The 288,358-nt window shown below is 47.6% G+C and overlaps 4 protein-coding genes and 2 long non-coding RNA genes across 10 annotated transcripts; 3 read left to right on the top strand and 3 right to left on the bottom strand.

Moving 5' to 3' along the window:
• Positions 1 to 2,872: 2,872 nt before the first annotated feature.
• LOC144155740 (toll-like receptor Tollo) lies at positions 2,873 to 70,138 on the top strand. 4 transcript variants are annotated; one of them, XR_013319621.1, is made up of 8 exons: positions 2,873 to 3,359; positions 13,234 to 13,973; positions 20,548 to 21,415; positions 24,357 to 24,925; positions 25,024 to 25,165; positions 30,168 to 30,492; positions 45,671 to 46,309; positions 69,789 to 70,138. XR_013319621.1 is itself a non-coding variant. In XM_077687355.1 (8 exons), the coding sequence occupies exons 2-7, from the start codon at positions 13,269 to 13,271 to the stop codon at positions 30,466 to 30,468; spliced, it is 2,481 nt and encodes an 826-aa protein (XP_077543481.1). In that variant the 5' UTR covers positions 2,873 to 3,359; positions 13,234 to 13,268; the 3' UTR covers positions 30,469 to 30,492; positions 45,671 to 45,809. The 4 variants fall into 4 exon arrangements, 3 of the variants coding, with proteins under 3 accessions (XP_077543481.1, XP_077543480.1, XP_077543479.1); XM_077687355.1 differs by lacking the exon at positions 69,789 to 70,138 and having other exon boundaries at positions 30,168 to 30,223; positions 30,328 to 30,492; positions 45,671 to 45,809; XM_077687354.1 differs by lacking the exon at positions 45,671 to 46,309.
• Positions 70,139 to 123,766: 53,628 nt separating this feature from the next.
• Positions 123,767 to 138,595, top strand: LOC144155737 (protein toll-like). Of its 2 annotated transcripts, none has more exons than XM_077687348.1 (6): positions 123,767 to 125,051; positions 130,896 to 131,763; positions 134,082 to 134,650; positions 135,505 to 135,679; positions 136,404 to 136,722; positions 138,289 to 138,595. In XM_077687348.1, the coding sequence occupies exons 1-6, from the start codon at positions 124,326 to 124,328 to the stop codon at positions 138,575 to 138,577; spliced, it is 2,946 nt and encodes a 981-aa protein (XP_077543474.1). In that variant the 5' UTR covers positions 123,767 to 124,325; the 3' UTR covers positions 138,578 to 138,595. The 2 variants fall into 2 exon arrangements, with proteins under 2 accessions (XP_077543474.1, XP_077543475.1); XM_077687349.1 differs by having other exon boundaries at positions 123,769 to 125,051; positions 135,505 to 135,643.
• Positions 138,596 to 147,390: 8,795 nt separating this feature from the next.
• On the bottom strand, positions 147,391 to 180,264 carry LOC144155743 (toll-like receptor 2 type-1). Its single transcript, XM_077687358.1, has 7 exons — positions 180,102 to 180,264; positions 174,948 to 175,687; positions 168,121 to 168,988; positions 164,457 to 165,025; positions 164,227 to 164,368; positions 158,668 to 158,992; positions 147,391 to 150,666 (listed from the first exon to the last, which is right to left on the bottom strand). Exons 2-7 carry the CDS (start codon positions 175,650 to 175,652, stop codon positions 150,381 to 150,383), a joined length of 2,895 nt encoding a protein of 964 aa, XP_077543484.1. The 5' UTR covers positions 175,653 to 175,687; positions 180,102 to 180,264; the 3' UTR covers positions 147,391 to 150,380.
• Positions 180,265 to 195,681: 15,417 nt separating this feature from the next.
• Positions 195,682 to 235,727, bottom strand: LOC144155736 (vesicle-fusing ATPase 1-like). Its single transcript, XM_077687347.1, has 21 exons — positions 235,622 to 235,727; positions 235,172 to 235,367; positions 233,155 to 233,246; positions 229,813 to 229,909; positions 229,410 to 229,528; positions 223,907 to 223,994; positions 221,983 to 222,040; positions 220,531 to 220,589; positions 217,857 to 217,945; positions 217,604 to 217,746; positions 217,328 to 217,527; positions 217,170 to 217,244; positions 216,710 to 217,063; positions 208,317 to 208,412; positions 208,094 to 208,250; positions 205,154 to 205,287; positions 204,696 to 204,762; positions 204,476 to 204,555; positions 201,540 to 201,736; positions 201,403 to 201,454; positions 195,682 to 198,271 (listed from the first exon to the last, which is right to left on the bottom strand). Exons 2-21 carry the CDS (start codon positions 235,187 to 235,189, stop codon positions 198,200 to 198,202), a joined length of 2,247 nt encoding a protein of 748 aa, XP_077543473.1. The 5' UTR covers positions 235,190 to 235,367; positions 235,622 to 235,727; the 3' UTR covers positions 195,682 to 198,199.
• Positions 235,728 to 238,459: 2,732 nt separating this feature from the next.
• LOC144155734 (uncharacterized) lies at positions 238,460 to 239,045 on the top strand. Its single transcript, XR_013319619.1, has 2 exons — positions 238,460 to 238,858; positions 238,899 to 239,045. It is a non-coding gene; the product is annotated as an uncharacterized LOC144155734 (long non-coding RNA).
• Positions 238,893 to 244,321, bottom strand: LOC144155735 (uncharacterized). Its single transcript, XR_013319620.1, has 2 exons — positions 244,083 to 244,321; positions 238,893 to 242,260 (listed from the first exon to the last, which is right to left on the bottom strand). It is a non-coding gene; the product is annotated as an uncharacterized LOC144155735 (long non-coding RNA).
• Positions 244,322 to 288,358: the final 44,037 nt, after the last annotated feature.

Raw genomic sequence — 288,358 nt, 5'->3', positions numbered from 1 at the left:
CGGAGGGATGCATTTGTAGGTCACTATTCATTTTTTCGATAAAAGCTCGCAACAGTAATTTTTTAGGCATTTTCTATCAATTTTCACCGCCAGTCAGGGTTCTCTGCCGTATCATTCCACTGTAAACTGCGGGGTGGTAATATGACACTAAAAAAACGGCAGCAGCTGTTTTATTAAATCGGCGGGAAACACCTCGGAGATCGTCGCCTGGATTGAAAGCATGACACCATATACTGTCAATCTAACCAACTGACGTAGAGCGTCTTGCCACTTGTGTGTCTCGTGAAGTAGCAATGATTAGACTTGTAACGTTTCTCATCCCGCGGTTTTCACATCTCGCGCGGTGTTGTCGTCTCGTTTAAGCGGAATAAAATAACGCTTGTTTCTTCGCACGTACAGCTGATTTTGCAAGGCAGGACACCTTATGCGGCATCGCAACCTTCACCGTTGCGTGCGTCGCCGTGATAGGTGTTTGCAGGGCGTCATTACGTTCGAAACGGTCGCATATAACAATACGTGGCCCGTTGATATCGCAGCCGATTTCTGAGAGACACCGATGAATTTTCGCCGCTGGTTTCCTTTCCACCCTGGGCTTACACAGTCCGTGCACTGCATCCAGACATTGCGGCGATGAACCGCCTCTTTCTTCCACCCTGCGTTTACGACGATTGATTTAACGGTGATGATGGCTGTGGAAGTTATTGTACCGACTACATTTCTTGACAATGAGTGCACGCGCAAAGTGAAGAAATATTCGCACTGAGAGGAGCCCGACTAAATATAATGACGACGATTATGTTGATAATTTTTCAGTTTTCAATGAGGACGGTCTTTTCTTTTTCCCGTGAAAATCATTCATTCTTCAGAATGAAACATGTATAAACGACTTCATAATCAGATGGTTATACTGTCAGCCGCTCATATTAGTAATCATGGGTATAAACAGCTGCAGTATAACGAACTATTTTTTCTAACCGCGGAGAGTCAGGTAGCGGCCACACAACGTTTGTGGTCATCAACTATAGAATATATTCTAGGCACTATAGTGCCGTGTAGCAGCAGCAGTGCTTTGAGCGCGTTCGAAACCTCGATCGCGATTCACTTCAATTGCGATTGAAAGTGCCCGTGTCTGCGCGTTGCCGCCGAACGACGCCGACGCTCGCGCGACGCGTGATTTCATGCGGTTAGGTTAACCTTTTCGTACCTATACGTTCCGGAAAGCACTCTCATTAGACAAAATTTGTTTTGGTCTTTTGTGGTCGCGCTGCTTCGTGGCGGTCGATGGTTTCGCTCCGTACGTGCGCGACCATGACGTACATACGCGCTGGGAAGCTTCAAGCACGAAGTATACCTTTGCATACCTGTTCTCGCTTCTCACTCTCAGCACTCTCTGCGAGCCTGCAGACGCTCGTCTTCCATCCTGTTCCTAGTTAAGCTAGCGCTGGGCGCGTTGATCAAGTGCGCGCGCAGGCGGACGCTTTTTCACGTACATGTGGTCATTGTTTACGTTCCTGAAAGCGAACACTCTCGATCATTACAGTGAAGACGAAAATGTTTTTTTGATCTTGGGTGGTCTTTTGGATTCCGTACCGAAGCGCAGAACGTTTGCTCCCAATCGGTCGAAAGCACGTACGTCGGTCGCTCATCTGCTGTTAACATCAGCGAGCGTGTTGATCCGTTTTTATAATTGTGTCATTACCGTCAAATCTGAACAGAGTAAGATAGGATGATGAACGAAGACGCACTTAGCACAACCTTACTTGCTAGTTGATTTAACCTTGATGTTATGTACTGACTGCAGCTTCATAGGTATTCAAAGTGTGAGCAAATCAAATTTAGGGGCTGCCTTAATTGATACCGTCGAACGTCACTTGTAGGTTAAACGGCAAGGCACACTGGCCCCCTTTGTTTAGCTGGAAAAAGTAAAGCGCAGGAAACAAAAACACCTAAACATAAATGCCCCAGAAAGTGGAGGGGAAAATCGCCCCGCCGGTAGCGTAGTGGTTATCGCACAAGACCGGTATTCTGGAGGTCGTGGGTTCGGATCCCACCTGGCGGGCATTTTTTCTCCACTTTCTTTCTTTCCAAATTCTTTATCTGTTTCAATTACCTACCACATCCTCCCCTTTGCTTTCCGAGGTTTTCTTGACTGCCAACTCTTATTTCTGTGTTATTTTCAACGATCCCCTCATTTCCTATTCTGATTCGCTGCATACATACATACATACATACATACATACATACATACATACATACATACATACATACAGAAAATAAGGGTTGGCAGTCAAGAAAACCTCGGAAAGCAAAGGGGAGGTTGTGGTGGGTCATAGAAACAGATGAAGAATTTTTTGAGTCAGAAAGAAAGTGGTGAAAAAATGCCAACCCTTATGAAAAAATGCCAACCCTTGACTGCCATCCCTTATTTTCTGTCTTATTTCACCGAGCCCCTCATTTCCCATTTCTGATTCAAAACATACATACATACATACATACATACATACATACATACATGCATGCATACATACATACATACATACATACATACATACATACATACATACATACATACATGCATGCATGCATGCATGCATACATACATCATACATACATACATACATACATACATACATACATACATACATACATACATACATACATACATACATACATACATACATGCATACATGCATGCATGCATGCATGCATGCATACATACATACATACATACATACATACATACATACATACATACATACATACTGCAGCTCATAGTAATCTAAGTGGGGAGTGCTGCAACGCCAGTCTTCCGTCGGAAGCCAGGGCAATAGAGAGTTTCAGCATTCAGTATGCTCCCTGTCCTCCGTGCTCACCGTGTTGACTGGGACCCGACTGGGCACTCGCGCATTCGTTCCGGAAGGGTGGATTAGTTCCGCGGGCCGGCCCTCGCCATGCCCGCGGATTCGTTACGATGGGGTGTGTCCTCCTCACCGTTCCCGCGCGCAGGCGCAGTCGGGTCCGGGTCAACACGGTAAGCGTGAAAGACACGGAGCATACGGAATGCTAAAACTCTCTATTATGTATAGCTTCAGGGCTACGCACAGCTTTCTGGGTGCGTTTCGAACCATGGAACCAGGGCGTTGTCGACGTAGCCATCATGCCTGTTGCCGGCCGCGACGGGACTGCGCTCGGATGTCGTTATCGGTTCAGCCGTGACGACAGCGGCTGCATACCCGGCCGGACGCGCTCCACCCATATCAGTGGTGCGAAGTGAGGCGCGCTATACGCCGACGCGTGTACTTGGAGACGGCTGTAGCTGTGCCGAGGAGAGCGCCGGAGAGGGCTCCATCGCATCGTGAGTACGTACTCTCCTCCCGCCTATGTTTTTCTTCTCATGTTTGGTGTTGCCGCAATCGAACTTGCTGCCCCGCAGAGCGCGCGTAATAGGGCTGGTTTCGGTCCCCGATCAAGATTACAGGTTTCTTTCTGATAGCGAGGGATATTCGCGAGCTGGCATGCCTCCTGGCAACGGTGCCTTGACGTCTGTGTTATGGAGATAAGTTTAGCTCACGTGTTTTGCTTATGTACGACAAAACAGTGCTTTTGGTGGCAATAGTTCCTGCACTTTGTGAAAAATCAACATTTAAAATTACTTTCACATTTTTCTTTGTCGCTGTGTGTTTTTTTAACAAAAATTGTCTATGCATTAACTATAGCTGAAAGGCAAGAAGCTTGCACAGTACAAGTTCTGTCGCACTACAGCTCTACGATTGTATTTCTGGATAGGCATGTAGAGCTTTGGGCATTTGCCTTCAGATGAATGCGGCAGTGCTGTTGTCCGTCGCCAACGGTCACTAGAACATTCTGCTGCCGTGAGGGTGATGGGTGGTGGGCAATGTCCTGCTTGCAGCCCGGTAATTCGTCTCAAGTCCTGTAGTGGTTCGATTCTTGGGCTGGAATATTTCTTTCACGCCGAAGCTGTCTATGGCTAGGGTACGGGATTTAATGGCGTCCGCGGGGAAAAATGAGGTGTGGGAAAACTAGCTTACAAAGACCAAGCTAACACCGAAAAGCTCCTAAGGACTTCGTTTTTCTATTTAAGACGGCTAATATTAAAGCAAACGAAGCTTTTTTTTTGTCTCAGTGGTCACTGATGGCAGTGTCGTTACCAAAATGCACAGCAGGAAAGCCAATTGTGATGATGATGATGATTTGTTATGCTGATGAGGAGGATGATGATGATTATGATGATGATGATGATGATGATGATGATGATGATGATGATGATGATGATGATGCAAGAAAAACTTTTCCCGTGGACCTGGGTCCCTCGCGTTATGAAGCCGAATTCTATCCGATTGCGCCATCATCGTATCCGGGTCACTCAGCCTTTCCTTTGAGTTACACGAGCGTTGGATTTGGACCTTGGTTGAGATGAAGTGGACCTTGGTTTTTGAACTTTGGCAGTTTGGAATTTAGATGACGGCGATGGTCTGAGGACGACGATGGGTGCGGATGGGGATCACTCAACTTTCTCGTGGGGGATTCGTTTACTGTCGTCTGAGTTCATTCGAACGAGGTGATTGGCACTTTGATCATTGACGCTTTGAATTTTATTGCATCGGCTTTGACTTTGACACTTCGCCATTTAAATTTCTGATGCAAGAAAGCTTCGCGTCTCAACCATCGTCGCCATTAGAAGGAGGGGATTTTAACTTTTACTTCTTAAAATAATGTATTCCCAGCAATTCGTTGTCTTTAAAGTGAAGACGACTTTAAGGCGGCCGGTGAAAGCTCGGTCAGCTTACAAAGACCACGCTTACACCGATAAAGTCATCCAGCCTTCATATCTTGATATAAGAAGGTCTATATTGCCGTCTTCCTAGCAATGCATTTGTGTGAAGAAATGAAGCCGACTTTAAGGAGATAAGTACGAGCTTGATCTTTGTAAGTTGGCTTTCTTGCATTGTAGGTTGCACAGTGAAACCTACTAATAGAGAAAAACGCGATGCGCACAGGGCCCGATAATACAGACTCGAGTTTAATCGTCGACGGCGTGCCAACGCTAATGCGACGGCCGACGGACGTGCCTGCGAGGCGGCAGACAAGCACCTAGCGAGAACCAACGGTGCATTTCGTTAGTCAGAGAATCCCGCAAAGCGCCTTTGAAGTCAGGATGCAACCTGGAAGAGTTCGAAGGTGCGTCACCAGTTTTCAAAGAGAGTTTTTCGATCGCAATTTTGGGTCGAGCGGCAACGTGTACGACAGACTGTGGTTCGATAACAACCTGACCTCAAACACGCACACTTGCCCGAGAAGCACCGCGTTAGCACGCCCCAGTGCACGCAGCTCCGCTATATTAAGTTTAAAGCTCGTTATATTAAGTTTAAAAACATAATTGATTGTAGTTGCATAACTACCGTACAAATAGTCGGTAACGCAACATTGGGCCTCCATATGTTGGGGCAGTATGTATATAGGCTATATTTCAAGCGATGCGGAATAGTGGTTTGTACTTTTCGTGTTCTGTAATTATTTTCTACTTGCAGGCAAGATGTGTTGCTTTGTTTTTTTTTTTTTTTTTGAGAAACGTACCTTCCAGCTACGGTTTAGAAACGTGCAGAGGAATACACTGATCATCTCTTTTTGTAGTCCTGACAACTAATCCCAAGTGCGTTGTGTTTGAGTTACCCCCCCCCCCCTCCCAAAAAAAAAAAAAAAAACAATCGGGAAGCTTGCACTCATGCGCAAGGCTTGAATGGCGGAGCTGTTGCAGGTGAGAATTGCCGGACACATAGCTAAGTTTTAGTGTCATTGTTGATTTGCATAGTTGCGGGGCTAGTAATCGTCATAATATGCATCGACGAGGTCGTCGTCTTCTTCGTGGAGAGTAATGGATGCAAAGTCATCCTCAACCTTGTAAACTTCCACCAGCTCAACTGGCGAATCTTGCCCTAAGTCGCGCAAGGCTTGAACCACAGCGGAGCTGCAGGATTTCTTTATACGTCAGTACTGAAGGACACATCGCAACGCATTTGTGCAAGTTTTAAATTGTTTATTTACATGTTCATTCGTTGCTTTGCACTGCGCTACCTGTAGTAATCGTCATATTCATCGATATCGTCATGCTCCTCATGCCAAGTATTACATGCGCTTGATGATAGTGCTGAGTTTTTTTTTTTTTTTTTTTTTGCTAAAGCCACTGCGCGAACCCGTGACTCGGCGGCTACACGCGCTGACGAGCGCCCCGCAATTTCTTGGTATTTTTTTCCTTCAATGGCGAACTTAGGGCTTGTGCAACAGCTCCGGTGTTAATATAAAAAAAACATTAAAACTCCCTATATAGTGTACTTATTGCAATCATAGTATAAGCAATAAAACACCGAAAAATGCTAACAAGAAAGGTGCTTATTCTTAGCAGCGTCGATGAAGCGTAGGCAAATGACGTGGGGGTCCCGTGCTCCACTGCCGCCTCGAATGCGTCCGAACTGAATCTGGGCAGCAGGTTACTTGTATATCTGGGCAGTAGGTTATTTGTAACATGCCGAAGTTTGCAGTTTCGTAATGAGCTCCAATAACGTCCGAATGAAAAGATACTTCCGCACATTCGAAGGAGATGTTTCGAATTATTCGGAATCCGCGAATAAAGCCTTCACAGGCATGCGGTTGAAAATACATTCAGTACATAGGCGGTCCATTTGGATCTTGAAAGTCTTCGTGTTAACTGTGTTCAACTGAAACGCGTTCTGTGTGTACGAATTTTCGGTTACAACCTCTATTCCCAGGAAGCAGCCTTGACATTTCGCCCTGCTTCTCGTTTATGGAAGAGATAAAAAAATCCAAGGCGGTCTAAATTAACCTCGCAGCCATTCACTACAGTGCGCCTAGCTGCTGTGCTTCGTCGCGGTAAGGCACGGTTTCAATTCTGTTTAAAAAACGTGTTGTTAAAGTCTTTCAAGTGTTTCATCGTCTCATACTCTTGCTTTCGCGCACGCAATCTCATAGGCCTTTCCACACAGACAAATGGGTGAGCTGCAATGTGGGCAACTTTTTATCGGCGACGCTTGCTTATCTATTACACTAGCGTTTCTCTTCGCCGCCTCTCACAAAGACTGATAGTTCGCCATTCGCTTTTGCTAGAACTTGCTTTCCTTTGTGTCTGGTTCAGAGTTCGTGTTCTATCTTTATCCCGCGTGCGCGCGTTGCGAAAAAGCTACGATTTGCGGCTTGTTATTATCGAAACGTATGCATTTTAATCTTTTCCCTTTAGGGTCGCCCAGTCAAATTTGGAGAGTGTGTGCGCAGAAACAATTTCGGGGAAAGAAGGAAATTAAGGATCTGAATACACGAGTGTTTGAACACTTCGCAATGGCAGTCGCCGCGGGCGGGAATCGATCCCGCGACCTTGTGTTTACCATGAGTATACCGCCATGGCAACCATCCCGCCCAGGCAGATACCAGTCAGGGTGAAAGGTCTCCAACTCTGGACAAACGCCGCTGCTCAAACCCCACTGTATACACGCAGGGCTACAACTCGTCAAAGGGCTATCACCCAGCGTTCTGCGGGCTGCACTTGGATCAGCGATCTAAATGACGGTGTCATTTCGTAATACCAGGCGAACAATACAAAAAAAAAAAACGCAATATGTGCATACCTTCCTGCTTCCCGTTTTTCTGCGGGGCATGAATGACCCCCTTCAAGATCGTTAATCGGCAGTTAATATGTTTCTGAGCCTTGTAAGAGTATAAGGAGTTTACTGCCTATTTTGCTATATTGACATCCGCGCATTACAACTACGTGGTGGCTTACCTCCCGTTCCTTGAATGGACCTTTTCCAGGCCAAGTAGAGCGCACGTAGCGGGGAATACGAAAAGCACAATAGGTGGCTATTGCAGCCATGTTTGCCGGTGACGCTGCTGCCCAATACTTCCAATCACGAAGCACGCCCGCGGTGATAGCCAAGAGGCTTGCTTGGCGTGCACACCGAGCTCCGCTTTTTTAACTTCATGCGCGGAGGTCGCCCTTTTAGTGCGCTGTTCACAAAATTCAGTACCTTTTCTTAAGACTTTCCGATGACTTCTGTAGCGGCACCCAGAATGCCAACCAGTATATGTTTGGAGTTGAGCCCGGCGTCCCGTCGCATCGGTTAGAAGCGGTATCGGCGATAACTGAGAGCCCCCAAAAGGAATGGCGGCGCCCGCACGCGCACGCGCAGATAAGGGTCGTAGCAAAGGCCCATTGTGCGAAACAAAGCTGCGACGAGCGCTCGATATACCTTATCACTCCAGCCAGCAGCATGCGAAAATTAGCGTTGCTGCTGTCAGGGAGCAAAAAATGTTCGGCGAAGGAGGCCCACGTGCCTGAGAGAGAGATGAAACTTTATTCTGCAGCTCAAGTCCGAGCCGCAGAGTGCCTGGGATTCTAGATGAGAGGCGCAGGAAATTGGGGTTAGGGGAAAATCGAGTCAAATTGCAGAGAGAACTCGGTGGGTAAGCGGACAGCGCAAGGCGCGAACTTAGATACCGTTCAAACGCAGAGATTGTAATGTATGGTTGTGGTAAGGTCTGTGTTACGGAATGCTTCGCTTGCTGCGGGTGGTCATGGTTCTGGTTTGTCTGCGTGCGTGGGCAGGCTAGGCTGTATGTCGAATACAATGTGGCGCAGAAGTTAAATGCTAACACTGCGCAAGGACCATACTTTGTCGCGCGGCTTCCACTTCGAAAGGAGAAAGGCGAGAAGGCGACATGGAGAGGGAATGGGGCTGCGCCTCACAGGGATGATCTGGTACGGAATTTAGATGGGTAGATCCAATGGCCTAGCAATCTGAATGCGACTCAGGGGTGTCTTCTGCTACGTCTGAGCATCGGCACCGTCGGTGGTGGCAACCCAGAATTCACTGCGCGTAAAGACGAGTGGGCGTGGTCGCAGCTGGCTGAGAGAGGGGGAAGCATGAGCGGTGTTTCGATATCGTCGTAACGCACTGTGCCTCCCGTTTTGAATGTGCTTCAGGGAGAGCAGGGTATCTCGCAGAACCCCGTAGTGTAGATAAGTACTACGTACCTTCGTGGGCGAGCTCATCTAAATCGGCGTAGGCTAATTTTCTGCGTCGCTAGGACCTCTAAATAAGTGTATGCATTACACACAAGGTCTCCTTCAGCGTGGCGTTCCACATGCTAGCGCTATGTTCAGGCACTCTACCTCGTTTAATTTCAGTACTGTTATGAATAAGCGCGAGGTGTTTCGCCATTACCTGCGGCCAGCCGCGGCAAAGTTCTTAGCATTGCGGAGAAGTTCTATGTGTTGCGACGAAGCCAGCACACCTAAACAACCCTGCGTGTTAGTTGATGTCACCAACGCACACTCTTCTACGAGACCACGGCGTGGCTGAAAGACCATCCTGCGCATATGCACCCGTCGCTCGACTTGTCGAAAAACCCGTGTGCTTCTGACAGAGTGCGCGTTTTTTTTTTTGTGTGTGTGTGTATTTTTACTTTGACTTGTGGTTTGAAAATTCTTCGTGTCGGGCGGAACACGTTTGACGCATCTTTGACTGTTGTATTTGTGGATATATCGGCTCTTGATAAATTGCACGCACACAAACGGCGACAAGAAAGGAAACACGGACAGGCGCTTCTAACAACTGAAATTTTGATCGAAAAAAAGCTGTGCACAACGATGCAAGAAACAATTCGACGGCGCGCGAGGCATTCGGACAACAGATACGCCGCTGCGGGACGCTGGGTATGTGCAAAAAGTTTCGTAGGCATCGTGTGGCCGGCTATTGAGGAAGTTTCACCAAGAAGAAACACAACTATACAGCGGAGAAAAGCAGGCCCAGCGAAGAACGGTCGAAGGTTGCGGTAGTTCCATGTGTACATACATTGACTATTCCATAGTCTTAAGAAGGTAGCAGGAAATTGCAATGTAAGATTGGTCTTTGCATCAAAAACCAAAATAGAAAGTGTTTGTCGCAGGGTAAAACAAAAATATGAAGGCAAGAACGAAGTAAAGTATGAATGTACTGAACGTCATCACAAACAGTTTGTTGATTGTGTAAAAAATGTTGGGTATACAGGGTGCCGATGGCATGCGGTCACGCATACGGCGGGGAAACGCGCAGGTGTGTTACTACAAGATTAAGAGAACTCTTGTGCAGCCCAAAAGGAAGCCCGTGCACTCTTTTGGCGTCGCATTGCAAAGGCTGTGGTATCACACCTTTCATTGATAACACTGTCATCTTGTTCAAGCATCCTAATAAAACATGAAGAGGGATTATAGAGGCGTTGGACATTTTCTCTCACAATGCCACCCAACCTTGTCGTTGTCAGATAAGGAGATATCACTGCTGTCCTCGTGAGTATGAAATTCCTGTGAGTGAACAAGTTCTGATGTGTGCACCGTCGAAATGTTTTTGCATGGTTGTGCGGAGCGCTGTGAGGCATAAAAAGTCTGTCTTTCTCGATTAACATTTCAGTTATTAGAAGCGCCTGTCCATGTTTACTTCCTTGTCGCCGTTTCTGTGAGCTACTTGTCAAGATGCATCAATTCCAACTGGGCTGGCTCGAAGTTATGCTTCTATATACTATCTGCTCGTTTCTCGGCGAGCAGTGCCAGTGAGTTTTGGTCAGAGCTTGCCGACGTTACTCTGCCTGTTTTAGTTCTCATGCTGCCGCACCCACATGTTCTTTAGCGTGGTTTTGCTCTTCTCGCCATAGATTACATAGTTGTCAGTTTGGCCTCTGGCTCTTCGTAGTCCGATGAACCGGCGGCCGTTTCTTCGTCGTCCGATGTTGACGACGGTTTTCCTAGTGCGGGGTAGTGGAGAAAGCTGAGGAGGTATTTCTCGTGAGATGGAGTCCGCATATTTTTTCGTGGCTGTTTTGAGTAGAAGGAGGTTTATGATAGGTAGATCTTAAAGAATAGGCTTTGTGAGGGCAGCCAGTGAGATGAATCGTAAGTACACTGCGGAACAGCTGTGAAAGCGGTCTGGTTGCCCACGCAGACGGTCTGGTGTCCAGGTACCCAGACTATTCGGGCAGTTACTTCGCGTTGCGTTGAAGAAATCTGATATGTATGAGTATTTGACGAACGATAAGGTTAAGTGAAAGTGGATGTCGTAATTAACGTACGTATTGGTGCGATGTCTCATAGTTACTCATTAAATTTAATATATCCCTTCCTAAGGAAAGTTGAGAAAGCTAAAAGTGCGTCCAACTTTCGCTGAAAGTGCGTCCAATCTATCGTCAAGCCTTCGAAGATCGAAGGCGCAGACGAAGAACGAACCGATGCGATGGTTTTTCGCGCACTAAGTAAACGCGTCTACCAATGACCTCAATGTATACCGATACGTGGTTAATGAGATAAAGGTATACACTATTGTATTCCCTCTTCATGATCGATGCGTGTATTGTCTTATAAAGAACCGTTCCTATTTCGAGATTTTCATGCGATTGTTTTAACACAGTGGAAGCCCGGTTTCACGCACGCGTCGTGTGTCCAGAGATCTTATAAGATCTTTTCGGTCGATCAACCACTCTATGGGGAAATGCGTTAGTTTTTTGACAGAACGTCATCGGTACCACTTATAAAGCTTTCGCTTCAAAAAGCTTTCGCTTTAATACACCAGTTGCGAAACTCCCCATAGGACCCGTCTATCAAAAACCGGACCGCGGCTAGCCCCCCTGCTCTGGGGCATACAGGGACAAGAGCGGGGTACGTTAACTAGTCTGTCATCTATCGGCAAAAACTTGAAGTATTACTCAAGTACTTGAAAAATTCAAATTATAGTGTGTAACGCGCCGAATCGCTGAGGTATTATTATGAGCGCTCGGTGAGGGGCTCCAGATTAATTTTTACCACCTGGGGATCTTTGGCCACCTGGAGAAAGATAAACGAACATTGCTTGATTTAAATTCCCTAATTCGAAGAGTAAGCTTTTTTATGTTGTGTTATTAAGGAAATGTTTAGCAAAGTTCAGTTTTTGTCCCCTAGGTGTCCCGCCAAAACACTTGTCCCTAAGGCCTCTTACTTGTCCCGTCACCCCCGTCAGCTTCAACGAAGCAGGGGTGCTCGCGCCGCATGAATTCTGAAACGGAGTTTCGCCACTGGTGTACATGATGGCTGAGTATTTGATGAACGAGAGGGTTAAGGGAAAGTGAATGCCGTAATTACCCTACTTATTGATGTGAGTCAGTTAGAAGACATATAAGAGGCTGTGGGGTCACGGTGAACGCCGCCTTCCTTTAGTCTATGACCTGGAGTTTGGCTTGAAGCTGAGTTCCACGCCATCAACCATGTACGCAACCGATGCCAGCGTATATTGGCTCAATACCACAATGGTCCATTGAGGAATCGTTAAACTGTCTGCCGTCAAAATGGGAATATCCGAATTCATTGAGCCTCCGACTTAATAAAGCATTGTTTGAGCCAATTTATGCTGGCGTTTTACAGGAAACAAAACGCCATTTCCAAACAGTGTCCAAAGACATTTCTACCTTAGTAAGGTGAAGGAATAAATATCAACGTTGTGTATGGCAACAATTTAAGAAATCCTTCATTTAGGACCACCCAAAATAAACAATCTGAAGCCATACCTGACAGAATGCTATACTCAAACGTTTTATTAGCAATAGTACAGATGTAGGAGACATTTTAGCGTGCCGACCTTCACTGGGCTACGGATCAACGAGCTAACGCGTCCGGCGGAATAGCGAATAGTTGGGTTAGAACTAGTTGTAGTACGAAGTACGATCAAAAGCATTTTTTCTGCCCCCTCGGTCATACTGCTTTTTCGGAGATGGAGATTTAAGTTGCGAATTCAAAGCAGGAGTACTATATTAGCATTGGAAACAGTTTCGGAACATTGCACGACACGTATGTTGTCCCGATTGCCTTTTTCATGAGACTGTGGAAACAGCCACAATTTATTAACAATTGGGCTGTAGAACCATGCTTTCTCCGGTATCTCAACGCATACTAGCACAGATAAGCTCATAGTTTAAAAACACATTTTTATCTTACCCAGAGCGAGAAAAAATGCTAACCCGTTTACTCGCACGCTCTGTAACAAGCTATGTTTGTACTGCCTGTATTCCTGTCGCGCTCTTCCCCCAATGCATGTTTTACCGTAATCGAAAATCACGGGCGTGCGCCAAGTTGCGTGGAGTTTTTTCATGATCTTTCCGTTTTTCTCAATGGTGCATTTGTTTAACCCTGAGCACCTGTTTCCACAGCCAGCTCCAGCTGCTGCGGCGTCCGCAGCGCGGGGATGAGGCCTGCCACACAACTCCTTCTGACGAGCCTCGTACTGACCGCCTTCCTTGGACAACACCCGTGCGCCGCCGAATCGACCAGAGGCTGCCCGAGCCTAGACTTGTGCCTGTGCAAGACCACCCGCCATGGCCCCCGGGTTCTATGCACAGCCATCAGCGACGCTGGCAAACTTTCCGCAAAGTTCTCCCAGCTTGCCGGCCTCGTGGTGGACTCGTTAATGTTGGACGGCGTAAACATCACGGCGTTGCCCCCGCGATACTTCGAGAATCTCACAGTAAAGGCGCTGTACGTGAAGAACACTCCCCTGCAGTCCACAGAACGGGACAGTTTCAAGGGCGCGAAAATTCTGACGACGTTGTACATGGGGCACAATCAGTTGCGCACCATTCCAGACGGTCTAGAGGCTCTTTCTGGACTGAAGGAGCTCCGGCTTCCGAACAACTACATTAGAAGCACTGATAACCTGCCCCCACTTCGGAGTGTAACCGATCTGGACTTGTCCGGTAATCTCATCGAGAAGCTCAACAACACAGTTTTGAGAACATTTACTAGTCTCCGAAAGGTGTGGCTGGGAAACAACCTCATTAGTTACTTGAGCCCTTACTTCTTTAAAAACGTGAGCCGCTTAGAACTCGTTGATCTGCACAACAATTTCATCACGAACATCTATTATTCATTCCAAGGCCTCCATCTTCTGACGGTGAGTAGAAGCAGTTGGCTTTTCTTTTGCGATAGCACATTTTGAGTGCCTCATTTTGTGCGGAGACGTTTATGCGATTTACCAGCGAACTGGGGCTAACATTACACAACGTTACGCATTGGACAAAAAAAAACGGCAATACCGAGGCTTCAGCTGTGAAAAGGAGATACGCGAACGGAAAGGCCGAGAGGTTATCTAGGCTTATGGAACCGGGATTGCTACTCGGAGGTGGGGGAGGGCTGTTCAGGGGATGAAAGAGAGGGCAGGCGAAAATGAGGGGATAGGAGCGGGGACGCGCACCCACTTTAGTCCCTTTGTGGGCACTGTTGTCTTTCATCTATGTATGTGTCTTTCGTGAAACGCAGAAGGGACTTTGTTGCCTTCTGCGAGGTCGATTGTAGGCAGGGATTTATACACACACCCCCTGACACCCCCCAGAAGGACTTAGACACCCCCCCCCCCCCCCCCCAAAAAAAAAAAAGGTTTCGCAAGCGCGAGCACCCCACCCACAGATTTATACACCACCAACAGCCCCCTCCCCCCCTCCCCCTGGGATATCGACAACCCCACCCCCTCAAAATAAATCGAAATTCCGAATAAAACCCTGGATTGTAGGGGTCGATGTCCTAGAATAGTCTACTGTGAACGGTTGATTGTCCAATCGGCGGAGCTCGGCGGCCAACACGGTGTTAGCTGCAATACCTATGTGAGAAAAATATGCGAAGGTAAAACTGCAAATACGCCCACTTTTCAGCTTTTATTAGCCACCTTCAGTCCAGATAACTTACGCTGCTATTCCGCGAGAAAAATCAACTTTTTGAGGCCGCTTACTGATCAAGAAAAATTATCAAGAATCATCCCTACCGCTTTTTCAGGATTCATGAGGGCTCCACCATTTATGCCATACAACCATTGCGGGAAGTGACACGTAAGCATTAGCTTACACTATTTCCATTCTGGGATGGGTGTAACATTGTCTCTTCCTTCTCGTTCCGCAGAGAACCGATGGAAGCATACGGCGAGTTCTTTATTGCCTCTAACAAATGTAGTGGTGGCATTGCCTGTCATTGGCTGGCCAATCACCAGAATGAAAGAATCATTCTGCGTACTTCGAACCATGCTGCGCTCCTAACCAGCAGAGCCATCCATGTGTTCATCACCATCAACCGTTAGTTTCTGATCATTCTTCCCGCGGCGTCAACGGGCTTCAATAAGTTTATGAAAAATTCAAACGCGACGACAGCCAAATGACCCTCGGATTTGGGGTATCAAATAATTTGTCACCAGGTTACGAATTGAACCGTGTGGCGGCCTACACGAAACTAGCCTCGGTCCTCCCGGAAAAGGGTAGGGTAGAGTTTCCTTAATATTTTGAATACGTAGTATAGGTGGTATTCATTGAAAAGTTTAACTGTCAATTTCGTCGCTTGGCAACACTGAAATGACCACAGACATGGCCGAAGCGCCACGGACATGGCGCGGCTTGTGCCACTGCGGTCGCACGCCGAAGAAAAAAGTAACACCGGCGTGCATCGTCTGCTCCGTTTCAACCCGATTCTCAACGGTGGTGTCGACAGAGTTGTTATCAATCGCACTCATATTGGAGTCGAGGCATTACTTTGCGTTCGGCGAGCTAGAGCTTGGAATGCCCAACCCGTATCATGCGCTTAACACGGACAAGTACCGCCATCCCGCGTCGCCCGACGTAACCAGTGTCGGCGCATTCACATGGTTGCCTGCATGCGTGCCTCGCTATTGAATACAGGCTATACCCACGCAATAGGTACCGGCTCTGGTACCGGTAAGGACACGCTGGCGCGACTGACTGGCCGACTCACTCACTCACTCACTCACTCACTCACTCACTCACTCACTCACTCACTCACTCACTCACTCACTCACTCACTCACTCACTCACTCACTCATTCACTCACTCACTCACTCACCCGCTCACTCACTCACCCGCTCACTCACTCACTCAGCGCTCATACAAATGTATAAAAGCCAACCTCATGATTATTAGAAGTTACACCCCAACCGAGGCTAAAACACTCAAACACGTTTTAACATATTCCTCCATATCTGTAATGCTGATGAGGCGGAAAACAAAAACGTCCGACATTTTGAAGTTTCCGATCACTTGCAAATCCCCACATTTCAGGGAAATCCCTTGGTTCAACTTCACCACTATGCACTGGAGTTTTCAATCAATGAATTCCGTCTACCAAGCCAATTCGGGGAATCACAGCAACATTTTTGCGTGGGTGTGTGTGCGTGTGTGTGCGTGTGTGTGTGTGTGTGTGTGTGTGTGTGTGTGTGTGTGTGTGTGTGTGTGTGTGTGTGAGAGAGAGAGAGAGAGAGAGAGAGAGAGAGAGAGAGAGAGAGGGGGGGGAGGAAAGGAGATGTCGCCCCGCGGCGTAGAATGGTGGTACTCGAATCCCGAACGCAGGCACTGTGGTCTGCAGGGCAACGTGGAGGGTTACTTCACTGTATTAACCGTTCACTCTGCATGTCTGGTAGACGACACCGCTCGGAGACACATGCTCGATGGATGTTAAGAATGATGCGGATCAATTATTTCGACAGTGATCACTTTCACTGATCGCTAATATCTCTCCTTTCAGATAAAGCTGGTCCGCATGACATGACTATTATTATATTACCGCGCTGCGATGGCATCATTACCCTCCGCGATATTGTACGCAAGAGAGACAACCACCGGCAAGCGTCATTTTTGAAGCCGCCAGTAAACCAACTTGCAACCGTTTGCCTAATCAATTTGCTTGTGTATTCTTCCATGCTTATGGTTGGTATAATCTAAATGGCGGCGGCATTTACCTGAGAACCTTCGTTTGCACGAGTGAATGCAAAGGGATTAGGACGCGGAGAGGGCCACTTAGCAGTGCAACGAATGCCAACAGAGCAGACTCGCTTGTGGTGAAACTCCAAGCATTGGTTCGCACGTCCTAAGCCAGCTGATGTCTGCGGGGACGCTTGTACCTTTTCATGAAACCGCTTGGTATCCGGTGGCCCAGTATTCCAACTCCTCCCGTTTACGAGACGATTGTTTTACCACTAAACCATTACTGATCAGCTGCATCGCTGTCACTGCCTCAGTTGCTTGACGCGTTTAAGAGGAAACCGGTGCGGCGGCGGGAACTTCAGATTTGCCGTTAAAGGAGCCATGAAGAGAAAATACAAGTTGGTTTAATTTGAAAGAACTAAGATTCAGTATCTCACTCAGCTCCATTAGAGCCATAAAAGATGTTTTTAACGAAAAAAAAGCAAGAAGTATTCAAAAACTGTCAAATTTTGCGCCACAGTGACGTGTTATGAGCAAGAATGACGTCATACGGGCCAACAATAAAATATAATTTTCAGTGCGTTAACTGCACGTTAGTATTCAAGTGATGCGGTCAAATGGAACTAGAGGCCCCATTACAGACGTCCAGTCATGCGTCGTCGTGACAGATCAGTTAGGCGGCCGCCAATCGCACAAACAAGGTTGCGTGACGTCATAGAAAAGTTGCAGGAAATTGGCTAGGGGGTCGCCACGGCTTCACACGTTTTCTTTAAATCTCCGTTATTTGTTCGAAGTTTGCGATGATATTGGTATCATTGTTATCGGGACTAAGCAGTCTTTCTAATAAACCCAACTTGTATTTTATCTTCATGGCTCCTTTAACGACCACGTTCGTGGTGTAGTGGGAGCTAAGCGTTCGCACGGAAACCTTTTAAGCCGCTTGTCAATATTTCGAGATATCCAGGGTCCCCGAAAAAAACGTTTCGATATAAACGCGGGCAAATACATATTACGTATATGAGGTAAATGCACAGCGAAAAAAATTGAGACTTAACCGCTATTTCGAGATTTCAGAGTTTGAGTTAACGAGGGTTTACTGCACAGTAAGTCGGAGGCCTTATATACCTCATAAAACGCAAAAAGTGACCGTCATCGCCGGCGTCAACACGAGCGGTACCAAAAAGGCTACCGCTGTAAAGAATGGTGGTGGCAAAACGTTTATTGAGCCAAAGGGAAGAGAAAAAAAATACATTCGGGTTGGGGTAAGATTCGAACCCAGGTCTCCAGAGCAGGAGTCGAGGGCGCTACCACAGCGCTAATTCGGCATTCTTTTTGGTTCTTTACTTCATGGAAAACTGCACTTATTACAGCCTACAAAAGTTATGAGTCATCCAAGAAGATGCACATCACTGCAGCTAAAATAATCCGTCCATCAAAACTTCGGCAAGCAGACGCACGCGTCCAACAGATGCAGCCATTCTGGCGGGTCACTTTGCGCCGCATAAATGCTCCGCACCAACGCAGCTTGCTCCCGAAAAATGAACTTCGTTGGGCGAGGGGGTTCCGTGTGCCTGTCCGTCATGCGGCACTTCCACAAGCTATACAATCCCATCACAACAAGTATATCATAGGGCACTCCAGTAACATCTCGAAAAGGCAAGAAGCCAATTGCATAAGGGGTAATGTACATGTCCTTTTTAAGAGTTGGTTGCAACACATCCCAGAAAAACACCGCATCCCGGCACAAAACAAAACAGTTATCAATGGTTTCAGGTTGATTGCATAAACAGAAATCGTCAGACCAAGGAATAGACATTCCTTTCTCGCGCAACCATGTTTTCACTGGTAGTGTTGATGTATGCAGCTTAAAAAAAAACGTTTTTGCATTTGGAGGAAGACACATACGTGTGACACGCTTCAAAACACTGTCCTTATGGTGGCCAGTGTAAGGCTGGCGATAAACCGGCACTGGGAACAGACTCTCTAATAAAGTGTTCGTCAAAGCCTTCCTGGAGAGGGAAAACAGATATTCCAGGGAAAACCTCGCAGTAAGGAAATGAAAGGTGTCGACCACCTCCTTTAAAAAGCCCCATGGCGGTTTCGTACTAACTTCACCCGTGGAGACAAGCAAAAATGGTAAATGAAAAATTATTCGCTGTTGAATAACGTTTAGCAGAAGTGGATCATGCGTCACTTAATACAAGAAAAACCAAGATACAAACTGGTGTACGAACAAATGTGTCAGCCCAGCACCCCCAGACACTAATGGAAGAAACAAATTGTCCCTACGCATAGGTTCCCATTGAGACCCCCATACAAATGTCGCAAAAACTCTATGTAGAGCTTGTACTTTAGAACGCGCACAATGAACTACTTGCAGTACATAAACGAGCTTTTCGCCAAGGAAGACATTACAAACCTGCGCACGCGCAAACACAGAAAGTTCTCGCCCCATCCATGCCTGTGAGGCTCGCTTGACCTTTTTGGAGTGCCAATGACCAATGCGGCCCGGTGTTTCTTATTTGGTGCAAAGGTACACCTAGGTATTGAAGTGCGTCTTTATCCCAAGTAATTCCAGCAAATAATGAGGGTTTCGCACCCATTCACCAAACCAAAATCCCTTTGTTTTTTCCATATACACAGCCGCTCCAGACGCTTCACAAAAGTGCCTGGTCAGATTAAGGGCTTCTTGAACGTTTTTTTTTTTATCAACCCAAAAATAGGCAAAGTCATCCGCGTAGGCAAGGACCTTAACCTCACAGGATAGTGAGGAAAAACCCCGTACTCTTTGACTCTGCTGAATAATAACGCACAGAGGTTCGAGGTATAAGGCAAACAACAAGGGTGAAAGAGGGCAGCCCTGTCTAACAGACGACTTAATCGAAACTGGTTTAGACAGAACGCGGTTGACGACCAGTTGTGTGGTGCACTGTTTGTAACAATGCTGACAATATATCCTCTAAATTTGCCGCTGCCAATAGTGCGAATAGAAAATCATGAGAAACTCGCTTTGGAAAGGTCGATTTGGATAAGGGCCACCTGCTCTGCCGAATAAGACACACAACCAATATGGAACGAGCAACATGTACGTTTGTTTGAATGCTCCTACCTCGAATACCGCAAGTTTGGTGAGGTCCTACTAAACTAGTGATTACAAGTTGAAGGCGCCTAGATAAAATTTTTGCGAAAATTTCGCTAGATAGAGGGGGGAGAGCAAGAGTTGGTCTGGTGCATGCCAATTAATTAATGTGTCAGGAAACAATTAATGACATTTGTGACACGTCATCGGGATTGATGAAATGTTGATTACCGATCGATTAGTGATGGATAGTAATTATTAGTAAGATAGAATTAAGGTGATTATAACCAACTAAAGGGGGATAAATTGGATTAAGATATACTAATGTCGATTAACATGAATTAGGTGGGATTAAGGGGAATAAGGTGGATATGAGATAGATTAATGGCGGTGAAATATAGTGGCTGCTGTGTATACGGCTGGACGGGTATATAAAATATACCCGTCGCAGCAGTACGCTACAGGCATTCGCCTTGAAATCGCGAAAGCATACTTAGGCGTCCCGAGAAATTTACTTTAACATGGGGTCTGACTGGCCAAACTCTCCGAGAAATTTTCTTTGACATGGAGTCTGACTGGCCAAACTTCATTTGCTATTGGAAACATGGGTAGAATCTCATACGTTTAATTATTTTTATTATGATTATGAAACTGACTTTGTTTTCTTTTTGTGTTTGTTCTTTTTTTTTCAGGAGCTGAATTTATCTCACAATACAATAGGAGGCATCGTCAAATTAGCTACGGGGACTACACCTAGGCTTAAGGTACTGCTGGCTAACAACAACAGAATAAGCTGGATACCCAGATTCGGCTTTCATAACACCGAGATAGAAACACTCGACCTCCAGAAGTGTAACATCAGCGAACTGCGAAGCCACTGTTTCACCTCGCTTCATGAGCTAAGGAGCCTTGATCTTTCATACAACGTCATCCCATACATTCCCGGTAATTCTTTTAGTAGACAATCTGGCCTCAAGTATTTTAACGCAGCAGGAAATCGACTGCGTTCTATAGACGGCACTTTTATTTTTACCAGTCGTATGGAAAAACTTAACCTGTCTATGAATCTCATCGAAGAAATCGGGGAAGCACTCATTAACATGACATCCTTGAAAATGTTGACATTGAGGAACAACCGCATTCAGTTCATTCAAGACGGCACCTTTAGGAGCAACTTTTTGGTCCAACACCTGGACTTGAGTGGGAACAGGCTGGAGTGGCTGGGGAAGTACTGCTTCAAGCGCCTATTCAGCCTTAAAGTTCTTCTCATAACTGAAAATTCAATAACGTCGCTCAACGGATCCATCGGCCACCTCCCCAGCTTGAGGTATCTTTTTATACACAACAACAAGCTGACAGCACTGCGTGCGACAGATTTTGAAGACAGCCCGCAGTTGACATCCATTTACGCCTACGGGAACAACATTACGAACGTTAGGGGCGCATTTAAGAGCCTCGACCGCTTGGAAGTCCTCATGCTCCAGAAAAACCGTTTGAGATCAGTGCATAGACAAAGCCTCCCGAGAAGACTCGACAAGCTGAGGAAGCTAGTCCTAAACGGTGAGTCTACTTTCTTCATGCCGCATTTAGTCACTGGCCAATCTCTGATGCGCAGAACAATTGGTTCATTCCGCGTAGTACTTTTTTTTTTCTTTTGCGCCACCAGCTTCCTCCCGCATGTGCTCCGCCAAAGACGTATTTATTTCATGCCTCCAAAGTTCTGGAAAATTGAGTACCACAAAGCCCTTAGCATGCGGAGTAGAAGAAAGTATAGCTCCCGTTCTTGTGCCACCAAACGCCGCAGCCTTTTGATTATTCTGTGTTGACACGACGTACTGTCTTCTCGCATCCTATGTTTACTCACAACTGCAGCTGGCTTGTTTACCACCGAGGCAGGGCCTCTTCTTTGTATTTTTATCAGAAAGCAAGGAATTGATAATAACAACTGCTGAAAAAGCAACCACACTGTGTACTCATGATTTTCGGCATTTTTGTATCACCGTATACGTCTAAATAGCTCCCCCCCCCCCTCCCAAAAAAAGAAAAAACGGAAACGAATAGGGAGGTAGTAACTACAAGCGAACTGAAAGTTGGCGCTTGTGTAATCTGCCTTCCTGTCTGTTCTCGTGCGCTGCGCAGTCCCTATGTGTCAACAACGAATTCCCTACGCAAGCCGCCCAGTTGGCGATAGAGAATTTGTTTTTAAAGCGAAAGATTTCCTAGTGGAACCGATGGCGCGCTGTCAACAAACTAATGCTTTCCCCCATAGACGGTTTGGTCGATCTAAAAGCTCTGATTAGATCTCTGGACACACGGCGCGTCCGTGAAACCGGGCTGCACTGTGTCAAAACGGTTACTCAAAAATCGCGAAACACGAACGGTTCTAGATAAGATATATCATGAAGAAGGAGAACAATAGTATTCTTTATCTCACAAATCTCTTATCCGTATACATTTAGATCGGTCGTACGAGCGTTTCCTTAGTGCGCGAAAAATCACCGCATCGGTTCGTTCTTCGTATGCGATTTGGGTTTTCGAAGGTTGGACGATCGATTGGACGCACTTTCGGCAAAGGTTGGACGCGATTCTCTCAGCTTTCTTTAGAAAGGGATGGTATTTTTTTATTTGCGATTAAGTACCACACGCAATCAAAGTACAACAGCGGCATAAAATCAAAGCAGACTCCAGAAAGTCACCGAGAGCGAGCAGACATGATGGCGAGTAAACAAAAAAAAAAATGTATAACAATACTAACACAAAATAAAATAAATTTTAAAATTTACTCTTTAATGTCCACACACGTAACAAATTAGAAGGAAAAATAAAAAAAAACCCTGCAGCACTTTTTCCAGCTTTCTTTCAACCCCTGAAATGCCTAAGAGGGTTTTTGGCTAAACGCATGGTCCACCAAAACGAGCGTACTCAAAAACGTCTCCCGTCCTTAATAATTAGATGGCCTGGAAATGCCCGACTGAAATATTTCTCCTCTACACAGATTACATAACTTATAAACTGGATCAAAAGATAATCTCAGTGTTTTCAAAGTCTGAGAATGGTCTGCGAGTGATGTCACACCAGGAATGTCGCCGCGTTTGGCCGGCTTCGTTCTAAATGGAACAATAAACGCATGATTAGCTATGCCCTTTAAAGAAAATCACAACAAAGGCAAAGAATAGACCAGGAGAGGTAGCAGATGCTGCGACTATCAAATCGCCCAGTGCCGCTCTGTGCTGGCCGTAACTATGGCTTTCGAGGTGTTCCCAGGCATAAAAAAAAGGGAAAGCGGTGATCGGCAGCGCTGCAGGGTCACTTTAAGTTGCACCGCATCAATTCCATGGCGGCAAAATGCATGGCGCATCTGCTGCATGAAGCCAAATGCGGACTCTACGTGCCTGCGATGACGTAGCGTTGGACAAAAGAATATGAAAGCGCTAACACGCCGCAAATTGCGTCAAACGCGAAACCTCTGCGAGAATATCATGTTGGATACATGGAGGAAATGTACTTAAGAGAGACCCTTAGCATCTACGATGCATTGCAGAAAGTGTGGAGGAAGTAACGTCACTTCAAAAACACCTGCAAAGCGTTGCTTAGTCTTCTGGTGCTGTGACGGTTAAATATGGCTAAATGCCACCGACCATTTTGATGATGCTGTGACGGAGATTTGCGTGTGAACGAAATTAGCGGCGTAAAAGGTGAGCGCGGCTGGTTTGCAAGAGGTTTCGTGTCACTGTCAGGCAAGTATTTTCGGCGTTCACGTGCCCCGGAGGCCCCTAAGGTTAGTAGTTCTTTGAAAGAAAGTAGCGGCAGAGAAGGCGAGGCACAGCAGAGCAGAACGGTAAAGAATAGTAGAATCTGTGGACGGCGTGATGGCAGGTGCGGATTCCCAGAAACTGATATGAAGTCCTCCTCTGAGTATACTTTACTCCATGGTAGGATCTCCGTACATTTTAAAGCACCAATCTGGGCCAATCAGGTCTCGGACGTTTTGTTTTCGAGTCATTGTTGCCTAAGCATCTGGGGCCGCTGAAACGAACGCTTCAAAAGCAACATAATGAAGCCCTATGATGGCGATGCATAGATGTGCATATACTGCGTAGGGTATATCTACGACACCATGGAAGCCACAGAGCACCCGACCACGGAAGATTGTTGACGTCACCACCCCACACAGGCGTCATATTAACACTTAATACTAAAAATAACCTCAGCCGCACAGGGTCAGCGAATTACGCTCGTTCAAATGACGCGTGGCAACAAACCTCCGGGGACATGAATGTTCTTGAAAAAAATAACTGAGTACAAGGTTCCGAGCGATCAAAATGAAACTTAAATGCCGCTTATAAACCACGTGCTCACATATTTTCCTATGTTTCACAGTCTCCTAAATCACACGGTGATCACGTTCTCTTTCTATTCTCTCCATTAGGCATAAAATGTTACATTCTTGCATTCTTCTTATGTTACTTGAGCCTAATAGGTTGCATTTCTTGTTCCACAGGAAATCCTCTCTTCTGCGACTGTCAGCTTTCCTGGCTGGTGAATGGCAGCGTTTCGCTCATTGCAAAAGGCGATCCCATTTGCCGGGGACCCTCCTGGCACCGTGGAAAACCGCTGTTTAACATGACCCAAGATGACCTGGTCCCGTGGATCGCGAATTGCAGTAAAAGCTGCACCTGTGCATGTCACCCGCGCATCGAATTTACTGCGGCTATCTTCGTCAACTGTTCTCGCAGAGGGCTGCGGGAGCTCCCGGAAAAGTTCCCGTGGCTCAGTTACTCTCTAGACCTGAGTGGGAACCTGCTGAGGAAACTGGACGACAGGTTGGTTCAGAAGACCCACCGCCTCGTTTCCCTCTATGCAGCTGACAATTTGCTGTCGGATATTGACACTGCAACCATTCCCGATTCGACGAGTGTTCTCGATGTCCGCAAGAACAGGCTACGCGCCTTCCCTCTTAAGTTGGTTTCTGATCGGAACATATCGTCCATCTGGCTATCCGGCAATCCTTGGGCATGTAGCTGCGAGGACTACGCCTTCAGGCAGTGGGCTCAAGCAAACGATGATGTGGTAAGGGATTAGCAAATGAGCACTACCTTTAGTGTCAATCCTTACTGTATATACCTCCAACTTTGTGTTCTTTCCACTGTTTGCTTGCATATCCACAGATCCGGGATTACAATGAAACTGCATGCGAAGAAGGGCCCAATGTGCTCACTTCAAAAAAGAAGTTCATGGACCTTGGACAGAAAGAACTTTGCCCATCACGGACAGTATTCATGCTGTTGTTGTTCGGAATTCCCTTTCTGCGTAAGCTATTTTTTCTGAATTTCCAAACATTTCTTTATTTATTGTCCTTAATGTTCTGTATTGTGTTGCCCACGTTTGCAGATAGCAGTTCGTCTTCTGTGTTACGCAGTTATACTCAGCGACCAACCAAACCATGCTACGATTACGATGGACGCGTTTCCCAATCCTCCTGTCTAAATACAAAAGTGCTCAGCGGCATTCCCACACCGAATTTCATTTTACCGCGAATGGATTCTGAAAAACAAGGAGATAAAGAACATTTCTAGAGAAATGCAAAAAATAACAAAAAGCAATACGACGAATCCTGCGCCATTAGAAATAACAAACTTAGGGAGCACTGGGTGTATTATCCATAATCTTCCAAGTGCTTTACTCATTCCAGTTTTATTTCTGGGACATTGCAAAATGGGAGCAAAGTGTGAGAGCAGACGCCGAAGCCATGTAAGCCCGATGCATAGGTGCCAATACCAAAGTAATTATCGGTGCTCGTTACTTGATAGGAGGCAGATCCGTAGCATTCTTTCTCCTGCCTACATGCACATGAAGATCTTCCCGGGAGCCACGGTCCCGTCGGAGCTCCTTGCGTACGTCACTGCCCAGAGCTGCCATTATAAACGTGGATAGGCTTACTCTGGAGTGATCCGGTCCGCCCCGCGTTTTTATTACCCAAGTGAACGGTCCTCAAGTTACACGCACTTTGGGTAACAATAACGATACTTTCAAATCAAACTGATATTTTACCCGATTTCCAATTTGGTGAGTGACATGAGCTCTAGAGGCGCATTTGTCAAAAGGGGAGGAGGGGACTCTGTAATGGGGCTCCCTGGATATTTCATTCCATAGCGATCCTTGGCCAGCAACGTAAGATTTCTGGGTGTTCGGTCAACTGCGCTTTTCGTACTGTGGCGGTTTTCCCTGATCCGCAACCATCGTGTGCACCGATAATGGCAAAATGTCAAAAACCAGACCCTGCCTCTCTGTCACGAGTAACGCCAAGTGCAACAAAAAATAAAGGAAATAATGCTGTCTGCGTTATACAGTGGCCCGAAAGAGGGGAGCTACCCGAGAGCAACGTTTGCTTGTACAGGCAAAGCGCTGGAGCTTTTGCCCGTGGAAACGGATATATTCTACGGGAACCTAGTCGTATGCAGCTCCCCTGTAAAAGACGCTGACTGAATCTTTCGGCTCTACCGGAGCGTGACCGCTGCCGCTGCTGCCATGCTCATGAGCGCTGGCACCGACATGGCCAGGCTACATGACCCAGTGACTGCTGCTATACTCGGAGACAACTTAAGAACGGCAAAATGATGATGATGATGATGATTGCTACTGATATCCCCTTTGTAACGGGGTGGTGACGTGTCATCCTGCAAAAAGAAACTAATATACCTATGTTTTTACTCTTCGTTTAATCTAGCGCCGCTCTTAGGGCAGGCACAAAATACTTATTAGGCACAAAATACTTACTTTTTTCTGTTGCAGGTGGTAGCTGTCCTAGGCAATATTCCCCTCGCTGCTTTTCGTCCACCGGCATTCTAATCTTCTTTTTCGTCGCCTCGACAGTCCTGAAGTTAACTCCCTCTGTGCTACCCTTGAATCCTAGGGCTTCTAGAAGCCGAATATTTCCCTCATTTAGATCTGGATGGATACACTCGCGTTCTAACACTATGTGCCGCATAGTTTCTTTTTTTTCCGCAGGCAACGCATACTCCATAATTTTGTATATACTTCCCCACAAAGCTCAGTTTAATTCGCAAGCAACCTGCTCTAGCTTCAAAAAGCAAAGCACTGCTCTTGGAATTATCGTAAAAATTTTACTTTCTGATGTCCAATTTCTCAGCACTGTACATCTCTAACAGCGCTTTAGCTTCCCTTTTTTTTCTCCATTTATTCGTTTCTATCTGCCTTGCTCTTTCTTGGTTACCGTGGCTGTCTTGGATTCTCCACTGTTCTTTCCGCATTTCATCGTTAGCCTTCCAGTATCTCTTGAGTCTTGGCCACTGCATGTCCACGTTTTTCATGTATAGGTACCTAAAAAATTTAGCTGTCCACCTACGTTGATCCATTTCTCTCAACCCCTCTCAAAACATATTTACTCTGCGCTTCTAGAACTTCAGAAGGTGCCCCTGCACCTCATCACCTCATCCGGCTGTTACTCCGCTCTGCGCAAAAGTGCCTTACTGCGTTTATTTTGAACGAGACACGGAGCGTTTTCGTCATTTCTCGCGCTTAATCTTCTTTTAAATTCCTGCACGACTGCAAAAATCGAAATCTGAAAAAGAAGACGTTGTTATGCATCCAGCGCAGTCTCATTTCAAAACGCGCGCGCGCGCTGACATCCGGGTTTGTCGCTTCAGCGGAGTGATACACTACATGACCTATTGCCGTTCTTTACATGTACCCGAGTATAGTGATTGCGCACGTGTTGTGCACAGAAAATACGTATTTTCTTCTCGCGCATCCAGCTGTAGCGCTACACCACAGTAGGAAGGACAAGACTAAAAAGAGAGCGCAGCGTAGACGATTCAACTGGGAATACATTACAACGCACTAAAGACAATTCCCCAACAGCGAGTGACGGCCCTCGCTTTTAGCCGTGTTTTGATGTGACTCGCGTGCTCATTTCTGGTCATCTTCTTGTATTCGAATTATAGTTTTCCCAGACAAATATCTCCCCGTTGTTTTCTTTCTTGAAATTTCGTACTCAAACTCGTGCTAATTGATGCACAAGCCTTCATTTAATCCACAAGTAAACAAGAATGGGTTAAAATAGGATAGCGCGAACACATATTTTCATTTTGTTTCTAGACATCGAGAAAAACTTCGGCATGAGTACTAAGAGCAGCCGCAATCACCATTTCGGCTGCTGCTGGGATCCCCAGGTGACACATATTGGAGCATCAGCCGAAATCTTAACTTAAGTGTATACATACATATATATATATATATATATATATATATATATATATATATATATATATATATATATATATATATATATATATATATATATATATATCCGATATATATATAGCCCAAATCTTAACTTAAGTGTATACATATTTAAGTGTATACATCTTGAAAGGCGGTTTAATGGCTAACAAGCAGTAAAAGCGAGAGGCGGGAAGCAGCGCAGTCTGTTCCAGGTGAACCGGATAGGGGATCGCTGATCTGACCACAAGGACGCACCGAGATGATGCCAGCTTGATGCTTCCGGCACATACCCGAACAGGGATTGGACGATCGAGGTCCGTTAGTCCTTTCACTTCTCTTCATTACAATATATATATATATATATATATATATATATATATATATATATATATATAATCACCCCCCCCCCTTCAATAATTTTGGGGCCTTTACGAGAAGTTATTGTAGCGTGAGCTACACTGGCTGAGGTTGAGCAGTTTCGCGTGGCTCCTGGAGAGCCGTGATGCGCATGCGCGAGGAGCAGTGACGTCACATGGCCCACAGAACACACCCCACGCGCCCAGCGTCTTCACCGACCTCCGTTCCGCACGTGGCGGCCCGGTCCACTGGATGATCATGCGAGGGGGGGGGGGGGGTGGAACCGATGGCTCGTGCGTCACAGAAACATGTGCCTGTGGAACCAGCTTAGCTCTGAGGCGATTGGTGACGCTGCGCCGAAGCCGTTTAATAAATATACATGTCACATAATGCGTTTACCGCGTGTGTGTCAATGAAGCAGCAGTACGTATGATAATCAAGCTAATCCTAGGCAACCAGGAAAGCTAAGAATAATCAGCTGAATCTTAGCTCCCGCTACGTTTATCCTGGCTACGTATATCCTGGCTAAGCAACTGCTAATATTTTTTTGTTATCAGCCTCAGCTATAAGGCGATCAGAAGGGAGGGCTCCTGATGAATTTTTATGTCCTGGGGATTTATACCCTGCGCCGAAATCATTACAGAATGAGGTGAAAAAACTACGATTAAATTGATTAAAAAGGTAACTTCATAACGCACATATTATCTGCTCCGTTTTATTGCTTACTTTTAAACTTGGTCAACTTCTGTGATATTGATAAACAGCAGGTTATGCATGCGCCCGCATCTCAAAGAAAAAAAATGCCGGCCCGGCGTCTGTCGTCTGCACCGGTACCACCCGATTCTCGGCCGTGGCGCCATCAGATATGAATAATCGCAGTGACATTGCGTGGTGATGCTTCACTCGCCTTGAGAACTCCGCATCACCACCGAAGAATCGAGCCAGAGTCGTGAAAGGAAGCGCCCACGATGCATGAAAGGCCTACGCTGCAGCGCAGTTGCCCGCGAACACAGATATACACACAGGTGCGCCCGCACCTTGCCCATGGCAGATACGTTCCGCACAAAAACCAAATAATGCTTCCAAAAAAATCGCGAGGTTCACGCGCACGGCGATTGAGATACGGCGGTAGCGTAGCAGTGAGGTCTTTGTTACCTGGGAGACTAGCGAAATCTATCGGCAAAAGGCCGAAGGGAAAGCGCTCGCCGAGAGGGTGAGCAATCTGTGGCCGATACCTCTGACGATACCAAAACGCGGCAGCTGGCAATCAGCTGATCTCTGCCGACGACTTCACTCGTGTTTTGCGACAGGTAGGCTGTAGGACGCTGCGCGAAACAGTAGTTACCGGACTAAGGAACCACTCCTGCTATATGGCTCATTAATGTTTCGTACTTGTGTTACTAACGTCGAGGTAAGGCTTTTGATTTCGATGGGACGGCCTCATGCGTGCGCCGCCATGACCGAGCCCGCGCGCCCGTTGCTAAGGCGACACACATAGTTGCCGGCGTGCGCGCCACGCCAGTGAATACAAGCTATAGAACCTAGCATAATTTCGTTTTTATCAGTATATCTGAGCTCCTCCGGGTGCCATACTTTCTATTAGAACCCCTTAAGTTTAACAGTCGCGGACATAAAAAAGCTTATTTCTGAAGCCGCTTGCCTTCATATCATCCAAGATCGTGCTAATCACTGGATCCGCCTTTTCCCGCAGTATTACTGATCGCTGCCTTGGCCGCCGCTACAGCGTACCTCAAGTACAAGCACGAGGTCAGGGTGTGGCTGTACGCTCGGGGCATCTGCCGCTCCCTGCAGTGCATCAAGGAGGACGACGTGGACGAGGAGAAGGACTTCGACGTGTTCGTCTCTTTCAGCAACAAGGACCGCGACTTGGTCTACGCCGAGCTGCTTCCGAAGGTCGAACAGCACGGCTTCTCCGTGTGCACCTTCGACCGAAACTTCAAGGGCGGCTTCCTCATCCAGGACATCATCCAGGACGCTGTCGCGTGCTCTAGGCGCACACTTCTAGTCCTGACGCAGTGAGTCTACCTGCAGCGGTAGGGTAAAAGCTGATGAATTCTGCTGGTATGGATTTTGCTATTAGGGTCCTCCGTCAAAGTGTCGTCAGCTTTTTTTTTATAGAGGGGAAAAACATTACTGTCATTGTATACCACGCCAGGTTCCCGGAAGGAAGCATGAACCATTTCAATTATTAATACGGAAACAGTCTGCTTAAAAATTATTCTAGACCACTCAGAACTACAGTTTTGCTTCGTGTATAAATGCTGGTGAAATAATTGCGATTGTACATACATGCAGTACAATATGCATGGTGTTCTTCACAGCCCTGAATCTTGCATGCTATGTGCTGCTTGAACAAAGAAATGACATAACGCTGTCAATTTCATTAGGGGTGAATGGCAGCCTACCCACTAAGCACGCCAGCACGAAAAGAAACGAGCAAGTAAGCAAAAATCCTCCAAGTTATTGAGACAGAAAGTAGCTTACTGAGGACTCGTCCATCATTGCAATGACGCCAATGTTAGTGTGTTCTTGGTCAACTTGCAAGAAAAAAATTGTCTTTGGCTACAATCAGCTGGCGTGAAAACTAACACGCCAGTGCATATATTCAACCACTAATTTACCGAAGGGAGAGGCCAACCATCGCATGGTAGATCCGGAGGGACCCCTGAAAAGAAAAGAAAACCGCGTGGATGACTGGCCAAATATGAATAAGGTTTTAAAACTCGCCAAATTTCCGGCTTTGATTACTTTCCATTTGTCACATCGAAATAAGATGCAGTATTCTGACGGTCTACGAAACAGTTCATAAAATTTGCTCGAAAACACCGCCGCTCTAGTGAAGAACGAAGCTTGGAGTTTATAAGTGTATTCTTGGCACCTTGGCGTTTTTGAAAACGGAGATGAAACCGTTGGGGGGTACAGGTACGCAGCTTCGCTGTAAAAGTCTTTTGTCTTTGAAGAACGAAGCCTTCTAGCGCGAGGCGTAAACGAGTGTCCCGGTGTTTTTTTAGTACGCGTTACGTTCTAGCGCGTGGCGAAAACGACTTTCCCGGTGTTTTAGTACCGTGACTACATGAGGAGAACGACGATTACAACGACGATGACAACGACGACGACAGGAGACGCCAGCAGCACCAGCCCCTAAGGGGCATCACCCTAAAACAGACAGTCGTTGCCTAGTGCCGATTATTCCCCTAACGGAAGCACAGGTTTGCCATTAGTACTGACCAAAGCGTTATGTTTCAAGTATGAATAAAAGTTTTTCACATCCGCACGGTAAAAATTTGAGGTTGTGTTCCCTACTAGAAAAGACATTTCATGCATGTGAGTTAACATTTACGTGCGGAGGCTAAAAGACGCTTTGACGCGCAAGTTAATGCAGACGTGCGGAATATTTTGACCACTGCATGCTTAATTGTTCACGGGCGTTGAAATCCCGAGTACGCAAGCGTAAATGTTTCCCATCTAGCCACATAAAACGGCCACCGTGGACCAACGTTGATGCAGTGACCTCGTTTTTGCTAAGGTCCTTAAAACTTGAGCCACTCAACCATTGCGGCGAAGGCTGACTGCACGCGTGAGCACTAGGGGCAAGAAAATGACTGTTCCTATATGCGGGCTAAGAAACTTACGCCATCCGGCTCTGTGGACAATCCGTCAGATTTTAGCTTTCACACTATCACAATTTGCGGATCAGCACAATAAAAAATTTTGTAATATAATGAAGTGTTCTCCACGTGCCGGTAGTGAAGGAAGCCCGGACCTGTTTACGGGGCATTTATCCCGCATGCTCGCTCCTATTTATTTCAAACATGCTTTTTGTCTAAGCTAACATCACTTTGCATGAAACAGGACAGAACCATTAGAAAGCGTACAAGATGCACAGCCAGGAAAATGAGGCGTCTTTTTTTAAAGCGAAGGTTTGTTCCCCTACCAGCCAAGGATGCGGTCACGGCTGTCTGTGTTAACGAGAAACTCATGCGAACAAGTAAAAGAAATTACTGGCACCACCAGGAATCGAACCTGGAACGAATAGAGAAACGGAGGGAGAGCCCGTTGTCTTACCAAATGAGCTAACAGCGCACGGGGAGAGGGGGAAGGGGGAGACCAAGCACAGCTGCGGGTTGACCCCCTGCGTTCTCGCTGAATGCCACCTGATAGCGTCACGTGACCTCTCACATCGCTGTGCGCTCTGCCCACGACAGGTGTAGCGTAGTGCGCATGCGCTAGGACTTCGTAAAAATTTAGGAAAGCTCACACCAACGCATGACATCCCACTTCTCCCCCGTCTCTGCCGCCGATCTCGTCGCCTACGTCGGCTGCGGAAGGGACGGAGATTTGAGATAGTCCAACACCGGTTTGAGCTTCCTTTAATTTTATAAAAGAAGAGTTTCCACTCATGTGCTTCACCAATACAACTCAACCAACCACCATTCATAGATCATCCATTGATTTATTCTTAGCAAAGAATATCTCTTTGAAGTAAACAAAGGGTGTGTTAGGTACATTTTACTTGTCCCTAGTTTCACTCTTTGTAGAGCCACGCGTGTGAATTCAAGTGACGTCACATGGGTGTATTTTACAGCTTCGCATTCCAAGCACCTTCACAGGGTGGATTGGCGCACCTTTTTTTAATGAGCCAGATCCAAAAACCGAAACCAAGTCAGACAAAACTGCAGGGAGAAAGAAAAACTCGGCGACTTTCCTCTAAAAAATAGGTGACAAGAAAATAGTTGAGATAACCCCTTGCTAACGTGTACGCGGATAGTAGTTCGTATTGAAAATTAGCCAGATCCTGCTGTTTCACAGATCAAAATTTGCCAAACCCATTTGCCCAACAGGAGTTTGCTTTTGGCTTGAACAGCCAGACTGTTTTGTGGGTGTTTTCAGGAGTTTTTTTTTTTTTTTCTTCTCGGAGCTGGCTTATCATGAATTCAGACGGCAAATGGGAGATCGGCGAAAGAATTGTCACCAGATTTCGACGACGCGTGAACGGAAGAAGTGAACGAAACGTAACTGAGAGATGTGAAGCAATAATTTAATTTCGTGACTCTCCTGTCCCTACGGAGTAACTCTGGTTGTATTTATTTCGTACTCCTATGTTTAGCATTTTAGTACTTAAATAAATACCGCCGCTTAAAACAACTGGCAAATCCCTCCCCCCCCCCCTTCCCTCTGAGGGTGCGAGCCACTTCATTAGGGCGAAGAGAAAGATATAAACAGCCTTCTTGTGAAGCGTTTTGGAAACTCATACTAAGGCAATGAAAAGCTTGCATACTTCCTGAGCGCCTTCAGGCGTGCCCAAGGAAATTATGCTACGGAAGAATTCGAAAACAGCTGCTAATTGTGCCAAGAGGACTCACCCGCTCTCTATGTAAAGTTATACTGTTCTTGAAGCCCTGTTGCATATGTTTGATGCCTTTTCAGCGGAAACTGAAGCGCACCATTCTTGAAAGTCAGTTGAGAAAATGTTTTCGTACGAATGCCGCATCAGCTTGAGTGTTCCAATTTAAGATGAGCCAAATTCAAACTTATTAGGGGCGAAGCCCCTCAGGGGCTCGGGCTGTCGGCGTCTCCTGTCGTCGTCGTCGTCTTGTATAGTCATGGTAGTAAAACACCGGGACACTCGTTTTCCAACGCCTCGCGCTACTTCTTAGCATGCTTCTTTGCTTGCTGCGGCGTGTGGCACGAAGGCAGCTTACGGCCAGTCTGTCGATCATTGGGCGCCCACGGCGCCAAATCAGCGCACGCCGTGTGGCAAGAGAGACTTACAATCATTGAATACACTTATGCACTACATTCTTCGCTCCTTCCCAGATTTCACGTTAGTGGGGATGGCCCAGGATTCTTTTGGTTTGTTTATTTGTTTGTTTTCAGACATTAAATGGGCCATGCACGCAAAACCAATATAAAATCCCGAACCATCTCCACTAACGTGAAACCCGGGGAGGGGCGGAGCATGCCGTGTGTAACTGTATTCTCGGCACCTTGTCTTTTTTGCAAACGGAAATGAAACCATTGGGGGCTGGAGGTAGACAGCTTTGCTGTAAAAGTCTCTTGTCTTTGAAACAAGCTCTTTAGCGCGAGATGTAAATGAGTGTACCGGTGCTTTTTAGTACGCGTTACGTTCTAGCGCGAGGCTTAAACGAGTTTCACGGTGTTTTAGCGCCGTGACTACATGAGACGCCGCTTACGACGACGACATGAGACGCCGACAGCCCTAGACAATAAGGGGCTACGCCACAAACACAAGTTTGGTTCATTCCAAAGATTGCCTCGTTATAACGAGGAAATCTTTCCAAACTTGTGTCAGTATACAAATCAACCAAACTTGGTTCATTCGAAAGATTGCCTCGTTATAACGAGGAAATCTTTCCAAACTTGTGTCAGTATGAATGAACCAAACTTGTGTCAGTATGACTCTATAGAATCATACTGAAATCACTTTTAATGTGCACTTTGCTAAAATAAGCTATATAGTTAGGAAAAAGGGAATGGGCATGCGACCCACAAGCGCATTTCCCGCAACAGAACCTATGATGTCATATGTGGCTGCTCTGCGATTGGCTGAGGCGGGCAAAAGCAAACCCAAATAAGACAGGGCTTATATATAAGCTTGCCGAAGGAGGTATTTACGCTTACAATTAGGGCATATTCTTTTTATAGCAGTAAGAATTGTGGGGTAAAGAGCGGAAGTTACGAAAGTACACGTAAACATAGAAATACCCTTGCGTACTGATGTCGGTACTGCGCACACTATGCTTGTTTTAGTCGCACAGCACTGCGGTGCTTTGGGGTTATCAGAGACGACACTCCCCCATTGTCTTAAGCGACGGTGTCGAACGCGATCATATTTTACGAGCGAACACTATGTTTCACGAAACAATTATTTGTTTACCTTAACAACAACAGGGCAAGTACAAATACGGTCAAGAACAAAGCAAAGGCAGAAAACGGTTCTTCGCGGTATGGTGGCGCCATCTAGTGTGACTAATGGCATACAATCGTCCGCAATCGTCTGCAGAGCGGTTCTTGTGTAGTCATTGCCGACGTCCCGAAAACACTTTATGTGGCGGGAGAATCAAAACTTTAACTTAAATTGAATACTTTCTCAGTGACTAAAGCAACGTTTGCTTCCAGACACCCGCTGGGGGCACTCTAAAACATGAAATCTTTCGTATAAAACAAACTTTTGTTTTGTCTGTATGACTCCCTAAAAAAAATCCCTGGTCATCTCCACATGCGCTAAACCTGGGGAGGGGCGAAGCATAAAGTGTATTCTTGGCGCCTTGTCGTTTTTGCCAAAGGAGATAAAACCGTTGGGAGGTAGAGGTATGCAACGTTGCTGTCAGAGTCTCTTGTCTTTGAAGCACGAAGCGGCCCAGCGCGAGGTATAAACGAGTGTCCCGGTATTTTTTTAGTACGCGCTACGTTCAAGCACAAGACGCAAACGAGTTTGTCGGTGTTTTAGCAGCATGAGCCGACGCTTACGACGACGACATGAGACGCCGACAACCCCAGCCCCTAAGTGGCTTCGCCCCTAATACGTGCATCCATAGCCTCATAAGCTCCGTTTTAAAAATGTGCAGCCTGGTTTTGCGGGCACGCGCCGGGCCCTAAGAAAGGAGCGCCCGTCCTCGGCACGCTGATGTGCGCGTGCTGAAGCGAAAGACACCGGCAAAAGTGCCCCTCCAGCATCCTTTAAGTGAAAGGCACCACCGGGCGTTCAGTCAGCTGGGATCAGGCGTTCGGGGCCCACCGCTCCAATGAACGCCGGGGAGGCAGCCGGGAGGGGTTCCGCTTGGCCCTCATACTGCACCAGCGGTTGAGCCTCTCCTGGCACTGCCAGCTGTGCCTCCCCAACACCAATTGCACAAAATAAGAAATACATTCAAGAGCCCTCGCACTCTGTAACGATGGATGACCATCGAAGCTGGGCTAAGTACAGGGAGTGAATGAAATTTACGCCCATCTTCCCGCGAGGGAACCCTGGTGTGATGCGACACATCGGGGGGTTCACTTGGTGTTTCCGTTGGGTTGATTATCTAAATCGCGTGAAACGTGTTGTGAACGCGTATGATGCATTTCCATCACATGCGGGTGTTCCTATACGCGGGACGATGGGCGCAATTGTTGTGTCACACCACTCACTAAAGGGACCGTCGCTTCCATCCCGTCTTCATCGGAAGAATCAAGTCAAGCACGAAGTAGTCAAGCACGAAGTAGTCAAAGCAAGGTCACGTCAGTGCGAGAGCGAGCGCTTGACTGAACCGCCGCGGCGCGATACCCGCTTTATATTCACAGCGATTGATGGAGAGGAGACAACGGAGCAGAGTCGCGCATGCGCGCACTTGCGCGCACCGGAGCAGTTGTTAACGCAGCGAAGCGCGCGCCAAACAAGCGCGCCAGCTGTGGTATGCTAATGAGCCGGAGTGAGAGTGTTGCACACATCTGTGGGAGAGAAGAACGGAGGAGGGATGCGGACGGACGCCGCGACGACGACGAAGGAGGGACAAGCCCGAGAGCAATAGATGCGTCGCATCTAAAAAAATAGCAGTGGCTTAGCTCGGCTATGCCAGGATGTACGTAGCGTGAACTAAGGGTCAGTTTGTTATTCTTAGGTTTCCTGGTTGTCTAGAAAAAGCTCATTATTATGCTTACAGTTGCTAAAACGATTTCCAAACTAATCCAATCCAATCCAATTCAATCCAATCTAGTCCAGTCCAGTACGGTCCAGTCCGGTCCAGTCCAGTCCAGTCACTGCTCCTCGCGCATGGCTCCTCCCGCAACACGGCTCTCCAGAAGCCAAGCGAAACGGCTATCAAGCGGCTCCGGCGCAGCGTCAGACTTGCTACTGCGCAACGGAGGCGCACAGCTAGGCACGCGCCGCCGCCATCGCGTCTGCCGCGGCTATGACGTCACTCCTGTGGAATGCGAAGACCGGCAAATGTGCACACTCAATTCTCTACACACCCGCACTCCAATTCGATTGGATTTCAATCCAACACAATCCAACTTAATCCCATCCAATCAAAATCCGAATCCAATCTAAAGCAAACCAAGCCAAGCCAATCCAATCCAAGCCAATCTAATCATATCCAAACCAAACCAATCCAATGCTCTTCACGCTTGCGCAGAATGGCCCTTCACGGCCCACGCGAAACGGCTCAACCTCGGCCAGTGTAGCTTACGGTACAAAAAAAATAACATGTTTGTTTATTTATTTGTTTTATTTATTTCATGTACCCTCATTGCCCAAGGGCACTGGAGAGGGGAGTGGTACAGCGTACATTTTGAGCAGAGAACAATGTTCAACAAGTTTCTTTACAGACATAAATTAAACGCAAAAAAGATAGCGGTATTATCCAATACCATACAAGGAAAGAAAAAATACAGAAGACAGAATTTTTGATTGAGCACACTTCCTAGTTAATTAGCGGAATGAAATTTGGAAGCACTTCGAAAAACTGGAGTTTTATTCTAGCGGTCAAATGCGCGGATGTCTGCTTTTCCACCGCGTGGTTAAGCATCTTACAGAGAAGCTTAATAACGCGACGGAGAAGCGTACACACATGCAAGATGCTTAACGACGCGGCGGAGAAGAAGACAACCCCGCATTTGTCCGCTAGAATAAAAAAAACTCCAGTGCTTCAAGTGCTTTCAAGTTTCATTCCGCTAATTAACTTGGAAGCGTGCTCAATCGAAAATTACAAACGTGTTATTTTTTCGTGCACTCCCTGTACTGAGCCCAGCTTCGCTGGTCATCCATCTTTACAGAGCGCGAGGGCCCTTGAATGTATTTCTTATTTTGTGCAATTGTTGTTGGGGAGCCACAGCTGGCAGTGCCAGGAGAGGCTCAACCGCTGGCGCAGTATAAGGGCCAAGCGGAACCCCTCCCGGCTGCCTCCCCGGCGTTCATTGGAGCGGTGGGCCCCGAACGCCTGATCCCAGCTGACCGAACGCCCGGTGGTACCTTTCATTTGAAGGATGCTGGAGGGGACACTTTTGCCGGTGTCTTTCGCTTCAGCACGCGCACATCAGCGTGCCGAGGACGGGCGCTCCTTTCTTAGGGCCCGGCGCGTGCCCGCGATATCAGGCTGCACATTTTTAAAACGGAGCTTATGAGGCTATGGATGCATGTATTAGGAACGACGCCCCTTAGAGGCTCGGGCGGCCGGCGTCTCACGTCGTCGTCGTAAGCGTCGTCTCATATAGTCATGGTGCTAAAGCACCGAGACATTCGTTTGCGTCTCGCGCTTGAACGCAGCGCGTACTAAAAAAATACCGAGACCCTCATTTACTCATATTTGAAGCACGAAGCGCTGTGGCTCTTTGTGCTTCAAAGACAAGAGACTCTTACAGCAAAGCTGAATACCTCTACACCCCAACGGTTTCATCTCCGTTGGCAAAAACGACAAGGCGCCAAGAATACACTTTATGCTTCGCCCCTCCCCAGGTTTAACGCATGTGGAGATGGCGAGTGATTTTTTAAGGGAATCATACAGACAAAGCATAAGTTATTTTTATCCAAAAGATTTCATGTTTTAGAGCGCCCCCAGCGCTTGTCCGGACGCAAACGTTGCTTTAATCACCGAGAAATTAATCAAGTTAAAGTTTTGTTTCTCTCGCCAAATCAAGTGTTTTGGGGATGTCGGCAATGACTACACAAGAACCGCTCTGCAGACGATTGCGGACGATTGTTTACCATTAGTCAACATAGATGGCTCCCCCATACCGCGAAGAACCGTTTTCTGCCTTTGCTTTCTTTTTGACCGTATTTGCACCTGCCTGGTTTTTGCTAAGGTAAAAAAATAATTGCTTCGTGAAACATGGTGTTCGCTCGAAAAATATGGTCACGTAAGACACCGTCGCTTACTACAATCGGGGAGTGTCGTCTGAGACAACCCCAAAGCACAGCAGTGCTGTGCAGCTAAAACAAGCATAGTGCGCGCAGTGCCGAAAACAGGACGCATCGGTACTTCTATGTTTACGTGTACTTTCGTAAGTTCCGCTCTTTACCCCACAATTCTTACTGCTATAAAAAGAATATGCCCTAATTGTAAGCGTACATAGCTCCTTCGCCAAGATTATATATAAACCCTGTATTATTTGGGTTTGCTTTTGCCGGCCTCAGCCAATCGCAGAGCAGCCACATATGACATCATAGGTTCTGTTGTGGGAAATGTGCTTGTGGGTCGCATGCCCATTCCCTTTTTTCCTAATTATATGGCTTATTAGATGAAGTGTACATTAAAAGTGATGTCAGTATGGTTCTATAGAGTCATACTGACACAATTTTGTTCATTCATATTGACACAAGTTTGGAAAGATTTCCTCGTTATAAAGAGGCATTCTTTCCAATAAACCAAACTTCGGTTAGGGGCGACGCCCCTCAGGGGTTGGGGCTGTCGGCGTCTCATGTCGTCGTCGTAAGGGGCGTCTCACGTAGTCACGTTACTAAAACACCGGCAAACTCGTTTACGCGTCGCACTAGAACGTAACGTGCACTAAAAAAACACCGGGACACTCGCTTACGCCTTCCGCTGGGGCTCTACGTAACGATTACTAAAAAAACACCAGTACACTCGTTGACATTTCGCGCTAAAGAGCTTCGTGTTTTAAAGACAAGAGGCTTTTCCAGCAAAGCTGTCTATCTCTACCCCCCCCCCCGCCCCCCTCCGCCTCCATGGTTTCATTTGTGTTGGAAAAAAAGCCAAGGCGCCAAGAATACACATATACAGCACATGCTTCCCCCCTCCCAGAGTTTCACGTTAGTGGAGATTGCAAGGAATTTTATATTTGTTTTGTATGCATGGCCCATTTACTGGCGGAAAACTAACAAATGAGCAAACCAAAAAAGTCCCGGGCCATCTCCACTAACGTGAAATCTGGGAAGGAGCGAAGAATGCAGTGCACAAGTGCATTTAGCGATTGTAAGTCTGTCTGGCCGTAAGTTGTCTTCGTGTCAAACGCCGCCGCAAGCAAAGAAGCATGCTAAGAAGTAGCGCGAGGCGTTGGAAAATGAGTGTCCTGGTGTGTTGTGTTAGTGCGCGTTTTTGCCCATGGAGATGAAACGTTCTTGCGCGAGGCGTTGGAAAACGAGTGTCCCCGTGTTTTAGTACCATGACTACTCGAGACGATTACGACAACAGGAGACGCCGACAACCTGAGCCCGTAAGGGGCTTCGCCATTAATAAGTTTGACTTTGGCTCATCTTGAATTGAAACACTCAAGCTGATGCGCATTCTTATGAAAACGTTTTCTCAACTGACTTTCAAGAAAGGTCCGCTTCAGTTCCGGCGGAAAAGACATTTAAAATATGCAACACGGCTTCAAGAACAGTATAACTTTACATAGAGAGCTGGTGAGTCTTCTTGGCACCATTAGAAGCTGTTTTATAATTCTTCCGTAGGATAACTTTCTTGGAAACGCCTTAAAGGGGCCATGAAGACAAAACACAAGTTTGATTCATAAGAAACATTGCCTCGTTGGAATCATATTGACACCACTTTTACCGTAAACTTCGCTCAAATAAGCTATATAATTAGGACATACGGGAGTGGCCATGCGACCCACTAGCTCATTTCCCGCAACAGAACCTATGATGTCATACCAGCCAGCTCTGCGATTGGCGGAGGCCTGCAAAAGCAAACGCAAATCGGGCAGAGCTTATAAGCTTGCCGAACGAGCTATTTGCGCTTCAATTTAGGGATCATTCTTTTTAATGCATTAAGAATGGTTGGACAAACAGTGGATGTTACGAAAGCACACGTAAACATAGAAGTACCAATCCGTACTGCTTTTGGTACTGCGCGCACTATGCTATAGGTTTAGCTGCACACGACTGCGCGGCTTTGGATTTGCCTCAGACGACACTGGCCGATTGACGCAAGCAACGGTGTCATACGTGAGCATATTTGTCCAGCGGGCACCATGTTTCATGAAACGCTTATTTTCTTCCTGACAAAAACAAGCCGGGTTTAAATACGGTCAAAAACAAACCAAAGGCAGAAAACGGCTTGCCGTAGTATGGTGGCGCTATCTAGGTTCACTAATGGTAAACAAGGCTTGCAATCGGCTGCAGAGCGGTAAGTTCTTGTGATGTCATTGCAGACCACGAAAACACACGATTTAGCGGTAAAATCAAAATTTTAACTTCATTGATTAATTTATCGGTGAATAAAACATCGTTTGCATCCGAACAAGCGCTGGGGACACCATAAAACTCGAAATCTTTCGAATAAAGCAAACTTGTATTTTGTCTTCATGGCCCCTTAAGCAGTAAGCAAGCTTTTTGTTGCCGTGCCATGAGTTTCCAAAACGCTTCACAAGAAGGCTGCTCATATCTTCCTCTTCACCATAATGAATAGGCTCGTACCCTCAAAGGGGGGGGGGGGGGGGGGGGGTTAGATTAGCCAGGGCTTTTAAGCGGCGGCTATTTAGTTACGTGCTATAAAATGCTAAATATAGGAGTACAAAAAAATTCGAATAGAGTTTCTCCGTAGGGACAGGAGAGACGAGATGAAATTATTGCTTCACATCTCTCAGTTCCATTCCCTTCACTTCGTCATCAATATTTGGTGACAGGTATTTCGCCGATCTCCTTATTTATTGCCGTCAGAATTCATAATAAGCCAGCTCCGAAAAGGAAAACAAAAACACTTCTGAAAACACCTACAAAACAGTCTCACTGTTCAAGGCAAAAGCAAACTACCATTGGGCAAATGGATTTGGCACATTTTGATCCGTGAAAGTACAGGATCTGGCTCATTTTCGATACGAAGTACTATCCGCGTACACGTTAGCAAGGGGTTATCTCCACTAATGTCTTTCCACCTCTTTTTTTAGGGGAAAGTTGCCGAGTTTTTCTTGTCCCTGCAGTTCTGTCTGACTTAGTTTCGTTTTCCTGGATCTGGCTTATTAAAAAAATGCGTGCGAATCCACCCTGTGAAGGTGCTGGGAAAGCGAAGCCGTAAACTACACCCACAATATTTACCCATGTGACGTCACTTGAATTCCCACACGTGTCTCTACAAAGAGTGAAACCATAGAAAAGTAAAATGTACTTAACCACACCGTTTGTTTACTTCAAAGAGATATTCCTTGCTAAGGTTAAATCAATGAATGATCCATGAATGGTGGTTGGTTGAGTTGTATAGGGGAAGCACATGACTGGAAACTGTTTTAAGTGCGAATGCACTTCTTAAGCGAGCCTGAAGCGTCCGCCGCCGTCCGCATAGCAACAGCTGCGGGTGCGCGCCCTCCTCGCCTTCCTTGGCAACGGGGGGAGATGGGCGCGCGCTGCCTGGCCGCTGACATGGCACATACCCACGTGGGGGATTGGCCAAGAATCGGGCGTGAGAAGGGCTAATGCACCCGCTTAAAGGAGTACTGACACGAAATTTCAAAGCTGAGATCCGCTCTAGCAATCAAGCACAACGACAACACAAATAGGTGACTGTGAATAAATGCATCTTTCTTTCTTTGTAGTTGTGTGTGTGTGTGTGATCTCTCTTTCGCGAACATTACCGAACCGCGCAAATTCAAGTCGTGCATTCGCACTTTCACATTCTTCCCCTCGGGGAAATGCGGGGAATTTTTTTTTTATAAAATAAAGAAAGCTAAAGCCGGTGTTGGACTATCTCACATCTCCGTATCTGCCGCAGCCGACGTAGTCGACGAGATCGGCGGCTGCGGAGAAGTGAGATGGCATGCGTTGCTGTGAGCTTTCTTAAATTTTTACCTAAATCCTAGAGCATGCGCACCGCGCCACGCCTGCCTTGGGCGTAGCGCACAGCGGCGCGAGCGGTCGCGTGACGCTATCACGTGGCATTCAGCGAGAACGCAGGGGTCAACTCGTAGCTGTGCTCAATCTCCCGCCCCCGCCCCCCCCCCCCCCTCCCATCTCCGCATGCGCTCTTAGCTCAATCCGCCTCTTTCACAACCCCACTGCGCATGCGCAATCCCCTAGCGGCCAAGTCCCTAAGCAGTCCAGTAGGGGCAGCAGACGACATTCCCCACAGCTCCCGCACAAGCGGGAAGGGGTCGTGGTTGTATTTACATCGTTTGATTTTTTGTGTGTGCTCGTTGTGCGCGGAACAATGCCCACAACTTGTGCTGCGTTCCGCTGTAACTCGGAGTGCCGAAAAGGGAACGGTGTCGGCTTGTATCGCTTCCCGTCGGCCGCACGCGATCGGCTACGGCGGCTTGCGTCGCTCGCGTCGGCTCGGGTGTTGGGAACATTAGGCTTAGCATCCTCGCGGATATTTGATCGCTGCTATCTGTGCAACTGCGAATAACAATCCGCAACACAACTTTTCACTACACTATCATCCCCTTTCTCGCATGTGGAACTCTATTTAAGTTATAACTGCCGTTTGAGCGATCGGTGACCAAGACATCTGCGTAGCCTGTTTCGATGCTCCCGCGCAGGTATCGCCATCTCTCGGCCGCTCGGCGCAACGCGCGCCGCGGCGACCGGTCAGCGTATACGCTTGCATCGCGGCAGATATCTGATCGCCGCTTTTAAAATAAGCCCTGACAACAATCCCTAGCACAATTTTTCACCACACTAACACCTACTTTCTCGCATGTGGAACTTTTTAGCGATCAGATTGATTCAGAAGAGCAGCGACAAGCGCGGTTGCTACCGTGGTCTGCGCCGGTTCGAGCCGCTGAGTGCGCCGAGCTGGCAGGCGCGGCCGGCGTGTGCGCGGACTGTTTCCGAAGGCAGAAAACGCTTCACGATTGCTTGCTTTATCCATTTCTTGCGAACAAAAGCGCAGAATCTACAAATTCAGCTCAGCGATCATCGTAGTTGACCGTGGAGCAAAAACAGTGGGCGGAGCGACGCCGACGACGCATCTCATGCGCGCATCGGGCCGTCTCAAATTCACGCGTACGACTAGTCGTGGCGGCAGTCGTAACGATCAGTCGCATGCGAATCGCGTGTACCAATCGTACATGTGTCCAGCGCTTAAAGGCATTTTGCGAACTGCCGGCCTTTGTTGAGCTGGCGATCGCACTTCATGCCAGGCGACTCCAAGTACTGCTCGCTCTGCTACTCGGAAGGCACACCGGGCACACGGATCTGTCCGAGATTTCTTAGCCAGCCCTCATTCAGTGATAAGAAGCCGCCTGGTATTATGTGATGACCAGGGGCTGTCATCTTAAGGCGTTATAACACCAACACAGAAGAAAAACTTCGGCTGCTCCTCGCCGTAATGTGGGATTGCCGTGCATACAACGAGAACGCAGCCGGAGGAAACGCCGGCAAACCCTACGGCTTCAACTTCCGCTAGGCACGCTAGGTGGCAGCACACCGCAATGAAAGAGGCGGATTGGTAAGATAACGGGCTCTCCCTCCGTTTCTCTATTCGTTCCAAGTTCGACTACTGGCGGTGCCAGTAATTTCTTTTATTTGTTCGCATGAGTTTTCTGTTGATACAGACGGCCGTGACAGCCTCCTTGGCGGGTAGGCGCACAAAGCTTCGCTTTTAAAAAAACTCTCCTTCGTGCCTCTCCTTCGTTAGACGACTTGCAGATCCCACCACCGCTGCCTCGAGTCGATGTCGAAGAGCTGGTGGAAGTCTACAATGCTGAGGATGACTTGGCATCCACCATTCGCAGCGAACAAGACGACGACCTCTTCGATGCACATGACGACGATTACTAGCACCACAACTCTTCGAATCAACACTTATACTAAAATTTAACGATGTGTCCGACAATGCTCAGCTACAGGAGTTGCACCAGTCAAGTCTTGCGCGTGAGCGCAAGCTTCCCTGAATTTTCATCCGAATATGGCTCAAATTCTCTTCCTAATTTTTAATTACTTGTGGCCATGAAGTTCCCCTCGCTGACATGTAAACCATATCATATAATAGCTTTGTCAGCGTTGCATTTTGGTCGGGTAACAAATTTCCGCTTCTTTCTCAGATACGCCTAAGACAGATCTGAATCATTTCGAAAAAAAAAAACGCCTCAAAGGCTCCAAGTGACCTGTTCATGACAGCGTGCTCACTAATCACTACTGCGGCTTCCCGTTTTATGGAGAAAAAATCACCCGTGGCTGCCACTCATTCTACATGCTAGATAATTGGTATGTATTGAGCGTATAATGTTTCTGTAGAAAACAGGGGAGCTAATGCCGTGGGTTTGGACTTCTGCACTTTTCCTTTCCGCACTACGCAGGAACTACTTGGAGAGCACGTGGTGCCTGTGGGAGTTCCGCGTGGCGCAGCACCGCGCCCTGGAGGACAACATTAACCGCCTAATCCTCGTGGTTGTCGGCGAGGTCTGTGTGGAAGGCCTTGACCAAGAGCAGCAGCAGTACATGCAGTCTACGAACTACCTGCGCTGGGGGGAGACACATTTCTGGGACAAGCTACTCTACTCGATGCCAAAGAGAGACGTCCGGACAAGGGTCATCCCCAATGGGTTCACCCTAACACCTGTGGCTACACGCAGTGGCGAAAATTGACCAATTTATCAACGTCTTTATGACAGAGATGTTTGTGAAAGGCTTAAAAGAAGATCTGTACCGAACGACCAGTTTAAAATGTCCAGCACTGAGATGAGAACCAGTTTTGGACAGTGTTTTCTTCACTGCCAAGAAGACACGACCTACGAGTGGAGCTTCTGACGTGTGAACCTTGAGACCTGTGGCTGCGTTATGTGGGGATCGTCAATCGCTTGATCAACGGACCGATGGCTTTGCGAAGGACGTCGACGGAGAGCTGAAGCAGCTCACGCAGTTGGTAACTACCAGAACTGTGGCGACACCCACCTTTTGGACGCGCTGCCGCTCTCAAAGAGGGACACCAGACATGGGTAATCTCCCCCCTGCACATATCCGTGCCTGTTCTGCATGCTATGTTAGACACTAACCTTTTGAACATCATCGTTCTGGCCACTGTCTGCGTAGAAGGCTTTGATATGGGGGTGCACGACTGCTGCACGCGGACTGAAAAGGCGCTCCGAAATCTCCTTCTGAGACAAGCTGCTTTCATGGATAAATTTAAGAGAGCTGTCTGGGCAAGGATATGCCCAGCGTGTACACTTTCATAACCACGGCGTCCACCATCGCACGCTAAAGCGACATAAGCTATCACTTAAAGCAATTTTGTGAGAACTTTTCGCCTATGCATAAATGTTCCAGAGGCAAGGTACTCTGTGAGAGAACAGGCGCGCACCGTCTGGATAACTGCGCTTGTTGGTGGTGAATACGGTCGCCTAACATCAGTTTCTTGCATTATCTGGCGCGCAACTTGAATTCGGTTAAGACGCTTTAAAGAATAGAAGCCACTCATAGAAATATTTATATTTCACATAAAATAATTCACATCCAACATTTCCCCCTTTAGAAGGTTCAGTTTCATTCATTGTGTACTGTTCATTTTGTATCATTTTATATTTTTGCACAGCTGAAATTTATGCTCTCCACAAAACCTGATGCCGCCATTGTAATCCGGTTTGGTATGAAAGAACCGTTTCTTTGCCCAAAAAACAAAGCTCTTCGGCCGAGCGAATCGCCCGTGGCCTACCCATAGACCTGCGAACGGAAATTCAGATCATCATCATCAACATCATCATCATCATCATCATCACGGCTCCTTATGGTAGGCGTTATTGTATGGCGCTTAGGTCACACAGCGCACATTCAAGTCAGTTATTTCAAGCTTTTGGTCCCAGAGTAACAAATAAATGGCTAAGTCATGAATGGCAGTGACGTTGGTCTCGCTCCTGCAAAATGTTGCTGCTCCTCTGCTGTTGAAGACACGAATGGCATCCCCAATGCAAGAGGGACAATGACGGGTGGCCTGTTCCTCACTGACAAGGGAAGCAGTAAACAACTGAAGGGGAGTTGACTTGCAAACCATAAAGCACAGCGATGGCGGTCTCGGTACTCGCTGGCTGCATTTTTCCTGCCGCCTGAGAAGGGTTATCACAGCCACTCCTGGGCCGTGTCGAGGGTTTCTCATTACCGGGAGAGTAGTAACCCGACATGTTTTCGGGCGTCTTCGTTTTCTCCCAATCGACATATCCTTTTCGACGAGGACAAAACACTTCGCCGCTACAAAAGCTTCGCAGTTAGAGGAGATGGTGCGGGTTCATGCGCATTTGACCGTGCGAAAAGGCAAGGCAATGGGAAAAAAGCACACCGAAGTAAAGTGACAGTAAGGGTTTTTTAAAGACGATAGCCTTTGTTGGGCTACTTAAACGCGAAAATTTTAGTCTGTCTGTCTGTCTGTCTGTCTGTCTGTCTGTCTGTCTGTCTGCCTGCCTGTCTGTCTGTCTGTCTGTCTGTCTGTCTGTCTGTCTGTCTGTCTGTCTGTCTGTCTGTCTGTCTGTCTGTCTGTCTGTCTGTCTGTCTGTTTGCCTGCCTGCCTGCCTGCCTGCCTGCCTGCCTGCCTGCCTGTCCATATTATTCGGAATATTTGAGGCAAAATATAAATACATAACTGATTCTAGGAGTGTTCCTTTAATTAAAAATAGATGGCGTAATTTTCGCAATAGCGAACAAAAGAAAAGCTGTAAAAACAATAATAAACCCAGATCCGTCCAGTGTGAAATATGCTGAAAAGCGGAGCTGCGGTCCTCTTGTATCGGCTGGAACGTGAATGGGCGCTCGCCCGAGAATGGCAGCGCCGTCGCCGCGCGAATACTGCAGCAGTTCGTACAAAGAAATCTGGAGCTAAACGTCAGCGCCGGGAGGCTCCTTCCCCTCTCCCTCCCTTAGCACAAGGGAGAGGAACCCGACTTTCAAGATCACTGCGCGCATTATCGATGGGTGTGGGGACCGCTGGCAAGGCGGTTCCCAGACCTACTAATAGAGGCCACCTGAGGGTCACGGAACCTGCTCCTACTCCTGCGTGACGGACGACCTTTAGCAGACGAATGAAAAGGCTCAACCTTCAGTAGCTCCACTGTTCATATGTTAACCACAAACTACAAAAAAAAATTGGGGTCGCTCCGCAATAGTGGCGCGAGGAGTGGGCAAATAGCGACGCTTGCAGCCCAACCTTGCGTATTGTTGGTTCGGCTAAGTTAATGCGTGTTTATGATTCAAGACTCGGTCATGGTTTCTCCGTGGTTATGCTTCGAGGTTCGGTCAAGTTTTATGCCTGGTGTCGTCGTTAGGTCCCCAAAGTTAAATGAACACTCGGTCATTAAGGTCTGTACAATCTACGCGTCCCCCCCCCCCCCCCCCCGGCTTTGCGATTAAGCTCCAAGAGTAGCGGAGGGCGCAGCAAGACAAGCGTTTGCTCAAATTGTTTTTAACTCGTTCGGTGGCTACCGTTCGGCTGGTGTGGTCTGGCGTGTGTGATGCTAATTAAAAAGGTAATTAACGTTATCGTTCTCGGCCTTACGGCTTCTTTCATTCTGGCATTAATTCTTTTCTTTACACTATCAAAACTGCACCCCTCGTCGCAGCAAGCGAGAGAGCGAGCCACACCGCGACGCGTTTCGAAAGCCGTGCTCATGGCCTCCGAAATCGGCTGCCGGCGCCGCCGGTAGCCGATCGCGGAGTCCACGCCGTGCTTATATCAGTTGTATCGCACCAACGAGAGGCGGCGACACGAGCCCCGCCCGAGCGCTGCGAGTCAAAGCTACGGTGAAGCGGTGCCGGCGCGCGCTGGCGTCATAGGTCGGTGAGGTTTTTGTGCGCACGTTCGCCGGCTCAACCATCCGCTTAAACTGCATCACTGTTAAAAGGGCTCGCGCTAAAGCCTCCAGCTCGTGTCTCAAGCGCCAATTCGAACTCAGGAACAAAAAGCCCAAACATGCAGGTGACGCTCCAACAGTGTGAACGCAAGAAAATTGATTTGCATTCAGCAAACCTCGATAGCGTTTATTATGGGAAGACCGAGACAGTCCAGCAGCGTGGGAGAGAGAAAAAACAGTATCGCACGCCATTCACGTCCGAATCGGGAACGTGGGCTGGGGAGAGAGGAAAGGCAGTTAGATGGCAGAAGCAGCAGGAGGCTGTCGACTATCGACGACATTCGCAGCGAAGCGAGCAGATACGCGGCATTCTTTGTTGTTGTTGTCCTGCCTTTTGACACTGTGAAGTGAGCTCTGATATGTTTCATGCACTTGTTACCCCTAGCACTACTTTACCCCTACACTACTTTAAATTAACCTGCATTTAATGCCTATTTGCATGCATGTGCCTTTCGTGTTGACATGCAGCGTCTAGAGAAGGGCGTTTTCGTGAGATATCGTCTTTACACTCACCAAATGAGGCCAGGTCAGGAGGTGCAAGTTGTGTGAACGGACCGACGGGTCGATGTCTGGATGGATCGATGGATAGATGGAAGTGTGTGTATGGATGTGAGTATACGCCTCGAGCGCGGCCTGTAGGGGCGCCACTGAAATCCCCCTAGCGGCCCGCTTCGAAAGCAGGCGCGGGAGTCCCCGGCCCGCTCCCCACTGTCGCCGTTGCTTTTGGGGCTCGTTCAAGACAGCGATTTACCGTTTGTCCGCGTTCGAAATACCGAATAACGTGGAGCAGGCACTCTGTTTGCAAGCGTGGTATGTTCACGAGAGTATAAACGTTTATGACGCGAACTTAGTGATATCTATATGAGCGCCGGGCGTGTGTCACAGGCGGGCGTCCCGAAGCCAGAATTTGCATGCAGCTGATTGCAATTCCGCTGCCTTGAAATTTAGTGACTGTGTCTCCGTAAGCAGTGTTTCCTCCGATGGTCATGTAGCGGCCATACACACTATGATGTAAATCGACTTTGTGCACTTAGAAAATCTAGCGGAGCACTCATACCTGACAGCACGCAAGTTACGCCTGCCAATATCACATATCAGATATTGATCAGTACCATGAACAAGCCAATGCGGCATAAATTTCACAAACATTGTACCAAAGAAGTACGATAAATAATGCAAAATTATACTCCGGAGTCAGCACACGACGACAAGTTTAATGCTGGGTCGACTTGTCCCGAGGTGAGCGCTCGCAAAGATTCATCTGTTACATTTATCCTCGACGAGAAGCGTGAAAGTGGGCTTACAGAGTAATCCGCGTCCGTGACCAAACTCTTCTTCGAAACACCGTCATACGAGTCGTGACACAGGGAGACTGCAGAATCTAGCATAAACCGAAATCAGAGACCCTTATCAGATACGACACTCTTCCAACGAGCCCGTGTGTACGAGATTTCGGCGCGCGTTAAGGCTCCAGGTGGTCAAAATTAATCCGGAGCCCTCCACTACGGCGTGCCTCATCGTCCCCGTTGCGTCGGCGCGTTAAACCCTGCAATCAATCAATCAACTCTTCCAAGGACACCTCGTATCGCTTGTGAACTGCCTACCCTGCATTCTTCAAAAAATGAGTCCGCCGAGTGATCAGCCGTTTTTCAAGGCGAAAAACAAATGAAAAGTGAACACGCAGCTTGTGTGTGTGATTACTAAAACGTTCATTCGCTGATTTCGCTCCGCATTTGTAAACAACGATAGTTGAGCGTCCTCCTCCTCACCCCCCCCCCCCCCCCATGTCTAGCGAAATATCAGTACATTTCGCATCTAGTTGGTCTGGTGAATACTACCTTGCTCAAACAAACGTCTTTAGCATTTCAGAAGCTGCACTCGTTTTTTCTTTCATTCCCGTACGACTATTCTATTTATTCCTTACTTGCAGACCATTCATTTTCCCATGGTTTTATTAACATATACCTTGGTTCTTACTATAAGGCATGAGTGGGCACATATCTGACTTAACATTTTCTTTTCTGTACTTAACATTTTCGCGTGGCTTATATTCCCATAAAAGGCACAAGTTTTTGTCAGCTATTGGGTTATCACGTCCCCGAAACATATTTTTCTACGACGTACATATTCGAAGCAAAGCCGCATTTGTTGTCTGCGCTGCAAAACGAACCAACCTCTTACAGTGCCAATATCAGGTCTAAACGAGGCGACAATAAATAGAATTCACTTGTGCTGACGTGTTCGAAGGTGACAGCGGTGATATGCTGCTGCCATCGCCGACGCCCGCAAGAGCGGCCAAGAAGCGCGCAGAACCGCCTCCCCGTGTAGCTCTTGTTGGCGTTAGAGCGCTCTACCAAGACGCAGCTGTTTTTTTAAGTGCCCTAAACGTGCAGTTAACTTACAGACGTCACCATAACAAGTTGTTTAGAGCGCGGAAAGGCAAAGAGAAGCGAAAGAAAACCAAAACACTGCATGACCACATATCAGCCACGCAGCGCTAATCCCGCAAACGCCGCGGAGAAGCGGCGGCAGGCGGCGCAGCGATCGCTAATCTCGAGGCGTATAGAAGTATGTACGTATTTATGGGTCCAAGTGTGTGTGTTTGTGCACTCATATGTTCGCGCGTGTGTTATTGACGCATTGGCAACTCAGGACAAAGAGCGCCTTGGCTATGTTGTGCGGTGACTCAGTGCCATTTAATGCCATGTAATGCCAGAGGATAAAATATGTGTGACATGATTACGTCGTCCGTTATATTCTTAATATATTATGAATGTATAGGAGCTTTAGTGCAAGGTGGGAAGATGATGATGGCAACACATGGTAATGAAGCACCACGGATTACGCATGATATGCGGCAAACCTAACTTCATAAAACAGTCAAAAACGGGATTACGTTAAAATGCTGGGTCATGTGTCTAGAGTCCTAAAAAAATTTCGTGCCTTCGTGTGCTCTATTTGTACATTAAACTGTGACACCAACGACGGAAAGCTCTCCGGCTCTCCTTTACGTCTTATGCAAATTAGTCTCTGCGAATCAGCATATTCAACTTACATGAGCCTGTTTTGTTTTGTGTGTGTCTTCGTGTCGACCCACTTTGGATTTTATTCCGTAAAGCTTGTTTTATACCCGCGTATTCCGTTGTGGCTACCAATATTCCCGAATAATTTTTCTCAGGGTGCCTTGAGGTGACGACAGGAAACAACGAGTTACGCCCACAGTGTTTTGGAAGGCAGGAGCAGCTCAATTCCTGTCCGAAACTGCCCTGCTGCAATGACCTGGTGCCAGAAAGATGGCAATTTCAAGTACCAGATCCTATGGCCACATAATTTATTCCAATGTATGTATGTATGTATTTATTGATCATTGGAAAGGGAAGATCCACCAGCAGGCGTAAATTGTCTCGCCTAGGGGCAGGACACCGGAACGCCTGCTAGTGTAGAGGGGGGGGGATAGGCAAGAAAGAATACATAGGAATAGGAGGATAGGGGACCCTAGAGGCAGTGAAAAACAAATTTCTCTAACGTTTCTTTAAGTGAGCGGCTACGAAAATTGGAGATTTGTGCATAAGACTGATTTTCGTGTTATGGTTCGGTTGTTACTGCGTGCTTGACCTGGGAAGTTGGTCGTGTTCCAAGGCAGTGTTCTTGAAGTTCAAACTTTCCGTCCGTGAACAGCGCATAATATGGCACAGTGTGTTTCAGAGGTGTCGGGATAAAATTCTGTGCAGTTACATTTGTGTCCGAAGGACGCGAGTTTGATTTCCCGCCGCGGCGGCCGCTTTTCTGATGGAGGCGAAAAGCAAAAACGCCCGCGTATACGAGATTTCGGCGCCCGTTAAAGATCCCCAGGTGGTCAAAATTAATCCGGAGCCCTCCACTACGGCGTGCCTCATCGCCTGAATTGCGTCGGTGCGTTAAACCCTACAACCAATCAACTCAATAAGAGATCTGCCAACTGCAGGTACGCTGACTTACGTCATAGGCTTCCGCAAAAGACTGGGCGTGAAAATTTTAAACGATACTCGCAGGATGGCGCAAGAACGTTGGGAAACACTGACTCAAAAGAAAAACTGTCACTGTATGTTCCACGGCACAAAGGATGTCAGCCCACAAGGCCGCCGCAAGAACAGACAACTTCGTCGCAAGCGAAAATGCCTTCATTATTTGATATTAGACTCCTAATACTGCCCCCCCTAAAGCATGTCTTCCCAGCAATTCATTCGCGTATAGGTGTGAAGCCAACTTTAAGGAAGCTCAGTATATAGCGTCTAATAGGGATTAATTGGGTCCAATGGAGTTGTCTAATAAAAGGCCTTCATGCCATCGTACTTTGACATCACATTGCTTACATTACCCTAGAAGACAAAAGTCTTTCTAGCAATACAGACCTGCGCAGTTGTGAAGCCGATTCTAAAAGTGATCGGTAACGTACAGGTCCGCGCAGAAGTAAACGGAGCACGGGAGCGGTGGCCGAACTGCATCGCTGCGCCGCGTATGGGCGCCGACGGGAACCATGGAGCGCTGGTCAAAGAGTGTGTTCGCAGTGCCCCCGCTGCCCTATCTGATATGTTTAATCGCAGCTCTGCTGACGTGTCATGCTCGGCGAGACTGTATTCAAAAGCAGCGCGGGGCTATAGAGCGGCGCTGCTTGCATTGCCGCTCGCAGGCATCAGCGGCGAACGCATCCGCTGCTTATGAGCTGGACGAAGCTGCGCGCGCCCAAAAACGTTCCTTGTTGCGCGCTCTAAAGGGCGGCATAAAATTGTAGGCCGCTGTGGTTTGGCATAGCATGTCATTGCGATATATTTAATTTTAAGCCGGCAACAAAATTGCCCAGGACGATATATAAAGCACATTCACGGATATTTTCGCTGTTGGGGAAAAACATCGCGCTTCCGACATTTTTTTTTAAATATTGAGCTTGGCCCACGTTATTGCTTCCCGTCAGTCCAGGTCTGTCCTGACGGCAGGGAAATAAAAAAATTTCATGTGGTAGAAATTCTGTGTTACAAAACACCGTAAAGAATAGGTACAATCGTTGCCTGCTTTTACAGCCGGCCTCACAGGGTGCATATGTTATTGTGGCATTAACCCTTTCTTCCCCGTTGACGAGGATAGCCGTCATAAGATTTTGAACCAAATTAACCGATGACGAGTATGGTAGTAATCGGTCATGACGACTATACTAATCACCGGTCTTTTTAGGGCCTTCACGGCGCTTTTCTGCAAGACACTAGGGTAATGCAGTGAAGCCATCTTATCATTCAATGTGGAGTTTAAATCTGCAACACATTCTTAACTAATACAAGGTGCTCGTTAAAAATAATAACGCCGCTTTAAATGCAAAAACAAAATATGTGCCCTATGAGGCCCGCTGTAATAGCAGGCAATGATTGTACCTATTCTTTACGGTGTTCTCTAACACAGAATTTCTACCACATGGATTTTTTTTATTTCCCTGTCTTAAGAACAGACCTGGAGAGTGACCGGCAGCGATAACTTGGGACAAACCCAAAAGTAAAAAATAAATCCCGCAAGCGAGATTTTTTTTCCTGAACAACGAAAATGCTTGTGAATGTGCTTTTTATATTGACCAGGGCAATTTTGTTGCCGGCTAACAACTGATTATATCGCAATGACATGCTATGCCAAACCAGAGCGGCCTACAATTTTGTGCCGCCCTTTACAGCGCGCAACAAGGCACGTTTCAGGGCGCACGCAGCTTCGTCCAGCTCATGACCAGCAGATTCGGTCGCCGCTGGTGCCTGCGAGCTGCAATGCAACCAGCGCCCCTCTATAGCCTAGCGCTGCCTTTGAAGACCGTCTCGCCGAGCATGACACGCCAGCAGAGCGGCGATTAAACATATATCAGATAAGGCGGCGGTGGCAGGGCGAACACACTCTTTGACCGGCGCTCCATGGTTCCCGTCGGCGCCCATACGCGGCGCAACGATGCAGTTCGGCCACCGCTCCCGTGCTCCGTTTACTTCTGCGCGGACCTGTACATGAGTTCTAATAGAAATAATATTAAAAGGCGACGCTTTTTAAAGACGGTAGTCTTTCTTGGGCTACTAAAACGCAGAAAGTTTGGTCTGCCTGTATGACTGTCTGTCTGTCTATCTGCCCACCTGTCTGTCAGCCTGTGACTCGATTCAGCCACTCGGCGAAAGTGAAAACGAAACTGCGCTGTAGTCTTATATACCCAAAGCCATATCGACACGTCTAACTCCGGTGTTAATGTTCATACTTCTCAACATTGTTGAACAAGAACAAGACATTACGCGAATATAAGGCAGAAAATCAATACATGAGTGATATTTGTAGTGTTTCCTTATATAAAAATTCACGTATGCTTGGTTTTTGCTATACGAAAAAAAATACTACATCAACTGCAGAAACCTGTCGCCTGCTGTTGCCGGCGCCACTTGGCGGCATATAGAAAATCAAACGGCAACACAAACGATAGGTTTCACTAGATAGGCTCCACGTTCCGCTTGAAACACTCGTGAGGTAAGGACGTGGTTCTATAAACGTTATAGTAGGGTGTCTCGATTAACGAGCTTCTCTGACGTACGGCAGCGCTGCCGCCGAGGCACCCGACTTGGAGCAGTGAAACGCGGTAAATTTGAACTGACTTTGCAAGCCTCTAGCGTGTTTTATCTTGGCAAGAACGTGACGGGAGAGGAACAGCATGAGAGGTGAGCGAGAAAGAGAATTGAAACACTTACTTGCCAGGGGTGCCAGTTGACTATCGTCTTTCACCGACATTTGCAACGAAAGGAGCAGCCACACGGCCATTTTTTTACATTGGTATAACATTGCTTGCACGGCACCTAGATATGTTTCTTAGCAATGCATGTGTGTGCAGGAGGGAAGTCGATTTCAAAGGAGCTCGGCGTGTAACAACGCGGCTTGAGCAGTTTTTCGACAGTTCCCACTTGGCAGTTTCTTATAATTCCTTTCGGCGCTCAACGAATTCCGGTGGTTTGGATAATTGGAAATGAGGATGAACTCGTGTGTAGCAAAAAAAACCATAACGAGGAAAACGCAAGGGCCCCTTCATCGCTCTCAGTCTCATAACAGCCAGGCGAGCGTCAGTGAACATGTCTACGCTCTCATCCCAGGAAGTGGCAATAACCTAGCTTTACAGTGTCCTCCGTATGGTTGCGTTCTCCTATTCGAAAAGGGCCCCTTCGTGAAAAGCTATCATGGTGCCTACACTCAGGAAATTTTCGAGGCTATCAAAGGCGCGCCCTTCATGGGAGTGCCTGTCTGTGGCGCCTCACGTACGCCTAACGTACGTGCTGCGTACGCCTCACGTACGCAGCAACCACACGTACGCATAAACTAGCCGGCAACAAAGCCGGCAACAACCGGCAACAGCCATCACTGTATCCCGCTGCAGCACCGCAGCCAACCACCTGGCGAGAGTGAACTACCGGGTGGCGACAACCGCTTGAGGCCAACACGTCCATCATGCCATTGCATACACCGACCCAAAACGACCATTTTCGAGCCATTACATCCATTGCGCTAGCAAATAGATTCTGACAGCATGCCTATTGAGCGTGCCACAATATCCACCACACCAACACGTCAATCGAGCAACTTCGTCCAAGAACGTTTTAATACATCCATCCTGCTAGCATATCCAGTGTGCCATGACACCCACCACGACATCACATCGTAGAGCAGCCTCGCCCGCAATGAAATCCCCTGTTGCCTAGCTAATTACATTACAATTCTAGGTTTAACTCAGCTCTGCCTAACTCGACACAGCTAACAGCAAAAGGAACTACAATCCCAATAACTACAAACCACAGAGCAAACCACAGTGGTTTGCAGTGTGGTTTTATGCTATGTCAGCTTCAGTATCTTCATTCCCACTCTTTAAATGAACCTTTTTTTGTTTATTATCGCATACATTATACACCTCAAACTTACTTGGTTGAGGAATTACCATTCTGGTGTTAGAATGGCTACAGAACGGTTTCACTCTTTCGCAACACAGAAACAGAAACAAATTTGGGGCCATTTGCCGCGAATGAACTGGTAATAAAATGGACTAGATTTTTTACGCCGGCTGTAACAATTTTCAGCTGGGGTCTACGCAAGCATCACATTGCCAGACTAGTTCATGAAACAGCATCATTGCAATCAAAGCTTTCTTTGCTGTTTCACCTGAGTATGCCCTTTTGTGGATTCACGTGGATTCAGCCCCTGTGAAGCAACCATTAAAAATTCAGGAACCAACTCGCCGCTCGCTTACTCAGTTGATGGCGTGCTAGCGTGATCGACCGTGACGATGGAGCTGGCCTGAACATCTAACGAGCCAACACCTCTAATGATGCATGTAATGGCTCGTTGAATGTGCAGGCTCTTTGGATATGTCAACATATACAGCAAGAGCCCATCATATACCCGTCATTGTGGCTGTCGGCGTTTTCATTTTGGGGACATACATACACGTGCTCTTAACTATCAATGAACGTAATCATGGGCCGGCTCCCAAAGGTGTGAAAAGTGTTGGCTTTCAGGAGCTGAGCCGCTGCCGCAGCCGCCGCCGCCTATGAAAATCTATGAAAACGCATATCGGTCGTCTGTATTCTCGTTAGATGTTCCGAGAAGGCGTGGCTTCCCCCGTCGCCGTTTATGCGAAAAGGCGGGTGTGGTTTGGTGGTTTGCTTTTGAGAAGGGGTGCGGCACCGAGAATGTCATGTGGGCTGAAAGCAGCATGTGTATGAGGAACAGGACATAAGTCACTCGGAAGCACTGGATTTTTATTCTAGAGGAGAAATGCGGAGATGCCTGCTTTTCCACCGCGTCGTTAAGCATATTACAGTGTGTACACACGGTAAGAAGCTTAATGACGCGACGGAGAAGCGTACACACATGCAAGATGCTTAACGACACGGTGGAGAACAAGACGACCCCGCATTTGTCCGCTAGAATAAAACTCCAGTTTTAAGTGCGAATGCACTTCTTAAGCGACCCTGAACCTGCGTCCACCGGCGATGTCCGCATAACATACCCACGTGGGGGATTGGCCAGGAATCTCCTCGTCTTCCTTGGCAACGGGGGGAGATGGGCGCGCGCTGCCTGGCCGCTGACATGGCACATACCCACGTGGGGGATTGGCCAGAAATCGGGCGTGAGAAGGGCTAATGCACCCGCTTAAAGGAGTACTGACACGAAATTTCAAAGCTGAGATCCGCTCTAGCAATCAAGTACAACGACAACACAAATAGGTGTCTGTGAATAAATGCATCTTTCTTTCTTTGTAGTTGTGTGTGTGTGTGTGATCTCTCTTTCGCGAACATTACCGAACCGCGCAAATTCAACTCGTGCATTCGCACTTTCACATTCTTCCCCTCGGGGAAATGCGGGGAATTTTTCAAGTTTCATTCCACTAATTAACTAGAAAGTGTGCTCAACCGAAAATTACAAACGTGTTATTTTAAATGCAGAGCATTTCAGTAACTCACGATGTCACCCGCGTTGACGTCCGTAGTCGTAGTCCGCACCCCTCCCCCTGCACTATATATAAAAAAAATACTATCCGGCGCCTGGTTTCGATCCCTCGACCCTGCGGGCAGAACGCAATGTACATGGTGCTCTACCCACTGCGCCACAAAGCCGACACAGAATGGGAGGCTACGAACGCGCCTTATTTCCTTGACTCATTCAAACTACGTCAAGAAGCTGCTGATACAACGCATTCACTACCACCAACTCCCCAAACACTAAAAGTTAACGCAATACACCCACACCCTATGCGACGCATTTACTCGAGTCCCCCTCCCGGGGAGATGGGCCCAATTTTTTTAGTGCATTCCCTGTACTGAGCCCAGCTTCGCTGGTCATCCATCTTTACAGAGCGTGAGGGCCCTTGAAAGCATCTCTTATTTTGTGCAATTGGTGCTCGGACGGTACAGGTGGCAGTTCCAGGAGAGGCTCAACCGCTGGCGCAGTATGAGGGCCAAGCGGAACCCCTCCCGGCTGCCTCCCCGGCGTTCATTGGAGCGGTGGGCCCCGAACGCCTGATCCCAGCTGACTGAACGCCCGGTGGTGCCTTTCACTTAAAGGATGCTGGAGGGGCACTTTTGCCGGTGTCTTTCACTTCAGCACGCGCACATCAGCGTGCCGAGGACGGGCGCTCCTTTTTTTAGGGCCCGGCGCGTGCCCGCGATATCAGGCTGCACATTTTATGTGCAATGCACTTCTTAAGCGACCCTGAACCTGCGTCCACCGGCGATGTCCGCGCACGTGGAGATGGGCGCGCGCAGCCTGGCCGCTGACATAGCACATACCCACGTGGGGGATTGGCCAGGAATCTCCTCGTCTTCCTTGGCAACGGGGGGAGATGGGCGCGCGCTGCCTGGCCGCTGACATGGCACATACCCACGTGGGGGATTGGCCAAGAATCGGGCGTGAGAAGGGCTAATGCACCTGCTTAAAGGAGTACTGACACGAAATTTCAAAGCTGAGATCCGCTCTAGCAATCAAGCACAACGACAACACCAATAGGTGTCTGTGAATAAATGCATCTTTCTTTCTTTGTAGTTGTGTGTGTGTGTGTGTGATCTCTCTTTCGCGAACATTACCGAACCGCGCAAATTCAACTCGTGCATTCGCACTTTCACATTCTTCCCCTCGGGGAAATGCGGGGAAATTTTTAAATGCAGAGCATTTCAGTAACTCACGATGTCACCCGTGTTGGCGTCCGTAGTCCGCACCGCACCCCTCCCTACTATTTAAAAAAAAAGAAATACTATCCGGCACCAGTTTCGATCCCTCGACCCTGCGGGCGGAACGTAATGTACAATGCGCTCTAACCACTACGCCACAAAGGTAACACAGAATTGGAGGCTACGGACGCGCCTTATATCCTTGACTCATTCAAATTACTGCTGACGAGCGCTCTCTCGTCAGCAGTTGCCACAAGTGCAACAGCATTAACGTAACGCAAACTACTTAACGTCGTGCGCCCCCGGAAATGCTCTGCATTTGATCGTGCCCCTCGCGAGGGGGATGTTGCAATGCGTCTTCCTACTGGCCAGTACACTCGTCGCCATCTGTTGGATGTTGTGCGAACCCTTTGCAGCTGATGGCGCGCGATTTGAAACGACATTTGCATATGATCAAACTGAAAGGCTCTCCAAGAAAAACAAATACCAGGGCCAGAGTTTCTGCAGTGGATGTAGTTTTTCTGTTTTAAACTCATCGCCCCCACCCCCCTTTTTACGAACAGCCGACGGGTGCACCACCTCACGACCTCACTTCTGAATTCGCAACTACAAAGCCGGCAATTCAAATTGAAACCGCTGCAACGGCCCACCGTTTCTATGTGCGCGGAGCACTGGTTTCGTGACTGTTATTGCTGTTATGTTCTTTTTAAAACGGAGCTTCACCGGCTATGGATGCATGTATTAGCAACGACGCCCCTTAGAGGCTCGGGCTGTTGGCGTCTCACGTCGTCGTCGTAAGCTTCGTCTCATGTAGTCATGGTGCTAAAGCACCGAGAAACTCATTTGCGTCATGCGCTTGAACGCAGCGCGAACTAAAAAATACCGAGACCCTCACTTACTCATCTTTGAAGCACGAATCACTGTGGTTGTTTGTGCTTCAAAGACAGGAGACTCTTAGAGCAAAGCAGTATACCTCTCCACGCCAACGGTTTCATCTCCATTGGCAAAAACGCCAAGGCGCCAAGAATGCACTTTATGCTTCGCCCCTCCCCAGGTTTGACGCATGTGGAGATGGCCAGTGATTTTTTTTAAGGGAATCATACAGACAAAGCATAAGTTTGTTTTATACGAACGATTTCATGTCTTATTGTGCCCCCAGCGCTTGTCCGGACGGGAACGTTGCTTTAGTCACTGAGAAATTAATCAATTTAAGTTAAAGTTTTGACTCTCCCGCCAGATCAAGTCTTTTCTGGACGTCGGCAATGACTACACAAGAACCGCTCTGCAGACAATTGCGGCACGGCCTCCGCGATCGGCTGCCGGCGGCGCGACGTTGCGCCGCTGGCAGCCGATCGCGGAGGCCGTGATTGCGGACGATTGTTTACCGTTAGTCAACCTAGATGGCGCCACCATACCGCAAAGAACAGTTTTCTGCCTTAGCTTTGTTTTTGACCGTATTTGTACCTGCCTTGTTTTTGTTAAGGTAAAAAAATAATTGTTTCGTGAAACATGGTGTTCGCTCGAAAAATATGATCACGTATGACACCGTCGCTTAAGACAGTCGGGGAGTGCCGTCTGAGATAACCCCAAAGCACCGCAGTGGTGGAAAGATAAAACAAGCATATTGCGCGCAGTACCGACAGCAGTACGCATCGGTACTTCTATGTTTACGTGTATTTCATTAACTTCCGCTCTATATCCCCAAAATTCTTACTGCTATAAAAGAATATGCCCTAATTGTAAGCGTACTTAGCTCCTTCGGCAAGCTTATATATAAGCCCTGTCTTATTAAATGCAGAGCATTTCAGTAACTCACGATGTCACCCGCGTTGACGTCCGTAGTCGTAGTCCGCACCCCTCCCCCTACACTATATAAAAAAATACTATCCGGCGCCTGGTTCCGACCCCTCGACCCTGCGGGCGGAACGCAATGTACATGGTGCTCTACCCACTGCGCCACAAAGCCGAAACAGAACGGGAGGCTACGAACGCGCCTTATATCCTTGACTCATTCAAACTACGTCAAGAAGCTGCTGATACAACGCATTCACTGCCACCAACTCCGCAAACACTAAACGTTAGCGCAATACACCCGCCCCCTATGCGACGCATTTACTCGAGTCCCCCTCGCGGGGAGATGGGCCCAATTTTTTTCGGGCATTCCCTGTACTGAGCCCAGCTTCTCTGGTCATTCATCTTTACAGAGCGTGAGGGCCCTTGAAAGTATTTCTTATTTTGTGCAATTGGTGCTGGGAAGGTACAGGTGGCAGTTCCAGGAGAGGCTCAACCGCTGGCGCAGTATGAGGGCCAAGCGGAACTGGCGCAGTATGAGGGCCAAGCGGAACCCCTCCCGGCTGCCTCCCCGGCGTTCATTGGAGCGGTGGGCCCCGAACGCCTGATCCCAGCTGACTGAACGCCCGGTGGTGCCTTTAACATGAAGGATGCTGGAGGGACACTTTTGCCGGTGTCTTTCGCTTCAGCACGCGCACATCAGCGTGCCGAGGACAGGCGCTCCTTTTTTGGATTGCTTTTGCCGACCTCAGCCAATCGCAGAGCAGCCACATATGACATCATAGGTTCTGTTGCGGGAAAAGCGCTTGTGGGTCGCATGCCCATTCTCTTTTAGATGCGACTGCATCTCATTCACTCGCCTTGTCCCTCCATACGGAGTCGTTGTCCGTCCACACCCCTCCCCCATTCTCCTCGCCGCGCGAGCTGCGCTCTCCGCCGCTCACCCCCTCTCCTCTCTGAAAGCGAACACTCTCTCGCGAGGGGCATTGGATTGGATTCGATTGGCTTGGCTTGGCTTGGCTTGGCTTGGCTTGGATTGGATTGGATTGGATTGGATTGGATTTGGATTGGATTGAAGTGAAAATTGTTGGATTGTGTTGCGTCATAGCCGCGCCACGTTGCGTCATAGCCGCGGCAGGGGGTTCACGGGACGTTTCACGCGATGGGAGAATCAACCTAACGGAAACAGCAACGGAACCCCCTATGCGTCGCATCTACACAGGGGTTCCCACGAGGGTAGGTGGGAGTAATTTTTTCCCTAGTTATATAGCTTATTTGAGCAAAGTGTACATTAAAAGTGATGTCAGAATGATTCTATAGAGTCATACTGACACAAGTTTGGTTCATTCATACTGACACAAGTTTGGAAAGATTTCCTCGCTATAACGAGGCAATCTTTCGAATGAACCAAACTCCGGTTAGGGGCGACGCCCCTCCGGGGCTGGGGCTGTCGGCGTCTCATGTCGTCGTCGTAAGGGGCGTCTCATGTAGTAATGGTACTAAAGCACCGGGAAACTCGTTTACGCGCCGCACTAGAACGTAACGTGTACTAAAAAACACCGGGACACTCGCTTACGCCTTGCACTGGGGCTCTTCGTAAGGAGTACTAAAAAAACACCGGGGCACTCGTTGACATCTCGCGCTAAAGAGCTTCGTGTTTTCAAGACAAGAGGCTTTTACAGCAAAGCTATCTACCTCTACCCCCCCCCCCCCCCGCATGGTTTCATTTGAGTTGGAAAAAAGCCAAGGCGCCAAGAGTACACATATACACTACATGCTTCCCCCCTCCCCAAGTTTCACGTCAGTGGAGATTGCAAGGAATTTTATATTTGTTTTGTATGCATGGCCCATTTAATGTCTGAAAAAAAACAAATAAGCAAACCAAGGAAATCCCGGGCCACCTCCACAAACGTGAAATCTGGAAAGGAGCGAAGAATGAGTGCACAAATGCATTTAACGATTCTCTTTCTGGCCGTAAGTTGTCTTCGTGTTAAACGCCGCCGCAAGCAAAGAAGCATGCTAAGAAGTAGCGCGAGGCGTTGGAAAACGAGTGTCTCGGTGTGTTGTGTTAGTACGCGTTTTTGCCCATGGAGATGAAACTTTCTTGCGCGAGGCGTTAGAAAACGAGTGTCCCGGTGTTTTAGTACCATGACTATACGAGACGATTACGACAACAGGAGACGCCGACAGCCCGAACCCCTAAGGGGTTTTGCCCGTAATAAGTTTGACTTTGGCTCATCTTGAATTGAAACACGCAAGCTGATGCGAATTCTTACGAAGACGTTTTCTGAACTGACTTTCAAGAATGGTGCGCTTCAGTTTAGGCGGAAAAGGCATTTAAAATATGGAACAGGGCTTCAAGAACAGTATAACTTTACATAGTCAGCGGGTGAGTCCTCTTGGCACCACTAGAAGATGTTTTATAATTCTACCATAACATAACTTTCTTGGAAACGCCTTAAAGGGGCCAGGAAGACAAAACAAAAGTTTGGTTCATTTGAAAGATTGCCTCATTGGAATCATACTTACACCACTTTTACCGTAAACTTCGCTCAAATGAACGGCCTTCGCTAAAATAGAGCAGCCATGGACAACGTGATTACACTAGTTTCATGTCTGGAAGAGGAATTACATAAGAGATACGTTTCTATTGCCGTATTTTTAGACACTAAATCGGCATTTGACTCAGTTTTTCATGATGTCATTGTGACATCCCTTGCTGCTCTTGGATTTGGTGGAAAACTACGTTTGGATCTCAAGTTACATACAAGGGCGACAACTTTTCATGTCTACGCCGGAAGGCCCAACTTCCTACTATACTACACAAAAAGGAGTATCTCAAGGAGCCGTCTTGAGCCCTCTGCTATTCATCCTTACTCTTATGCATCTAAAGCGAGTACTCCCACCTGGCATCCACGTCACACTTTATGCGGACGATATCTGCATCTGGTGTGCGTCGCGATCACGTCGTACCACGCAGTAAAGGCTACAGAAAGCTCTCGCAAAAATATCTGCGTATCTTTCACCCAGAGGACTCCACCTATCTTCCGAGAAAAGTGTCGCCACTGCTTTTACTCGCAAGCACATGGCACGATATCCACTGGTTCTCGGAGGCCGCACCCTACAATATGTGCGAACCCAAAGATTCCTCGGAATCTGAATAGACCGAAATCTTTCCTGGGCTCCGGAAGTGAAGAAACTACGTACAAAAATAACCGCAATGTCAAACACCCTCGAGTATCTCGCTGGCAGTCGCTGGGGCAGTGACTGTTGCTCTATAGTACTGCTCTGCAAATCCTATGTAGACGGCTTACTGCGTTACAGCCTCCCTGTCCTTCAGAAGCTTCCGTCCACAAGCAGACAGCAGCTAGATGCGGCCAGAAACAACTGCCTCCGCGTCTGCCTCGGCCCCCCGATAGGGTCATCGTGCTTGGGTACGATCGCTGAAGCTGGCTGTCTACCTTTGGACGTGATTCGACTCCAGGAAACTGTGCGAATTCATCTACGCCATCGTCTGCACGCCAAAAGCCATACACTAACCCGCACGGCTGAAAGTGGTAATTCCAGTTTCGGGTAAGCACTCAGGACACTAAATATTTCCGTTCCTACCCAGACCCCAAAAGCAATGCCATCTAATTTTCTATCCTCGACCCTTTCGCCCCTACATATCAGATACAACATCCCGGGAATTGACTCCAAAAAGAGCATGCCTCAAAGTGGACTACTACAATTAACACTTCACCATATCAACCGGCTGTATACTGAAGAAAACCACATCTTCACAGATGGCTCCTGCACACCTGAGCGCAGTTCCTCCGGAATATTTATGCCCTCTACTGGCCAGACGTTCTCCTATCGCCTCGAGCGTGTGACATCATCTATGAGCGCCGAGCTTCACGCCATCAAGGAAGCTATGCGCTACATTTTACGCCAGCGGCCAAAGCAGTGGGCTGTTTTCACGGAATCGAAGGCGGCTCTCCAAAGCCTGCAACGCAGCGACTGCTTCACCATTCATGAACATGCCTCTCGTGACATCACATACCTGCACCACCTTGCCAAAGACGCTGGACACCGCATAGCGTTTCAGTGTATTCCCGGTCACTGTGGTGTTCTAGGAAATGAGAAGGCGGATGAACTGCTCGCAGGGGCCTGGATATGCGCAATGTGAGGAACATTTTCTGCACTAAGCGTGATGCCACAACTATGGCGAAGGTGCTCGTTTTAATGGAACGGAACCGTCTCTGGTCCCTTCCAGATCACCACCATGCCTTCCTGCGCCACTTAGACCCTGAGCTCCAGATGAGGCTGCCAGATGTACTTCCGCGCCGATTAGAGACGCTATACCACCGACTTCGTCTCAACGCAGCGCTTACGAAGTCATACCTTTTTCGGCTTGGTATTACGAAAAACCCTTACTGCGACCACTGCGGATCATTGGAAACCGTGGAGCATCTGCTACTGGAATGGCCTGCATATATCAACGCAAGGTGCAGCCTTGAGCAGGATCTAGAGCGCCTCATGCCAGCACCAATTACCTTGAAAGCACTCCTTGGTCTATGGTCATCCCCACCAGCTCAACGCGAAGTACTGTCGGCGTTGTTCACCTATCTGGACAGGATTGGCGTCATTGCAGTGATTTAGAGGTAAAAATGAAAAACAGACTTTTCAATCACACTACTGACACGAACTGAACGTCAACTTTTTGTTATTTTTCTCTTCTATTTCAATCACCTTCTTCCTCTTTCTTCTGCTCTGTAATCTATCTGCATTTTCTTTCCCCCTTACCCCTCCTCCGCCGAGTAGCATGTCTGGGTCGAAATTCCGGCAAACATCTCGGCTTTCTCTTCTAATAAAGAGCCTTCTCTCTCTCAAACGGGAATGGCCAAGCGACCTACTAGCTCATTTCCCACAACAAACCTATGATGTCATACCAGCCAGCTCTGCGGTTGCCGGAGGCCTGCAAAAGCAAACGAAAATTAGGCAGAGCTTATAAGCTTGCCTTTACGTCTTACGCAAATTATTCTCTGCGAATCAGCATATTCCACTTCCATGAGAATGTTTTGTTTTGTGTGTGTCTTCGTGTAAACCCACTTTGGATTTTATTCCGTAAAGCTTGTTCTATACCCGTGTATTTCGTTGTTGCTACCAATATTCGCGAAGGATTTTTTCCTGGGTGACTTGAGGTGACGACAGGAAACAACGAGTTACGCCCACAGTGTTTTGGAAGGCAGGAGCAGCTCAATTCCTGTCCGAAACTGCCCTGCTGCAATGACCTGGGCCCTTTTGCCCGTACGCATAAGTCCCCGATTAAGTTCCCGCTTTCAAAAAAGACGCCAATAAGACGAAGTCAGCCACGGCAAACAAGCCGGTTGACAGAAAACCCGACGGAAACACTACCTTAACCGAGCGTTTGTATCAGTTTCGGGCAAACGACTTATGACCTAGACAGAGCTGAAGTCGTAGTTGAGAACTTATTCCCACACTTATCGCGTTCGGGCAAACCGGCGCTGGTGCCAGAAAGATGACAATTTCAAGTACCAGCTCCTACGGCCACAAAATTTATTCCTATGTATATATGTATGTATTTATTCTTCATTGGAAAGGGAAGATCCACCACCAGGCGTAAATTGTCTCGCCTAGGGGGCGGACACCGGAACGCCTGATGGTGTGTGTGTGTGTAGGGGGGGGGGGAGGAAAGAATACATAGGAATAGGAGGATAGGGGACCCTAAAGGTAGTGAAAAACATATTTCTGTAAGGTTTCTTTAAATATAGAGCGGCTACGAAAATTAGAGATTTGTGTATAAGACTGATTTTCGTGTTATGGTTCAGTTCTTACGGCGTGCTTGACCTGGGAAGTTGGTCGTGTTGGAAGGCAGTGTTCTTGAAGTTCAATCTTTCTGTCCGTGAGCAGCGCATAATATGGCACAGCGTGTTTCAGAGGCGTCGGGATAAAATTCTGTGCAGTTACATTTGTGTCCGAAGGACGCGAGTTTGATTTCTGGCTGCGGCGGCCGCTTTCTGATGGAGGCGAAAAGCAAAAACGCCCGTGTGTACGAGATTTCGGTGCACGTTAAAGATCCCCTGTGGTCAAAATTAATCTGGAGCCCTCCACTACGGCGCGCCTCATCGCCTGCGTTGCGTCGGCGCGTCAAACGCTACAATCAATCAACTCAATGAGAGATCTGCCAACTGCAAGTAAGCAGACTTACGTCATCGGGTTCTGCATAAGACTGGGCGTGAAAATTTTAAGCGATACTCGCAGGCGGGCACAAGAAGGTTGGGAAACACCGACTCACAAGAAAAACTGTCACTGTATGTTCCACGGCATAAAGGATGTCAGCGCACAAGGCCGACGCAAGAACAGACAACTTCGTCGCAAGCAAAAATGCCTTCATACTTTGATATTAGACCCGTAATACTGCTCCCCCCTAAAGCATGTCTTCCCAGATATTCATTTGCGTATAGGCGTGAAGCCAACTTTAAGGAGGCTCAGTATATAGCGTCTAATGGGGATAAACTGGGTCCAATAGAGTTGTCTAATAAGAGGCCCTCATGCCATCGTACATTGTCATCACACTGCTTACATTACCCATAGAAGACAAAAGTCTTTCTAGCAATACAGACCTGCGCAGTTGTGAAGCCGATTCTAAAAGTGATCGGTAACGTACATGAGTTCTAATGGAAATAATATTAAAAGGCGACGCTTTTTAAAGACGATAGTCTTTCTTGGGCTACTAAAACGCAGAACGTTTGGTCTGTCTCTATGCCTGTCTGTCTGTCTGTCTGTCTGTCTGTCTGTCTGTCTGTCTGTCTGTCTGTCTGTCTGTCTGTCTGTCTGTCTGTCTGTCTGTCTGTCTGTCTGTCTGTCTGTCTGTCTGTCTGTCTGTCTGTCTGTCTGTCTGTCTGTGACTCGATTCAGCCACCCGGCGAAAGTGAAAACGAAACTACGCTGTAGTCTTATATACCCACAGCCAAATCGACACGTCTAAGTCCGGTGTTAATATTCATAATTGTCAACATTGTTGAACAAGAACAAGACATTACGCGAATACAAGGCAGAAAATCAATACATGAGTGATAGTTGTAGTGTTTCCTCATTTAAAATATGCTTGGTTTTTGCAATAGGAAATAAAATACTACATCAACTGCAGAAACCTGTCGCCTGCTGTTGCCGTCGCCACTTGGCGGCATATAGAAAATTAAACGGCAACACCGACGAAAGGTTCCACTAGATAGGCTCCACGTTCCGCTTGAAACGCTCGTGGAGTAAGGACGTGGTTCTATAAACGTTGTAGTAGGGTGCCTCGATTGACGCGCTTCTACGACGTACGGCAGCACTGCCGTCGAGGCACCCGACTTGGAGCAGTGGAACGCGGTAAATTTGAATTGAGTTTGCAAGCGTCTAGCGTGTTTTATCTGGTCAAGAACGAGATGGGAGAGGAACAGCATGAGAGGTGAGCGAGAAACAGAAGGGAGGCATTTACTTGCCAGGGGCGCAAGTCGACTATCGTCTTTCACCGACATTTGCAACAAAAGGAGAAGCCACACGGCCATTTTTTTTTACTTTGGTATAACATTTCTTGCACGGCACGTAGATATGTTTCTTAGCAATGCATGTGTGTGTAGGAGGGAAGTCGATTTCAAAGGAGCTCGCCGTGTAACAACGCGGCTTGGGCAGTTCTTCTACAGTTCCCACTTGGCAGTTTCTGATAATTTCTTTCTGCTCTCAACGAATTCCGGTGGTTTGGATGATTGGAAATGAGGAGGAACTCGTGTGTAGCAAAAAAAAAACATAACGCGGAACACGCGAGGGCCCCATCATCGCTCTCAGTCTCATAACAGCCAGGCGAGCGTCAGTGTAAGCATGTCTACGCTCTCATCCCAGGAAGTGGCAATAACCTAGCTTTACAGTGTCCTACGTATAGTTGCGTTCTCCTATTCGAAAAGGGCCCCATCGTGAAAAGCTATCATTGTGCCTGTACTCAGGAAATGTTCGACGCTATCAAAGGCGCGCCCTTCGTGGGAGTGCCTGTCTGTGGCGCCTTTGGGGAAGGGTAAGGTTTGACTCTTCGCCGCTTCTTTATTTTACTTCTTGTCCAGTTTTCTTGTTCGCTGAAGATCTGCACGAAGGGAGAGTAGGCCGCACGGAGCGGGCGGATATGTGACGTCGCAACACGTCGCCGGATGAACCGTCTTCACGGAGCACCCACACGTACGCAGAAACTAGCCGGCAACAAAGCCAGCAACAACCGCAACAGCCATCACTGTATCCCGCCGCAGCACCGCAGCCAACCACCTGGCTAGAGTGAACCGTCTTCACGGCAACCGTCTTCACGGCAACACAAGAAAAACTGTCCCATTACAATTCTTACATTACAATTCTTGTTTCTGTTGACCATGAAGGATGTAGGGCTCCGTCAAGTTGCTGAGTGCAGCTTTTTACCCTATTTTCCGCCATAACGGTGTACGTTTATGGAAATAAACTACAACTTCAACTTCAACTTCAACTACCGGGCGGCGACAACCGCTTGAGGCCAACACGTCAATCATGCCATTGCATCCACGGTGCCAAAACGACCATTTTCGAGCCATTACGTCCATTTTGGTAGCAAATACATCTGACACCATACCTATTGAGAAAATACACCAAATGTAAGCCAGTACATCCAGCGTGCCGCAATATCCTCCACGCCAACACGTCCATCGAGCAACTTCGTCCAAGAACGTTTTAATACATCCATCCTGCTAGCATATCCAGTGTGCCATCACACCCACCACGACATCACATCGTAGAGCAGCCTCGCCCGCAGACGAAATCCCCTGTTGCCTAGCTAATTACATTACAATTCTAGGTTTAACTCAGTTCAGCGTAACTCGACACAGCTAACAGCAAAATGAACTACAATCCCAATAACTACAAACCACATTGCAAACCACAGTGGTTTGCAGTGTGGTTTTATGCTATCTCAACCTTCAGTATCTTCATTTCCACCCTTTAAATGAACCTTTTTTTTGTTTGTTATCGCATACATTATAGACGTCAAACTTACTGGGTTGAGGAATTACCATTCTGGTGTTAGAATGGCCAGAGAACGGTTTTACTCTTTCGCAACCTAGAAACAGAAACAAATTTGGGGCCATTTGCGGCGAATGAACTGGTAAAAATTATGGACTAGATTTTTACGCCGGCCGTAAAATTTTCCGCAGGGGTCTATGCCAGCGTGTCGCATTGGCAGACTAGTTCATGAAACAGCATCATCGCAATCAAAGCTTTCTTTTCTGTTTTACCTGAGTATGCCCGTTCGTGGATTCATGCGATGAATAAGCCCCTGTGAAGCAACCACTAAGAATTCAGGAACCAACACGCCGCTCGCTTACTCAGTCGATGGCGTGCTAGCGTGATCGACAGTGACGATGGAGCTGGCCTGAACATCTAACGAGCCATCACCTCTAATGATGCATGTAATGGCTCGTTGAGTGAGCAGGCTCTTGGGATATGTCAACATAATACAGCAAGAGCCCATCGTATACCCGTCATTGCGGCTGTCGGCGTTTTCATTTTGGGGACATACATACACGTGCTCCTAACTATCAATCAACGTAATCATCGGCCAGCTACCAGAGGTACGAACAGTGTTGGCTTTCAGGAGCTGAGCCGCTGCCGCCGCCGCCGCCGCCGCCTATGAATATTTATGAAAACGCACATCGGTCGTCTGTATTCTCATTAGATGTTCCGAGAAGGCGTGGCTTCCCCCATCGCCGTTTATGCGAAAAGGCGGGTGTGGTTTGCATTTGAGAAGGGGTGCGGCACCGAGAATGTCATGTGGGCTGAAAGCAGCATGTGTATGAGGAACAGGACATAAGTCACTTGGAAGCACTGGATTTTTATTCTAGCGGACAAGTGCGGTGATGCCTGCTTTTCCACCGCGTCCTTAAGTATCTTACAGTGTGTACACATGGTAAGATGCTTAATGACGCGACAGAGAAGCGTACACACATGCAAGATGCTTAACAACGCGGTGGAGAAGAAGACAACCCCGCATTTGTCCGCTAGAATAAAAAAAACTCCAGTGCTTCAAGTGCTTCCAAGTTTCATTCCGCTAATTAACTTGGAAGTGTGCTCAATCGAAAATTACAAACGTGTTATTTTTTTGTGCACTCCCTGTACTGAGCCCAGCTTCGCTGGTCATCCATCTTTACAGAGCGCGAGGGCCCTTGAATGTATTTCTTATTTTGAGCAATTGTTGTTGGGGAGGCACAGCTGGCAGTGCCAGGAGAGGATCAACCGCTGGCGCAGTATGAGGGCCAAGCGGAACCCCTCCCGGCTGCCTCCCCGGCGTTCATTGGAGCGGTGGGCCCCGAACGCCTGATCCTAGCTGACTGAACGCCCGGTGGTGCCTTTAACTTGAAGGAGGCTGGAGGGGCACTTTTGCCGGTGTCTTTCGGTTCAGCACGCGCACATCAGCGTGCCGAGGACGGGCGCTCCTTTCTTAGGGCCCGGCGCGTCCCGCAAAAGCAGGCTGCACATCTTTAAAACGGAGCTTATGCGGCTATGGATGCATGTATTAGGAACGACGCCCCTTAGAGGCTCGGGCTTTCGGCGTCTCAGGTCGTCCTCGTAAGCGTCGTCTCATATAGTCATGGTGCTAAAGCACCGAGAAACTCGTTTGCGTCTCGCGCTTGTACGCAGCGCGTACTAAAAAAATACCGAGACCCTCATTTACTCAGCTTTGAAGCACGAAGCGCTGTGGCTCTTTGTGCTTAAAAAAGAAGAGACTCCTACAGCAAAGCTGTATACCTCTACACCCCAATGGTTTCATCTCCGTTGGCAAAAACGCCAAGGCGCCAAGAAGACACATTATGTTTCGCCCCTCCCCAGGTTTAACGCATGTGAAGATGACCAGGAATTTTTTTTAGGGAGTCATACCGACAAAACATAAGTTTGTTTTATACGAAAGATTTCATGTTTTATTGTGCCCCCAGAGCTTGTTCGGAAGCAAACGTTGCTTTAGTCACTAAGAAATCAATCAATTTATGTTAAAGTTTTGATTCTCCCGCCAAATCAAGTGTTTTCGGGACGTCGGCAATGACTACACAAGAACCGCTCTGCAGACGATTGCGGACGATTGTTTGCCGTTAGTCAACGTAGATGGCGCCCCCATACCGCAAAGGACTGTTTTCTGTCTTAGCTTTGTTCTTGACCGTATTTGTACCTGCCCTGTTTTTGTTAAGGTAAAAAAATAATTGTTTCGTGAAACATAGTGTTCGCTCGAAAAATATGATCACGTACGACACCGTCGCTTAAGACAATCGGGGAGTGTCGTCTGAGATAACCCCAAAGCACCGCAGTGCTGTGTAGCTAAAACAAGCAGAGTGTGCGCAGTACCGACAGCAGTACGCATCGGTACTTCTAGGTTTACGTGTACTTTCGTAACTTCCGTTTTTTACCCCACAATTCTTATTGCTATCAAAAGAATATGCCCTAATTGTAAGCGTACATAGCTGCTTCGGCAAGCTTATATATAAGCCCTGTCTTATTTGGGTTTGCTTTTGCCGACCTCAGCCAATCGCAGAGCAGCCACATATGACATCATAGGTTCTGTTGCGGGAAATGCGCTTGTGGGTCGCATGCCCATTCCCTTTTTTCCTAATTATATAGCTTATTTGAGCAAAGTGTACATTAAAAGTGATGTCAGTATGATTCTATGGCGTCATACTGACACAAGTTTGGTTCATTCCTACTGACACAAGTTTAGAAAGATTTCCTTGTTATAACGAGGCAATCTTTCGAATGAACCAAACTCCGGTTAGGGGCGACGCCCCTGAGGGGCTGGTGTTGTCGGCGTCTCATGTCGTCGTCGTAAGGGGCGACTCATGTAGTAATGGTACTAAAACACCGGGAAACTCGTTTCCGCGTCGCACTAGAACGTAACGTGTACTAAAACAACACCGGGACACTCGCTTACGCCTTGCGCTGGAGCTCTTCGTAACGAGTACTATAAAAACACTGGGACACTCGTTGACATCTCGCGCTAATTTGCTTCGTGTTTTAAAGACAAGAGGCTTTTACAGCAAAGCTGTCTACCTCTACCCCCCCCCCCCCCCCCCATTGGTTTCATTTGCGTTGAAAAAAAAGGCAAGGCGCCAAGAATACACATATACACCACATGCTTACCCCCTCCCCAAGTTTCACGTTAGTCTAGATTGCAAGGAATTTTATATTTGTTTTGTATGCATGGCCCATTTAAAACAAACAAATAAACAAACAAAACAAGCAAAAAAAAACCATCCCCCTCGCGAGGGGCACGGTGAAATGCAAAGTATTTTCGGGGGGCGCACGACGTTAAGTAGGTTGGGTTACGTTAATGTTGTTGCAGTTGTTGCTGTGTGTTGTTTTTAAAGCGTAGCGCTTCCAGGCTGGACACTTTGTGCGTGCAAGTGGTCTTCTATTTTTCCTTTTCTCTGGCACGGAGTGCGCGCGCTTGTAAAGGCGTTCTTCACGCCGCTTTTGCGGCATTTTATCTGGTTCGAAAGAAATTGACAGCGAGAGCGAACGCCGAGAACCCCCCATCACGGCACGACGGCGCCACGACCACGTAACGACCACGTCACGATCACGCCACAACTGTTGTTGCTCCCGCGCAAAACTACGACGCATGTGCGCCCCACCTGTTGCTGAACGCGATCCGAGCACGCAGAGAACACGCGAGGAGCAGCGGAGACAAGGCGAGGAGGAGTGGGGGAGAGGACGCACCTGGAATGGCTGTTGCGGACGCCGAGGCACGCCGACAATGCCGGGTGACATCGTGACTTAAAGAAATGCTCTGCATTTAAAAATCGCGGACCACCTCGACTAACGTGAAATCGGGAAAGGAGCGAATAATGAGTGCACAAGTGCATTTAACGATTGTAAGTCTCTCTTGCCGTAAGTTGTCTTCGTGTTAAACGCCGCCGCAAGCAAAGAAGCATGCTTAGAAGTAGCACGAGGCGTTGCAAAACTAGTGTCTCGGTGTGTTGTGTTAGTACGCGTTTTTGCCCATGGAGATGAAACGTTCTTGCGCGAAGCGTTGGAAAATGAGTGTCCCGGTGTTTTAGTACCATGACTATACGAGACGATTACGACAACAGGAGACGCCGACAGCCCTAGCCCCTAAGGGGCTTCGGCAGTAATAAATTTGGCTTTGGCTCATTTTGAATTGAAACACTCAAGCTGATGCGCATTCTTAGGATAACATTTTCTCAACTGACTTTCAAGAATGGTGCGCTTCAGTTTACACGGAAAAGGCATTTAAATTATGCAACACGGCTTCAAGAACAGTATAACTTTACATAGAGAGCGGGTGAGTCCTCTTGGAACCATTAGAAGCGGTTTTAAATTTCTTCCGTAAGATAACTTTCTTGGAAACGCCTCAAAGGGGCCATGAAGACAAAACACAAGTTTGGTTCATTTGAAAGATTGCCCCGTTGGAATCATGCTTACACCACTTTTACCGTAAACTTCGCTCAAATGAACGGCATTCGCGAAAATAGAGCAGCCATTGACAACGTGATTACACTAGTTTCATGTCTGGAAGAAGAGTTACATAAGAGATACGTTCCTATAGCCGTATTTTTAAACATTAAATCGGCATTTGACTCAGTTTTTCATGATGTCATTCTGACATCCCTTGCTGCTCTTGGATTTGGTGGAAAACTGCGTTTGGATCTCAAGTTACATACAAGGGCGACAACTTTTCATGTCCACTCCGGAAGGCCCAACTTCCTACTATACTACACAAAAAAGAGTACCTCAAGGAGCCGTCTTGAGCCCTCTGCTATTCAACCTTACTCTTATCCATCTAAACCGAGTACTCCAACCTGGCGTCCACGTCACACTTTATGCGGACGATATCTGCATCTGGTGTGCGTCGCGATCGCGTCGTACCACGCAGCAAAGGCTACAGAAAGCTCTCGCAAAAATATCTGCGTATCTTTCACCCAGAGGACTCCACCTATCTTCCGAGAAAAGTGTCGCCAGTGCGTTTACTCGCAAGCACATGAAGCGATATCCACTGGTTCTCGGAGGCCGCACCCTACAATATGTGCGAACCCAAAGATTCCTCGGTATCTCACTGCAGTCGCTGGGGCAGTGACTGTCGCTCTATAGTACTGCTCTGCAAAGCCTATGTCGATGGCTTACTGCGTTACAGCCTCCCTGTCCTTCAGAAGCTTCCGTCCACAAGCAGACAGCCTCTAGATGCGGCCAGAAACAACTGCCTCCGCTTCTGCCTCGGCCTACCGAAATGGTCATCGTGCTTGGGTACGATCGCTGAAGCTGGATGTCTACCTTTGGACGTGATTCGACTCCAGGAAACTGCGCGAATTCATCTACGCCATCGTCTGCACGCCAAAAGCCATACACTAACACGCACGGCTGAAAATGGTAATTCCAGTTTCGGGCAAGCACTCAGGACACTAAATCTTTCCGTTCCTACCCAGGCCCCAAAAGCAATGCCATATAATTTTCCACCCTGGACCCTTTCACCCCTACATATCAGATACAACATTCCCGGAATTGACTCCAAAAAGAGCATGCCTCAAAGTGGACTCCTACAATTAACACTTCAGCATATCAGCCGGCTGTATTCTGAAGCAAACCACATCTTCACGGATGGCTCCTGCACACCTGAGCGCAGTTCCTCCGGAATATTTATTCCCTCTACTGGCCAGACGTTCTCCTATCGCCTCGAGCGTGCGACATCATCTATGAGCGCCGAGCTTGACGCCATCAAGGAAGCTATGCGCTATATTTTAGGCCAGCGGCCAAAGCAATGGGCTGTTTTCACGGACTCGAAGGCGGCTCTCCAAAGCCTGCAACGAACCGACTGTTTCACCATTCATGAACATGCCTGTCGTGACATCACATACTTGCACCACCTTGCCAATGACGCTGGACACCGCATAGCGTTTCAGTGGATTCCCGGTCACTGTGGTGTTCTAGGAAATGAGAAGGCGAATGAACTGCTCGCAGGGGCCTGGATATGTGCAATGTGAGGAAGATTTTCTTCACTAAGCGTGATGGTGAAGGAACTATGGCGAAGGCGCTCGTTTTAATGGAACGGAACCGTCTCTGGTCCCTTCCAGGTCACCACCATGCCTTCCTGCGCCACATAGACCCTGAGCTCAAGATAAGGCTACCAGAGGTACTTCCGCGCGGATTAGAGACGCTATACCACCGACTTCGTCTCAACGCAGCGCTTACGAAGTCATACCTTTTTCGGCTTGGTATTACGAAAAACCCCTACTGCGACAACTGCGGATCGTTGGAAACCATGGAGCATCTGCTATTGGAATGTCCTGCATATATCAACGAAAGGTGCAGCCTTGAGCAGGAACTAGAACACCTCATCCCTAGACCAATTACCTGAAAGCACTCCTTGGTCCATGGTCATCCTCACCAGCTAAACGCAAAGTATTGTCGGCGTTGTTCGCCTATCTGGACAGGATTGGCGTCATTGCAGGGATTTAGAGTTAAAAATCTAAAACAGACTTTTGAATCACACTACTGACACGAACTGAATGTCAACTTTTTGTTATTTTTCTCTTCTATTTCAATCTTTCTTCCTCTTTCTTCTGCCCTGTAATCTATCGGGCCTTTTCTTTCCCCCTTTCCCCCTTCCCCCGCCGAGTAGCATGTCGGTGTCGAAATTCCTGCAAACATCTCGGCTTTCTCCTCTAATAGAGAGCCTTCTCTCTCAAATGGGAATGGCCATGCGACCCACCAGCTCATTTCCCGCAACAGAACCTATGATGTCATACCAGCCAGCTCTGCGATTGCCGGAGGCCTGCAAAAGCAAATGCAAATTAGGCAGAGCTTATAAGCTTGCCTTTACGTCTTATGCAAATTAGTCTCTGCGAATCAGCATATTCAACTTCCATGAGCCTGTTTTGTTTTGTGTGTGTTTTCGTGTCGACCCACTTTAGATTTTATTCCGTAAAGCTTCTTCTATACCCGTGTATTCCGTTGTTGCTACCAATATTCCCAGAGAATGTCTCCCCGGGTGACTTCAAGTGATGACAGGAAACAACGAGTTACGCCCACAGTCTTTTGGAAGGCAGGAGCAGCTCAATTCCTGTCTGAAACTGCCCTGCTGCAATGACCTGGTGCCAGATAGATGGCAATTTCAAGTACCAGCTCCTATGGCCACATAACTTATTCCTATGTATATATGTATGTATTTATTGTTCATTGCAAAGGGAAGATCCACCAGCAGGCGTAAATTGTCTCGCCTAGGGGGCGGACACCGGAACGCCTGATGGTGTATAAGGGGGGGGTGGGGATACGGAGGAAAGAATACATAGGAATAGGAGGATAGGGGACCCTAAAGGTAGTGAAAAACATAATTCTGTAAGGTTTCTTTAAATCTAGAGCGGCTACGAAAATTAGATGATTTGTGCATAAGACTGATTTTCGTGTTATGGTTCGGTTCTTACTGCGTGCTTGACCTGGGAAGTTGGTCGTGTTCGAAGGCAGTGTTCTTGAAGTTCACACTTTCCGTCCGTGAGCAGCGCATAATATGGCACAGCGTGTTTCAGGGGCGTCGGGATAAAAGTCTGTGCAGTTACATTTGTGTCCGAAGGACGCGAGTTTGATTTCCGGCCGCGGCGGCCGCTTTTCTGATGGAGGCGAAAAGCAAAAACGCCCGTGTGTAACGATTTCGGTGCCCGTTAAAGATCCCCAGGTGGTCAAAATTAATCCGGAGCCCTCCACTACGGCGCGCCTTATCTCCTGCGTTGCGTCGGCACGTTAAACCCTACAATCAATCAACTCAATAAGAGATCTGCCAACTGCAGGTAAGCAGACTTACGTCATCGGGTTCCACATAAGACTGGGCGTGAAAATTTTAAGCGATACTCGCAGGCGGGCACAAGAACGTTGGGAAACACTAACTCAAAGGAAAAGCTGTCACTGTATGTTCCACGGTATAAAGGATGTCAGCGCACAGGCCGACGCAAGAACAGACAATTTCGTCGCATGCGAAAATGCCTTCATACTTTGATATTAGACTCCTGATACTGCCTCCCTCCCACCCCCTAAAGGATGTCTTTCAAGCAATTCGATAGCGTATAGGTGTGAAGCCAACTTTAAGAAAGCTCAGTATTTAACGTCTAATAGGGATAAATTGGGTCCAGTGGAGTTGTCTAATAAAAGACCCTCATGCCATCGTACTTCGACATCACACTGCTTACATTACCCTAGAAGACAAAATTCTTTCTAGCAATACAGACCTGTGCAGTTGTGAAGACGATTCTAAAAGTGATCGGTAACGTATATGGGTTCTAAGGGAAATATTATTAAAAGACGCCGCATTTTAAAGACGATAGTCTTTCTTGGGCTACTAAAACGCAGAAAGTTTGGTCTGCCTGTATGACTGTCTGTCTGTCTATCTGCCCACCTGTCTGTCAGCCTGTGACTCGATTCAGCCACTCGGCGAAAGGGATAACGAAACTGCGCTGTTGTCTTATATACCCACAGCGGAATCGACACGCTTAACTCCGGTGTTAATGTTCATACTTCTCAATATTGTTGAACAAGAAAAAGAGATTACCCGAATATAAGGCTGAAAATCAATACATGAGTGATATTTGTAGTGTTTCCTTATCTAAAAATACACGTATGCTTGGTTTTTGCAATAAGAAATAAAATACTACATCAACTGCCGAAACCTGTCGTCTGCTCTTGCGGGCGCCACTTGGCGGCATATAGAAAATCAAATGGCAACACCGACGAAAGGTTCCACTAGATAGGCTCCACGTTCCGCTTGAAACGCTCGTGGAGTAAGGACGTTGTTCTATAAACGTTGTAGTAGGGTGCCTCGATTCACGCGCGTCTCCGATTTACGGCAGCGCTGCCGTCGAGGCACCCGACTCGGAGGAGGGGAACGCGGTAAATTTGAATTGACTATGCAAGCCTCTAGCGTGTTTTATCTTGGCAAGACGAGACGGGAGAGGAACAGCATGAGAGGTGAGCGAGAAAGACAATGGAGGCATTTACTTGCCAGGGGCGCCAGTCGACTATCGTCTTTCACCGACATTTGCAACGAAAGGAGCAGCCACACGGCCATTTTTTTTACTTTGGTATAACATTGCTTGCACGGCACATAGATAGATATGTCTTCTTAGCAATGCACGTGTGTAGGAGGGAAGTCGATTTCAAAGAAGCTCGGCGTGTACCACCGCGGCTTGAGCAGTTCTTCGACGGTTCGCACTTGGGAGTTTCTGATAATTCCTTTCTGCGCTCAACGAATTCCGGTGGTTTGGATGATTGGAAATGACGATGAACTCATGTGTAGCAAAAAAACATAACGCCGAACACGCGAGGGCCCCATCATCGCTCTCAGTCTCATAACAGCCAGGTGAGCGTCAGTGTAAACATGTCTACGCTCTCATCCCAGGAAGTGGCAATAACCTATCTTTACAGTGTCCTACATATGGTTGCGTGCTCCTATTCGAACAGGGCCACGTCGTGAAAGGCTATCATGGTGCCTGTACTCAGGAAATTTTCGAGACTATCAAAGGCGCGCCCTTCGTGGGAGTGCCTGCCTGTGGCGCCTTTGGGGAAGGATAAGGTTTGACTCTTCGCCGCTTCTTTATTTTACTTCTTGTCCAGTTTTCTTGTTCGCTGAAGATCCGCACGAAGTGAGAGTAGGTCGCACGGAGCGGGCGGATATGTGACGTCGCAGCACGTCACCGGATGAACCGTCTTCGCGGAGCAACCACACGTACACGGAAACTAGCCGGCAACAAAGCCGGCAATTAACAACCGGCAACAGCCATCACTGTATCCCGCCGCAGCACCGCAGCCAACCACCTGCCTAGAGTGAACTACCGGGCGGCGACAACGGCTTGAGGCCAACACGTCCATCATGCCATTGCATCCACCGAGCCAAAACGACCATTTTCGAGCCATTACGTCCATTGTGCTAGAAAATACATTCTGACAGCATATGTATTGATAAAATACACCAAATGTAAACCAGTACATCCAACGTGCCACAATATCCACTGCGCCAACACGTCCATCGAGCAACTTCGTCCAAGAACGTTTTAATACATCCATCCTGCTAGCATATCCACTGTGCCATCACACCCACCACGACATCACATCGTAGAGCAGCCTCGCCCGCAGACGAAATCTGTTGTTGCCTAGCTAATTACATTACAATTCTAGGTTTAACTCACCTCAGCCAAAGTCGACACAGCTAACAGCAAAAGGAACAAGAATCCCAATAACTACGAACCACATTGCAAACCACAGTGGTTTGCAGTGTGGTTTTATGCTATCTCAGCATTCAGTATCTTCATTTCCACCCTTTAAATGAACCTTTTTTGTTGTTATCGCATACATTATACAGTCAAACTTACTGGGTTGAGGAATTACCATTCTGGTGTTAGAATGGCTACAGAACGGTTTCACTCTTTCGCAACCCAGAAACAGAAACAAATTTGGGGCCATTTGCCGCGAATGAACTGGTAATAAAATGGACTAGATTTTCACGCCGGCTGTAACAATTTTCAGCTGGGGTCTACGCAAGCATGTCGCATTGCCAGACTAGTTCATGAAACAGCATCATTGCAATCAGAACTTTATTTGCTGTTTTACCTGAGCATGCCCTTTCGTGGATTCACGTGGATTCAGCCCCCTTGAAGCAACCAAAAAAATTCAGGAACCAACACGCCGCTCGCTTACTCAGTTGATGGCGTGCTAGCGTGATCGACCGTGACGATGGAGCTGGCCTGAACATCTAACGAGCCAACACCTCTAATGATGCATGTAATGGCTCGTTGAATGTGCAGGCTCTTTGGATATGTCAACATAACACAGCAAGAGCCCATCGTATACCCGTCATTGTGGCTGTCGGCGTTTTCATTTTGGGGACATACATACACGTGCTCTTAACTATCAATGAACGTAAGCATCGGCTGGCTCCCAGAGGTACGAAAAGTGTTGGCTTTCAGGAGCTGAGCCGCTGCCGCAGCCGCCGCCGCCGCCGCCGCCGCCGCCGCCGCCTATGAAAATCTATGAAAACGCATATCGGTCGTCTGTATTCTCGTTAGATGTTCCGAGAAGGCGTGGCTTCCCCCGTCGCCGTTTATGCGAAAAGGCGGGTGTGGTTTGCTTTTGAGAAGGGGTGCGGCACCGAGAATGTCATGTGGGCTGAAAGCAGCATGTGTATGAGGAACAGGACATAAGTCACTTGGAAGCACTGGATTTTTATTCCAGCGGACAAGCGCGGGGATGCCTGCTTTTCCACCGCGTCCTTAAGCATCTTAAAGAGTGTACACACGGTAAGAAAAGCCTAATGACGCGACGGAGAAGCGTACACACATGCAAGATGCTTAACGACACGCTGGAGAAGAAGACGACCCCGCATTTGTCCGCTAGAATAAAACTCCAGTTTTCAAGTTTCATTCCGCTAATTAACTAGGAAGAATGCTCAATCGAAAATTACAAACCTGTTATTTTTTCGTGCACTCCCTGTACTGAGCCCAGCTTCGCTGGTCATCCATCTTTACAGAGCGCGAGGGCCCTTGAAAGTATTTCTTATTTTGTGCAATTGGTGCTGGGACGGTACAGGTGGCAGTGCCAGGAGAGACTCAACCACTGGCGCAGTACGAGGGCCAAGCGGAATCCCTCCCGGCTGCCTCCCCGGCGTTCATTGGAGCGGTGGGCCCCGAACGCCTGTTCCCAGCTGACTGAACGCCCGGTGGTGCCTTTCACTTGAAAGATGCTGGAGAGGCACTTTTGCCGGTGTCTTTTGCTTCAGCACGCGCACATCAGCGTGCCGAGGACGGGCGATCCTCTCTTAGGGCCTGGCGCGTGCCCGCAAAAGCAGGCTGCACATTTTTAAAACGGAGCTTATGCGGCTATGGATGCATGTATTAGGAATGACGCCCCTTAGAGGCTCGGGCTTTCGGCGTCTCAGGTGGTCCTCGTAAGCGTCGTTCTCATATAGTCATGGTGCTAAAGCACCGAGAAACTCCGGGTACTAAAAAATTCCAAGACCCTCATTTACTCAGCTTTGAAGCACGAAGCGCTGTGGCTGTTTGTGCTTAAAAGAGAAGAGACTTACAGCAAAGCTGTATACCTCTACACCCCAATGGTTTCATCTCCGTTGGCAAAAACGCCAAGGCGCCAAGAATACACATTATGCTTCGCCCCTCCCCAGGTTTAACGCATGCGGAGATGACCAGGGATTTTTTTTAGGGAGTCATACCGACAAAACATGTTTGTTTTATACGAAAGATTTCACGTTTTATAGTGCCCCCAGAGCTTGTCCGGAAGCAAACGTTGCTTTAGTCACTGAGAAATCAATCAATTTAAGTTAAAGTGTTGATTCTCCCGCCAAATCAAGTGTGTTCGGGACGTCGGCAATGACTACACAAGAACCGCTCTGCAAACGATTGCGCACGATTGTTTACTGTTAGTCAACATAGATAGCGCCACCATACCGCAAAGAACTGTTTTATGCCTTAGCTTTGTTCTTGACCGTATTTGTACCTGCCTTGTTTTTGTTAAGGTAAAAAATCATTGTTTCGTGAAACATGGTGTTCGCTCGAAAAATATGATCACGTACGACATCGTCGCTTAAGACAATCGGGGAGTGTCGTCTGAGATAACCCCAAAGCACCGCAGTGCTGTGCAGCTAAAACAAGCATAGTGTGCGCAGAACCGACAGCAGTACGCATCGGTACTTCTAGGTTTACGTGTATTTTCGTAACTTCCGCTCTTTACCCCACAATTCCTACTGCTATAAAAAGAATATGCCCGAATATTAAGCGTACATAGCTCCTTCGCCATGATTATATATAAGCCCTGTCTTATTTGGGTTTGCTTTTGCCGACCTCAGCCAATCGCAGAACAGCCACATATGACATCATAGCTTCTGTTGCGGGAAATGCGCTTGTGGGTCGCATGCCCATTCCATTTTTTCCTAATTATATAGCTTATTTGAGCAAAGTGTACATTAAAAGTGATCTCAGTATGATTCTAAGGCGTCATACTTACACAAGTTTGGAAAGATTTCCTTGTTATAACGAGGCAATCTTTCGAATGAACCAAACTCCGGTTAGGGGCCACGCCCCTCAAGGGCTGGGGCTGTCGGCGTCTCATGTCGTCGTCGCAAGGGGCGTCTCATGTAGTAATGGTACTAAAACACCGGGAAACTCATTTACGCGTTGCACTAGAACGTAACGTGTACTAAAAAACACCGGGACACTCGCTTACGCTTTGCGCTGGGGCTCTTCGTAACGAGTACTAAAAAAACACCGGTAAACTCTTCAAGAAAATTTATTGATCGCCGATACAAAGACCCGCTGTGCTGAATACTACATGGGTCGCCTAAACCATACACATTACGTGTATCACTTCACTCACTACCCCACTCACTACACACACAGTTCACTCCACAGTTCTCCATAGTTCACTAGTACACACACTATTAGAAGCACAATTACTCTGAAAGATCACTGTAGATCACATCATCGAAAGTTCACGACAATACGTCGAGATCAATACAACAGTCAATAGGGTAGAATAGACACGCCATCCAGCTTTCAAGCAGTCCCAGTCGGCTTCCCCTTGATGCGTGTTCCTTTCCTCCACTAGAGAAACCCTAATTCCTGCCACGCTAACGGCATCAGTAAGCAAGCATTGATCCATTCGCCACAAATTGGGGCTAGGATCACGTGTATGGCATTTTAGTTTCACCGAAACTGGCACGTCATCTGAAATTCTGGGCGCCACCTCTAGGAAGGACAACACTTCGCAACTCTCTACCAAGCCACTTAACTCGGGCGGAAAAAGAAATTTGTCTAAACGACTGGCCGATTGACCCCCAGACCATGTTGCAACAAACACGTCTCCGTGTAGATGAACCCACGCATCGCAGAGGCGAAACTGATCCATCAGGTCTCGCAACGCGCTCGCACCTCTATACGGCCTTCCTCGGCCTGGCCCTCTAATGTCTCGCTCGGGGTCAACAACACAGTTAAAATCCCCCACTAGAAAAGTTGGGTAGGCATCCAACAAAAACATGTCTAGCGAACGAAAGAAACTTGCGGAAAGATGGCGCGGTGCAGGCGCATACAAATTAACTGCCCTCACCCGGCGTGAGAACAGGTAAAAATCAATGGCAATTACCCGGCCGTCAAAGCCAAAAGTTACATGTGCTTTGTCGCGAAGGTGAGCACTCAAAAAGACAACACCAACGCCTGAGGCCATAGAGTCGTTTAGCGAAAAAATGTGTGAACTGAAAAACGCTGTTTAAATAATTTAACATCATGCGGGGGGCGAAAATTGCACTCTTGCAAAAAAAGAATATCAACTTTCATTGCTCGCGCAAAATGCATGATCTCTCTCTGCTTGTCAAGGTTGAGGAAGCCTTGAGCATTTAAAGAAAGTAAATGCACTTGCATTAAAGGATATAGTAAAATTAGGGCCTTTTTTCCGTTGTCAATCCCTTACTCCTCCATAGCAATCAGCGACGCAGATCACGAGCCCAGCTGGCCTCGTTACACCTTTAAAGGAAGGCGAAGCATACGGCCTCGTGAGGCGCAGCCTCCCTGCGTCTCGCGTGCCCAACGCTAAACTAGCTTCTAGCGTGGGGCGAGCCCACGACATGCCCGTGATGCCGGAACGAAGCAACCGAGGGATCTGGCAGAGGCCGTGTGCAAAGAAGAACGCTGTCACATGATGTGCGTACTGAGGAGGAAAGGCGACCATAATGGCCGTCGAACCGAAAACAAAATCGAACATCAAATGGCAATGAAAGGAGCATCAATGGGATTCCGTGCTGGCAATCGTTTCAACCACTGCTTCCCATTTCGCCAGGATAAAACCCCGTGGGCAAGCAAGAATAACACGGCCATCTGACAATGAAGGATGGCTAGACTGGGAACGAAATGCATTGATGCTACTTTCATTTACAAATCAGGACTAGCGTTGGAGGCGGGCAGACACAGTTTCTTACTGGGGTCTGCCGTGTCATCTGAGGACGTTGACGTCGATAACAGCCGCTTGCTGTCCACTCTTGAGGCACCTAGCAAGTCCCACACCTGATTAATTGGGTTGACCAGACGCGGGTCCTTGCCTTGCGTTGAACAGTCCGGTTCGCTCAAGGGTTCTGGGTCGGTCGGGAGGGAGGCATCCTCGGAGAGGCTAGGGGGGGCGCCATGATGGTCAGCTGCTGTCACAACGCGATGGTAGGGTTTTGCCGCCTCATGACGAATGGACTTCACGTCGTCCTCGTTGGATGGGGCACGGAGACCACGGCTGCGAGGTCCTCGGGGAAGCTTGGTCGCACGAGCAGAATCCACTGACTTCAGTGGTGCGGGGGCTGTATGAAAGTCAGTAGAGCCACTTTCCTATGTTTCGATATCCTAAGAGCTTGGAAGCGAAAGGGAAGCATCAGAGGGTGAGCTGCTCTCCGTCACTGCACTGGGCTGGCTAGCCTGCTCCTCATATGATGACGTGTCCTTGTCCGGATACAGCAAGGAGGGAGATTCATCCATCGGCGTCTCATGAACTGTAGCTTTGTACTGCGACGTGTCATCGTTGCAAGATAGCGCAGGGCTACAGGGGATATCGGCAGGTAGGGCCTGTAGGGGTGTCAAAGTCGCCTGAGGGGTCTCGCTGGTATTTCGGGGCAGTTCGGGAAAGTCGCTTGCCGCCTGCGCGTAAGAACGTGGACGAAAACAGTCGGCCGTGGCATGATCTCCCCGACAACGGCGACATCGGGCCGAGCACGAGTTGAACTCGTGGCCGAATGTCTCGCACCGACGGCACCACGGTGTTTTACAGTTCATGCCGTTGTGACCTTCAAGATCACAACGATAGCAAACTCTCTTCACGCCCCTGTACTCACACTGCACCTTGTACCCACGCACCGACAGGAAGTTTGGGATGGGCGACTTCATCTCTATGCGGACGAGGCGCATGCCGTTCTCAATGCGTGGCCGACTATTGAAGTTCGGGTACTGAATGCTGAGCACCCGACCGTAAGGCGCTAGGGCTGCCCCCAAGTCTTGGTCGTTCATGTACCACTGAAAACGGTACATGGTTACGTACACAATCTGGGGTCCGATGCATGTAACTGGGCACGGAATGCCATTCATGACGATGGCACAACGCTCATTCAGGGACTTCGCTGCAGCAGCGGACGTGACCGCGGCACAAACATTCACACCGGTAAACTCGTTGACATCTCGCGCTAAAGAGCTTCGTGTTTCTTTTACAGCAAAGCTGCCTACCTCTACCCCCCCCCCATGGTTTCATTTGCGCTGAAAAAAAAAGCCAAGGCGCCAAGAATACACATATACACCACATGCTTCCCCCCTCCCCAAGTTTCGCGTTAGTCGAGATTGCAAATAATTTTATATTTGTTTTGTATGCATGGCCCATTTAATGTCTGAAAACAAACAAATAAACAAACCAAAAAAATCCCGGGCCACCTCATCTAACGTGAAATCGGGAAAGGAGCGAATAATGAGTTCACAGGTGCATTTAACGATTGTAAGTCTCTCTGGCCGTAAGTTGTCTTCGTGTTAAACGCGGCCGCAAGCAAAAAAGCATGCTTAGAATTAGTGCGAGGCGTTGGAAAACGAGTGTCTCGGTGTGTTGTGTTAGTACGCGTTTTTGCCCATGGAGATGAAACGTTCTTGCGCGAGGCGTTGGAAAACGAGTGTCTCGGTGTGTTGTGTTAGTACGCGTTTTTGCCCATGGAGATGAAACGTTCTTGCGCGAGGCGTTGGAAAACGAGTGTCTCGGTGTGTTGTGTTAGTACGCGTTTTTGCCCATGGAGATGAAACGTTCTTGCGCGAGGCGTTGGAAAACGAGTGTCTCGGTGTGTGGTGTTAGTACGCGTTTTTGCCCATGGAAATGAAACGTTCTTGCGCGAGGCGTTGGAAAACGAGTGTCTCGGTGTTTTAGTACCATGACTATACGAGACGATTACGACAACAGGAGACGCCGACAGCCCTAGCCCCTAAGGGGCTTCGCCAGTAATAAATTTGACTTTGGCTCATCTTGAATTGAAACACTCAAGACATCGGGCCGAGCACGAGTTGAACTCGTGGCCGAATGTCTCGCACCGACGGCACCACGGTGTTTTACAGTTCGTGCCGTTGTGACCTTCAAGATCACAACGATAGCAAACTCTCTTCACGCCCCTGTACTCACACTGCACCTTGTACCCACGCACCGACAGGAAGTTTGGGATGGGCGACCTAAGAATTACATAAGGGATACAATCTTATTGCCGTATTTTTAGACATTAAATTGGCATTTGACTCAGTTTTTCATGATGTCATTCTGAAACATCTATCTTCAGTGGCTGCCTGGTCACTCGGGCATACAAGGCAATATTAGATCTCATGCAGCCGCCAGCGCAGGCGACTTTATGAGCAGTACGACCCAGCTTCCTTTCTCCCGAGAGGACAGCAACGCCCTTATCCTCGAAAATGGATGGACTGCACAAATGTCGGAGTGGCAGGACCCTCACCGCAGATATCTACCACTGCAGGCTATTGCCCCGCACTGCAAGTTCCGCTTTCCACGCGGCATCAACAAGCGGTGTGAAGGAGTGTTGCACCGACTACGCCTGAATGTAGCATTTACTCGGAGTTTTAAGTTCAAGATAGGTTGGGACGACTCCCCTCTGTGCCGGACTTGCGCTGTGCGTGAGACTGTCGATCACTTGCTGTGTGTCTGCCCTCGATTCGCCGCCGCGCGGAAAACTGCAGCGACCTCCCTCTCTCGTGTACGCCATGGAGGCAGTCTGGAACTTTGTCATTTTCTTGGGCCCTGGGCCAATACTGCTGACAGTACCTTAGGTACAAACGTTCTACTCCAGTTCCTACGAGACACTGAACTAGACAAATTTCTCTAGATAGCAGACAGAGCAAGTGTGTCGTGATATGTACTCTTTCGCACTGTGGCGTTCATCTTTTTACTTTGCTTGTGTTGGTGTCACTGGCGTTCATCTATTTATTTTTCTTGGGTTCGTGTTACTCTTTTTTTTTTCTTCGCGTCCTTTACTTTTCGTTTTGTTTCAGTGTTTACGTTAACGATTCTCTTTTCAATTGTATTTTTATGTCCGGACTCTGCTGGCAGATTTCTCTTGTTTTTACTTTCCTTTTTTTTTCAACGCTTCTTGTTTGTCGTCTTCCTGCTGTAACCCTAATGTCTAATATTCATCACTCATCAACGTAGTCACCCACCATCTGGTGTAGCAAGCCTTGTCCCTAGCAGGGCTGACCTCACCAGTTTACATTAAAGAGCCTTCTCTCTCTCTCTCTCTCTCAAGCTGATGCGCATTCTTACGAAAATATTTTCTCAACTGACTTTCAAGAATGGTGCGCTTCAGTTTAGACGGAAAAGACATTTAAATTATGCAACACGGCTTCAAGAACAGTATAACTTTACATAGAGAGCGGGTGAGTCTTCTTGGCACCATTACAAGCGGTTTTAAATTTCTTCCGTAAGATAACTTTCTTAGAAACTCCTTAAAGGGGCCATGAAGACAAAACACAAGTTTGGTTCATTTGAAAGATTGCCTCGTTGGAATCATGCTTACACCACTTTTACCGTAAACTTCGCTCAAATTAACGGCTTTCGCGAAAATAGAGCAGCGATTAACAACGTGATTACACTAGTTTCATGTCTGGAAGAAGAGTTACATAAGAGATACGTTCCTATAGCCGTATTTTTAAACATTAAATTGGCATTTGACTCAGTTTTTCATGATGTCATTCTGACATCCCTTGCTGCTCTTGGATTTGGTGGAAAACTACATTTGGATCTCAAGTTACATACAAGGGCGAAAACTTTTCATGTCCACGCCGGAAGGCCCAACTTCCAACTATACTACACAAAAAGGAGTACATCAAGGAGCCGTCTTAAGCCCTCTGCTATTCAACCTTACACTTATCCATCTAAAGCAAGTACTCCCACCTGGCGTCCACGTCACACTTTATGCGGACGATATCTGCATCTGGTGTGCGTCGCGATCGCGTCATACCACGCAGCAAACGCTACAGAAAGCTCTGGCAAAAATATCTGCGTATCTTTCACCCAGAGGACTCCACCTATCTTCCGAGAAAAGTGTCGCCATTGCGTTTACTCGCAAGCACATGAAGCGATATCCACTGGTTCTAGGAGGCCGCACCCTACAATATGTGCGAACCCAAAGATTCCTCGGAATCTTAATAGACCGAAATCTTTCCTGGGCTCCGCAAGTGAAGAAACTACGTACAAAAATAACCGCATGTCAAAAATCCTCGGGTATCTCGCTGGCAGTCGCTGGGCACTGTCGCTCTATAGTACTGCTCTGCAAAGCCTATGTCGACGGCTTACTGCGTTACAGCCTCCCTGTCCTTCAGAAGCTTCCGTCCACAAGCAGACAGCAGCTAGATGCGGCCAGAAACAACTGCCTCCACATCTGCCTCGGCCTACCGAAAGGGTAATCGTGCTTGGGTACGATCGCTGAAGCTGGATGTCTACCTTTGGACGTGATTCGACTCCAGGAAACTGTGTGAATTCATATACGCCATCGTCTGCACGCCAAAAGCCATACACTAACACGCACGGCTGAAAATGGTAATTCCAGTTTCGGGCAAGCACTCAGGACACTAAATCTTTCCGTTCCTACCCAGGCCCCAAAAGCAATGCCATCTAATTTTCCACCCTGGACCCTTTCGCCCCTACATATCAGATACAACATCCCCGGAATTGACTCCAAAAAGAGCAAGCCTCAAAGTGGACTCCTACAATTAACACTTCAGCATATCAGCCGGCTGTATTCTGAAGCAAACCACATCTTCACGGATGGCTCCTGCACACCTGAGCGCAGTTCCTCCGGAATATGTATTCCCTCTACTGGCCAGACGTTCTCCTATCGCCTCGAGCGTGCGACATCATCTATGAGCGCCGAGCTTCACGCCATCAACGAAGCTACGCGCTACATTTTACGCCAGCAGCCAAAGCATTGGGCTGTTTTCACGGACTCGAAGGCGGCTCTCCAAAGCCTGCTACGCAGCGACAGCTTCACCATTCATGAACATGCCTGTCGTGACATCACATACCTGCACCACCTTGCCAACGACGCTGGACACCGCATAGCGTTTCAGTGGATTCCCGGTCACTGTGGTGTTCTAGGAAATGAGAAGGCGAATGAACTGCTCGCAGGGGCCTGGATATGTGCAATGTGAGGAAGATTTTCTTCACTAAGCGTGATGGTGAAGGAACTATGGCGAAGGCGCTCGTTTTAATGGAACGGAACCGTCTCTGGTCCCTTCCAGATCACCACCATGCCTTCCTGCGCCACATAGACCCTGAGCTCAAGATGAGGCTGCCAGAGGTACTTCCGCGCCTTTAGAGACGCTATACCACCGACTTCGTCGCAACGCAGCGCTTACGAAGTCATACCTTTTTCGGCTTGGTATTACGAAAACCCTTACTGCGACAACTGCGGATCATTGGAAACTGCGGAGCGTCTGCTATTGGAATGTCCTGCATATATCAACGCAAGGTGCAGCCTTGAGCAGGAACTAGTGCGCTTAATCCCAGGACCAATTACCTGAAAGCACTCCTTGGTCCATGGTCATTTCCACCAGCTAAACGCGAAGTATTGTCGGCGTTGTTCGCCTATCTGGACAGGATTGGCGTCATTGCAGGGATTTAGAGTTAAAAATCTAAAACAGACTTTTGAATCACACTACTGACACGAACTGAATGTCAACTTTTTGTTATTTTTCTCTTCTATTTCAATCTCTTTCTTCCTCTTTCTTCTGCCCTGTAATCTATCGGGCCTTTTCTTTCCCCCTTTCCCCCTTCCCCAGCCGAGTAGCATGTCGGTGTCGAAATTCCGGCAAACATATCGGCTTTCTCCTCTAATAAAGAGCCTTCTCTCTCTCAAAAGGGAATGGCCATGCGACCCACTAGCTCATTTCCCGCAACAGAACCTATGACGCCATACCAGCCAGCTCTGCGATTTCCGGAGGCCTGCAAAAGCAAACGCAAATCAGGCAGAGCTTATAAGCTTCTTTACGTCTTATGCAAATTAGTCTCTGCGAATCAGCATATTCAACTTCCATGAGCCTGTTTTGTTTTGTGTGTGTGTTCGTGTCGACCCACTTTGGAAGGCAGCCAAAGGCAGCCAGAGGAATAAAGCAATTATTAAAAAACTGGCGCTCCAGAAACCGCTAATATCGAACATGTATTTTCTGTTCTAGCTTCAACACGTCTTCCAAAACCCATGTTTCTTATCCCGCCCACTTAACTACACGCGTGGGAGCCACTGTGAGCAATAAAACACTTTCTGTATACTTCAAAGTACTCACAAGGATGGAAGAAAAGGTATGTTTAGACTAGGCGAAACCCTGGAAAACACTGTTCAGAATTTGGTGCAAGAACAAGCTTCTAAAATGCAACCTTAGACTACTTAAAGGAGCCATGAAGAGAAAACACAAGTTTGGTTCATTCAGAAGATTGCCTCGTTAGAATCATTCTGACACCTCTTTTAACGTAAACTTCGCTCAAATACCGTATTTACCCGATTCTAACGCTCACTTTTTTTCCGAAAAAATAGGCCGAAAAATCGCATGCGCGTTAGAATCGGATACAAAACCGAAACGGCCGAAACAGCGGAAATTTCTTCCCACCCATCGCCATCGCCATCTCGAGATGGCGCCAAAGCTTTTAGCAAGGATTTTTCGGACGCAGCAAGCCTAGGCGCCTAGGCTTTTCTATCATCGTTCACACAAATCGTCAAATCGTTTCACTTGCGCGCTTGATAACAGCAATGGCAGCAGCAGCTCCCACGCGTTCAAAACGAGCGGTCGGGTGAAGCGTGCATCTCTGGAGAAGCTCTCGGGATGGGCGGGCGAGGCGTGGGCCACGATGCCATCGACCATGGCTGAACGTTCGTTCAGAAGTGTGGCGTCGCGAACGCGCTTGAAGGCACCGAGGCCGAGATGTTGTGGTCAGCGGAGAGCGACGAGGAGTGAGAGAGTGAGATTACTTCGGGAAATAAATCGCCCGTTTCTCTCGCATTTGTTTGTTTGGGTCACAAAGTCTCGTGCACGTTACAATCGGAGGTGCAAGTTATTTCGTTTTTTTTTGCCAGGAAAATCGGGTGCGCGTTAGAATCGGGGGCGCGTTAGAATCGGGTAAATACGGTAAGCTAAATAATTAGGAAAAAAGGGAATGACCATGCAACCCACTAGCTCATTTCCCGCAAAAGCAAACGCAAATTAGGCACAGATTATAAGCTGACGAACGAGCTATTTGCGCTTAAATTTAGGGCACACTCTTTTGAAAGCCCTAAGAATGGTGGGACAAACACTGGAAGTTAGGAAAGCACACGTAAACATAGAAGTACTGATGCGTGTGATGCTGTTTGTACGGCGCGCACTATGCTTGGTTTAGCTGCACAGGACTGCGGGGCTTTGGGGTTGTTTCAGACGGCACTGGCCGATTGACGCAAGCGACGATTGCCTATGTGACCGTATTTGTCGAGCGAGCACCATGTTTAACAAAACGATTGTCTCCGTGAACAAAACAAACCAGGTACAAATACGTTCACAAACAAATCAAAGGCAGAAAATGGCTTGCCGCGGTGTGGTGGCGCCATCTAGGTTCACTAACGGTAAACACGTCCCTGTGATGCCATTGCAGACCACGAAAACGCACGATTAAGCGCGAAAATCATTAACTTAAATTAGCTAATTTCTCAGTGAATAAAGCATCGTTTGAATTCGGACAAGCGCTGAGGGCACTATAAAACACGAAATCTTTCGAATAACACAAACTTGCGTTTTGTCTTCATGGCTCCTTTAAGTAGACGGAAGGCGCCAGCGATGGCAACGCCGTCATCTGAAAATCATCATTCCATTCCCATTCCATTCCGGGCAAGAAGTGCCTAAATCTATTCCCATTCCATTCCTCCAAGCGTTGTCCTCATTGTATTCCCATTCCATTCCAGCATCTCCGCAAAGTGGAATGAATCCAGAGTGATTCCAATTCCGGAGTGGTAACTCCGCAACACTCGTGTAGATGGGGGGATAGGGAGGAAAGAATACATAGGAATAGGAGGATGGGGGACCCTAAAGGTAGTGAAAAACAAATTTCTCTAAGGTTTCTTTAAATATGGAGCGGCTACGAAAATTAGAGAATTTGTGCATAAGACTGATTTTCGTGTTATGGTTCGGTTCTTACTGCGTGCTTGACCTGGGAAGTTGGTCGTGTCCGAAGGCAGTGTTCTTGAAGTTCAAACTTTCCGTCCGTGAGCAGCGCATAATATGGCACAGCGTGTTTCAGAGGCGTCGGGATAAAATTCTGTGCAGTTACATTTGTGTCCGAAGGACGCGAGTTTGATTTCCGGCCTCGGCGGCCGCTTTTCTGATGGAGACTAAAAGCAAAAACGCCCGTGTGTACGAGATTTCGGCACCCGTTAAAGATCCCCAGGTGGTCAAAATTAATCCGGAGCCCTCCACTACGGCGCGCCTCATCGCCTGCGTTGCGTCGGAGCGTTAAACGCTACAATCAATCAACTTAATGGGAGATCTACCAACTGCAGGTAAGCAGACTTACGTCATCGGGTTCCGCATTAGACTGGGCGTGAAAATTTTAAGTGATACTCGCAGGCGGGAACAAGAACGCTGGGAAACACTGACTCAAAAGAAAAACTGTCACTGTATGTTCCACGGCATAAAGGATGTCAGCGCACTAGGCCGAAGCAAGAACAGACAACTTCGTAGCAAGCGAAAATGCCTTCATACTTTGATATTAGACTCCTAATACTGCCCCCCGCTAAAGCATGTCTTCCCAGCAATTCATTTGCGTATAGGTGTGAAGCCAACTTTAAGGCAGCTCAGTATATAGCGTCTAATAGGGATAAATTGGGTCCACTGGAGTTGTCTAATAAAAGCCCTCATGCCATCGTACTTTGACATCACACTGCTTACATTACCCTAGAAGACAAAAGTCTCTCTAGCAATACAGATATGCGCAGTTGTGAAGCCGATTCTAAAAGTGATCGGTAACGTACATGAGTTCTAATGCAAATATTATTAAAAGGCGCCGCTTTTTAAAGATCGTAGTATTTCTTGGGCTACTGAAACGCAGAAAGTTTGGTCTGTCTGTATGCCTGTCTGTCTGTCTGTCCATCTGTCTGTCAGTCTGTGACTCGATTCAGCCACCCGGCGAAAGTGAAAACGAAACTGCGCTGTAGTCGTATATACCCACAGCCAAATCGACACGTCTAAGTCCGGTGTTAATGTTCATACTCGTCAACATTGTTGAACAAGAACAAGACATTACGCAGATATCAGGCAGAAAATCAATACATGAGCGATATTTGTAGTATGTATGTATGTATGTATTTATTGTTCTTAGGAAAGGAAGATCCACCAATAGGCGTAAATTGTCTCGCCTAGGGGGCGGAAACCGGAACACCTGCTGGTGTAGGGGGGGGGGGGGGCGGGGGGGGGAGGATAGGGAGAAAAGAATACATAGGAATAGGAGGATAGGGGAGAAGGTTGGCATTACAATGCATATAACACACACAAGGGTATATTTAAAAATTCACGTATGCTTGGTTTTTGCAATGGGAAATAATATACTACATCAAATGCAGAAACTGTCGCCTGGTGTTGTCGGAACCACTTCGCGGCATATCAAAAGTCAAACGGCAACACCAACGGAAGGTTCCACAAGATAGGCTCCACGTTCCGCTTGAAACGCTCGTGGAATAAGGACGTGGTTCTATAAACGTTGGAGTAGGGTGCCTCGATTCACGCGCTTCACCGAGGTACGGCAGCGCTGCCGTCGAGGCACCCGACTTGGAGCAGTGGAACGCGGTAAATTTGAATTGACTTTGCAAGCCTCTAGCGTGTTTTATCTTGTCAAAAACGAGACGGGAGAGGAACAGCATGAGAGGTGAGCGGAAAGAGAAGGGTGGCATTTACTTGCCAGGGGCGCCAGTCGACTATCGTCTTTCACCGACATTTGCAACAAAAGGAGCAGCCACACGGCCATTTTTTTTACTTTGGTATAACATTGCTTGCACGGCACCTAGAAATGTCTTCTTAGCAATGCATGTGTGTGTAGGAGGGAAGTCGATTTCAAAGGAGTTCGGCGTGTAACAGCGCGGCTTGAGCAGTTCTTCGACGGTTCCCACTTCGCAGTTTCTGATAATTCCTTTCTGCGCTCAACGAATTCCGGTGGTTTGGGTGATTGGAAATGAGGATGAACTCATGTGTAGCAAAAAAATACCGCCGAACACGCGAGGGCCCCTTCATCGCTCTCAGTCTCATAACAGCCAGGCGAGCGTCAGTGTACACATGACTACGCTCTCATCCGAGCAAGTGAAAATAACCTAGCTTTACAGTGTCCTACGTATGGTTGCCTGCTCCTATTCGAAAAGGGCCCCGTCGTGAAAAGCTATCATAGTGCCTGTACTAAGGAAATTTTCGAGGCTATCAAAGGCGCGCCCTTCGTGGGAGTGCCTGTCTGTGGCGCCTTTGGGGAAGGATAAGGTTTGACTCTTCGCCGCTTCTTTATTTTACTTCTTGTCCAGTTTTCTTGTTCGCTGAAGATCCGCACGAAGGGAGAGTAGGCCGCGCGGAGCGGGCGGATATGTGACGTCGCAACACGTCGCCGGATGAACCGTCTTCACGGAGCAACCACACGTACGCAGAAACTAGCCGGCAACAAAGCCGGCAACAGCTGGCAACAGCCATCACTGTATCCCGCCGCAGCACCGCAGCCAACCACCTGGCTAGAGGGAACTGCCGGGCGGCGACAACGGCTTGAGGCCAACACGTCCATCATGCCATTGCATCCACCGAGCCAAAACGACCATTTTAGAGCCATTACGTCCATTGTGCTAGCAAATACATTCTGACAGCATATCTATTGAGAAAATACACCAAATATAAGCCAGTACATCCAACATGCCACAATGTCCACCGCGCCAACACATCCATCGAGCAACTTCATCCAAGAACGTTTTATTAAATCCAAAATGCTAGCATATCCAGTGTGCCATCACACCCACCACGACATCACATCGTAGAGCAGCCTCGTCCGCAGACGAAATCCCCTGTTGCCTAGCTAATTACATTACAATTCTAGGTTTAACTCAGTTCAGCGTAACTCGACACAGCTAACAGCAAAATGAACTACAATCCCAATAACTACAAACCACATTGCAAACCACAGTGGTTTGCAGTGTGGTTTTATTCTATCTCAACCTTCAGTATCTTCATTTCCACCCTTTAAATGAACCTTTTGTTTTGTTTGTTATCGCATACAATATAGACGTCAAACTTACTGGGTTGAGGAATTACCATTCTGGTGTTAGAATGGCTAGAGAACGGTTTTACTCTTTCGCAACCTAGAAACAGAAACAAATTTGGGGCCATTTGGGGCGAATGAACTGGTAAAAATTATGGACTAGATTTTTACGCCGGCCGTAACAATTTTCAGCAGGGGTCTATGCCAGCGTGTCGCATTGCCAGACTAGTTCATGAAACAGCATCATCGCAATCAAAGCTTTCTTTTCTGTTTTACCTGAGTATGCCCGTTCGTGGATTCATGCGATGAATAAGCCCCTGTGAAGCAACCACTAAGAATTCAGGAACCAACACGCCGCTCGCTTACTCAGTCGATGGCGTGCTAGCGTGATCGACCGTGACGATGGAGCTGGCCTGAACATCTAACGAGCCATCACCTCTAATGATGCATGTAATGGCTCGTTGAGTGAGCAGGCTCTTGGGATATGTCAACATAATACAGCAAGAGCCCATCGTATACCCGTCATTGCGGCTGTCGGCGTTTTCATTTTGGGGACATACATACACGTGCTCCTAACTATCAATGAACGTAATCATCTGTCGGCTCCCAGAGGTACGAACAGTGTTGGCTTTCAGGAGCTGAGCCGCTGCCGATGCCGCCGCCGCCGCCGCCGCCGCCTATGAAAATCTATGAAAACGCACATCGGTCGTCTGAATTCTCATTAGATGTTCCGAGAAGGCGTGGCTTCCTCCGTCGCCGTTTATGCGAAAAGGCGGGTGTGGTTCCTTTTGAGAAGGGGTGCGGCAACGAGAATGTCATGTGCGCTGAAAGCAGCATGTGTATGAGGAACAGGACATAAGTCACTTGGAAGCACTGGATTTTTATTCTAGCGGACAAATGCGGAGATGTCTGCTTCTCCACCGCGTCCTTAAAGGAGCCATGAAGAGAAAATAGAAGTTGGGTTTTTTTAGAAAGACTGCTTAGTCCCGATAACAATGAAACCAATATCATCGCAATCTTCGAACAAATAACGAAGATATGAAAGAAAACGCGTGAAGCAGTCGCGACACCCAAGCCAATTTCCCGCAACTTTTCTATGACGTCACGGAACCATGTTTGTGCGATTGGCGGATGCCTAACTGACCTATCGTGACGACACATGACTGGACGTCTGTAATGGGGCCTCTAGTTTCATTTGACCGCATCACTTGAATGCTGACGTGCAGTTAACCCACTGAAAATCGTTTTATTGTTGGCCCGTATGACTTCATTCTTGCTCATAAGACGTCACTGTGGCGCAAAATTTGAAAGTTTTTAAATACTTCTTGCTTTTTTTTTCGTTAAAAAACATCTTTTGTGGCTGTAAAGGAGCTGAGTGAGATACTGAATCCTAGTTCTTTCAAATTAAACTCAGTTGTATTTTCTCTTCATGGCTCCTTTAAGCATCTTACAGTGTGTACACACGGTAAGAAAAGCCTAATGACGCGACGGAGAAGCGTACACACATGCAAGATGCTTAACGACACGCTGGAGAAGAAGACGACCCCGCATTTGTCCGCTAGAGTAAAACTCCAGTTTTCAAGTTTCATTCCGCTAATTAACTAGGAAGTGTGCTCAATCGAAAATTACAAACGTGTTATTTTTTCGTGCATTCCCTGTACTGAGCCCAGCTTAGCTGGTCATCCATCTTTACAGAGCGCGAGGGCCCTTGAAAGTATTTCTTATTTTGTGCAAGTGGTTCTGGGACGGTACAGGTGGCAGTGCCAGGAGAGGATCAACCGCTGGCGCAGTATGAGGGCCAAGCGGAACCCCTCCCGGCTGCCTCCCCGGCGTTCATTGGAGCGGTGGGCCCCGAACGCCTGTTCCCAGCTGACTGAACGCCCGGTGGTGCCTTTCATTTGAAGGATGCTGGAGGGGACACTTTTGCCGGTGTCTTTCGCTTCAGCACGCGCACATCAGCGTGCCGAGGACGAACGCTCCTTTCTTAGGGCCCGGCGCGTGCCCGCAAAAGCAGGAGGAGGAGGAGGAAAACGTTTATTCAGAAAAAGGGAGAGGGGAGGGGGAGAGAAAGAGTTAGGAGCGGTGGGTGGCCATCCTATTCCGGTAGGCCGCGCAGGGTCGCCGCCGCCTTCGCCCGAGAGATCAGGGCTTCCTGGTCCTCGAGCTGGCAACTGCGCAACGCGCTCTCCCATCGCTCTACAGAAGGGGGATCGGGTGGTTGGGGGTTCAGTGGGCACATCCAGACAAGGTGCAGGGTCGTGTTGGGAGTGTCGCAGCGTGAGCAGTTTGGTGCATAGCAGGTGGGGGAGATGCGGTGGAGGACGACGGGATTGTGGTATGTGTTAGTTTGAAGTCTTCGCCAGATGCGGGCGTCGGGAACGGAGAGCGAAGGGTGAGGAGGGGGATAAGTGCGCCGGGAGGCCCTGTAGTGGTACAGGATGTCGGTGTAGGTTTGTTGGAGAGGGGTCAGAGCAGGGGGACCATGGTCTAGGTTGGGGCGGCAGGCCTCGTCTGGGAGGGCCCGGGTAAGAAGATCGCGGGCCGTGGCGTGAGCCACTATGTTCCCAGGGAGGGACGTGTGGCTCGGTGTCCACACGATGCGGGTTAACAGTAGAGTGCGGCGTTGGGACAGGATGTGGAGTGCCAGGGTGGAAACTCTGCCTTGAGCGTAGCGGCGGCAGGCAGCTTGAGAGTCCGTGAGCACCGTGACAGTTGGAGTCGTAGCGTGAGCGATGGCGAGGGCTATAGCGGCTTCTTCTGCCGTGCTCGTTGATGCTGTCTGCAGGCTGGAAGCAACGAGGGTGGTGGCGTCGGAGCGCACTACGGCAGCTACGTGTGCTCGTTGTCGGGGGTAGGGAGTGGCGTCGGTGTAAAGGGCAGTTGAATCACTGCCTTACTTTCGAAGAAAGAGGCGGGTCCGATGCTGTCGTCGTCCAATGTTGTACGTGGGGTGCATATGGCGTGGGATGGGAAGCACCCGTATGTTCGCGCGTTGAGCAGTGGGTATTCGTTGGGGGGAATCGGGAGTCTCCTCTACATGTCGACCGAGCTTATGCAGCAGGTGTCGGCCCGTTGGGGTGAGCTGCAGTCGTTGCAACTGGTTGTTTATGTGGGCCTCCATCAATTCGGTGAGAGTATTATGGAGACCGAGTTGCAGTAGCCGGTCGGTCGATGTGTACACGGGCAAGCCAAGCGCCGTCTTGTAGGATTTCCGAATTAGAATGTCAATTTTGGCCTGTTCTCGCGGTTTGAGGAGAAGGTATGGAGCTCCGTATGTGATCCGACTGGTCAGCATTGCTTGGAGAATGTGGCAGGTGTCGGCTTCTCTGAGACCGTGTCTTCTCGAACAGGTTCGTCGAATCAGGTGCGTTAGTTGTGACACAGTAGTTTGTAGTCTGGAGAGATATGCAGCTCCGGAGCCGTCGTGGTGGTAGTGAACCCCCAGAATGCGCAGGGTCTTGACAGTGGGGATCAGTTGGCTGCCGATGTATATTGTGGGGTCGGGTGTCGGGTTCGGTGGTCGTCCTCTGGTCCTGTTCCGGAGAACGAGGAGGGCAGATTTAGATGGGGCACATGAGAGACCGCGCGTACGGAGGTAATGCGAGATGACGTCGACTGCTTGCTGTAGATTGTCTTGCTGGTAACCTGCGGAGCATGTGTTGGTCCAGAGCGTGAGATCATCAGCATATAGAGCGTGATGTAGGTCAGGTATCTGTACAAGTTGTTCCGGAAGGCCTAATAGGGAGATGTTGAATAGCAAAGGGGAGATTACTGATCCTTGGGGCGTTCCCCGGGCGGGGATGTGGAATTTCTCTGTCTTGTATGGTCCGAGGTGTAAGGTAGCCGTCCGGTTTGTGAGGAAGGCGCGGACAAAGTTGTAAGTTGCCTTTCCACATCCCGTGGTTTGGAGTTGTTGTAGGATGGCGGTGTGGGTTACGTTGTCGAAAGCCCCTTGTATGTCGAGGGCTACAATGCAGCTTGGGTTCGTTTTGCTGAGGTGGTCAATGATTGTTTCTTTTAATTGTAGGTGTACGTCTTGAGCAGACAGATGTGCCCGGAAGCCGAACATGGTGTGGGGAAAGCGGCCAGTATCTTCTAGGAGTTCTGTAAGGCGTCGAGCGACCAAATGTTCGTATAGTTTACCCACACATGAGGTTAAGGAAATGGGTCGTAGGTTGTCGAACCCCAAGGACTTGTTTGGTTTTGGCAGTAACGTAATATCAGCGTGTCGCCACTGCGAGGGTAGTGTTCCTTCTTTCCAGTGCCGGTTGTAGCAGTCAAGGAGGGAATCCAAGTGCTCGTCGTTCAGGTTCCGAAGCAGCTTGTATGTAATTTGGTCGTGCCCCGGTGCCGAATTGCGTGTTAACCTTGCGAGTGCTTGTAAGAGTTCCTCGCGTGTGTATGGCTCGTCAAGGTTGGGGTTGGGAGCCCCTTGGTAATTAGGGTGGGAAGCAGACGATGGAGTTAGCAAGGAGCCAAAAAGCTTCTTTTGAAGAGAGGAAAGCAGCTGGTCCGGGGGTTGAGAGTGATTGTGAATGAGGCGGGTGATGTTTGGAGTAGTGGCGGTTTTGGATGGCGTATTGCCCAACAGGTGCCGAAATATATTCCATGCTTTCTTTGTTGTGAGGGATCCGCTCAGTTGGTCGCAAAACGTCCGCCAGTTTTGGTTTTGGAGATGTTGGGCGTACGTGAGCGCCTCTTGTGTAAGTTTTGCGATGCGCCGTTTGAGTGAGCGGTTGTGCTTGTTGCGACGCCATCGATTCAGTAAGCCACGGCGGGCTTCCCACAGGTGGTCAAGGTGGGTATCGGCTGCTGGTAGATCCTGTGTGAGTATGATGTTCTTGGTGTAAGTCTGTTGTAGGTCGGCCAGTTGTTGACTCCATTCTTCAATGTCTTCCGTAGGTTGTATGGAGGGAAGAGGGGCTTTCCGGAGGGCCTCCCAATCGGTTAGTCGTGCCACTCCGGTGCGGTGGCGGGACGCATGATTGTAGACACATAGTGCAATTATGAAGTGGTCGCTTCCCAAGGTGTCCGGCTTCCGTTCCCAGTCTATTTGTGGGACATGTCGTATAAACGTGAGATCGGGGATGGAATCTCGCGTTACGCTGTTTCCGAGCCGGGTAGCCTCGGTGAGGTCATTTTGCAGGATAAAATGGTAATTTTGCGTAGCATGAAGGAGGGCCGTTCCTTTCTTGGATGCGTGAGGATATCCCCACGTAACATGCGGCGCGTTAAAGTCCCCGAGGAGTATGCACTGATTGTTTCCGGTGAGTCGGGCCACTGTATGAAGTAGCTGTTCTATGGCCGTGAGAGGCTGGGTGGGGGGGGGGGGGGGGGGGGCTGTACAGGTTCAGGATAAAGAGACTTTTTTTCCCGCTTGTCGTGAGGGATGAGCTCGACCAAAACGTGATCGATAGGGGATGCCGTTGGTATCACTTGGGCCGGAAGGGTACGCTTGACAAATATTGCCGTGCGTTGGTGCGGTGGGTTGGTGTAGGTGTTGTAGTCGCGCAGCGTGAGTGATGGGGTGTCCGTTTCTTGAAGCGCCAGTACGTCCACGGGGCTGGTGGCTGTGTAGAGTTCATGGGAGGCTTTCTTGCTTTTAAATGATCGACAGTTCCACTGGTATATAGTTAGAGGGTGTTGCACTGTGTGCCTACGGGTCATTTTGTCCTTTTTGTTTTTTGGCTTGGGATGGGTGTTCGAGGAGGAGAGTTTGCTCCAGGGCGGAGAATCGTTCCGTGAGAAGACGGAGGGTGGCGTCGGCCGCCTCCGTGATCATTTTAGTGAGGGACGCCGTGGATTTTTCTATATACTGCTCGACATATGGAACGATGTGAGCTGTGATTTGCGTGTTCACTATTTCTTCTACTTGGGCTCTCGTGAAGGGAGTGGGAGCCTCGGTAGCCGGCGGGGGTGGATGAGGTAGTGCAGCGCGTTCTGCTTCCAGTGCTTCCACTCGGCTGATAAGCTTAGCGTTTTGTTCCTGCAATTGTTTGATGAGATCGCGGAGTGGTTGTGGGACGGGGAGTGAGAGTGGGAGTGAGTGAGACGAGGTAGGGAGTGGGGGGAAATTGGGCGTGTCGCGTTGGAGGGAGGAATGAGCGGTGGGAGAGCGCGCAGCTACAGCTGACCAGCTTACCTGGTTGTCGGCGAGAGGACGTGTCTTGTTGGTCGGTACGGTTGGCCGGAAGCGGCGCGGGCAGTCCTTGCCTGCTGTGGTGTGCGGTTATGAGCAGAGTTTGCACGTTAGTTGGCACGCATGGTCCTTGGCTGGCGAGGATTGGCCACAGTCTGGACACTTGGAGTCCTCAGGTTGGGGACACACGTCCACGCGATGCCCAAGTTCACCACACACGCGGCAAACTTGCACACACCGGCGAAATGGTCGGCAACGGTGGAGGACGCTGCCCACCTTCACATAGAAGGGCACGTGGTTACCTTGGAAAGTCAGAAGCACCGATCGAGTCTGACCCATGAATCGTGCGTGGATGAGGGCCGGCTCGTTTCCTAGAAGATAGTCGTGGAGGTTTGAGTCGGTAATGGTGGCTTCCATACCGTGGATGACACCCCGGCCGGTGCCGGGTGGAGGCTTCATATAGGCGGCAAATTCACAAAGTCCTGTTGAGATCTGAAGCGTTTGTATGTTGCTGAGTGTGATGGCAAGGTCAGGGTCGGGCGTACTTGCGACGATCACATTCTGAGTCGGTTGCACAAGGAGGGTAACTTTCTTATAGAAGGACGGCAGGTCGAGCTCAGATTTGGCTGCAAAAGCTTCGGTGAGTGGTGTGGTGGTCAGCCTAGCGAGGTTGAGCCCCGCGCGCGGTCGGTAGATGATCGTGTAGTTGCTTGTTGGGAGTCTTAGTAGCGGATCACGGGCCGCCGTCTTGGAGGGCGGCGTGGCAGGTGGTCGGCGCACATGGGCGATCGGGCTTGTTTGCGCGGCCGGGACGTTGGTTGGCTTGCGTTTTTTGATGTGCTGGATCCACGGGTTGTCAGGGTGAATGGTGCGTCCACTGAGCTGATCGAATTCCATGTCGGCGATCTGGGGTGCGGGCTGTGATAGCGCGTCGCACATGGTCACCCGGCGGCGGCTCGGTTGTTGTTCCAAAGAGCTAGGCCTACAAAGTAGGCATAGCGGGCGCTGCGCGCTGGCTGTTTCCCGTGGCCGACAATCTGCGCTTTCGAGGTCCGATTTGTCTCACCTTGGTGTCAGATGAGACGTCTCAAAGTCCGGCGCTCGATGTTAGTGGTCGTTTAGTCAGCGCTAGTGCAGATTCGCTGTTTGGGAGGCGTAAAGCGGGAGCCGAAGCGAAGCTCGTCTGGCTGCGTCAGCCCCCTGACGGAGCTTATGCGGTTATGGATGCATGTATTAGGAAAGACGCCCCTCACAGGCTGGGGCTGTCGGCGTCTCACGTCGTCGTCATAAGCGTCGTCTCATGTAGTCATGGTGCTAAAGCACCGAGAAACTCTTTCGCGTCTCGCGCTTGAACACAGCGCGTACTAAAAAAATCCCGAGACACTCACTTACTCATCTTTGAAGCACGAAGCGCTGTGGCTCTTTGTGCTTCAATCAGAAGAGGCACTTACAGCCAAGCTGTATACCTCTACACCTTAATGGTTTCATCTCCGTTGGCCAAAACGCCAAGGCGCCAAGAATACACATTATGCTTCGCCCTTCCCCAGGTTTAACGGATGCGGAGATAGCCAGTGATTTTTTCAAAGGAATCATACAGACAAAGCATAAGTTTGTTTTATACGAAAGATTTAATGTTTTATAGTGCCCCCAGCGCTTGTACGGAGGCAATCGTTGCTTTAGTCACTGAGAAATTATTCGATTTAAGTTAAAGTTTAGATTCTCCCGCCAAATCAAGTGTATTCGGAACGTCGGCAATGACTACACAAGAACCACTCTGCAGACGATTGCGGCACGGCCTCCGCGATCAGCTGCCGGCGGCGCACCGTCGGCTGCCGACGGCGCGCCGCCGGCAGCCGATCGCGGAGGCCGTGATTGCGGACGATTGTTTACCGTTAGTCAACCTAGATGGCGCCACCATACCGCGAAGAATTGTTTTCTGCCTTAGCTTTATATTTGACCGTATTTTTACCTGCCCTGTTTTTGTTCAGGTAAAAAAACTTGTTTCGTGAAACATGATGTTCGCTCAAAAAATATGATCACGTACGACACCGTCGCTTAAGACAATCGGAGAGTGTCGTCTGAGATAACCCCAAAGCACCGCAGTGCTGTGCAGCTAAAACAAGCATAGTGCGCGCAGTACCGACAGCAGTACGCATTGGTACTTCTATGTTTACATGTATTTTCGTAACTTCCGCTCTTTACCCCACAATTCTTACTGCTATAAAAAGAATATGCCCTAATTGTAAGCGTACATAGCTCATTCGCCAAGATTATATATAAGCCCTGTCTTATTTGGGTTTGCTTTCGCCGGCCTCAGCCAATCGCAGAGCAGCCACAAATGACATCATACATTCCGTTGCGGGAAATTGTGGTTCGCATGCCCATTCCCTTTTTTCCTAATTATATAGCTTATTTGAGCAAAGTGTACATTAAAAGTGATATCAGTATGATTCTATAGAGTCATACTGACACAAGTTTGGTTCATGCATACTGACGCAAGTTTGGAAAGATTTCCTCGTTATAACGAGGCAATCTTTCGAATGAACCAAACTCCGGTTAGGGGCGACGCCCCTCTGGGGTTGGGGCTGTCGGCGTCTCATGTCGTCGTCGTAAGGGGCGTCTAATGTAGTTACGGTACTAAAACACCGGGAAACTCGTTTACGCGTCGCACTAGAACGTAACGTGAACTAAAAAAATACCGGGACACTCGCTTACGCCTTGCGCTGGGGCTCTTCGTAACGAGTACTAAAATAACACCGGGACACTCGTTGACATCTCACGCTAAAGAGCTTCGTGTTTTAAAGACAAGAGGCTATTACAGCAAAGCTGTCTACCTCTACCTCCCCCCCCCCCCCCATGGTTTCATTTGCGCTGAAAAAAAAAGCCAAGGCGCCAAGAATACACATATACACCACATTCTTCCCCCCTCCCCAAGTTTCACGTTAGTCGAGATTGCAAGGAATTTTATATTTGTTTTGTATGCATGGCCCATTTAATGTCTGAAAACAAACAAATAAACAAACCAAAAAAATCCCGGGCCACCTCCACTAACGTGAAATCGGGAAAGGAGCGAATAATGAGTGCACAAGTGCATTTAACGATTGTAAGTCTCTCTGGCCGTAAGTTGTCTTCGTGTTAAACGCGGCCGCAAGCAAAACAGCATGCTTAGAAGTAGCGCGAGGCGTTGGAAAACGAGTGTCTCGGTGTGTTGTGTTAGTACGCGTTTTTGCCCATGGAGATGAAACTTTCTTGCGCGAGGCGTTGGAAAACGAGTGTCTCGGTGTGTTGTGTTAGTACGCGTTTTTGCCCATGGAGATGAAACTTTCTTGCGCGAGGCGTTGGAAAACGAGTGTCTCGGTGTGTTGTGTTAGTACGCGTTTTTGCCCATGGAGATGAAACGTTCTTGCGCGAGACGTTGGAAAACGAGTGTCTCGGTGTGTTGTGTTAGTACGCGTTTTTGGCCATGGAGATGAAACTTTCTTGCGCGAGGCGTTGGAAAACGAGTGTCTCGGTGTGTTGTGTTAGTACGCGTTTTTGCCCATGGAGATGAAACTTTCTTGCGCGAGGCGTTGGAAAACGAGTGTCTCGGTGTGTTGTGTTAGTACGCGTTTTTGCCCATGGAGATGAAACGTTCTTGCGCGAGGCGTTGGAAAACGAGTGTCTCGGTGTGTTGTGTTAGTACGCGTTTTTGCCCATGGAGATGAAACTTTCTTGCGCGAGGCGTTGGAAAACGAGTGTCTCGGTGTGTTGTGTTAGTACGCGTTTTTGCCCATGGAGATGAAACTTTCTTGCGCGAGGCGTTGGAAAACGAGTGTCTCGGTGTGTTGTGTTAGTACGCGTTTTTGCCCATGGAGATGAAACGTTCTTGCGCGAGGCGTTGGAAAACGAGTGTCTCGGTGTGTTGTGTTAGTACGCGTTTTTGCCCATGGAGATGAAACGTTCTTGCGCGAGGCGTTGGAAAACGAGTGTCTCGGTGTGTGGTGTTAGTACGCGTTTTTGCCCATGGAAATGAAACGTTCTTGCGCGAGGCGTTGGAAAACGAGTGTCTCGGTGTTTTAGTACCATGACTATACGAGACGATTACGACAACAGGAGACGCCGACAGCCCTAGCCCCTAAGGGGCTTCGCCAGTAATAAATTTGACTTTGGCTCATATTGAATTGAAACACTCAAGCTGATGCGCAATCTTACGAAAACATTTTCTCAACTGACTTTCAAGAATGGTGCGCTTCAGTTTACACGGAAAAGGCATTTAAATTATGCAACACGGCTTCAAGAACAGTATAACTTTACATAGAGAGCGGGTGAGTCCTCTTGGAACCATTAGAAGCGGTTTTAAATTTCTTCCGTAAGATAACTTTCTTGGAAACGCCTTAAAGGGGCCATGAAGACAAAACACAAGTTTGGTTCATTTGAAAGATTGCCTCGTTGGAATCATACTTACACCACTTTTACCGTAAACTTCGCTCAAATAAGCTATATAATTAGGACAAACGGGAATGGCCATGCGACCCACTAGCTCATTTCCCGCAACAGAACCTATGATGTCATACCAGCCAGCTCTGCGATTGCCGGAGGCCTGCAAAAGGAAACGCAAATTAGGCAGAGCTTATAGCCTTGCCTTTACGTCTTATGCAAATTAGTCTTTGCGAATCAGCATATTAAACTTACATGAGAATGTTTTGTTTTGTGTGTGTCTTCGTGCCGACCCACTTTGGATTTCATTCCGTAAAGTTTGTTCTATACCCGTGTATTCCATTGTTGCTACCAGTATTCCCGAAAAAAATTTCCCCTGGTGACTTGAGGTGACGACAGGAAACAACGAGTTACGCCCAAAGTCTTTTGGAAGGCAGGAGCAGCTCAATTCCTGTCCAAAATTGCCCAGCTGCAATGACCTGGTGCCAGAAAGATGGCAATTTCAAGTACCAGCTCCTATGGCCGCATAATTTATTCCTAGGTATATATGTATGTATTTATTGTTCATTGGAAAGGGAAGATCCACCACCAGGCATAAATTGTCTCGCCTAGGGGGCGGACACCGGAACGCCTGATGGTGTATGGGGGGGGGGGGGGAGGTAGGGAGGAAAGAAAATTTACACCATCTTCCCGCGAGGGGAGCCATGGGGTAGATGTAACGCATCGGGGGTTGCCGTTGCGTTTCCGTTATGTTAGCGATGTCAGCGTGTGGATTGCTGTTGTTGTGTATCCTATTTACGAAGCATGTTCACCCCCGATGCGTCGCATCTACCCCATGGTTCCCCTCACGGGAAGATGGTGTAAATTTTTAACCGAGCGCAAGCTGCGCACTAACGCACAGCTGGCACGGCGACGGGAGCGAGCGCAGCCGAGCGCAATCTGCGCGCTGACCGCGCTGACGCACAGATGGCGCTGCGGTGAGAGCGGCGGAGCGCGCAGCTGCCGCGGCGAGGAGAATGGGGGAGGTATGCGGACTACGCCGCGACATCGACGCGGGACAAGGCGAGTTAAAGAGATGCGTTGCATCTAATACACAGGAATAGGAGGATATGGGACCTAGAGGTAGTGAAAAACAAATTTCTGTAATGTTTCTTTAAATATAGGGTGGCTACGAAAATTATGGAATTTGTGCATAAGACTGATTTTCGTGTTATGGTTCGGTTCTTACTGCGTGCTTGACCTGGGAAGTTGGTCGTGTTCGAAGGCAGTGTTCTTGAAGTTCAAACTTTCCGTCCGTGAGCAGCGCATAATATGGCACAGCGTGCTTCAGAGGCGTCGGGATAAAATTCTGTGCAGTTACATTTGTGTCCGAAGGACGCGAGTTTGATTTCCGGCCTCGGCGGCCGCTTTTCTGATGGAGGCGAAAAGCGAAAACGCCCGTGTGTACGAGATTTCGGGCACGTTAAAGATCTCCAGGTGGTCAAAATTAATCCGGAGCCCTCCCCTACGGCGCGCCTCATCGCCTGCGTTGCGTCGGCGCGTTAAACCCTACAATCAATCAACTCAATAAGAGATCTGCCAACTGCAGGTAAGCAGACTTGCGTCATCGGGTTCCCCATGAGACTGGGCGTGAAAATTTTAAGCGATACTCGCAGGTGGGCACAACAACGCTGGGAAACACTGACTCAAACGAAAAACTGTCACTGTATGTTCCACGGCATAAAGGATGTCAGCGCACTAGGCCGAAGCAAGAACAGACAACTTCGTCGCAAGCGAAAATGCCTTCATACTTTGATATTAGACTCCTAATACTGCCCCCCCCCTCCTAAAGCATGTCTACCCAGCAATTCATTCGCGTATAGGTGTGAAGCCTACTTTAAGAAAGTTCAGCATATAGCGTGTAATAGGGATAAATTGGGTCCAATGGAGTTGTCTAATGAAAGGCGCTCATTCCATCGTACTTTGACATCACATTGCTTACATTACCCTAGACGACAAAAGTCTTTCTAGCAATACAGACCTGCGCAGTTGTGAAGCCGATTCTAAAAGTGATCGGTAACGTACATGGGTTCTTATGGAAATATTATTAAAACGCACCGCTTTTTAAAGACGATAGTCTTTCTTGGTCTACTAAAACGCAGAAAGTTTGGTCTGTCTGTATACCTTTCTGTCTGTCTGTGTGTGTGTCTGTGACTCGAATCAGCCACCCGGTGAAAGTGAAAACGAAACTGCGCTGTAGTCTTATATACCCACAGCCAAATCGATACGTCTAAGTCCGGTGTTAATGTTCATACTTCTCAACATTGTTGAACAAGATCAAGACATACGCAAATATAAGGCAGAAAATCAATACGTGAGTGATATTTGTAGTGTTCCCTTATTTAAAAATTCACGTATTCTTGGTTTTTGCAATGGGAAATAAAATACTACATCAAGTGCAGAAAACTGTTGCCTGCTGTTGCCGGCGCCACATGGCGGCATATAAAAAATCAAAAGGCAACACCAACGAAAGGTTCCACTAGATAGGCTCTATGTTCCGCTTGAAAAGCTCATGGAGTATAGGCGGGGTTTTATAAACGGCAGCGCTGCCGTCGAGGCACCCGACTTCAAGCCGCGAAACGCGGTAAATTTGAATTGACTTTGCAAACCTCTAGCGTGTTTTATCTTGGCAAGACGAGACGGGAGAGGAACAGCATGAGAGGTGAGCGAGAAAGAGAATGGAGGCATTTATTTGCCAGGGGCGCCAGTCGACTATTGTCTTTCACCAACATTTGCAACGAAAGGAGCAGCCACACGGCCATTTTTTTTACATTGGTATAACATTGCTTGCACGGCACATAGATATGTCTTCTTAGCAATGCATGTGTGTGTAGGAGTGAAGTCGATTTCAAAGTAGCTCGACATGTAACAGCCCGGCTTGAGCAGTTCTTCGACGGTTCGCACTTGGGAGTTTCTGATAATTCCTTTCTGCACTCAACGAATTCCGGTAGTTTGGATGATTGGAAATGAGGATGAACTCATGTGTAGCAAAAAAACATAACGCGGAACACGCGAGGGCCCCTTCATCGCTCTCCGTCTCATAACAGCCAGGCGGACGTCAGTGTAAACATGTCTACGCTCCCATCCCAGGAAGTGGCAATAACCTAGGTTTACAGTGTCCTACGTATGGTTGCCTGCTCCTATTCGAAAAGGGCCCCGTCGTGAAAAGCTATCATAGTGCCTGTACTCAGGAAATTTTCGAGGCTATCAGCTATCAAAGGCGCGCCCTTCGTGGGAGTGCCTGTCTGTGGCGCCTTTGGGGAAGGATAAGGTTTGACTCTTCGCCGCTTCTTTATTTTACTTCTTGTCCAGTTTTCTTGTTCGCTGAAGATCCGCACGAAGGGAGAGTAGGCCGCGCGGAGCGGGCGGATATGTGACGTCGCAACACGTCGCCGGATGAACCGTCTTCACGGAGCAACCACACGTACGCAGAAACTAGCCGGCAACAAAGCCGGCAACAAAGCCGGCAACAGCTGGCAACAGCCATCACTGTATCCCGCCGCAGCTCCGCAGCCAACCACCTGGCTAGAGGGAACTGCCGGGCGGCGACAGCGGCTTGAGGCCAACACGCCCATCATGCCATTGCATCCACCGAGCCAAAACGACCATTTTCGAGCCATTACGTCCATTGTGCTAGCAAATACATTCTGGCAGCATATCTATTGAGAAAATACACCAATTGTAAGCCAGTACGTCCAACGTGCCACAATATCTACTGCGCCTACACGTACATCGAGCTACTTCGTTCAAAAACGTTTTAATACATCCATCCTGCTAGCATATCCAGTGTGCCATCACACCCACCACGACATCCCATCGCAGCGCAGCCTCGCCCGCAGACGAAATCCCCTGTTGCCTAGATAATTACATTACAATTCTAGGTTTAACTCAGCTCAGCCTAAATCGACACTGCTAACAGCAATAGGAACTACAATCCCAATAACTACAAACCACATAGCAAACCACAGTGGTTTGCATTGTGGTTTTATGCTATCTCAGCCTTCAGTATCTTCATTTCCACCCTTTAATGTATTCGCATACATTATACACGTCAAACTTACTGGGTTGAGGTATTACCATTCTGGTGTTAGAATGGCTACAGAACGGTTTCACTCTTTTTCGCAACCTAGAAACAGAAACAAATTTGGGGCCATTTGCCGCGAATGAACTGGTAAAAATTATGGACTAGATTTTTATGCGGGCTGTAACAATTTTCAGCTGGGGTCTACGCAAGCGTGTCGCATTCCCAGACTAGTTCATGAAACAGCATCATTGCAATCAAAGCTTTCTTTGCTGTTTTTCCTGAGTATGCCCTTTCGTGGATTCATGTGATGAATAAGCCCCTGTGAAGCAACCAAAAAAATTCAGGAACCAACACGCCGCTCGCTTACTCAGTCGATGGCGTGCTAGCGTGATCGACCGTGACGATGGAGCTGGCCTGAACATCTAACGAGCCATCACCTCTAATGATGCATGTAATGGCTCGTTGAGTGAGCAGGCTCTTTGGATATGTCAACATAATACAGCAAGAAGTGGCTGTCGGCGACGTCCTTGGCATGTCATTCTGCTGCTCTCACGCGTCCACCATTCTCAGTTCTCCGCGTTACGATTCGGGCTTCTTAATTTGAGCTAGGATATCTGCCGCCCCAGTTTGCTACTTAATCCAAGACGTTCGCTTGCTGTCCCTAAGTATTTCTGTTATCATTTTCATTCCATGGCTGGTTGGGCTGAAACAAGTTTTCTTTCGAAGTGTCTAGTAAGCCGCTAAATATGCACCCCATTACCCGTTTGCCCTCACAGGGAGTGCGCAATGATTGTATAACTTTCTCTTTAGCGACAGTAGTAGCCCACTGTTTACTACTTCAGAGGGCATGTTAATGCCGCCCAGCGCCCAGCTGATACTTATTATAGACCTGATTTCTATCTACTAGTTTGGAACAGAACTGCCTACTTCTTTCTCCTGGATGGTTTTGAGGCAAGAGCCTTATGAGCTTCATGGGGTGAACAACAAGCAGTGCATGGCCCCAAAATGCCACATGCGTGCGTGAAACACAGCTTTTGGGAGAATAGGGTAAATTAAGCCCCTAAAACGTACCTCGCCATTCTGGCCCTGCGCAAGTGGATGAACACCGAAGCTTTTTAGCACACAACATAGAAGTGAAACATAATTTAGGTGAAAGTAAGAGAAAATTTTATTTCTCTCAGCCTTGATGGCGGCCATCCCTAAGAAAGATGCATGCATACTCGCAAGCACTTCTATTTTGACCTTACTCATCTTGACAATAGTGCCTATTAAGGATAACTAATCCACTCCAAATCCAAGTTATCCCACGAATAGGTAATGGGTACATTTTCGTCCTGTGTTTTTCTTACTCGTGTGGTCCGGTCCGTCTTTTGCGCTAGTAAAATGTACCCATTATCGTTTAACCAACTAGCTCAACTTTCCGTCCTTAATTCGTTACCAGGAATAGGCTGGAGGTCAAAATTATGTTTTGAATGGAGTGTGACTTCGTCCTGGCGCTGGCTGAAATCCAGTCGTTTATCAAATCATCAGCGCACACCGGATGCGGCTTTGAATAACAAGGCATTGTGTTCGCAGCAGCCTTCGCCCCGTACAAGTTTTCTGTTGAGCATAACTTTTTTTTTTTTTTTTGCTGTTCGAAATCTTCCCATCATAGTACCCTGAAAACATGCGCAACAGCATCAGCGTGACATTATCTCGTGACGATAGCCTTCCGCTCGGACCGCATGCTCGAGACAGGGGCACACCTATCCCACGCTATCTAAACCTGCATTCAAACAATGAAAGTACAAGCGAACTGCGCACATTTCGCTGGGTGAACGGTCGTAAGCAAGAAGCAAAGTAACGCTTTCCATTTTTCACGGATACACCACGTCAACGATCCGAGCTTGACACAGCACATAACGTTCTCTACGAAATCAGAAATTGATCCACTTACAGCAGAACTTAAAGCCATTCTACTGGCCACCGCCCTGCTTAAGAGGGATCTCCCGTCCATCAAGACAAAACACAATCCCTTTAAAGGGACACTGAAGTGAATTAATCAAGCTCCCGTTTTTGCTTGCACTGTGTAGACCGGCTCAAATTAGCACACTTTTCATCGTTTATCCGGTTGAAAAATCGGTAATTATTTTACAAAGCGCGAAAGAAGAAAAACTACCCTGCGCGGTTTGCGGCGGCCGCACAAACTAAGCTGTGACGTTGGGAGGAGGGGGCACCGTGATTGGACGATGCCCAAGGTTAGCAATCAAACAAGTTTCGGTTTCGGTTTCGGTTCTGTAAAACTACATGTTTGACATTCGATGGCGTCGTTGGATAGGCATTCTCAATATCCCAGTTATCGTAATACCGCGCTTTTGCCATGTTGTCGGCTGTAAAATGCATAAGATAAGCCTCCCAGGACGGCTTGGAATCGTAGCATTCCAAGCCGTCCATTCACTATCTGAGGCATAAGCAGTGCATGAACTCCCTCCGCGTCCCCGCAGACGCTCAAATGCATGCGCTTTTCCCCCATATTTGGAGCTTGCCTCGCTCATGCCTGTATCGTAAAAAGCGTACTCGCACCAGGCAAAGGGTCTGTTGATTCTGGCCTGTGCCCATTGCCCGCAAGCAGTCGGGGCTTATGGCAACAGCACGCCAACGAGAACTCGCTAGCGCGCCAGTGCCAGCCTGCGCGAGTTCTGTGGACTAGTTCGTGGAGCAATGAACGTTGCGGCCCAAAAAAAGGTGAACTCAGTATAGAAAACATCGGCGAAAAACGAAAAAGTTAACTCATAAAAAAAAAAGCATGTACCCGCGGGGATTCGAACTTGTGACTGGCAAAACACTTGCGATGACATACCGAGCGCCCCAGACCACTAGGAAATATAATGTTTACACTTATAATATAATATAATGTGGAAATATAATATAATATAATATATATAATATATAACAAATATAATATAATATAATGTGGAAATATAAGGTTTATAATGTATAACCAGTTTACACTTTTATTTAGTTTTAATATTTCAAGCAGCTTAGGTGACTATTTGTTGTATTGCGCTCGTGCAGTAAGCGTCCCCCGAGTTTCCACAATAGCTCACGTCTAGCAATTGCATTTCGTAGACGGAAAAGCGTTCGCAGATGCGTAGCCGTGCTGCTGACCGCTGTGCTTGTTCGCCCAGCGCAAAAAAGTGCTTCCCGCACCCTAGTTTTACGCTGTACGGTAAAAATATCAGTTGATTTTATTTCCTTAGTACCTATATTGACTTCGCTCACTCTTCTCCCCCTTCAAGAGGCCTTATATTTTCCTACTGGCGTACCAGTCAGCGAAGCGTCGCATGTGCGCTTGTGCAGCGCTTGTGTGAAGCGACCTTGACTTGGAGCTAGATACAGTGTACAAACTAACGAAGTAAAGAAAGGCGCATTCTTCCATTCCCAAACGTGTTGTGGCTTAGTTTCAACTGATCGAGCGAATTGCGACGACCCGTCGGCGGCCGGCGGAGTAAACGGTGGGCCGACTGACTCGGTCGCGGAAGGTCGGCGAGCCGTGCAGTAGCGCAGCCAATTGCCAGCTCCTCTCCTGCTGACGTCACACGAAAACGCCACAGAAAATGGGCGAGAGTGCAGAGAGGAGGACAGCATTTTCGAATTGATTTTTCTACTAAATAAATTCGCGTTAACGCGCACAGAGTGGTCGAAACAGGGCCCAGGGACTCCGGACTACAATTTGCGCTCGTAATCCCGCATTGTTTACAAATCACTTCAGTGTCCCTTTAAAGTCGTCATATATACTGACAATGCAGAGGCAATGAGCACAATGCACTCTCCAGATCCTCATGACTACATCTCCAGTGCAATTAGACGAACCATCGACAACATCACCGAAATAAATGACACCACAATTCTTATAGAATGGACCCCCGGCCACCAGTCCAACCCAGGGAACGAGACGACCCATCGCATTGCATCTGTGTCACTTCGTACCTCCCAGAACTCTCATGCGACGCCCGCCCCGCTTCCCGAACCTGCCCTCAACAACCCCGTCGTTGAACGCCGGATCCGAAAAATGCGGCGATGCCGTCACCTCAAGGAAACGACTCCAAGGCCAGACCCACTGCCCGAGGACATCCCGCGAGGTCTCCAGGTCCTTCTACACAAGGCACGCTCCGGCACAGCGGTCACTCCTGACGTCCGCGACCGATGGACCTGGTACCGGTCTTTCGGCAGAAAGAGACCAGATGGCTCCACACCTGGTCCCCCTCCTACCCTTCCCTGACCCCTGTGCAGTGCCGACCGACCCACAATACACCACCTTCTCTGGGACTGTGCCGGACTCTCCGAGGAACGGCGTAGGTGTCTACCTCCTCACGTCACGTCCCTTCAAGAATGGATAACGCCGTCGAGCGACGTGAAAGAAACTTCACTGAACCTGTGGACATTTTCTGCACGGACAGGTCTAGTGAAAATGACCTAAATCAAGTGGTCCGTGTGCGGGGCGGACACGCGTTGTGATTGAACCCCATCCCCCCGCTGGTTTATTTCCCCTCTTCCTCCCTTTCCCCCACACGAGGCGTTCGACCTCTTCCTTCTAAATAAATTCATTAATTCATTCACGGATCACGCGGGTTGTTTCTCGTTGTAAGGCCGCTGCCGCCACACAACAATTCTGCGAATATATTGGTTGACTGTATCAATAATTAGGCATATCCACGATCTGGTTAACAGCGATTCTCACATATTGCTGAATTGGAATAACGCTTGGGTTCATGTTTAAAAGATCATTGATACAAAGTGGAGCGGTGGTCTTTGCATGCCGGAGAGGCGGAGGAATAAACGTCTCCATGGAGCAGGGGGAGAGTCGTCATTCCAGGGCCCCTTGAGTCCGCCCGGCTTCTTGGGCTCTCTGTACCAGCCAAAGCTGGTGGTCAGGGTCCGAGCTGGGCAGTGCATTCTCCCAGTGCTCAGGGGAGGGGAAGGGCAGGGGAAGCAGGTTGGGGTTCTTATCACAGCCCCACATGATGTGGTAGAGGGTTCCCCGAGCGTCGCAGAAGTGGCATTGCGAGGAGTACAGGGTGGGGGCCAGAATGTGGAAAGGATGACAGTTCATGAGTAGCGAAACCTGAATGGACACCGTTTCACTCCATGGTTTACGGGGATGTTACGAGTTAGCTGTTAGCCGTTGGGTAAGCGTACGAGACAGCGATGCCGTCGCTCGGGCTTGTATGCATGGAAGGACTGTAGTCTCAGAACGGCTGAAGCCTTTAACTTGTGTTTTGTAATAGGGCGTAGCAGGCGGGTCTTCTTTATCAAACAACAACACGTTTGCCGGCATGGATAGCACAACAAGCCTACAATGTTTCACTTCCCTTGGATGTCGCACTCATTTCGATGTCGCACCCTCTACATACAGCCAATGGTATAGCAGCACCAAAATCCTCCGCTTACAACCTTTCTTCCATAAGTGGGAGACCTCAGAAAGCCGACCTCAAGCTCGAATGGATATTATCCCAGACATAAATGTTAAAGTTGTGGTGGAGACAGAAACTGGGTCTTGCATAGTGTGTTAAGTCATTGGTTTTGACCTCAACATCAGCCGGAAACTCTGAGGCTGAGTGAGGCTGAAGTCGGAGCTGAGCTTTAAGTGAGGTCCAAGATCAGATTGATCCCTTATCACCGCAGTCAATTTTTCTGCCATTTGCGGTTCAATTGTGCCGGGTGAAATCAATGTATTTTTCTCCTTTCTACTTCCTTTACAATGTTTGCAACACTAGCTGTAATTACAGTGAAGTCGCTAGTTGGGAAAGTTGGTACGGGTTCTGGGTGTAATCTTATCTTTTGCGCTCTGCTACACCATATAGCTTTAATTAACACTAATTTTATTATTTACCTCATTTGTCCACCCAAATTAATTAAATGCGCTAAATTCATTAATGAAATAACTTCTGAATTGTTGCTATAAATATTTTAAAATAATAATTCAGTTTAAGCTGATACCTGTTGTTTTCCCCAATGACACTTTTCGAGGTCATCTTTCTGGTGGGAGAAGCGCTACTGAAGCGAAGACTTAGGGAAGAACACCGGGCGAAGCCCTTTTACCTTAACACTGTGCAATAAGGAGGCATGAGGGAATAAATAATACAGGACAACGACGTCGTTACTTAATGCATCAGATGCTCCTACATGACAGATTAAAGGTGATCTGCGACTGCCAGGGTATTGGGAATCAAAAATGAATCGAAAAGGTGAAGCGAATCCAGCTGCCCTTGCGGAATGTCAGATACCAAGTGAGGTCACGAATTGTTTTCCGGCTTAATGGGGCACAGCGGCAACTCTTGCTTGCGGGGTTTTTTTTAACGTTTATTGAAATGTAGAAAAAATTACACCATCTTCCCGTAGGGGAACCCTGAGTAGTATGCAAAGCAGCCATGGGGTCGATTCAAGTGCCCATTAGTTTTCAGTTCGTCGTTTCCGTTAGGTTGAGGTACGTAGCCACCGTTATATTTAGTTTGGTTTCCATGGTAACTACCACACTTTTCACTTGCCGGAACTACGAAATGGGAAATTGCGTTGAGCCCATGGCTGTTTCGCATACTACTCAGGGTTCCCTTACGGGAAGATGGTGTAATTTTATTAGATGCGACGGGGCTATGTCCCTCCCTTGTCGTTGTTGCGCCGTGCACACCCCCACTGCGCATGCTCGGCTTGCTGAACGCCCGGTGGTGTCTTACCCTTTAATGGCTCCTGGAGAGACAGTGTTACCGGTGTCTCCCTGGGCCGGCCCGAGATGAGCCGAGCATGCGCAGTGGGGGTGTGGACGGCGCCAAAACAAGGGAGGGACATAGCCCCGACCATGAGATGCTGGAGCGACAGTGTTGCCGGTGTCTTCCTGGGCCGGCACGAGACAAGCACGCTTCCCCTTAAAGGGGCCCTGCAACACTTACCATCGACTACTCGGAATGTATTTTGGGGTAAAGTCTATTGTCCCAGCAATCTCCTCCCGCAAGAATTATGAAAATCCGTTCACTGTCACCGAAACTACACGCGATGAAAAATCGCGCATAAATGTTCCCTCTCAACTCAACCACGGACAACGCGACGAGGTGGTGTTGGACGAAAGCTGCGTGCTCTCTCCCGGGAAGGGGGGCGGCACGCGGCGTTCTGTTCGGCGGCCTTCGATATGTCACAGGCCGGGGAGTTTCGTCCTTTTCCCCGCAACGTGGACGGGTCTATTTCCAGTCTGGTGCCACAAAAGAGCCGGCATGGCTGTCTGGTCGCAAGCAAGCGCTCAGCCTGGCAGGGCGTAAAAATGGAGCAATAAACGTTTGTTGTCGAGTGGGCTCGTTGAAAGTGGAATATTTAGTTCGTCACTCAAACTCCGCGCGCACTCAAAACAAAAGAAACACCAAAAGCATGCGGACAGGTTGAGACATAGAAGAGGTTCATACACAGCGCCGACGACGGCTGATCTTCACAGGAACTACAGGAATTTAGCCGCGAAGTTAACCAGCGACAGCCAATAGGACAGCCAGGACAGCCATGGCCCGATTGACGTCGCAGAGGACATGCCAGGGGTGCATAATGAGGAGAATTGAAGAAAGAGCGGTTGGTTTTTCCGCGTCTTTCACGGCGATTTCCGCGCTTACCGCTTCACGTGCATGTGTAATATTTGGCTTGGGTGTTTCTGGAAGTCTAATGTAAACGTCGCGCAGGTTTACTTGCACTGCACGAAGAGTGTTGCAGGCTCCCTTTAAAGTGCTCCTGGAGCGGCAGTGTTGCCGGTGTCTTCCTGGGCCGGCGGATGTATGGACGACGGACGACGGACGACGGACGATGGAGCCGAGAGCAAGAGATGCTTTGCATCTAAAAAACACCCGGTGATCTCTTGCTAGTGCATCAGACCCCCTTAGGGGTAGCGTTAAATTTCACGACGGGTATGGGTGGGAAGTAGCAAGGGAAAAATAGTGGGTTGGGATATGAAATGCAGGAGAGTGTCCCACACTGCCTTCGCTAAATTAGGTGGGTAGGAGGGACGCAGGAGATTATTCAAGGAATTCGGTCATAAGTTAGCGGGAAGGGTGTCTAGGAGTATCTGTCTTTCAGTTTGAAATCGAGGGCGCGTCCGAATAATGTGTTCAGTGGTGTCCGGAATTTCACAGGGAATACACATGCCTTGATTAGGTGACGAATGAAAAAACTTCTGTCGTTTTGCAGGGGAAAGGTTCGTAAGTGTCATTAGCTGTCTTAGGCGGACTTGTTGAGAGCGAGAATAGGACTTGGGAATGAGAGTGTGGTTGACCAGGGAAGCCAGATTGTCTTTCCGTTGCTGTTTGATGGCGGTCCGGTGCTCGTCAGGGTCATAATCGCTGTCAGAAGGCGTCCAGCTGGCTTGGGGCACGGTTGTGAACGATGCACGTGCCGACAAATGGGCTGCCTCATTTCCGGGGATTCCGGCATGGCCGGGCACCCACGTGATGGTGACATCGATGATGAAGGATGCTCTTGATTTCTTGGATCATCTTAACTCGTAGACTGTATGATAGTTGATGACGACATTCCAGGAAAGCTTCCCGACTATCTGTGTGCATGTTTATGAGTTTGTACATGGAAAAAGAAGATATATATCATATTTTTTTTCCATGTACAAACTGTTCACATTGTTCATAACATATGTTATGAACAATGTGACGAAGTGAGAGGATGATACTTTCTAGTTCTGCCCCTTTAATGGTGGTATCTGGTGGCAATGAATGAACGCCATTGACGTTAAATACCGGTATATGCCACGCCGCAGTTGTGCTGGATTCTGTTTTAGATGCGTCAGGGTAGATGCTGAGTGTATTAGGGTGGCAAGACCGTTTCTGGTGTTGTTTTGCAGATTTCCACCTGTTTTGTGGTTGAGGATCTGGTTTAGGATCCGTTAATGATTGGCTTGTCCGTGGTTCTGATGTGTTGGCTATGTCAGGTAGCTTCGAGGTATTGTGTCCAATGGCTTCAAGGATGTGTCGTCCGTGCCGTGAGGTGGACAGCCGCTTGTACATGTGAGTTACGGAGTGCGTATGCTCTGTCGGCGTATGTAGGCATGTTACTGCAGTCGTAAAGGTCATGAATTCTAGTGTAAGTGGGTAGGCCGGTAATGAGTCGTAGACTTTCTCTATTAAGTATTTCAACGGTTTGTTGTTGCTTTTTAGTAATATTGAAGTAAGAATAGGCATACATGACTCGTGAAATGAGGAAGGTGTGAGTGAGGTGTCTAAAGTCATGTTCTTTAAGGCCAGACCGGTGTGTCGTGAAGCGCTGTATAATGCGGAGGATCTGTTTAATTGTTTTCATTGTGTTAGTGACCCATGTAGTTTTTACTGTGAAAAATGTCTTTTAGGGCTTTCTGTTCTTCACAACGTCAGTCAATCAACACAAATTTAAGTCGTGACAGCACACCCTTTAATGATCGTAGAAATTTCTTCAACATGCCTAAAATTCTTCATTACGTCAGCGTTGACCTTCTCTATGAACATCCCTTTAGGCACAACCACAAAAAAAACCTTCTCATAAAAAACCGCAATACGAGACCTGTCGCAATATGAGACAATAATGAGACAATGAGACAATAATGAAAAATCGCAATACGAAACAATACGAAACCGCAATACGAGACCCACGAACTTACTCACTTACAGGTTTCTTAGCCAGATGGGGTTTAACATAGCTAAAAGAAACCACGCGAATACATTCCGTAACACACCACGGTTTATACACGTCCTTCACTTGGGGGTTCACAAACCTGGGCAGTTCTACCTTTTCAGCAGCGGAAAGATCCGGTTCAACACGTAACTTGGGGCCATGTTGCAAAAACTTCTCATGTTGGTCCATCATCTTAGACGAATATACTTTCCCCGTTAAAAAAATTCTGTCGCATAGCCGCATACATAACAAGGCTTAAACTCAATTTTAGCGCTAATTGATTTTGCGCGCTTCTGTGAGTTGTCTGTGGTAAATGTTAGCAGTGCTAGCATGTTATCAGTGCTAACAGTGCTAACACTATGCATGCTAACTTTGCGCCCAATACCAAGTGGCTGTGATGCCCTTCCTTCATGCACGATGCGCATTTCACCGTTGAAGGAACTTTCAGTCACCTCTAAAACACTTCATTACCGGACCCGAGGCTGAGGTAACGTTGATTTTAAGGTGACGTTGAAAATGTTGCGCCTGACAAAGAAGAAGAAGGAAAACGCAACGTTCCCTTTCTAGTCTAATGTGTGCCGATATATTTTTGAAAAGTGAGGGACCAACAAGCCACGGAGTTCACACCCTTAATTCAAGTTAGGTCTTTGGTGTTAATCGTTGTTGAGGTTAGCTTACCAATGCAGATGTCAAATCAGATCGTGTGGTTGCGGTTTAGTTAATGACCGCCGCGATGACTCAGTGGCTAAGGCGCTGTCCTGTTGGGGCCAAGGCCTCGGAGGCCGTTTTTCTTACGCAGGCGCAAAAATAAAACTACTGAGTTTCGTGATATTGAGACACGTTAAGAGTATTGAGGTGGTTTAAATAAATCAGTAGCCCTCCACTACGGCGCACATCCTAGCCCATGCAGTTGCAGGTTCGACGCGAAAACAGCCCGAGTACGTTTTAGAGCGAAGCTGTTAGCCTTCCGTTGGTTGGAAAATTTCGTGTCGTAAACAAAAAACTAAGGCAGGACCCAGCAGTTCTCGCCCAAGAAGCCGAGCGCATGCGTCAGGCTAATGAGGCGCTGCAGCACTGAGCTCAGTATTAGTATAAAGAAAACACCACAAAACAAGCATCGACGCCGCATGTCGGATGATAAGGCGCCGGTGAACGATATGTTCTGGTAAAGCTTGGGTGTGGGTTGGCGCCATTCGAGGGCTAGCGCATGCGTTACGCTAGGCAGGACCCAGCAGTCCTCACCCAAGACGCCAAACGCCTGCGTCAGGACCCAGCATTTGCCGCCAGAAAAGCCGAGTGCGAGCGGCAAGCTCGCCGAGACAACCAGGAACATTCCATACCCTCCCCCATCAGCATGTGTAGTGGTTTACAACATCTTCGCTGGATTTCCACTTTGGCAGGGCGGGATGGCGTCTATTTTTTGTGGTTTTTAACCTGAAACAAAGCATTTTTTTTTCGGACAGGTCAATGCTAGTAAAGTAATTTTCTTTACTGTGGTCCCCGCCGCTTCGCAGCACCAATATTCTATCGACCCTCACTCGAAGACAGGGTTACGTATAGCAGTTACGTATATCTTCTCTACAAGAACATCGTTCGTTGCGAATTAATTCGCGTAAATTTGCAACCGCTAGCACAGGTGAAAACCAGGAACTTGACTGATTGCAGGGTTTTACGCGCCGACGCAACGAAGGCGATGAGGCGCGCCGTAGTGGAGGGCTCCGGAATAATTTTGACCGCCTGGGGATCTTTAACCTGCACCGAAATCTCGTACACACCGGCGTCGTTGTTCTTCGCCTCCATCAGAAAAGCGGCCGCTGCCGCCGAGAATAGAACCCGCGTCCGAAAACCAGGCACTTGACAGTTAACTAGGTTTCGAAACATATAGGCTTAACCTCCCGTCTTTCGTTGAATATTTGCATATTTATTTATCTCTACTAGCTAGGAAATGTCTTTTTTTTCTTTCTCAAACTTACTTGTTACTCGTGCTTTACTAAGCCACTTTCATGTTGCTTTTGTTCAGTTCTCTAAAATATTTTTACGTTCGCCCTTCATGGTTTCAGTAAGTAGGCGCATTATTCCTAAATCCCGAATTCTTAGCCAATCCTGCTGATGTGTACGTGCTATAGAATACGGATACGGAAAATAAAGATGTGATGATGAAAAAAAAACAAAAAAAAACAAGCCAATCCAGACGTCCTCACAAATCCTGGCCAGCTATTTAAACACGTTTAAGACGAGTGAGGGTAATATGCATTTGTCAAGTGTAACCTTCGGTAATCATTTGGCCAGCATTCAGAGGATTTTGTTCTAAGAATTACAAGGCTTGCGCAGAAACGTTGACCTGGCAGACTCTTTTCCCGGTAATCGTGCGATACGCACCCCGCCTGTCGGCTTTCCTGGCAGCCCGCCAGCACGCATATCTGCTTTGACGTCTTCGTCGCGGCCGTCTGGCCTCAAGAAGTGGCGCGCCTTCATACAGACGATAACTTCCGGCGCTGTTAAACGAAATGCGGCCTACACAAGCAGGTTTCACTGAAAAAAGCTGGTCAGCCGACGCCACCTCATAGTCTTTAGAGGTTTGAGCATCGCGTCAACGAACATTGATCGAGCGAGTTCTGGAGGCCCGTGTGCTGAAGTGTGCGGGTAGCCCAGCGGTGGTCGTGTCGTGTAGCGTTCCCAATAGCGAGCGTTACATGAAGCGGATGCCTGAAGTCGCTGGACAGCAGTGACGTCATAGGGTGCTAACTCGGATACGTGGACCATGTTCCGGCCTGAGTGCGAATTCTTCGGAAAGAAGTGTGGCGACTCCGATGTGGCAGTCGAGAACACGTGGGTGTGGAGTCATCACATTGTTCAGCGAAAATTGTTAGCCGCTCCGATAAGACGTATTATCGGACAACATCCGTGTCTCCTATCTCGTTTGTGTTGATCCCCCTGACCGCTGCCATTTTCACGGCGGATTTTTAACGTCTCCACTCCCCATGCGACGACGCTACAGCAGGCAGAAAAACCGTCGAAAGCATGTCCGGCAGGGTGATCATCGAAAGTCGTAGAGTGTGTGTTTCGGTGCTAGTGCTTGCGTGCGGATTCTGCTTGTCTGATGCCAGAGAGTGGCGCCACGTGAACACCACCTGCCCGCAGCTGGCGCGCTGCAACTGCCGACTCACCAAGCAGGGGGCCACCACATTGTGCAACAATGTGTCTCAGTTCAAGGAGCTTGGCCCGGATATGGCCAGGCTTCAGAACGTCATCGTAAAGAAGCTCACTTTCGACCACGTTCAAATCAGCGAGATACCGGCCGAGTGGTTTTCGAACCATACCATCCTCATGCTCGTCGTGGCCAACTCGCCTCTGCGAGACATTGGGGAGGCAGCCTTCACTGGCATGGGCCGATTATTACGGCTGCTACTCGAGAAGGACCAGCTGGAGAGCCTTCCCAGTGGCCTGAGCGCCGCGACCCGCTTGCGTGCGCTGCAGATACGCAAGAACCATATAAAATTCCTGACAGGCGTGCTGCGGTTACCCGCGCTGATAGAATTTGATCTACGGTTCAACGGAATCGAGACAATTGAGGAAAAATTCCTGTCGGCATCACCGGAACTTGAGCACCTGTTGTTGTCAGGCAACCGCATCCAGCACATACCAGATCGTCTCTTCGAAAACACGAGAAAGCTGAAAAGCGTCGAAATTCGTGACAACCGCATCACGGCCATAGGCAGCTTCTTCGACGGCCTCCGTTACTTGGAGGTAAGATATTTATTGTCTGAAATGTCAAGGGTGCCGTGGGTGAATGGTGAAACCCTTGCGAAGTGGCTGTCGCTATAGCCCAGACAAACAAAAATAAAAATAGGGGGGTGGGGGGGAAGGGTTCGCATTGAGAAGAATCTTTTCTTACTATGCTAATGAAGACTAGAGGTTCGTAAAGGACGGTTTAGCAAGCTCTATAGGGAAATACACAAATAAAAAGGCTAAATTTAAGGGCACGGTTTGCTTCTTGCACTTCCAAAAGACACTACAAATCGCGTATCTTGGACAACGGAGATCAATCCGCTCAGTTCCTCTCATGAAAAGGGTTGTAAGTCTTTAGTGCCTGCTTACAATGGCACCATAAACGGCAATGTGCAAAACAAAAATAAAAGAGAGCAGCTTTAGACCTTGACTGAAAAAGGCCACTACGCATATCGCCCTGCTTTTCATGTGATTTATTGCCTAACTTTATTCGTATAGAGTGAAAAACTTCAAGTACAAACCCTGAAATCCGCGGGAAAATATTTAGGTCAAAGGCATATTAGACAGAAATGAGAAACCAAAAGTTTCATGTCATGCAAATGAAGCATGTTTCAAAATTTCCCGCAGTTGCCAAGCATGCGTTTGAAAACGTTTTCAGCAAGTGACAAGATAGGAGCTTGTTATCTTAGAAATAAAAAGATTTAAATCCACGGGCTCTCACCGCAGAACTCCGTCAGGAGAATTGTATTTGGAAATTGGTTTATTTAAATATTTCTTTGCCGATACGTTATCCTCTTGGCTCTAAGGACCCTATGGCGGTAGCTTAGTTTTGCCTTCAAATTTGGTTTTAAAAAAGCGTCTTGGAGCCGTCTGATCTTTGCAACGACGTAAGTACAACAAATACAAATTCCAAACAAGCTACATTGTTGAAATAGGGCAGCCACAGAAAGGATGTATAAAAACAAAAGGCAGGCAGGAAAAGGAAAGGTGTGCGCAAATGTGTTTTCGAAACGAGAAAATATCTGCTCTCGAACACGTGTGTCCGTTTTGTTATTCTTGCTTCTGTCCCCTTTATCTTATCAACGTAGCGACAAATGGGAGTGCCGTGTGATGGTGCCACAACCGGTGCCGCTTACGTTGTGCGACGTGTGCTTATCAATCGCACAGGTGTTTCGTTTCTCAGACTATAACTGACGTTGAGAGAACATCAGCCTGCTGTATATTTGGAACATTTGTTGTAACTTTCACTTTTTGCGCCCTGTGCGTGGAGATTGTTTTGTTTTTTCCTCTTACGTGCGTTTCAAAAAAGCTAACACTCCTTCAATATTTTGTCCGACACGTGGCGCTGCTATTGGTTTAATACCTAAATTTTGAAAACGACCAGAAAATTTTGCCGGTATAAGGTGCAGCAAGTATGGTTACGGATTGTTCCCAGATGTTTCATTTTTTTCCGCAGGCTGTAAGATGGAGCGAACAAAAGGTAGACCCGAATTGCTTCTGCATCATCGTTTCCTGTGCGTTTTCTGTTGTGTTATGACGAAACGACTACACGTGTTTCACGATGAGGGCTACTCAACGCGGCACCCTGTGGTGATTTGGGTAAAAGTGTAATTATTCCTGCGCTTCATTTTAGGTGGCATGTGAAGGTTAGAGTAGGCTCTTATTGGCCCTACTGGGAACTGCTGTTGGGCGAGTGTCCTTCAGCAGGCCTCCGTTTATCCCTGCACTGAGAGGAAACATAAATGATATATTCGGTGGGAAAAGATAGAAAATGAATTTGAAAAACAGTGCACTGCGCACGCGTATTACATTATTCTTCTGACTGCGAACCATTGCTGTTTAATCACGCAGGCAGACATGCTTACTGTATACTTATATCTCCGAAGTAAATTACTTCTGATTCGAAAAGCGAGCAACAGTCTAGTGCGTGGTAAGCAGAAATAAAAAAATGGTAAAAATGACGAGAAAATTTTTTGTGCGTGTAGGTTCAATGCAGTATATATACAATTTCCACCAACTTCTAAGTTCTCCATCACGACGAATCAAACACTAGTTGTCAGTTATTGGTAGTCAAGTAATGTCGCGCTTGGCACGGAGGGAGTAGTGTTTCATGCCGCTGCTGCTTAACACGAGGAGAGGGACCAGGGCTACGCAGCCTTCCTCATGACGGACACTGGCATGGAGGGCTCGCTGCATCTCTGCCGTTCTCAGAAGAGGCGAGTAGGAATCTGAGGCGCGGAAGGCGCTCTCCCCTTGTTCGCTCTCCCTAGCGCCTCGTTGTAGGGGTCCTCAATTGTCGCGCGTTCCCTTTCACTGCGACATCTGTCGTTACACATGTCAAATTATGCACGCAATCACGAGACACGTGCATACGCGCGCGGTATTTAAATCCCGGTGCGCGGCCGCAATGAGCGGCGGGGGTAATCGCACACCGCCACACATGTGACGATCGAACCAAGTAGGTCTAAAATGCAATCGTATGACGGTGATTTCGGCAACAACAAACAAAACATGAGCAAGAGTAATAACGCACATCTCAACATGCAATCTATCCTTATTCTGCTTGTGGTAAATCTATGGAGCTCAAAAATCGCCATTTCTTGCTCGCCCGCTTTCCTGTCGCGTACTTAATGATTTATGCTTCTTCTGCACACACAAACAACGTTTACGAGGGTCGTCCGCAGTCTCCATAGACGTGCGCAATGATGCATATTTCTGTATCAACGCCTGAAAGGACGGCTCCCGCGTTATATAACGACTACCGCTGTGTCACTCTACAGGGCCTTGCAAGGCACGGCTAGCGTGATTAGGGAACCCAGGAATATCAAACCTAATCTTTATTTTAACCCACGTCTTGCGGCCCGTTGTGTACTGTCACTGTACGGTCATGTTATCTTGTCGATGCCGCCAGCGGATAACGCCAGGTGCATTACTGAGCAACGTGTTCTGATGGCCTAGTTTGTAAAAATAAAGATGTACTAAAATAAAAAGCCAAGACGGATAATGACGTATATTTCGTCATAAGAAGTGCTTGCGTATATTTTCTCCTGCCCATAACTATTTTAAGACGTACTTATACCGACGTGTGTGCACGTGGTAGCACACACACGAACGCATGTTTAACTCGGTGCCGCCAGGGGGTCTGTGATCGGGGCCGTCACCTTGTCATGTTTGGGCAATACACTAGACTACGTGCCACTTACTAAGCCTTTTCCAGATATAACTGCCTCTACATCTGGTTAGTTGTCTTCTATGGTGGATCAAATTGGCCATTTTATAAATAGAAAACAACAAAAATGTCAAGATTACCAGATGTTATCACGGGATGCTATCTAAGCAGCTTTGCTAGCCATTTCGTCAGCCAAAATGCGAGGACATTATTGTGCCTTCGCTCTATGAACCGTCATCAAGCAACAACCCTTTTTATTGCCTTTAGGTAATATTGGTTAATCGTTAACAGTCTGCCAATAAATGAAAAAACATTAAATCTGTAGCACGTGCTACAATCCATACCTGTCGCTACACTCTTAGGCAAAAAGGACTAAAAGTTCGTCTTCTCGGGGACTAACGGCCTTTGCCACAATCAGTGCTCCCTCTGGAGACTAAATGTTAGCGGACGAACGGTTAGTCCGCCACCCGGTTGGTCCGTTCAGCTACTCCCCAAGGACGAACTGCTAGAAAGGAGTCGCAAAAAAAAAAAATGACCGCGTATTTGCTCGTTTCGTTGCACATGTCAACAAAAGACGATAGTCGACTGGCGCCTCTGCAAAGTAAAGGCCTCCCTTCTCTTTTCCGCTCACCTCTCATGTTGTTCCTCTCCCGTCTCGTTCCTCTCAAGATAACACGCTAGAGGTTTGCTCAATTTAATTTAAATTTACCTCGTTATACTGCTCCAAGCCGGGTGCCTCGATGCCAGTGCTGCCGCACGGCGGATACGCACGTGAATCGAGGCGCCCTACTACAACGTTTATAGAACCACGTTGCCCTACTCCACGAGCGTTGCAAGCGGAACGTGAAACCTATCTAGTGGAACCTTTCGTTGCTATTGCAATTTGATTTCTTAAATGCCGCCAGGAGCTATAGTAGCGCGAGAAGCAGCAGGTGACGGTTTTCTGCAGTTGATGTAGTATTTCATTTGCTATCACAAAAACCAAGCATCCATTAATTTTTAATAAAGGAACACTGCAATGTCACTTATGTATTGATTTTCTGCCTTATATTTGCGTAATGTCTTGTTATTTATCAACAATTTCTTACAGTATGAACATTAAAGCTGGACTTGGACGTTTAGATTTGCCTGTGGGTATATAAGACTGTTGGGCAGCTTCTTTTTCCCTTTGACCGGGTGGCTGCATCGAATCACAGACAGACAGACGTGTGTGATGTTCACTTCGTTTCCTCTGCAGGTCATTGCGGATATCATGTGCCCTGTCGTCCCGCTAACTACAGCGGGTCCTAGCTGTAACTAGTTTTAATAAATTCTCTTTTCGAGAGAAAGACGTCATACAGACAGGCCAACATTTCTGCGTTTAAGTAGCCCAAGAAAAGACAATCGTCTTTAAAAAACAGCACAAGCATGGGTCGAGCCACCGACTCCCGCAATAGTACCCAACGAATCCAATATGGTACCACCAGGTCACGCCGCTTTTTATTTGTTTTTATTTTTTTGTAACGGTACTTTATTTACAAATATGGATACAGAGCCGTATGGAGTGATTACAGTGGTTCCCGAGTAGAGCAGAACATGGTGTTATACATAACAATAAAAAAAAAGGCTTTCGGTTATCACGCGAGGAAATGGTCAGCGTTCTTTGCCAAGTAAGTGTAAGCCAGTGGAGGAGTATTGCCAACAAAGCCGCAGAAAGTTTGTGAAATTATGCTAGAGAGATTGACGACAGGGCTACTGTGTCACTGCACAAAGTTTGAAGTGAACGGGATAGAAGGAAATGAAGAAAATGGAGCTCTTGAGTAAAGCCATTTCTTGGTGAAAGTGCGCTCCGGTGTTTCACAGAACTAGCCCTCAAAAGGAGCCACGCCGCCAGACGGAAGTTTCAGTATATTGAAGTGTACAGCCGTGGCCTCCGCGATCGTCACGGTACAGCGCGCAGTATAGTGCACAACGCGACAGACTACTGATGCCAGAATTTCCATCCGTGCAAGCCAACGTGACCGCGATTTGCAATTTCCACTTTGCGCTTTACTTACGCTAGGGACTATTGCTCAGTTCGATTCTAAGTATAGCCTCACAACCATAGCTTTTTCTTCTAAAGAACAATCAACTCGTCGCCTAGTTGAGACGGGTGGCTGGGCGATCGGACGACTTATTTGTCTCCGCACAAATTAGCGCAAACTAAGTAATATTCTAAGTGTTGACTACATATGTTCAGTATTCTAGGTATTGTATGTGAAAGCGGTCGTCTGTGTTAGTGTCACAATAGGGAAACATCATATTTTCCTGCATAGGCGAAACCAAATTCGGCGTTGCTTAGCCTGAATGTTCACGTTAGCGTTGCGAGAAGTGTCCATAGTATTTCATCCCCCAAATGAAGCACACAAAGTTACGACAAACTGAAAAATCAACTATAAAAGTAAAGTCGGTGCAAGGTTACGGTAACGGCTTAGAAAAATTCCTACTTTTTGGTGGCGACCCCAATAAAATGATTCAGTGGGGAAATTCAGGCCTCTCTTTACGCGAGGATGAAGCTAACAAAAACTTGCTTTTTCTTTGCCACTGTAGTGTGATATCAGCAGAGGAATGTATTTAAAAATTGTCAATTCGAGTTAAGGAAAATAATCTATACGGCGCTGCACTTTTTGTTACTAGTGTCTGTCGACTCATTTATTTGTTTCCATTTATTTCAGACTCTCGACATGAGCCACAACATGATAAAAGACGTCGAAATGCTACTGAAATCAAAAATACCTTACCTGCATATCATGAACCTTGAAGGTAGTCACCTAGGTGTGATTACAGAGCTTGAGCCATCGTATGAAGAAATTGAAGTGCTCCTTCTTGGTGATTGTGGAATAACTGAAGTGAAGCCCGGAGCGTTTAAGGCGCTTGAAAAAATGATGCGTCTGAATCTCAGCAACAACAGCCTATCACGTTTAGACGGATCGGTATTTAGTATAGACTCAAAACTAGAATTCCTTGCATTGTCGGACAACAGCTTGACTAGCGTGACCGGAACGTTCAACAGAACGCGTCGCATGAAGGAACTGAAATTGTCGTCCAACCAGATTCACGATATCACCGACGCCTTCAAGGGTCTCACGCTTCTGCGGAAGATTTCGATGAGAAGCAACCTCGTGACTCACATCCCGGACGACGCCTTCATCGACAACAGTGAGCTCGCCGAGATCAACTTGAGCGAAAACAAGATTCGGTGGGTGGGGAGGAACGCACTCAAGGGTCTCGTCACGTTGAACAAGCTGTTGCTCCAAGGCAACCAACTTGTCTCCCTTAACGGCTCCATAAGGAATCTTCCCAAGATACGATACCTGGACGCTTCTTTTAACGCGATCCAGTCATTGGAGCGGGCCGAGTTTGCAAATAACGGCCGGTTGACTTTTATCAAGCTAACGGCGAACAACATCAGCTCCCTTCGAGGAGCATTCATAGGAGCTGGCGAAATGGTGTCACTCATCCTCAGAAAAAACCAGGTGCAAGTGCTGCGCCGAAGTGACTTCCCACGGAGAATGCCTGCGAAGCCGACGCTCACCCTTGACGGTACGCAATGCCTTCCGCTGCTGTTCGTGTGTTTCTCTGATTCCGTGTTCTCTGAAGACGACATTCGGAGTGCCTCTGCATGCTTATAAACTATATTAACGCGAAATCATTATTTAACTTCTTAGGTCAAGAGTCCGGCGTCCCCAGGGCCGACAGATGTCCGAAAAAATAGCTGACTGCTCAAAGAACAAACGATAGGGCAAAGAATGCTCAGACGGACGCCAAAATTTAATGGAAAGATCCTGTACACAATGAAAGTAATGGAACAGAAAAGAACGGTACACTCGGGTCTGGGTGGAAAAGAGAGAAGTCACTAATTTTTCGTACGGCGGTTGTGTCTTTGGCTAATATATGTGAGTACATTAAAATTACCGGGGGCACTTAAGCCTGCTTACATGGTTTGAATGCGAGGGCTATATGAAAATGAAAAAGGTTGAATAAGATGTCAGCCTCTGACGCGGCAGCTGTCATCTTCATGACAAATCATTGAGAGGGTATACGGGAATTTGGGGGGAAGTACGCTGACATCGCTACCGAATTTCAAGTGGTGAATCCATGTGCACCGTGAGCTTCTGGCTGTAGCCGTCGTCGCAACTGGCCAACATTACCTTGAGTGGGTATGTGACCATTCCGAAGAGCAATCCGAACTCCGTAATGAGGAGCTACAAATCTGCATTCTGGTAGCTTCATGGAGCCAGCACGACACACGCGTGAAGTTGCAATAAAGTATCGGCAGAAAAGCCTTAATACCTTCGTATTAAGGCACGTAAGCAGACTTATGTGCCTCCCGAAAGCCGTAAGGGTGTGGCGTAGGTGCAAAATAGGGGTTAAGGCGCTTCCCTTTCACCGCACGTCCCTGGGGGAAAATCCTATTCTGCCACGGTTTGTCTTCACTTGAAGGCACGGGGAATTTCAGGGCCACCCGCTGCTCACAACGCCGGGTGGTTCGCCTCATCGGGCAGGTAATGCTTCTGAATTAATAAATCAATCCGTATCGCATTGTATGCCGCAGTAAATCTCTCTTTTGTGGGGTTTAAAAATGGTGTAAGGACATGGAAGAAGAATACAAGTCATTTGCGTAGATATTATGTGTATATAATATGCATTGCAGGGAATTCTTTTCGTACTCACCTTAAACAGGCCTGGACCACAACATGCGACTTCCCTCCTTTTTGTTCGAAGAAAAACGTTCTGGCCATCTCTAAGATATTGGAGACTATCGGCTATTAAGCCGAATGATTTAAGATCTTCCTTCTTTCACCGTGTGTTGTGACATGTTCGGGAGACCAGCCGAAAACGGTCGTCACTTAGGTAAATGCATGGTAAAACGCGCGCACAAGCAAGGGCTATCCACAATTAAACCAAGAAATACCTACTCGGCCGCAGCGCTTGGTGCAGCCATATACGCTCCACCCTTGCTTCGTGTGCCTTGTAACTCGCAGGAGATCATTCGAGCAGAGTTCCACCTCAGCCAAACCAAACGTAAAATTCTCCTTGCATGAAGCAAGTCACCTCCATTTTTTTGTGTGTTTTTTTTTTTTTTATCTCGGTGTATTGATTTCAGTTTACTTTAAACTTGGCATAATTTTTCGAACGCGGCCATCCCTGAAATGGAGCAAAGTTATATATTGTATTCATGGTCGAATTAAGGGAGGAACGTGTGCCCTGCCATCTTCATTATCTACATTCCCGCTTTGATTCATACCAGGGAGATGCGCACAGACTTTCCGAAAACCCAAATCCCGATGCTATGTCCTATAGTTTCGTAATCTGAAATTGCAGTTCGTTGGAAGATGAAGTAAGCGTCTCCTGAAGGATTGCTGCGCTGGTGGTGTCCTGATGCGAAATAAAAGGGAAATTGAATTGAAGTTTAACCCGATTAAATTTTATTTATAACAGGTACCGCTTATGAAATCTACAGGCAACTTTAGCAGAACAAAATAGTGTTTTACCCATCCGAAGCTACAACTTAGCTATGAGATGCGTAGCAGTGTAGGGCTACGGATTATTTTAGATCACCTTGTGTACTTCAACAACATTTGCCGAAATCTAGCGCGCACGCAGACGTTCTTATATTCCGCTTCCGTAAAAATCCACCCGTACGTCAGTAAAGCGATCCACCAAAACCCCATGACGCTGAGCCATCGCGATAACTATATATAGCTGAATCATTTGGCTTCTCACGTAAGGTCTTGGATTCCATTCCCCTATGCGTAGGCCGTATTTCTGTTGGCAGCCACGCCGATGTCACGTGCTCTGAGAAAAGAACAGTTATGGTTATGTTACATGCCCCGTCCTATATGCTTCGACCCTTCTAGAGAACCCTCTAATGTGCGACTGCAGACTGGCTTGGCTCGTCCGCCGGGACCGGGAAGTGCAGATTAGCAATTACCCGACGTGCGAGGGTCCTCCCTGGCTGCGAGGGAAAAGGCTGCACGACTTGACCGCGATCGACTTGGTCCGGTGGGAAATCGACTGCCAACCAGGCTGCAAGTGCAGGTGCAACGAAGACTCCTTCGGCGAACGTGCCATCAGCGTCAACTGTTCCTCGGCAGCACTCAACCGCACCCCTGAGGTCTTCCCGAAAGGCACCACTCGCTTGGACCTGAACGGAAACGGGCTGCTACAGCTGGACGATGGTATCGCCAATGGCGCGCCACATCTCGCAGTACTCTCGCTCAGAAATAATCTCCTGTCGACCCTCAACTCGAGTTACATACCGGAGACAGTGCACTCCCTCGACCTCAGAAACAACAGGCTGGAGAGGTTTCCCCATTCCCTGGTGTTGGTGCGCAACCTGACATCTCTGTGGCTGTCCGGCAACCCTTTCATTTGTGAGTGCGCTGACTACCCCTTCCGGCAGTGGATCGAGGCCCATGGCGAAACAGTAAGTGCACTGAGTACCTACACGTAGATATAAGCGCAATTTACATTTGCATGCAGCATACTGGTGTCTGTCATTCTAAAGGAGTATTTCAAGTGCAATGAATGTATTGGCGCACCCCGCCTCGATTTTTTCGAATCAGTGCTCTAGTGTCAGTTATTGTGGCACCGCTTTTTCTGTGTGATATTTCAAGAAGCCAAATTACGTAAAGTTGCTCGAACACACAACCCCAAACGGGCTCTAATGAATATAACCACTCTGTCAAATCCTGCTTCCCACTATCGTGAGTGAGTAGTCTATATTCACGCCTTTTTTAGCTCAAAACGATCGTTTAGTGAATTACCGGTGTTCTTAAGTCTGCTTAGGGCCGTGTGATTCGGTGTGAATGCGAAAGCAGTACGGAATAAGGGGTGCTAGATCGGACGGGAGCCTCTGACGGCAGCTGTTATCTTCACTGGTCAGTCCACCTGAGTGGGAACGCATGAATTGTATACATATATGTTGGTAGCTTGACGTCGCAGCCAAAACGGGAATTGGTGAGTCGACCGTGAGCTTCTGACGGCAGCTGACATCGTCATTGGTCAACATCCCTTTGAGTGGGTATGTGACCAATCCGCAGACCGTTCGGAATTCCGTAATGAAAAGCTACCTGTCTGCATTCTGGTACGGTAGCTTCATATATAACCAGCACCGCACATGCGCAATGTTGTAGTAAAGTATCTCCAAGGAAAGCCTTAATGCTTTCCCATTCAAAGCACGTTTGTCGTGTTTGTGGTACCGTGTTTTGACGTGTTTTGAAACTGTCAGTAACATTTAGATCAAAACACTGTCGCCTATGGATGGTTACTTCTTAACAGGTCCGGGACGTTCACGACGTTATATGCGCCAAGAGCTCCAATTCGCTGGTGTCCCTCAAGGCGTTCGTTAATTTAGGGCAAAAAGAGCTTTGCCCAGCAGCAGTACCAAAGACCATCGCCTATCTCCTGCCTGTCCTAGGTGCGTATGCCATCGCCTATCTCCTGCCTGTCCTAGGTGCGTATGAACGACGAAGTTTATCTGCACGGAGTTACAGTTGCATATCATGGCTATATACTTCAGTAGATAATTCTCTGAATTTCTGCAGATTTTTTTTAACTGCATGCGCGAAGGTCGCGCTTTGAGTGCGCTGTGTACAAAACTTAGCTCCTTTTCTTATGCCGGCGATTGACAGTCCGATGACTTATCGCTTCTGTAGCGGCCCCTGAATGCCAACTAATGTGTGTTTGGAGCTGATCACGCGTCACCCGTGCCGCATACATTAGAAGTACTATCTGCGATAGTTGTAAGCCACCAAAAGTAATGGCGGCGCCCGCAAGCGCGTGCACAGATAGAGGTCGTGAAAAAGTCCATTATGGGCTCACGTCGGCGTTCAAAGCGGGCACGTTGCTCTGGTAACGCCTGATAAGGGCGCTACCACTTTTATCAGCCTATTGCGCAGCTTTTGAAAGAGGCATCGGTGATGGCGAGGGGGATGACAGTTGTGAAAGTGGTGTCGGTGGTGGCGAGGAGGAGCGCCGCAGCGCCGCCGAGTAAATCTGCTTCACCGGAATGAAAACTTGGGGGTTAAATATATTGCTTCGCAGTAAAAAATGGCACGACATTGCGGAAATGCAGGGGGTATATTTCGGTAGTACAGCCGTCTCAGCGCGCTCCAGTAGTGACTGCTTGACGACTGACCGAGCTCTTCTTGCCTTCTGCCGGTGACCGTGTACAACAGTGGCTGTTGCGATGTGCCTGGCGGTGTCGGCGGCCTACCTGCGCTACCGTCGCGAGCTGAAGGTGTGGCTGTACGCGCGAGGCTGCTCGCTGCAGTGCATCAAGGAGGACGAGCTGGACGAGGAGAAGTTGTTCGACGTGTTCCTGTCCTTCAGCAGCAAGGACGCCGGCTGGGTGCACGCGCAGCTGCTGCCCGGAGTCGAGGCGCTCGGCTTCTCCGTGTGCACCTACGAGCGGAACTTCAAGGGCGGCTTCCTGCTGCAGGACATCATCCGGGACGCCGTGGCCTGCTCCAGGCGCACGCTGCTCGTTCTGACGCAGTGAGGATCAACCCGTCCTCTTTCATTTGGCTTCGTCAGCTGGCCTGGTTGAGCCTGTGCACCACTCGTCAATAACGCTCGCCGCATCACCTACACTTGCCTCTTCCAGTTGCGGGTGGTGGTACCAACGAGTGTTCAGCGAAGTTCGCGTTGATCCGTGCACTGGCGAGAGAAGAGTTGAAATTTAAGGCACGAGAAAAAAAGAAATGCCTAACGCGTCCTGTTTCAGAAAACTGTTACGAGGCGGCCAGGTCTCCGACTGCAAGCATGTGTGATATCTGACCCCACTGCGCAATTATCTATATGTAAAGCGACCCGGACATGATCTTAGCGGCTGCCCAGCACTCGCAAATTTTAAGAGGTTACACAAGAGTTCGTGAAATTATTTTCATCATTTTCTAATGGTAATGACGATAGCTTTGTGGTTACTGTTGTAACACTGATTGGTGCGGCCACTACCTCAGACAGATTCTTGGCCAAAGCTAAATCTGTACACGACCGCTGTTGAGTTGTTCGGTGACATATTTGTGCGGAACTTCCAACCAAACTCTGCTACCACAAGCTGAGCGAACCATTTCTTGTACACGACATGTCCACATTGGAGCCTTTTGCCATGATTACAGAGGTATTGCCATCACGGGTAGCCCATGCAGAGTGCCTGGCTAGGAAGTTACTAGATATGCATGAACTGTTAGATGTACAGCCTCGCTAAATAATCCCCCACTAGTGTCGTAATTATGATAATTTATTGACACAAATGAACGAAAGCAGCTCCTTGGGTCTCGGCACTCTTGGGATTTGTAGAGTTGAAATTGGCTGTAAGGCATGTAGTAATGGAGGGCTAAATATTCATCATCATCATCATCATCACCAGCCTGTCTACGCCCACTGCAGGGCAAAAGCCTCTCCCATTATTCTCCAATTACCTCGGTCCTGTGCCAACTGTGACCAATTTATCCCCGCAAGCTTCTTGATCTCATCTGCCCATAAGCGTTGCCAGGTTCAGATTCCATTGGCGGCCTGTCCGGATCCAGTGATTCTTAGCACCCTCTGCTGCGTCACAGGTCTGACCGCCGCCATGGTCAGTTGCTTCGCAGCCGCTGGGGACTGAGGGCCGAGGGTTAGTTGGCGTATTCATGGGAGGTTGTGGCCGGTACTACACCAGGGTGGCCAATCCTGCTCTGGTGAGGGGGCTAAAGATTAATTTACACCAACTCATATGTTTGACGTACACTTTAATCCTGAACACCAGGTCGTTTCTTTGTTTTCTGCACAGATAAAAACAAAGCACCCCTTGCACAAAAGTGATTGTCAGACCCATTCATGTTACAAGTACGTTTTCAATCATTCTATGGCCGTCGAATTTCCCAATTAGACGTTTATGCTATTATTGTGGTGTTCAATTGCACGATTTCTCCGTTAAAAGGTACCAATGACCCGCGAAGCAGCCAAAATTTGTGTTTATTGTCGCAATAGTTGGTGTAACTGCGTGACCAACAATTCAGTCACAAATTCTTCCACCAGGATCCTGTGGCCGCCGGTAACCATATTTTCCCCTGGGTGCAGGAACTTTGTGGAGAGTGAATGGTGCCGCTTGGAATTCCGGCTGGCGTACCAACGTGCTCTAGAAGACCACATCAACCGGCTGGTGATCGTGCTCGTAGACGAGGTGGCCCCGCAGGCGATGGACGAAGACCTGCGCATGTACGTGCGTGCCGCCAACTACCTGCGGTGGGGGGAACCGAGCTTCTGGGACAAGCTGCTCTACTCGCTTCCCAAGAAGGACGCCAGTAAGAAGCTCATCACGCACAAGGAACCGGGGTTCCCCATGAACCCGATCGCTCCAACCAAATAAACGGGTGCTACAAGCCAAGTTTCTCATGTCGTTGAAAACTGGCAGAACCGGGCAGCCTTTATTGCATTCTGCGGCATCTCTATGGCAGAATTTTAAACTGAAATCATTACGGCCCTAAAGCTGACGCTATACGCGTGTGCAAAAAAAAATTCTGCAGAAATTCAGAGAATTATGTACTAATGTGTAGCATTCTTATGCTGCTTGTCTAGAGTGACTTTTTTGCAGCCAAATTTTTTTGGTCTTCTAAATTATGTCCGACAAATGATCTCCATTTACGTTATTGTAACCATTAGAAGTGGAACATTCGCGAAATCTGCATTATTGGGGAAATTCAGGGCGTTATACGGTTTGCCATTTTCCGTAATTCGAACTCCAAGGGACCCCATGGGGTCCCTTGGAGTTCGAATTCAAACAAAAGCGTGCACGCTTTTGTTTGAATTGTCAGAAGTTTGAATTATCAGAAGTTCTCATAAGTATGACTCAGGGCAACATACAAACTTTGTTGTAATAAAACATTCACACATTATTCACACATTGTTCACACATTCACACATAAAACATTCACACACAATAAAACATTCAACACAGGGGTGTCAATCGTCGACGGGACGTGACGGGCCAAGTGGGTCTCGGGTCCAGGAGATGGAGGCAGTGCGGGGCCGGTGACTCGAAAGGTCTGCGCGGTGAACCCGAGGGCAGGAACGGGAGCCAGTACCGGACCGGTAGTTCGGCGAGCTCGAGCTGTAGGCCGCGGTCAGGAAGGGGAGGCTGGGTAGGACCGGTAGCTCGGCGGGCTCGAGGTGTAGACCGGGGCAGGAAACGCTGGCAGCGAGCGGGCTCCTGGGAGGGACGCGCTTTCGGATTGCTCCTACGGCTGCAAGACGGTCGCCCCAAGTCTAACCTCAATCCTCTCCGTTCGCTCCTCTTTATCTCCTCCTTCTCCTGGGGGCGCCACCTGCGCTGAAGAAGGTAGACGTGTGTTCCATAGGCTCCGTCTTCGACCTCTGGTAGTGCCGGACTTCTTGGAGTTATTGCCTTGAGTGTGCACTCTACAGCTTCGCGAAGTGGCCAGCTTCCCGTTCGTGCTCGTCTCCACCAGATCTGACCGCGCGGCGCGCATTACTGGCTAAACGCCGGTCGAGGGACTTTAACTTGAACTATGCCCGCCAGCTAAGCCTCTTGCCCGGCAGTGAAGCGGCCGGCTGCGGTGGCACTCCCTCGCACGTGCTCGGACACCTCGTGCTCCCTCCTCCTGCCTGCATGCTCGCGCACAATGTCGGCGGCAGCACCGTCTTCTTCAACGCTCCCACAACTTCGAAGGTCAGCGCTTCATTCTCCCAGTGGTTCCCTGCTGGCCACCGCTCAACTGGTCCTGGCTTCTCCGCCGATGACGCTCTCACAAGCTACAGCCTCCACCCCTGCAACCCAGTCCCCTGATGACCCGGATGGTCAAGTTATGGATCAAGACGGCCGCAACCGGGACAACGACGGCCCCTGGAAAATCTGGACTCGAGTCAAGCCCAATCGGAAGACTGCAATCACTCGCCTAGATCGGGTAAGTAGGCCCCGAGCACTCTTCTTGATGAGACCACTCACAAAACTCAGTGTGTGCGCTATACCCAAAAACGCCCTCGCACATCTCTTAGGCACTCTTGCGCCTACTCCCGAAATGGCCGAACTCGCAACGCACCGCTACGACGTCGCGGGAAACTGCATACAGGTTACCTTATACGAACAGGAGCACGCTAACCCCCTCCTTGCAACTACAAGTCTCTGCTTTCAGCACGACAACCGTGTGGTCACTCTTCCTATCGAGGTCAAACACTCCCCCAACCGTGCGAATACTTCACGTGGAGTCATCACAGTGGAACCTGGAGATTCAAATGAAACAATTTTGAATTGGATTCGCTGTGAGCAAGCTGAGGTCTTGGCGGCGCAACGGATAGGCAAAACGAATCGAGCTGTTCTAACCTTTGCCTCTCCAACGATTCCGCACGTCGTCAAATACTATATGGCTATAGTTAAAGTATCTCCTTATGAGCCCAAGCGAATAGTTTGCTTCGCATGCCACAACATCGGGCACATGGTGAAGTACTGCCCGCATCAGTCTGTGTGTCGTAAATGTGGGCGCGTACATGCCGAAGCTGAACCCTGCGAGCGCACACTTTATTGCGTGGCATGTAAAAAGGATGGGCATCTGGCAGTGGACCCCACGTGTCCGGCCCGCACTGCCTCCTCCTTTCACACCAATTCAAAAGTGCAAGACGGCGTGTCCTGTGCTGATCGTGCTCGTACTCATGGCAACCCAAGTACCAATGCCGTCGGCGCAGTGTCGTCACCTGCTGCAGCTACAGTTGACCCTCCGCCTCCACGTCCCGAGACAAGCGACCCCATTCTGCAGACAGTATTGTCCGAACTTGCCAGCCTCCGAACTGAACTCCACCAGCTTCGTGAGGAAAACGCGCAGCTCAGGGCTGAACTTGCAGCATCCAAGCTGGGGTCTCATACCACGCCCACCCATGCAGCTTCCTCGACCTCAATCACGCCCCCCAAAAAGGCTGATTCCCCCTCTACTTCCATTATTGCACCTGCAAAGTCGGCCCTCCGCAATCCCCTTCACTCCACGCCCAAGCAACGACAAAGTCCCCCCACCTCGCAAAAAGCGACCAACACGAACGATATTATGGAGATTCTAAAATTTATTCTCGCTCACATCCAGCAAGAACGGCGCGCTCGAATGGCTGACATGGACAAGCTTCGCACCTTCACAGAAAAATATGCTGAACAAACTACGGCCATGATGTATTACCTCCAAACCCTACCCGGTCGACCAAATGAAGGCGATGAACCGCCTAGAAAGATAACCCTCTGTGCTACCCTTGGACAATGAAGCGGTCTCTTTGCGTTTTACAGTGGAACTGCCGTAGTTTCAAACAATCGGCTTCTATTCTGTCCAGTCGAGTATCACAAATTCTTCCTGTTCTTATTCTCCTTCAAGAAACCAGATGCATGCCCAAACTCAGAGGATACACCAGTTATTCAGAACCATCAATAACTCACCGTGGCAAGACCACACCACTCGCCCAGCCTCTAGTGGTCGAACAAGCAGCTGTTTTGGTACGATCGGACATAGGTTGCTGAAAGCTGACCGTCCCAGGCCAATGCTCTAAGGATCACGAGGTGGTTATCGTGCAGGTTCGCCTACCTGACGGGAAACCAATAATTGCAGCATCCGTGTACTACCGTCCAGTCACCGGCTCGCAAAAATCCATCAACTATAATTGGCTACACCACCTCATTTCGCAGGACCCCGCACTCCCATTATCATCGGCGGTGACTTTAATGCGAAAAGTACCACATGGGGATATGCCTCTACCGATAGCCGAGGCTCCTGCTAGAGGCGGCCATTGACGACTGTGGCCTCTCCCTTCTCAATGACCCTACGTTACCCACGAGGGTGGGTCTTCATCCCAAGCAAAATAACAGTTCACCTGACCTCACCATTTCTACTACTGGGGTGATTCGTGAGTGGAGCACCTATACCACCACTTGGGGAAGCGATCATTACCCGATCCTCATTACTCTTCGAGGAAAGCGCTTTCGCGCTCGTCAGTGCCTTTCGCACATCAACTGGACAGCCTTTCGAAGCAACGTTGATATCCCTGAAAATACTGTATACCATGTCGCAATTCATTGCGGCTATACAGTGTGCGAAATTGCAGGCTACAGAGAAAATCATTTGCGACTCTTCGACATCTGCCCTGGACGCACATCTCACTAACCTCTGGAAGCGCGTGCAATCTCTCACCACTCGTTACCTCACCAACGGAAAACGTCAGCAAGACCTGATCCGGATTCGTTGCCAATATCAAATCATCCGGGAATACCAACGATCCCTTTCCAACGAGCATTGGCATAGCCTTTGTGAGACGCTTGGTAAAGAACGAGGGCTTTCCAAACTATGGAGCACATTTCGGAGCTTGTCGGGCAAGCGCAAGCAAAAATCCACGTTGTTTGCTTCGCTCACTCTCCGAGACACGCCAGAGGACGTTGAGCGCCGCCTTATTACGGCGTTTTTCCCTCACGCCTCTCTCAGTCCCCACCCCCCGCTGCTGGCCATAATGGTTCCAGACGTGGATAGAGATCTCGACGCCCCATTCACCATGGGGGAGTTTAAAGCGGCTCTTCACCAGGGCAAACCACATTCTACACCTGGTCATGATGGTGTGGCATGGCAGCACCTGCGTAACTTGTATGAGTCGGCACACTTAATACTGCTGCATATAATTAATACTTACTGGGCCTCTGGCGACGTTCCCAGTGACCTCAAACTGACACTAGTTCATCCAATACCCAAGCCAAACAAAGACTCCTCTGTCCTGACCAACCTTCGGCCAATTTCACTCACGCCCACCATTTGCAAACTTATTGAGCGCCTAATCAATAACCGCCTTCAGTATTATTTGGAATACGTGCGTCCGTGGTTTCACCCGTCCCAAACTGGATTCCGTCCTCACCTAAGAAGGCACGACTGCCTTTGGCTGCTCCGACGTGTTCTCAATCGCACATCACGGGCTGGCAATCCGGATTACGTCCTCACTTTTGACGTGCGAAAAGCATTCGACAACGTTAGCCAATCGGCGATCCTCGAAGAGCTCTGTTGCGACCGAGTGGGGGCACCCGATCCGAGCTCCGTGGCTTCCGACATACGAGTGGTAGCGTGTATGATGCGAGCGGTCAGCCGCTGTTGCAGCCGTGAAGAAGTCCAGAAGCCGTAGGCTAACGTAACTGTTTACTTCATAGCGAGAGGTGAGCCGAAGCCAACGAACAATGCCCCGACGGGCGAGGTTACAATACAGGACTCGAGCAGAGCGACAGCATCGATTCGCTGCTCTAACAGGAATGGTTTACAACGCTTGCAGGGGTCTATTTATACCCAAAAGCGGTAACGGTCAAAACGCAACAAGCTGCAACACGCCACGAACGTCACAGGCACACACAACGCTCCTTCCAGAGTTCGTAAGCCGTTCATAGCCTCGGCGCACGTTGAGTCCGGGAGAGGGGAGAGAGGAGGACTCCGCTGAGTTCGCGGGGCCTCTGTGTCCTTGAAGAGCGTTGAGACGAGCCTCGCCGGCAGCCGCCGAAGTTTTGAAATGCGCCGAAAGCGAAGCGTCTGACTCGGCTTGTCGAAACTTGTCACCGACATGGTGGCGCCTGACGGCAGAAAGGCGCACTCAGTGGCTTCACTGCACAGCCGAGGAGTGATGCGGGAAAGTACGGTGGCGCTGGCCGATTCGTAACAGCTCGCTATGGCCTTCCCCAGCCAAAGGGCCCAAAACTGGATACGGAATTTTCTTGAAAATGGTCCAATTCGGCTCAACAGCACGCATCCAGGATGGAACCCAAGAACATTTTATCTAGACAGGGGTGTTCCCCAGGGTTCTGTCCTTGGACCCGTTCTTTTTAATTTGGCCATGGCACGCGTAGCCCGCAACCTGGAACGGGACACTGCGGCTCGTTTTGCTATCTACGCTGACGATCTAACAGTGTGGCTTGAAGCCGCCGACTACAAATGAACTGAAGACATGGCTGCAGAATTTCAGGCGGCGGTAAACAGCCTCTCAACCACTCTCGCAACCCTCGGCCTTGAGCTGGCACCAGAGAAGACAGAATTTCTCCTAGTCCACGGTCAGCACCGACCGACCGCCAACATGCATCATACTATCTACATCGGCGACACACCCATTGCCTCACACTGGGGCCATATCCGTCTTCTAGGTGTTTCCCTCGCTCGCCACAACAGTGCTCGGCAATTGATAACGCAGCTGCGCAAAAATTGGAAACCGATGCTGCGCCTAATCTCTCGCCTTTCCAACAAATTTGGTGGCGCCAACCAATCGGCGTGTCTCACACTCTCAAGGGCAGTAGCCGTCGGTCGTATGACTTATGGCGCCCCGGCTTATGACCTCTCTTCGGCTCACAAGAAGCACTAAGCGGTGCTTTACCGGGCCATGCTTCGTACGATCACCGGACTTCCGAGGCATACTCGCATTGACGCTCTTGAACGAGCTGCCCCTGTCCCTCCGATGGAAGAGCTCCTTGCGGAAGCCGTGCAACATCGGTTTCGGCGGACACTAACACAACAGGGGACTACACTCTGTGCGTGGGACGAACGTGTACCTCCAGTACTTCCATCGGCCTCACCACCCCCTCCCTCTTGGGTAAGCCCGCCTGTTACAGTTGCCCACCAACGAACCGTAATTCCGCGCTCCCGTCGTACTGCTCGTGAAAGGGCCCTTCAGCGCGTCCTCGCAGCGAAATTGCCGGACGAGGTCGATATTTTCACGGATGCTAGCCTCTCCCCTTCCCATATGGGTCTGGCCTGGCGCTGCCCAGCTCGACCGGACCTGGACGGCTCCCTCACACGTCACGCTTGTAACTCGTCCCCCTGGAAGCGGAACTCCAGAGCATCCTTAGCGCACTGGATCATTTGGCCTTCAACATTGCAAACCCGCCACCTCCACGCATCCGCATTCTCACAGACTCCCACCAAGCCCTCCAAGGGATGCGCAAACCCTTCACCGATCATCCAACAGTGCACCGAATCCAACATATGACCGCCATTCTGGCGCGTAATGGGATCACTACCCGTTTGGTATGGGTTCCGGGTCACACAGATCCGGATGGGGGCAACCAGGCTGCACACGATGCAGCACGGGAGCGCCTTGATAGTACACCTCCCCTGGTTGACAACGCGTCGCCCTCCTCCCCCTGCCCTCGCCTTCAACTTGATCACGCACGCCAGGCACGGAAGTGCCGTCTTTCTTCCGTTACCCCTCCTGGCTACCTTGCTCTGGCTCCCCCGATGCCTCGCTCTGCGGAAGTATTCGTCAACAAAGCTAGGGCCAACGCAGCTCTCACACCCCACATCACAAGAAAATGGATTTACCCAACGGGGTCTCCACCTCCTTACTGTTCCCACTGCCGAATGACCGTATTCGCCACCCTTGACCACCTAATCTGGTGCTGCTCCGCGTTTTTGCTGTACCGGCCTATCCTCACCAACGCTATGCCTCCCGATGCATCAGAAGATGATCCTCCATTTGAAGATCCGAATTTTATCAGAGCCCTTGGGCTGTTCGGCGTAGAGAGTGGTCTTTCAAGATTAGTGTAGAATCGGGCCTACTCCGGTCGTGAAAATCCCCTAATGGTAGATCTACACCTTAGCCTGACCTCCGCGGTCTGAAGGGAACCCTGTGCCATCTTCATGGACGCATCGTCTTTTTAACTGGGCTACTCCTCCCTTCCCCTCCTTCCCCTACCGCTATTTTGGCCGCATGGCCTTCCCTCGCCTAATAAAGGACTACAACAACAAACAACAACAACTCCTCCTCCTCCTACGTCCGAGCAGCGGCGGGGAAAAGGGGGAGAAGGGCCGGCTTCAAGAGGCGGTGGACGACGCGGCTGTCGGCTCACCCGCCAGGGACGCGTCGAGCGGAGGGAAGCCTGGCTCGCGCCGTGGCAAAAAGGAACCATGTGTCCTTAGCGAAGCGGCCGCGCGTTCCCACGGGAAAACTTCCTGCGGCCAAAGTTCTTACATCTGGTTCGGAGTAGTCCGGGCACACACACGACCATCACACTTGCTTCGGAAGCCGCACGATATTGTAACCTCATCTGCCATTGCAGACAGTGATTCGCAAATACGAAAAACATTTGATACTGTAGCAGCATCCACAACAGCACCATCGTCATCGCTATGATCTTGTGTGGGGCAGAGAAAGAAGAGAACGAAGTTGGCGCCCGAGGCTCGAACGCCAGCACTGCGTCTTCGTTACCTTACTCCGCGGCCCTGGCCCGTCGACCACAGTCGCCGTGCAGAATTTGTGGGCGCGGGCGGCCCGCCTCTTTACGCAACGGCCAGCCCAGCCCACAATGCGTTCGCAGCAGAAGGTAAAACAACTGTGCCGAGCTGTGTCATTAGCCAATTATATATGTTTGAGAAGTAGCACTGTAAAAGCCTATAGCAAATTCATAGAGAATTCTGTTGCGCGTACGTGAAACGTTCACTCTTAGCCATCGGTATGATCAACCTGGCGTATTTTTTTTATCTTACTTTTTTTTTCTACTTGACATTTGTAAACTTCCTCATCTCCCAGTGTTAACCTCCTGTGTCAGCCAATCAGCGGCGAGTACTCCACCGCATCTGCAACTAACCTGCTGTCCAGGCTCCCCATTTTAGGGTTTCACATTTCCTAATCCCAAAATCTTGGAGAGCTAGCAAGAACAATACACGATAAAAATATCTTACCTGTATACATCAACGTAGTCCTACAGTCGACCCCAGTTTTAGCTGGAGCAGCGCTTTGCCCACGTATCGTATCCTCGTGGCTTGGCGTGAGGTAATTTAGTCACAACTGGTGTATTTCTCCGAAGTTTAAGGGGGCCGCTTAAGTCCACCACGTTCGTTTGAGCAGTATTCTGCTAAAGTCGAATCTGATGTTCCAGCTAAGCGTGTGGACGACCGTACTTTTGGTGCACCCTGCTTGAAAGACAACCAATATTATGTGTACACACCAAAAAAAAATTTTCCCCCTTACCGACTAATAAGAGTTCAAAAGCGGATTGTCCCGTGAAGAGTGCCCTTTCAAGGCGTTTAGAATGGTGCTGCAGGGTGTTTTGGGAAACATTTCAGCATTTTCCTCACACACCCTTAATTATGTGTGCCCGATAGCACACGTTCGTACACCGGTGTACACATACATTCAACACGCACCAGAGTCACTACTCCTCCACATATAAGAAAAGTCATCAAATTGAACAAGATAAAAGCAGATTTGGTGTATACTTATGTTGTCGAGCATACACGCGTCTGCTCTCTTTTTATTTATGTCCAGCGAAAGAAAATCATCTGCCAAGGTCGGTGAGCTCGTTGCAAAATTCAAACATTTCAGGAATTATTTCACTGCTAGGTAATCGCAATGCATGTAAGTCAGTATGCAGACTTACAAGACATGTTTGATAGAAAATCGCCATTTGATAACTTCTGATAACTTTGATTTTAATGCTTAATAAGTCATGCCCTTAATAGTAACTACTAAACATCGATTCCACACTCTTCAACGCACTGCAAAAAAACGGAAGGTGCTAAATGCGTTACCACCTCTTTCTCCGCCCTGCAGGGTGGTAGGGTGTTGGCACTACAAGAAAATGGGTGCAATCAACTTGCAACGCTTGATTCAATGACACCAGTTTCATATCCTTTTTGTGTGGATTGGAGTGTAAGAACGTTTAGTATAGATTGAATTCTGGGAGAACTACGGAAGCACGAAAACCACTGTCACGCACTATAACAATTGTTCTTCCATCAGGACCAAAGGGGAGATGTACTCCCACAAATCGTTGTTTAAAAAAATGTGACATACACCCAACTAGGCACCCTTGCAGCTTTACAGGAACTCTGCAGAGAAGAAATCGAGAGGGAATTGTGTGCGTATGTCGTGCATGTCCATCTGCACCCTGCACCCCTCCAATGTCGTTTTAAATCTCAAGAGCAGGAACGGAGTAGGAGTCTGAACTTGAGATCAGCCTTTTTTAAAATTAGCCGTCCGTAGTAATCCCACATCAAGATCCAGCTACAAACTTTGCCTTCGTCTCCCCGTCCCCCTTCTTTTATGGCCCTTCTCTGCAGACTTATAGGCTCTGCAGACTATACTCCGCAGACTTATAGATCATGCGAATGATCGACAGGTCCACAATCAGCGCGAAATTGCTACCAACTCCGTGTCCCTATCTGTTATTTTATCTACCTTTAAGCTTGCAATCATATTGAGCAAAATTATGCGCAGCAAGAATTTTTTTTTCCAGAGACCTGAATTGATATTTTACGTCATCCTTATATTTTTAGACATCCATACCTTCGTAGTTTATTCTGTGCATGATTTAGCTCCACACTTCTAGCCGTGCCCCATCCTTGCTTGTGTTGCTTCTTTAACGAAACTTTTCGGCGAACTTGCAATAAAATTTCGCCATAGAATTCCGAAGGATGACACCGAAGCCAGCTCAGTTTTGCCGGTTGCTCTCCCGTTATGTCCATAAGTAAGAGACCATCCACGGGTGATGACACGTTCCTCTGTTTATTTTTTTAAACATAATTTCCTCCCGCTTTCTATCCCACAGCTTCTCTCACAAGAAGCTTCAGCGAAACTCTCTCGCATTGGCAGCTGCCGCTTCTGTAGACTGTGACCAGGGACGAGGACGTTGCAAATGAACGGATTCCAGTAGCAAATTCCAGCTTGAAGCGGAATCTACATGGTGTTAATAAGTTCGTGAAAACAATGATGCTCAATCACTACGAACAAAGAAAAAATTACACTATCTTCCCGTAGGGGAACCCTGACTAGTATGCAAAGTAGCCATGGGGTCGATTGAAGTGCCCATTAGTTTTCAGTTCGTCGTTGAGCCCATGACTGTTTTCGTATACTACTCAGGGTTCCCCTACGGGAAGATGGTGTAATTTTAGTAGATGCGACGGGGCTATGTCCCTCCCTTGTCGTTGTTGCGCTGTCCACACCCCCACTGCGCATGCTCGGCTTGCTGAACGCCCGGTGGTGTCTTACCCGGCCGGCCCGAGATGAGCCGAGCATGCGCAGTGGGGGTGTGGACGGCGCCACAACAAGGGAGGAACATCATAGCCCCGACCATGAGATGCTGGAGCGACAGTGTTGCCGGTGTCTTCCTGGGCCGGCACGAGACGAGCACGCTTCCCCTTAAAGGGCTCCTGGAGCGGCAGTGTTGCCGGTGTCTTCCTGGGCCGGCGGATGGATGGACGACGGACGACGGAGCCGAGAGCAAGAGATGCTTTGCATCTAAAATGGTGACATGAAAACCGATGAACAATTGATGAATGCGCAAAATAAATAGCAGAAATTCAACTTGAGGGATACCTTCTGCGTTTTATGAAGTTATGATGAATTAAAATATTAACTAATTGCGGAAGCTGCACAAATTTCCCAAAATAAGCTTCAGGCAAGGTCTATTTCTGCCCTGGTCTAGGGACAAAAGTTGCGTTGGCTACTAACACGTGCTGAAAACCAGCAAAATTATACTTCCGACACACGTGCTTTCTCGCGGTAACAGTGCATCTGACTACTCAGCGGGCGACTGTAAATTAACAACGTTTTACACGACAATGCACTCAGAGGCAATGGTTTTCCCCTTAGCGTGCAACGGAAGTCATGGCCTTGATGGTGAACACGTTGGGAATGGATAGCCGTGATACCTGCGTCATTGGCGTTGAGTTAGCGTGTTGTCCCTGAAGTGATTGTCACTCCAAAACATGGATTCTGTACCCTGCACCTTTTTGTCGACGCCATCTGCACAAAACTCACTTCACCCACGAAAGTCATGTAATGTATGTTGTTCATTGTATTGAACACCGGTCGTGACTCGTGAGTGTCTAAACGTTCAGGTGACCGTGGTACAAGTGTCTCTTTTTTGCAGTAAGCAGACCAGCTTGTCCCAGAAGTGGGTCACCCCAGCACGGGTGTTGAAGTCTACGTCTGCAGCTCCTTGCAGCACAGTCGTCGCCTACAAGGATAGTGATCAGGTGGCTGATGTCCAGTGCACAGAACCGAGGTGGTGAGGGTGCACACGCTTAGTACGGCACCGGTCAGGGCGCCTCTTCTCTTGCAGTGAGTAGAGCACCTTGTCCCAGAAGTGGCCCTCAATCCCGCGCGGGTAGTTTGTACTGTCGTCGTCGACGCCTGTCAGGCGTAACTTCCCTACAACCTCAATGGTCAAGAGGTTAGTGTTCAGTGCATGGAGTCACAGCCGTCATATTATACACGTTGGGGATGACCCTCGTACGGGCGTATCTCTTCGGCAATGAGTAGAGTAGCTTGTCCCAGAAGTGGGTCTCGCTCCACGAAAGATAGTTTGTAGTTTGCATGTACTGCTGCAGCTCTTCGTCTACGCCTTCCACACTAAGCTCACCCACAACCACGACGATCAGGCGGTTAATGTTGTCCTCCAAGGCATGGTGCTGCGCCACGCGGAACTCCCAACGGCACCATTCACTCTCCAAGAAGTTCCTGAAGAGGATAAAAATAACATTCAAAAGACGCTATTCCTGGCCCGACAACCTTTAAAAGCAATTTTTGATTGATTTGATTGATTGTAGGGTTTAACGCGCCGACGCAACGCAGGCGATGAGGCGCGCCGTAGTGGAGGGCTCCGGATTAATTTTGACCACCTGGGGATCTTTAACGTGCGACGAAATCTCGTACACACGAGCGTTTTTGCTTTTCGCCTCCATCAGAAAAGCGGCCGCCGCGGCCGGGAATCGAACCCGCGACCTCGTGCTCCGCAGCGCAACGCCTTAGCCACTGAGCCACCGCGGCGGGTTTAAAAGCAATTTTAGCAATTACATAGCGTATTGTATGGCCCCTATGCGACGAGACATAAAAGATGTTGTCCACACAGGGCGTTAATGCACTGCAACAGCGAGAGAATTCACAAACAAATCGCGCACAGAAAATTTTTCTTCCGATTTTGTTTTGCTACGATCCAGTTATCTATCATCTTGATGAAAGCAATGACAGCGCAGATAACACATATGCGTTCGAAGGGAAAGGATGATACATACAAAGAAAACCTGGCGTTACTAAGAAAATTTTAATGTAACGTTAAGGCGAAGCAGTTTAACTTTTTAATCATCCAAAACGCTTTAGAACATGGTGAATAATCGCGTGCATTTCTGAAATTACTGCGGCACGAATACCATAGCCAAATACCATAGCCATAGCTCTACACAACGGGTACATTACACTTACTCAAATATTATGAGCATGACAGCGCTAGATGAGCCATGAGGGAAAAGTCGAGGCCGATACAGCTCAGGCACGGAGGTGCATAAGCACACTTTTGCGTCTTTGCTCGAAGCGCCGAAACGAAGACTAACGTTCGTAACGCCACGCGACGTGTGCGACACGCACGCGCGCACGCACGCACGCACATACCTCGACCTAAGCGATCAGCGCCGTCGCCACCCCGTTACTGATCACGGAGGCAGCGCACGTGCACAGAAACGGAAACAAACACCCGCGCTCCAAGCAACTGGCCGGAGTTCCGCCGCAGTATCAATTGATTGATTGTGGGCTTTAACGCGCCGACGCAACGCAGGCGATGAAGCGCGCCGTGGTGGAGGGCTCCATATTAATTTTGACCCTCTGAACCCGCGACCTCGTGCTAATCAGCGCAACGCCTTGGCCACTGAGCCCCACCGCGGTATCTACTCAGCAGGCGCGGCGCGTGCTGACACCGCACGCTCTCTCTCTTTGCTGTACTACCATTGGTTCTCCAATCGGCGCTCGCGCTGTGCAATCTTTCTTTCTCCCCCGTAGGGACTCGCCTGAATGGGGCTTCAAGCAACGTGGAAGAGAGAGAGGAAGAGAGAAAGAGCACTGTTGTTAAAAGGAAAAGAAAGTTGCAAGGCGGATACTTTTAGCGTTCAATATGTGGGTAAGGGGAAAGAACATAGTCGAGAGAAAAGAGTGAAATGATGATGATGAATTAACTTTATTGGTCGGAGTCGAGGTGGTCCCGGTGGGAGGCGTCCTGAGTCCGGGATGCCTTGGATCATCTTGTCCTCCGTGTCGATCCCCCAGTCGGAGCTGGTCTGAGAGGTCAGCCGCTCCACCCACTGCTCACAGGTATACGGTTGGCGTTAGGGTGAGAGTTGGGGGTGGTATAGGGTGCCTGGTTGGGGGCAGCATTGGCACGTGGCGGGATATAGGGCGAGATACAAGGCATGTAGAAAGGAAACGTAAAGAAAACGCGTTCCACATGATTTTGACGATTTCAGCCTCCTATGCGAGCCGTGAGTCTATATACATTATAGCAAAACTTTAAAAAAGTGTCATTCCATTCTGTGCAGGAGACCAGGCTTCTCTATGACCAGCGTAACTGTTAGTGGGTTATCGTGGTAACAGGACTGAGGTCCCCGGGTATCCAAAAACGATTATACGCTGCACAAGCGACGCCGCATTGATTGGTCACAAACTCGCGCTCAAACCGCGCCGCCGCGCCGTGGAAGCGTTCGGTGGAATCGTAGCCACGCCGGCGTTTTGCGTTTTCCGCATTGTGGTATTCGGGGTCCCTACGGGCATCGCGCTTAAATCGCAAAGGTCGCGCGGCGTTTGCGACGTCGAAAAGCGACGAGCCGGTCGTCGCTTGTGGTCGCTTTGCGACGGCGCAGCCGATCGCTCACGGACCCAACGTTATTAGAAGTTCTACAAAAGACCCGTCGCGGTGGCTCGGTGGCTAAGGCGTTGTGCTGCTGAGCCCAAGGACGCGGGCTCGATTCCCGGCTCGATTCTGAAGGAGTCGGGATTTCGGCGCACGTTAAAGATCCCCAGGTGGCCCAAATTAATCTGGAGCCCTCCACTACGGCACGCCTCATCGCCTGCGTAGCGTGGGCGCGTTAAACCTCATAATCAATCAATCAAAGTTCTATAAACGTTGCTCGGACCGAATTTCCTCGTCGCGCAACGGCATCGCATAACCGAATCGCCAATCAGGGCCGCAGGGTCCGCTGATGTAGCCGGAAACCAAACGTTTGTTTAATTCCGGCATTGCAAATGGCGACGAGCCACCGCCGGCAAGCCACATGCGCTCACCGTGCACTTCGGTTCTTCGGTCAGCGGGTTAAGCGTGCGCATGCACGAATCAACAAACAGCGTGGGACTCCTAAGTGCGCAGGAATTTGTTTGAATAGTAAAAGCAAGTAATCTTCGTAGATAACGAGATGGATAGCAGGACGTTATGCTGATTTGCACCCTTTTCGTACCTATATCGGCGCGTAGTAAACACCGTGAAGTTCAAATGCGCCAGAACAGTTGCGTTTATGAAGAGAAGCAACGTTTGCGGCACGCGACGCGAGTGTTGTGGCGTGAAAGCAATCGTGTGTTTATGCCTGCAATAATATGTTGAAAAGAGTTTGCTTGGTGTCGTTATTTTCGGCTCCTCCCGCAAGCGCAATGCCTACGGCACTTCGCAGGTTCGTAGCATGCGTTTCAGAGTGATTTCTGTCTGTTATTTGAGTTCCAATATTGGAAGCACGAAGGAAGTCGTACAAGACGGAGAACAACTCCGCTAAACGCAGTCGCATTATCGCCCGTCGCAAGTGTGAACACCTCCTCATCGCGCGACATGCGTTGCAGGACATCGCGCGACGTTCCCGAGTCGCGTCGAGGTCGTCGTCGATGGCTTCCTTCCGCCACGTTCGTGCCAATTGCAGCCTATTTTTAAAGCGCAGCTTTAACGGCTAGGCGAGCGGAAATACAGCGGTACCGGCCGACTACGCAGAAAACTCCTCCGGCGCAACCCCATGTGCATGCGCAAAAAAACCAGGTTGGAGAGGAGTGAGAAGTAAAGGGAGAGAGATTGACTGGGTTTTTATGTGACGTAGCTACACTCCCATATCTACCGAAGGCGAATCGGAGGGAACGAAAGGGAGTCTCTCTCGCAGCTCGCGCGCAGCGAGCTACCGCGCAAAGCGCAGCTCAAGCGACAGCGGCGGAAAGGGACGGTGGTGGTGAGGGCTGAGCAGCGTCAACGTGGCAATGGCAAGCACCGGCCGCACGTTACTACGAAATGGATAGGCCACGCGTCATAAGTACTCTCGAGAAGCAGGCATATGACCAGCGACGCCACGAGCACGAACGGGAACGAGCTGGCCTACGCCGTGCCGTCGCTACAGCCCGTTACAGCTACGCAGGTTAACCATCTGTGCGGAGTGCATGCACGAACATTTTCGCTATGGCTTCACTGTGCAACACACAATGTGGGAAAGCCAGCGTACAAGGACGAGGCTCACACCAATCTTCTTAAACTCGGCTTCACTTCTACACACAAGTGCATTGCTGGGAAGAAGTTTTTCAGGTGCAACATATGCCATTTTATATTATAATATGAAGCGCGTTTAATGGACCTCTCCCGGGGTACGTCACGCGGCGGCCGGGACGTCACGGAAAGCGCACGTGCTGGGTGTGGCCGCGAGGGTGGTTGGCAAAACATTCGGACCGGCGCGCGGGGCGTATGCAGTGAGGCTGCATTAGACGCGCGCTAAAGTGGAGTTTTAGATGCAGAGCATCTGATTCACTTGCCTTGTCCCTAAGGCGTCGTCGTCGTTGTCGTCGGCGTTGTCCACCCCTCCCCCATTCTCCTCGCCCCGCCAGCTGCACTCTCCGCCACTCACCCCCTCTCCTCTCCGATAGCGAACACTCTCTCGCGAGGGGCATTGGCTTGGATTGGATTGGATTCGATTGGATTGGATTGGCTTGGCTTGGCTTGGCTAGGCTTGGCTTGGCTTGGCTTGGCTTGGATTGGATCTGGATTGGATTGGATTGGATTGGATTAAAGTGGATTGTGTTGGATTGTGTTGCGTCATAGCCGCGGCACGTTGCGTCATAGCCGCGGCAGACGCGCTGTGGCCTACGCATGTGCAGTACTCTCCCGCGGTTTCCTCTCCTTCGGGCGCGCTGCGCATATAACCGGTGTGCCGTTCTCCGGCGAAGCAACATCCACGCTTGGCTCAAACACCTAGAGTCCACGCCGCTTTACAAGTACGCCAACGTCGTCATCGACTGGGACCGGCTTACGCAGTCCCCTCAACGTTATTCGCGCTATAAAACGCGGTCCCTTCGCCGCTCCGCCTATGCGTCGCATCTACACAGGGGTTCTCGCGAGGGGAGGTGGGAGTTTTTTTGTTTATGTGTTGGCTTTTTTGATGCCGGTGGGCTGCTGTACTCTCGGCTACGCAAATCTTGCGAGCATAATCAGTGGCATCAGACTTTTCGGAGTCCCCAAAGAGGTAAATTCGGCGTGTATTGTGATTGCGCGCAATGTGCCGAAGAGGCTGGCAGCCAAAGCAGTGACATGGTCTGCTCTTACTCATAGCAACATTTCCCATTCTCGAACTTCTGCTGTTCTCCAAAGCACAGCCATACCATCAACATTGGCAGTCCGCGCTGATTCCGGCCATGAAATGATGCTGTTTATCAACCACCTGCTATCATGCAGCACCAGCAGAAATTTGGTCAAGTAAAATAGCGCCAGGGGTGGGGGGCAGAGGGAAATTTTCTTGCTGCGAAATATTGTCATGTTTTGAGGAGGTAGAGTAGTGTATTAAAAACACAATGAATGCCTAACCTTCTTAGGCGACGCGAAATAAATGTTTCGACGAGGGATCCGCGATAGCCGCCTGCCGCCAGATCGACAACGACAAGTTTGGTCTTATGGGGGGATCTGTTCAAGACGAACGGAATTCATTGCTTGTAAGTGCAATAAATTTTTACCTTGATTGAGGATGCAGCAAAACAGAGATGCTTGCCGTGCTCACATGTAGCATCGTGCCTTCGGTGCTAGATGGGCCGCTCACGCGACTCGAAAAAACTCGAAAAATGTGTTTGCCCTAAGCGAACGGACTCAGTGAATGTATTCTTTTGTTGCGGCATCCCGACGCTGGCGTATGCAGCGGGCGTACAAGGACACTAACTTTAACTATCATGAAATAATGACTACCGAAAATTATTTCAGTGCATTGTCGCAAGCTATACGCACTAACCATATGTGGCTGCTATGTTACTCTCACAATGACGATGAACCGTTTCGCGATTTCACTGGGGAAAAAGGTGACAAAACAATCGGTTAATCACGTAGAGAATGACATCATGCGATATTTTTATTGGAATAATTTTGGCTTTTGCTCTTCATATTTTTTGTTTCGTTGCTGCTTAATATACTTTTTAATTCTGTCATTATTTGCCTTTCCTTTTCCTCCTCGACATAAAATCGTGTGTACGCCACTGTCTCCGGGCGACGCAAAGGGACCAGGAACAGGGAGCGTATACGCTGCCTGAGGCACCGCGCTTAGCTTAAGCGGACCTCGAAAGCAACAATGTATGAGCTTTCCTTGCGTGTCCGAACACAAAGAATCTTAAAAAAACATTCTTGGAATGCGTCGCAACAGCACCAACCTTCAGAATGCCTCGTTTAGGCTGTTCTTTTGCGCACTGATTACCCGAAAGCGTCGCCCTTCAGTTGACCGAGGGTAAACGAAAGTGTTGCGGAGGTTGTAGATGCGGAAAGCTACATGGAGGTGCGACGGCCACAGCTAGGATAGCTAGACCCCCACCTACAATGTAGGCGGCCAGTGACGGCCCGAACCAACGGCACATCGTTCCTTTCGGGCGCCGCGCGGCCAGGCCGGGCCGTCGGTGCAGGCGCGTTCTGCCAACCGCCACCGCACTTCGCGGCCGCCAGCAGGCGCCACCCGTCGCGCACGTGCGCTTCGTGACGTCACGGTGTTTACATACAGGGAGAGGTCCATTAGCACGGCTCAAAACCACGGAAGTTGCGGACGGCTAGGACCCACGGAAAATCGCTCAATCAGATTAGTGACACTCTCACATTGAAAGAATTCGATAGCCGCTTTGAAAAAAATCACAACAAGAGCAAAGCAGAGACTAAAAAAAATAGTTCCCTTCCCCATGTATGAAAAAAGATGACCTGCGAAGCTGGACGCAGTCCGCGGAGTGCACAAAAGAAAACACGTTTGTTCGTAATTTGCGATTGAGCATACTTCCCAGCCCATTATCTGACTGTAACTTGGCAGGACCCGAGCTTCAGTATCGCATACAAACATGGAGCTGTGTGTTTTACTCCCGCGTCGTAGGCATCTTATTGTTTGTGTAACACCCCAACCCAATCCGCTCGACCACTGAGAAGTCGCATTCCATGGGCCGTTTGACGTCCATGTTCAAACCTCCCGCCAGCCCAACAGACAGGTCATCAGTAAGGGCATGAAATCTATACCTTCTCGTGCACGCCCCCCCCCCCCTCCCCCCATCCCAACCCGTGCAAGCCGGCAACCAGTTACGGGCCCTGGCTAAGAAGTGAAAGAAACCGTTGAAAATGTCGCTCTAAAAGCAACGTCGGCGTTCCAAGCGGACAAGTTGCCGTTCATACGGGAGGGATTCGCAGCTACTCTACAAGCTCGAACTAGAGTACGTAACGGCAGCGGCAGCGGCCTTCTTTTTTTTTTTTTTTGCGCCTATTCGCGCTTCTGTTCGGGCCTACGCTTCTTCGATTCCCGCTATTCCTCCAAGCGAACAACATGCGTCCGTCCGATAGCGAGTTAAAGCAGGAAGGCCGTGAGCTTTATTGTAACGGACAAACATGTGAACTGTATGTTTCCCTCCCCCTTCGTAGGCATCTTACTGTCCGTGTAACACACCAACCCAGAACGAAGCAGCTTGATTAAGGGGGACAGCTGACAGGACGCATTGAGCCATGAGACTTTTCACGTTTCAATCTCGAAGCAGCACAACGGGCATTATCGGTGGCGGCATGAAGCCCAACTGTGCGTGCACGCCCCACTTCTCTCCCCTCCACCCCCCGCAACTCGTGCACGCAAAAACAGGCAACCGGTGATGAGCGCATACTCAGGCGCGCGAAACACACCGGCGAAAATATCGCTCGCACAGCCTTTAAGTTGAAGAATTATGGGCTCACGCCGGCGTTCCAGCCGGGCAAGTGGTTCTTCAATTCACACCTACTCGGCGAAGTGGAATTTGAGGCGGCCACGACGGCGGTGGCCTTCGGTCATTTTTACGCCCATTCGCGTTTCTGTGTGTTCTCCGCAATCATCTGATAATGAAGCTAGCTTTATCAGATGATAACGGTAGCGCCGATAGCGCAACTTGTGAAAGAGGCATCGGCGGTGGCGAGGGGTAGCCCCGGAGCGGCGCCGAGTAAATTGGCTTCACCGGAATGAAAACAGGGAGGGAGACGGTTTGACACATACTGCTTCGCAGAAAAAATATATGCTACGGCGAGCAAATCGCGAAGTGTTTTTCGTGCTGCAAATATTTCTAATTTTTGCTGTGATCGCAGCTGTCAATGCTCTTTACAGGCACTTAACATCGTGTAACTGAGAAATAATGTTTTTCTCATCCATCCAACTAGCTTCTTCGCGCGTGTACAACACCAGAATTCATCATCCATTGCCCTGCCGCAACAGGTAGACTCACTGTGTCAGGACCAGAAGAGTCCGCCTAGAGCACGAGACAGCCTCCTGGATGATGTCCTGGATGAGGAAGCCACCCTTGAAGTTTCGGTCGAAGGTGCACACGGAGAAGCCGTGCTGTTCGACCTTGGGAAGCAACTCAGCGTAGACCCAGTCGCTGTCCTTGTTGCTGAAAGATAGGAACACGTCGAAGTCCTTCTCCTCGTCCACGTCGTCCTCCTTGATGCACTGCAGGGAGCGGCAGATGCCCCGAGCGTACAGCCACACTCTGACCTCGTGCTTGTACTTCAGGTACGCTGTCGCGATGGCCAAGGCAGTAATCAGTAATACTGCGGGAAAAGGCGGATATCGTGATTAGTGAGGTTCTGGTCGATGTGAAGGCCAATCGCTTCGTAAATCCTGTTTTTTTTATTAGTTAAAGTTGGAGAATGCGCGCGCACCCTTGAATAAGCGCAGACATATTTAAATAGTAAAGAAACCTGCAATGGGGGGGGGGGGGGGGACAGTCGGGGACAAATGAAGCGCGCCAACACGAAAGTGCGAATCATAACGCCCACACTGCGCGATTTATGAACCTAACGCCAATCATTTCCTTTCGAGCACGCGAGAAAACTCATCATCCTTCTATTTAACCAGAACTTTAGTTTTAACAGCGGAGCTGTTATAGGTCGAGCTTTTTCGTCCGTCTGCTGTAGGTCATGCGTCACGCAGGGGCAGGAGCCGGTTCCTAGACCCACAATTGAGGCCACAGTGGTATCGCAAGGCCGGGTTTCTGGACGGAAGGACCCTCGCGACGCTGACGTCCAGCTGCCGATTTCTTCGCGCCAACCCTATATTTTGCGCAGCGACGACACTGCCGTTCTCGGGTGAGCGCCCGTTCACGTTCGAGCCGACACCCGCCGAGGTGGCTCAGTGGCTAAGGCGTTGCGCTGCTGAGCATGAGGTCGCGGGTTCGATTCCCGGCCGCGGCGGCCGCTTTTCTGATGGAGGCGAAAAGCAAAAACGCCCGTGTGTACAAGATTTCGGCGCACGTTGAAGGTCCCCAGGTGCTCAAAATTAATCCGGAGCCCTCCGCTACGGCGCGCCTCATCGCCTGCGTTGCGTATCGCGTTAAACCCTACAATTAATCAAATCAATCACGTTCGAGCCGACACATGAGGATCACCACATCGCTGTCTCAACAGATTTCATTTCACACTGGGTGGAACTGGGTTTAATTTTTTTTTAGTTAGCGTAAAACTTAGGAAACCAACCTTGAGGGGTTCTAAGTGCGCCCTCTAACTGCGGTTTTGAAATATAATAGCAGTACGTATGTAAGTATTAACACAACGACACCTTAATCATCAAAATCTGTCCATAAGTAATAACTTTAGTCTTTTTTCTCAAAACTTTCCCTTTTGCAGCGAACATCAACACATCTAACCTAGGCCTAAACGTTCTCAATGCCCTAACTTCTAACCAAACTAATGAACACATCATCAGAGCCCTCAGAGGCTGCCTGGACCAAGGTGGCTGATTCATCTCCACCATACAGTGACTAATAAAGCCTCTGTCAATCTATCTAGCCCACACAAAAACAAATATCAGCCCTATAATCCTCATAACGACCTGGATGCACCTCACCCCGCCAACCACGCTCATAAACGCGATTTAAAACTTTAGCTAACGCACGAAGTCCGTGCTGATCTAACTCCACTCTAAACCAGTAGCCCAACGAAAAATCTTCTTGCGGTACGTGCGAGTGGGAAGCGGAAGAGCATCAGGGCTGAGAGCCATGTGGCAGGGGCGTCACAAACCTATCGTCTTTCGACGTCATTTGCAGCAAAGAAAGGAGGCCAGTTTTTTAAGCAATGCTCTAGGCATAGAGTTTCTTAGTAAATATACTAGAGAGGAAACTGCGTCTGGTAAGCCATGTCGTCGTGGGGGTTCATGGGAAGACCCCCTTTTTGGCTTAGGCTTGGCATGACAATTGGATTCTTAAGCGGTTTTGGGGATTTGCTTTCTTCACTATGCATTAACATGTTTACGAGCTACAAGGAAGCCGAAATCCTGCCTGTTCTGCGGCAGCCGTGTTCGGTGAAACAGCAGGCAGTACGTGATCGCACCTGACGTTGCTCGTGCATGCCGCAGTCGAAGGACGTATGACTGAGCGGGTAATACGCCGCCGCGAAATTTGTAGCCGACGAAAAGAAGAAACAAAACGTACTTCGACGAACGCAAGACACGGCAGATACGGGCGCTTGTATGCGTGCTATCTTGTCATCGTCCACGACTCTTTAACGCCACGTTTTCTTTTTTCTTGTTAAACCACGAAGGCGAAGTTTTAATGATTTTGATTTGATTGTAGGGTTTAACGCGCCGACGCAACGCAGGCGATGAGGCGCGCCGTAGTGGAGGGCTCCGGATTAATTTTGACCACCTGGGGATCTTTAACGTGCGCCGAAATCTCGTACACACGGGCGTTTTTGCTTTTCGCCTCCATCAGAAAAGCGGCCGCCGCGGCCGGGAATCGAACCCGCGACCTCGTGCTCAGCAGCGCAACGAAGTTTTAATAAGCACGCTCAAAAAAACATTCCAAACTCCTCAAACAACTTATTATTTGAAATAATGGTAAAACTAATAAAATCAGTCTCTAATGAGGTTTCAAAACGATGCCCTTTTTTTAGAGGAAGACGAAGCGACGCCGCGAGACGTTGCGGCCGGTAAAACGCCACGTTTCAGCGAAGAGTATGAAATAATCATCCGCGACTGTAATCCAGAAGTTACCAGCAGCCGTCAATAGAAGTGGTCGTATGAGGCAATGTCAACACGATCTCGAAATGTTGAGCTGGGCATTTCAGGGGCTGCAAGTCGGCAACCCCCCTGCTTGAGGTCGCAATTTTTTGTCGCTGGCAATCGGAACACGACAGGGCGAACTTGTACGCAGATGTATGCATTCCGAACAAGTAGTGCCGCAGATGTCGGTGCCTTTTTTTTTTTTTTTGCGCGGGATATACGATCGGAGATAGTACAACCGGACAATACAAACAATCGCAGATAGTACAGCGCAAGTGGCCAGGAAGGACAAACAGCCACATCCGGCCTCCGGACAGATATAGTGACGGAGGTAAAGCAGCAGCTCACGATAAGGTTTACTGGCAGTGCGAGTGTGCAACACGAATATCGTAGAGAGGTTTTCCTGAGGTCCAAAGGAGCTCACAACGAGCGCTCAGCTCAAGGGCCACCAGTGCTGACTAATAATAACGATAACCTTGGTCCTGTATACGTGGAACCGACGAGGGAGGTTGAGTTTAAATAAATATATAGGTCTCGTCGGGCGGAGTCAGTGTGCCGTGAGGAGCTGAATATGCCCTCTTCCGTAAACCCCTCTGGTCCCACCTACTCGAGCCATTGTTCTGCTGACTCACAGGGGCTGACGGCCAGGAGGCTGAGTAATTATCGTGAGAGTACCGGAAATACGGCCACAGCGGGCGGCAAGAGAAACGTGCGATCACCGCTGCGATCACCTCTATCCCCGATTCTACCGATGAAGTTCGAAGGGTCGGAGTAAGCTGAACACCAACTCTTCCCACTAACATCGTATACAAAATTTGTCGTTAAGACATTTGGTAGCAGCATATGGCTTAAGATCGCTGTCTATCAATTTCAGCTTGGCTTCGTATTCTTGGAGTCGATGGAGAAGGCGCCTTAGTACCACGTGGTTAGGCCATATTTTGTATTAATGCACAGAATGCTCGTTGTTTTAGTCTCTGGCCTGGACAATTCCGAGTCGTCGAAGGGGTTTCGTTCCCGAGTTCCTTGGACCAATGTTGCGGCAAACCAAGGACGATGCGGAACCATGCCTGATTCGATTTGCACAATGGCGATCATTTTTATATGCGCGGTATGCGGTGAGCTACATCATCTTTCCACCGTCCTCTCTAACAGGGCTTTTAACAGTTTCTAGCCATGGCCGGAACGTCACTGAGGCGAATACACTATGTGCGGAAGAAGGGTTTCATGAAGTCGTCATTGACAGTTTTTTTTTTTTTTTGCTGGAGCCAGGCATATACGAATCCGGATGTTGTGATTCTTTGGCCGCAGTCCCATGGCTCTCCTTTACCTGTTTTGCGGTTCTGCTACTTACTCTGCAGGCGTATGGGGTCCTCGCGATTACGTACTTGACTCAATATTGGCGATAACCAACTTTTATCGCTTGGTCCCCTCCCTGCTCTGCTTGTTCCCAGAATCAATTTATAGAGTGCCTTCGGAACACAATACGGGTGTAATTTCGTTATCGAATGCAAAAGAAAACCCATCAGCAAAAAAAAGGAAACGAGCAGCGTTCTCCCATCTGACAGTTTGCTTCAGGGTCACTTTCGCCTACGTTGCATTTGAGGCCTTTTCTTTCTCTTTTTTTCTTTGGGGAAGGGGGTGGGCCGTCGGGGGAGCGCGTTTAACCTGGATCGGCAGTTTAACAGGAGCCATTTCTCCAATGTTTTTTTTTTTTCTTCCCGGAACTTCTTCCTGCCATAGCTCAATCCCGCTCTTAGTTTTGTCACCTAAAACAAGGAGTCGGGTTGGGGTGAAATGGAGAGTGAGCGCTTACCATTTCCAGGTTCCTTGTTTGTTTGTTTGTTTGTTTGTTTGTTTGTTTGTTTGTTTGTTTGTTTGTTTGTTTGTTTGTTTGTTTGTTTGTTTGTTTGCCGTAGTGGAGGGCTAGCGATTATTCGAAAATAACTGAAACTTTCCCGCACTTCTAAATCTCGCCAGACGGACGTTCGCGTTTTTCGCCTCCATCAGAAAAACGGCCCCCAGGGCCGTGATCAAAAACGCGTACTCGTGCTCAGCAGCCCGTCTCTTGAGCCACTGTGACGTGCTCCGTCTCCTTCTCCTGAAACCCGGTAGACCCCTGTCGTTTACGGGGTACCGTACCGGTACCGGTTCTCCACACTGAACTGTGTTTGTTGTATTACTGTGACGTTAGGCTGGGATTTATTTCGGGACTCACGCGTGATTGTGCTTACGGATAGACATTACAACAGAGCTGGGATAAATTAATCGCTACCCAGTAAGTGACGCAGCGTAAAGGATACCAGTGCACTCTCGTAGTGGAGTCGCAAAGGCAGTGGAGGCCAAAGAGCGCCAAAATCAGTTATAATTACGTGCGCAATAGATGGCCCATTTTGGGTGGAAAAACACGCGGTTGATCCGTGGACCCCGAGCCACAGAATAACAGATGGCGATATGGCGAGAGCGGATCCGTGACGTCAAGCCGAGATGGTTTTTGTGATATTTCTTGGCTCACGTTGCATGACTAAAATAGTCATGGTATGAGTTTATGTGCGTAAACGGGGTGTATGAGGTCCTTAATCCAAAACATGAAGATGGTCATGTTGGCAGATGATAATGAAGATGGTATAGCGTGAAATTTAAGGCGCCAGGGACTTCAAAAATAAGCCTCTTGCACTATCACGGGCCGTGAGGTGAAAACAGCGGAATCTCGCTAATGAAGTTAAGATTATTAAAATAAGCCCCCTCCTGAGACACCGGTTGCCACCCCGGCAAGCAGACAATGACTTACTCAAAAACGGAATTCCGTACATCAGTAGCATGAGTACCGTCCGCGAAGGGCACAGATCTTTTTCTCCAAGGTCAATGAACTTCTTCCCAGAAGTGAGCGGGTTCGGTCCTTTTTCGCAGACGGTTTCATTGAAATCCGGTATCTGTGGGTAGGCAACCAAAAGGAACCCAAAATTGAATGCGTGAGAGAAGGATAAAATGCCAAAAGTGATGCTTGACACGTAGCCTCACCGCGTCATCATTCGCTTGAGCCCACTGCCTGAAGGGGTAGTCTTCGCACCCGCACGCCCAAGGATTGCCGGACAGCCAGACGGCCGACATGTTCCTTTGGGAAACAAGGCGAAAAGGGAAGGCACGTAGCTTGTTCTTGCGTACGTCGAGCACACTCGTCGACTCGGGAGTGGTTGCCGTCCCAATGTCAAACAGCAAATTGTTCGCTGCGTAGAGTGAAACGAGGCGGGGGGTCATCTGCACCAATCTGTCGTCCAGTTTCCTCAGTCGGTTCCCACTCAGGTCCAGGGAGTAACTGAGCCAAGGGAGCATTTCCGGGAGCTCTGTCAGCCCTCTGCGAGAGCAGTCGACGAAGATGGCCGCAGTAAAGGCGCTGCACTGGTGACATGCGCAGGTGCAGCTTTTGCTGCAGTTCGCGATCCATGGGACCAGGTCGTCGGCGGACATGTTGAACAGCGGTTTTCCACGGTGCCATGAGGGTCCCCGGCAAAGGGGGTCGCCTGTTACCATGAGCGAAACGCTCCCATTCACGAGCCAGGAAAGCTGGCAGTCGCAGAAGAGAGGATTCTCTGTAAACAAAAAAGAATGTATCATGAACTGGGTGCAAATGGTATATAATTCAAGGGCCGCACGCGTCCACATCTTTTCTAGGAGTTAGGTTCGTCCATAGATATGCACCTTTATGGAGGGGCTGTGCGGAGATATTTAATTTGGCGACATTCGCAAACACGTGGCAGGCATTTCACTGCCGATTTTTTTTCTGTTGCCAATCTCTCACCGCCGAACGGGGGTTGCATGGTGGACGTGAACCTTATCACAAAAACAACACTGGAAAACGCGTTTTTTTTTTTTTTTTTGCGGATTGAGTGTTAGAAATTGTTAAATTATATCAGAAATACCCCTCGACCACCATGCCCATTATGTTTACAGGATGACATGAATGCCGCCCCTTTGTCAGCGTTCGCTGTCAGATGGCGTTGCCAATGGACTCTCCGTTGCCGCTGTCTGAATATCACCCAGCACTAGGCATGTGAAAATGACTTGTGAAAGTCAGAAAATCGCTTGAGAAATCATTCTGCTAAAGGATCCGATTCGCTGCACCCCTGTGTGATGGTCCCAGTATTTTTTTTTGTTCTTGCTGCATTTTTTGCGATTCCTTTTAGTATAAATAGCTAAACATGGGGTGCCTATTCACGCAAAGCTATCTCAGTGAAGACAGGGAGGGACAAATTAACCATAGTGCATCAATAGAGGACAACATACCATGCATCAATAGAGAGCAACCGAGGGTATGGTGCGCGCAGGCGGCAAAGTTGGGCGCATTAATTTTTCTATTCCGCCGCATAATCAACCCCTTCACACTGCAGGTGTACGAAGAAATTGTATAGATAACGTTAACCCGAGCTCAACAGCTTTGATACAGGGCAAAGTTAGGCTTGGTGGTCGTTACAGGAACGCGGGGATGTAGATACAAAAGTGCAGGGCTAATCCTTGTTTCAAAGAAATTGCGGTAAAGACAGGAAATTATCACACTTGATAAGTGTATTCGGACAGGCGCGCGCGTATACGCACGCGCGCACGCACGCACGCTCATAAACACACCTCCTAAGCACGCTGTTCCTATGCGGCTGACATGCCGTTGTTCCTCATGTGGAGATGTTGTCATGAGCGCGCTCCTCACACCACTATTCTACCCTATCGATACTATAATTTGCCTCTACCACGAGGAGAGTTTTTGCGATCTTCGTCAGCGAAGAACAACGTCAGTGGTGGGGTTATGCTATGGCAACGGAGATGACACCACGATGACACCACGTAAGGAACGAATTTTGTGGCGTGAGCTACACTGGCCGAGGTTGAGCCGTTTCGCGTGGCTCCTGGAGAGCCGTGCTGCGCATGCGCGAGGAGCAGTGACGTCTCACGGCGCACAGCTGGCGCACCGGAGCCGCCGCCGCCGCGACTGCATTGGATTGGATTGGATTAGATTAGAAATCGTTTTAGCAGCAGTAAGCGTGATAATCAGCTAATCCTAGACAACCAAAAAACCCAAGAATAACCATGCTGAACCTTAGCTCACGCTACGTATATCCTGGCATAGCCGAGCTAAGCCACAGCTAATATTCTTTCGCTTGGACCTGCATGGCAGGGCATCATATCCCATGATGAAACAGCGTGATTCTGCAGGCTGTACAACTGTGGCGGTGGAAGTTTCCGCGAGCCTCTCATCCGCTGTGCACTGCTTTGTGTGTGTATGTGGCCGGTACATCGGCGTCCAGCACTTAGAAAATGTCCTACGGGAAATTATTGTCGTTTTTACTGGGCTTCAAAAAGGACGTTCTAACTCAAAAACCTGGAGGAAACAAATTACTTCTCCTGGCAAGGCACGATAAATTACAAGAATGAAAATTACGACTCTTTCGTGTTTACGTGCGTGCGTGAACACTTTTAGTACAAGTGTCAAGTGCTTGTCTTGAGATTTGTACTAGGCCTGGCCCAGCGCTTATGAAACCGTAATCATAACCGCCGGGCTACGGTGTTTTCTGTCGTGGAGGACTTTTTTTTTTCTATTTGGGGGGGTATCGCCCTACGCCATAATAAAGGAAGCGATATCGCCCGTTTTCTTGTAAAAAGGCAATTAAAAGGTCTCCGTTGTGGTCTCTCCATTCATCTTGTTCTGCATATATTGCTCCTCACGCGGAAACAATGTTTTCCCATTATCACGACGGCAAAATAATGTGCTGAAATACCGAGAATTGCACACTAATGCGTAAACATTTTTACGCAACTTCTCTTCATTCGAAGTTTTTTTACAGCTAGATTAGGTTATAAGTAGCCAAATTAGTCTTCTTTTCGTTGGTTTTTGTTCGGGTTGAGCCATGTTGGGCCATACTGGGATCAATTTTCGTTTTGTTTGGTTTTTTGTTTGACATGTTTTCAACCAATGATCCACATTTACACTATCATAACGATAAAATTTCTTATCTTCGCCAATTAGAAGTTTTTGTGTGCAGATACAGGGCGTTACACAGTTAGTGCCGAGGTATAGCGCTCGGCAAAGAACGCGTTCACATAAGAACAGGCTACAACTGCGAGGCAGCAATGAATGGCCTTCATGCGTATAGAAATCGAAAAAAGAAAACTGGCACAGGTACTACTTTCTAGGCCGGCCAGAATATGTTTCGCTTTTAAAAATTGGCCGGCCTTTCTATTCATATTTCAGAACACGGCTACAAAAAGCCATCGAAGGGACCTTTTTTTAAAAGAAATTACGCGTTTTAAAGGGAGAGACAGAGTATCGGGATGATTACCAGGCCTTCGATGTAGTAAAGGGAGCAATATTGAAGTGTTGCGTGAGGAACAAGATTTTGCTCGTCGTGAGGTGGAGTGGAAACATGCGCCTCTCTGTTGAGCCGGGCTGGAGAGTACATTCCTGGTCCCGCACTCTGACAGGCATTCACACTACGGAGATCATGCTATTGTTCCGTACGAGGTAGAGTCATTTTATCCCTGTCCCTACAGGGATACAGCCCGCAAATATCTCAAGTAGCCCAGTAATGCTCCCAACACTAGAGAAAAAAAGAAGTGGAAGCTACATGTCAGCTGTGCCAATGATTCGTTCGCGGTGTGTGACCGAGGACTACGGAAAAGAGAGAAGTGGACTCACCACTGAGCACCAGTTTCTTCAGCTCCTGCAGCGTATCTGGGAAGCTATGTCTATGCACGGATCTCAGACGGTTCTTCTGCAGCATGACGACTTGCAAGTTTTTGAGTCCTCTAAAGGCCCCCCGGACACTCGATATGTTGTTCCCGTAGGCGTAAATAGATGTCAATTGCGGGCTGCCTTCGAAATCGGTAGAGCGCAGCGCTGTCAGCTGGTTGTTGTGTATGAAGAGATACCTCAGGTTGTTAAGGCCGTGCATGGAACCATTGAGCGACACCAGTGAATTTTGGGTAACGAGAAGTACTTTGAGGCTGAAAAGGCGCTCGAAGCAGTCCTTACCGAGCCATTCCAATCGGTTTTCGCTCAAATCCAAATGATGGACCAAAGAGTTGCTCCTGAACGTGCCGTCTCGGATGAATCGAATTCGATTCCCTCTTAAGGAGAGTATTTTTAAATCCTTCATGTTGGTGAGCGCATCCCCAATCTCTTTGATGAGATTCATAGCGAGGTTCAATTTTTCGACACGTCGGGTCAGATTGAAAGTGTTTTCTATACTACGAAGCTGATTTCCTGCAGCATTAAAATACTTCATATTACAGTCTCTGCGAAAGGAATTACCGGGAATGTATGAGATGACGTTGTATGAAAGATCGAGGCTTGTAAGTTCAGGAAGCGCGGAAAAAGTATCGGTGCGCAGTTCGCTTATATTACACTTCTTGAGGTCGAGCGTTTCGATCGCGATGTTAAAAACGCCAAACGTGGGCACCCAGCTCAATCTGTTGTTGCCAACACGAAGTACCTTAAGCCTGGGTGTAGTCCCCGAAGCTAATTTGTCGATGCCAATAATTCTGTTGTAAGACAAGTCCAGTTCCTGAAAAAAAGTAACACAGATAATATAGCCACGAGTTTAACGTATATACGCATTTCTAATATCAGACCAAAGTATATAGTAGCGCCACTATATTCCCAGCGCAATGTTAAAATCAGTTGGGTACCTTTCTAAGCAGGGCATATGTTGCTAGAGCTCTAAAGAAAAAAAAATCCCTACATTAGGCTTTCGTTGAACTCGAAAGAAACCGTGAAAATTTATTCAGCGTATACGTAGGTCGCATTAAAATTAGTTCCCTTACTTTATCGGGGGCTAGCGTAAAACACCCCAGAAATTAACGTAAGATTCATTGGTGGATCTTCAGGAGAGCATGAGAAAAGAAAGTGTAAAAAAAATGCCCGCCGGGTCCCATTTTTCTCCACTTTTTTTCTGTCTTTCAAAAATCTCGATCTGTTTCAACGATAAATAACCTACCGCAATCTTCCCTTTGCTTTCCTTGGCATTCTTGACTGCAAAACCTGATCTTAGTCTTAATTCAACGAGCCCCTCATTTCCCATTCTGATTCGTTACATGCTTAGCGAGGGTCTCTGTTCCTGCAGTCTTGGTGCTATAGGTAGCTTAAGAGGGTTCAACGCTGGTCGACCACTCTCGACATGTCGTAGATGCTCGAGTCACGGCCCGGGGGTTAAAAAGAAGGTCCCCTTCGCCCCGAGTAATCCGAGTGGCACTGGCTAGCACCTTCAAGCGGAGAAAGGGGAGGGGAGAACAGCCCTGCCAGTAGCGTAGTGGTCATCGCACCAGACGCGTATTCTGGAGGTCGTGGGTTCGGATCCCACCCGGCGGGCATTTTTTTCTCCACTTTCTTTCTGTTTTTCAAAAATCTGGATCTGTTTCAACGATAGTAAATGACCTACCGCATTCTCCCCTTTGCTTTCCTTGGAATTCTTGACTGCTAACCCTGATTTTCTGTCTTAATTCACCGAGCCCCTCATTGCCCATTCTGGTGCGCTATATATATATATATATATATATATATATATATATATATATATATATATATATATATATATATATATATATATATATATATATATATATATATATATATATATATATATATATATATAAATCTAGAGAAAGATAAACTCACAAAGCGCGCAGAAATAGTATAAGTAAAGAGTCGGATACACAGCAAGAACAATAACAAACAATGTTTACTTACGTAGCGGCAATGGGACTTGCCTTCATCAGAGTAAAGTTACATGATTATGGTGTCGCAAACATTGAACACATTTCTTATATAGGTTTGCATAAAACTGTAAGAAGGAATGGAAAATGTTTCGCAAATGGAGAGTGTGCATACAGTCAGGCTACGCCTACGTTACAACATCAACCAACAAACAAAAAAAAAAAAAGGTATATATATATATATATATATATATATATATATATATATATATATATATATATATATATATATATATATATATGCATGTATGTATCAGAGTGTCCAACCGGAATCGAACTGTACCTTTCCCGGGGCTGAACCCGAACCAGAAACCGTTATTTTTTAAGCCCGCTGAACCCGAACTATTTCTTAACCAAAAAAAAAAAAGAAATGTCGGTCACTGATTCACGACGAAACCGTCCGACCATGGGCTGTTGATAATGCGCGGTCAACGCCTTTCGGAGCATTTCTCTTTCACGCATCATGAACTCCCTAAGGTGGTGGTGCTTCTATTGTCAGGTATACAAAAAGCAGCGGAGGAGAAGTGGGAACAGTTTATGCCATTGCCACCTTCTCCGCCCAGTCCAAGATTTTGTGCTGGGTTGTAGGCGTTGAGCTGCGCATGGCGGCCTCCCACTGCTCGAACGTAGTTATTTGAAGAGATATAGGACGGGGCCGTCTGGGGCATTCCCACATTATGTGGCTCAGGTCAGCTCCTTAAGGACAGAGGAGATAGGAGGGAGAGTGGATGAGGTGCATAAATACTGAAGTGGGAAGTGTAACTCCTCGCACACTTTCCTTTTCATATCAGTCAGAACACTATCAACACTCTCATATTCGTTTCAACATCAGGAAAGATATGTGTACCAATGTTGCAGTGGTATGCTACTGCTGGTAGTGCGAGCAGAGTGCAAGACTGAGAAAACGAAATGTCACACTCTCGGTAGCCTTCAGGCGATAAAATCGACTTTCTCCTTCCCTCGCTGTGACTGTTTAGGGACAATCGGGCCTCAGGATTGCTGCACTGCGCAAGAGCGAAGGCCAGCACCAGAAATGTGCACGCTTGTTGCATTTCTGATTTTTTTTATAAGAGGTCGCACACCTGGGAAGTGCAAATACTTCGCAAGTGCGACCCTCAAGAGCTGCTCGGTAGTTGAGCTGTTGTCTGCTGACCGCAAGGATGCGGGTTCGATCACCGTACCCGACTGGCGTTTTTCTGACGTAGACGAAAAACAAAAACTTCCACGTGTCGATATTTCAACGTGCATTAAAGATATCCAGATGCTCTAAATTTCTCTGCCGGCCTGCAATTGTACAAGGGGTGCCTTTTAGCCCAGGAGCAGCTTCGGGGCATCAAACGCGCCAGTATTTCTTTAGTAACGTGTTTCCACGGGAAAACAAAAAAGAAAAGGCCCACTACGCGATTTTAAATTCCCCCGCGTCGAGTTCTCACACGAATAATTTCTTGTCTTTTTCGCTGCGTTCAGCCATCGAATAAGCGAAACGCCAAAAGGTACATTTTGCTCTAGACATCCCTTATTTTGTCCAACCTTTAACATACTCAAACCTGTCATCACGTCATCACAGCGAAGGCAGTGAGCCCCATGGTTCCTGGTGTAATAGTAAGTTTTATAGACGATAGACTTTCTTTGGCTACCTAAACGTGAAAAAGTTGCGCGGCACGAGCATCAGAAGACTACGTCTTTGGACGAAGTTTGAAGCGAAGGGAGCAGATACGCGGTCAATTTTTCAGGACGCGTAGAGCGGACAACTTCGCAGTTTTTAACATATTCGAACAATGCTAATAGATATAGCACAGAAAACTGCGACTATATGGCACGCACTTTCTCCTTTTGCAAGAAACTGTATCCACCAACCTTGGAGGCGCTAGGAATTTCGTATTGGATAAAAACGGCACTAAAGAAATAGATGACACATGCATAAAGGCAGGCCGGTCCCACCCCATCGCATTTGCCCAGGTTTCATACTTTGCGCTTGTTCTGCTGATTTATCTCTTTCGGGGCTTATTTGCATCCGGAGATACCCTTTACTGACTAGTCTAACTCGATACTCTGCTGTTACTGCTACTGGTTCCGTAGGGGGTGTAGTGCTGTTGACATATTAAAGAGCGCCTTCCCAAAAGAATCCCGTCTTGTGCTTCCCGAGTCCCATTGCCCTTTCAGGTAGTAATTGCGTAAGCTGTTATAAGATTCCGCCAATTAGCAGACGGAACGAGGTTGCTGGTCAGCCGTAACGGAAACGAATTCATGGCGACGCAGCGCAGACGATGAGGCGCGCCGTAGTGGAGGGCTCTGGATTAATTTTGACCACCTGGGGATCTTTAACGTGCGCCGAAATCTCGTACACACTGGCGTTTTTGCGTTTCGCCTCCATCAGAAAAGCGGCCGCCGCGGCCGGGAATCGAACCCGCGACCTCGTGCTCAGCAGCGCAACGCCTTAGCCACTGAGCCACCGCAGCTGGTGTGACGCACATATTCATAACAGCTATCTGAAAATGCATTCAAGTGATCAGAGCAATAATGAGTGTCTGAGCGTTAACTAAAGCTCACTTTTAACAAACTTCTGGCTGAAATTGTCAAGAAGGTGGCTGCGAACAAGCTGTCCTATAGGTCACTAAACAATCGAATTCATAGGTTGCATTTACGTGGCTACTGTTGGATTTCGTTTATTCTGCAACAACTGGTGAAAAAAGGTACACCGTTGGTATTTAAACATGTCCTCTGCTAATGTACGAAGGTTAGGCGCCGGCAAGCAGGCCTCACTTAGGGGTTTTATGTTCAGGGTGACGGACAGTGAGAGGAGTGCGGTTTCAACAACAAAAACAAAGTAAGTGGGAGAAAGTATACATATCGCACAGGCAGTCATGACCGTTGGTGATTGCTATCAGTAGTCCCAAGGACAAGATAAGGGCAGGGCGGGAAGGTAGCTCGCAAATTGTCACTACTTCATCTCTTTTCCTTGATATATGACCTATTTGGTTACTGCTGTATTTAAAATTGTGCAAATTTGCAGGGAAAAAGAAGTATTTTGAATTAACTAGAATTGCATTTAGTGTTTCTGGTCGCTTTAAACTACGAAACATTTTTTCGCAGATCGCTAATATTTGAACTCTCCGAACCGGTTCGGGTTGTCTAAGTCGAACCGTAACTGAACCGGAACGAAATAAATTCATCCGAACCCAAACGGTAACCAAACCGGTAGTTTTTTCGGTATATATATATATATATATATATATATATATACAGGGTGTCCCAGCTATCATGCACCAAGATTTAAAAAAAAGAGAAATTGCGTAACTCGAAGAACACCTAGTGCATAATGTTTGCAGTACTGTGAAGAAGCGGAGAGTAATTTTTTCGTTAATGAGACTTCATTAATTGATTGGAATTAATTATCTAACTCGAGAAATACTGTCCTAATCACTAAAGTGTCAATGAGGCACTTGTAGGTAACCACGAGGGGCATCTAACTGCGCTATTTTCAGCGACGAACTAATTGCGTACTCATTTATTCTGACTGATAAAGGAAACCCGCGAAATATGAAAAATACCACGTGACGACGCTTACGCGCGCATTGTAAAGCAGCGTCCCCAACTTGACAAAGCTGATTGAAAGCAACTGCTTCGCGTGTTACCCGCCCCAAGAGACAGCGCATCACCTTGATAGTTGCACGCATGGAAGGAGCAGCAGCAGCAAGATTCGCGGGACGCGTGTGCAGATAAGGAACAAACTCGGTCGCGATTTCTTCTTTCTTTCTTTTGTCTATTTCATTCTGGCTAACTCAGAGGCAGCCGGTTTGAGGGCGTTGCTTTACGGTGCGCGCGGAGGCGCCGTCACGTGGTATTTTTCCTATTTCGCGGGTTTCCTTTATCAGTCAGAATAAATGTGTACGCAATTAGTTCATCGCTGAAAATACCGCAGTTAGATGCCCCTCGTGGTTACCTACAAGTGCCTCATTGACACTTTAGTGATTAGGACAGTATTTCTCGAGTTAGATAATTAATTACAATCAATTAATTAGGTCTCATTAAGGAAAAAAATAGTGTCCGCTTCTTCACAGTACTGCAAACATTATGCACCTGGTTTCTTTCGAGTTACGCCTCTACTCTTTTTTTAAATCTTGGTGCATGATAGCTGGGACACCCTGTATTTATATATATATATATATATATATATATATATATATATATATATATATATATATATATATATTAAGGTCGTTGCAGTCATTGCCAGTGCTATTCGGCTGTGTCCGAAATATTTAACAGTGCCGAATGACGTGTGTTCGTCATGTTTCTTTGATACAGTGCTAAATAAGCGAAAATGTAAGTCGAGAAAAAATCCGCCGTTTTTTTCCGGGAGCGGGAGTCGAACCCACATCTCCGCATTACGCGTGCGGTGCACTGACAGCGGCTCCTCTCTCGACTTTCCCGCGGGGGTTTATATTTACAAGTGCTCTGAGGCCGGTCAACTAGCGCCGCCCCCCGACCACCGCGGGAGCGTCTTTTTTCTCAGTGGCTGCCACGTAAGACGTGGTCGGAGGTCGGGTTTAGCAATTGGCATATCCGAACTGCTGGAGCCAGAGCCGTCGTAATGCATGTAGCAGAACAGAAAGATACGGGACGAGGGACTCGGTAAGGACACATATCAAGGTTGCAGTCGTCATTGCCAGATATTTCATTCACAGGGTCCTTATAAATCACTAGATATTGTACCATTCGCACACAAGGAACCAATTTTGCTGCACTCACTGTGAGATACTGCAGACCTTGGAATGAATAGTGGATGTTCGTGACGAAGTTGTTGTGCAGATCGATGTAGGCCAGACGCGTCGCGTTCTTAAAGAAACGGGGACCCAAGAAGAAAATTCGGTTGTTCCCAAACCACACCTTCTCCAGACTGGTAAGAGTTCTTAAAAGAGTGTTGTTGAGCGTCTCGATAAGATTTCCCGACAGGTCCAACTCGGTGAGATTCTGAAGTGGAGGCAGGTTATCGGTGCTTGTGATGTAGTTGTTCGGAAGCCGCAGTTCTTTCAGTCCAGGAACAGCCATCAGCCCATCGGGAATTTCGCGCAACCAGTTACGTCCCATGTACAGCGTCGACAGAATACTTGCACCCTTAAAGCTGTCCGGCTCCGTGAACTGCAGGGGAGTGTTCCTCACGTACAGTGCCTTGACTGTGAGATTTTGGAAGTAGCGCGGGGGCAGTGCCGTGATGTTCACGCCGTCCAAGATTAACGAGTCCATCCCGAGGCCGGCAAGCTTGGAGAACTCCGCGGTCAGCTTGTCACCGTCTCCGATAGCTCTGCACAGAACCCGGGGGCCGTGTCGGACGGTCTTGCACAGACACCAGTCCAGGCGCGGACACCCTACGCCCGATTCTGCTGCCCGCATAAGTTTCCCTAGAGAGGCGTAGAGCACCAGAGTCGCCAGGGTGAGTTGGGCGGCCGCTCTCATCCCCACGCTGCACGTGCCGCAGCTGGGAACGTGCGCTGCAATATAAAAAAAACGTATAACTGAGAAAAACTGAAAGCTTGCAGTAAATCTTTCACATACAGTAAGACCACCATTAGCGATAGGGCTTGCAAGGATAACAGAAGAGACACGCTCCCTGCACATTTCGTGGCCCCCCACATGACCACAATCTGCCATCAAGAATTTCTTGCAGAACGCGCGTTTCCATTTGCTTTGCCAAATACATGTCAACGGTACTATATAGCGTCACAGGAGCACTTATTCGTGTGCCAGCAGAAAGGACCTCCGGCGGTTAATGATTGATTGATTGATTGATTGATTGATTGATTGATTGATTGATTGATTGATTGATTGATTGATTGATTGATTGATTGATTGATTGATTGATTGATTGATTGTTAATGGCAGTGTTATTATTATCATTAATATTATCAGCCTATTTATGTCCACAGCTGGAGGAAGGCATCTCCCATAGACTTTTGGCTCAAAGGGAGGGTCCATAGGTTCATAGCATTTGTTGTTAGCACTATGTTAATTAAGCAGTGGCTACATAAATTATTTACACATGTCAGTTTAGACAGGCGCTATTTAAGTTATGGCGTTTCAACTGTATTTAGTGTTTTGGCTTCACTTGAATCCACGGCATATACAGGAAGCAATTTGTAGCAATAAATACACAAACTAAGCAATTACCGTATATGTTTATACTAACAATCATAATTATAATACCTACAATGCTTATCATTTATAATTTACGATTCATTTTTATGCTTTGAGTTCCAGCTTTAAGGACACCTGTGCGCCTAAAAACGGAAATAAAGCCAGTATCTATTCGAACCCAAATACTGCACACGTGCACCTTGATGGTCCAGATCTCGCGTTTGGCTGTAGTATGCGAGAAGGCAGGACCTGGCTCATTTACCCCCTTGTCAGATCTAGAGCAGCTACCGGCTGAGTTCTGCGCATTTCAGCAGCAGAGACTACGCGGACCCTGGGCAGACAAGGCACTGGACAGATGTGCACTGGCTTGATTATAACCTAATTATCAGCATGCGGGCATATGCCATACACTTTTGTATGCGACCAAAAACCCAAAATGTTCAAGTTGTGCTTTTACTGTACAAATGGCACATTTCGGCAATAAAACGTAAAAAAAAAATGGTCTTCATTTTTGTCTTGTCTGTGTGTACTAGTAAACCAAAACATTGTCGTGCTTACAATAAGTGGTGCAAAAATAACTGGATGCGCAAGACTCCATCAATCAGAACGCAACAATTGCCGTTTTGATGATGTGGCGGGTTGCGCAACAGGAAGAAGGTCGCGCACTCGCCATCTGAATATCTTCCACTCGCTCAATTTACCTTGCCTGTGTATCCCAATTGAATTTGGCGCTAAATCGTCCCCCCCCCCCCCCCACCAACTTTTGGCTTCCCAGTCCTCATCAAGATGGCGTCTCCTAGTGCATGTCTGCAAAGCACCGCCATGTTTTTATAAAAAGTACCACCTCCAAACACCAGGGGTTTGTCCGGCGCTGCCAGCGAATATCGCGTCCCATGCATGGAAGTTTCACTCCCCTGGCTTAACTAAAAGCATTTCTACTGCTGACGCTCCGGTTGCGCTGAGCGGCCGCCGGTACCGGAGCGGACCGCCGAAAAAGGTCAGCTAAAAGTGCATTATAGTAATACGATCATTCGAAACTAGAAGCCCCACTACAATCGCCCAGTCATGTCTTTTGGCGCTGGCTTAAGTTGGCGGCCGCCCATCACACAAACAGGATGCTGTGACGTCATAGAGAAATTGCCGAGAAGTGGCTGTGGAGTCGCCACTGCTGCATCTGTTTTAACGAATACTTCCGTTATTTCTTTGAAGCTTGCGATAAAATTGGAGTCACTTATCAGAACAAAGCAGTCCTTTCAATCAACCAAACTTGTATATTGTCGTCATGGACCCTGTAAAAGTCGGAAACATAAGCTGAGTAGTTGCCTGATTAAGCTCAACGTTGCCTTTGTTCCGTGAACACTGAGGGTTGCTTATTGCATTCCTCTACCCCGTGGACCTGAGTATGTGGGTTGGCTTAATACACGCCTGCGGGAACAGAACAGCCTCCGACACATATGCGCATCTGTTCGCGCACTGTGGTACGTATGGGTTCATCCCGTGCTTTAGTGACACAGATGTGATTTTTCAAACACAGGAATAAGCTTACCCGAGAGATAATGCAAGCGTCCCACATTTCAAAAAAAGAAAAAGGTTCATTGTGTCAGCCAGGCGTCGAGAGCTTGTCAGATAAGGAGGCGAATTCAACTGATTATAGCTCCGCGCACGTGTAACCTGTTTGTCGCTTGCCGATGTGAGCAAGAAACTGCACTCCGTGTGAACTGAATGCTTCTCCCGCATGATAAATTTTACTTGCTAGTTGATTGATTGTAGTTGTTTAACGCGCCGACACAACGCAGGCGATGAGGCGCGCCGTAGCGGAGGGCTCCGGATTAATTTTGACCACCTGGGGATCTTTAACGTGCGCCGAAATCTCGTACACACGGGCGTTTTTGCTTTTCGCCTCCATCAGATTGAATGTGACAAAAATATCTTATTAAAGTAAGAAAGAAAGGTGTTTTCTCTAGTTTTCGGCATAAAACGTTTCAGCCTCGCTCGGTACGTATGCTTGTACATTGAATTTTTTCCGGACTGCCCACTTTCGGCTTGACCTAGAAAATTTTGACGAAGACTGTACATTTATGTATCGGCGGAGGGAATTTCAGTACCCCTTTAAGTGCACCGGAGAATTTTCTCCCTGCAAGAGCGGTACTGTGACGAACATTGAATCGCTCACTGCAGACATATTTGAGAAATCATCCCCCCACATTTATATTCTTGGTAAATATTGCGTCTGCCATAGCCAAAATGATGCTTTTTTTTCTTCCGTAAACTGCCAGGCTTAGCCGAAAAGAGCACTGCCAGCAGCTGCTGTGAAATGTCTGTCATCGATCATTAGACTTATTGTCCTGTTACGCGCGCCTGCAGTGTTTCTTCTTTCCTTCTATCCGCTTTACTGCCACGACGAGATAAAACCAAAAGCCAGAAAAAGAGCGCTGTGACAACACTGAAAGTTATACCAAACCAAATAAACTTTGCTTTTAGCATAAATCGTCATCAGCATCGCTTGGCGTACCAAAAACCATCCCGTAGCGGCAGCATTATATATCGTAGGAGGCGTTTTTTTTTTTTTTTAATGAGCCAGATCTAGAAACCGAAACTAACTCAGATAAAATTGCACTGACAAGAAAAACTCAGCAACTATCCCCTAAAAAGGGGGTGGCAAGAATATAGGTGAACTGACGCACTGTAAACCTGTACGCAGATCGTAGTTCGTATCGAAAATGAGCCAGATCCTGCTCTTCGCTGACCAAAATGAGCCAAATCCATTTGTCCAATGGGAGTTTGTTTTTCGCTTGACTGTTCCAACTGTTTCGTGGGTGTTTTCAGAATTTTTTTTTCTGCTTTTCGAAGCTGGCTTATCGTGAATTCAGACGGCAGTTAGGATATCGGCGAAAGATTTGTCCCTGGATGTCAACGACGAAGTGAACGGAAGAAGTGACAATGAATTCATCTAGTCTCTTCCGTCCCGGAGTAACTCTGGTTATATTTATTTTTTACTACCCTATTTACCATTTTATTACTTAACTAAATAGCCGCCGCTTACAAGCCCTGGCAAATCACCCCCTCCCCCCCAACTCTGAGAGTACCAACCACTTCATTAAGGTTAAGAAGAATATATGAGCAACCTTCTTGTGAAGCGTTTCGGAAATTCATGACGAGAAAATGAATACCTTGCTTACTTTGTGAGTGCCTTCAGGCGTGCATAAGAAAATTATCCTGGGAAGTATTCGAAAAGAGCTGCTAGTGGTGTCAAGAGAACTCACGTGCTCTCCATGTATAGTTCTACTGTTCTTGAAGCCCTTTTTGCATATGTTTAATGCCTTTTCCGCCAAAATTCAATCGCACCATTCTTGAAAGACAATTTAAATAAAGTTGTCACATGAATACCACATATCAACTTGAGTGTTTCAATTCAATATGAGCCAAATACAAACTCATCACCCCAATATTGCTGAAGTCACCACATAATCTTTAATTACTTGTGGCAATACACTTCCCCTAGCTGACATGTAAAATATATCATATTAATAGCTATGATATATGATAGCGTTGCATTTAGGCTCGGTAACAAACTTCCGCTTGTTTCTCGAAATCGTCTTAGACAGATCTGGCTCATATAAAAAAAAAAAAACCCTCGTATGGCCATCTCTCGCTGCATATGCGCGCGTGAGATCCCAACCACGTGTGACCTGAAAGCACACGACAGCAACAACAAAGATAAGAAAACATTCGGGGTAAGGCGTAACAACGTGCGTGGGGCACTCTACGTACGTTGCGATGCAACAGAGCTTTTTCCGGCGCAGCCGTTGGCGTTCTCCGTACGAGCTTGCAAGCGCCACTGGTATCGTCGGCGCTCCTTCGATTGGGTCCGCTGGCGTCACCGGAGAGCCGATAAGCGCGCGCGAGCGTCATTGCAGCCGCTGACAGCTGACGACGGCAACATATTCTAGGGACCGTAGCAATGCATGGAGGCCGGGTGCGTGGGGTTCATCGTTGGGCCTGTCACGGCGCCTTATGTTGAGGCCAACGTTTTTAGATTACTAGGTCCTAATCCAAAAACGCTGGTTCAGACTACGCTGCGTGAGGCTCTGAACAAAACAGGCGGCCTCGGAGGCGCCGCGGCGCACCACCTGTTAAATGGCGTGATTAGAATTCCTGGTGCGATTTCTTCTAAATTTGGCGGGCGCTTATCGGAATTCGTTTTTCTTACAAATTCTATATCTACCGGTATCTATAATGTTTATAGCGCCCAATTCTTCGACATTTTTCATAGTGGAGGATAGCTCGCATTAATTGAGCTGTTCCCACCACGGCCGGGTCAAAAAAAAAAAAAAAAAAAACGTTCCCTGCACCACCAAATGTAAAATAAAAAAAAGCGGAAGGGGAATGCCGATGCCGTAGCAGTCAAAGTAGTAAGGCATCGGGCGGTTGTGGGTTCGGGTCCTTCCTGCGGCGCATGTTTTTCAGCCGTTGTCTTAAGCCGACTAGTCTACTCCCTCCATTACCTCCACCTATCTAAAGCCAGCTCGATAGAGTAAACGTGCTAATTAGGCGAAACTATAAATTAGCGCTTTGAGTCATTCACAACATGCATTTCCACTGCCCGATTCGATGGGATGGGTTTCCACAATACAGCTCAAGAGCATTGATAGAGGTCCACTTTACGAGACAGCATGAGCGACTGGCCCGAACTACTACGGAGAGGCATATTGGTGACAATACAAACTGCGCGTGCCGGGCCCTAGCAAAAATTCCAATAGAAATTTGTATTGGTCCAACAGAGAAAAATGTCAGGCTATCGGATGTATTTGAGTATAGGACCAATACAAAATCTATTGGTCTTATAGTCGTACATTGGTATAATAGACCAATAGGTATTGGTAATAGTAGTCCAATAGCTATTTGCTGTATCAGCCTAATAGACCAACTGGAATATTCATGGGAGATTGTGGTCATGACTATACACCAGGGTGGCCGATCCTGCTCTGGTGAGGGAGTGCGTTACGGGGTCATAAACTAGAAAAGCTGTTTTTTTATCCCACTAGTTAAATAATAGACGTCTGTTAACCAAACGCTCATCCCCGTGACGTACGTTTTTCATTTTCTATATATATATATATATATATATATATATATATATATAACCCCTAAATCCCGCTCCAACCCCTAAATCCCGCTCTTTCCTCAAAGCTCGAAAACAAGCCGGAAAACAAACCAACTACAGGTTTCATCTAAAAACGTACTCCTCGTATCTCCAAAGCAAAAAGGTCCCCAAAGGCCTCCGCCTAAAAGTTAGATGTGCCCTTGGTGAGCTCCCTCCTGAACTAGCTGCCAGGTGGCAAGATATTCTGAATAATGCTTCTCTTTCCCTCCTAGAAATTCTTAGAGAGCACTGTACTAGCCAACTCAGCCTCTTCAACGACCAGACTGAAGCTCTTCCACTAACCGAGCAGGAGAAACTAGATCTCAATATTTTCATAAATCGTAAGGAAAATGATCTTAGCAATAAGCAAGCGGTTAAGTTTCAGCGTGACCAACTTCCCTCGCAAAATGCAGCATGTACTGTAGGAGATCAGCCTCTCAATAGCCGCGACTATGAAGTACTAGGTCATGTAATGTTCCCCCTCGATACAGAGATCGCTTTAATAGAACCTCCTCCCCCAGTCAATAATCCTATAGAAAAAACGAGCTCTCTCGCTACCTGCCCCAGCAACGTTATTGACATTTCCAAAACACTAACGGCCGACGAAAAAGGTATCCTAGAACGAGGTCTAACTTTCTGTCCCACAAATAACAGTGTGAATGAATACGAGTTACACAAAAATCTCACTGAATTTTCTCGGAGAATGAGACTAAGCGAGTTTTTTTTGGAGAAGCAGGACCAACCTGACATTAACGAACGCACCCTACACCCTCCTAGCACTTGGACTCCAGATGTAGATCAATCTCCAGAATTGGATCTGTACTTAAAATCAGTATCAAGAGAAATATTGGCAACAACTAAGCGATCAAACAAGCGCAAGAACCTAAACTCCGTCGGAAGAAGTTACCCTGAATTGCCTATCAGCCAGAACCGACATAGTCATAAAGCCAGCCGACAAAGGTGGCAGTGTTTTACCTATGGGAAAATACAAAGATGAAGCTTATAGGCAGCTCAATAACCCTTGCCACTACAAGCCCTTAGATAACGATCCGAGCCAGGAATACAGCCTAATAATCCTTCAGAGCCTCACAGATCTACGATCTAGAGAATTAATAACGACTACTGACTTAAATTTCATGAAACCGAATAATAAGCATGCAGTACGTTTTTACCTCCTCCCAAAAGTCCATAAAGTCCCCGTAGAATTATTGTTCACTGCCGACATTCCTGGCAGACCCATAGTTTCGAATAACCATACCCCAACCGAAGCACTATCTCTGTTTCTGTATCATCACCTATCCGACATTCCGGCTCTTCTTCCTTCATTCGTTCAGGACACCCCCCACTTCCTCCGCATAATAGAATACATAAATATGAGCGGGCGCCTGCCCAGTGGAGCCCTCCTTGTTACTCTTGACGTTGCTGCATTGTATACAAACATTCCGTTCGCCGAAGGAATTGAAGCGATTTCAAAATCTCTATCAGTGAACCTGCTCCAACATGCACCAGAAGTGTACATAACTTTGTTAAAACTAGTTCTAACTCTCAATTATTTTGAATTTGACTCTTCTTACTTCTTGCAAGTTTTTGGAACTAGCATGGGTACTCCATTCGCACCGACCTATGCCAACATTTTCATGGGGCAACTTGAAGCTACCCTATTAAACTCTTTTCCGCATAAACCTCAGGTTTACCTCCGCTACATAGACGACATCTTCATGATTTGGGAACACGGTCGCGCGACTCTAGAAACGTTTCTATCCCATCTCAATTCTTCGCATCCGACTATTAAATTCTCCTGCCAGTATTCTGAAAAAGAAGCGAACTTCCTAGATACTACCGTCATTCTAGACAACGGTAAACTTAAAACCACGCTTTTTAGAAAGCCAACAGATAGGCAGCAGTACCTAGATTATAAAAGCCATCACCCCAGACACTGCAAACAAGGGATCTTTGTAGGACAAGCCACCAGGCTTAGAAGAGTATGCAGTGATGACAGTGACTACGTAGAGCACCTTGACGAACTCAAGGCCACCCTTATGAACAGGAACCACCCCAAAAGCTCGCTCGATCACGCGTACCAACGTGTGTCTAATCTCAAAAGGGATGACGTTCTCAACCAACAGCGGCAAAACGAAAGCGCCAGGCCACCTGCCCTAATAACTAAATTTTCAAACACCCTCCCAAACGTAAACAATATACTGCGGAAGCACTACCCCATTTTAGCCAGTAACGACCGACTTAAAAAGACTTTCCCGGAAGCACCAAGGGTTACCTACCGGAGAAACAGGAATCTAAAAGATATTTTAGTGCATGCTAAAACAGGGCCTTCAAAGCAACCAGTCATAGCCAGCTGCTCCCGCCCCAGATGCAAGACTTGTAGGCACCTGCAAACAGACTGCGTTGTAAAAAGCACAGCCAGTAATTATGTCCACAAGATTAATTCAAGTTTTACGTGCACTTCATCCAACATTGTGTATATGTTGGAATGCTCAATGTGCCACAAACAGTATATATAGGCGAAACGAGCCAACCTATGAGCCTACGGCTTAATGGTCACCGGGCAGGTATACTCTTAGCAAATCCTCCATAGCTGTAGCGCAGCATTTCAACCAACCAGGCCACAATTTTGATGACCTTAAGTTATATATACTTCAGTCAAATTTTAAGTCTCCTAGGGACAGGAAATACCGAGAATCCTACTTAATTCACAAATTCAACTCCATGGAACCTGCTGGAATTAATGCGTCTAAGGGCAACTTGGAATCCTTGCGATATTCACCGGGAATACAGCATTAGGCATTTTCGTGCATATACCTCATGCAAAGACTATGACCGTTCACTCTGCTCTGTAAACTTCTTTTTTTTTTTTCATTCCTTAGAGTCTAGCTTAATGCTCGCCCTCATCCCTCCAACCTTTGCTTTTGGAATTCAATTTTATTTATTTAATTTCTATTTTTTTTTTACTCCGCGTGGTCTTGTGCCCCGTACGTCACTCGAACTTTATCTTTTCGTTTTTGAGTTTCAGGACAGGCCTGTTCCAGGAATGTTGCCGTGGGTGACACGTGCCATTTCAGTTGCCGGGTCATTGCTTTTTCTTTTGTGTGTGGGTTTATGTGGTTTCCCTCCCTGTTTTTTTTTTTTTCTCCTTTTTTTCTTTTTTCCTTGACCTAGTTATCCCCCCGTCTCTATCTTTTCATTTGACCTGAGGCTTGCAGATAGTTTCTGATAAGGACCCCAACCTCACCGCCTGGTCTGCTTCCGGCGGTTCTGAGATCCTTTCCCTATACCCCGCGGCGGGTCAATAAACACCCTCTCATCCTTTCTCTCCAAAAATTCCACGAATGTCAACCACCAGCTGACTTCCGTGTGACCTACTTCGCGGCTTAAACTAGACAACCTTCTTGGCCCCTCAATCTCTCCCCTGACACACTCCCAAACCAATCAGCTTGCTCAATTTCCCTTCCATCTTTCCCTCGCCTTTCACCTGGGGTCCTACCCCTATATAAACCGTGCCTGCCAGGCGAGAGATTGCCCTGAGGAAAGCAAGTTCTCTTTGCTGAAACGTAGGCCACAAATCGTGCTTTTACCTTGTTCGAAGTTTTTATTCTCTTATATATATATATATATATATATATATATATATATAAGAGAATAAAAACGTTTCAGCAAAGAGAACTTGCTTTCCTCAGTATATATATATATATATATATATATATATATATATATATATATATATATATATATATAGTAAGAAACCTCGGTAACAGCAACAGCGGAGGGTTTATTTCGACTTCGAGACAAGTCTTCTATATATATATATATATATATATATATACACCTGAGAGGCGGTGCTTTCTATTCAATCTAAGAAAAAAACAAATTTAGAGAAATTCATTTTTTACCATGAAAGGTCCGTATTCAGTTTCTTTTATTTCTCGCCATTTTTCAACGTATAAGGACATTTTCGAACTTGTTACCAGGGCCAGTGACGAAATTTGAGTTCTTGAAACAATGTTTAGGTAGTACACGAAAGCCTTTGAAAGCCTTTTTTGTGTGCACATACGAACTTGCCACGAGCTGTCGAAAAAAGGGAAATAAATACGTGCAACGCTAACAGCAAGCTTGGGGGGCGCACTTTTGTTTATTTTGCCCGAGGCTACTGCCAAGAATAGCAGACGGGCAGCCCGCGCATGCGCAGATTGATACTGAAAAAGGTCTATACCAGGACTGACAAGAGTAAAATTTGGGGATTCAAGGGGGGGGGTGTCCAGAAAAACTAGGGGGGGGGGGGGGGGTCTACACACCCCCTAGGGGGGGTGTAGGGAAATCACTGCGGCGCCTTTGCACAGCTCCCGTTGCCGGCTGTCTCCCCGTCTTGGAAGGCTGCAACTTCTCCGATACGCTTACAAAGCTGATAGCGTCACTGATAAAATCAGCCTCGCCTGGTTGAACCGCGCTCGCAACGCTTGAAGGCGCGTCGCCGTTAGGCCTCGCCGTGCCGGTCGTGCCGGCGTTGGCCGTGGTCGTCGCAATGCTGCGCCGCTTGCGCTCTCCCTTGTGCGGGCGTGAAGTCCGGGACTTGCGGCGACGAAAGTCACGCTTCTCCTCACCGTTCATGATTCAAAACACACGATAAGGAAATAAAATAGAAAAGATAGCGCAAAGTAGCGAACGGAAGATGGCGGCTCACAAGCGGCAAGAGCCAATGGCAGTACCGATTTCGCGTCACGTGATTTAAATACCCAGTAGGAGCTCTCAAAACAAGCGGGAAGAAATATTTTTTTTTTTTTACGCGGAGATACGAAGCTGGCGAGCATGTGGCGAGCAGTTCGATTGGGAGAAGGCCGCGGCTTTGTCTACCTCTCCCAAGTGTGTGAAATGGCTGCCAGCCACGCTGCCGTGCAGCAAACTCTCTAAGATGGCCGAAATGCGGCTTGATTGCGTGCTTTCTAGGGTCATCGCGAGTCATTCAGACACGTTTCTCATTTCTCACTAAGTTCTCGTTCGTATTTCGTTTTCATTTTTTCCCATGAAAGAAGCTTGATAGTCAAAGATGATAATGCAAGTGAAAACAAGAAATCGACATATTTCGAAAAAACGGCGATTTTTCGACCCTCGTGTCCCCTGTTGCAAGAGTTTTAGAACATTGGATTGGGAACAAGTGGGCGTAAGGGTTAATGGGGAATACGTCACCTCAGATTTGCTGAGGACGTTGCCTTGCTAATTACCTAAGTAACTCGGGGGACGAATTGCAAAGCAGGCTTACAGCACTGGGCAAGCAGAGTAAAACCGCGGGCCTGAAAATTAATATGCAGAAAACAAAAACATCGGGAGAGCACAGCGGTTTGAGATATAGGTGGCGAGGCAGTGGAAGTGGTAAGCGAATATATGTACTTAGGCCAAGTATAGTGACCCTGGATCCCGCAACTATGAGGCAGAGATAATGAGAGAGAGAGAGAGAGAGAGAGAGAGAGAGAGAGAGAGAGAGAGAGAGAGAGAGAGAGAGAGAGAGAGAGAGAGAGAGAGAGAGAGAGATAACTTTTATTGCCGCAAAGGGCTGATTCGGGGAAGGGGTGGTAACGGGAGGAGGATCCCCGGTGACTTCGGCAACCCGAACGACGATGGCTTGTTGCACCGCTGAATCCGAGCTGCCCAACGCCCTCGCCCAGTGCTCACCGTCTCGATATGGGGGAACGGGTTGCATTGCCAGAGAAGGTGATCCATGGTTTGGACCACCCCACAAGCGGGGCAGTGGGATGAGGAGTACAGAGCGGGGTACATGCGGTTCAGGCGGGAGAGGCAAGGAAGGGTGTACGTCAGCACTAAGCGTCATAGGCGCTCTTCGGCGTGAGAGAGCGCCGGATGTGCAGGGGGCAGTAGACGGCGGGAGAAGCGGTAATGAGACGTAATCTCAATCTCATGAAAGGAAAGGAGCCTATCTCGAGCTGACAGGAAGGGATCAAAGCTAAGACCCGCTCGGAAGTTCTCAAGCGGCTCTGTGTGCTGCCTCGTTCCCTCCCACACCCGCGTGGGCTGGGGTCCACACCAGCTCGGTGGGGGAGTAAGGGGGATTTTGAAGAAGGATTTTGAGTGCCAGGGGAGAAATGCGACCCCGGGCGAAATTTCGAATGGCCGTCTTCGAATCGGATATTATGATCGCAGGGGAAGGCCGTAGTGTTACTGCAAGAGCTATAGCCGCCTCTTCCGCAGTCGCGGGGAAGAAGTGCGAAGGGTGAGGGTGGTAAGAGGGGGACTGTTGGGACCGCTGATGATTGCGACCGCGTAGGCGTCGTGGTGCCTGCAGAACATGAATTTGTATCAGAATTTTTGCTAGGGTAGCCGCGTCAACATAAACAGTTGCCGTATGTACTGGGTATCGCTTCGTAAGGGCCCGCGCACGCTGCTTCCGGCAGGCTCGATTGTGCGTCGAGTGCATGTCACGGGGAATGGGCCAGACGATGAATATGTCATGGATATTGCTAGGGATGGCAAGAGAGGATTCTGTAGCGAATCCTCTTATTAGAAGGATAAGAATGGGGTGGAGTGCATTCGGTAGGCATTCTCAGATAATGAATGGAATCCTACCATTGTAGAATATTACCGGTACCCACCTACGGGTCAGAAACTTGAAGGTTCATTAAAAGGGTTCAACTTAAATTGAGGACGACTCAGCGAGCAATGGAACGGAAGATGATAGGTGTTAACATCAAGGGACAAGAAAAGAGCAGAGTGGATCAGGGAACAAACATGTGTTAATGACATATTGGTAGAAATTAAGAAGAAATGGGCGTAGGCAGGGCATGATTGGCGTGGGCGTGGGCAGGGCGTGAGCAGGGCAAAGGCAATTGGGTAAACGTTGGTCATGGAGGGTAACACAGTGGATCCCTAAAGAAGGCAAGCGTCGCAGGAGGCGGCAGAAGGTTAGATGGGCAGATGAGACCAAGAAGTTTGCGGGGATAAATTAGTCGCAGTTGGCACAGGACCGGGATAATTGGAGATCTCTGGGAGAGGCCTGTGCCCTGCAGTGGGCGTCGATAGGCTTATGATGAAATGAAATAGACCAATAGGGATATGTGTGGGTCAATTGGTCAAATACACATTCAAATACACTGTCCGGTGCTATTGCTTTACAGGCCATAGCAAGGACTTTCTCAATTCAGCCATCGTTCAATCCACCCGCCTAGAGATGGCGGAAGAGGAGGCCATAGCCCTAGCCATAATGCTCCACCCCACTCCCAGCACGATGATTTCTGATTCCAAAACTGCAGTTAAAAATTTCGCCACTAGACGCATCTCACAGCCGGCACTCAAAATATTGGCAGGAAGCTCTGCCAGACCTAGGCCTAAGACGTTTTGACCTAGACGCCAGCGCATTCCGGCCTTGAAGAAGGTGGCCCATGAGCACGCCAAAGGACTCGCGATCCGGGCTGAGCCCAGCCTCTAGCAGTACCATGGGGCGCAATCCGCACGGGACCGCCTGATCTCTCTTCACGGTATAACTATACACTACTGCCTCTCCCACTTCATCTATCCTCCAGCGGACAAAACTCCAAAGCCTACACGTGGCGACTTCTTCAGACAGGCATCTTTACGAATCCTGCCGTTCTGACCCACATCCACCCATGTCTTTACCCCACTTCGGCCTGCTGCTTATGTGGCGGTCATGCCACACTATCCCATATATCATCTGGGCTTGCCCAAAAAATCTTCTTCTCGAAATACACTCCGAGGAACAGTGGGAGGCGGTGCTGCACAGCTCGGGCCCAGACCTACAGGTCCATTTGGTTGCCAGGGCTGCCATGGTCACTCATCAGATCACATTGATAGCCATCAACGCGACCTAACCACCAGCATCGCTTTCAAAATGCATCATCATTGTATTCCTCGAAATAAAGTTTATTCTCTCTCTCTCCACGTTCGTTGAAACCTTTCAGTATGTTTATTTCCACACCACACGAACAGATGACAAACTGCTTCCCCCATGCCCTCCCTGGTGCTCTTAACTTCTGCCCTTGGTTTTCTGTGTTCATTCAACAAGCCCTTCAAGCCACACGCATTTTGAGGACCTCGATTATGGCAGTCTTGATGCCACAAGTAGCAAAAAAAAAAAAAAAAGATTTACGGCTAACCGATTGCTGCCGACAAGCCATAGACGCCCGCAGCCAGAGTCATGACCTGGAGTCAAAAACGAGTTCCCCTTCACCCCAAGTTGCCGGAGCGGAGAAGGCTACCACGCCCAAGCATGAAGGAAGAATACACCGCCCCAGTAGTCGAATTGGTAAGGCAGTGACACGCTATCTGAAGGTTGCGGGTTCGGGCCCCATGCGGGCGCATGTTTTTCTCCACTTTCTTTCAACCATTTTCCATGTCCGCACGAAAAAAACGATTAACTACTTCCAGCATGCTCTCCTTGGAAAGCATACGTACGTTTTTTCCCCAAACAATTAACCCAACATAAGCAACTGCAGCAAAACTGGTCGAGAAATAAACACACAAGTCGTCTAGGAAACAACGAGAAAGGCCAAGTTGATTTACTTAATTAAATTGTTTCCAATGTTCATGGTGTTAGTACACAGTTACACAAAGGTTAAAGTCGGTGAGCTGCTTGCAAAAAAACAAAGAGAGAGAGAGCGAATTTTTATGATGCGCAGATGGGTCCTAAGGTACGGATATCTGCATGTTGATATGCAAAAACCTTATGAAAAGAAAAAGTAAGTTACTTTTCCCAGTTGCTTTTAGGTTTAGTTAGGTCCTTGCTTTGTGTTCAATGAGTATTTACTTCGTCTATGCGCAGACATCTTTCGTACACCCGGAAATGTATATCCACACAGGGACTCACAATGGGCGTCCAACCTTCACACTGGATGTTCGGCTGTTCTTCAAATGCCCACTGGGCATCCTTGGTTGTTTAAGGGTACAACACAATTCTACTCAGCTGTGGCAATGGGAACATGCAGAGGTGTCTAGATTTCCCCAGTGTAGTTCTGTCAGGGCTGGTATGCATCTGTTGTAAGGTTCCAATTTACAGACAAACCATCCTGATGTAGCGACAGAGGTGCTTGCTTTGATGAACAAGAGCAATGAGGAGCCAGTGGTTGATGCATCAGGAATAAAGGAGGTTAAAACTCCTACCCAATCGTCAATGGATGCACACATGTATAACCAGCCAGGTACATAATTGCGATGTATACATCTGCAGATAAGTTTATCAGATGTGTCGAATGCACTTCCTGCTGAAGGAGAACGATATGGTAGAGGACTACCAGTCTGGTTAGTTTGCTCAGTGGATTTGTAAGCAGACCCACTGATCACTTCGGATGGCAGAATGGAGAGGGAAGGGGGAGGGGATGATACTGCAGCAAGGCCAAAAGGAGGGAAGATATATGGGGGAGGTGGCATGCACGTTGCCTTTGTAACGAGTTTGGCCTGTAGATTTGGTAGCCCTAGCTCAGGGGTGATTTTGCCGATATCTGCGAGTGTTTCTATGTGTGCTAAGATTTTCAAGCACGGCTTTGTTTGTTTGTTTGTTTGTTTGATTGATTGATTGATTGATTGATTGGTTGGTTGATTGATTAATTGATTGATTGTGGGGTTTAACACGCCGAAGCTACACCTGGGCTATGAGGCGCGCCGTAGTGGAGGGCTCCAGATTAATTTCGACCACCATGGGATCTTTAACGTACGCCGAAATCTCGACACACGTGCGCTTTCGCTTTTTGCCTCCATCAGAAAAGCAGCCACCGCAGCCAGGATCAAATCTGCGTCCTTGGCTCAGCACCACAACTTCATAGCCACTGAGCCCCCATGGTGGGTAAGCATATATGTAGAGAAGTTTTTGGTATACTAAGCGGACTGCAGGATGGGGTGATCAAACCAGCATGTGGGGTCATCTTAGATGCTGCACCTCAGACAGGCTTCCACATGCTAGTCAAGTGCACCACAACATTCTTATATCGGGCATTGGGCTCTATGAGACACATCTCAGTAGACAGCATTAATTAATTTGACTAGTTGTCATTATATGAGTGGAACATTTATTTACCGTCGTGAGAAATAGCTTATAAATAGAAAAAATAGAAATAGAAAAATAGAAATAGAAAAAAAGACCAAGGCCTCAAGTCCCCAGGCCATGCAAAACATTTCCAGGTCACAAATAATTAAAGCAGAAGCTTCACGCTCAAGTGAAAACAGTATTTTATAAACTTTTGCCAACTTTAAAGTATAAAACATTTCGGGTGATTTTGATTGTGTAGCTACTGTTCTGAATTATTTGTGGCCTGGAACATTTTGGCATGGCCTGGGGACTTTTGGCCAAGGCTGGAAATACCTCGGAGTTGAAATAAAAAAACAGCTGACGATTACTATACTCCCTAATGCTAAATTTGTGCACGGCGTGAACCGCAGTCTTCTCGGTTCCAGCGCATAGCTGCTGCTTCTCAGGAAGTGATCGCGTGATCAGTAAACGCACGGTGGCGCGTGCTACTCTACCGTTATCTCGCAGCGCGTTGCCGCCGCCGAGCATGTTGTTGCAAATAGTGTTTGAACCTCCCGCGCGGTCACGTAGTTCGGATGAGCCACGAGCAAAGGAGGAGCGTCTGGCGAAAGTGTGAGGGGGAGTCAGTCACACGTGCGGAGCAATGGCGACGTGCTGGAAGATGACACAATAGCCGCGCGTGCCGCCCTCCCCCTCACTATTTCGCCAGATGCCCGTCCCTCATTTTTTCTGCCTACCGTGCCTTGTTTGCTCGCTCGGTTACGCGAACATTGCCACCGCCACCGCCAAACAAAGCAAGGCACTCAAAAAGTTAGTTTGGCGCAAAAAAAAAAAAAAAAAAACTGACTACTACTCAACATAACAAACTACGTTCATATCATTTCATGTCTCTACAGTGTATTCTTTTTAACACTTCGATTGTGCATGTTAGGTGGCAAGACAGGCAGAGTTTTCCAACTGCCCGACAATTAAGAACATTTTGCCAGGATCAGGGGTGGAACAGGGTACGTGTGTTTGGGAGCAGTACTGGGAGCAGGCAAAATTTCTTTTCGTAGCACGCTTGGAGCAGCCAGAAAGGCCGTTTGTCAGGGGGCTGGCACAGCAGCTTAAGTTTAGTCTATTGACTATATCAGGCATTCTACCGCGCATTAGAATATCTCCGAACCAGGAACGCAGTTCTTGTACTATATCTGGAAATTGACAATATGCAGAGTTATCTACCTTCAGCCCCAGCAAGTGTGCCGCGTTATTACCATTCAAAGGGTAAACTACAGTGTCACTAAGGTAAACCCCACGCGCAGAGTCGAAGGGAATCAGATAACAGGCCTCGTTTCGTGTGCGGTAGACAGCATTGTTACGTGAACTCACAACAGCATTTTGTAAAACAAGGCGTTTACCTGCATTTTTTCTATACCAAACATCGTTTTCAGTGCGTGCAAAGCAGAACATAACTTTGTCTTGCCTCGTCACGGGGTCGCAAGAGTCAAAGAACCTACACCATAGACTACGTAATGAGAGGGTGTTACAAGGCGTAGGTAATGAGGACTATCGTAGGTAATGAGGTAGGTAATGAGGTAGAGGACATAAGCAAAGCTAACCCCAACGTTCACAGGTGAACATGAGTGATTACCTCACAACAAAGGTGAACCGTATTACTAATCGAGGGAAAAGCATCCAAGAACCTGTTTGTTCAATACATGCAACTACGCTCGTCAAAAAAGGTTAACTAAATTGAAGTTCAATAGGCTACAACCTATTGAATTTGAATAGGCTACAACCTTTGAATTGAATAGGCTACAACCTTTCATACGAATATTATTCTGTTTTCTGCAGGTTTGCGATTTGATACAAAAACATTTCACTCACTTCTGGTCATTTTTCATTGATTGTGTAGGCACGTAGTGCCTGCGGCCTTACAGCAAAGCAAACGCCAACTTCCATAGCCACTCACAGCCTCGATGAAACCATAACCGAATCGAAACCGAAAACACGATGTTTCAGCAAAGTTTTTGAGCACAGGTCATCATGGCGGTTGTATCTCGCGGCTCAATTCAGACTCTGCGGCGCAGGACGGTGCTGATAAACGAGTTTAGCGCAATAGGAATGGCTTGGCACAGGATGGCGCAGGTAAACATGTTTGGCGCTGTATGGCACAAATGGCACAACTGTTAGACCCCTGCAGAATTTACTAGCGACACATCAAAGCTTTTTCAGACTGTTTGATTATTCGGACATTTTTGCAGCCCCCGTCAGATTTAAAAAAAAGCGGTCGTCGACTGAATACATTTGCCACAAATCATGATTGCTGTGCCTCCTATTCCCAACCAATCAGAAATGGTTTCTAAGATTTTTTTGATTACGGAGGTTCTGATAATGAACATTAGAGTCACATAGTTACTGGCTTTACTGTCAGTCTTTGATAGCACTGAGCTGCTCCACTAGAGCTATGTTTTCTCTGGAATCGAGTCGCTGTCAAAGGTAGCCTGCTAAATATTCCGTAAACAACTGGTTTGAATCAGCAGAATATGTTCGCCACACTAAGCAACAGGCACGGCCAGCAAAAAAAAACTCCACATTACCTCTAGGCCCCCTCTCCTGACCCCACCTATCTTGAGGCATTGCAAGGCAGAGGCGTTTACAGCTATGTTAGACTACCTGGTACTAAATGGCTTCATCCTCCACTTTTAATACCCTGCTTGGCCAGCCCAGGGAACTGTTCATCACCATGCCATGTTATGCCTGAACAAGAGTAGGGATGACCCCTTTTTTGATGAAGTCAGAAGTCCGCATACCTAAAGTCCGTGTACCCAGAAGTGCTTAAATGGGGCACTCAAGGTAAATATACATTGTGCCAACAAGAGAAGGCAAGATATAGCAAGTTCAACAGCCTGTAGGATACAGCACCAGTATTATATCGCTCAAATAAAATTGGTGTTTCATGAATTGAAGCAACACCTGGACTATAGGTGCCCCCAGGTGTAGGCTACAGATGTAGACCCTTGGGGTTCTTTTAACATACACCAGAATATTGTACACATGGGTGTTTTCTTTGCCACCTTAAATACACACACCATGAGACCGTGGAGTGGGCCCGCAACTTCATGCTCAGACTACTGTATTGCTATTAGCAGCGGCAACCCATAGTACTATAGTTGTAGGAGTAACACAGTACCAGTAAATGACAACAAAATGGCATAGTATGCCAAGCAGCTCAGCACATTAAACATTTCAGTTGCACTGTATAGCTTCACAGTGTAGTATTATTTGTTGCAACAGGTACGTGAGAAACCTTTTCTGCATAAAGCTTAAGCTGTTCGGCCTCACTAGGCAACTTGAACATGCTTTCCAACTGTTTTTATGTCTTGCATTGTCAAAAACCGAGTCATACTGTGCTTACTGCACGACACGACTTGAAGGTGTGCTTTCCTGAGACATATTCCCGAGACAGAATCTTTGCCCAAAAGGGGTCACCCTAGTTCCTGTAAATCTAACACCAGCTGCATATTGTTCTTAAATTTCAACTGCTTGCGCACAAGCCACCCCCATGCAAGAACGAAGGCATGAAATTCAAAAATGGTGCTCTTGACCATTTTTAAAACCTTCATATATAGCGATTCAGAACACTACTGCTTCCCAGTTCAGGTTAAATAGCAGGGTGGCTGAAAGCATTCCAGCTTGGTTCAGTTCAACTTAGACAAAAGTGGTAGTTTTGTTCAGGTTTACAGCTCAGTTTTGGGTAAATATGATGCACCACTATTAAGTACAAGAGCACAGAGCGGTGTACGACTTAAATTCTGGTGCCCCCGTGTCATAAAGAAGTGCGTCTTTAACCTAACAAAGACAAGTTTTTGTGGCAACAAAGGCATGGAAATTTGGTTCCCACCTGTTTAGAGTTTCCATTTGCTTGCTACCATTTAATTGTCATTTTTTTTCACTAATTTTTATACCCAAATCAAGAGTAGGGGCTTCATTTCGAAACTGTCATGCCACTGCCAAAAGCAAAAGCTAAGCACTTGTGCCTAAACTGGCTTTGCGTAAAAAGAAAATATTGGTGTGCAGAGTGTTGCCTTTGCCACGTGGACCAAATTAATGCTCAGCTCACCGGTGAGAATAACAGGTATTGCACGACACACACATAGAATGCAGAGAAGTAATGTAACTTAGCTATTATGAAACCAACATGCAACTTAAAATTTGACACACTCGCACGATTTTCAGCAACATCATCAAATTTTACTGGAAACAATTTAACATTCAGATTCGATATCTTTTTTTGGACTTTACACTCAAAGTGAATGGCATAAAAACAGCAACAGTTTTCACATTTCAGTTGTCAGTCAGTGTCCTCAATCGGCCATTCAACACGAAATCTTGCTGCACAAAATTAAAGAAGATCGGAAGTTTAGGTTAAATAACCTGTTAGAGCACAAAAGTGCTCATTAGGACAAAACACTTCAGTGCAGCTTAAAGTTACATATTTATGTTGGCTGCCAACGAGTGTGGAAGATGAATAGTACTCTAAACACAGGCTACTTATCTGGAGGCTCGATGACATTTCAAGCATCATTGAACTTGTAGCTATGCCACTAAAACAAGTTGCTGTGAGTGGACACTGTAACCACACAAAGCACATTGCTTTTTTTAACACTAACAAGCCTAGCATCAAAGCGTCATGCTGTAACAACTTCCTCATGCAAAAGGAATCGGTAAACTACCGAAATCAGTGCTCAAGCAAGGCTGAAAAAATAAAATCGCACGCAGATTTTGACCTCCCTTGCCCTCCTCCCAAGAAAAATTTCGCTTCTGGTACACGCACATCCAAGAAGACCTTTCCTTTTCAATGTAAATGACTAAAAAATAAATTCTTGAATAACATGTATGGCAAAGGACACAGATATTTTTTAAGGATTAGTCTGAGAATAGAACTAATCTATCAACATCAATGCTGGCTTATATATGTACGGACTCATCTACAAGAGCCCAGGCTGCAACATCAAACATGCATGCGATGACTTGACTGAGCAAAGGGCAAAGCTTTCTTTGGCCGTAGCAATAATGCAAATGTACAATTACACGGCAGTAAGTGAAAGATATCTCTACTGGACAGATATGTTGTGAAACTGACTTTTTTTTTTTCTCTAAAATTTTCACCAATCGATCTTGCTGGCCAATCATTTTTTCAGCACAGACACAACTAAAAGCGGGCTGTCGTTTCGTGGCCACGAAAGCACAATGCTCACGTTAAGCCCCGAATCGACAAGCTACATTTCATTACTGTCGCACAACTGTACATGAAAGTATATGCATTCAAACAGTTTGCAGGCGGTAGTATTGCATGAAACCCCTCAGTGGCATACCTGGCTATCACATTCCATACAAGGCAACTAACTGATACAAGGGCAGGGGAAAAAATAAGTTACAAAAACAGCACACCTTCAAGGAAAGTATAGAAGGTGGAAAGCCTTATGCTTTTGCACCATAAGGACTAGAGCATGTAGAAATTAGGAGGAAACAAAAATAAACCGAGAGTTTTGCACCCACAGCAAACATCCACGCAAATGTAGTAGGGAACAGTCAAATGGCAGGGTTTCTCTAGTAACAAAGGAATCCTACCGGTATGTAACAATGCACATGTTGAGGCACATAGTGAAAAGAGATTGGTAGAAAATTCGTAACAATAACTTGTGGTACTTGGCCTTAGCATCACAAGTTAATACCGGAATGTAACCACACTGAAGAAGTACGTACATGCCTTAAGCACACAAATGAACTTGTCACCTCTCCGAAAATAGTTGTTCCACAACTTATATGAACAGAATTGGCTGATGTTGAAGAGCTTTAAGTTGAACACTGAAAACCATCGAAAAATTGGAGAAAGAAAAGACTCGCGCAGCAATACGGCTTTTAAAGACTATGCGAATTGCCTCCCTAGATTATGGGGCATAAGCTATATAAGCAACAGTAAAATCCCCAGAGACTTTCTTTGTCACAGGGCAACAAAAATAGCGAAAAATTTTGTATTAGATGTAGTGATAGCTAAATAAAAATAAAATAAGACTTCCCTCCTCCAACTGCACCTTGTGCGAGAGAACATGATACTTATAACAAATATATTGAAGTTTGTTTGTCAATGCAGATTGTCTGGAGAGCAGACAAAGCACATAGCCAGAGGCAAGTCGCATGACTTTTGGTATCATATCCTCATGTCGACAGTAATAGACAAAAAGCACGCATTATCTATCCTGAAATAATTCAACAGCCGTCTTTTACGGCAGGCTCCAAAATTACGCCTAACCAACAACAGCTATAAATATAAAAAAAAAACTTGCACCATTCAATGTATCCGACACATACCATAAATAACAGAGAAGTGGCATTTCTCGTCAATTCCAACATGCTACTATTAAGCCGACAAAAAATGTAGCTCAAGAAAGGTAACATGCCGAGGGTAAACCCCGGTAAACTCACTGAGGCTGAAGAGCCACAGGCCTCGTTTGTCTATATCATTAAAAGCTAAATCAACAGGTACCAAGGCAATGGCGAGTGAGAAAAAAACGGTGCCTTTTGTATAAGCCCCAGAATGGGCAAACCCCGACGAACTTAGACGAGAAAATACACCGACAGGCTGCTACACAGGGAGGTTGTCACACACAGTTGGGACACAGTGGAGATAGGAATGCCGCGTGAAGAGCCAGGAGACACTGCCCTCTGCCCAACAGAGGTCCCCGCTTATTTCAGCTCGAGCGCACCCTCTTCTTCGAGCTTGCAGATGAACTTCATCACTCGGTACTGGGAAGCAGTCTGGGGGTGGGGCAAAAGCAGTTCATCAGTGACGACTGCCCCCTCTCACGCAAAACCACAGCTGAAATGCTGCTGGTTTTACGTGCGCACCATAAAGAGAAACACACCTCTGCATAAAAGCCTAATTTGGGACAAATGTACAGGAACAGTTGATTTAAAAAAAATACGCTACGCACTTTCATGCCAAAGACACAACTCACTAGAAAAAACAGCACGTGGTTTTTTTATTTGTAGCCGAACACACACCATTTACTACCTTTCTCTGCACATGTCAGTCTTTCTTCATTTCCACGGTCCCTAGTTTTGCACCCACTGTTGCTTCACTGCACAGCACTCCAGTGAAGCCACGGCTGATTGTGCCGCCACAAGGAAATGAGGCATTACAACCGGAATAAGCAGCGCTTTCGGCCCCGACATCACCGACGTCAAACACTGAGTTGTGATTCCACTTTTGGTTACGAAGTCCTGAGTAGTGTCAGCACCCTAACTTGAGCCAGTGGCCTTGCAACATCCCCGCAGCAGCCTTGAGGTGGCTGCTGTCTTTGCAACTCCGCGGGGTTACATGGCGGACAAGGTCAGGTCAGCTGTGGATGCACTTGCTCGGGCATCTCAACACTTAGTTCAGTTAAAATTTTCTAAACTTGACTAAGACCTTACTGCTCCTGCAGCCGCATGCACTTGTATGGTCCTGTGAGCCTGTGTTGCTTTGAATTTGATTGCCAACAATGCACTAGCAAAAAATTTTGCCAAATGAATCTAAGACAATTTAGCTGCAACTGAATCAAACGAACCAATTTTCGATTCCCAATGTGTTCACCATAAACCTCTACTGCACTAAAGAAAAGAATGAAGCCACTGTCTTCTTATAGGTCCCAGTTTTTTTTTTACTCCTTTTTAACCTTCCTTTTTTCCGAAAAAACTCAGTGCCCTACCACTCTGTGAAGAAGCATGACCAGCAAAGCTGTGGTGCTAAGCCTGAACGTGAGCGACAATATGCTTTGTAAAGGTCGTAGTCCAATTGTGCACTAAGAAAAACACGTTTGTTAGTAATTTTCAATTGAGCACATTTCCTGGTTAATTACCTGAATGGAACTTTGACAAACCAGAGTTTTATTTCAGTGGGCAAACATGGGGCTGTCTGTTTCCCTCCCGTAGAAGCCCATGTATTGATACCAGACGAGAATTCTACAATATTTACAACTTCACATGAACTATGTAATTTTGAAAAGTAAATGCTTTCGATAACGTTACACACGACACCATATTGACAGCTCTAGAGAGGCTAAAAGGCGGGGATAGAACATTCCGCTACGTGAAAGCATTCCTCTCCGACAGAACGGCTACCATTTGCATTGGAGACACGAAGTCAGATCTCTTTGACATGCCCAACAGAGGCACACCACAGGGATCTATCATCTCACCGCTTCTCTTCAACATCACTATGTAATGGGTGCAAAAAAAGTAAAATCCCGCATTATAGTACCTGTGCAGTTTAAATTTATGGTATTTATTTGTTTTAACATGACCTGAATGCGCAAAAAACGTTAATTTTTCCTAACTCTCTTTCTGTGCAAATCTGGTGCCTCGAGGAAAAGCCAACTCAACAACAGGTGCTGCGAAGAAAGTCAGAAAAGTGCTCCAGTATAGTGGCAAAGTGAATCCTTACCCTCTTCATGTAACTCTCAAATTTCTAAGACTATTCTTGAAATAGGAGGGGTGTGCTGCAGACTGAATTGCTTGAATACTATTCGCAAAGTACTTGAAGGTTAGCACATTCGTAAACCACCATTAATTTCCCCAGTCTAAGCTGATTTTCTCACAATATCCCTGACAATTCCTCAATCTTTCCGGGCACTTGACTAAGCTTCCTCTGATATTTCCAGGCATTCTCGGATGCTGGACACCTGGTTACGGCTCATCATGTGATAAAGAGACCAACCAACCACAAAACTTGCAAGTGGTGCAGCACGGCTAATGCACACTGCATGTGCACCGTAATTTTGTATAGCAATGTTTACTACTCTCCTGCAATAAACAACACTGCTGCTTCAGAGACACGACTGAGAAAATACCTGACCATGGAGGGTCAGGCGAAAACAAAATATAGCCCAGCTGTAAAAAATGTTACCATTAGAGAAAATATCCCTGCAGAAAGATTCTGTATAAAGCTTTCATGCACAGCTGACAACAGATGTTTTCTTGGGAGGAGGGGGGATAGGGACTGTGCAAATATATAAATCATGCAGTTAAAAAATTGAGCTTGAAAATTCACTGCTGTATTAATTGGCAGCTTCCTAAAAAGTGTCTCAACGATGGAATGGTTGTAAGCATGTTACCTTAGAAAAGCAAGGCTGCCGACAATGTTAAATTTTTGTGTTGGAGGGAAACGAGGCCTTGAAAACCAATTACAGCTGAAACTAATACCCCTGTCACACGGGCACTTTCAATCCAGACTGAAGCGAAACGCGATTGACTTCTCGAGCACGCTCGACGCATCGCTGCTGTTACATGGCACGTTTCAATGCCAATTGAGAAGTTGCACCCCCTGCACTCACGTATGCCAGAAGCCGCCAAAAATGTATCTCGCAGCCGGTGCCTGGTAACTTTGCACGGTCGTAGGCACACGTAACTATTTAAATGCTATCGTACGTTTATTTGAGTCAAGTTGTGTGATACAATTTGTGGCGTTAGTTGAAGTTGTCACCTTCTGCGCCATTAGTCAGTGGGGACGAGAGTATCACCGCTTTCATCCAATTGCACTTGGAAGCCTCAACTGCGTTTGGAGAACCGGGATTGAGTTGAAGCGGGATAGGACTCGGTCGCGATTGAAACTGACGTGTAGCAGCGCCCGATCCAAACTGAGCTCGATATGGATCGACTCAATTGCAATTGAAAATGCTCGTGTGACAGAAATATAATAATTTACGAAACAAAGATGAAGTGCCACACAACTATAAGTGCCTACAAAACTTCACTATCGGCAAGCAACCTCAACTCTCAAAAGAAGTCTTAAATGGCATCCAGGCACAGCACACAATGGTAACAAATAAACCCGGCCTCTGCTGCCACTCACCAAGTCTACACCAAACTCCGTGAGCACACAGCTAAGCAGAAATAGAAGGAAGTCTTACCTGACGGGCCATGTCCACATATGCCAGGAGCTTCTTGATCCCTATCCAGATCCTGTGGGAAAAGGGAATTGTTACAATGCAAGCGAAGAATCCCCTGGTGAAGCTGCCTGTCCAGTGCATGCTGAGGCACAACTGACCTGCGGCCTTCCAGGTGCTTGCCAATCTGGTCCAGCTCGGCCTTGGTGAAGCAGTCAACGTCCTCCAGGACGGCCAGGACGTGCTGGGGCAGCGACAGGTTGGGTACCCGAAGCACGGCCGTGAAAGACGAGCTCAGGCCCATCTCGTCCAGCACTCCCTTCAGGCTGCTCGTGCACAGCACCAGCAGCTTGCGGCCCTGCAATGCCCCCCATCTTGACTTCAAGATTTTGTCCAGCTGGGAGCTTAGAGGGCAAAATATTCCTGGCCTACATTCTCGCGAAACTGCACTGTGCGTTTACCAAGTGAGTCTTGCTACAAAAAATGTCGCCACTCAGCGGAATCTGAAGTTTCGCTGATGACGAACGCTTACAGGGAGCTTACCCAACACACTGCTGCTCCTGCTCGGTGAAGGCACAGTGGGGACATTGGTGTGGAATGTGGCAAACAGTGTACCCGCTACCTATCCACAACGCACTATGGCTTTTATACCTTCATGCGCCTGAATTGCTATACAAATGTGGAATTAGGGTGCACTACTAAGTAAAGCCAAGCACCATGTACACAACCAGGGAAAGAATAGCAGGAGGTACACTTTGCTCAGTAGCAGAGTTTGCATGCGTCAGGAGAAGTTGCGACCTCAGCCAAAGTGCTCGCGGTGAAGCCACCAAGGTATCACAAGCCCAAATTCAAATTTGACCTCACTATGACTTCAGTGAAATACCGGGTTCGCGAGGTATTTGAGGACACTATTCCTTATCACCATAGACACCAGCAAGCTCATCATATATATTTAGGTGTACGGCTTCTTATTCGTCAACCCCTTATGCTTCATATTGCGCAGTTTGTTCAGAGATGGAAGTGTACAAGTTGAAGCAGGAAATAAAACGCCATGCAGTGCTCGTCGCCCTGGCCGCGCACCACAACGACTTAGAAATTGCTACCTCTCTGAAAGGAGCGAAGTCTTTCGTTTACAAAGTGCGGACGGAGGTGGTGTGTTGTGGCAGTGACGTGGCATGTGCAGCGAAAAGAAAAAAGCACAGTCAGCGGTCAGACATCGTCAGAACCCCTTAATTTCTCCGGAAGTGGTGTTATCCGTTGTCCGCAATGAGGGTGACGGCATGCTGGCACACTTTTTTCCAGGACTCTGCGTTAATGGTGCCGGTTACGTGGATGTGCTTTCTACCGTTGTAAAGCTATGGATAGAGAGTGTTTCGAAAGAAAGATCATATGTCTTTCAGCAAGATTCGGCTCCTGCCCATACCGCCTGAGTCACCCAATAGTGCCCGGCTGACAACGTCTGCCACCCCGTCACTACGAACTTGTGGCCTCCTAGCTCTCCTGATTTAAATCCTCTTTACTACTATGTCTGGGGCATCGCTGAGAGAGAGAGGCCAACAAAGGACCGCATAATACAAAATACTGGCTGAGGGCCGCTATTTCTAACTCAATGGCCAACATCTCATAGAGCACCAGATCCGTGCATGCCGACGTTTGCGAAGCCCAATCGAATCACTTATTGCTGCCGATGGCGGATTCATTGAGTATTTATGGAATTAAACCATAACAGAAGTACTTCGCAAAGTTTGGTGAAAATATGACTGATTTTGCTGGAGATATTCTGTTGTGCCTGACGCCAACGTTCTGCTCTCAAATACCTCGCGCACCCGGTACACTTCCTGGGAAAGACAAGGTTGCTGCATCTCTTTCTTTTCTTCGCTCTACAAAGTCCCCGTCTGGTGTCCACACCACAGCGCGCCAGACGGACCAAGTGAAGTGGCCAAGTGTGCCCATTTGACAAATGACAAGGTCCAGGATTCAATCCAACTGAAAAAGGGCATCAGGCTGGGCCACTGCTCAATGGAAAATGCCAAGCACGCGCAAGGCATGCATGGCATGCACGCCATTCATTTTTTTAGTAAAATTGTATGCTGGGCCTCATCATTCCCCAAAGTTGCACACTCGGTCACTTCGATTGGTCATTCCGAAGCACTGTGGTGAAGACAACCTACAGGGCCCTCTAGAGTGTTTGTTTTTACTTTAGTTACCAGTTGTTAACTAGAGCTCAGAAAACTAACACACTCTGGTGCAAGCAAAGCTTAACTGAGGCTCTTCAGATTCTTGGTACCCCATGAAGCAAGCTACAAAATTGGGCACATTGGTAGCTGGTAGATGCAAAGTAAATACACAATGCAAGGAACTCGGCGCTATTGATACAGCATATGGTGTAGACATCACAAAGCACGACAGAGGAAGAAGAATACACTGTAGCAGTGCTTATGCAGTCTATTCCTGACCATTTCTCTGTTGTGTTTCACACTGTCCAGCATGAGGTACAATCCAAAAGCACACACAACAAGACATGTCGAAGATTGTAGTGCATAACCTTTGCATTAAGTATGCTGAAACCAGGGTGCTATGTTGTTGCCACATTAAGGGACAGGCCCAGTGGCATTCTCAGTGCAACATGCCACCAACATATTAGCCACTCTGGATATACCTGGCCTCTGTTATCAAGGTTAAAATGTTCCCGAAACTTTCGCCACGCACCTTATTTGGTCTGGTGTGCAGTTTAACACACTATAAAGCTCGGCAACACCGAAACAGCTGCTGGACTAGTATGCTGATACACACCTAGCTCCAGGCAAAATGCTTTCTTTATATATTACTTTATTTTTCTTGTTTAGAATGCATTGTCGTTACCCATGATGGCCATTGCTTTGCCCACCCCTTTCCCAGCCACAAGAAATGAGCATTTTCTTTGTATTAGAAGTCTCCACTGTGCTTCAATCAAGTATCTTTGGGAAACTATCAGCTTTTACTTGTGTAGCTCTCGTGTGCGACTCTGTGCCAGTAGTGAAGAGGCAGCGGATAAAAGGGCTTAGAGCCAGTAAACAGAAAACTGCGATCAAAGAAAACGTCTTCCTTATGGTGGTACCTTTGGAGGATCCTTCTGCAGAAGCACCAGCAGGGCTTGCAACACCAGGTTTGAATATCTTGGACCAATTGGGCCATAGTCTGTGAAGGATGTCAAGCAAAATACGCTGTGTCAAGAAACGCATTGCAGCAGCATGAAATGACTGTTGTAGATTTTCAGGTTCATTGGCAAGCATGCTAAGAAAAGCCACACAGGTCAGATATTTTTTTGTAACACTCACCCAGCAGGCGTTCAATGTTGTCGACCAATATGCAGCTCTGCTGAGATTTATAGGCATCATCAAATACCTAGAAATAGAATTTTCCACTAAGTCATACAGTGAAAGCACAACATGTTGCTTTGATCACAAAACATTTCCCTTTGATCACACAACATTTGATTTGTGAGGCAATCCTCTCTCCCATTTAATGTCTGTTGAAAGCAGAAACACAGCAGTTTTTACTTACAGAACACATTAAAAGGCCTGAATGAGTTCATTTTGAGCAAGCGATCAACATGCTCCAAACAGTTGACATGAGTGCATCAAAACATGTGCCCTGAACAAGACTCACTGCGTAAACAAGAAATTTGTTTTGCCTCACCAAAACAAACATTTTTTTTTTTTTAAACTGGCTGGTCTTACCATTCATAAAACAACTACAGCATATTAAAAAAAGAAAAGGGAATGTGCCTTCTCACCTTTTTGATGATCTGGCATTTCGCAGTCTCCGTGTAGCCCACCATGGAGTCAGGACTGCACAGCTTTACAAATGGAAACTCTGAGCGCAATGCGATTTTGGCTGCCAGAGCAGTCTTGCCCGAGTTCGGGGCACCTAGGTAATAGAGAAGGATTGCGTCAACGGCAACCAGGGTAATGGCATGTTTCAAAAGCAGCTAATATAATCAGCCACAGGCTATAAATGCATCGTTTATTAAGACCTAAATACATGCCCAGTCATCATTAGGAACCTTGCAAACTGCAGCACTCGCATAAAAACTTAAAATCTGAGGCTTACTTTGCATGACCTTCAACTACAAAGACCATGTTTTATACAATTGGTGACAATACTTGCCTGGTCCATTGGAGAATAATTGTACTGCCCTATTATACTTGCTGACAAAACCCTCAAGTCAGCCATGCTTGCCCCAAAAAAGAGGAATATTCAATGGATTCCTATTGAACATAGCAACCATTGTGCCAAAACTTAGCATTAGGATCAAAGGGCTACAAAAAAAGAATGCGTGAACATATTCAGTACACGACAGTAACTTGGACGAGGTCTCTTTTTTAGATTTTACAAAAGTGACGCAACACTTAGTAAATGCAATCTCTTCCCTGCACTGGCTGAATAAAGAACTGCACAAGAAAAAAAAAATATAGTACCTGGAACCTTTAATTCGAACACCAGAAAGGCAAGGCAGCACTGAATTCATTTTTGCTTAATCTAAAGATAAATGCAGCCTGCAGCTACGACCCCTGAAGAATATGCAAATTTTATCAAGTGCACTGAAGCTGCGTCTATGCTACTGGGCACAATGCAGTGGAAGGCTGCAGTTTTCCAGAACTCTCTAAATTCTTTGATTTGATTGTCGGGTTTAACGCACCGACGCAACGCAGGCAATGAGGCACGCTGTAGTGGAGGGCTCCGGATTAATTTTGACCACCTGGGGATCTTTAACGTCTGCTTATAGGTATATCGAACATGCGGGAGTTTTCGCTTTGTGCCTCCATCAGAAAAGCGGCCGCTGCGGCCGAGAATCACAGCCGTCTCCTCGTGCTCAGCAGCACAACACCTTAGCCACTGAGCCACCGCCGTGGGCCTCTCTAAATTCTTTAGCATGCACAAGTCATCATACCGAACAGCGGTTTTGCTTTTCGCTTCCACCAATCAAAAGCCACTGCAGCAAGGCCATTCCAATTTCAACATACTCTCAAACATTGCTTTGCCAAAAGAACACAAGATGGCACACACTTCATCATTATCACCATCATCACCATCTTTTTTTTTTTCTCTCTAAATAAATTCACAATTTTGGTTGCTGCGAGCGCCTTTCGGGGCTCACCCCAGCAATGGTGATCAACCTTCTCGTTTGTTCCTTCCCATTTCAACCCTGTGCAAAACAACCTTTTTTCCATTTCACCTTTTGCCCCTGTCCACCTTGGATAAAGCCTTCCCAGTTCAACTCATGCGACTTGGACCGAGATGCGTGACCTAGCTCTCTCTGACAAATTCTGTGAACTTCGGTTAAAAATTACTTTTTTGCAGGGGCAGCTGTCTTTTTTTTTTCCTGCTCCAGCGAACTTCTCCTGCGGCGATATTCACATGGGAAACACTTTCAGCGAAGAAAGCCGAGCAAGATCATGACGTCACCATAACCGGAGGACCTCCACGTGGCTGGCTCCACCCTTCATTCCATGGAGGAAAGAAAGCTTAGGGGAGGCCCCTAGCCATCTGGCGCATTTGGAGAGCTGTGGGAGAAGTTGTGTAGCCTTTTGTGCAGCAACGCAGGCGAAAGGCTGGCCCACCGAGGCCTCACGTGGCCAGCCTTTCGCCATGACGCAGCCCTGCCGGATTCTGAAGGTTGACTGGCACAGACCGAGCAGACGACTGAAGACAATGGGAGAAGCAAGTTAAGGCGCGGAGGTAATGAGCGTACGCAAAATGCAAGAAAAAAGGGAGAGCTCCTAAAATGGATCTTTTGCCTACACAAACAGGTGGTCAAAGCCTCTCCTACACCTTTCTTTTCTCCGTCTCACAAGGGAGGTGTGACTGTAGGAGGGATATCAGTATCTGCAGACCATACTGGTCACCAATCTTGACGCCTGAGTGGAGCTGCCCCAGCACCGATGTGCTTCAGTCCAGAATATACTAAAACAAAGATGGGGGACTCCATGAAGCGCAGCGAGGCCGCAGTGGCTGCAGCTTCATTGAAAACTGATGAACACAGCAAACTTTAGCTACACACTGACAAATGTTTCAGACACGCAGGAGAGGCAAGGAAGTGATTATCATGGCGATGACAGGGATAACTAATGGCACAGATAACCACCGGCAGGGATAATCCTCTAGGCTGCACAGATTTCTCCGAGATGTGAACTTTCGAGCAAGGGGTTTGTAACGATGGCAGCGCCGATGGATCCTGTGCATCTCCTGGTGCACGTTTTGTTCTGTGTCCCCTCCGTCGGCAGGAGCAAAAGGAAAAACTGCCGCCGGTTGAGGCGTTTTGTTCCCTAAGAACGTCAGCGGAATGCCTTTCTTTTCCCCTGACCTCCAGAAGGAGGAAGGAGGGCGGATATCAAAGCCCCCAGGTAGTTAGCGCACTGCTTTTGGTGGACAACCGGTTGAGGGAGACAAGCCGGCGACGAAAGGCACAAAGCACTGTCCGGAGTTTCAAAGCACCGTCCGGAGACTCAAACTATCAAACTAGCACTGTCATTTTGAATGCAGGCTAGTCTTTACCACTTTCCCCCTTTTCACCCCTCCCCCCAACAAGGTGAGTTTACTCAGGCTTAGCAGGAAACTATTTCCCAGTGCTTGTTGGGTAGATAATATGCTGCATAAAATCGCTGGCAACTACATTCCTACCTTCCCCTCGTGTTTAGATAAAGCTTGGAAAATGATGGTGGACAGTCCTTACCTTCGAGCAAAATTGTGACCAACCCCCTCGACTCGGGAGAGCGAGCCTGTTGAATGAAGAGGTCGCCATCTTCCAGTATGGCACTGATCTGGGGTCCCCACGTAGTGACTCCCTTGGATACCAGCTGCTCGATTTCCTCCGTACTGGTTCCAAATGCCTGCAGTGGCAATTCGCCAGTTGATTTATTACTGACGCCACAGCGCACTCATCACCAGCCACTTACCGGCTTGACATCATTTTCCAGAGCATTCATAAAATCTGCTCGGCTGACGAGAAGCTTCTCGGCAGCTTCAGGGTCAAGCTCCACTTTGCTTCCTGCCTGAAAGCAAAAAATAAAAAAAGGATAAATGATTAAAACTTCAGTTATCACATCTGTGAACAACTATGTTTGGATGCTAACTGCTTAGACATGCCCCATTACACAAGGGGAACAAAGCCAAGATGCGCGGACCACCTATCACACAGTCACTTATCATGGGACACAAATGTGCATTAACAAATCCATGACTCTGAAAGAAAATAGGACTGACATGAAAGAATCACCTTGCTCAGAAGGAACTAAAGCTTTGCTGCCGTTACCACAAGGCAGTCATCGTAGGACACAATGCAGGAGTTTCCCTTCGAACAAAAATGCAACGAAAACCTCTGTTTAGGAAGAGACACTGAGCCTTAGAATAAAAAATTTGCCAAGACATAAACAAAAAACAATTATTTTTATTTTAATCCCCCCAACCCAAACCCAACACTGGAGCAGTGGGAGGACCAGCTGACCAGCTCAAGCCGTCAAGACCAGCAACGACTGGTGGACAGGGCCCGCCGGGCAGCCAAGGACCAAGGCTTCCTGGACTAAGGAGGCCTCCCACAACGAAACTAATACAGTTGAATAAATGTTTATTCCTCCCTCCACAAGTCCCAAAAAGAAACTTGCAAAATATCATCCCGTTCTATGTACTTATTAAGCTGTTTTCATTAAAATATTCACACTCCTCATTTCCTTCAATTTTTTTTTTACCAGAGGTCAAGTTTTGCCTACAATATCTAAATATTTCGTTACCACGAGAAATTGAGCGATTTTTAGGGGTCTAAGGAGGAGGAGGTAGAAAGTTTACTGCTGCCACTGAATAGGTGGTATTCGTTAAAATGTTTACTGTCAATTTCTTCGCTTGGCAACACTGGAAACGGCCACAGACATGGCCGATGCGCCACGGATATTGCGCGGCTTGGGCCACTGCGCCCGCACGCCAAAGAAAAAAAAACACCGGCGTGCCTCGTCTCCTCCGTTTCAACCCGGTTCTCTACGGCGGTGTCAACAGAGATGTTATTAATCGCACTCAGATTGGACTCGAGGCAATACTTTGCATTCGGTGAGGTAGAGTTTGTAACGTGCAACACAGTCATGTGCTTAGCACGGACAAGTACTGCCATCCCGCAGAGCCCGACGTAACAATTGACGGCGCACTCACATGGTTGCCTGCATGCGCATACAAGCAATAGGAAGCGATAGGAAGCAATAGTGAATACAAGCAATAGGAAGCAAGGAGCGCGAGATGGTTGTTGGTCATCCATGGTGGGTGGCGTCCCTAGTTCGCGATGACATGGCCATCTGCAGCTCGAATGGCCCTAGTCACCCGGCCACACTGGTTTTCCAGGACATCGCTGGTCAACAGGACCTCCCACTGCTTCGGTGTCAGTGCGACGACTTCTGGTAGTTCCACGATGCCTTTACACTCCCACACCATGTGGTACAGGGTGTTGCACGTCCCAGAGCAGAAGTTGCTTCTTCGTTGGTTAGCTTCGGACGGGGCGGCAGATATATTCTTCTTGATAGTTTGTAGTGCTCTAGTATTTCCCTGCTGCATTTGGGGATGGACAGGTGTTTGTCGGAAGAGTGGTTAGTGCCTACTAAGGTTGAAGCCCAGCATGAGTGGCCTCGGACTATGGTATCTGCCGCTTCGTTAACCTCTGGGGACTGGTGCCCCGGTGTCCAAAGGATATATATGTCTAATGGAGGTTGTCGTGCTTTAAAACCCTCTGATAGTAGAGCAAGCACCATCACTGGAATATGGCCCTTTTGAAAGCTAAGGCAGGTTGCTTGCGAGTCGGTGATGACGGTCACCCGTTCTTGGGTATCTGGTACTGCAGTGATGGCAAGCGCAACTACTGTCTCCACCGCAGAGTCGGTGCCATCTGTATTGACCGTTGCTGAGCACAAGTCATCTCCTTTACTGTTTGTCCCACTAATCGCGTGCGCCCACTTGGTTTTGCCGGGTATCTCACAGCGTCGACATATCTTGTTGAGCTGTCCTTGCTGTAGGCTTTCCTCAAGGCCTTGACCCTTGGCTTCCCTTTGCCCCTTGTGGTAAACTGGGTGCATGTTGCGTGGGACATTTGCAACAATGATGTGTTCCCTCAAGGCATGGGGACGCGTTGTTTTTGGTTTGGGGTCCAGAAAACATTTTTTTTCTGTTCGACATATTGGTTGGGCACTAATTGCAACAGCACAAAATGCAGATGATTTAATGCCCTTTCCAACAACACCAGTTTTTTAAATGTTTTCATACCTCACAGTTGCGAAAAAAAATATCAAAATCAAAATTTTTGTCAAGTGGTTGTAGTTGTCGCTTTAGTTGCTCCCCCTGTTATTCTGTCTGTCACTTCCACGGGCCCTGCTGTCGTTCCTCCCGCTACGCCTGTTACTACCCCACTACTATTATCGCCCCATTTCCTTAACGTGCGTGTGCTGCAAAATGCTCGAACACATCATTGCATCACACATTTTCAGCCATCTTGAATCTAATCAGTTTTTCGTTAGTAATCAGCATGGCTTCAGAAAAGGTTTGTCGTGTGAAACCCAGCTATTTGAATTCACTACTGATTTGCACCATAACATGGACAACAGCTCACAAACTGATTGTGTCTTTCTGGACTTCTCGAAAGCATTCGACCGAGTAGCCCATTGTCGTCTCATATCAAAATTATCAGCTCTTCATCTAGATTCACTAACATTGTCATGGCTTCACAACTTTATTGCATTCCATCAGCAGTTCACTGAACAACAATTTTTCTTCCACTCTTTCGGACGTGACTTCTGGTGTACCTCAAGGCAGCATTTTAGGCCCCTTACTCTTTTTAATTAACATCAACGACTTGGGTACAAATTTAACATCATGCATTTGGCTCTTTGCTGATGATTGTATTATATACCGTAAAATTATTAATTCTGACGATCATCTAGCCTTTCAAAATGATCTTAATCTGATTTCAAGCTGGTGTGACACCTGGCTCATGACACTAAATTTAAATAAATGTAATGTAATGACTTTTAGCCGTAAATGTATTAACTCTGATTTTCCGTATATTATAAACAATAACTTGCTAACGCGGACGTCGTCATTCTCACTTCCAATTTGTCTTGGTTGGACCACATCTCTAGCATATGCGCAAAAGCTTCTCGATCACTTGGTTATCTACGACGCAACTTACACAATTCCCCATCTAGTGTTCGTAAACTTGCTTTTCTTAAATTCATCCTTCCACAGCTAGAATTTGCTTCTTCTATTCGCCGCGAGCTCGACATGTAGGTGGCGACAGCGTCGCGCTGCTAGTGTGGATGCTCCGCTGAGCGGCCCGTAAGAATGCACACTGTGGGCGCGCTTCGTGCCTTTTTCCCGCCGTATGTGCGCACAAAAGGTGCAAACAAGAGTGGTATGCTGTAGTTCGGTTCCTCTACGTTCAATGTATAGCATGGAAGCGGCAGTCAGTTTTCATTACTACGCCAAGAAAAAGCGACGACTCATCGGGAATCTCAGAAAGGCCGTAATTGTGACAATGAACTTGTACGCTGTGGCTCGTAACAAGCTGGATCTTTCCGGACTATGGCTTTGGCCTTCAATAAAAGCATAAATAGAAATAAATCAGGAAGCCTCGATCTCTGAAATTCAGTTTACAACGGCAATTTCAATCGTTTTCACTGGTAGCATGACGCATTCTTGCATTTGTGGGATGCCCTGAAATGGTAACACTACTTAACTGCCCCGAAATTCTTTCTAAAAGCTTACGATACTTTTTATGTGTTCAGAAGGCAACATAAAATTACTGAATTTTGATCAGCGCAGAGGTATAAATGTAACCGCTCTAACGGGCCTTTTAAATGAAATTTTAACGACTCTGTAACGGTTTCGGATCACTTATTTACGGCTTTCGTCGCAGGTGAACTTGCGAATTGAATTGTCAACGCACGCAGTACAAGCAACATCTCATGGTTAGCTAGGTTTTCGCAAAGTGACAAGCAGGTTTACAGTGTGCAAACCAAGCTTCTGGGACCTCACAGTGAGCTCAAATTTTCTGTTACGGCTGCTCTGTTGACCATTTGCGTTCCTTTTAAAATCTAACAGGTGCCTGCAACAGCGAGATGTGTTTGCATTCTTGCGTATAAGGTCGCTTACGAACCCTAAAGATGGCAATAAATTAAGTTGCGCTGTAGCAGATGCAGTAAAACATTTCCTTTTTATTTCTCGTTGCGAATCAGCGCAACGGGTGCCCGGTAACTACTTTGTTTTGTAAAATGAATATCACCTTTTTTCTTGGCATTTAATTCTTGAGGATTGGTTAAAAAATGAAATGCTGTGCATTTAGTTTTTTTTTTTCGGGAAGGTGGGGGGGGGGGGGGGTCCTGCCAACATTGCAAGAGCAGCGAGAAGAGAAGGCATGTAACGCGAAAAGCCAAACTATGGTTATCAGTATTACTTACAATCGAAACTACACTAGGCGTCGTGTTCTGTAGCGGTGAAAAAGCAGTACGTGTTTTCAAAACGGATTAACCGCCCTTTGTTCCGGGATTGCCCAGGAATTGTGGCTCGCCTTTTTCAAAATTGTATTGAAAGCAAGCATTGTGGGAAAAAATTAAAAAAAAAAAAAACCAGCGAGTCATGGCCCACACCCCTCACACATGTGGGCAACAACGTGCATTATATTACGCGTTTTCTCCTCTTTCTTTAAACTTAGGTCCACCTTAAGAGGTTAAGACGTGACCATATTAGGCATTTGGTTATGCTAAGTGAGACACGTTTCTGGACAAGGCGATTCATGTCGGATTTGAAAATGATATAAATGAAAATGACACACGAAATGCCACATGACAGACGCAAACTCACAACTGCTTAATTTTACCGAAAATTCACTCTTGTGCATCCATAGAAACGTATTTTAAATAACTCGTAAAATTAGCAACTCGATACAGTTGAATAAATGTTTATTCCTCCTCCTCAGTATAAACAACAACTGTCCAAAAATGGTATTTATTTTAGAAAACGTACGGGAAGGACACGATCACACAGGCGCTTGCGGGTGTAAAATACGTGTCCGGTAATGTATGGGCGATAGCTCAGGGGTCGTGTGCAGTGAATGTTTTTGTTTGTTTCTTCTTTCTATAAGGACACAGCGCAATTTTACAAGGGTGTGGAATTTGGACGCGTATGCACAGGTCTTGTCGCTTCTTACCCGTTTCGCGTACTAAACTTTTATCCTTTAAATAATCACCACGCTACGTTCAAAAAGCACCCTTCGACGTTCCTGAAACGGCAGACGACTGCAGTCAACAATAAGAAAAGTGCAATGTGTGGAAGCAATGTTTGTAACACGTTTCACACTCAAGCGGTGACCAGGGCGAAGATGTTTCGTGGAATTAAACCTGCGCATTAACCCGCAACGGCCCCTGATTATTGCGTTTCTAAAGGAAACGCGCAAGCAGAGGTAACTATGTCATTGCTTACTGCCAAACGAGCACACATATTGGTTGTTTTGTCGTGTGCAGCAAGCGTCTTGCGCCGCACGCAACGTGAACAAGCAGACGACGCGAGAGCGCCATCCACACTAGGAGCGGTTCGTCCCGCCGCCGCCAGGGGCCGACTGTGTTCGCGCTCGGGGCGAATATGGCCTCCGCATCAAAACTATCTAATTGAAATGATTGAGTCGATTCAGAATCGAGCTGCTCGTTTCATATCATCTAATTACGACCGGTGTGCTAAATGATTGAGTCGATTCAGAATCGAGCTGCTTGTTTCATATCATCTAATTACGACCGGTGCGCTAGCATCACCCAGATTAAACATGAATGCTCCCTTCAACCATTACACGCACGTCGCTCCTTATCACTTTTATGCCTATTTCATAAATATATTTACTCCTCAAGATCGCCCGAGTTTAATCTACGACACCCATTTACCACGTCACGTAGACTGTACAACCAGTTCAGCATCTCACGCATTTATGGTACCCCGCATGCCTTTAATTCATCTGCCCTCCCACGTGCTATACGCCTTTGGAATGATCTCCCCGACGTTATCGCATCTGTTTCATGCTACGAAACCTTTCAATGCTATGTATCTGATCATTACGCACCATAATTTTTTCACTGAACTTCAATTTTTGTTTACTTTTTATTTTATATGTTTGTTTCTGGCTTTTGCCGATATTCATTATCTCCGAAGTGCTCATGCTGGCTGTGTCTTTTATGCATTCATCTACTTTGGATTGTATACATACCTAGTTGCAGTAGCTATAATACCATTTTTGTTAACTTGAGTTCATCTTCTTGACTTGTGTTTTTCCTTCTTCAAATGTTGACTCCTTGAAGCGTTGATGTTGAAGCGTTTTGACTCCTTACTTGTGCTTATTTTTCGTTAGTTCCCCTTTACAAATTATGTGCTCCCCCTTACGCTATACCCTTCCATGGGCCTGTAAGGTATCCTGAATAAAAATGATAAAAAGTTGTGTATAACAAACCACCCACAGTAGAAAAAAATTTGAATATACATTTTGTACGGAAACATTTCAAAAACGCGTTCTAGAAAAAATGTTGACTTGCGCGGAACAGTTTGTCAGATATAAAAAAAATGTTAGCACATACGGTGTCCGTGCCATGCAGTGAAGCCCAACCTCCATTTCCCTGGAATAAATCTGGCGGTTTGACATTATCAGAGGCATCAATTTGTCCCAATGTGAGGTAAAAACATCTTGTCAATGACTCAATTTGCATTTACGGCCAGCACGGTATTCAGCACAAACACGCGATGCGGAAAAATCTGCATGGACTTGAAAACGAACCTCGGTGGTTGATGCTTGTTGACGTTCACTGTCAGTTACTTCTCAAAACAAACTTGCGGTTTATCATCTTCTGACTCACTACTGTAGCCCTGCTCACAGGAATGGGGTGCGATAGGCTAGAATCGTGCCCTGCAAGCTCTCACCGAGTAGCTCTTGTGCGATGAAAGTTTTCAGCACTACGAGCCTCCTTCTTTGAGCGCCACCTAACGTTCTTGAAAAGAAACAATACCAAATGCCTGGCCGAATAGACTGTTCTACTAAGGAGCGACACTAGACCTTTGAGATACCCTTGTATGGAAACGAAACTGGCCGGCGAACAGATGGCGATGCACAAGGCTGGTTTGAAGCACTCTCCTTGTCGGAACTGATATCTGGCAACTGTGTGTTATTGTTTGACTTGCATCAAAAATTCTGATCACAGAAATCGGGTTAGGGTGGGATGAAACCAGGAGCGGCATGGTTTTTTCAAGGATCAGTAGAAGACGCTGAAGGCGCCATGGCAGATAGCATGGAGAAGATACGCTTGAAGTTGAATGAACTGCGTAGTAGTGCCAAATATGAATTTCGCGATCCAGAAACAAAACCAAAACTGTTGTAAACTGCTTGTAAATGGTCCTGCAGTAAGTAGAACTACAACACAACTTAGAACAACATGCGCTAAGGCAATAAAACAGCCCAAAATTATAAAATAACTTTGGAAATAGGCACTGTTTGATATTTTCAGCTCATTTCAGCGATTATTACTCTCAGAGTGTAAACCTGGAGATTGAAAATCATCTTCTAATTCACCATTCATGCCCTGATAACAAAAACTTTAATGCAGAGTAATTACGAGCAGCATGCTTTCTTCTTTGATGAGAGTGACGCGCAATGACCACACCCCTTTCCCACACTCAGGTGATGCAAATGCCTGTCAAAAACCACGTTTTTGATGCAAAAATAGAAACAAAGCTGATTTTGATAGGAAATTTTTTTGAGCTAACTCCAGATACCTTTACTTGTTCCAGAAACGCCTGGAACGCTATGAAAAGGGGCCCCCAAGGTACCGTTCAAATTGAACGATTTTGAATAGGCATGGCAACGAAAGAGTTAAATAACCAAGATCTCAAAAAATAAAATTAAGCTAGAGCAACAGGATTAATAAAGTTTGACGGTTGTCCTTACCAACCTAAAATGCCTCATTTATGTGCTCAAAACATCCACAACTTTCGTGAGCCTAATGCACTCTTAAGCCCTGATGTAAGGTGCCCTCTCTACTGTTTGCCCAGCATTGGTCAATGCGTACTCAGCAACTTTTCACACATCTGGGTTCAAATACTTGGGTTTAAAATAAATGCTAGGCAGAACATATCAAATTGCCTACAAAAGCTATGCCATGTAGCCAGACACTGAAAGCCCATTTGTTTTCAGCACATCAAAGAATAAAGGCCGAGAAAACAACACAGGCGGCACAAAGACCAGGTAACCAACCCAGCACAGGATGGTGCCCGTATGACAGGCAGCCGCGCTCACCTTGATCAGGCGGTTCATGGCCGTCGACTGGGCTGCGCGCACCAGGCCCTCCAGCTCGGCTCCCGAGAAGTTCTTGGTGAGGAGGGCCAGCTCGGCCAAGTCTACGTCGGGGGCCATCTTGCGGTGGGTGCGCATCTGTTCTGTGTGGATTTTGAGGATCTGCAGCCGGCCGGCCTCGTCGGGCAGCCCGATCTCCATCTGCACCTCCAGGCGCCCAGGTCGGGTGAGCGCCTCGTCGATCATGTCCCGGCGGTTGGTCATGCCGATCACCAGGATGTTGTTTAGCGACTCCACGCCGTCAATTTTGGACAGCAGCTGGTTCACCACAGTGTCGTGAACGCCCGTGTTGCCAGCCTGCGTGCAGACATCACGTCCGTCGTGAGGCAAGAATCTGTAACAACTCAAGTCGGCGTTTACTACAAACAAGAGCTTCAAAACAGCACACCGCCAAACAACTTACCACCGAGCCTCTCTGCTTGCATATGGCGTCGATTTCATCAAAGATGATGATGTGCAGGCCACTGTTGATGCCCAGCTGAAAAGGAAAAACATTGTATAGATGTCTGGACATTGTTAAACAGTGAAGTGGAAGCAATTAAAAGGGGAAGTGGGGGGCACCTTTTTTTCCTCCTCTTCAGCATCCTCAAAGAGGCGTCGAATGTTAGCCTCTGACTCGCCAACGTACTTATTCAATATCTGGGGTCCATTGACAATTTTTGGTTCTCGTCCATTGAGCATCTTGCCAATCTGACGAGCCATTAGTGTCTTCCCCGTGCCCGGTGGCCCATAGAGGAGAATGCCCCGGACATGCTTCAGATCTGGAAATGCGCGCATCCCAATCAGTGTTGACTGGCTCTGCTGAGTGCGACAATCGCTCACTGTGGCCAAACTTACCCAGCTGTTCAATCAATTCAGGGGGAAACACCCTCGAGGCAAATGCCCTCCTGAATATAGCACTGAACTCCTTGTCGAGGCCTCCAATACCCATCTTGTTGAAATCCCAGTCTGGGTTGATGATCGACTGACGAACAATTTTCCTGGAGTAAAAAGTGGCAATAAAAATAAAAATACGTGAAGATAACACAGCTCTGAAGCAGTACCACAAACAATGAAAAGAGGATGCACTCAAGCATGCAAGTATTTGTACCCTTTAGCATGACCAGTAAGGTTCAAAGTAGAGCCTTCAGCCTTTTCGAAAACGACTCCAGCATCTGGCAACAGCAGCCCAACCTGCGTCTGAAACAAAAATATTCGCAAAATTAAACAAAATAAACAACAGCCGAGCTACCCTTTCAGATGTGACCAACAAGGTTAACCGAACACACACACAAATAAAATTGTCGCAGTTTACTTCAAGCGTAAGCATCCAGATAGGTTAAAATGCAACAGAAATATTCATGAGACAAAACAAAATACATTGCAAGTACTCTAAAAAACTCACACAGAAGCTAGGTCTCCCTTATGGACAGTTAAAGTCACAAACTTCACGCTGCACACAAGACTGCATGCACAACTCATCGCTTAGCTGTTTGTCGACAGCGGCAGTACGCATTCGGTATACTCTGCTTTTAAGAATATTTAAAGACATATTTTCTGGTTTCCGTCCTCGCTTAATTCAGTTAAATGAATACTGAATAGATTAAACACCAAAACTACTGTGAAACATTTGAGAACTTCTGCCAATTAAAAGTTAAATGTCATAAAATTAGAAAAGATCATTTAATTTAGGGACGTTAAAAACCTGAAAGCAGTTGCAAATACTGCCTAATCATTTTCGGAGGCTAAAGACTAAAATTGCAGCGCATGCTATTACATTTAAGCTATGTGATTAAACACATTTTTTAAAGAAGAAATACGAGTTGGTCTTGTTGGTACAGGTTCATGATGGGGACAGCGCAAAACAAAACTTGTACAAGAAAGACCATGGGACGAAGGGCTACTAGCAACTGAAATGTTTAACCGTAAACACACATGCATATAATCAGTCTTGGGTGGTAACTAGTTACTAGTAACGTGTAACCGGTAACTAGTTACTTTTTTCAGTAACTTGTAACTGTAACACTGTTACTTTTTTATGGAGTAACTGTAACAAGAAATACCGTTACAGTTACTTCATTTCTATAAAAATTTATCCAACAGCAACACTCGTTAACAGCCGATGTACAGTTCGCGCTTTCCACTTTTTCCGACTTTCTTCTGCAGAACCTTCGCCTACTCCATGTATGCCAGCTCAGTCCCATCGCATGGGTGAAAAACAGCTGGACTAGAAATGTTTAGGCGTGCACATGTGCGTGACGCGGTCAGCAGAGGGCTCGAAGTTTTAAAGTATGACCTGCAGTATTTCCCTCAGCAGGGAGATGTCACTCTCACCCACACCATAATAAACGCTGCGACACGCGCCTAAGCGCACGTAGATGCATGTTGACATCAGAACTCAGAGTACGATGCGCGGCTGCACCATTTTCACCACATCTGAAACGCAGTAAAAGTGTTTGACACACAAACACCGCACAACGTACTGAATCCTCGCACTTTTTCGGAAGCCTGGAAAACTCCGGTCAATGCGTCACCTTCTCATTAGCGACGTGCAGCCCCATTTGTGGGGTCATAAAACGCCACGGGGAGTCTCTCGGCATCCCCGTGCTCGTCCAGCCCGGTGCGCATTCAAAAACATCATTCAAAAACACCTCGACAACCGAAGCACTCCCACATCCGTTTCCCTTTTCCTCCAAAGGGCCTTCGGGCGATCCACCACCCCCAACCCCTTTTCCCCCTTCTCCCTCACTATGCAAGGTGGTCAAGCGACAACACTGTAGGTGAGAATAAATTTAGTTGACATTGATTGTTTCGTCTGTTTTGTCCTCAATCTCGGTACAGTATAAGTTCGGCCTCCGCGTTCGTACTTTTTCTCAACGTTCGGCAGCCATTTCTGTCAACACAGAGCAAGTGCAACCGCTGCCTGGGACCCCATGCCTTCGTATGTTTCTATTTAATAAGATCTTGTTATCTAATAATTAGTTTCATACAGTAATGCAAAAGTAACAACGCTACTTTTTTACAGTAAATGTAACTGTAACTACTTACTTTCGGAAACTTCGTAACTGTAACTCTAACAGAGTTACTTTTTTGGGTTAGGTAACTGTAACACTGTTACTTTTTTCCCGTACCGTGCCCATGACTGCATATAATACACACAATCAAAGCCACCAACATCACATCTTGTACATCACAATCTACCATCTTGTGATTGTATGCAGCTCTTTGATTGTTGTTACCCGGAATTGTTGGTGTGATTGTATGCAGTGCTTTGATTGTTGTTTCCCACGATTGTGCAAGATGGTAGATTGTAATGTACAAGATGTGATGACCGTGGCTTTGATTGTGTGTATATATATATGTATGTGTGTTTGCGATTAAACGCTTCTGTTGCTAGTAGCCCTTCGTCCCGTGGTCTTTCTTGCCCAAATTTTGTTTTGCATTGTCCCAACCTTGATTTTATAAATACGTGCATTTAAAGTGCTGTTCTTGCACTTCTTCTTGCAGGATTTGGTGACATCAGCTAGGCACTTACTAGATCACAAGCCAGTACAATTTATGTAAATTTTTCCTAAACAAGAACAAAGTTCGTTATAAAATGAAATAAGTTAGCACAACAACTAAAATGACTGCAAAAGCATTAAACCACACTGGCAAGCCATGTACATAACGGTAGTTCAATGGCAGCCACGAAAACCACCTAGTACCGTATTTATTCGACTATAAGGTGGTCACGATTATAAGGCGAGGGTATAAGAACCAGCAAGGGAAAAATAATAACTTACTGTTTTGGGTTTTCCTGGCGGCTTAGAAACATCGCCCTTCAAATAGTCCAAGCTTGCCACTGCATTCAGAAAAGAATTGGTTAATTGCAAATGCAAGTACTACAAATAATGTTAAGCGGCAAAGCTTGAATCCGCTGGCAACTCAAATACATCTACAAACAGTTTTTTGCACAAATATACTGATCATGCGGCCTTTCTAGTAGGGCAAGTGCTCTAAAATGTAGCAAATGATTTCAGTTCTTTCCAATCATAACAGACTGCTGTCAGTGCCAAAGTTTCCACCTCTTGTTCTCAGCCGATCTCCTCCAAAAGCAACATATAAACAGTGATGTTCCGTACTCGAGAGAAAAATTCCCATTTCTAGGTTCAGAAATTCCCTATTTTTAGCACTTTTTCCCCACAGGTTTCTCAAGAATTCCCTGCAAATTTCCCTGCATTCACTTTTCGCAGCTGATAGATCTTTACGTGGCTTTCTGTTTGATTTTGGCCGTTAACGAGCGCCACTTATGTCTACGTAGCCTTCCAGGCAGGCAGTTTGAGCGGGCAATGAATTCTACTACATCTGCACTCCATGGCATTTCAGTGTACATTTCTTGTTTTGTACCAAACAGCATGCTTACTTTGCATTTAAAGCTCTAGCTCAGTGCCGGGACTGCTGGCGCCACCTCTTGTTGACACCACGCAGACTAAGACGGACGCAAAATACTTGTTTGTATATTGCGCAGGAATACATGTGAACAGGCTTCAGCCTATCAGCCACCGCCGCTTGACGCTTTACTCGCGCTTCCTCATGGAGCAGTATTCTTCTCTGTATTCTCCCTCCTATTTCATGAACCGGATTGGAAGCGGTCTTGGATGTTTTCGGCTTGCGGGAACACGACCTTGGATGTTGGAACACATATCCGAAGTCTTGAGAACTTTGTAAGGAGAACATTAGTATTAAATGATGCGAGTTACAGTTTACAGACATGTTTCCTTTTTACTCCACAACTACTAAAATTCCCTGCATCTAATAAAGAATCCATTTTTCCCTTCTGGACAAATTTACAGCAGAAAATTTCCAGAAAAAGTGAAATTCCCTGCACGGAACATCACTGCATATAAAGCTCCTGTCATAAAATCTGCTGCGACAGATCCTTGAATAATGAAATGTATAGTGTCTCCTTTGGTATATACCAGCCATAGTAGTACTGTGGTGTATTCCTTCAAGGTGTTTCACTTTTAAACAGTGAGAGTTTAAGCACACAGGTTAACATTAGAAAGTGGCTGCAAATTGATTCAGAGCAAAGAATCGGCAGATCTGTATTGCATCTAAGGTGTAATACCACGCTATTAAGGCACAGTATGCACCATTTAAATGGTTATTTCTAATGGTTACGTGCAAGAAGCATTACTATCCCATCGCTGTAACAGAAACCATTAACAAAGTGTTCTTAATGTATTATTTCTCACCTTCCATCTCCTTTACTACAAGCTTGAGAATCTTCTTGTCAGAGAACTGGTATGCCAGCTGCAAGTAAGCAGGACGCAATCAGCCCGAACTAACTAGTTAACTCCACTCGAGTATCAGAGACTGAAAAGATGCTTTTTTTTTTTTCATGGCAACAACAGAACATTGCAACAGAGCTATACACTCATGAAGTAACAGCATTAATGGTGGCACATTAGTGCAACGTGACACATTCACACCAGTGGTGCGAGTACGTTTCTCAATTATGCGGCCATAGACGGAAAAAATGTGCTTTAAAAAGGGAGAGACGTGCACGCACATATGCATTCAGTAATGTTAGCCTGACATTACCCACTGCTTGCAATAATATTAACGGGTTGTATTCATGTCTCTTGAAACATTGCAGGCCTCGCCTCACACTAAATAAAAAAATTGAAAAAAGAAGCGTTTAGACTGAGTAAATGGCTCCATGATAGCTCTACCTGGTTTGCACATCACGCTGGCTGTATAACACACTGCCTTCATGATTACATCAAAGTTTGTAGTAACAGTACTTCGATTCTGCATACATTTTTTACAACACCTAAGATCTCGTTCATCGCTAACGCCTTCTGGAACAATTCCGCCTGTATTAACATTGCCAAATGCGTGAGCGAAAAATGGCCAAACAGCCCCTTTCCTGTTGCTCTCTCCTACCCTTTCCGACTCGCTAGCCTTCCTGCATGCTTTCATGTCCGCCAGCCAGCGCTACTTTGCAGAAACTATGCGAAATAGTTATTTTGTCTAGCGTTCCCCAGGCGGCGCTCCTATGCCTTATTTTTTTTCTCCATACCTGCCTATCTTGGTCTGTCGCTGATAAAACAGCACACACAAAACCATTTGTGCTGCCAGAGGCTGATGCTGTCTTTTGCGCGCTTACCTATTTGGACCATGGGTCCTCCTGTTCTGTATTAAAAGCGCTATTACTACTATTACCTGTATGGCAGAAGCAAACTGCTTAATCACGAAGCAAACCGTGTCAAGCAGTAAGGGCACAAAGCCCTTCGAGAACGCAGGGTGCACGCTGAGCGTCTGCGGCGTTCAATTCGACATTCGCATTAGAACTGCTGTAACATCCAAAATAACCGTTTTTCTGTATGCTTTTTGTCTACCCGACAATAAACACGTTCTTGTCCCTGTTTCAGTTCTGCCTCTGTCAGTCATCCTTTGAAAAAAGCCACAGGTATGAAACGAATGACAGGTTGAGTGAGATCCCCAGTGGCTCAGGAACTAACACCCCGGCGCGGCTAAAATGTGAATTAAACTTCTCTTGAAACTCAACAGGAGGGATGGTAGACATAAAGTGTAGAGTGGCTGCAGCATTCACGACTCGCGAGCAGTGACGTAAGGCGGTCCCGTCCACAGCGTGAAGCACATAGCAGACTAGCAGCTGAAATAAGCGTCCCTACTGTTGCCATTGGAAAGCGAATGACACATCAGGCAATGTTAATACAGGCGGCATTGTCTTACAATGCACCATATTTTTCCATAGCTTTATTAGCAGAAAAGAGTTCACTTCACGACTTCGAGAAACTTCATCAGATTAAACTGAACACATTCATATCCACATTTGATTTGCAATGAGTTCGTATTATTTGCATCCATTTCACAGTTATGAATTTGATTTTTGCACACCTCTTTGCTTTCCCAGTTCAGTACTTGCCTGTAGTGCCCCCACAAAAAGCAGAGCCAAAATACGCCAGGCAACTTCCCAAGGTAAGTGCAAAATTTAGCAATAACCAGTACTCAAGAAATCAGTGCTTAAATGTCAACATATGAACATCACCTTCAAGGCAAGGCTCCCCAACTAATTGCCTTTTTAAGTGCCACAGCTGTTTTATGATATTGGCTGGTTGGCACAGGAACACAAATCAGAGATGAGCTTACCGTCTGACTGACTGTAAAAGCTTGCTTCGGAAACTGTTGCACAAAATCCGTGGACATCTTGTCTGTGTCATATGGATCCTTTGTGATGCTGTTGCAAACAAAAGTATCATCAATATCTTTGCTGGTTCCGAAACAAACCAGAATTGTACCCACACTTTTGTCCACACAAGATAACTAGATTAAAATACAGAACTACCTACACATTCTAGCCACTGATCATAAAATTCAGAGTTGCAAGAGAAAGAAGTATGTTTACTGTACACTGTAGAACCCTTTCAATACATTCTTCTCAAGCCCAAAAACACTTTTTTTTCCCTCAAAGTCACCGTCACAAGAAAACACAAAAGCTACGCTTAACGAAGCATGGCCCCCATAGTAGAAACAGGGTTATAAAAAACAAGCTTGGAATAAATCAAACCATTATACTGAATTTGTCTAGGCTCAAATACAACATCTGGACCTATGATGATTATCCTCTAAGTAAACAGCTGCACAAAACATTGGATGCATTAGAAGATTGCTTTGTTTGGCTGCCTTAATGTCTCTATACTTTTCAGTAGCTGCCTCTCTAACTGAAACTTCAGGCAAACCATCAACAAATACATCAATGCAGTCAAAGAGGTAATGTAGAAATCTTCAATTATGCACAGCCTTGAAAAATTGTAATTTAATATAAGTAATCAGTAAAGAAGTAAAACCAACGTAGTTGACATAATGCTGGTGAAAAGTTTTAAGATTTTCAATAATGCTAGGTGCTTTACACTGCTCTACCAAACAGACAACCAACCAATTGAAAAGAAGCAAAATATGCTTGCTCCAGGGAACAGCAGAGATTAAGTTCGGCTAGATACAGCCAGACATGCTGGTTCCAAATGACAGTAAAAAATGAGCGACTTGGTCGTTTAAACGCACAGTGTCCAAAATGAGCATCTTGGACACTCCGGTGCACAAAGACAGGTTCGTACCAATGGCGTAGCTCAAGGGCGACAACATTTTATTTTACTTTCATTCCTTGATTGATTGTGGGGTTTAACGCACCGACGTTTCACAGACAATGGGGCACGCTGTAGTGGAGGGCTCCGGATTAATTTAGACAACCTGGGGATCTTTAACGTGCGCTGAAATCTCACACACACAGGCATTTTTGCTTTTCGCCTCCATCAGAAAAGCGGCCGTCGCGGCTGGGAATCGAACCCGCATCATCGTGCTCAGCAGCAGAACGCCTTAGCCACTGAGCCACCGCGGTGGGTTTACGGTCATTCCTGAATGCCAACTTGCTTGAATGCTAACAGCTGACCATACTTCCTCCTAAAGCTTCCTACGTCATCAACGTTTCCCCAGAAGCGGTACCTGAAGCTTAACACTATTTTATGGTCCCAATAAGGCCTAAGCATAACTGAATGGATTTCCACACAACTTGAGTCAACTCCCTGGAAAATATATACATCAACCTCTACCTGTTTTTAAAGAGCCCAACGTGACAATTTATTGATGCTCTTAAACAGTTTTTTATGGAAAGATTCACAAACAAGCCAAAGTTCTCTTTACTCTTTTGTTACTGCGGGAAATTGACCGATTCTTAGAGGTCTAAGAAAACATATTTTTTCAGAAAAACATTGATAGCCACTAATTGAAACAACATAAAATGCAGACGCTTTAACGCCCTTTCCAACAATACTAGTTTTTATAACGTTTTCACGTGTCACAGTTGCAAAAAAAAATATATCAAAATCAAAATTTTTTTGAAGTAGTCATAAAAAATGATTAAAAAAAGGAGTTGTGTACCCTTAAACCTCGTTATAACAAAGTTGAAGGGGAGCCGGAATTATTTCGTTATTTTGATTGATTGATTGTAGGGTTTAACGCGCCGACGCAACGCAGGCGATGAGGCGCGCCGTAGTGGAGGGCTCCGGATTAATTTTGACCACCTGGGGATCTTTATCGTGTGCCGAAATCTCGTACACACGGGCGTTTTTGCTTTTCGCCTCCATCAGAAAAGCGGCCACCGCGGCCGGGAATCGAACCCGCGACCTCGTGCTCAGCAGTTATTTCGTTATTTTGTTATATCAATTAGAACAGTTTGCAGCAATGTATGCTCAGTTCGATGCACACCTCTAAGCATGCAAAGAAAGAAATCGCCTTGCGGCCCGCTGTGCTGCTACGCGACCGCGCATGCAAAGGAAATTGAATAGAAGACAAATATTTTGCTTGCTCAATGCGCACACTGTCTAATTTATTTTTCGCTAGACATAGCTGGAAAAAGTCCGTGATGCTTCTTTGTTTTGGACATTGCAAGTGAAAGACTTCCTTTTCAGTGGTGGCCACCGCGTCAATGCCATTTTTGCCATTGCCGTTGGCACCAAAGAAACGACGAAGAAGGTGAACCGCATCGACTGCGTGAGACAACACCGGCACGTCGAACACGTGGGCATGGTAGACCACGGCGCCTTCATCGTCGCTTGCATCAGTTTGCAAGGTGATATCTGCTACAATAGCACGCCGGCATCGGCGTTGAGAGACCCATGCTCCCTGCTTTGCCCCGAAGACTGAGCGAGGAGGATGGCTCACTCGGCCGCGCGTGTTGACGCAGGAGATTTAAAACAGCGGCGCCGAATAAGTGTGGAACTCCGCGGAGCACTTTGCGCACCGCGGTGGGGTTTTTGTTGGGAGGGGAGGCTAATATAGTTCGTTATATCTATTGTCAGGTCAATTTTACTTCGTTACAACGAGGTTTCGTATGCATGATTCTCTATGGAGATATCAAAAGGAATTTCATTTTCTTTGTTATATCCATTATTTCATTATATCCCATTACATTATATGTAACGAGGTTTGAGTGTATAACAAACCACCAATAGTATAAAAAATTTGGAATACACATTTTGTAGGAAGACATTTCAAAAACATGACCTAGAGAAAATGTTGACTTCCATGGAATAATTTGTCAGATATAGCCCTGCTTGCAGGAATGAGGTTCGATGCGCTAGAATCGTGCCCTACAAGCTCCCACTGGGTAGCTGTTGCGTGATGAAAGTTTTCAGCACTACGAGACTGCCACCTAATATTTTTGAAAAGAAAAAATACCAAAACCTCCATCCGTATAGACAGTTCTACAAAGAATCAAAACTAGGCCCTCCAGAGATACCCTCGTGTGGAAACGAAACTGGCCGGCGAACAGCTGGCGGTGTGCAAGATCGGTTTGAAGCGTTCTCCTAGTTGGAATTGATATCTGGCGACTGGGTGTTATCTTTTGACTTGCACCGGCAGTTCTATTCGCAGATATCGGGTTAGGGCAGGATTACATCACGAGCGGCATGCTTTTTTCGAGGATCAGTAGCGGATGCTTAAAGTGCCATGGCAGACAGACTTGAAGTTGGGTTACTGCATAGTAGTGCCAAATATGAATTTCGCAATGCAGAAACAAAACCAAAACTGTTGTAAACTGTTTGCAAGTGGTCTTGTGATGAGTAGAACTATGTACAACACAACTTAGAACAACGTGCGCAAAGGCAATAAAACTGCCTAAAATCATAAAATAACTTTGCAAACAGGCACTGCTTGATATGTTCAGCCGATTTCAGGGATGATTACTGTCAGAGTGCAAGCCTGACCATTGAAAATCATGTTCTGGTTCACCATTCGTGTTCTGATAGTGAAAACCAAATGCTGATGCAGAGCAATTACGAGCGGCACGCCTTCTTCTCTGGTGGCGGTGACGCGCAGTGACCACGTCCCTTTTCCAGGCCCAGGTGATGCAAACGTGTGTCAAAAATCACATTTTTGTTGCAAAAATGAAAACAAAACTGATTTTGAAAGGGCATTTTCTCAGATAGCCCGAAATAACTTCACTTGTTTCAGAAATGCCTTGGATGCTATGAAAAGGGGCCCCCAAGGTATCGTTCAAATTGAACGATTTTGAATAGGCGCGGTAACGGAAGCGTTCAATGTAGGAGCAGTCAGCTTAGAACACGCATGGGCTACACTGATCTTAAACAAAGTTTAGAAATAGCTCCACATGCACAAGCTAAACTCATTCAAGATAGTTTAGGAATTAAGGGAGTCCTGGTACCCAACGCGCACCAAATAAAACAAAATGCTGGTTTTCAAAACAACTTCTCAATGCTGATAAACTAATAAAATAAATGGCTTGAAGGTTCAAAAGGTAAACTGACTTATGAAACCTGTAGGGTACAATTTGGCTAAGGTCAGAGTGTAGGCAAAAGTGTAGTCTGGCCTACACTTCCATACCAACAGAAGAAAGATTTCTCAGTGCATTACCCTGAGTATGCACACAGTTCAGCCTCGTAATAGTGCCATTGTCAGAGAAAGGTTATCATTCTGATGGGACAATCACAACTTCAAAAATGGGTTACTCATATTTACCATGCAGTGGTAGCAACAAACTATTTTGTTATGCATTGTAGGAATTCTGTTGTCAAAAGTTTTAATTTTTTAGGGGGCTGAACTGCATTTACAAAGGAAGCCATTATTCCTAAGCTGTTTATCTCAAATACGTAATAAGCAAAGAAGCACACAAAGCACCGTAGTTCCCAATTGAAGGCCAACTGCACTCAAATTTCACCTCAGCCGAATTTATTTTGGACGTACAGTACATACTACCAAACCAACTCGGGCACGAGCCACATGAAATGCCTCATTATTCAGCTGGAATTGTTTAAAAGAGCTACGTTGCAGACGATGCTGCACCTGCTGGCAGATCACGCGAACAGCCATGAAGTGTAGGTGACATTGCGGCCGGCCGGGTGCTTGGCCCTCCGGCCAGCCAGGAGAACTGGCCAAGCTCCACTGGGTGTGCTTCTCCAAGAGCTGCTGCGAACGCGAGCGCAGGTTTGCTTCGACCCGCTGGCCACTCGCCAAGTGAACATTGCTTCAGCCTGGCCGTAATGGTCCCTCTCTTCTCAATTTCGGTTTGAAAAACACCAACTATTTACCGTCATTGGCGCCAGGCATACAAACATTTCAGCAGTCATTCTTTGTATCCTGCAGTTTTTTTTATGCAGACTATACAGAAATAAGGTTTTTAAGAGGCAGAAATTTTGAGTGCAGTTGGCCAATTACTTTATGCAAAGTGAAATACATGTACAAGCAAAAAAGTCAATAGAATTGACATAACTCCTTACCAACTTGCATATAAACTGTCCACAAGTGTTCCGAGGTGAAAAAAATTTCCAACTCCACCTTATCTTTTACAAAATATGTGTGCAAACTGATTCACAGAAAGCTCCAACACTCCTCTGTTCTCCAAAAATCTATAAATTTTGCATCTACATTAAAAGCTTTAAAAAATTCAAAATTTGGGGAGTTTCAGGTATGTGCTAAGGCTACACCTGGGCTGAGGCAAGGCTAGTGTAGGGCTACAATTTAATCGAGACTACCCAGGGATCCTTCCCATACATAAAAATTTTGAAGCACGGCCATTTTCAATTTTTCACATCCACCAGAAAATGGCCATCATGGCCGTACATTAAAATTAAAACCTTACTTTTTCTTCTCAAGGAAGTCCACTTCAAGGGTAATCTTCGCAATGTACTGAGTGTTGGGATCAAACACAAATGGCCGCACATCCACATTTTGGCCGACCGAGAGCTCTGCCCATTTTCTCTGAAAAAAAAAAAAAACAAAGCAAAACATCACGATTGAAAAATGGCAACTGAACAGAGCATTAAGTGCGAAAATTTGACAATACTACGCACCACAACGCCACTATTAATGGGTTCAGTTTTACATCCTCAAGTTGCTAGAGGATATAATTTGCTGCATTAATGCAAGCTGTGCACGGATGGTTAACAAGAAGCAAAATTCAAGTGCAACATGCATCCCCAAGTTTGTGGGGAAAGCCACAGTGTGGCCCCTAGAGAGGTAACACAGCTCAAATGCTCGCTCACCATAGGCAGACTGAAGCCCATGCTCCCTGGCCTGACCTTATCCGAAGTCTTGATGGTGAACACAAACTTGTGATTTGTTGTTGTGACTTCCACATGCCTATAAAAGAGATACACACTCGTTTTCCTAAGATGCACAAAACCTTGTGCTGAATTATCAGTAAGTTTTTTTTTTAACTAACCAAGGTCGCAGGCTCACTGCGGTAAAAACTTTTGACACAGACTGCACATATGTGTATACTAGGCACGCCACATTAACTGGGCCATCTGGTGAATACAAAACAACTCATACTCAGACATAGCAAAAGGGTTGCCTTGTGTGCCTTTTGCTTTTCTTTTTTTGCCCCACATTTTTGCCGCGTGGCATACGAAAGGAGGTTTGAAGGGAAGATAGAAGAAAGAGGCAAAGTAAGAGAGGGGGGGGGTATGAAAATACCAGACAGAGAGCAAAGTGATAAGAGTTGTCGAGCCTATAGGTAGTTGCATGCACAAAATTTGTGATTGCTAAACACACCTTTCCACTTCCCCACATCAGGCAAACACTTCCTATAACTGATGTTTTTTTCGTCTTCCTTTCTCTGTCCTTGCACAGTATCTTGTCTGATGTTCCCATACCAACAAGCCTAACCATAAACTCTTATTCCATTTCATCATTGATAGTCATCCAACACTTTTTTCTGAAGCATGCACTTTAGGACAAAATACTCTAAAAAGCCACTAGCCATGATATGCAGCAGAGAATGGTACACCTCACCAAATACAAGATCTAAAACTGGCATTGTCCCACTGCGACAGCATGAGACAAGTAACAACAAAAAATGGAGTTCCTAGCAAGACAGGTGCAAAACTTCACGCCGAGCTTGGCCAACAGAAATAACACACAAAAACCCTTTTTGTGCATATTATTCCCATTTGTCCTGCTAACTGCACCGAAGGCCACTGCTTGTCTATAAGGCTGGCTACACCTTCCCATGCCCCATACACTAAATCCCCTTACATGGCTTAGGTAGTGCCACCTCTGTGCCCCCCTTTTCTACCTCCTCCTCTCACGGCGGTGCTCGGCCGATGTGTGTGCACCCCCTTACACAGCAAGAGTATGGCTTAGGTGACAGCTTACTCATTAGCGTTTCTGCCTGTCGCACTCAATAGCAAGTTCTTACCAGCTTAATTTCACCGCAGAATTGGGCCCTAAAACATTACTGCATTGTTTTAAAATGAATAACATCATGTTAATGAAATTACAAGCATGGGACCAGCGCAGTTTAAAGCAATGGAGGTGCATAGAATGCGCCATTCGTGGTTGCCAGTGGGTGACCTTGAAGCCCCAATTGTGCATAGGCCTGGTTACCTGAATATATAAGAGTGGTTGAAAAGGAAACAACTTGCAGTATGGCCCACAGATAACTCCTACTTTACCTACAAAGTCTTCTAATAACAAGCACCCATAACATGATTGCAGTTGCGAATGCACCCATTCATTTAGTCCTCACTGTTTAAGAGCCCCCAGCCAAAGGTGTTTACTATGTCATGAAGAATTTTGACTTTCACGTGTCCACTGAAATGTGTTAGGATAGATAAAAAGCTGTCAAAGAGGAGTTTCCGTAGTTACCTATGACAAAAATCACACGATGTGGTGCACCTCGCTAACTATTTCCTTGCTAAGGATGACTCTAATGACAGCTTATACTATGATGCACATAATGACTTTTATTACTAACCTTGCACCATACATTTTTGTGCTTTAATCCATTTTTGAAATCTAGGAAAACCAGATTGCACCAGGCCAGCAGCATCCACTATATCGCACCTGGCACACCACACCTAATAACACTAACATCATTAGAAGGCAGCTCCACTCATTTAAATGCTCCATATATGTGCATACCCTTGCTGCTTTCGTCCAAAATGAAACATTTAAACAGTGCTACTTCTGGTTTCCTACAAGGACAATACAGTGCTATGCAGGTCCAGAAGACTGTGTGTTGTATTCAAGACATGATTTATATTTGAACTAAAAACACGGCCATGACGCTTGCATAAGTACAAGCCTGAAGGTGTAGCATTGATTTTCTTTCATTATTCATTTTATTAGTGTTGCATAAACCTCACGCAAAACCGTGCTCGAATAAAAGCTCGCTTTACTCATGACACGTCCCATTCTTATGCTCTGCATGCAGCAAACAAAAAATGAACTTGCCACTGGTGCAACGAATATCTGGAACCTGGACTATAAATCAGTCGCACAAGAAATAAATGCTACAAATTAAGAAAGCGTTCTAAAGCTTAAAGAAAATTGGTTTTATTTCTACGCTTACTGGATAAACCATTCCATATTTGCAGACTATTAAAGAAGTTTGTCTTTTTGTATAATGGGCAAATCGAACCGATACTTGGGTGCAGCCCTTGTGCGCAGCCTAGAAGACACAATTAAGCTCAAGGGCTACCGAACACTATTGATTTGATTGTAGGGTTTAACGCGCCGACGCAACACAGGCAATGAGGCGCGCCGTAGTGTAGGGCTCCAGATTAATTTTGGCCACCAGGGGATCTTTAATGTGCGCCGAAATCTCGAACACACGGGCGTTTTTGCTTTTCGCCTCCATCAGAAAAGCAGCCGCCGCGGCCGGGAATCGCAACCGAACAATAGAAAGCAAGCCGAATTAGTGTAGTTCAAACAGCATGGTTGACTAGAAACAGAATTTAGTAAAACCTGCACATGAGAAGAGCACAAAGCAACATGCTTCATGGTAATTAGAACAGGACAAATGAGGCTGCGGTCTGGGCTGGAACATCCACAACATTGGTGCAGGCGCGTATGAAGCAGATAACGTGAAAGGTGCAAAACAGATAACATTGCTGTTATGTAGTAATGAGACATTTACAAAGGTCCACTACAGGCTACCTGCAGTTCTGGCAGGTTGTTTATTTAGGGAGGGCTAAAAATCATATCCAAGGCATTTAATCATGTATTAATACACACTTATACATTGTACTCTCATTGTCCTTACAGCATGTCCCATGTGCAGCAGAAAAAAAATCTAATGCACACTCAATACATCCAGTCTTTCCACGTTACATGCAAGAGCAAGGATGAGCTACTCTCTCAGTAAGCGAGAGGCTACAAGTGTACCACTATTGCTGGAAACAAAACCCATGGTCTAAATACCTGTTTTACACGCTAAAGCTAAGAGGATTCTACTGCCCGAAGAATTACGGAATAACAATTCGTCTGCCAACCAATTTCACAGTGACCATTGTGAATACATGAGAGCACATAGTCGATTCCCTGGAGATGCGCATGACCACTGCAATGCATACAAAATAGCATGGAAAGTGTAGCATTACCGAACTTTGTCTTCAGAAAAATCCACCGGGTTCACAGCTGCACAGTTTGAGAGTGAGATTTCCTCAGTAGGGCACCGGTCCACTTTCATTTGCTAGGAGAAAACAAAAGTTATTTTAATTATTTGCACATAGTACGAACAGTTACGTAAACTGCCAAGTTCTCAACAAGATTTTGTGCAGAGCCCGTTCCTTACCAGATTCTGATCTTCTACATTTGGTACCTAACAAATGAGCAAAAAAAAAAAGACACCAGAAGATAGCAAGAAAAACTCCAAGGGCAACACCCAATTTTTTATTCCAACTCCAGCTTAATAAAAGTAGCACCAAAAAATTTCATAAGCAAAATACACATGCAGAAACTACTTCCAGTTCACTGCACTCGCTTGAACTCAATGGCCTTCATAAGGGCCCAAGGGCAATAAATTTCCTCAATGTCTCATATGCAATTATTATTACGGAAACTTGTATCAATACAGCCAATCTTGGATATATCGAACTCCAAGGGGATCGTAAAAAAGTTCTTTTTTTTAAGCATTTTAAGAAGTGCTACTCCAAGGTGAGTCTGTAACCAGATATTGCGTACAGCATTAAGAACTTTGCAATAACACGATACTCAAAGGAACAAGAACAGTTTTAAAAACTACACCCTGCTCCTCTAGCAGCTGTACTTTTTAAAGGAAACAAAAAACATAACCAATGCATGCCACAGAGAGAAGTGTTAATAGTGGAACAATCCTGCAGATATTACGGTGCACTCCCTTTCCTTTTTAGGATACTTTTAGCAAGTCTAAACTCTTCAGGGCAAACACCAACAGAGGAAACATGCTGCAAAGATGGGCACTAACTTTACTTTATTTGGATCACAAGCCAAGATTTTTCTGCATGTTACGACCTTACACCCATAGATGGTTGCATCTATGTCATTGGTAACCACATTAAGTGAAACCCACGTACACACATTTGTAAATGCCCGTGTTACATCATCTCACTCAATCAAGTAACGGTGAAAACTGGAGTGGGCACTAAAAGCTACACATAAAGCAAACAGAACTGTGTGAATTGTTCACACTGCAAATTGTTTACCTCTGCACATTGCTCATACTGCATGATGTTTCTAAATTCCTCATCATGAACAGAAAACACCCCAGCCAAATGTTTACAACTGAATGATAAACGGTCTTCATTTCATTCTTCCTCATTGCCAGGATAAGACGCGATGGCAGCTATAGTATTGCTGGGGAGGTTTAGTTTACTGCGACCAGGGTGAAAATCCTGAACGTATATAACGGGCTGAGACTCATTTCAAACAAAACCATATTAGCATAATTACTGTAAAGTAAATTATTAAACTTAGCCCATCGGAAAACCTTAGCCATGCCGCTTTCACCCGCGAAGCGCAAGCATATGCAATGTCGCTTGCATTCGCATCTTCCTTATATGCGCGCTAGCCTCGAAAAAAAAAAAAAAAAAAACAGCTGAGATGACGCGTGCTATCTCGGCACGGCAAAGTATGAGCAAAGCACGAGTACACAAAAATGTACTTCTGTACGGTGCTATGCTTCCATCAACAAATATTGATCTGCCGTATAATCCACAGCTTCTGCAATAAAAACTCGTAAGCAATCCGCCACTTAAATTCTAACGAACTCAGCCCAGATAAATTTCGCCTCTGCTCGCTCCAAATATTTAATTACTCATCAGGTACGGTACAAGCAATATTACGCATCGCTGAAATAAACAGTAGGCTGCGGCCCGAGGGACGCGCCTCCGTTTCAATCGATGAGCTTATGACCTCTCGGCTTGTAGACTTGAGCGTTGCGGTTTAAGCGCACTGCGCACTCTGAAACACTGTACCACAGGGGAATACCTCAGGGCAAGCGATCCTCGGGCGAACAAAATTAAACGCGCACCGGGTGTAATTAGCCCAGCAGAACAGGTTTCTGATGGGACCTGCGATGCATCACCGTCAAATGATCAGCGCAGAACGCTTTGCAAACTGTATTCGCAGCAATCTTACTTTTGTTGCCGACATCATCGGAGTGGCGCGATGCGATGAAGCCTCAACTGCACACAAGAAAGGCTAATTTAGAGTCGGTCGCTGCAGACGGCAGGTAGCAGTCCGCAGTGGTTGGTGGCCGAGCACGGCCGCCAGAGCGATGCACAGCGGCTGTGGCTCACTCAGTGGCGATGCCTCGGGTCGCTTTCAGGGCAGCCTGCCGCGAAGAAAAACGAAATATACGCACGTGTAACAACTATTGGCCTAAATTGATAAGTATACGCAACGCTGAATGTCAACGTAATGCGTCAGCTGGTCACCATTCATTGAAATTACAACCGATCATTAGCGGAAATAGTCTTGGATTTTATAAGCCATTTTCCCAAACCGGGGGCAAGATGTTAAAACTTTAAAACAGGCGCAAATATGCTGCGCAGTGTTTAAGGTTACGATTTGAGAAAAAACTCTCACCAGCCAGCCACCGGACACGCCACAACACCGCAACCACAACACCCACTGCGAGGCAGACACCACAGACGGCGCCTCCTACCGCCCCAGTGTTACCGACTATTTTTCTGTGACTCTACTTTACTCATGGAGGGAAAAAGAATACTCACCAAGGAAAATTGTACTCACTTCCACGCCTTATTTACCCAGGAGGGGGGATAAGCCAGGGCTAAATCACTCATTGAAATTCGTTAGGACTTCAAAATACTAATTTATTTCCGGAAAGAAAGAGGCTGTAAAATGAGAGTTCGCTATGACTAAAACCCCAATTTCGTCTCACTACATGGTCAGCACGTCCATTTTAACTTCTGAATTTGAACTACATCACCCACTTAAGTTTGCTCCCTGATCCAGGAGGCTCTTTTCCTATCCCTCAGCGTTACCTCTATCATCCTTCGTTCCAAGTTTTCTTTCCAGTTGTTTAGTAAGGTGCACAGGAGCCTCCTCCGGTGTTTCCCGGGGTGGGGTGGGGGGGAGTGGGGGTTGCAGATCCCCCCAGCGATGCTGATCCCTGCCCTACTGGCCCTACCCCCATTCTCCAAAGTACCCATAACGGTGTCATTACCAGTTACGGTTTCTTTACTGTCGTCTCTACCGTTCCGCTTTATATTTTATTGCGGCTAAAAGCTTACTGCATCATTGAATGGGGGCAACACATGCACATACTTGCATACTTTCCATTTATTCCTTCGAATCCTTACCATAGGAGGACAAACGCACTAGAAGCACCAGCGGGGGTTGAGTCATCTGTATTTTTATTTCATTGTTTCACTTTTGACTGAGAACGCCGTGAATGTATATACAATACACATTTAAATATACGCACAGGAATAAATTATATTTTTTTAAGAGAAGGACGTCCTCTAACAATCATTTTTTTAATGTTAGCTCCTATGCTCAGTAAATGAATATGCTGCTGTATGTTCCCCTCGCTTTAAATTGTCTTCTGTGCTTTGTTGAGCTTGAAAAAAAATCTGCAGTCTTCAGTGACCCCTCCGGCAGAGTTTTTTATCAGTGGCTTAATTGCCAAAACACAAAACACGTGAGTGTTTTGTGTCTCAGTATTGCTGTACTCTTTCCAGTAGGCAATTCAGACGACTCGTGGAAAAAGAAGCTCTTCTAATAATTTACATTTCTTAGGGATGAAGAAATCATAACTTGGATGCAGAGGTAATACATGTGTGTAATGCATTCAGCCCTCAAAAAGAGGCCTAGCCGCATTAACTCAAAATCGGAATCAGATTATGGGGTTTGTTCTATGCGGAACCACTGACAGCACGCAGTGGTAGTACTGTTATTTTCAGTGACAGATGTAGCTTCCTTTTCATTATTTGTGAGTTCTTCCCCAGTGCACCCCAGCCCATACTTATTCTGCGCCGGATTTTCTTTCTAGTGGTTTGGGTCAGCACTGACGACTTGTCCGAGATAGACTCTTCTACTTGTTCTAGCGTTGTGTTAGCTAAGCTGAAGAGGGCGCTTTGTGCATGTTTACTTAGCATTAATTTAGATTTATTCATATTCATTTGTAGCCCCACGGCCAAGCTTTCTGAGTACTTCCTCAAGAATTTTTGTAGGGGTTTAGCAGACTCACTTAAGCCAGAATATGTCATATGTAAATCTCAAATGGCTCAAGTACTCCCCCTTTATCTGTAATCCTGCGTTTTCCCAGTCAAGCTTTCTAAATTCAGACACGCTGTGAACAGTTTGGATGAAATGACATCTCCTCCTGATCGGGAATTTTTCCAGTTTCTTGTGGAGGATTCTCCTACCCGTACATCCCTTATACGTATATGTCGTCTAGGAGTCTTGCAGGTCTCCTCTATTCCCTGGTCTTTCAATGCTTCCGACACTGCTGCGGTGTTTACTGAATCAAACACTTTTTCCTAGTCTATAAATGTCATGTATAAATGCCCTGAGGTACGTTACATCGCCGTCCACCCAGTACACTCCGAAGGTCAGAAGCGGTACTTCTTTGCTGAGTCCAGACTGGTCAGCTTCTGCCACCAGCGCGGTTGCACCTCATATAGTGCACTGAACTATTCCACTAGACTAGATTATACCTGACCTAGCATTGTCTCACGAAGGGTCTAACAAGAACGGACGCCCGGCATGGTCAGCGGAGGTTTTGGCGATCCAAACTGGGCCTCATGCGATCGCCTCTGTACACGTCATGCGCGGTGGTAGCGGATGTGGAAAAATACGCAATGTGCTGCTCAGAGTATGCTGCGGAGCGGATAACATTGTTGTCGGCGATGCCAAAGTTAGCCAGCCCCACACGTGAAGGTCGTCTTCCAAAAGGGGCGTCGCGCCTCCGTATTAGTATCTTTGTTCGGGACATGCAACTTGCATACTCATGGTGAAGGAACCACATTTCTTACGCACTGGGTGCCACTCGGGCGAAGCAGTTGCGGCATATCGTGCAGGGCTAGCACCGCCAGATCCAACACCACCACCACCAACCAATTTACGGCTACGGCGCTGCGAGAGCCAGAGAGGGAGAGAGACAAAGGCTTATTTCAAAGAATATACAGTTAAACCTGGATGTAACTAATCTCTATGTAACTAATTCCTGGATTTAACGGAGTTTTTCAATTGCCCATTGCCAGCCCCATTGAAACCCATTTGTTTGCGACCTCATATATAACGAAAGCGTTGCGACGGTTAACCTTGACGTGACGAATTCGCTACGCTGATGATCCATTGTTTCTTGCACTTTTTCTGAAAAATCGGCTGGAGAAATGCACTAATTTAGCGAACTTCGCCCTTAGCGCAAACTACCGTGCGTTTCCAGTGTCACCCAGACAACGCACATACATCCTAGGTAAGTGCCAGGGATGTCCCACCTGGGAGTTCGGGAACTCCCAGGGACATCCCACTTAAGTTCCAAAAACATCCCAAGTGATACAAAAAAAGACCTCGCTGGGATGTCCCAGACTAGGACTTTGATGGGAGGTCTGACATCCCATGTAGAACAAAGAAAGGAAATTTTTGGGATGTTCCAAAAAGGTGCTCGTAGGTCCTTTTCAGGACACGTTTGATTAATGCTTGTGGTTATAGCTCAACATTCCATTGCAATGGAGCTTTTCCTCCACTCAAGTGCACAATTAGAACTCTGCAAAACCTTGCAAAACCATTTTATTGGACGAATTTCGTACATAACAGAGATCAGTGGCAAAATCAAGCAGCACTTAAGTCTTAAAGGTACACCATACACTTTTAATACCACACTTTAGTCTTAAAGGTACACCATACACTTTTAATACCACAAACAAAAGTTCTTTATAACTTGATGCTTGACTTTACTTCTGTTTCTGACAATAAATTCGACTAGCTGAAGCAGAAGTGAAATTTCACATGAAAAATTTCTAAAGGTAGCACGAGTTATGTACAGAAAGATAAGAGCCGTCTCTTCTCTTTTACATCAGAAATGTGCCATGCACCTGAATAATTCATTTACAAAACGGAGTGAGCCTAATTTCTAAGCAATTTATGGCATAAAGAATAAGGTCTGAAAGTGCTGTACTTTATAAATATCAAAAGGTGAAACATGTTTCACGACACAGGAAAAGCACATTAGTGCATAGAAAGTTACTGAAAACCATTAAAAGGGCCATGCAGACAAAACACAAGTTTGGTTCATTAGAAAGATTGCCTCGATAGAAACATTTTGACACGACTTTAAAGGGGCCATGAAGACAAAATACAAGTTTGTTTTATTCGAAAGATTTCGTGTTCTATAGTGCCCCCAGTGTTTGTCCAGAAGCAAACAATGCTTTGTTCAGTGCAAAATTAATCAATTTAAGCTAAAATTTTGATTTTCACGCCAGAACGTGTGTTTGAATGACGTTTGCAGTGATATCATAAGGGCAGGTCTTTCAGCTAAAGTTGGTGTGGAGCGGAGACTTGTTTACGTTGACCTAGATGGCGCCACCACACCACGGAAAGCAGTTTTATGTTTTTGGTTTGTTTGTGACCGTATTTAAACATGGCTTGTTTTTATTCATGGAGAAAATAACCAGTTTGTGAAACATGGTGCTCGCTCGACAAATATGGTCACGTAAGACACCGTCGCTTGCGTCAGTTGGCCAGTGTTGTATGAGAAAATTCCAAAGCCCCGCAGTGCTATGCATCTAAACGAAGCATACTGCGTGCAGTACCAACAGCAGTACACAGAGGTACTTCAATGTTTACGTGTGCTTTCCTAACTTCCCCTGTTTGTCCCACCATTCTTACCGTTATAAAAAGAATGTGCCCTAAATTTAAATGAAAATAGCTCTTTGGGCATGCTTATGAACTCTGCCTAATTTGCATTTGCCGGCCTCAGCCAATCGCGCAGCTCGGCATATGACATCATAGGTTCTGCTGCGGTAAATGAGCTAGTGGGTCGCATGGCCATTCCCTTTTTTCCTAATTATGTAGCTTATTTGAGTGCAGTTTACATTAAAAGTGGTGTCAACCTGATTCTACCGAGGCAATCTTTTGAAGGAACCAAACTTGACCTGTCTCCATGGCCCCTTTAAATGTAAACGTTGCTCAAATAAGCTACATAATTAGGAAAAAAGGGAATTGCCATGCGACCCACTAGCTCACTTCCCACACTAGGACACGACACCATACGGCTGATTGGCTGAGGCCAGCAAAAGCAAACGCAAGTTAGGCAGGGCTATAAGCTTGCAGAATAAACTATTTTCGCTTAAGTGTAATGCATATTCATTTTATAGCAGTAAGAATGGTGGGGTGAAACAATGGAAGTTACAAAAGAAGAACCAGTGCGTATTGCTGTTAACTACTGCGCACACTATGCTTGTTATAGCAGCACAGCACTGTGGTGCTTTGGGGTTCTCACACGACACTGGCCGAGCGGTGTAAGCGACATTGTCTTACGTGACCCTAATTGTAGACGTACCCCATGTTTCACAAAGCAATTAGTACCTACCGTAATAAAACCAAGCCAGGTGCAAATACAGTCAAAAACAAAGCAAATGTGAAGACAGCATGGTGGCGTATTTAAGAGGATTGATGGTAAACAAGGCTCCGCAGTCCACTGCAGGCAGGACGGCGCACTTGAAATTAGCTTGAAGACCCTTCCTTGTGATGTCATGGCAGACGTCGCAAAACACACGATTTGGCGGGAGAATCAAAATTTTAACTTGAACTGATTAATTTCTTGGCGAATAAAGCATCATTTGCTGCCCGACACGTGCAAAGGGCACTACAAAACCCCAAATCTTTCGAAAACAAGCATGTATTTTGTATGCATGGCCCTTTAATGTGGCAGTCACACTCCCTCAGGCCGCGCGGCTTTTTTGAACAATACGGGGCTACCGTAAGGCATCGCTTTGCACCACACACACATAGAAATCATTCGAAAGGCCAGCTGATCTAGTTCTGATTGATATAGTAAAAAAAAACTTATAGAATAAAATTTTGGATCACGTGTACCTACATTCGAAAAGAATTATGTAGAACTATTCAACGTAAAGGGAGGACATTTGCTGTGTGCTTAGAAGACATGCCAATTGGCCACATGATGACAAATTTGTTCTCAGCCAAATAGGTTTTCACCTGTCTGCTAAAAGGCAAATAAAAGCTAACAGAAGAAAATTGATGAACAGGTAACATTACACGGCTTAGAGCAGAAGAATAACACTTTGCACGTGTTGGCTGTATGCATATTTTCCTACCTTTAAACTTTGGCTGCATTTTGTTACCATTTTACGCACTGAGGTCTAAATGTGGAAATATATGTGCATGCATACTTATGAGTTAGCGTTGAAAATGTGGGACCGTGTAAGGATGTATATTGCGACATTTTAACCTTGGCAATTAAAAAATCCCAAATCAATGCAGCCAAATTTTGACGGCAAAAAAATTAGTCTACAACCAACATGTACAAAAACTATCACTGCTCTGCACTGAGTCATGTAAATATCAAGTAGAGAATTTCCCTTCTTAGACTTTTTTAGCAGAAATATGAAGAAATTTTGAAACCAATTGAATTCCATCATGCAGCCACTAATTGGTATGTATTATGAATGCACAGCAATCTATCCAATTTCTGTTGAATTGTTTTCTATAACTTCGAAAATAGAGGCAAGTGAAGCAAAATAAGATTTCTCGAGTTTTAAATTTGAATTTGTCTCTCATACACTAAGATAAATAATATTGATATCACTCAAAACTAGACAGGCTGCACTTTGTAATAGTACATTAGCCATGTATGTGGTGTTAGTTGACTCACAGCAGAGACCATACAAACGTCCAAATGGACAACCACACCCTGAGGGAGTACTGGTGCCATGCACCTAATTCTCGCATGATGCCCTGAAATCTGTAGTTTTTTTACCACGTAGTAGCTTACCACAAAAAAAAAAAAAAACAGTTTAGATTAGTGTCAGGAAAATATACATCAGCAATCAAGAAAAAGACAATCAGATTAAACGACTTTCATATCATTCCTTGGCAGTCACTGCATTGGAGCTCCAAGGATTTTCTAGTGTGCCGCAGCTCTTTCTGCAGCAGGTCAGAACTGTGTTGCTGTTACTGTCTTATCCTTTGGAGTTCCTTGTGGCTGGGGAGGCTTTCCATGGCCCATGAAGCTGCCTGCACATAATTTAGAAAACAACTTGTAATGAATTCAATGAACAGTGCAGACACCGGCTAGCTTGAACACTGCCAGTTAGGAAACACAACTCGAGCATTACCGAAGTGTACAGATAAACATTTACCCATGGTGATTTCACACCATGGGTAAAACGGCATGCTTACGAGTACAAGCTGAGCTTCGCTGATCTCTCACAATGCCCTTCCTGATACATGCTCTCGTGATTGCGCTACAGTCAAAATAAACCTCGCGGCCAGAACTCACAACACTAAAGCAGCCCGCCGCCACGCGAAACCTTGAGGAACTTGCGGGTTGTTTTGCGCAGAAACTTGATGTGCGATAGAAATTTTGCTATTTAGTTCTGTTTCATGGACATGACCTTTACATTCCATGATTGCCCAAACATTTCACCTGCTTCAGATGTAAATGAAACAGTTTTTCTAAATAATTTTCAGACAAGAGATTTTGAACTGGCTCTTACAATCATGGTTGCTGGCACAACGCATCACACACATGCAAGCTACTGCAGCCATTTACCATTAAACGTTTGTCAAATGCGCCATTACATTAGTCTTCCCCGGGATACAATGGTGCAAAGCACAATGAAATATAACAGAGTAACAATAACAAGGACTACACTAGACACGGGAGTCGCAGTTTTCTGGTAATTCCCACCAGGTTTAAAGCTGCCTGTAAAAACTGCTAACTGCATCTCTGAGTGTCTGTTTGCCGACAAGAGACTACAGGAAACTGGCAAAAAGAAATATAGCTGCTTGGCAGTACCTATATTCAGAGCTTATCGTGCAATTTGAGAAAGATTACAAACAAAATGAGTGAAAGGTTGTGTTTACCGCTCATGAAAAATTGTTAAGGCTTTTTAAGAGTAACCGCACTGTGAAGTCAGTCTTCGCAGCCCTTTAAACATGATGCACAACTACCCCCACGGTGCCCTTCTTTAAAACAGTCGTCAAAGCGGCCCAGATCTGAGTATTCAAAGCGGCCCAGATCACGTTGCCATTTGTTGCATAGTTTGCCGGAATTCTCTTTGCTGTGGAGGTTGTGTAGTCGCCAACATGCCCATCTACAAATGGCCGCAAAGTTACAGCGGCAAGCCACATTTAGATTGCAGAACAGTCATTAGCACATACAAGGACAGGCGATCACGCGAGCTGAGTAAACTGAGCACATCACACACTGACATGCTATTCATTTAAAAATGTTAAACGCGTAAATTATAACGCATAACGCCTGCGCTATGCCGTTCTATCATTTCTGAAAAAAAAAAAAAGAAAAAGAAGAAAACGCTGTCAGTACCGAGGGCTGTCACTGGACTGTCTCACGCGTTGACAAAACCCGAGACGTGGTTTTACCTAAATACATGCGAGAAATGAGTGATTTCGTTCCAGGTAGCGCGGGACTGATGATTGAGGCCTAGAACCAGGAACTAAGCTACGCGAAAAGTTTTACTTAGTCAAACTATTGAGGCCCAATAATGTCTCTTTGTCTAGAGTTGTTCTTTCTCGGCTTTCCGGCATCTGCGGCGTTTTTTTTGTATCTGTTGCAGTGATGCCCTTCTACACTAGTTGTATAATAAATTCATGTAAAATAATCAACAGCTAGAGGTACAAAACAAGTTGAGCGACGCGAAACAGTGCAGCAAGCGTTGCAACTTCTCCCGCCACCCCGGGAGAAGCCTTTCGACCGTTTCCGCACTGAGCACCCACTTTCGACCACAGAGCAAGAAATCATGCATAAAACACAAGAGGGGCATTGGAAGGGTTTAAACACTGAGTGGTACATATAAACGACTTGCAAAGTTACCTTGTGAAATGACGTTCCAGCAGCACGGGAGCACGGCGAGCACGGCGCACATTTCCATCCGCGGGCGGCCATGTTTATAAAACTGCGATGGCTGAATCGGCTGAATCAGTTTCGTAAAAAGCTCACAGACGTCTCTAATGGTGTAGAATAACAACGAAGCTTTAAAAATGTATTGAGATATAATTAAAATAAAATAGAAATTTTAGTTTTTAACTTATAGTTTGAAATATTGTACATAAATACGAAATAAAATGGCAACAAAAGCGGACCCAGAATCAAGCAGCAGGCCATCTGAGCGGGACGGTTCTTTCCTCCCTTAGAAAGTTGCCGTGCTCAAAAGCAGCGTTTTCAGTTGGTTTAATCAGTGTACTAGCCTTTCTCTGAAGCACTTCCTGTAACAATCACGCGCTACCTGCGGGTATGGTCCCATATTCTAGGGACCATACTGCGGGTACGCGAGGCATTTACTCATGGAGGAAAGAAAAGTTTTTCTTCCTCCATGCATTTGCTTTACGGCTGTACCTCCTTCACGCGCATTACACGCGCCTATGCGTTTTATTCATCTATGCACAAAAACAAAACATTGGGCTGACCGAATCAACAAAAAGCACGGATGCGCTTCCGCATACATCCCAATCACAGCCATTCGTGGACATTTTTAGGACACTCCCAGTGCGGAAGTCCCAGGGATGCCCATAGGCTGTGCTGTTTGGGACATGGGATTTAGGGCCTTTTTTGGGATGTCCTTAGGATGTTTGGTGTTGTCTGGGCAGTGCGGTGTCGGTTAGGTGCAGGCCTGCCTGTCGGCGTGTATTCGTGAGTCTCCTCTGCTATCTGTGGTGTCGGTTCGTCGGCGATAAGTTCTGCTGTCAGAAAACGAAAAGTTTTGTCTTTTCAAGACAAGCTGGCAATTTTAAATGCCGCCTCCGCCGGCGAAAAAGAAGAACGTCGCCCCCCCCCCCCGATGCATGCCCAGCTAGCAGCCTCTCAACAATTTTGAGTGCGCCAAAGCGCATCAAGTTCGCGAAAAGGCGCCCTTTCTGCATAAGTTTGGTCCTTGGAACGAGTTAAGGGACCGAAAAGCGTCAAAAAGCAAAAGTGATGCTTAAGCTACGTTTGTGAATACGGGGGTAAGTGACCTTACTTCTTTGGAGACCCGTGTTTCGTGGGAAAGCGGCAGGCGCAAATCGCGCAGTTTTTCACTGAGGAATAAATCCATTAAGGGTGAGTTCACCGTCACTGATGTCTAGCATTTTGGTTTCGTTTCTGCTTCATTCCCGCGAGCCTTAACTCGAAACCTGCATGCAACGAAAACCTGCATGTAACGAAAAATTGCGAATTTTGTCTACTTCTTTACATCCAGGTTTAACTGTACGTCGGCTTAAACACATGCACACTAATTTTTGGCCTTCTACTTCCCGTAGGGTTTATGCACAAGTGCACTGCCGAATGTCTACAAGGAAGTTAGGAGAGGACTGGAGCTAGGCACGTGCGACATCGGCGGAACTACTTCCGCGGGCATGCAGGGTGACGCAGCCTGAGAACTTGGGATGATGTACAAATCGGTCTCGATCGCTGTGTTGCTGTGTGACATTCTACAGGCAACAAATAAACATTTTTTTAAAACAGAGAACAACAGTGACAGCAATTCATTCATGGAAAAATCGCCATGTGTTCCCAGCACGCAAATCGAAATTTAAACTCGCATGATACGGAACATATGAGGCGTTTCTTCTTTTCTTTTCTTTTTTTTTTTTTTTTTTAATGAGCCAGATCCAGAAACCGAAAGTAAGTCGGGTAAAACTACAGTGACAAGAAAAACTCGGCAACTGTCCCCTAAAAAATGGGGTGGCAAGAAAATAGTTGAAATAACGCCATGAAAACATGTACGCAGATCGTAGTTCGTATGGAGGACGAGCCAGATCCTGCCGTTTCACAGGTCGAAATGGGCCAAATCCATTTGCCCAATGGTAGTTTGCACTTGGCTTGACTGTTCAGACTGTTTTGTGGGTGTTTTCGGAAGTTTATTTTTTTCTGTGTTTTGGAGCTGCATTATCATGGATTCAGACGGCAATTAGGAGATCAGCGAAAGATGTTCCCCCAGATGTCAACGAAGAAGTGAACAGAAGAAGTGAACGAAACGTAACTGAGAGATGGGAAACAATTATTTCATTTCGTCTCAACCATCCCAACGAGGTAACTGTGGTTATGTTTATTTTTTACTCCCCTATTTACCATTTTAGTACTTAACTAAATAGGCGCCGCTTACAAGCCCTGACAAATCTACCCCCCACCCCAGGAGACTACGAATTACCATTCTATTAAGGTGGAGAAGAAGAAGAAGATATATGAGCATCCTTCTTGTTAAGCGTTTTGACAATTCGTGGCAAAGCAACGAAGAACTTGTTTACTTCGTGAGTGCCTTCAGGCGGATCCAAGGGAAGAACTCGAAAAGAGCGGCTAATGGCGCCAAGAGGACTTACCTGCTCTCCATGTATAGTTAGTTCTACGGATTTTGAAGCCCTGTTGCATATTTTAAGTGCGAATGCACTTCTTAAGCGAGCCTGAATCGTCCGCCGCCGTAGTCCGCATAGCAACAGCTGCGGGTGCGCGCGCTCCTCGTCTTCCCTAGCAACGGGGGGAGATGGGCGCGCGCTGCCTGGCCGCTGACATGGCACATACCCACGTGGGGAATTGGCCAGGAATCGGGCGTGAGAAGGGCTAATGCACCCGCTTAAAGGAGTACTGACACGAAATTTCAAAGCTGAGATCCGCTCTAGCAATCAAGTACAACGACAACACAAATAGGTGTCTGTGAATAAATGCATCTTTCTGTCTTTGTAGTTGTGTGTGTGTGCGTGATCTCTCTTTCGCGAACATTACCGAACCGCGCAAATTCAACTCGTGCATTCGCACTTTCACATTCTTCCCCTCGGGGAAATGCGGGGAATTTTTTTAATGCCTTTTCCACAAAAACTCAATCACACCACGTTTGAAAGTCAATCTAAATAAAGTTTTGAATACCGCATCAACTTGAGTGTTTCAATTCAATATGAGCCAATGCAAACTGATCACCCAATACTGGTCAAATTCACGGCCTAAGCTTTAATTAGTTGTGTCCATTAACTTCCCCTAGCTGACATGTAAAATATATTTCATCCATGTAATCCATGGATGTACATAGTTCATCCATGCAAATACATCGCTGCTCCACCGATCAATATTCGGCTTATCTTTACCTTGTCGCCACGTAACATTTTGATGGAGGGTGCGGTCTCCATCTCCATCTGGTTCCCCAGCTTCACCCCGCCACGGCTCTTGAAGGGATCGCCTCGAAGCTCTCAGTTCGCGTCGGCCGCCCCAGCCCCGGTGAGACATGGACGCGTCCATTCCCCACTCCCGTATCCCCAGCCAGTGACCCGCCGAGACCAGACGATAGGTGATCAGCTGTGAACTGCGAAGACGGCAACGCCGTTCCCCTGCCCCGTTGTCTGGCGTGTCAGGCACCTTTCTCGCAGGACTAATCAATAAAGGTCATTTCTCTCTCTCTCTCTCTCCAGAGCCTTCGGACGTTCCTTCAATGCGTCGGCGGGCACATGTAGCTGTTCCGGGGCCAATGTTCATCAAGCTCACCATCATCCGTGGCGGCAAGGACTTCACTGTATATTCCATCTCATAATCGTTGTACCCGTCCAAATGCTGTGACTTCGACCGGGACGGGCGCGCCTTTGACGAGGGGAAATGTTACAGGAAGCAGAAAAAGGGCGCTGGCACATAGCTCCAGCCTCCAGGGGATCCACGCCGACGACGAGCAAACAGTGTGTTGCACGGGCTCAGCTCGGACTGTCATGGCCGCTTGTACATGGTTCATCCACGTAAATACAACGCTGCTCCAGCGTTCAATATTCGGCTCATCTTTACCTTGTCGCCACGTAACAACATTACATAATAGTTTTGACGGCATTGCATTTAGGTCCGATAACAAATTTCCGCTTGTTTATCCAATTCGCGTTAGGTGCATCTGGCTCATTTAGGAAAGAAAATTTAGTGCCCTTCCACTCTGGAAGAAGGATGACCTGCAAAGCAGCACGCCCAGGCTCCACGGAGTGCACGAAACAAAACACGTTTGTTTGTAATCTACGACTGGGCATACTTCCTGGCCAATTACCTGAATGAAATTTGGAACAGACCCGAGCTTTATTCTAGTAGACAAACGTAGAGTTGTCCCTTTCCCTTCCGCGTCGTAGGCATCTTACCGTTTGGGTAACACGCCAACCCAATCCTTTGTACCACAGATGACAGCGGACCGGTCGCATTGGCCTCTTTGACGGCCACGTTGAACCTCGCGCCAACATAAGGGTACGCAAACCATAACTGCGCGCGTCCCCCCCCCCCCCCCCCCCCCAACCTAATACCCTCCTCTCTCAACCCGTGCACGCATAAACCGGCAACCGTTCATAAGAAGTGAGAGATACTGTCGAACATGACGCTCTGAAAGCCATTTAAGCTGAACGAATGATATTGGCCCACGTCGGCGTTCAAAGCGGGCCAGTTGCTGTTCATCCGGGAGGGATTCGCAGCTTCATGAACAGCAGGAAATAAAGGCGGCAACAGCGGCGACAGCGGTTTTCCGTGGTTTTCGCACGCATTCACACTTCTGTGCGGACTGACGCTTCTTAAGTTTCCGCTTTTCTTCGTCCAAGCGAGCGACATGTGTCCGTCCTATAGCGAGTTAACCTTGAGGTCTTCGACCTCTATACTAGTGGACACACACGTGGGTGTCCCTTTCTCTGCCCAGTCGCAGGCATTTCATTGTCTGTGCAACACATCATCCCAGACCCGAACCACTCGATTGCGGACAGCTGACTGGACACATAAAGCCATGAGACTGCCACGTTTAAATCTCCCACCACCCCAACGGGGATGTCATCGGTAGCGGCCCTAATCCCTGCTGTGCGTGCATGCCTGCCCTCTTCACACCCAACCCGTGCACCCCTGAACCGGCAACGGGGGATAGGTGCCTAATTAGGCGTGAAATACACTGGCGAATGGCGAGAGAAAGGCTTTAAAGACGCTTTCGAACGTCTTCACACCCATTCACGCCGGTGTTGATTCTCCACAACCATCTGATAACGGCGCTACGGCCGCTGTCAGCCGACTGTGCAACTTGTGAGAGTCATCAGTGGTGGCGAGGGGAATAATTGTTGTGATAACCGTTGTAAAACAGGGGTCGGCGGTGGCGAGGAGGAGCCCCGGAGCGACACCGAGTAAATCCGCTTCACCGGAATGAAAACCGGAGGAGGGGGGTGAGACATATACTACTTCGCAGTAAAAGGCAGACCGCGTCAGCTGAAAATTTACTCACTGAGCGCTGCAGTTTTTATTGCGAAGCAGTATATGTCGAACCCCCCCCCTAGTTTTCATTCCGGTGAAGCCGATTTAGTCGGCGCCGCTGCGGCGCTCCTCCTCGCTACCGCCGACACCGCTTTCACAACTTATTCCCATCGCCACCACCGATGCCTCTTTCACAAGCTCCGCAATCGGCTGGTAACGGCCGGAGCGCCCTTATCAGGCGACTTGCCCGCTCTGATCACCGACGTCAGCCCATAATTCTTTTTCAGCATAAAAGGCTTTCCGCGCGATATTTTCGCCCGTGTATTTCACGCCTAAGCACGCGCCCATCGCCTGTTTCCGGTTTATGCTGCACTGGTTGGGGATGGAAGCATGGGGGCCTTGCATGCACACCAAGTCTTCATGCCGCTAACGATGGCATGCGCGTTGTGCTGGCGGGAAATTTAAACGTGGAAGTCTCGCGGCTCAATGCGACCTGTCAGCTGTCCTCAATGGTCGAGCGATTTGGGTTTGGGGGCACGACATCGTTCACCGCAACAGGTTCACCGCCCTTGTATTGTTCCAGGACCTGGCCCACTGGATTTCCCCAACAGCATACTTTTTCCCTGGACCACTCCCAAACCCGGAGGACCCCAGACACCCCGGCATTCGTCGCTCGGCTTCCTGGAAAATTCCCGTGCGCTCTAACAAATCCAGAACCACCAGTTCTGGCCATGATTCAACTCGTCACCTGGCAACATGTTCCTTCATCTACGTCATCGGTCACGAGACCTCAACGCAGGGCGCTTGGGGCATGACATCGTTCGCCGCAACATGTTCACCGCCCTTCTATTGTTCCAGGTCTGTTACCTTAATTGTTCTACAGAATACCGAAGCAGCAACCGTTTTCTTGTCATGGTGTCGTGCCCCAGCGACCTGCAGTGCAGTAGCGTTATTCGCCTATTGAGTGGTGCGCTTGCATGCCACTTGCTGAACGGAGTACTGACACGAAATTTCAAAGCTGAGATAACTAAGTAAAATGCTTCCTTTTTATCAGGAGTTATCTCCAAGCAAGTTTCAACAGCAACCGTACGGCGTAACATCCATTTGAATCTTCACCCGCACGAGAAAGCCCAGATCGGGCCGACATGACATCATCTGCTACTTGCCCCAAACTGCCGTCGTCGGGGCTCTCGCGACGTAGCCGACGCGCTGGCTGTGGTTGGCGCGCGCTCACAGAACAGGTGGCGCGCTGCTCCGGCGTGTGTACACGTCATGGTTTTGGGGCTGACGTCATGCTGCCCGGGCGCGTGGGGACGGTGAAGACCTGGGACGGTCTGGGCACGCGCGTGCGCCGCGTGCGCCCGCTCGCGTGCGCTTCCAGACCGGTAGCGGTACTGCAAGAATGGTGACGTCACGTGATACCTCCTGTCATGGCGGCCGCTCGGCCGAAACCGAAACTGACACGAATAAACGACGCCGTAAATGAATGTTTACGCTGCGCTCGCCCGTCTAATGTGTCATTCTATGATTAGTGGGCTGGTAGGCACGCATAGCAGTCAAAAAAACGTAACACGAAAATTTCGTGTCAGTACTCCTTTAAAAGGGAACGTAGTTTGCCATTAGAGAAGACTTTTAAGCGGCGATACGACTCGCACGTGCTAAGCTAATCAAATTTATTCGCCCGAAAAAGTGCGCTTTCAAACTGCAACGCGATAAGCTCCTCATTGGCTCGAGTGTTATTCTTATGACCCTGTTTCAGGCAAAGTCATCGAAAGCTCTAATCAAAGTACACTTTAGTCTTCATCTCGTTCACCAGAAAGTGCTGCAGCTAATGGCCAATGACACGCTAAGACATATCTTTCACCGCCTCCGTTCCGCCAGTCGACCCTATCATCGAAGACCCTTAACATCGCCTTTACTAACGTGCGCAGTATTATTCCAAAACGCGATGCATTTTGCAGCTTCATTGAAGACGTCTCAGCGGATATAATCCTATTAACAGAAACTTGGCTACACGAGGACATAAATGATAGCGAAATATTTCCCGGCAATCTGAATTTGACGCTTTATTGTCGTGACCGCTCCAATCGCCGTGGTGGCGGTGTCCTAATCGCCGTAAAGAATGCTTTCTCTTCTTCCCTCATCTTTCATGACGTCGACTTGGAAGTAACATGGGTGCTCGTGTACAACATCAATGTGAAGTCAGTTTTTGGCATTTGTTACCGCCCACCGGATCACCCTCCTCTTTCTGTACCTGTCTCCGCTCTTCACTTACTCGCGTTAGAGATAAGTTTCCAGAAGCGCCTGTTTTTCTGTGCGGAGATTTTAATTTTCCGGAAATTTCATGGCCTTTGCTGACAACGACCCACAGTTCGCCACACATCGAATCAAGAGTTTGTAAACTTAATTTTAGACTTTAACCTTAATCAAATGATAAAGTCCCCTAAAACAGGGGATAATACACTAGACACTGCTAACATTCTGCCCTGATAACGTCCAAAGCATTACGGTTCTTGGAGGCTTGAGTGACCACAATCTTATCCATATTTGCATTTCACTGCCGGTACATAAGAGATCACCATCAAAAAAGTTGATCTGCGACTACAAGGAAGGAAATTTTGAGGCAATTAACCGGGATCTAGAGCATTTCTTTCAAGACTTTAAAAATTCCTACCTGAACCGCTCTGTCAACGCAAACTGGAAAATTCATCAAAATGTCATGCTAAACTTAAAAAAAGAAATACGTACCGAATATCCTTGTCAAGACTTATTCAAACAACCGTTGGTTTAATAAACATTTTAAATTACTCCTAAACCGTAAGAAACGCCTGTACAAACGAGCAAACGAAACTAATCATTCTGAGGCCTGGCACAGGTACCACTTATGTTCTAAACAGTATGTGCATTCATGATTTAGGTGAAGCTAAAGCAATCTTCTTCTCTACAGTAAATATCCCTCAATCTAACCCCAAAAGTTTTGGCGCATGATCAGCAATAAGCCCGGCTCTAATCGAATAGAACTTACAGACCAAGACAAGGAGCCAATAAATAACGATAAGTGTGCAGATGCCTTAAAGGGCTATTTTTGTTCCGTTTTCTCTCCTAGTAATCCTGCTATTTCTGCCCCCACTTTATTAAACACTTGCGCGAGCACGATGCCCGCTATCCGCGTTAGCTGCGAAGGCATTTTTAACCTCATGAAAGAACTTAAGTTGTCATCTTCTGCCGGATGTGATTAAATTAACAGTAAATTATTGAAAAACACTTTTTTTATCCAGTCAGATACTTTTCTTTATATTTTCGCAGTCCTTAGAATCTAACATCATTCCCGATGCCTGGAGGTTTGCGCAGGTTGTGCCGCTTTTTTTAAAGTGTAATCGAGCTTACCCCGTCAACTATCCTCCTATTTCGCTCACAAGTGTCCCCTGTAAATTGCTCGAAGCATATAATAGCATCTGCCCTCATGAATTATCTGGAAACAATTAACTTCTTTTATCCACATCAACACGGTTTTCGAAAGTCGTTTTCCAAACGCAGTTAGCAGAATTTATGACATATTTTACTGCATGGAAGACAACCTTCAAGTGGACGCAATATTTCTGGATTTTTCCAAGGCATTTGACCGGGTTCCCTATAATCTTCTCTCGCTTAAGCTCTCTTTTCTTGGAATTCCCGTTCATATACTACGCTGGATCGAACCCTTTTTACAAGGCCGAATGCAGTATACTACTGATAACAACCAACGCTCACCCATCACCAGTCTTCGGGAGTCCCGCAAGGCGCAAGCCTATCACCATTGTTGTTCCTCATCTACATAAACGATTTACCGACCAATATTACAACAAAATTATGATTATGCGCTGATGACTGCGTCATCTATAACCCCATCCGTGATCCGACAACAACTCCTTGCAACATGATCTCAGCACAATTTCTACATGGTGCGATAAATCTTTGATGCCAATAACCTCGAAAAATGCAAAGTCTTGTCATTCTCCCGAAAACACACTATTATTCAACACATGTACACAATTAAATCAGTACCAGTAGCCCCTGCCACTATGTACAAATACCTCGGTGTTCATCTGACTTCATCATTGTCATGGGTGTCCCATATCGAATCCATCTGCTCAGACGCTTCACGCACACTTGGCTACCTCCGTCGCAACCTTAAAACTGTATCCCCCGATATTAAAAAACTTGCATATCTAACGTTCGTTCGACCAAGGCTAGAATATGCATCATCAGCTAACAGCTCGCAATCATATCTTTCCCACGATTAGGAATCGATACAAAACCGTGCCACTCGTTTTATAACATCACAGTACTCGCACATAGTCAGTGTGACGTCACTTAAACAGTCCATTAAACTCCACACCCTCGCTACACGCCGCATTATTGCCCGTTTGTGCCTTCTACACACGGTCCAGTGATGTGATAGCTGCGCCAATTGCGCCTAACTGCGCCGAGAGGTAAATCCTGCTACATCCTGCTACAAAGACTCTGATTTCAAGCAATCTGCGCCAATCCTGCGCCGAAGCTTCGTTTCGCCGGGCTTCCTCGTTGTGGCGTGCTCTTTACACCATGAGCGTTGAAGAGGAGGGAATCTCGGAGTGTTTTCTGCTCGCGAAAACGCGCCGCGCACGCCACAGGCGCGCTGACGCTGCCGCGGAACACCCGCACGCTGCGCGCGCCGGCAACATGGCGGCGGCTTCGGCCGCGAAGTGGTGTGGGGATCTCGAGCGACTTCTAACCGCTCTCTAAAATGCTGCTCATTGCACACATGAAGTTGCGTGTGCAGTAAAGGAGCTTATAATGACGGCGAAAACGGTACTACAAACCCTCATCCGCGCCGCTATAGTGAAAGCGACCATGCAATATCTGCCGGGGTGGTAAGCCTAAACATCTCTGTCTGGGCCAGCTGGCTGACTGGAGCACTTCGAAACTTCCTCCATGAGGCGCGTGCCTCCCCATTGGGGCAAGTTGGCAAGCTCCTCCCACTGTCATGCGCGTCGCGCGTCAGTTTCTGACCGAGGTAGAAGGTGCCGCGGGCGCGATATCGTCGATGCGGGCGTGAAAATATCGCGCTCGAAAGGCCGACGCGCACGAATCGCGTGTAAAAACGCGCCATGCGGTTCCCGCTTTACTCTCTGCATTTCAATAAAGCTTGGTTAATTAGCCCAGGACCGGGATAATTGGAGATTAATGGGAGAGGCCTTTTCCCTGCAGTGGGCGTAGATAGGCTGCTGCTGCTGCTGCTGCTGCTGATGATGATGATGATGAAAGCTTGGCAGGAGTTCACGTGACTAACTCGAGCGGTCGAGATGGAGAGGGCATTGCATGGATAGCTAGAAGGAAAGGGGAAACGGACGGAAGTTCAAGATTTGGGACCGGCTGTAAGCCGGTTCATTGAACAGTTTTGAGCTTCCAAGAAAGTGATCTTGCCTGACTAAACATGTCGTTCAGGAGGAACGCTACAGGTGCGCTTCAGGAAAGCATTTTATGATGAAAGTTTCCTTGCTGCAACGCTACTCTTCGTGAAGAATGTGGTCGACGTTTTCAATGATTTTTAAATGCAGAGCATTTCAGTAATTCACAATGTCACCCGCGTTGACGTCCGTAGTTCGCACCGCACCCCTCCCTACTATATATAAAAAAAATACCATCCGGCGCCCGGTTTCGATCCCTCGACCCTGCGGGCGGAACGCAATGTACATGGTACTGTGCCCACTGCGCCACAAAGCCGACACGGAATGGGACGCTATGAACGCGCCTTATATCGTTGACTCATTCAAATTACTGCTGACGAGCGCTCTCTCGTCAGCAGTTGCCACAAGTGCAACAACATTAACGTAACGCAAACTACTTAACGTCGTGCGCCCCCGGAAATGCTCTGCATTTGATCGTGCCCCTCGCGAGGGGGATGTTTCACTGCGTCTTCTCTCGGTCGCGGGACCCGTGGCGCCATCTGGCGGAGGCGCGGCACAACTCGTAGCACTTTCTTTGAAAAAGCGCTTCGAAAGCGCGGCAAATATGAAATAGGGATGACGCGCTTTCGAGGCAATCTGCCGACGCGGCTGCTTTTTTAGCTTCGGCTACAGAATCAATACATCTGCTTGCTGTGGAGCTTCGGGTGCCCGTGTTCCACGGTCATGTCAGCGCAAGTGCGTCCACTAGCTGCGAATGCCGACTTGATGACCAGCAAGGAGTTGAGATTCTCATTTGCAAGCCAATGGCGCTTTTTTGTTTTCACGTTGGACATGTGCGAAAATCCTCTCAGTAGCGGCATTGGAGTGGGGCAAAGATAGTATCAGCTGAGCCAAGGTTACGATGTTGAGAAACTCCCGCTTGTCTCCGAACGTTCTCATTTGGTGGAGATCGGCCCAAGGTTTGACTTCCAATGACAACTTCTCATCTTTGCAGAAGTATATAGGAAGGCAGCATTCTTCATTCTTCCTCGACTGTGTGCGTAGCGGTTCTGTAGCGTCGGCAAGGCAGGTAGCTCCCCTCCATCTTCTGTGCTGAGGGCTGTCTTCGGGGTCACGAACTGACAAAGGGTCATGGCAACCGGGGTCATGACAAAGAGCCCGGAAACTGGAAGCCTCTTTTTGACCTCAACGGCGGCTGTCTGATAAAAAGACAGACAGCGAATACGAAGGTCGCAAACCGGCACACTTCTTTGGCACATAATTGCACCCTTCGCCCAGGTGCACCTCTTTAAGGGGCAGCAGAACTCTTGGGTCCATGATATTTATGTCATCCTTCTCCAGAGCAGACGGCTGGACAAACTTTTTGCAGCAGACATCGGATGAGGCGTTGACTCTCTCTGCCTGGAGTTCTCCAATGAGGTTTCCGTTGCCTTCCGTTTCCGTAGCCTGTTAAAAAATTTGAGCACGAATTCCATAAACCTGAAATAAGCCGTTGTGACACTATAGTTCATGTGGTTTAGAATGAATTCGGCGGCCACTATTCGGTCTTCCACGGAGGCTTGCAAGAGAAGGAGTCGCAGGGTTTCCCATTCTTTTAGTACACACTCAACACACGCATGAAGCACGAGCCATCGGGTCTCGCATGGCCGCAGAATCTTCCTTTTTTCAGTCTGGAGGAACTCCTGTAGTGCAGATACTTGTGCTAGTCTCTTGCTGTTTTTATGTTTCGCAGAATATCTTCCAGGTATCTGGTACGCTTCATTGCAGCTTTACTGGCAGCAATGTGGGTGGAATGGCATATGGAGCGAATGAGCACGAAACTCCTGTCTGCCTTGTGCTGAAATTTTTGGGCCAGGAAAATATGCTCGCCAACCATAACGCTGGCGTTGTCACATGCCAGGCCCAGGATGTTTTTCAAAGGTACCTTTTTTTCTGAGAGGCAGTTTTCAACAACTGCTGTAAAAATCGAAAGTCGAAAATTATGGAGCAGCTAGGCGCCCCGAGATCTGCGAGATCTCCAATCGGCGCCTTATCACGGGAACACAAGTTCCGAAATGGTTTCGACATGTTTGGCCGCGGCCTGGCTCGAAAACACGCGCTCCACCGTGGGGGTAGCACTATGGAGGCACCCTGCATGCTAGCCCCCATAGCAACCGTTGTACTGCTGCGCTAGTAGCAATTCAAATCGCGCGCGCGCGCCTCCCGCGCCAGCCCGGCCATGCCCTCACGCTCTTCATTATAGCTACACCCCCAACCAGCGGTGGAAACCAACGTTGGTGGAAACCAACTTTGCATACCCTCTCTACCGAAAGATCGGGTTGCGGAAGCGTAACCTAGCGGTCAAAATTAGCATTACAACCAGTTAGTTGAGGACATAGGGTGCGTTCCAATTTACCGTTTAGACAGCTTCGTTGCCGTCTTCGCGGACAGTACGCCATGTTAAGCCCCGTTCCAATTCGAACGAAGCAGTCAACGAAGACTGCTTCAAGGAGACAGCATCGAAGTCAGCAACGATGCAGGCTACCTTCCTGTCTAAACTAATAAGTGACGCCAGCGCCACCTTTTTGCGTATTAATGTTAAAACAAAAGCACTCGTTCCTTTATTTAAATATTTAGTATAAGTTACTAGTGATGAAGATAACTTTGTTTATTTTTTTTAATTACGTAACATTTGTAATAACAACGGTAATAATAGTTCCGAAACCTGCGGCTTGCGCAACTCAACGTGTCTGCTATGACGCTGTCGTCTGCGCTGTGTTCATGGCTGTGTTGCGCTTGCGACCGCGGCGCCGTTCCAATTTTATTCCTTTAGACGTCTAGTTAGACTGCTTCGTAGGCTGTCTACGAAGCTGTCCGCGAATTGGAACGCAGCCACAATTTCAGATTTTCACGGCTTCATGTGGCGGGAAATCGAAAGTTCAACAGAAAATTTTAAAATCGCCCTACGCTCGGCGGAAAAATGGCAGAACGGCCCTACGACAAGAAAAAATTTCCCAAAACGCCCTACATGTAGGGCGAAAACCCTACAGCTGGCAACACTGACTCCAGAGGAAAACAGTGTACATTCGTTTGGGACGACAATCGTCAGGGTATCGGTATAGCCGATGAACCTCGACGGTATCATAGTCTCATTTTGGTTTTCTCATCAAGTGTAATTGCAACACTCAATACACACCTATAATCTCTCAAAAAAACCACATATTATGTGAAGGTGTAATGACGCAATTTGAAACAAATTTTGCAGGCCACTTACACCAGGTAGTCATTAAGTATCAGTGGTAGGTTTAAATATGGTAATTCCTGCATACTTGTCTTAAATTGTTTGCATTACTTTAATAAATATAAACGTATTCTTAAGTGGTGCATTTTATTGTTATTTCAATTGTGCTCAAAACTGAGTAGAAAACAAAAGTGTTTGTAACGCCGCTTTTCAGCAGGAATATCCACGACCGGAGTCCGGGAAGAAACGCAGGCAGACGAGAGAGCGAGCACCTCCTGTCATCGACTGAGGGCATGGTTCGGTCAACTGCGGAACACGCGCGATTGGCTTCTTTCCTCCATGGCTTAGCGTCATGCATGTGTATAAACTTGGCACACTATGTGAAAACCTGCCTGCTTGGATCATGCCATAGCTTGACCGGCTCGATGGCTACGACGCACTTTACCGAACTGAACCAGCAGTTAGATTAACGTGGAATTCTTTACCATCTGTCTAATAGCCATCGCTATCTTAAAGCATTGCGCGTGCGCTGCAACACGTTATGGGTCTGCTGGAAAGTCGGGCTTACCTAACGTTTCTACAAACGTTGGGTACAGCATCGAGGCGGTATCCGCGGCCTTCAGTTTTACCGTTGTACTCTTTGTTGAGGGTTTAACGAGGGGCCTAACGAAGGGGAGGTATTGGGATAATTCAAGGTAGGAAATTGTAAAATATGGGGGAAAGGAGGCGAATGCTTTGCCGATGCCTGCGAGGCTGTGGAAAAACAGATTTGAACATGCATGGATGGGGCCACTCCATGCATGGGGCCACCAGTTACGAGTTTTCTTGAAAGGGAGATTGCAGAGGTATTGCAAGAAGGGAACGCACGCCTCCGTCATAACAAAAAAAAAAAGCGCTCATTTTTAATCTAATTTCATTCTTCACTTTAACGCCACCTGTGTCGCTACTGATACATGGATTATTCCAGGAATGTGTTAGTATTCAGGTGGGGCAGAACCGTCATTATTTAAAGCCCCCAATGACGTAATCGATAAATAAAAATAAGTCGCTAGCATATGCCACATGAAACCGCTATTTCTCACGGCAGGCGTTTTGGAACAGTGGTAAGTGATACCGGAGTCCTTCAATGCTTGAAAAGTATTGAGGGAGTCTGCCCGGACCTTCAAAATGAGCTCAGCACTCTGAGTGAGAGTGGTGCAATAGTTCTTAGCTGTTGATTGCTTTCTGCTAAGAAAGTGAAATAAGCATACTAGTCTGGCAAATCATGTTATGTGTAGCGCCGTGTAGAATGTATACGTACACACTAAACATTTTTACACCGTTCTTGGCCAAAAAATTAAGTGTTTACTATAACAAGGGTGTTGGGAGGCCATTACACCCTTTTTCTTGAATCTCAACACCCTTGTTCGTAGCTCTACACCATTTTTGTGTGAACAAATGGTTTTGACCAACTTAAACACCCTTGGTTTTTGGTAGAGTGTTGGAAGGGTGTGGAAAAGGCGTCCAGCTGTTGGTTGATTAAGGCCATGCATGCATGTATAATTTGCACCGCGAAGTACAAGACATCCCCTCATACCCTCCTTTCCACCTCGCAAGAAATGTTCAAAAGCGAAAAAAAAAACATTGTTCGCTTGCAATGATCGCTCGTTTCCATACACGGTGCGCCTCATGGCCCAAGTCTAGCTTTGCTTGTGAAACGTCAATTCGAACTACGTTAACAAGGCTATATATGTGCACTAAACATCTTCACGCCATTATTGCCTTAAAAAAAGGTGCCTACAACGCGGGAGCGAAACAGACAGCTCCATGTTTGCCCACTACGAAATGCTAATTCCTCGATCGGAAATTACGAACAAACTTGTTTTGTTTCGTGTATTTCGTGCAACTTCGTCCAGCTTCGCAGGTCATCCTTCTTCACAGACTGGAAATGCACTATTTTTTTTATCGCACGTCGAAACATGAAGATGCGGTAAAGGAGTAATATAAAACTTCCACACCCATGCAGGATTATATTGTTTTACAGCCCTTCATATTCATAATATAGTGCGTCCACATGTACAGCACACCATTTTAACTTAGGCCGGAAAGTGAAGCTTTCAAAAGAAGCTTTGTAATGTTGTTAATACATACAGAATTGTGTTTTATTTCACGATGTTACAGCCCTAAGAGAGAGATAAACACGTTTATTTATCTTAAAGAGAAAGGAGTAAGAGCGAAAGCGGTCAGCCTCCCAAGTCCAGGAGGCCGCGAGCCCGCGCTGATTCCAGAGCCCGGTTGACCAGAGCCTCCGGAGCCGAGCTGGTCAGCGCAGACTCGTACTGCTCAGGTGATGCGTTGAGGCGGGGTTCAGGGCTGTCTGAGCACGAGTGCACCAAGTGGTAGGTAGTGAGAGGGAGGTTGCAATTGGTGCGGCAGTCGTGTTGGAAGAGTGAGGGAGAAATGTGGGAGAGAACCGTGTGGTTAAAGTAAGTAGCGGTCTGTAGCCGGCGCCAGATATGAGACTGTTGGTTGCTGAGAGTAGGGTGGCTTTTTTTTTTTTGTTATTCCGGGAGAGTACGCAGAAACGGAAAGAACTAAAGCCCTGGGAACCTTTATTCGGACGAAACGCGTAAATAGGAAACAAGACGGCGTGCGTACGCCAATCAAAACAGAGCTCCAACAACCATTATGTGCCCTAATTGCTCGCTGTAAATGGTCTATAAAAAAACATAGAGTAAAAAAACTGTTTATGACAGCGCCTAATAGATGACACTATATCGGTAGTGCATATATCAATTTCCGGTGGAACCTCACTATAGTGCTATAGCATCGTCCTTTAATAAAAGCTCTTTCCATCGTTTAAAATCCTACTTGTCTTCTACACTCTCAGTGGTGACTGTATAGGCCATAGCAGCAGTATAAGAAACGAATATGAGGCATTTTACTGCAAAGCAGAATATGGCTGTGGGTCAATGTCATTCGTTCAGCTTAAAGGGCTTTGAGAGCATCATGTTCGACAGCATCTCTCACTTCTAAGCACCCGCTTATGACCGGTTACCGGTTTATGCGTGCACGGGTTGGGAGAAGAGGGTATTAGTGGGGGAAGGGGGGGGGGGGGGCGGACACGCGCAGTTATAGGTTGCGTACCCTTATGTTGGCGCGAGGTTCAACGTGGCCGTCAAAGAGTCCAATGCGACCGGTCCGCTGTCATCTGTGGTAGAAAGGATTGGGTTGGCGTGTTACAAAAACGGTAAGATGCCTACGACGCGGAAGGGAAAGGAACAACTCTACGTTTGTCTACTAGAATAAAGCTCGGGTCTGTTCCAAATTTCATTCAGGTAATTGGCCAGGAAGTATGCCCAGTTGTAGATTACAAACAAACGTGTTTTGTTTCGTGCACTCCGTAAAGCCTGGGCGTGCTGCTTTGCAGGTCATCCTTCTTCACAAGGGCACTAATTTTTTTACACCTGTTCCGCATTATCAGCTGTTGCCTGTTCGGTATTTGCTAACTTTCGGCTATGGAAACGCACATGTTGAAACTGCTAGATGGTGCATACAGTGGACGGAAAAATTGCATATGCGTGCTATTAACGTTAGGCGCCCTAGCGCAAATCGCGAAATAATACTTAGCGCGTACAGTGAAGTTTATAAGTGCTCAAATGTCAAGCTTTGTTAACACATACAAATATTTCCCGAGCTGGCACATAAGGCTGCGAATGTGAGCATTTTTTGTATTTTTATGTAATGCATTACATAATTGGTTTGGTAGCATATGCGACATGACAATTTTTGGATATGTCCTTAGTTTTTATTTTTACTTATGCATTCGGGCATTACTTTTTTGTGACTCAGTAATATCTGAACGTTGGCACACCCTACCTAGTTGGGCAACATCATAGCAACACTCCAGAAAAATTGTGAAATTCGCTCATGGACCAGCGACGGCGCTCGCCGATGCGCATGAGTACCAGCGAAGGCCACGGCGAAAAACGCGTTCTAAAAGGCCAGCCATGCCGAATGACGTCATGCCGGCCCCAGGGAGCCACGCTGTAAACCAAAGGTCTCAAACACGCGGCCCGCAGACCTTTCTAATGCGGCCCGGCCCGCTCACGAGTGGCTTCGTTCATTTATGTATTTCTTTAGAGTGAATGCGTGAGTGCGAGGCTCGCTCGCATAAAAACCTGACGCCAAATTCCAATGAGAAATGACCGGTCATATTTACAAGATATGGGAAAGGACTTGTTTCTTTCCAATGGTAACTTTATATTGACATTTGTTAACACCACCCCCCCCCCCCCCCTCCCCTTCGTTTCAACCATTCTTCACTGTCCCACCATTTGCGGGGCTAAATTTCGTGACTGCAGAAAGAGCGGCTTCCCAACCGGAGGGGGAGGGGCTGGGTATAGGCATTAGGGTCGGAGGTTTGGGGCATTCCCGTAGAGTGATACAGGTGTGGGTGTCCTCCGCAGAATGGACATCTATCTGGGTACATGGTAGGGTAGAATGTGTGCCGGAGCGAGAGGCTAAGAAACGTGTTAGTCTGTAGCTGGCGCCATTCAGCGGCTTCCTCACGGGTGAGTTGCGCGTGTGGCGGAGGAAGTGCCCTACGGGAGAGTCTATAGTGCTGCAGTATATGTGTGTATGTGAGTGGGATGCTTTCTGTATTGTCTGGTTCGGGTTAGTCTTCCGCTGGTGCCCGGAGGGTGAAACCTCGGGCTATCGCATGAATGCGTTCATTGCCAGGGAGACACGCATGCCCAGGTGTCCAGATCAGACGGACTGGTGGAATGTGTCGGTTTCGCTGCAGGATGCGATGGGCGGCCGGGGAGATACGTCCTTGCGCATAATTTCGGCATGCCTCTTGCGAGTCGGATATAATATTTATTGGGTTTCCGGAAGGGCGAATGCTCCAGTGAGTGGTAATTTCTAGCACATCGGGCTTAAATGTTCCAATGCGCTTCGTGCTGTTTTATAGTCTTTATCGTCCTTGTTCTACAAGTCAAGTTTATGCGCTCTCCACTCCAGATATGCAGCACCAACTAGCCTCTACGGATGCCCTGTTAGCGGAAGAGGCGTTTAGTAGGTCCCCGCGTGTTGGGGTTGTATACGTGGCACTGCTGATAAGCAAAAATATTCCTTCTGTTACGCTCCCCGGGGTTATGTGCGCTGAGTCCGTATTATATAAAATGAATTGCGCTAGCATTAACGCACTTACCGGCTGTGATTGCAGAAGCTCCTCAAACCAGGACGTGGATGAATTAATGTACGCAGTCCCATACTGTATACCAAACAAGCAAAATGAAGAAAGCTTTAAATACCCGCCGCAGTGCTCAGTGGCTAAGACGTTGTGCGGCTGAGCCGATGGACACGGGTTCAGTCCCGGCCATGGTGGCTGCTTCTTTTATGCAGGCTAAAAGCGAAAACACCCTGTGTTGACATTTCGGCGCACGGTAAAGATCTTCAGGTGGTCAAAATTCATCCGGCGACCTCCACTACGGCATGCCTCGTAGATCGGATGAAAAGAATCACACTATACCCGCCATGGCCAATTACCCGATGAGTGGACTGAGAAGCCGGGATGCAAACCATTACCGCGCAACATGAACCCCACAAGGCACGCCGGACGGCGCGACGCCCGCGGGCAAGCGCCATCTCCAGAACCCCGGAGGAATACGACACTGTCCTATACATAGACGCCTCCCTACCCAAACACTCCGCAAGGGCAACGGTCGCGGTCACCGGGCTGGACAAGCTGGTCACCTGCGCATCGATCAACACTCTGTCTTCGCCGGGCGGAAGCAGAAGAAGTGGCGATAGCCCTCGCATTCCTGCAACCTAACGTCACCGAGATCATCACGGGCTCACAAGCTGCGTACAAGAACTACAGGTCTGTCTGGGTGTCGCACTAAAAATCCTCGAGAAAGCTACACCTCCTAAACAAAAAAATCCGAATAGTTTCAGTTGCGGTCCACTCTTCAGTTGAGGGCAACGAATATGCTCATCAACAGGCCCGGGAGCTCAACCCCCGGGCTACCGGGGAAGGGGGAAAGGGGATGGCAACCCATTACCATCTACACAGATATAATCAAGTATTACAGGGACGGTGGGAAGACATTCCCATACCCCAACTACTCCTTGACCAAAGCCGAAGAAGCGACATACAGACAAATCCAGGCAGGCTCCTTTCCCCACCCGTTCCTCCAGAACAGAGTATTGCCCAGAAAGATACGAGAACACATGAGTAAGTGAAACGCTTTATTAAACGAGAGGCCACGAGGCCCTGGGGGGGGGGGGGGGGGGGGAGAGAAAGTATGAGTGGAAAAGGGGAAGGTCACAGCTCGCACAATTAACACAGTTGCAGTCTTGTGGCCCTAACCACAAAATTAACACATTAAAGTCAGTCAGTGGCACCAAAATGCACAATTCACACTGAAGACAGTGCACGCTGCAGACAGTTCACATTGTAGACAGAACGGGGAAGTGGACCAGGCCATTACACCAATTTGTAAAGACCGTTTTCAAGGGCGTACTCGGTGATTGCTTCTAGTGTGGTGGGACTGTCACGGACCCGACTAACATGTTCCTATTCAGTCGCAGGGGCGGGACCTATAGAGTTAAAAGCTGGTGGTGATTACGGTCGAATAATGGAGTGTCACAAACTCGAGCGTACGACGTCTAAAAGTACTTTATAAATTTTCCATTTCATTGTACAGCGCCTAATTCTTCTTACACTCGGTTCTATTCGCCCGAGACAAGGCTGGAAGTTTCTCGAACGAAGAGGAGGTAACACGATCTTACGCCGGATGGCCGGCCAGAAAACAACAAAAATAAAACCTCCGCCGCTCCGGTTTCGTCGAAGCTTCCAGTACTTTCGAGGAGGTGCGCGTGGCCTTGCCAGTGCTAAAGAGCGGCGATGATTCTAGAAGGGAGAAGAGTGAAGTTATTCGCTGACGGCGGCGGGCGCGCTGTGTGTTGTGCTCTCCCCCTCCGCGCCGGCACGGCTATAAAAAGAGAAGCCACACCTAAACCCACCAGCTACGTTTGGACGTCGTGATTGACAACGGCACCTGCCAGTTTGTACATCACACCATCGGCGACCCGCGCCCTCGAGGACTCCAACGTGCTCCCGGGCCTCGAATGACCGTGATCGTCTCGGACGGCCTGGCCTACAGCGAAGCCACGCTTCCCAGGTAGCCGACTCGCCTCCGACAGCGGTGCATCGTGCGGCCCGGTCGGTGAATATGCTGGGACTCTGTCTCTCATATGCATCGAACTGTTCATTTTCTTTTAGTTAACTGCTCCGATTCGTAATATTCATTTGTTAACGCTCCTGTTTGTATCATTTTTGTCTAATTGGACTGTTTCTTGTATTTGAATTCCATCTAAGTTGTCTGTAATTATCGATCTGTTACCTCGTGCTTGTATTTGTGACTTGCCTGTCTAAATATAAATCTTTGTGTTGTTTTTCGTTCAAGGCTCTTGCTCATTCTTGCCGCTCTAGTCGGCGAAAGCCGCACATCAGACGGCCACCCCCTTTGTCACCTGTGCCCTGTAGATTCGGTGGGGTTTGTTGGCTCTCTTGAGTCGACTCCCCATATCTTCTGACAGTGCACCCTAATTTTAAGGAAACGGGTGACAATTTCTGGCGTCCGCGACAGGACGTCTGATGTGAGCGGTAGGGAGGAGAAAGAGCCTAGAACTTTTTTTCTGGCATAGGTTGCTACTGCCTTTATAAGCGGTTGCTCTTGTTCACTTTCTCTGTGTAGAAATACCTAGCTAGAGGCTAGAGTATTGTGGCTAGATTGCGATACATTTACAATCATGGATTTAGAGAAAATAGTAGCGTTGGGCTGTCAGCTGGGCCTGTCAGGGGCCGAACTACGAACGTGGGTAGCTCAGAAAGAAAAAGAAGAAAACGAGAAAGTTAAGAGAGCAAGACAGGCAGCACGAACAGAAGCTGAGAGGAAAAGAGAGAAAGAATTTCGGAGACAACTTCGGTTGGAGCGAGAGGAGAAAGGAAGCAAAGAGGAGCTAACAGGAGCAAATGTTCATGCTCAACGTTTGAAGCTCGACTGCTCATCAGCATATCGGAGCATGAGAGGAGAGAATAGGCGCCTGGGTCTTAGTACAAACCTTGAAATGGTTAAGGTAAATTTCGGAAACGCGGTAGCGGACCGAAGTAGGACCAGCCAAAAACCCCCGCTGAAATGTTACTCTTGTAACAAGTTTGGGCACATTGCCAAGTACTGCTTGAGCAACTTTAAGAGAAATAGAGTTTCCAGGTGTTTTAAGTGCGGGCGGGCTGGACATCAGGCTGCGACATGCAGGAGCAGCAACGATGAAAGGCGCCAGGATTTGCTCAAATGCGCACCTCTCGGGGCACCCAAGCAATACGATGCTACTGATAGCTCTGAGGAGCGAAAAAGGGGCAAGAAAATTCACGTCGTGGGTGCCATTACGGCAGTCGGGTTGAAGACAGTGCCGGTGGCTGAGGGAAAATTGTCAGGCAAAACCATTACCGTTATGCGCTCCACCGGCACTAGCACAGTTATTGTGCGAACGGACTTAGTCCGAGAACAGGAGTTCACTGGGGAAACAAACCCAGTGTACTTTATGGATGGCTCAATGCGAGAGTTGCCGGTAGCTCAGATCGAGGTGGAGACTCCCTACTACACGGGAAGCGTAACCGCCCTTTGCATGGAGAGGTCCATGTATGACCTCATCCTCGGCAACATCGACGGAGTCAAGGATCCCGACGACCCGATAACTTTAACTGCCCCAGAAGAACCACCACCCGTGGAGGTGGAAGAGCCACTTATTAAGGAGCCACATTCAGATGTGTCGGCTGGAGACGCAGCTGAGGCTGCCGTGTCTCAAGGCATGAATAGGAGCACAGAGGTTGTGCGAAATGAGTTCCATCGAAAAGATGAACTCAATGATAAAAATTCGAGAGATGAGAATAGTGGCCAAATTACTAACCGTGAGAAGGCAAGAGAATGCCAGGATAGCTCCGGAGGTGAAGAGGCGGAAGTATCCGCAATCAGCAAGGAGGAAACACCTCCAGTATTGTGCGAAAGCGCACCACTTCAGACCTGGAAGGACGATGATCCTAAAGGTGATGCGGAGCTTGAGGATGGAGATAACATCCCGGTTGTGGATGCCATCACGATGTCGGGGCCGAACCCTCTAGACGAAGGGGTACCCGATATTGCGGGGAGAGTGCCCGAGGAAACCGTTGTCTTTCCGAAAGACACGGGTGGTTGCACGTTCTTTGTGCAGGAAGATCCAGCTCGAGACTGCGAATTTGCTGGGCAGACTAGCGTCGCTTTCGAAACTAACAGCTCGAGGAGCAAAGAGACTGACTCTAAGGTCAAGTTTGAAACCCCCGTGCGAAGCGGAGCCGCACTCCGCGGAGGGAACGCGCCGTACATAAGCGTCGGCGATGATCCTGTGACTTCAGCGGTGGGAGAGAAACCCCCCGCTGTTTCGAAAGAACTCCAATTCGATGCCTCGGAGAGAGGCGATGCCGTGCTCATCGTAACGCGAGCCCCGGCAAAAGCGAAGCTAGCACGTTTCCGGCACTCGAAATCTGCGGCTCCTGCGACGGTGCCGCCTCAAAGGGAAAAGAGTGCCGATGGGCATGTAAAGAACAAACGTTTGAAGAGCTTGAATACCGGCCTTCAGAAACTCGGCAAACAGCCGAGCTGCCGAAACAAAGAGTGCAGGGTTGGGCTCAAGAGTAGGAGAAAACACCTCTACTGCCATTTGTCCCGACGGACAGTTGGGAAGAAGCGCCAAGCCGTTATTAGCAACTCGGTCGTACATTTGGAAAAGATCTTCTCCGAAGAGAAGAATTCCGCAGGCGCAGTTGCGCAAGCGCCCGATAGACACGGGCTAAACATGAAGAATGCAAATTTAGGTATACACGTGGGATATCAGTGGAATTGTGTAAGACAGAGTTGTATTTTCACATCGAGTACTGTATACTTGAACGTTGTATTCATTGTTTCTCTGTCATACTGTGCGCGAAACTTGTACTTATTTTGTCACTTTGGCTGTACAGTGTATATTCACGTACTACTTGCGTTCTGCGTAAACTTTACTTTCTCTGTTATACAGTACATTAGCTGTGTATTATTGGCGTTACTAGTGGTGACATTCGTGAACGTTGCGGTTGCATGTTATTGTTTGTGAACAACATATTAGTTATGTTTCTTATGCGTTTCATTGTATCAGTACATTGTATGCTGTGTACTGACGTACACTCACTGTATGTGAGACTACGAGACTCTCGCACTGGAGCGCACGCTGTATTTTGATGCGTTTCGCACGTGTAGTGACTACTGGCCAGACAATTATTATGGGCACTGGTTTAATTCGAATGCTAGAACTTTATTGTTCTTAAACTTATGAGTTGTCCCTAGGATGTGTATTTGTTGAGAAATCTGCGCCAAACCGCTGTTTTGTACGCAAATTCTGTACCTGTCATTATTCTTATGAAGAACATTGAGCTGTACTCGATTCTGTGTTAGTAAGCACAGCCTCTTTGGTTCACTAAGTGTGAACGACGCGTACGCACGACTTTGTGAGTTTTGGGAATATTATTGCATAATATTCTGAAACTGGGGGGCTGTGTCACAAACTCGAGCGTACGACGTCTAAAAGTACCTTATAAATTTTTCATTTTATTGTACAGCGCCTAATTCTTCTTACAGTCGTCCGATTCATTCCATTCGGTTCTATTCGCCCGAGACAAGGCTGGAAGTTTCTCGAACGAAGAGACGGTAACATGATCACCCGCCGGCTCGCCGGCAAGAAAACAACAAAAATAAAACCTCCGCCGCTCGGGTTTCGTCGAAGCTTCCAGTACTTTCGAGGAGGCACGGGAGGCCTTGCCAGTTCTAAAGAGCGTCGATCATTCTAGAATGGAGAAGAGGGAAGTTATTCGATCACGGCGGCGGGCGCGTTGTGTGTTGTGCTCTCCCTCTCCGCACCGGCGCGCCTATAAAAAGAGAAGCCGCGCCTAAGCAAACCAGCTACGTTTGGACGTCGTGATTGACAACTGCACCTGCCAGTTTGTACATCACACCATCGGCGACCCGCGCCCTGGAGGACTCCAACGTGCTCCCGGGCCTCGAATGACCGTGATCGTCTCGGACGGCCTGGCCTACAGCGAAGCCACGCTTCCCAGGTAGCCGACTCGCCTCCGACAGCGGTGCATCGTCCGGCCCGGTCGGTGAATATGCTGGGACTCTGTCTCTCATATGCATCGAACTGTTCATTTTCTTTTAGTTAACTGCTCCAATTCGTAATATTCATTTGTTAACGCTTCTGTTTGTATCACTTTGTCTAATTGAACTGTTTCTTGTATTTGAATTCAATCTAAGTTGTCTGTCATTATCGATCCGTTACCTCGTGCTTGTGTTTGTAACTTGCCTGTCTGAATATAAGTCTTTGTGCTGTTTTTTTGTTCAAGGCTCTTGCCCATTCTTGCCGCTCTGGTCGGCGAAAGCCGCACATCAGACGGCCACCCCCTTTGTCACCTGTGCCCTGTGGATTCGGTGGGGTTTGTTGGCTCTCTGGAGTCGACTCCCCATATCTTCTGACAGTGCACCCTAATTAAAGGAAGCGGGTGACAGTCGTACATTTGGAAAAGATCTTCTCCGAAGAGAAGAATTCCGCAGGCGCAGTTGCGCAAGCGCCCGATAGACACGGGCTAAACATGAAGAATGCAAATTTAGGTATACACGTGGGATATCAGTGGAATTGTGTAAGACAGAGTTGTATTTTCACATCGAGTACTGTATACTTGAACGTTGTATTCATTGTTTCTCTGTCATACTGTGCGCGAAACTTGTACTTATTTTGTCACTTTGGCTGTACAGTGTATATTCACGTACTACTTGCGTTCTGCGTAAATTTTACTTTCACTATTATACAGTGCACATGCCGTGTATTGTTAGCGTTACTAGTGGTGACATTCGTGAACGTTGCGGTTGCATGTTATTGTTTGTGTACCGCATATTAGTTATGTTTCTTTTGAGTTTTATTGTACCAGTGCATTGTATGTATTTCTGAGTACTGACGTACACTCATTGTATTTGAGCCTACGAGACTTTCGCACTGGAGCGCACGCTGTATTTTCATGAGTTTCGCACTTGTGATGGCTACTGGCCAGACATTTATTATGGGCACTGGTTTAATTCGAATGCTAGAACTTTATTGTTCTTAAACTTATGAGTTGTCCCTAGGATGTGTATTTGTTGAGAAATCTGCGCCAAACCGCTGTTTTGTACGCAAATTCTGTACCTGTCATTATTCTTATGAAGAACATTGGGCTGTACTCGATTCTGTGTTAGTAAGCACAGCCTCTTTGGTTCACTAAGTGTGAACGACGCGTACGCACGACTTTGTGAGTTTTGGGAATATTATTGCATAATATTCTGAAACTGGGGGGCTGTGTCACAAACTCGAGCGTACGACGTCTAAAAGTACTTTATAAATTTTCCATTTCATTGTACAGCGCCTAATTCTTCTTACACTCGGTTCTATTCGCCCGAGACAAGGCTGGAAGTTTCTCGAACGAAGAGGAGGTAACACGATCTTACGCCGGATGGCCGGCCAGAAAACAACAAAAATAAAACCTCCGCCGCTCCGGTTTCGTCGAAGCTTCCAGTACTTTCGAGGAGGTGCGCGTGGCCTTGCCAGTGCTAAAGAGCGGCGATGATTCTAGAAGGGAGAAGAGTGAAGTTATTCGCTGACGGCGGCGGGCGCGCTGTGTGTTGTGCTCTCCCCCTCCGCGCCGGCACGGCTATAAAAAGAGAAGCCACACCTAAACCCACCAGCTACGTTTGGACGTCGTGATTGACAACGGCACCTGCCAGTTTGTACATCACACCATCGGCGACCCGCGCCCTGGAGGACTCCAACGTGCTCCCGGGCCTCGAATGACCGTGATCGTCTCGGACGGCCTGGCCTACAGCGAAGCCACGCTTCCCAGGTAGCCGACTCGCCTCCGACAGCGGTGCATCGTGCGGCCCGGTCGGTGAATATGCTGGGACTCTGTCTCTCATATGCATCGAACTGTTCATTTTCTTTTAGTTAACTGCTCCGATTCGTAATATTCATTTGTTAACGCTCCTGTTTGTATCATTTTTGTCTAATTGGACTGTTTCTTGTATTTGAATTCCATCTAAGTTGTCTGTAATTATCGATCTGTTACCTCGTGCTTGTATTTGTGACTTGCCTGTCTAAATATAAATCTTTGTGTTGTTTTTCGTTCAAGGCTCTTGCTCATTCTTGCCGCTCTAGTCGGCGAAAGCCGCACATCAGACGGCCAACCCCTTTGTCACCTGTGCCCTGTAGATTCGGTGGGGTTTGTTGGCTCTCTTGAGTCGACTCCCCATATCTTCTGACAGTGCACCCTAATTTAAAGGAAGCGGGTGACATGGAGAAAGCCAAGTTAAGTGGTAAAGATTTGGTGTGCCTTCACGACTACAGTGGGGGCATCGGTGCAATTCGGGTCCTGCTGGAGCTGCCCACTTATGAATAATGGGGGAGGGGGAAGGGGGGGTACGCTGCGTTCGCATACGCTTTATTGGCAAATACTTCCCCCAGACGCAAGAAGCGCTTGAGAGGGGCAAGGATGCCGACAGGAGTTGCTGCCTGTAAGCGCTTGCAACTTTCCTTTTTGAGGTGGCGAAGCTGGAGTTGCCAGTCTGCTTGGAGAGGGGGATGGGCATGGCGGGCGCCACGGGAGGTGATTGTAGCCTCTCCCTGGCAGCGTCGTGTGCCATACGGTTGCCTTCTGCGCCTGTAGTATGTCCTGGAGTCCAAACATTGCGAACTTTGAAGCCTTCCATTTGTAGGTCTCTTATCATGGTACGGATGTTGGTCGCCGTATTGTTCGGTGAAAATGGACGATTTAGTTCTCGAACAGCAGCACAGGAATCCATGATTAATGCGAAATTTCTTCGGGGGATGGATGGCCGGAATGGTCATAAATTTGCCACGTGGCTCCCAGAATTCCTAGTTATACCTCTTCTACGAGGCCGTATATGTAAGAGATGTGCCTGGTTCTATTCAATGCCGGCAGGTCCGCAGATGTCCAGGCAGTGGCTGCCGTCGTTCCATTCAGGGCCGCGTCGATAGATGTCAGCTTCGTCGCCTGCCTTGTCATTTGCGAGAGTGCGAACGTAGTGTTCGCGTACTTTTCTTTTATCCCGGCGGATCGGGCGTCGACGTAGAATTCTGATGGGTGGGCGTGTCCACGGAGGGAATGCTGTTGGCAAATCAGTGCTGTCAGAGTTACTATTTAGGTGGTCCCATTTTTCGGAGCCTTTTTCCTTGTGGCGAATAGTCCAGATGATATTGGAAGCGTAGTAATGTCTCTTCGATGAGGTTAGTGAGAGGCGGAAGGGGAACTGCATCGTGTAGACTGTCTACCCTTGGGAAGGCGGGGAGGCCACTGATCACACGGAGAAGGTGCCGATTCATTTTGTGGAGAGCGTTTACATGTGAATGCCGTAACTTCATAAACCAGGAAGCCGTAAGTGAAGTGCCCACGGGCGAGCATGGTGCAGGCTGTTTGGGGCGCACCGCCATACTTATTCGATATCCGGGTAACTACGTGTACGGTGGAACACCAGGTGTTCCTAAGTGATGCTATCCCCTGTTTTGAGCTATTCCTAGATGCTGACGGGAACGCCCAGCAGTCAAATGGTGCCATTGTGGGATTCGAGTAGCGTATCCCCCACTTGAAAGGAAATTTGTGCCTCGTTTACCATCGACGCTGAGCAGTTCTGTCTTGGTTAGGGATAGCTGTAGCCTGTAGCCGGAATCGGGACAACGTATGTTCCAAGCTCAGGACTGCCGCTTGCAACTCTGTTTGCATAGTATCTTTCGAGTCGTAATCCTGGGCTCCGCATAAAGTGCGAATCGGGTGGCAGTGGCCTGATAAAGAGTTCGGGCCACATGGTTCATTGCCAGATTAAAGATGAGAGGAGCCTAAATGGACTCCTGTGGGACTCCTCTATCGAGGTAGAACGCGTCCTTCAGAGTTAAGACGGATCGGCCGATGCTGAGGGAAGACGAAGACGACGAAGGCGGTGCCGCTGCATACTGAAACGGCCCGTTTTCTTTTCGCCATGTGTGTGGAAAGTACCTTGTTTAGCCTGTATTTTATATCTTTTTGTTCGTGAATATGTGCTGCGCATAGCGCCCATCAAGGTCACCAGACCATTGCAAACGCCAGAAACAGTCCCCTAAAAACCAGCGGGACGCCCATTAGGCCTAAAGTTCCGTATCCTGCGCTCCAGTAGCGCACCACCGAAGATGTCGCAGCTACAACAGGCTGCACGGACGCGCCTCCAGCTGCAGCGAACCAAGACGCGCCGTCGCCGACAATGAGCCAGTCACCGCTGCCTCCCCTGGCAGCATACGAACATGCAGCTTTTTCGGTCATGGCGGCGCCGACAATGAAACAGCCATCGCTGCCGCCACCGGCAGCATGCGAACATGGAACTTCTTCAGTCATGGCGGCACCGACAATGAACCAGCCATCGCTACCGCCCCCGGCAGCATACGGACATGGAGCTTCTTCAGTCGATCCTTATCAACCTCCGCCATACGAGAATTCCTCTGAAGCAGCCTACTGCGGTGATGCCGAAGACGACGATGGACAGATGCAACACCTCGACGAACCACTCAAGGCAAAGATGAAGAGGACGGAAGAAGACGGAAAAACGGACCCACAAAAACTGACCGGGTGAGTCGGCAGCGCTACACCCTACAGTTGAAACCACTCGCCAAACTCCGGATTAGACACATCCCCCTACATGGCATCGCCTCAATAATAGGACGCGCTGCCCCCAACGCTGGGTTGGCGGAAATGGCTTCGGGAACGTTTCACGATGTCGCTAACAGCGCACGTATCGCTGTCTACGATACAATGCGTGCTACGAGATTAGCTCAGGTAGATCACCTAATTCTTCGCCAAAACGGCAAACTTGAAAGAATAGAAATTGTAATTGAGCAGGCCCCTTTCAACAAAAACATTATTCGTGGAGTCATCCAAGTGGACCCAGCCGACAGTAACGAGGCTATTCTCTGTTGGGTGCGGTGCGAACAGGCTGATATTCTCATGGTAAACAAATACCGTGAACACATGCCCTCACTGCAATGCACTATAGGCACCCTCCGGCACATCATAGGAGAGTGCAATTTCTCCAAAGAACACCCCCCCCCCCTCTCCCCCCTATACCCATAAGCCAGTGTCTGAAAAGCCAATCGATATCTAGATTATGAGCAGAAACAAACTAAAATGTGTCCTAGAGAGAGAGAGAGAGAGAGAGAGAGAGACAACACTTTATTTGAGCACTAGTTGGGCTAACGACGAGTGGTGACCAGCGCTTGGAGGGTGCCGGTGACCTGAGCTGCTCGTTCAGCAAGTCCTTGCTGGACTTGAGGGTCCGAGCTGCGTAACGCCGCCTCCCAGTGCTCTTCAGAAGAGATGAGAGGGAATGAGTTGTGCGGGCATTGCCAAACGATATTAGAGACTGTTTCGGTGGCTCCGCAGTCGGGGCATTGGGGAGAAGGAAATATTGAGGGATAAATTGCATGTAGTCTGGCGCGACAAGGGAGGGTATTGGTTTGTATAGGGCGCCAGTATCGTTCCTCTGCGATAGAAAGCGACCAGTGGGGTGGAGGGTAGCGCCGGCGAGAGAGGCGGTAATGGCAGGTAATTTCCTGGAAAGTTAACAGGCTGTCACGGGCTGATTGGGCTCCATGGGAAGGGATGCGACTTGGCCCAGCTCGGACGGTTAGCTCTCGAGCTGCAAGGTTAGCCGCTTCATTACCTTCCAGCCCCGCATGGGCTGGAGTCCAAATCAGCTCCGCGTGGGAAGTGGGAGGATTTTGAAGAAGAATTTTGAGAGCCTGCGGGGAAATGTTACCACGGGCAAAATTTCGAATGGCCGTTTTCGAATCAGCAATAACAATTGTTGGTGTAGGCCGGTGAGTGAGCGCAAGTGCAATGGCCGCCTCTTCCGCAGTGGCAGGGGAGCGCGTTACGATAGTTAGTGATTGGTAAGGGGGTGCTTTAGGGTCGAACAGTGCGGTGACTGCATAAGCATTGTGGTGGCGATAACTAGCGGCGTCCACATATGCGGTGGTCGGGCCCATGGGGTATTTACGGGCGAGCACGCATGCACGATGTTCCCGGCGTTTAACATTGTGCTCCGGGTGCATATTACGGGGAATTGGCCGAACGAGTAAGAGATTGTGTAAGTCAGGAGGAATGCGTACTCTCTCGTCAGTAAAGGTCGGTGCATGAAGCCCGAGCGAATCTAAGATGGATCTGCCTGCAGGGGTGGTGGAAAGGCGAGAAAGTTGAATCACAGAGTGAGCTTCCATGAGCTCTTCAGCTGTGTTATACATGCCTAGGTGTTCCAGTTTGGCAGTGGAAGTGCTTTGAGGGATTAGAAGCGCCGTTTTGTAGATTTTTCGTATGAGGCAATTTACTTTATGCAGTTCTGTTTTAGTCGGATTTAGGTATGGGAGAGAGTATGTGATGCGACTTATCACGAAGGCATGAATTAGTCGGAGACGCTCAAATTCGGTCATTCCCTTGTTGCGGGCTGTTATGCGACGGATGAGGCCCATAGTTTGATTGACATGAGAGGTTAGCTGGGAGATGTATCGGGTGTTGGCTCTGTTGCGTTGTATGATCAAGCCCAGCACTTTAAGTATAGAGACACTTGGCACGGAATTATTCTGAATTTTGATCGCTATGTCCGGAGTGTAGCATGACCGGCGGGGAGCAGGGAGGGTCATGAGCTCAGACTTAGTAGAGGAGCACTCAAGACCGGCGAGTGCCGCTTCCGCGACTACGACGTCTGTGCCTGCCTGAAGCGCCTCCTCAATTTGTGCATCACTACCCCCGGTGCACCAGAGAGTGATGTCATCGGCATACAAACTATATTTAAGGTGTGGGATTTGAGCTAAGCGTTTAGGGAGATTAAGAAGAGCCAGATTAAAAAGGAGGGGAGAGAGGACTGCTCCTTGAGGGGTACCAACTGAAGGCATGTGAATAGTGTCGGATACTAGGTCACCGACGTATATTACAGCAGTACGATCAGTGAGAAACTCTTTAATGTAAGTGTAAACTCGCTGCCCGGGGTGAGTCATTGCCAGATTTTGGAGGATAGCTTTGTGTGAGACTCTATCGAAGGCTTTGGTGAGGTCTAAGGCTAGAATAGCAGCAGTATCTACCTTAGATGGAGGGATGATGATCTCATGGTGGAGTTGGAGGAGGAAATCCTGGGTCGAGAGACCCTGCCTGAAGCCTAGCATTGTGTGGGGAAGTGCATTGGCCTGGGTGAGATGTTGAACTAGGCGGGTATGAATTACGTGTTCAAGAACTTTACCTACGCTGAAAGTTAGAGATATGGGCCTGAGATATTCCAGTTTCAATGGTTTTCCAGGTTTCGGTATCAATGTTATTTTAGCGTGTTTCCATGAAGAGGGAAGAGTGCCTGTAGTCCAAAAGTGATTGTAAAATTGTGTAAGGATGGAGATGGAGTTGTCGTCCAAGTTTCGGAGGAGTTTATTGGTGATACCATCTTGCCCAGGCGCCGAGCCAGGCCGGATCTTCAAGAGTGCTGCTCTAACTTCCGTTTCTGAGATTTCCCTGTCCAAATCCGGATTACTATTGCCTGCGTATGCCGGGAGCTCTATGGTGTTCCCTTGGGGTATGTAAAGTGTACGAAGCTGTTCGAGGAGTTGTGTATCATCACCGGGAAATTGTTGAATGATTTTCATAAGCCGATTATTAGTAGCTGCGCGCGAGTGACTGGGATCTAGCATGTGTTTAAGGAGGGTCCAAGTACGCCTCATACTGAGGTTTCCTTTCATCTCTTCACACACTTGGCTCCACTGTGCTCGGGCGAGCTCAGAAGTATAAGATTCTATCAATGTAGCTAGGGTGGCTAACCTTACTTTAAGGCGTTTATTGTGTTTCTGCTTGCGCCACCTACGCTGTATGCTGCGATAGGCCTCCCAAAGATGATGCAGGTGGGAGTCTACTGTTTCCGCAGGTATTTCAGGGTCCACGGGACTGTCGTGAGCGCGTTTGTAATCGACAATTTGATTTACCCATGACTGATACGTGTCAGAAGTAATCTCGGTTGGCTCCGACATGTGCACCGCACAGGTTTTCCTAAAGGCATCCCAGTCAGTAAGAAATCGTTGGCGGGGACGGCGGGCAATTTCAGATTGGAGTCGTAGATCGAGCTGTACTATGAAATGGTCGCTTCCTAGGGTATGTGGTGTGCAGAGCCATTTAACGTCGGTGATTCCGCGCGAGAAGGAAAGATCCGGGGAGGTATCTTTTTGCACGCTGTTGCCTACTCTTGTAGGGGTAGAGGGATCGGACTCGATCGTAAAACGCTGAGCCTGGGTGAGCTCCCATAGGAGACGACCCTTGCGAGTAGTGTGTGTGTAACCCCAGGCCGTGTGTGGGGCATTCAAATCGCCTAATATGAGTAGAGGATGAGGTTGTGAAGCCTGAATAGCAAGGTGGAACAGTTGCTTGAATGTGTGTGAGTGCGCACGGGGGCTACTATATACGTTGAGTATATACAATCGGGAGGCTTTCCGTTTGGGAGGGTAAAGGACAACCAAATCATGTGGGATATCAATACTGTCAAATTGTAAACGTTCTCCGGGAATGTTACGTTGGACCAATACCGCAGTGTATGGGTTATCCTTGGATTGTAAGACCTGATAGCCCGTCAACTTGACGTTCTGTCCGGGTTCTTGTAATGCAATCGCAAGAGGAGCTTTTGGTTCTGTGGAAAGAAGTAACTGCAGGTTAGAGCGCTTGCGGGTAAAGCCTCTGCAATTCCACTGCCAAACAGAAAACGTGGCATCCGGCTTATTCATTGTCAAATTCACTAGGCGGGAGGGGGGTATTTTGCGCCAAATTTCGGTCGCTGACAGGGGCGACAATTCCCCGAATGCAACTATGTATATCGGCCCGAAGCGATTCAATGGTTGCCTGCATGGCTGCCTGGTTGGCCAAGAGGATTTGGTGGAGTTGTAGATATTCTTCCTTCTGCTGCGCGAGAGCTGACTGGCATGCAGCCTCGATCCCAGCGAGACGATCGTCTGATGTGGAGGATGTGTCGGAGGAAGTGGGGTTAGCCGTGGCTTTGCGCTTTACAGGGGGTGGTGCGGAAATATCCTGGGAGGCCGGAGTTGGCTGCTCCGATTGAATGGGGGGAATATCGGGACGAGCGTGGAGTTGTTGTCTTAAGAGACTATTTTCGCGCTTCAAGGCTGCATTTTCTTGTTTCAAAGTGAGGATTTCTGCCCTGATTGCTTGCAATTCTTTAAGAATTTCGGTTTGCATATCAGGGGAAGATGAGACACGCGAGAGCAATGATGATGATGGAGCACTGGGAGGCGAGCGCTGGCAGCTCACCTTTGTTTTCACGGTGCCCGATGGTGAGAGCTGTGAGGCATCGGGGTGACATAGGGGATCTGGTCGTCCATTGGGAACAGTTTCCGAGGCCTTGCCAGGTTGCAGTGGAGGAAAGTCCGTGGCACGAAGAGTCTTCGCAGAAGCTGCAGCCTTTGCGTACGAAACTGCAGGTCGGCGTGGTTGGTAGCGCTTGGGACACGCTGCCGTCCCAGTAGCATGAGGGCCTTCATAGACGATGCATTTTGGAACACATGGATGATTTTCAGGGGCATTGACTATTCCGCAGGTTGAGCACCGAGAGAGGGCTTGTCCAGTTGGGCAGACATCGCGTCGATGTCCTGGCCGCCAGCATAAAGTGCAGGCTTCTGATTTCTTGCGAAAAGGCTTGCAGCGGTATGTTGCGGCACGATACCGAACCCAGTAAGGGACGGAAGTTCCATCGAAGAGAATTTGGACTATGCTAGAGTCACTCAGCCTCCTGGCGTCGATCACTCCGAGTCCAGGGTTGAAGTGGCAGATGCTGTGGAGGATTTGTTCTGGGGTTTCGTCGGCTGGGATATTGAAAATGACGCCCGTCGCTGTATTAGATGGGGCGGGTACGTGCGTGGACAACGGGTATTCTTTTCCATTCAAAGTTAGCGCCTCGAGCTTCGCATACTTCTGCGCTCGGCTTTCATCCGGGGTGCTAGCGATGATGAAATTTGCCCTCGCGTGAATGCGGATTTGGTCCTCTTCATGGGGATGTAGTCCCGCTTGCTTCTGCACAGTGTCAGCCAGAGTAGCCAGAGGGACTTGGGTGAGGGCTAGACCACCTCTCGGTCGAAGGATCACTTTGATGTCGTCCTCCGGCAAGGGGAGCACCGGCGGAATCGTGCGCGCCGCTCGACGGCGGCGTCGGCTGGAAGAGGCATTATGAGAAGAAGATGCGATGGCAGACTTGGCCTGGAGCGGTTGTTCATGAAGGGATTGTTGGCGGCGACGAATCATCACCCAAGAGGGGTGGGCGAGGTCCTCCGGGGCGATGTCATCTCCTTCGACGGTAACCTCCATCATGCTGCTGCCGGGACGCTGACCACGGCCGGCGCGCTCGTGCAGCGGAGTGAAGGCTGACGGCACGTGCTGTGGAATGCAGCCGGCGGCCGCGCACAGCTTCGGCGCGAGGCGTGGTCGATGCTGTTCTTCGCTGTGGCGGTAGGGTTAGCTTTTTGAGTAGACAGTTTGACTCGCCTGTTGGGTCGATCTTGACGAAAGCGGTGTCAGGAGAGTCCTCACATCATGCCGGAACGATTGGTGTGGAAAAGAGGTAGCAGGCACTGCTGGTTCGCTGGTGGCGATGCAAGATGCCAGAGCCAAGCCGGGGCGTGTGAGGTCGTGTCGGCCCCCTAGAGAAAATAAAACCGAGTTTAAAGCGCTTAATTACGCTATTTTTTAAATTTACTTTTCAAATTTTCCGCAGGTCAGTCACAACTGCAGTGTGTGGGGCGCAAACAAGTGATGTCACCATGCGTATTTCAGGATGTCACCACCGAGAATACTCACGCAAGACTCCCCTTAGCGAAAAGTAATACGTTTGAAATATGTATGAGTATGCTTGAAGTACACTTCTGCTTTGTATTTGTACATGTATTTCAAATGCACTAAAAATTGTATTTTCTCAATTTTTAGTAAATATTCAAAATACATTTGTTAAAAATACGGGGAAAATACAGTGCTTTTGAGTACCCCCAAAATAGATTAAAAATGCATTGAACTTCACGAATGTGCGCTTAAGGCATTCAGAATATGCTGAAAATGTATTTCTTCCCCCAAACGATCATGGCGTAAATGCACTGTAAGTATGATAAAAATACGCTTACCTAACTACATGTGCACTCAGAGCAGCACTGAGTATACTTTAAAGGTATGTTGAAGCATAGAAATATACTCCGAATATATTCGAAATATATTCGAATATATTCGAAATATATAGTAGGGTCATGCTGAGGATCCTCAGCATGGCCCTACTGAGACGCGGCAGAACCGTTCTCCCAATCGCCAATATACAAAAAAATCTTTAACAATTTCTGTCACATTGTAAAACGCCTAACTAGAGGAGCAGCATGAGTGAAAGAGGAAACGATAAGACTCATCCAGGCACTGATTATCGTACCGCCTGCCGCGCCGCAAACCGCGCCGCAAACTTACCATCACCGAAGAACACCTTCATCGGGACAGATATAAGGCAGGCCTCAACCTACCAATTTTCACGTTCGCCGAAAATGTGCTCAAATTGGAGCTTATAACACCTTTGAAGACATCAGGGAAGCCACTCTCCCAGCTGTTAAATAAAATCGGGACGAGTAATCGTATCCACAATAGGCACCCACTGTCCCCCCCCCCCCCCCCCCTTCCCCGTGGAGAAGACACTGGACTTCATCATATCACCGATCCAGCGGATACCCCTAAAAGCCCTTCCCGACCGAAGTCATTGGACCCAAATCTATGCAAGGACAGGCGAGAAGCCAAGATCAAATTCCTTCAATTAAATTACCAAAACCACGCAAACACCGCATACACCGACGCCGAAGCGTAAGGAAGTACTGAGGCAGAAATAGTCGCAATCGGCTACCTTGGAATTCTTCGTGACTGCATGACTCTCCCCTACACCTTGGAACGGAACAAGCAGACATTGGGCGCGTCCTCACGGCAATCTATTGCAAGTAGCGAAACTATCAAATAGAAGCACCTATATCATTAGACACACTCATCACAGCATTTCAAGCATAATTACAGACGGAATACCTAAACGCTTCCTAAAGATTCTCCCATCTACAATGCACGAAGTTGATGATTTGATTGATTTGATTGTAGGGTTTAACGCGCCGACTCAACGCAGGCGATGAGGCGCGCCGTAGTGGAGGGCTCCGGATTAATGTTGACCACCTGGGGATCTTTAACGTGCGCCGAAATCTCGAACACACGGGCGTTTTTGCTTTTCGCCTCCATCAGAAAAGCGGCCGCCGCGGCCGGGAATCGAACCCGCGACCTCGTGCTCAGCAGCGCAACGCCTTAGCCACTGAGCCACCGCGGCGGGTATGCACGAAGTTAAAATTATATGGACACCCTGATGCAAGGATCTGGAAGGGATTTCGGGTGCTGGCCAAGAAGAGCACGCGAACTCACATATTGTGCTCCTTGTGACCACGACTGCCAAACTCCCCTCCCCGAAAAACAAGGAGAACCTCTCTTCTTTCTAAGCAGGAACACGATCCTTCGCGTGCTGTAGAATTGCAAGCTCTGCGCAGGAAACAAACCAATCTATATATTCACAAATCTATATGGCCGAAGATATTTGCATGGCAGGAAACATCCCACGTTAACAGGAAACTGTGTAAATTCGGAAAACATGCACCCTCTTCCACGCAACTTAGCCATGTATGTCCAAGGGCACGCTCAGGGGAGAACAACCCAAACATTACATATTCCACTTCTGTAGAGAAATGGGAAACAGCTTTAACTATCTTGTCACCAAACATCAGCGGGAGCTGACCGAGAGGACAGGGAACGAGCGGGTGCCTTCAGGGCTCGCTGAAACTGACAAACACCAAGCCACACAAGCGTAGATGGCGTCTGTCTTTCCTGTTCCACGGTGGTTTAAAACCATTGAAGCTAGTCTTGCTCTCTTAACTGGCCTTCGGTGTTTGGAAAGCGTAAATGGTAAATGCAGCAAATCAGTTAAAAAACTATCCGTGTGCTTTTGAATATTTCTCGCGAGTTGAAAAGGAGGGTACGAGGGGATGTCTTCTATCTCCGCAGCGCAATTATACATGCATGCATGACCTTAATCAACCAACGGCTGAACGCCTTTTCCACACCCTTCCAACACTCTACCAAAAACCAAGGTTGTTTAAGTTGGTCAACACCCTTTTGTCACACAAAAATGGTGTAGAGCTACGAACAAGGCTGTTGAGATTCAAGAAAAAAGGTGTAATGGCCTCCCAACACCCTTTTTCTACTTATAGTACCCACTTTTTGGCCAAAAATGGTGTAAAGATGTTTAGTGAGTACGTACACATTCTACACGGCGCTACACATAACAGGATTTTCCAGACTAGTGTGCTTATTTCGCATTCTCAGCAGAAAGCAATCAGCAGCTAAGAACTTATGCACCGCTCTTCCTCAGAATGCTGAGCTCATTTTCAAGATCCGGGCAGAGTCCCTCAATACTTTTCAAGCATTGAAGGACTCCGGTATCACTTACCACTGTTCCGAAACGCCTGCTGTGCGAAATACCGGCTTCATGTGGCATGTGCTAGTGTCTTATTTTTATTTATCAATTACGTCATTGAGGTTTTAAATAATGAAGGTTCTGCCCCACCTGAATACTAACACATTCCTGGAATAATCCATGTATCAGCAGCGACGCAGGTAGCGTTCACATGAAGAATGAGAGAGGATTAAAAATGACCGTTTTTTGATATGACGGAGGCGAGCGTTCCCTTCTTGCAATACCTTTGCAGAGTCTCCCTTTCAATGAATGAAACTCGTAGCCGGTGGCCCCATGCACGGATTGACCCCATCCATGCATGTTCAAATCTGTTTCTCCACAGCCTCGCAGGCATCGGCAAAGCATTCGCCTCATTTTCCCCATATTTTACACTTTCCTTCTTTGCATTCACTCAATACCTGCTCTTCGTTATGCCTCTCGTTAGACCCTCACCAAAGAGTACAACGGTAAAACTGAAGGCCGCGGATAACGCCTCGATGCTAAACCCAACGCTTGCAGAAACGGTCGCTAAACCCGACTTTCGAGCAGACCCATAACGTGTTGCAGCGCACGCGCAATGTTTTAAGATAGCGATGGTAACGAATTCCAGATGGTAAAGACAGATGTTAAAGAATTCCACGTTCCTCTAACTGCTGGTTCAGTTCGGCGAAGTACGTCGTAGCGGTCGGGCCGGTCGAGCTATGCCATGATCCAAGGATCCAAGCCCGTCGGTTTTCACAAAGCGTGCCAATCCAAGCATGACGCCGAGCCAACCGCGGTTCCGCAGTTGACCGAACTATGCCCGCATTCGATGACAGAAGGCATTCGCTCTCTCGCCTGCGTTTCTTCAGGTACCCCGGTCGTGGGTGTTCGCACCCACAAGAGGCATTACAAACACTTTTGTTTTCTACTTCTACAGTTTTGAGCGCAACTGAAATAACAATAAAATGGGATAATAAAGAATACGCTTATACCTATCAAACTAATGCAACCAACTTAAGATAAGTACGTAGAAATTACCATACGTAAGCCTACCACTGACGCTAAATACCGCCTGGAATGAGTGACCAGCAAAATTTGTTAATCATGTATTCATACACACTGAATGAGGTCAGAGGTAGTGAAATTGTAGAGGCGTAATTCTATATTCTACTTTGAGTAAAGGAATTACGCCTCGTAAGAAGACCAAAGTCAGGAAATGATTGCCGCAACGATGGTCGCCTGAGACGAGAGCTCATTGATCCACGCTGGACGCCATTGGCAGATCGGCAGTTCCAGCGGAGCGCGGATCAACACTGCCAGTGTTCGCGCATGTGCTCTCGTTGTGCGCCTTCGGAACCAAACTCTCGCTGCTTCCCCTGCGGACCCTGGTTGTGAGGTGTGGGAATTCACATCTCTTAATGAAATTCCAAGGAGTCCCAATTATCTATCATAGAAGGGGTTGCATTCGGCACACCTTATCGTTGCCCAGAGGAGTTCCGGCGAAATGAGAATGTGCGCAGTTGGCTACTAGAGCCTCCCCGCACCCTTTGAGGGGCGAAGCCCATTGGGGGCTCGGGCTGTCGGCGTCTAATGCCGTCGTCGTAACCGTCGTCTCGAGTAGTCACGACGTCGAAACATCGGGACACTCGTTCGCGCCTCGCGTTGGGACGTTTTGTAACGCGTACTAAAAAAACACCGGGACACTCGTTTGCGCCTCGCGCTGGATCGCTGTGCGCTTCGAAGATGGTGATGTTGAATAAACTTTCATTAAATCCCAATCCGACTTCGTGCATGGAGGCAGACCAGTGGGGGGACTCCCGCAGTCCAGGAGTCCCTGGTTCTGGCTGGCCGTCCCGGCCCATCTGAACAGGCTAATCTGGGAGCCGGATTCAGAGCTGGACAGCTGCGCCGCCCACTGTGGAGGGGAGGGGTAGGGATTGGGAGAGAGGTCAGGTGTGTGGGAGAATTCGCATACGATGTGATAAAGAGTACCTCTTTTGGGGCAAAACTTGCATATTGTGAGTGAGAGGTGGGAAAGATGAAATTCCATAGTGTATTGTGAGGGAGGGTTGAAGTTGACGGAGAGTGATTTCGTCAGCATTTGTTAGAGATGGGTGAGGTGGCGGCAAGGTGCGGCGAGAGACCATATAATGAGTGAGAACGTCGTTGTAGGTGAATAGGGGGTGGGCATCCAGGGTGGGAGGAGGGGGGTCGGGGGCAATGGCCCAGTGTATCAGTTCTCGGGCCGCGTCGTGCGCCGCTTCATTGCCGGCCAACCCACAATAGCCAGGAGTCCATAGAATGTGGCACTCCTCGGGGAAGGTAAATGGAGTGTTCAATTATGCGTACGGCAGTGCGAGGAAGTTGACCTTTTTGAAGATGTCGACAGGCTTCCTGCGAGTCCGTGATTACTGTCACGTAGTCGCGACGAATGGAGGCAAGCGAAAGCGTAATGGCTATCTCTTCAGCTTCAGTTTGTGTTGAGGCCCGCGTGGAGGGTGGGGATGGTACGTTTTTGGCCGTCTACACTGGCGACGGCATAACTCGATCGGTTGGGATATGGGGATGAATCCACGTAAAGCGTGTCCGGAAGATGCTGGTAGTGGGTGCGGATGTAGTTTGTACGGGCACTGCGACGACCGTCCTGGATGCCTGGGTGCGTGTTCCGGTGTAGTGGGGCGACTTTAATGCGAGCGCGCAGTAGGAGGGGAGTCGCACCAGGCGGTCAAGCTGAGTCGGGGTCGGATAGCCCAGGCGAGCTTAAGGTACTACACCCAGTGGGCGTAAGCTTGAGTAGTTTAAATTGTGAAGTTCGCTGAGCTTCGCACAGCTCTGTCCAAGTATTATGTTTTCCCAAGCGTAAAAACAAGTCAGTAGAGGTGTGAGTGGGGAGGCCGAGTGCAGTTTTGTACGCTTGCCTAATTAATGTCGCGGTTTTTGTGCTCTGCTGATTTGAGGGACAGGTGAGGAGCACCGTATGTAAGGCCACTGACGAGGAAAGCTTGAACCAGACAGGCAGTTTCATATTCTTTGAGACCAGTACGTTTGTGGCCGGGTGATGCGCTTAACTAGTTTTGCCAATACATGCCTTGCACCGACGTCACAACGGGGAATGCTGGGATGCATAATCAATTGGAGCACCGCCGACTCCGCGGATACCCTACACGGCGCTGTATCCGCGCGGCTGTGCGGAGCGGCAGCGACTGGACGGCGTTTACACAATGGTGTTGTGCGCTGTTGTCGGCTGCTCGAACCGTAGCAAGTCGAATTCGAGGGAGAAATCGGTGAACAGCAGCCTATTTCGTCTACCGAAAGTTGTATCAAATCAGTGTGAGCGGACGAAAGACCTCAGTACGACACGGCGAAGCCTGTGGCTATCGCGCATAAAACGTGCTGATCTCGATCCCAACAGCCGGCATGCATGCATTCGAGTCTGCGGTGCCCACTTTGTGACAGGTAAGCCAGCAACTTCTACAGCAAATCCAAGCGCCGCGTACAAATGTAGAAAATGTGTATTTTGTGCTTGTAGGCAGGCCAGCCAAGATTTGGGACGAGGCACACCCTGACTTGGCGCCATCGCTTGCGCTTGGCTACGGCACCAAAGCTCGTTGTACCGATCGTTACGAACGATCGAAAAAGCGGCGTACACGGAAAAAGACCGCTGAGACCGTGCGACGCAGCCACGGCGGCGTCCACGCAGCCGACGGACCCCAGCCACGGCGACGACGTTGCAACCGTTCCAGATAGCGACGAAGTTGACGAGAACGGAAATGAGACAGGTCACAAAACTGGAGGAGTAAACAAGATAGTTCACGATGTCTCCGTGCGTCACTTCGGGAAACTCGGCAACATCGGTCACGGTGTCCAGTCCCGGCCGCAGCGTGTAGGGATCCACGCTGTCGCACATCCGCATCTTTTCCTCGTAGCGTGCGCGGGCTGATCCGATCAGCTGCGCACGAGCCTCGACTCTCGAAGCTTGGGGCATCTTGCTCACAAAGCGGTAAGCCTGTAGTGGGTCGGGTGCGTGGGTCGGGTGCATCAGCCGAGAAACGTACACACACTACGCATAGCGAGCGGCGCTCCAACATGGGCGCAGTAACTACGAGCGGGCGGAAGTGACGTCACGTGAGTAACTATGCGTTGAAGTGCCAGGAATCCTGGCATGGTGTGCGTGCCTGGGCCGTCTCGTGGGATTGTGAGTCCGAGTACCTTGAGATGGGTTACTACTGGAACAGGGCGAGCCTGTATAGTACGAGCCGGGTCCGGCGTAGGCGCCGTGTGTCGTCCCCGAGTTCTCCGCTGAAGAGTTAGCGCGGGGCGCCGGGTTTTGCGCGTACTAAGCGTTCCTTGTAACTGGGCGCAAAATTGGTACCATTTCTGCTGACTGAGTTGTTGGGCGTAGTCTTCCGCTTGCTTTGTGAGGCGAGCTATGCGTAACTTGAGCCGCCGGTTTGTTTTGTTACGTTTCCAGCGTGTTACGAGCCTATGCCTGGTTGTCCAAAGGTGATCGAGGTGCGGATCTACAGCGGGGTACTCGGTCGTGAGCGGGATTCGTTTGGTGTGTTTTTGAAGGCCACGTTCAATGGTGGTCATCCAGTCATCGAGGTCCGAATCGGTGGGTGGTGTAGCTTTTAGAGTATCCCGGAAGGCCTTTGTCACGTGGACGGATGGTGGGGTGGTCTTTACCAGCTCGGAGCAATGGACACAGGGAAGCCGTTGGCGTGTTTAACAACATACATTTTATGCACACTCGAAACCCCTAACGCACAGCACTCAATATTTAAACTACACGCAAATGATACACACTCAAACCTCTAACAATCCCAAAACACAACTCAAATACAAACCCCTAACTTAACAGCTCAATATACAATTCAACTCAAAACTAAAAAGTCTCTACAATAACGTCCTACACTAAGTACACTCTAAATACACTCCTTAACCAAGTTCTCATTAATTCCTCTTGTACCACAACTCCTCAGTTGTGTTCTACAACTATGTCCCTATAATGGACTGGCCTACCCCGCTGTCGTCGGCGCTGACGTGTCGCACCCTTGCGTGGCCGCGGCTCGGTTGTAGCCGTCCTCGTCTCGCTTCGTCGGTGCCGGCGTTTAATGCGCGCGGTCACTCCTTGGACCGCGTGGGCTCCGCGCGTCCTGACTGGTTTCCTCGGTGGCTACCCCCTGGTAGCCGCTCTCGCTAGAGGTCCTTGATGCCGGCGTTCGATGCGCGCGGTCATCCCTTCGGCGGCGTGCTTCCTCGGTGGCTACCCCCTGGTAGCCACTGCTGCTGGAGGTTCCAGGTAGGCTCGGCACGAACGTAGCCTTTCGGGGCCGTCGAGACGAACGTCGACGGAGCGTGGACGTTGGCCGCTGGTGCCCGACCGATGCCGCTGGGTCCACGAAGACACAGGTTCGTGGTGCACCTAGGATGACGGTGTCGATGCGAAGTCGGCCCGCTCCCGCCCCGGCTCGAATGGCGTGGTCGATGGCCTGGCCGCGTCCCCCTGGCTCGTTCCTTGCTCCGGCCGCCTCCTGGTTGTCTGCCTCCCGGTGTCTTGCCTCCACCCTTCTCTTTGTGCGCCCCGCTTTTATACCCTCTGGG

This window comes from Haemaphysalis longicornis, unplaced genomic scaffold, assembly GCF_048455015.1.
Source record: "Haemaphysalis longicornis isolate Haplotype H1 unplaced genomic scaffold, Haemaphysalis longicornis Haplotype H1 scaffold_1, whole genome shotgun sequence".
Lineage (NCBI taxonomy): Eukaryota > Metazoa > Arthropoda > Arachnida > Ixodida > Ixodidae > Haemaphysalis > Haemaphysalis longicornis.
This window is presented reverse-complemented; position numbering and strand designations above follow the sequence as displayed.

What these genes read in the sequence shown, in the direction of transcription:
- LOC144155736 (XM_077687347.1), bottom strand. An exon ending in CGCCAGGAAAACCCAAAACA is followed by an intron (nt 217,946 to 220,530) that starts GTAAGTTATTAT and finishes TTTTTGTTTCAG; the next exon opens with ACGCAGGTTGGGCTGCTGTT. An exon ending in TGGAAAATGATGTCAAGCCG is followed by an intron (nt 208,251 to 208,316) that starts GTAAGTGGCTGG and finishes TTGCCACTGCAG; the next exon opens with GCATTTGGAACCAGTACGGA.
- LOC144155740 (XM_077687353.1), top strand. Translation starts at nt 13,269, where the DNA reads ATGAGGCCTGCCACACAACTCCTTCTGACGAGCCTCGTACTGACCGCC. An exon ending in GAGGAAGCTAGTCCTAAACG is followed by an intron (nt 21,416 to 24,356) that starts GTGAGTCTACTT and finishes CTTGTTCCACAG; the next exon opens with GAAATCCTCTCTTCTGCGAC. An exon ending in ACACTTCTAGTCCTGACGCA is followed by an intron (nt 30,493 to 45,670) that starts GTGAGTCTACCT and finishes CGCACTACGCAG; the next exon opens with GAACTACTTGGAGAGCACGT.
- LOC144155737 (XM_077687348.1), top strand. Translation starts at nt 124,326, where the DNA reads ATGTCCGGCAGGGTGATCATCGAAAGTCGTAGAGTGTGTGTTTCGGTG. An exon ending in CTATCTCCTGCCTGTCCTAG is followed by an intron (nt 135,680 to 136,403) that starts GTGCGTATGAAC and finishes CGTGTACAACAG; the next exon opens with TGGCTGTTGCGATGTGCCTG. An exon ending in ACGCTGCTCGTTCTGACGCA is followed by an intron (nt 136,723 to 138,288) that starts GTGAGGATCAAC and finishes CCCTGGGTGCAG; the next exon opens with GAACTTTGTGGAGAGTGAAT.
- LOC144155743 (XM_077687358.1), bottom strand. Translation starts at nt 175,652, where the DNA reads ATGAGAGCGGCCGCCCAACTCACCCTGGCGACTCTGGTGCTCTACGCC. An exon ending in GAAGAAACTGGTGCTCAGTG is followed by an intron (nt 165,026 to 168,120) that starts GTGAGTCCACTT and finishes TTTTGTTTACAG; the next exon opens with AGAATCCTCTCTTCTGCGAC. An exon ending in GTACGGAATTCCGTTTTTGA is followed by an intron (nt 158,993 to 164,226) that starts GTAAGTCATTGT and finishes CTTTTCCCGCAG; the next exon opens with TATTACTGATTACTGCCTTG.